The sequence below is a fragment of the Lithobates pipiens genome, unplaced genomic scaffold (genome assembly GCF_037356315.1).
Source record: "Lithobates pipiens isolate NorthernLeopardFrog02 unplaced genomic scaffold, aLitPip1_a1.2 Scaffold_18, whole genome shotgun sequence".
NCBI classification, from domain to species: Eukaryota; Metazoa; Chordata; class Amphibia; order Anura; family Ranidae; genus Lithobates; species Lithobates pipiens.
Window position 1 is genome coordinate 376,518,459 of NW_027507758.1, and position 227,871 is coordinate 376,746,329.

General features: G+C 42.9%; 1 protein-coding gene across 5 annotated transcripts; it reads right to left on the minus strand.

Annotated features, from left to right (window-relative positions):
• Positions 1 to 85,392: 85,392 nt before the first annotated feature.
• Positions 85,393 to 199,558, minus strand: FAM131A (family with sequence similarity 131 member A). Of its 5 annotated transcripts, none has more exons than XM_077487747.1 (7): positions 199,197 to 199,558; positions 131,457 to 131,581; positions 116,595 to 116,672; positions 98,437 to 98,530; positions 91,356 to 91,538; positions 90,676 to 90,804; positions 85,393 to 86,624 (listed from the first exon to the last, which is right to left on the minus strand). In XM_077487747.1, exons 1-7 carry the CDS (start codon positions 199,228 to 199,230, stop codon positions 86,221 to 86,223), a joined length of 1,047 nt encoding a protein of 348 aa, XP_077343873.1. In that variant the 5' UTR covers positions 199,231 to 199,558; the 3' UTR covers positions 85,393 to 86,220. The 5 variants fall into 5 exon arrangements, with proteins under 5 accessions (XP_077343873.1, XP_077343872.1, XP_077343875.1 ...); XM_077487746.1 differs by having other exon boundaries at positions 199,173 to 199,558; XM_077487749.1 differs by lacking the exon at positions 116,595 to 116,672 and having other exon boundaries at positions 199,197 to 199,552.
• Positions 199,559 to 227,871: the final 28,313 nt, after the last annotated feature.

The following is a 227,871-nucleotide window of genomic DNA, read 5'->3' on the forward strand; positions in this document are numbered from 1 at the left end:
TCTGGCACACAGTGTCGGTGCCAAGATACATCTGACCACAGACACGTGGTCTAGCAAACACGGGCAGGGAAGGTATATCAGTTTTACTGCCCACTGGGTGAACCTTCTGACGGCCGTCAAGCATGTAACCCGTGGCACCCGTGTAGATTTGGTTTTACCGCCACGGATTGCATGCAGGCCTGACTCTTCTTCTCCTCCTCCTACTCCATCCTCCTCCCTCTCCTCCTCAGCTGCCTCCTCCTTTTCCGCTGCTAGCGTCTCTTCCACTGCACCGCCCAAGCTCCCCAGAACCTATTCCACATGCCAGGTGAGACGTTGCCATGCCGTGCTGCGTCTGTTGTGCCTGGAAGCAAAGAGCCACACTGGCCCGGCACTCCTTTCAGCTTTGCGTTCACAGGCAGATGAGTGGCTAACACCGCTCAATTTGACAGTTGGTAAAGTGGTGTGTGACAACGGTGCCAATCTGCTTAGCGCATTGAAACAGGGCAAAATCACGCACGTGCCGTGCATGGCACACGTCTTAAACTTGGTCGTGCAGCGATTCCTTGTCAAATACCCTGGGGTCCAGGACATCTTGCGGCAGGCAAGGAAAATCTCGGCCCATTTCAGAAGATCTTACACGGCCATGGCTCGCCTTGCTGACATTCAGCGGCGACACCATCTGCCGGTCAGACGTCTTATTTGCGATTGCCCGACGCGATGGAACTCAACCTTCTATATGCTTGATAGGCTGCTCCAGCAGAAACGTGCAGTTAACGTCTACCTGTATGAACTCTGCGAAAGAAACGGTTCTGGGGAGCTGGGTTTTTTTTCACCGCGCCAGTGGCTGCTCATGCGCGACACATGCAGACTTCTGCGGCCATTTGAGGAGATCACCAAACTGGTCAGTCGCAGCCATGGCGCCATCAGTGACATGGTACCTTATGCCTTCTTTCTGGAGCGTGCATTGCGTCGTGTCATTGATCAGGCTGTGGAGGAGCAGGAGCGGGAAGATGAGGAAGTCGCAATGCTGGATGAATTCCCAGGGGGGGCTACTCTATCTGAGACAAGTCAACAACAGGAGTCTGATGAGGAGTCAGAGGAGGATGGTGCCGGGGCGGATGAGCAGGAGCAAGAAGAGCATGCTTTAAACCTTTCTGGGATCCCTGTTGTGCGAGGATGGGGAGAGGAGAATGAAGAGGACGACATTATCCTGGATGATGAGCAGGAGCCAGGCCACCACACCGCTTCCACTTTAGTGCAAATGGGGGCCTTCATGCTCCAGTGTTTTAATAGGGACCCCCGTATAAAAAGCATGAGGGTCAAGGACCAGTACTGGGTGGCAACGTACTTAGACCCCCGGTACAAACACAAAATGGCGGAAATGTTACCGCCGTCGCAGAGGGCTGTCAGAATGCAGCACTTCCAGGCCTTGCTTCGAGAAATGCTGCATTCTGCTTTTGCGTGCGCTGGCAGAGGAGCAATTCCCACTCCCAGAGAAGGATTTGCGGGTACCAATCCAACAGCGCCTGCAAGAAGAGGCCGGTTTGAAGATGTGTTGGTGACTTCGGATATGAGGTCATTCTTTCAGCCGACCCATCGACAGGTGTCATCCGGATCCAGCATCAGGGAACGCCTAGACCGTCAGGTGTCCGACTACATTGGGTTAACGGCCGATGTGGACGCTCTGAGGAGTGATGAACCCCTAGACTACTGGGTGGGCAGGCTTGACCTCTGGCCAGAGCTTGCCCAATTTGCAATCGAACTGTTGGCTTGCCCCTCATCCAGTGTCCTGTCCGAAAGGACGTTCAGCGCAGCAGGGGGGATTGTGACCGATAAGCGTACTCGCCTAGCTCACCACAGTGTTAACTACCTCACATTTCTAAAAATGAATGAGGCATGGATCTCGGAGGAATTCAACACATGTGATCAGTAGACCATGTATATGTCTATAAACAATTTTTGGAATCAAGCACACAGACCTTCTTAATTCATTTGGCTCACTTCCCTGACCCAAAAAAGCACACCGTACTATATGCCCCTACCCTCCTCTTTGAAGAGGTTGAGCGGTGTCATATTTCTACTGGGGCTGCTTATTATGAGGGGTTCCCACCATCCCTGTGCTGTGCTGACTTCCTCCTGGGTGTTCTTATTATGAGGGGCTCCCACCATCCCTGTGCTGTGCTGACTTCCTCCTGGGGGTTCTTATTATGAGGGGATCACACCATCCCTGTGCTGTGCTGACTTCCTCCTGGGGCTGCTTACGGTGCTGCTGTCAGCGCTGTATGTCACGGAGCTGCTGTCAGCGCTGTATGTCACGGAGCTGCTGTCAGCGCTGTATGTCACGGAGCTGCTGTCAGCGCTGTATGTCACGGAGCTGCTGTCAGCGCTGTATGTCACGGAGCTGCTGTCAGCGCTGTATGTCACGGAGCTGCTGTCAGCGCTGTATGTCACGGAGCTGCTGTCAGCGCTGTATGTCACGGTGCTGCTGTCAGCGCTGTATGTCACGGAGCTGCTGTCAGCGCTGTATGTCACGGAGCTGCTGTCAGTGCTGTATGTCACGGAGCTGCTGTCAGCGCTGTATGTCACGGAGCTGCTGTCAGCGCTGTATGTCACGGAGCTGCTGTCAGCGCTGTATGTCACGGTGCTGCTGTCAGCGCTGTATGTCACGGAGCTGCTGTCAGCGCTGTATGTCACGGAGCTGCTGTCAGTGCTGTATGTCACGGAGCTGCTGTCAGCGCTGTATGTCACGGAGCTGCTGTCAGCGCTGTATGTCACGGAGCTGCTGTCAGCGCTGTATGTCACGGTGCTGCTGTCAGCGCTGTATGTCACGGAGCTGCTGTCAGCGCTGTATGTCACGGAGCTGCTGTCAGCGCTGTATGTCACGGAGCTGCTGTCAGCGCTGTATGTCACGGAGCTGCTGTCAGCGCTGTATGTCACGGAGCTGCTGTCAGCGCTGTATGTCACGGTGCTGATGTCAGTGCTCTGTATTACGGTGCTGCTGTCAGTGCTCTGTATCTCCTGCACCCTCTTGTTTGCCTACCCTGGTCCCTGACCTTCCCTCTCCTCCATTGCCTTCATTAGCTCCATAGTCCTGAATTGTCAGAACAATTTCCCAAATAAAAAAAAAATGCTTGTAGTTATCGATCCCAAATTCACCTCATACATGTATTATGCTATTGTCCAGGTGGTGGGACTACGTGCTACCCCCTAATAATTACCCCGTGGCCGCAAATTCGACCTAAAGGTTTGCGAAATTCGCCTCCCATTGAAGTCAATGGAGCCCGCGGCGAACGGTCGTTTTCGCGAACGTTTGTGCCCGTTCGCGTTTCGCGTTCGCGAAACGTCCCGTCGGAAGTTCGTCCATCACTAATAGGCACTACCATGCCATATTACCCAATTATTTTATTTATTACTACTATGTGCTGCTATATGTGAATACTATATATCATGCTTCTACTGTACCTATGCCTATATACTTTATGAATTTGATCTTTATTATTTTTTATGATCTGTTACCGAACAATCAATAAAAAATTATATATATTTTTTTCAATGTGGTTAAAACCTACCTCCATTATCCTAGTGCTTCATTTTAAAGTCCCAAACTCCCCTCTATTACGTACCGATTACCGGGATGGAGGCACATACTTGTGCTTCATTTAAAGTCCCAAAATTCCCCTCCTTTTTTGCTTAAACCAAATGAGAGTCCATGGTTTAAATAATTGTAGCAAGGTCCCGGACCTCCAATGGCTTTATGTTGACCTCCAGAGTCAGGGATAGCTGACATCCGTCTTTCTAAAGTGGGTTACAAGGTGTGATGCAAGATGGAGTGATGGACGCCAGACACTTTTTTGGATGCAAAAGAGATTTATTGTCTCTTAACAGAACTGTGGGAGAAAGGGATAGGGCCAGGAGACCCTTAAGTAGATGCAATGATAATTGGTAGACTCTGAGACTTCTATAGGTAGACAGATATACAGTGGAAGGCCTCCAGCTGGATAACACTTCTATATAGGTAGGACCGCTGTCTCCTATGGCAACAAGTCTTGTAACAGTCACTAACGATAGTTGTACTTAACTATTGGCAGCACAGAATAGTTCTTCTCTTACATTAAAGGCTCTCATTGTAGATTTTTAATTACTGAGCTCCCAGTCTCTCACTAGACCTCCAGATCCAATCACCACTGAATCGCCTGAGCTCTTCCACAACTAACACGCTGTACACTTCTCAAGCGTCACCCCTGCTATCCTGGTTGGTCCCTAGCTTGGTACTCGATGCTCCTCAAGCGTCACCCCTGCTGTCCTGCTGGGTCCCTGGCTTGGCACCTGCTGAAGCTTAGCCACTTCTTCACTGTCCCTGGCTGGTGAGAAGACTGCTCTGGTACTGGCTCCAGCTTACTCACTGTAGTCCTCCGGTAACAAGGTGGATGGGCCCTTGGTGGCAATAGATTCCCCTCTACCTCCGACCACAACTGGTTCCCCGGCTGAACCTTCACATCTCGGTTGGAGTCCAATCCTGTAGTCCCAACCCTATGCTGCTTCTCTTGCTCCTGGATAGGCCTCAGACAGCCTAGTAGCCAGGTGTTCCCGGGATAGGCCTCAGGCTTCCAGCCTAGCAGCCCAGGGCAACATAACACACGTCCACCCAGACAGCCGTCCAGGTGGCACAGAACCCTGATCACCCGACCCTACCCAAATAAATAGGCTCTCCCAGCAGGCCAAGGGACCAAACAGATCTCTTGCCAATTGGCTGAGACAACTCATCCATCCACAGTCTGACCTTACTACACCCTTGTCAATCTAATGCCACCAGCAAGCGCCACCTAGTGGCAGGAGATAAAAGGTACAGCAATCCAGAGTTAGAGAGGAATCAGTGGATCTTCTATCCATCAGCCAGGTTAATTAATACCTGACAAACTAAATTTATTAGCAACCCTGCCTAAACACCAGGGTGCTACATAAATAAATGGAAAAAAAGTTCCATACACAAGATAGTGTGATCAGGTATAGATTCTAAACAACCATTCAGAGGTGATTCTTCCTGAGAATATCTGTGATCATAATTAAATACACCATGCTCCACTGCACACAAAGGAGGATTTGCTTCTTTTTCAGATGGTTCGACCTTTGCAGGTCTAACACAGCCTTTTATCAGCTTTTTCAATGCAAGCAAAGAGCACCTCATCTATGGGATGACACTTTCTTAGCAAATCCAGGCTGAAAAAGGATATTCTAAGCAAATCGGTTACACACAGCGTCTGGCGTCCTTACAGGCGATAAGACGTCTAAAAAACGTTGTCACTGGGTCGACATGAATAGCAGTGCTCACAAAAGGCAAGGTTTAGCTATCTTTCCATCCTGCTCTGGTTCCATTCTGATGGAAAGATCGATAAAGCTTGTCTTTTGGGAGCATTGCTAGTCATGTTGCCCCAGTGACGACATTCATTAGAACAAAACGTACGTCGGGCGTTAGTGGTAGTGGTGACATCTTATCACCTGACGCCAGTTGCCGTGTGTAACCAATTTTCCTAAAATAATCTTCTTTCTTAGCCTGGATTTGTTAATGAAGTGCCATCCCATAGATGATGAGCTCTTTGCTTACATTGAAAAAGCTGCAAAAAGGCCTTTAGACATGCAAAGGACGACCCATCTGGTAAGTGACAAATCCTCTTTTGTGTGCAGTGGAGCACGGTGTATTTAAATAGGTTCACAAATATATTCAGGAAGAATGACCTCTGAATGGTTTAGGGAATCTATACCTGATCACATTATCTTGTGTATGGGACTTTTTCATTCATTTAAACCATGGACTTACGTTTGGTAGAATCTCGAAAGCCATAGCAGAATAGCCCTTACACCTCTTTTGGGGATGCTCATCTTCAGCCACCTTAGAAAATGATAGATCTTCACCATATATTTGACAGCAAACTAACAGAGGATAAGGCACATCAGTCGATAGGGCAGGGTAGTGTACTATTTACTACAGAGGTTGAGCTTTTGCAAAATTACACAAAATGCAACAATCGGGCTAGTCCCTTACTAATTACTCAAGTCATCTAAAACAGTAACAGGATCACAGACGGTGTTATAAGGGCAGCATAACGATGGATATGTCTAAACCCCTGAATTTGCTCTCATGTAAGGTGAACCAGATTCCCAGCACCATAAAACCAGTGCGGGGTTATGCTCATATTTGTGCACATGTGCATTGCTCACATGCTAATACTTCAAATCAAAAAGGCAGTAGATTAATTATTACAGTTCCTCGCATTTGTGCGTGCACTCACATTAGTGTGTATACGTGGTGCCCAGTTGCCTAAACTGGCTTGTCATCATGAGCAGTTGCTAAATAGGTCTTCAGCTTGTAGCTTCTAGTCCTGTGACCTGATCCATTAAACATGCTCATCTGTGTATGACCTGACTTTCTCCTGGAATTTGCCTTTGCTCCTGCATTAACCTTGTTCACCTGTACTCGGCCTGTTTGTCTCATCTTTGCCTGCTGATTCTGTACTGCACTTCCTGGCTGTTACTGACCTTGGCCTGCTTTCTGGACTTGCTCTGCCTGCTGACTCGGTCCCTCGTTACCCAGCTGCCACTGGTCGCTGCCTGTATAATGGCTCTGCTAACATCTTCCGCTCTGGTGCCAAGCTGCTTCCGTATCCAGTGCTTAGGACTACAACCCCCAGCTTCATCCACCTACAGTATCTAGAAAAAGTGAGTACACCATTCACATTTTTGTAAATATTTTATTATATCTTTTCATGGGACAACACTGAAGAAATTGCACTTTGCTACAATGTAAAGTAGTAAGTATACAGCTTGTATAATGGTGTAAATTTGCCATCCCCTCAAAATAATTTTACACACAGCCATTAATGTCTTAACCACTAGCAACAAAAGTGAGTACACCCCTAAGTGAAAATGGCCAAATTGGGCCCAATTAGCCACTTTTTCGGCCCGGTGTCATGTGACTTGTTAGTGTTACAAGGTCTTTTGTGAATGAGAAGAAAGTGTGTTAAATTTGTTTTTATCACTCTTTCTCATACTGGTCACTGTAAGTTCAATATGGCACCTCATAGCAAACTAGCAAACATAGCAGACTTTCTGAGGATCTGAAAAAAAAAGAATTGTTGCTCTACATAAAGATGGCCTAGGCCAGGGGTAGGCAACCTTGGCACTCCAGCTGTGGTGAAACTACAAATCCCATCATGCCTCTGCCTCTAAGAGTCATGCCTGTATTGTACAATCTTACAATGTCTCATGGGACTTGTAGTTTCACTACATCTGGAGGGCCGAGGCTGCCTACCCCTGGCCTAGGCTATAAGGAGATTGCCAAGACCCTAAAACTGAGTTGTAGCACATTGGCCAAGACCATACAGTGGTTTAACAAGACAGGTTGCACTCAGAATAGTCCTCACCATGGTCGGTCAAAGAAGTTGAGTGTACATGCTCAGCATCATATCCAGAGGTTGTCTTTGGGAAATAGACATGTGAATGCTGCCAGCATTGCTGCAGAGGTTGAAGGGGTGGGGGGGCAGCCTGTCAGTGCTCAGACCATACGCTGCACACTGCATTGAAATGGTCTGCATGTCTGTCATGCCAGAAGGAAGCCTCTTCTAAAGATAATGCACAAGAAAGCCTGCAAACAGTTTGCTGAGGACAAGCAGACTAAAGACATGGATTAGTGGAACCATGTCCTGTGATCTGATGAGACCAAGATAAACTTATTTGGTTCAGATGGTGTCAAGTGTATGTGACAACCAGGGTACAAAGACAAGTAGGTTTTGCCTACAGTCAAGCATGGTGGTGGGAGTGTCATGGTCTGAGGCTGCATGAGTGCTGCTGGCACTTGGGGGGGGGGGGGGGCTACAGATCGTTGAGGGAACCATGAATGCCAACGTGCTGTGACAAAATATGGAGGAACACATAAATGAGAATCAGCAAGGCTGGACACCCCACATGTAATGTGACATACTGAAGCAGAACATGATCCCCTCCCTTCGGAAACTGGGCCACAGGGCAGTATTCCAACATAACAACCCCAAACAAACCTCCAAGACGATCACTGCCTTGCTAAAGACGCTGAGGGTAAAGGGGATGGACTGGCCAAGTGTGTCTTCAGACCTAAACCCTATTGAGCATCTGTGGGGCATCCTCAACCGAAGGTGGAGGAGCGAAAGGTCTCTAACTTCCACCAGCTCCGTGACGTCATCATGGAGGAGTGGAAGAGGACTCCAGTGGCAACATGTGAAGCTCTGGTGAACTCCATGCCCAAGAGGGTTAAGGCAGTGCTGGAAAATAATGGTAACCGCACAAAATATTTACACTTTGGGCCCAATTTGGACATTTTCACTAAGGGGTGTACTCGCTTTTTTTTTTTGCCAGTGGTTTAGACATGAATGGATGTGTGTTGATTTATTTTTAAGGGACAGCAAATTTACACTGTTATACAAGCTGTACACTCACTACTTTACATTGTAGCAAACTGTATTTTCTTCAGTGTTGTCACATTAAAAGCTATAATAAAATATTTACATAATTACAATAATGTGAAAGGTGTACTTTTGTGAGATACTGTAAGAGCAAAATTCACCAGCCAGCTACTCCGGGACTTATACCACTCCATGCCCTCACACACTGTCACCACCTTCAGGAGTGTTGGGAATGAAGTGCAAGAGAGGCCTCCACAACATTCCAGTTGTGGATAAGAGGAGCAGTCTTTGGATGGTTTCTTCTAATGACTATTGTTGGGGCCCTTTAACGGGGGTGCACTAATGGTTAAGGTTATACATTACATCCTGCACTCAGTTCTAGGTATATCTAATTGCAGGCGTACATTGTAGTGGTGAATTGAAGAAGAATGAAAACCATAAAGGAAGGCAGTAAAAAAATCCAACGTAAAGTCAGTACTGAAATGGTCAGGCTATCTTCAGTAGATAGTATGTCAGTCTTATAATAGGTAATGTCTAGTGGACATTAAAGTGAATGTAAACCCAATTCATGAAATTTAAGCTGGGCACATATATCTGCAATGTTATCTCTCTTCAAAACACTATGTCCCGTAGCTTTCTCCTGTTCCATTCTTCTGTTATCAGCCGATAACTTCTGACAAGTTTTCTGTCACATATGATAAAAGCAGCTGCAGTTTTGTGTTGGGGAGGATGCTACAAATAGATTAGCAGAGCCCTGAACAATTCAGCGATCAGCTCTGAAAGTCTCTACCTATGAGGAGAGGGGGTGTGTGCCTTTTCTCCAATCAGCTGTCTTGGCTGTATGCCCAGACTTCACTGCAGTGTTGAACAGGAAGAACAAATATCCTAAAGCCGCGTACACACGGGCGGATTGTCTGGCCTACTTAGTCCGCCGAAACACATTTCAGCGGACAGTCCGCTCGTGTGTGGGCTTCAGCGGACTTTTTCAGCGCGCAGTCTGGCGAACTAAGTATTTTGGAATTTCCGTAATACTGTCCGTCGGACTCGCATTTCGGCGGACAATCCGCCCGTGTGTGTGCCAGTCCGCCGTACTTTTGAAATGAGCGGACTTTTCCCGCCGAAAAAAATCAGCGTGGGGGTCCCCCCAAGTCCACAACAGACCCTTGTCCGAGCACGCTACCCGGCCGGCCAGGAAAGGCCGCCTGAGCCGTACCAGGCCGCGTGCCCTCAACATGGGGGGGTGCCTTGGCTTTATGTCACATGGGTTGGTCACATGGTGACCCCGCCCCCTTACGATGTCATAGTCCCCATGTGACATCAACCCATGTGACCAACCCATGTGACATAAAGCCATGTGACACCGCCCCATTGTCCCTATATAAGTGGCCGCGCAGTGCGTCCCTGGCATTCCGGCCGGAGAGATCGTCGAGGCAACATCTCCTGGAGAAGAAGAAGAAGAAGAAGAACGGAAGGCGGCGGCGACAGAAGACCGGGCCACCACCTGTAAAAGAGCTATAAGAAGGCGCGGTGGCCCGGCAGAAGTCCCCCCAAGTCCACAACAGACCCTTGTCCGAGCACGCTACCCGGCCGGCCAGGAAAGGCCGCCTGAGCCGTACCAGGCCGCGTGCCCTCAACATGGGGGGGTGCCTTGGCTTTATGTCACATGGGTTGGTCACATGGTGACCCCGCCCCCTTACGATGTCATAGTCCCCATGTGACATCAACCCATGTGACCAACCCATGTGACATAAAGCCATGTGACACCGCCCCATTGTCCCTATATAAGTGGCCGCGCAGTGCGTCCCTGGCATTCCGGCCGGAGAGATCGTCGAGGCAACATCTCCTGGAGAAGAAGAAGAAGAAGAAGAACGGAAGGCGGCGGCGACAGAAGACCGGGCCACCACCTGTAAAAGAGCTATAAGAAGGCGCGGTGGCCCGGCAGAAGAACCGAAGAGGGGGACAAGACCCCCGAAGTCGGGAGAAGAGGCCGGCGGCGAGGAAGAAAGCCGGACTCCTCCGCTAGCAAAAGAGCTACAAGAAGATAGCGGAGGAGTCCGGCGAGAAGACCCCCGAAGACGGAAGACCCCTGGAGCTGTGCAATAAAGTATTTTATCTTGTGTGTTGTGTTTTTTTTGGTACTTTTATTTTACAGGTGAATGGGTAGGGGTACATTGTACCCCATACTCATTCACATAGGGTGGGGGGCCGGTATCCGGGGGCCCCCTTATTAAAGGGGGCTCCCGGATTCCGATAAGCCCCCCGCCCGCAAACCCCGACAACCAACGGCCAGGGTTGTCGGGAAGAGGCCCTTGTCCTCATCAACATGGGGACATAGTGCTTTGGGGTGGGGGGGGCGCGCGGCCCCCCCTTCCCCAAGGCACCCCCCCATGTTGAGGGCACGCGGCCTGGTACGGCTCAGGAGGGGGGGGCGCTCGCTCACCCCCTTTCCTGGCCGGCCGGGTAGCGTGCTCGGACAAGGGTCTGTTGTGGACTTGGGGGGACCCCACGCCGATTTTTTTCGGCGTTGGGGTTCCCCTTTAAGTCCATACCAGGCGGCGGGGCCAGCGACGTCTCCTTCGCGGGCCCCGCCTACCTGGAGACGCGCTCGAAATGAGCGGGCTTTCCTCCGCGTGTGTGGGCGAGTCCGTTCATTTCAAAAGTAGGGTGGATAGTATGGCGGACTTAGTACGCCGTATTAGTCCGCTCAAAAAGTGCCGTGTGTGGGCAAGTCCGTTCATTCGAAAGTATGACGGACTGTCCGTCGGATTGTCTGACGGACCAAGTTGGCCAGACAGTCCGCCCCGTGTGTACGCGGCTTAACACGATCAGAACATTCTAAACCATATATAAAGCTGAAGACAGCAGATATACATGTAAAACTTATGTAGGATAATTTGTTTCATCCCTGTGTATCATCTGAGGCTGTTCACTTCACTGGGTATATGTGAGGGTTTACATTCACTTTAGCAATAATCACACGCTTACAGGATTGTTAGTCAAATAGAATGCTTGGTTTCTGCCGTACAGTGTGTGCAATGGGTAAGAACCCTCTCACCGGTCCTATATTTCACTTTTGAGTGCTGATGGTGGAGGGACCCCCCCCCCCATAAAAAGATGGCTTGAGCTCCGGTGGACCCATGCAAGGAAACGTTGGAAGTGCTGATGACAGCCCAAGAACCTGCTTCCTGCAGGAATGCAATGCATGTATGCTGGAATCAATGGGCGATAGATGTGACAATGGTCTCTCAAAGATGGTGGGCTACTGCACAGACTACACTACTAACAGAGACCCCGGTCGGCTGAAAACACTAGCCCAGGTACCTGTGCTCTTTCTGTCCTGGTGTCAACTGTCTTTTAAAAAAGCATACCATGGTACAAAACCGCTCTATTGACAAATTCTGCAAAATCTGGCTCCCATGGATAGAACACTACCTGCCACAGGCATTTACCACAGAATTCATGATGTTCAGACCCATTCAGTACCTTTTTACCTCACACCGCTTTAGGGGTGACTCTATTGATGATCCCAAACCCTATTTCCTCCCATTATACAGTAACCTGTTGTTTATAGTGCCCCAATTCCCTCTGACCCTCTCTACTTGGAGAGGTCCAGGTGTAAGCAACACAGAGTGCGGAGGTCAGAAGTATGTAACAGTGTGTAGGGGTCAGAAAAAAGTAACTTGCAGAGTGCAAAGTTTTCAAGTAAAATACAAACTGCCCAGGTCAGATGTAAGTAATACAGGGAGCATGGAGGTAAAGAGTATATAATGCACAGAATATAGAGGTTAAAACTAAGTATCACACAGAATGCACAAATCAAGAGTAAGAAACACACTCCTCCCAATCAAATATTCCCCCTCTACTCCCAATACAATGCAACCCGTACTCCATGACAAAACCCCCTGAGCACAAAATACCCCATCCCTCTCTGACATGTTTTCACAAGACCTGCATCTTTTGGTAAGTGCCACCGGTCCTGTAAGTACAACTGCCTGTGTTTTTTTTTTCTTCAATAGGTCAATTATGCTGCAGCACAGAGACCAGCAAAATGTTCTGAAATATCTCAAAATGCTACAGGTATGGTTGGATATGAATGACACATTGCAAGAGACTGTTAGAAACTATTGTCATTTTAGTCACTTTACAAGTCAATACAGGACAACACTTTTGTGCTCCATGCAGCCCTCGGGAAAAATAAATGATCATGTGATACTCTGCATGGCAAGTTCCATTATAAATACATGAAAACAAAATGGGTATGGGCTGCACAGTAAAGAATAAAAGTGTGAAGGGAATAAACCAAGCCATTTAAAGTGGATCTTGCAGTACTATGCCAAGTCTGCTTATTAGGTCTGGACCCTACCCATCCTGTAAAGTATTCTTACCCTTACTCTGGTCTTCTGCCTGCAGCCCCTTGGCAAAGGTGACATTAAGCTTCGCAAATCTGACAAAAAGGTGCTCTTGGACTAGAGTGTTTTTTTAAGGAGATTTGGGGTACTCTTCATTCCCCAGGAAGCTTGCTAGAAGGGTAGTGACATTATCCTTTGTAATGCAGAAGACAAGTGTAATGTAATTTATATAATATTTTTTTCCTTACAGGGACTTCTTCTAAACACTATTAGAACTAACAGGCTTTTGTTCCCTTTAAACTAGCTTTTCCTTCCCATACCAAACTATGTGAATGCAAAACCCTCTTAAAGATGGTCAAATGCAGGTCACAAGGAATTCTACTACAGGTCAAATGTACTAAATTCTGAATGAAGCATCACAAAACTGATGTCATTGATACAAGCCCAAACAGCCAAGTACGCAGTCCCTTAGATAACGTTTTTGACATGGAGAGGGTGGCTCAGATCTAGCGTACCTTGCATTTTACTGCAGATTCCATATGTTTGTAAGTGCATATGCTATACTACAATGCATTAGTTCCCAAAGTGATATAGTGAAAAGCCCAGAAACACTTCTAATACTGTTCCAGGTCAGCAGGGAAAACAATGAGTACATACTGAGGCCCAAGGGCTGTGCAACAAAATACCAGAGGACCACATGCAGCCCTCAGTCCTCCAACAGGGTTGTAAACCATCCGAGTAAGGGCTTGTTTACACTTGCGATGCCCTTTGAAAAGATTGCTCTTCAGAGGATGTTTGACAGGCGATGAGGAGGCGTTATGTTGCCTTCTCACAGCCTGTTTTACCCCCTAAAAACCCTCATCACTGCACTGAAACTGTGTGCATTGCAGGGCAGATGTGGTGCAGTTTCATTCGGGTGAATGGGTCATGTTCGGTACTGCCCACCAGGTGTGTAGGAGGGCATCATTTTTACCATGTTTCATGTGTGCAGCCCAGACTGCTTCCTTGTAACTTGAGGGGAAGCACTTGAGGCCGTAAAAATGTAGCTCAACTACGTGTTTTTATCACCCTCCACCAACTGCAATTGTAAACAAGGCCTAAACCGGTGTAGCACCCTCTAGTGTACAACTAGTGTAAGTAATTTATTTTGTTGATTCGTGATAGTTGTGTGAGTCTGTAATTGGGTCTGGTTACTCCAAGTCAGGCTGGAGAGCTCTGCAGGGCAGGTCTCTGGTACCTACCCTTAGTTTGAGAAACTTGTGGTGAAGCTTATGGAAGTTAGTGGGCGGGGGGGTAGGAGGTCATGATCTTGAGGGAATCTGGCCAATTCCCAGGAAGAAAGCACTGGCAAGGTGGCTGGGACAACCCTTAAATATGGTGGAGCCTTAGCAGCAGGGGAGTCAGGTGGGAGATGGGGTGCTGAGGTGTGGCCTGGGAGGAAACCCTGGGTCTGGGGGCTCTCAGGAGCTGAGGAAAGGAAGGAGAGCAAACCTTAAGCCCTGTTCCCACACGTGCGGCTATGGGTTTGTGCCTGGGGTCCAGTGTGTGCCTGTTTATTGGTTCAGGTGTCATTCAGGTCAGAATTGAGAGCTGGTCACACTAGCCTGTCATGCAAATTGGATGCGGTAAAACCACATCCAATTCGCATATGTGTGAAATCCCAATCCCTTGTCCTGGGGCATTTTTCAGAGCAGCCAGGTGGGCTGGTAGTATCTGCAAGCTTTAAAACTGTGTGTGGCTCTACTGAGGAGACACTATACTCCTGCATACAGTTTGGAACTTTACACTTTTTCACTCAGGCCGCGTACACACGTGGCGGATTGTCTGGCCAACTAAGTCCGTCAGACAATCCGACAGACAGTCCGTCATACTTTCGAATGAACGGACTTGCCCACACACGGCACTTTTTGAGCGGACTAATACGGCGGACTAAGTCCGCCATACAATCCGCCCTACTTTTCAAATGAACGGACTCGCCCACACACGCGGAGGAAAGTTCGCTCATTTCGAGCGCGTCTCCAGGTAGGCGGGGCCCGCGAAGGAGACGTCGCCGGCCCCGCCGCCTGGAATGGACTTAAAGGGGAACCCCAACGCCGAAAAAAATCGGCGTGGGGGTCCCCCCCAAGTCCACAACAGACCCTTGTCCGAGCACGCTACCCATGTTGATGAGGACAAGGGCCTCTTCCCGACAACCCTGGCCGTTGGTTGTCGGGGTCTGCAGGCTTATCGGAATCCGGGAGCCCCCTTTAATAAGGGGGCCCTGGATACCGGCCCCCCACCCTATGTGAATAAGTATGGGGTACAATGTACCCCTACCCATTCACCTGTGAAAAAAAGTACAAAAAAAACACAACACAGGGTTAAAATATTTTATTGCACAGCTCCGGGGGTCTTCCGTCTTCGGGGGTCTTCTCGCCGGACTCCTCCGCTATCTTCTTGTAGCTCTTTTGCTAGCGGAGGAGTCCGGCTTTCTTCCTCCCCACCGGCCTCTTCTCCCAACTTTGGGGGTCTTGTCCCCCTCTTCAGTTCTTCTGCCGGGCCACCGCGCCTTCTTATAGCTCTTTTACAGGCGGTGGCCCGGTCTTCTGTCGCCGCCGTCACCACCGCCCGTTCTTCTTCTTCTTCTTCTTCTCCAGGAGATGTTGCCTCGACGATCTCTCCGGCCGGAATGCCAGAGCCGCACTGCGCGGCCACTTATATAGGGACAATGGGGCAGTGTCACATGGCTTTATGTCACATGGGTTGGTGTCACATGGTGACCCCACCCCCTTACGATGTCATAGTCCCCATGTGACATCAACCCATGTGACCAGCCCATGTGACATATACCATGTGACACCGCCCCATTGTCACTATATAAGTGGCCGCGCAGCGCGGCTCTGGCATTCCGGCCGGAGAGATCGTCGAGGCAACATCTCCTGGAGAAGAAGAAGAAGAAGAAGAATGGAAGGCGGCGGCGGCGACGGCGGCGACAGAAGACCGGGCCACCGCCTGTAAAAGAGCTATAAGAAGGCGCGGTGGCCCGGCAGAAGAACCGAAGAGGGGGACAAGACCCCCGAAGTCGGGAGAAGAGGCCGGCGGCGCGGAAGAAAGCCGGACTCCTCCGCTAGTAAAAGAGCTACAAGAAGATAGCGGAGGAGTCCGGCGAGAAGACCCCCGAAGACGGAAGACCCCCGGAGCTGTGCAATAAAATATTTTAACCCTGTGTTGTGTTTTTTTTGTACTTTTTTTCACAGGTGAATGGGTAGGGGTACATTGTACCCCATACTAATTCACATAGGGTGGGGGGCCGGTATCCGGGGCCCCCTTATTAAAGGGGGCTCCCGGATTCCGATAAGCCCCCCGCCCGCAGACCCCGACAACCAACGGCCAGGGTTGTCGGGAAGAGGCCCTTGTCCACATCAACATGGGGACAAGGTGCTTTGGGGTGGGGGGGCCGCGCGGCCCCCCTTCCCCAAGGCACCCCCCATGTTGAGGGCACGCGGCCTGGTACGGCTCAGGAGGGGGGGGGCGCTCGCTCGCCCCCCTTTACTGGCCGGCCGGGTAGCGTGCTCGGACAAGGGTCTGTTGTGGACTTGGGGGGCACCCCCACGCCGATTTTTTTCGGCGTTGGGGTTCCCCTTTAAGTCCATACCAGGCGGCGGGGCCAGCGACGTCTCCGTCGCGGGCCCCGCCTACCTGGATACCCGCTCAAAATGAGCGGACTTTTCTCCGGGCGGGAAAAGTCCGCTCATTTCAAAAGTAGGGCGGACTGGCACACACACGGGCGGACTGTCCGCTGAAATGCGAGTCCAACGGACAGTCTTTCCAACATTCCGAAAGACTTAGTCCGCCAGACTGTCCGCTGAAAAAGTCCGCTGAAGCCCACACACGAGCGGACTGTCTGCTGAAATGTGTTTCGGCGGACTAAGTTGGGCAGACAGTCCGCCCGTGTGTACGCGGCCTCAGACAGACTATAGGGCTTCAGAAAAGTGGGTGGTGTTGCGCTCCTTACGAAGGGTTATTTTTATATACAGTATAATATTAAAATTACAGAGTTATGCTTATAAATAACAAACATTCATCAGTTCCACTATCCTAATAAAGTGCTAGTGTACAAGGAGAGTATACGAAGAAGTATCAAATGTTACCATAGGTTAGCATACATGTTAATGGGGACATGAGCATTCATCATAGAAAAAAATCCTAATGTGCAGTAAACATATTTAAAAAACATACATCCGGCATGTGCAATATTATGCAAACAGGTAAGTAGTATTACTACGTGAAATTTCAAAAAATGTGCAAAGTACGCAAAAAGTGGATGATTCAGAACGTGATTTTTTTCAGCAAGGAAAATAAATAAATAAATATATATATATAAAAAACTTCAAAATAAATAAAATTAAATTAACAAGCTGGGGGTATCAATTCTCTAGTGCAATATTGGACACTATTTCCGGTCCAGTGTGCAACAGTAGTAATAAATAATTACCTTACTGCTGTAAGGTAAACAGCATGTAGCGAAGTTTAGGGGGGGAGGGGTGAATCCCTTCGGATCAGTCTGTTCCTAGGCGTTCATATTGTGTATCCTACGCGTTACGTCACATGTGTGGGATGGGATCCCAGTCTAAGTCACGTGTGTTGTGACGTAACGCGTAGGATACGAGAGGCAAATTGACACCGGAAAAGACGCCCAGGTACGAGCTCGGCGCTCGTTTTTACATCGCTCAGCTTACACATGGAAATGTGAGTTTTTATGGTTCTTCTTAAATAAACTTCAACCCCCTTTTTCAAATATACTGCACCATGGTAGGCCTCTTTTTATCTTTCTTACACCTTGATATATTGAGCATCTAAGCGATCTGAGTGATCCAAGTAACTATCGCCCAGTGGAAGGAGAGGAAAGGAAAGGATCCCCCCGGCTTTACCCCATACACAGTATGAACGCCTAGGAACAGACCGATCCGAAGGGATTCACCCCTCCCCCCCTAAACTTCACTACATGCTGTTTACCTTACAGCAGTAAGGTAATTATTTATTATAACCATGGGTGTCAGTGACACTGAAGACTCGTTCCTTTGCACTTAAAGGCACAGTGACACTGAATGTCAGTATAGCAGCACACAGTGTTCCTGTGAAACACTTGCACATTTGCACTACTGTTTCACACTGGACCGGAAATAGTGTCCAATATTGCACTAGAGACTTGATACACCCAGCTTTCTAATTTAATTTTATTTATTTTAAAGGTTTTTATATATATATATTTATTTATTTATTTTCCTTGCTGAAAAAATCACGTTCTGAATCATCCACTTTTTGCGTACTTTGCCCATTTTTGGAAATTTCACATAGTAATACTACTTACCTGTTTGCGTAATATTGCACATGCCGGATGTATGTTTTTTTAATATGTTTACTGCACATTAGGATTTTTTCTATGATGAATGCTCATGTCCCCATTAACATGTATGCTAACCTATGGTAACATTTGATACTTCTTAGTATACTCTCCTTGTACACTAGCACTTTATTAGGATAGTGGAACTGATGAATGTTTGTTATTTATAATTTTAATATTATACTGTATATAAAAATAACCCTTCATAAGGAGCGCAACACCACCCACTTTTCTGAATACCTATACATTTGGGCACGAGTTTGGCCCTTACGGTGTATGCAGCACCTATCTTTTCAATATATCATATTTACAGATTCCTTTTAGCGCAGGAGTACCTACCTTACAGACTATAGGGCTCACTGGCTCTTAAGAGTGTAGAGCTACACAGGTTTAAAATATCTTCCTATCCACTCAGTTGGCAAAGCAAGACCAGTTTAGATATATGTATAGCTTGCTGTGAGCGTTCAATAAAACATTACATTGGAGATTAATAAGAAATGCAAACCAAGGTTTTTAATTTAAAATAATACAAAGGAAAGTTAATTTCTAAAAGCATAATGATGTCTGTTAAGCAATAAGCAAAGCCAAATGTTCAGCAAGTGTTTATTACCCTGGTGCCCAAACTGCGGCCCCAGGGCCCCTCATTGTATATCCCCCAGGGCCCCTGCAGGCAGTAGCCCATTTTACCTTGCGTAGATGTCTGCTCAAGCCATTGAAAGAAAATTTACTTTAGACTAGATTTTAGTAGTTAAATGGTTTTATTTCTATTGTCTTACTTTTTTTCTGTGCTGCCTATCCTTTTTTATGTTTTGTTATTTCTTTGATCTATTATAATGGACCTTGCTGAAAGAAATATCAAATGTGACACATGTTTTCTTTTAATGGGGACTGTGGAGAGCACAAATGTGAAAGCATTAATTTGTAAAAGGGCTGTCAATTTAATAGAAGTGACTTCCAATAGTCTCATGTGTGTTGTAAGTCTAGCACTCCTCAGTCTCCAATAACCCCTATAGCATGTTTTCCATCTCTGATCAACTCCTGTAGCTTGCCAATTTTTTTGACCATCTCCTGTTGCATGTCTGCAATGCCTGAAGACTTTCTTTAGCGTTAAATTCACCATGTGTTATGTGCAACCGTTTGGTAATGTCAGGGCCTCTACATAAGACTCCCCGCTTCCAAAAAGTTCACCATGGTATATGGTATATGGTCATGGTACATATAGGAAAATGTTGGAATTGATAAGTGGACCAAATATGGTATATATTAATCACCTATACATGGAATATATTGTCTTCTTATCCTCCAGGCTTCTTGTTTAACCACTTCAGCCCCAGAGGATTTGGCTGGCCAAAGACCAGAGCACTTTTTGCGATTCTGCACTGGGACGCTTTAACTGACAATTGCGTGGTCGTGCAACGTGGCTCCCAAACAAAATCTGTCCTATTTTTCCCACAAATAGTTTTCTTTTGGTGGTATTTGATCACCTCTGCAGTTTTTATTTTTTGCGCTATAAACAAAAAAAGAGTGACAATTTTGAAAAAAAAAAGAAATATTTTTGCTATAATAAATATCCCCCAAAAATATATAAAAAAAACATTTTTTTTCTCAGTTTAGGCCGATACATATTCTTCTACATATGTTTGTTAAAAAAGATCGCAATAAGCGTTTATTGATTGGTTTGCACAAAAGTTATAGCGTCTACAAAATAGGAGATAGTTTTATGGCATTTTTATTAATTTATTTTACCAGTAATGGCGATCAGCGATTTTTATCATGACTGCAACATTATGGTGGATACATCGGACACTTTTGACACATTTTTGGGACCATTGGCATTAATACAGCGATCAATGCTATAAAATTGCATTGATTACTGTAAAAATGTCACTGGCAGTGAAGGGGTTAACCAGGAGGGGGTGCAGCAGGGGTTAAGTGTGTCCTAGGGAGTGATTCTAACTGTAGGGGGGGTGGGCTGTGACACAACACTGATCACCTCTCCCGATTACAGGAAGCTGTGGTCAGTGTACTGTCACTAGGCAGAATGGGGAAATGCTTGTTCACAATAGCATTTCCCCTTTCTTCCTCTCCATGAGACGATCGTGGGTATCCCCGTGGACGTCGAGTCCGCAGGACCCGTAGTCGGACTTGCGGAGCTCCCGGCGGGCACACTATGCAAGCCTCGCTTGATCACGTAAGATAACGTGATTTTGCACAGCGGAGCCAACTGTGGAGGCTGGTCCGCAAGCGGTTAAGGTGTAACTATGGAGAAATAATTGGAATGGAGAGGTCTTCCTGACATTGTAAAATCCATAGCAACAACCACCTTAGCAATCCAGTCATAGCAGCTTGTTTAAAAATACATTTTCCATATTAATGTAACTGTTGAGATTTGTTTTATTATTTAAAAAAAAAAGACATTAGATATTAATGCTATCTTTTCATTTTATATTAATTATTACATCTTTATCTAACCAATGTACTGTGCCTTTCAAGTGTATTCAGGTTTATTTCCAACCTTTCAACTTTGTCAATCTTTGTTTAATAATGACATATATAGCAGGCAGTTATCAATGCTTCTTTGAAACATATTAAATACACTTATCTATATTATATAATATTATATTATTTAAATAGATATGTAATAATTGCCACAGAAGCCATTTTGTAATTTAGCATTATTAACAATGACCTTTCCATTTCAGCCTGCGGCCAGCTATGGTTTCTAAAACTGACAGAAGTTCATATGTTGCTTCCTTGTAACCATGGCAACTGTGGGTGTTCTGTACATTGCATGGATACTGAATGCCTCCAGAAATACATTTAACTGCTCAAGTTTTCACTGCCTTTCCCAGTTATTTTTCTGTTATTATATCACTGGGATCAATCGCATGACTCTAGTGAGAGGACCTGTCTACTTTGCTCACAGAAAGGAGGACCTGATATTTTCTTTAATACTTGCAGTGTACATAGGTAAGAACAAGGGGACCCATTTTTCCAACTAACGTAGAGTCCCACTTTAAGACCCCTTTCACACTGAGGCATTTTTCAGGTACTTTAGGGCTGGGACAGTGGAGCGGTGAGCTTGCAGGACAGAAAAAAAAGTCCTGTAAGCAGTATCTTTGGGGCGGTGAAGGAGCGATGTATACACCGCTCCTTCACCGCTCCTGCCATTGAAATCAAAGAGCAGCTCTGCCGAAAGTGCCTGCAAAGTGCTTTGCAGGCACTTTTTACCCCCTCAACTTCTAGCGGGGTTACAAGCACCCTGCTAACGGCCGAAAAGCGCCACTAAAACTAGCGGTGCTTTACCGATAACGTGGCCGTGCTAGCAGTGTGAAAGGGGTTCAAGGGGTCTAAGGAATGGCTGTGATCAGTGGCCTTTCGACCACTGCTCACAGCTATTCATTTAAGCAGTTAACCCTAGTCTGAAATAATTTCACACTGAAGTAACCATGAGTTTATAGCAGAGAACGTATGGCTTACTGAGCATTCCTGTTCTGAAGTAAGCCTTGTGTCCCTGGCAGTGAAAGGGTTATGCACCATTTGCACAAGCGTTTTGCCATGCTGCAAATCCCAGCGGCAGGAGTCTACTGAGTTTTTCTGCTGCAATTGACAGCTGTGTGTGGATAACAGCAGCCACAGGTATCTGCAGACAGCTGTTTTATCTGCATTATTTCACAGTGGCTGTCCTTCATGCAAAACTGTCCTGTTGCTGGCCAATATCTATCACGCTTTCATTAAAAGAATTAAAAGCAGATTTCCCCCGCTGGCTCTACCCCAAAAACTGAGTGATAAAACACAGATAATTGCTCAGTTCTCCTCCTCTACTCTGAGCAGAGTGGTGATTTTCAGTCTCTGGCTCTCTGCCCTTGGCTCTCATTGGAGCACTAGACTGTGTAGGGGGCAGGAGCAGCTGCCTTAGGCTCTCAGTGGCATGCTGAGAGCCTGAGTCAGCTGTCGGTCTAGACATCTGTGTGGATTCCAACTGTAAAGTCAGGATCTTTTCCGAACCTGGACTGGCTGATTGACATCAGCCGACCGCTAAAAACGGGTCACAGGAGTGCAAAACTAACTGCACTTCTGTGATCCATAAGAGAGATATAGCCAAAATAGCTTTGGCTATACTTCTTTAATACTTAAAAGGCTACAACTGATACAGCTGTGTAAATTTAGCCAGCAGCAGAACATTTTTAATGCAGAATTGGCTGAAATGTACCACAGAAAAAAGTACAGGCAGGTGTTTTAATACAGGTATTAAGAGACTGCAGATGACACCACACTATAAAAATGACCAGCAGCAAGTAGATAATGGCTAAGGCATGGATTCAATCTGTGGTGCCTAACTCAAAATAATGGAAAGGGGGGAGTACAGTGCCTTGAAAGAGTATTCATACCCCTTGAAATTTTCCACATTGTCATTTTACAACCAAAAACATACATTTATTTTATTGGGATTTTATATGATAGATCAGCACAAAGTAGCACATAATTGTAAAGTGGAAGGAAATGATAAATATTTTTCTTTTTTTTTTTTGAACAAATATCTGAAAAGTGTGGCGTGCATTTGTATTCAGCACCCTTTATTCTGATGCCCCTAACTAAAATCCTAGTGAAACCAATTGCCTTCAGAAGTCATCTAATTAGTAAATATAGTCCACTTGTGTGTAATTTAATCACAGTATACATACAGCTGTTCTGTGAACCCCTCAGAGGTTTGTTAGAGAACCTTAGTGAACAAGCAGCATCATAAAGGCCAAGGAAAACACCAGATAGGTCAAGGATAAAGTTGTGGAGAAGTTTAAAGCAGGGTTAGGTTATAAAAAAAATATCCCAAGGGCCTGGACATGGCTGTGTTTTGACATGCTTTCTTCAAGCTCCTGGCCTCCCCCAGTCATCCTGACATACTACCGACCTAAACTGTGTTTTTCATCCTCTTGATGTTGGCGAAAAGATACAAGGCCAGATCGGCGGCTCCGGAGACCCATTCCCACACATGCCAGGGAGAAATTCTGCACTTTTTTCAGAGCACACACTGCACATCCCCAGGCGCCATAATGGCGGCACCTCGTGGATCCAATATGAGAGACCAACTAACCTCGGATTCACCTACCTCTCCTAGTCTTCTATTTATATGCTGATGACACCCAACTCTATCTCTCTACCCCTCATCTCACCCCATCAATCTCCTCATCCATCACTGATCTACTAACAGACATATCAGCCTGGATGTCAAACCACTTCCTCAAACTTAATCTATCTAAAACTGAGCTCTTAATATTTCCTCCCCCACGTGCCCCTTCGTCTGACCTCTCTGTCAAGATCAATGGCAAATCTATCAGTCCATCCCCACATGCTAGGGTGCTAGGGGTAACCTTAGACTCCGAACTGTCCTTTCAGGCCCACATACAAGCCCTGTCCAAATCATGCCGCCTTAGCCTCCACAACATTTCCAGAATACGCCCCTTTTTAACTAATGACACCACCAAGCTTCAAATTCACTCCCTGGTCATCTTTCGCCTCGACTACTGCAACTCCCTCCTCATTGGATTACCTTTACATAGACTATCCCCCCTTCAGTTCATAATGAATGCCACTGCCAGACTCATCCACCTTAAAAGCCATTCAGTGTCCTCCACCCCTCTCTGCCAATCCCTCCACTGGCTTCCACTCACCCAACGAATACAATTCAAAGTACTAACAATAATTTACAAAGCCATCCATAACTCTGCCCCCAGCTACATCACTGACCTAGTCCCAAAATACCAACCAAACCGCTCTCTACGGTCATCCCAAGACCTCCTGCTCTCTAGTTCCCTTGTCACCTCCTCCCATGCTCGCCTCCAGGATTTCTCCAGAGCTTCTCCCATCCTTTGGAACTCCCTACCCCAATCTGTCCGACTGTCCCCTAATCTATCCATCTTTAGACGATCCCTGAAAACCCTTCTCTTCAAAGAAGCCTATCCTGCTTCTAACTAACACTGTTTAACTTCCTCCATCAGCTCATCCCCCCACAGCTATCACCTTTTGTATCAATTGACCCTTCCTTTTTAGATTGTAAGCTCTAACGAGCAGGTCCCTCTGATTCCTCTTGTGCCAAATTGTAATGTAACTGTAATGTCTGCCCTCATGTTGTAAAGCGCTGCACAAACTGTTGGTACTATATAAAACCTGTATAATAATAATAATAATAGTCCATCTTCCCTGTCAGATTATCTACCAGAGACTCCGGCACTTTTCCAACTGGACATGTCTGAGTCACCAACCCGGGGTGAGGTCTTGCTATCCCAGGCAGATACAGCAGTAGACTTGCAGCTCCATCTGGAAGACAGGAGCCGATGGAACAATCTACGGCTGCGGGGCCTCCCGGAGGCTACGGGCACGGAAGATCAGCCGGCTATGGTAACTGCCATCTTCCAGAAGATCTTGAATGTCCCCCAGGCTAACGTGGAACTGGATAGGGTCCATAGGGCCCTGGGCCCTAAACCAGCTGACCCTAACAGGCCCCGAGACGTAGTCTGCCACCTCCACCATTACCCCCAAAAAGAACTAGTGCTTTGCAGAATGTGGAACAATGGACTTTGGGGCCCTCGTCAGGATTCTTCTAGATCTATCCATAGTGACTCTCCAGCATAGAGCCCGCCTGCATCCTGTACTGGATCTGGCGAAGGAACAAAGCTGCACTTACAGTTAGGGCTACCCACTGACAGTCACTTTTTGGGAAAGCCATCACCACCGCCTTTTTTAACTTCCTGGATGTGGACCCTATTCAAGTCCCGAATTGGCTCCTGCTCCTTCCGTGCCCTATAGGCCGGCCTGGTCCTTCTCTATTCCGGAGTCTCTCTCAAGCACAACAACAGAGACCTAGGAGGAGATCCAAAGCCATCTCTGAAGAGCGGTCTCGCTTCCCGGAGACTTAACCCGTCTGCAGCCATCTGATTGTATTCTTCAGCATACCCCAGTAAAGTTAATGCAGTGATCTTATGAAGAGATATACCCTCTTAGGGTTTTCCCCTTACACATGTACTGCTGCCGTTTACTATAAGGATGCAACTTTTCTTACAGAATAGAAGGTCTTTGTGCCTCAATATTTTTTTTACTTCATAGGTACACGTCGGACAAGGTGTTTGAGCCTTAATATTTCCTGCAAAAGTATATAATTTGTTCTCTGCATACCAATGCTGTTCTACTATATCCATTATGCGTTGCCATTGTGCCTTGAGGTTTTATGCCCTATGCCAGCCTCATGTGTCTCCTATGTGTCTCCTATGTCAAACATTTCATAATCTGCAGCTCCTGCAGGGACTTGGATCCTCAATGCTGTATAGGATACTCTCATATGCATTAGGATATGGATCTCTCCCTATATGTGAGAGCTATATTTCTTTTTACTTTATTTGTATTGGAATATACATGGAGAGTTAACAGGGTTAACGGGGTCACAGGCAAATGTGCTTGTCCTGTGTCTCTACATGTATCCAAGCCAAGCCATACTGATGGGGAGGAGTATCTGGTAGCCAGTTTTATGGCAGCTGGTTATGTTAAAAAATGTCATATCTACTTACTGTTTGTGTTTAGGTGATAATGTGCTTATACAGTCTGCTACATATTTTTTTGTTTAAAATATATATCTTTGCTGTGCAGCGGCCTGGCCCAAATTGAGCTATCCCCCCCTTTCCTTCTCCCCTCCCTTTTCTCCCCCTTTCCCCCCCTCCCTCCACATTGTTAATATGTGGAGATTCGAACCAAGTCCTATATCCATTTTTAGACCAATCCCCAATACCCATTGCCTTCAATTCGCGAAAACATACCTTCCAACAATTACTTCAACAGTATTGTTTATTAGATTCCTGGCATAAAATAAATCCTACCAAGTGACAATTCACCTTCTATTCCAATCCTCATAAATCATTCTCCTGAATTGATCATATATTCATCACAATAGGCATGACCCTGGAATTATTTTCCTCTTCTCTTGTACCATTTGCATGGACAGACCATAGTGCTGTACTAACCACACTTACTTCTTTAATTCCTAAAAGTGCATGACCCCACATGGCTTATCAATAATTCTATCCTATCTCATCCATCTCATTCCTTAGATTGGAAAATGCTTTAAAGGAATATCTAGTTAATAATGCTACTCCCGACATCTCTCCAATGACACTCTGGGAAGCGCATAAACCCGTGATCCGAGGTGTTTGTATTCGCCAGGCTTCTTTCATCAAAAAAGAAAAACGCCTAATGCAACCGAAACTAGAAGCAGAATTTAATTCTGCATATGCACTCTTCCAATCAAATCCCTCTCCTACGACCAAATTAAAATTCGATAATACACGTCTTCGTCTCGACCTTTTCCTTTCAGACCTTGCAGATAAAAAGATATGTAAAACCAAACATCTATTTTATTTTAAAGCCAACAAACCCAATACTCTTCTAGCCCAGGCTCTCAACAAGATAAACCGCCCCTCTAAACCAATCCCTTTAAAATTGTCTCAAAATACATATACCAGTAATCCTATAAAAATCCAAAATACCTTTCAAAAACATTTGGCTTCCCTATATAAAAAGGAAGGTCCTTTAGATCAGACATCGGCAGTGTCCTTTTCACAAATTACTCTTCCATCCATTTCTTTGGCCCATCGCGAATGCCTTGAAAACCCTATTTCCTCTAGTGAAATCTTGACGGCCATTATATCCCTCAAGTTGAATAAACGCCCAGGCCCGGATGGCTTTTCTGCCTTATATTAAAAAGAATTTGCTCCTATCCTAGCTCCAGTACTGACTAAGGCCATTAATTCCATATTAAACGGACATTCCTTTAGAACTGAAACTTTGACTGCAATTATCTCAATGATTCCCAAACCCAACTCGGATGAAACATCTTGCTCCAATTATAGACCCATTTCATTGCTTAATTTAGATATCAAACTCCTAGGGAAAGTTTTAACTACCCGGCTAAATGATATAGTTGGTTCTTTAATACACAAAGTTCAAATAGGTTTCATTCCAAAGTGTCAAGCGGGAGATAATATATGTAGGATGTCACTATTGATGCATATTGCCAAAGCAAGGAAAATCCCACTTTGCTTTCTGTCCCCAGATATCAAAAAAGCATTAAATACAGTTTCATGGCCCTACCTATGCTATGTCCTACAACGCTGGGGATTTGGCCCCCATTTCCTTAATTGGATCTCCTCTTTGTATGATAAACCTAAAGCATATGTAAAATATGCAGGATACAAATCAAACACATTTAATATCTGCAGAGGTACAAGACAATGTTGCCCATTATCCCCACTTATATTTGCCTTACTTATTGAACCCCTTGCCCAATCTATTCGTTCTGATCCCTCAATTAGAGGTATTGAGTTAGCTGGACACCACCACAAAACCTGTCTCTTTGCAGGTGACATCTTAATTTTTATGACCTCTCCACATATTTCAGCTCCTAATCTTATCCAAAAACTTGATAGTTTCACTCATATTTCTGGTTTAGTCATTAATCCTTAAAAATCTATGGCACTAAATATCTCTCCATCAGATTTACAACAAGCGCAAGCATCTCTCCCTTCTACATACTACCTTGCAGCTCATTTGGCACAATTGCCTAAATACCATGCAATCAATGAAATACCACTCTGGGTAGCTTTGGAATCTATAGATTGTGACCCATTATCAATATTTAATCTTTTATGGTTACAACCCTCTAACGGGAAAAAACGTACAAATCCGTTTACTAAACAATCCCTCGTAATTTGGGACAAAACTAAATTGTTATGTGGCCTACAATCCTCACATAATCCACTCTTATCGTTTTTCTTAAAAATCCTCTTTTTTTATTCCGCCTGGAAATTTTCTAAAACTTTTAAAGCATGGACCACTTCTAAATTGGCCCAACGAAAGGATCTTATTTCTATTGATTCCTTTAAAGCATTCCCTGACTTATGTAATAGTCATGAACTTCCAAACTCAGAAATTTTCAGATATCTCCAGATGAAAAAAAAATGTCATGCCTAATATTCATGGAAGGACTATACTTGATAAATTATCTTACTTTGAAACCGTATGTAAACATGACCCCCATGCGAAAGGACTTATTTTGAATCTCTACACCCAACTTATTTCGAAACCGGATTCTAGTCCGCTCACGTATGTAGCCAAGTGGGAATTTGATCTTGGATTTACATTAGATACTACAAAATGGGACAAGATTTGGACAACTACAAAATCTTCCTCTCAAAACATAGCTGCTTTAGAAACTAACTACAAAGTACCATACTTGCACGTTGGTACTTAGTTCCTACCAGAATTGCGAAATTTGCTGCCATTTATTCATCTTTTTGTTTTTGAGGCTGCACTGAACCTGGATCACATTTCCATATATGGTGGATCTTCCCCATTGTCCAAAGATTTTGGAAAGACATATTTCACATGATTTCGTTATTCGCAGTGTCCATTCTCCCAGATCCTTTGATTGCACTTTTAACCACTTTCAGACCGGACCAATTTGCTGGTCAAAGACCAGACCACTTTTTGCGATTCGGCACTGCGTCGCTTTAACTGACAATTGCACGGTCGTGCGACGTGGCTCCCAAACAAAATTGGCGTCCTTTTTTTCCCACAAATAGAGATTTCTTTTGGTGGTATTTGATCACCCCTGCGGTTTTTATTTTTTGCGCTATAAACAAAAATAGAGCGACAATTTTGAAAAAAACGCATTATTTTTTACTTTTTGTTATAATAAATATCCCCCAAAAATATATAAAAAAACATTTTTTTCCCTCAGTTTAGGCCGATACGTATTCTTCTACATATTTTTGGTAAAAAAATCGCAATAAGCGATTATTGATTGGTTTGCGCAAAAGTTATAGCGTTTACAAAATAGGGATAGTTTTATAGCATTTTTATTAATAATTTTTTATTATTATTTTTTTACTAGTAATGGCGGCGATCAGCGATTTTTATTGTGACTGCGACATTGTGGGGGACCCATCGGACATTTTTGACACATTTTTGGGACCATTGTCATTTATACAGTAATCACTGCTATATAAATGCAGTGATTCCTGTGTAAATGACACTGGCAGTGAAGGGGTTAACCAGTGGGTGGCAGTGTAGGGGTTAAGTGTTCCTAGGGGTGTGTTACTAACTGTGGGGTGGTTGGGCTTTCATTTAGTGAACACTGATCTCTGCTCCAATCACATAGAGAAGAGATCAGCGTCACTAGTTGCTAGGCAGAATGGAGAAATGCTGTTTACTCTGCATTTCCTCCATTCGGCCGCTCCGTTAGACGATCGCGGGGATGCCCGCGGCGATCGAGTCCGCGGGTCCCGCGACCGGACTCACGGGGGTCCCGACCAGCGCGGGAGCGTGCCGCCGGCGGCGCGCTCCCGATGGCAGGGCGGCATTGAATATTGGACGTACCTGTACGCCAATATGCCTGCCCGTGCCATTCTGTCGACGTACATCGTCGTGCGCTGGTCGGGAAGTGGTTAAACTTAAAACCAACAACCCTCTCTAATAATCAATTCAAACTATTATTACAGATAACTACAGCCTCAAAACAAACGCTAAAGCCTGGAAAATTCCTACCCTGATATTAACTGAAACAAAACATAGGATTAATCAAGCTATGGTACATGCCAAAATAGAGGCTATAACCCAAGACAAAATTCCTATATTCAAGAGGATATGGCTCCCATGGACAACACACTATCCGCCCTCTAATTTCATTGTATCATTATTGATGCCTGGGTAAACTTCCCATATGCTTTCAATATTTTATTTTATTTTTTATTTTTTACCCATATTTAAAACTTGATTGAAACCACACATTACCTCGGAGATCCCTTTCCTTTCACTTCTCTTCCTTTCTCCTCCTTTCTTTGTTTTCTAACCCCTCTGTTACTTTACTTTTCTTTTCTTCTCTCATACCTCTTTCTCTTCATCAGGTTCATATAGCGTTCCTTTGAATTATATTTCTTGTTCTTATAACGTTATGAAACATAGAAATTGTTTCCTGCTTGAAAAATGAGAGCGATGTTCCCTTAATGCTTTCTGTATTAAGAATTTTTTTAGATAATTTTCAACTATAATTATTTGGAAACTCCATTTTCCCATCATAATTTATGTTTACAAATGTATGCTCTCTTAACATTAAAGTAAATAGTCTCTCTAAGTTATTACCCTTATGACTAAAGAGCAAGATTAATTTATCTTTAGTCATATAATATAATTATACTGTACCTAATATTATATATTCCTGTATCGCTTTTGAACTTGTTTCCTGATTTATAAAATTTCAATAAACAAATTTGACGAAAAAATGCCACATCTCTTTGTACAGCTCCCTGGTGCTACAACTCATTGTCTGAAATTGTGAAAAGGCATCCCCTTATTTGTCAGACTATATGGCTTTGCTCCATTTTGTTTACTCAGGCATCTCTTTCTTCCCCAAACTCACCACTCTTCCCAATTATTAGGGAACCCACTTTTTACCCCAGCATACCAAGACACACTCTTTCAAACTTGATGAACTCTGGTTGTTCACAACAGGTCTATAATTTCTTACTTAATGGACGTTGGCCGTCGGTCTCTGATCTTACAAATCCCTCAGGTCCCTTCTGACTAGATTTTTGGAGAGCTCTTCAACTCAATCATTTTTTCAGATCCCTCCCATCCCTGGGCAATTTCTGCCATCCTCTTATGACTCTAGAGGAATACTGCATGGAGAAGGATGTGATGCCGCATGAACTTTTGGCCACATATAACTACTGATCACACCCTCTGAACTTCATCTGCCACACTGCCTAAGGCCTGATTCACACCTATGCAGTTTTAGTGCTTTTTGCATTTTGCAGATTTGCGCTACAGAAGGTGTTCCATAGGAAACTGTTAGGTGCACTGTAGTGCAAATCTGCAAAATGCAAAAAGCACTAAAACTGCATAGGTGTGAATCCAGCCTAAGTATCTAGGAACGAGATCTTAATCACACATTCAACCCTCAACAAAGGCAACATATCCTCCGATTTACATACTTGTAGTCAGAGTCTTCACTTGGAAATGCGATAGTCCTAACTACCAAGACCTGAGGTGTGCCTTGGCCTGGCTGGTCAGTATGCCTAAAAGAGGGCATACCCTGAATGAATAAGTATGAAATGTAAATGAAATGATGAAAGAGTGGGGGAACGGGTGGGTGGGATCCCAGAAACAAAACCAACAAGGACCTGATGGAGGAGGAGGAGGAGGAGGGGTATATATAGCCCTAAAACTCCTTCTACAAATGCAGGCTAGCCTGTGGCCAGCCTTCTAACTTGTAGTCAGAGTCTTCACTTGGAAATGCGATAGTCCTAACTACCAAGACCTGAGGTGTGCCTTGGCCTGGCTGGTCAGTATGCCTAAAAGAGGGCAAAAAGACACAAAGACACAAATAAAGAACCATAGGCCAGGCCGATCACCTATGGCCAGGCTTGCCCCCAGTTCCACATGCCACTGTGAAGAAAATCCAACATCACTTGCTGGTGCCCTGAGAAGAGCAGGAGAAGGGGGTCTCAGCTGGCACTTCCGCACTAGCTAAGCGGGCTAAGAACCCCTCCATTCTGTCTAACAATGTAGCATGAATCTGGGTTGAAGAATCATGCATGGAAGCATGTACTGCGCTGGTGGATGGAAGAGGTTGGGATGAAGTTGGGAATAACCACCTAAAGAACTGCCCCCCCAGCAGAGGCTGGGAAACGGGTACATCAGCGATAAAACTCAGCTATGAGTTTGGTATGGTCCCACCCCTTAATGATGGGGTGCTTCTTATGCACTGAAGCCCTATGTAGCAGTGGAGGGATGAATGTGAAATGGCTGCTTCCGAAACGCACTACATGCCCTGAACTAAGGAAACACATACTAGAGAATTGAGAACAGACAACCAACACACGAAACAACAACACATAAAACAACAACAACCCCTACGTACCTAACAAGTATAAGGATGTAGGTGCAGAAATGACAAGACCAACAGCACATGAAATGTGAACCTAATGATGACACAACCCTAGTGTATGTAGTGAGCGAGCCCGAGCAACCTGCGGCGCTAAGACAGGTAATTAAAAACGAACACTCAGGGCTGATGTACCCACAGACCATGGTGGGTAGTAGTAAAGGTGTAACAGTGAACATGCACGTATGACGTATGGTATACGGGCGAGAAGATTGTGGGACAACAATCAATTCAAAAACTAAATCTTAGCCCCTATGGGTTCGTAGACGTGACAGGCCCTGGATGTGAGCCCTAGCTAACAGAAATGCTACGACAGGAATGATACAAACGAAATGCTACAACAGAACAACAGAGACAGGTAGCAAAACAAACCCTCAGGGCTAGTGTACCCACAGACGGTGGTGGGTAGACGTACAAGTGTAATGAAATGAGCGTGCATCGTATAACGTATGGTATACGGACGAGAAGATTGTGGATGACAAACAATTAAAAAAAGAAACTTCAGCCCATATGGATTCGTAGACATGACAGATCCTGGATGTGAGCACTAACAGAAATGCTACGAACGAAATGCAACGACACAAAAAACAGACAGGTAAAAAACTGAAACCCCCCCAGGGCTAGTGTACCCACAGACTGTGCTGGGTAGATGTACAAGCGTAATGAAATGAACGTGCAGCGGAAGATGGTGTATGGGCGAGGAGATTGTGGTGAACAATCATTAGAAATAAAACCTCAGCCCATATGGATCTGTAGACATGACAGATCATGAGCTGTGAGCACTGATAACTAACCCAGGTGTACGAAGAACATTGAAAGTGCGATGACATGAAACAACAATGAAATGGCTATAGTGTATGCCGTGGCTCTACAGCACCATCAAGCTATGACAGAACATGCTGGACATGACCGCTATGAGATAAAACGGACAGAAACACTATGACAGTAACGCTAAGACATGAACGCAGACCATGCTGACAAGAACTGCTTATGACAGAACATGCTACGACAGAACCACTGGCTGAACCTGTCTCGTCCTGGACCATGCAGTGACTTGACACTCTAAGACCGACCACGCTAGAATAGCACCTATGTGACCGAACATGCTACGACTGGAACACTATGTCTGAACACGTCTCCTAGGCGGAGACCGAGAGAAGAACCGCCGCAGCAACCACTGTAGCAGCCGACCGTCGATCAGACCCAGAAGTGACGTGAAACGAGCCAACCCTCCACCCCTTTCTGACCATCCATCACAGAAACAAAACCAACAAGGAGCTGAGGGAGGAGGGGGGTATATATAGCCCTTAGACTCCTCCTACAAATGCAGGCTAGCCTGCGGCCAGCCTTCTAACAAATTCTCCATTTGCATGAGAGTGCAAGAAACTAACTTCAAAATCTTGACCAAATGGTACAGAACACCGGTGAGGTTGCATACATTTTTTCCCTCAAATTCAGACTGTTGCTGGAGGTGCCAGGGGGAACAAGGAACACTTAAATATTTTCTGGTCCTGCCCCAAACGAGACCAATTCTGGAAAGAGGTCTGCCGCATTGCCCAAAAATGTACAGAACGTCCAATTCCAGATGACCCAGCTTTTTTCCTCCTCCATGCCTCCAGTGCTCCCAAGAAGCCACCTCCTTGACGCCACCAAGGGATGCATTCCTCTCAAATGAAAATCTTTACAGTCGCTGACCATTGGTCTATGCCACAGGAAAGTAGAGGCAATAAATAAACTGGAGGATCTTGTCCTCTCAGCATGTCACCAACAAGAACACTACTCCAAAACCTGCAAGTTATGGAACATATGTTTGTTTTCTCTGCTGAGGGTCAAACCCTCTTGGGGTGCGACCTTGTAGACTGACTTTGCTATGTCTTGGGGTGAACCGGAAATATCGGCCATACCTTCTGCGTGTTGCCTGGGTGGTTTGCGAGTCCACATCTCTCCTTCACTCCCCCCCCCACCACAGTATTCCTTTCCCTTCTCCCTTCTTTTCCTCCTCCTTCTTCTTCTTCTTCGTCTCCGCCCCTCTTCTTCACTTCTCTGTTCCTGTTTTTTATATATCTGAACATTCAGAAAAATTATTTGGGCTGGTTCCGTGGGCCCACCTTCATTACTTGGCTACAATCTACCCCAATGTTACTTGGTTTAGATGTTATGCCCTAGCTACGTATTGACAAGGAATATATGTGATATTATAGGGACAGATGTATATGATGTCTTTTTTGTCTATGTATTGTGCTGTACTATATGCCATTATATTTATGCATGTTTCGGGACCATGGATCGTGTCCTTTGACGAAATAAGATTTGTAAAAAAAAAAAAAAAATATCCCAAGCTTTGAACTTTTCAAGGAGCACTGTTTAATCCATCATCCAAAAATGGAAAGAGTATGACACAACTGCAAACCCACCAAGACATGGCCGTCCACCTAAACTGACAGGCTGGGCAAGGAGAGCATTAGTTAAAGAGGCAGCTAAAAGGCCCATGGTAACTTTGGTGGAGCTACAGAGATTCACAGATCAGGTGGGAGAATTTGGCAAACTATTAGTCGTGCACTCCACACATCTTGCCTTTATGGAAAAGTGGCAAGAAGAAAGCCACTGTTGAAAGAAAGCCATAAGAAGTTCCGTTTGCAGTTTGCAAAAAGCCATGTGGGGGACACAGCAAACTTATGGAACAAGGTGCTCTGGTCAGATGAGACCAAAATTTACCTTTTTTGCCTAAAAGCAATGTGTGGCAAGAAAACTAACACTACATATCACCCTAAACACCCCATCCCAACCGTGAAACAGGTGGTGGCAGCATCATGTTGTGGGGATACTTTTCTTCAGCAGGGACAGGGAAGCTGGTCAGAGTTGATGGGAAGAAGGATGGGGCCAAATACAAGGCAGTCTTAGAAGAAAACCTGTTAGTCTGCAAAAGACTTGAGACTAGGGCGGAGGTTCACCTTCCACCAGGACAACTACCCTAAACATATAGCCAGAGCTACAATGGAATGGTTTAGAGCAAAGCATATTCATGTGTTAGAATGGCCCAGTCAAAATCCAGACCTAAATATAATTGAGAATCTGTGACAAGACTTGAAATTGCTGTTCATAGACCCTCTCTATCCAATCTGACAGAGCTTGAGCTATTTTGCAAAGAAGAATGGGCAAAAATGTCATTCTCTAGGTCAGCCATTCTCAACCAGGTTTCCGTGGAACCCTAGAGTTCCTTCAGAGGTGGCTAAGGGTTCCTTGAGCTGTGGCTGATTTACCTCCTGTTTGATGGTGCCTACATAGTTCTGGGCCAATGCCACTTGGAGGAGCCAGTGGTATGACACCAATGATCTTTATAGCTCTCTGTAAGGGGGTCATTCTTACCGCCACTGTAAAAAAGGGCATTTTTCTCACTGAACACCAAAGTAAGGGGCATTGTTCCCACTGACCCCCAATGAATTGGTTTTATCAGGGGTTCCCCGAGACCTGAAAATGATTTTAAGGGTTCCCCTGGGGTAAGAAGGTTGAGAAAGGCTGCTCTAGGTGTTCAAAGCTGGCAGAGGCATACCCAAAATGACTTGCAGCTGTAATTGCAGTGAAAGGTGGTTTTACAAAGTATCGGCTCAGGCGGGCTGAATACATACGCACGCCACTCTTTTCACATGTTTATTTGTAAAAAAAAAATTGAAAACTATTTATTTTACTTTCATTTCACAATTATGTGCTACTTTGTGTTAGTCTATCGCAGTGATGGCGAACCTTGGCACTCCAGATGTTTTGGAACTACATTTCCCATGATGCTCAACTACACTGCAGAGTGCATGAGCACCATGGGAAATGTAGTTCCAAAACATCAGGGGTGCCAAGGTTCGCCATCATTGGTCTATTGCATAAAATCCCCATAAAATACATTTACATTTTTGGTTGTAACATGACAAAATGTGGAAAATTTCAAGGGAGTATGAATACTTTTTCAAGGCACTGTAATAGAAACAATTGAGCAACTTCAGTTATGGCCACAGAGGTTTGCTGAACAAATTTCACATAATTTGGAGTATGTGGCAGGCACAACTTATTAGCTGCCCATTTGATGCAGTTCTTACTCAATCTTGAATCCCTATGTGCTTAGATCTGATGTTTTAAAGTGTTTGTTAACCCAAAAGACTGGTCCCTTAAAGGAAATTAAACAGCACAGGGCTTGTGCTGTGTAATCTGCCCCCCTATAAACTGAAAAAAAACCTCCCTGAACCTGCCACTTCCTGTATCCCCTCTCTCTACTGATCACGATAACCAGGGCTACTCAGCCCTGACCACCGTGGTCAAAGTGCGTCCCTCCATCATACGCTGCCCTGCTCTCAGCTCTCCTGTCTCCCCCCCACCCCCTTCTTCCTGCCTGTCAGTTCCCTCTCTGTGTCTGTCTATGCTATGCCCTAGCCCCCCCCCCCCCGCCCGCTATTATAAAAAAAATACCACACTATGTAAATTCTTTCAAAAAATGAGCATCGTAAATAGCCATTTTGAACTGTCTTCAGGCAATTCCGGTGATTTTCGGACACTTTACAGCTCCAAGACAGGGCTTCTGCGGAAGGCCACATCATCTCCCCTGCTGACATCAGAGGGAGATCATGGCTCCTCCCGCAAAAGCCATTCATCTGAGCTGTAAAGCGGGCGTAAGTCATGTGACTGGCCCAAAGACAGCTCAAAATCTGTATTTATAATGCTTATTTTTTTTAAAATGACTTGCATAGTGTGCTATGCCAGCCTCTAATAGAGGGGCTGGCATAGACTTAAAGAAATGTGTTCACAAACACTTTAATGCTAAAATGCCATAAAGTAATTTTTGATCTGTTATGTCTAAGGGTGCTCTTAAAGCGGAGGTCCACCCTAAAGTGGACCTTCCGCTCATTGGAATCCTCTCCCCCTCCGGCGCCACAATTGGCACCTTTCAGGGGGGAGGGGGGTGCAGGTACCTGTACAGTACAGGTATCTGCACCCACTTCCGGCGTAGATTCTGCAGAAGGCACGCCCCTTTTCGCAGAGTCTACGCCCCTTTCCGAAAGTCCCCCGCTGCCTGCTGGGAAACACATGGATCCCAGAGACTGCGGGGACTATCCTTATTGCGCAGCGCGACTCGCGCATGCGCAGTAGGGAACCGGGAAATGAAGCCGAAAGGCTCCACTTCCTGATTCCCATACCCAAGATGGCGGCGGCAGCACTCGAGAGACGATCGAGAGATCGGCTTCGGGTGCTGACATCGCGGGCGCGCTGGGCGGGTAAGTGTCACTATTTTAAAAGTCAGCAGCTGCAGTATTTGTAGCTGCTGGCTTTTAAAAAAAAACGCGGCCTACCGGCGGACTCCCGCTTTAAGTCTTAAAGCGGAGGTCCACCCTAAAGTGGACCTTCCGCTCATCGGAACCCTCCCCCCCTCCGGCGCCACAATTGGCACCTTTCAGGGGGGAGGGGGGTGCAGATACCTGTACAGTACAGGTATTCTGCACCCACTTCCGAGATAGCTCTCTGCGGAAAGGGGCGCAGATTACGCCCCTTTCCGCAAGTGCCCGCCCCTTTCCGCAAGTGCCCCGCTGCCTGCTGGGAAACACACAGATCCCAGAGGCAGCGGGGACCGTCCTTATTGCGCAGCGCGACTTGCGCATGCGCAGTAGGGAACCGGGAAATGAAGCCGAAAGGCTCCATTTCCTGATTCCCATACCCAAGATGGCGGCGGCAGGACCCGAGAGACGATCTAGAGATCGGCTTCGGGTGCCGACATCGCGGGCGTGCTGGACAGGTAAGTGTCACTATTTTAAAAGTCAGCAGCTGCAGTATTTGTAGCTGCTGGCTTTTAAAAAAAAAAAAAAACGTGGAGTCCCGGCGGACTCCCGCTTTAAATACTGCTACATTTGAGGTGGCAGGTGACGTTTTGGTTTTGATCAATTTTCAACAAGTTATATCATATGTGTGCTTTGCTATTCTATCTTGCACTTACTGCTATGAACAGTCGGTAGCTAGCCATCCAATTTTTTTTTTTTTTTTTTTGCTAGCCATCCAATTTTATCTGTCCTCAACAGTTTTATAGCTTGCCAATTGTCTAACACATTCCGTATGTCTTAAAAAAAAAAAAAAAAGACATAGAGCACAGTCTGGGGCTTTCTTACAAGAAGACACTGCAGATGATACAGCAGTGTAAAATTTGACCAGCAGCAGGACAGGTTTAATCAGGCATACCTAACTATTGATTGTCTAGTCCATGGGGGTAGGGGGAATGTTGAATGGTATATAGTGTGAGGTGGTTTAAGTGCACACTATTCTTCCAATAAGTTTTTTCATTTTTCAAACAGTGCATTGGTATGCTGAAGAAAAAAGGCAGCCAAAACCTAAAGTGATTGTAAAGTGAATTTTATTATTTTTTTAAAATAACAAACATGTTATACTTCCCTCCACTGTGCATCTCGTTTTGCACAGAGTGGCCCTGAACCTGCTCTTCTGGGGTCCCTCGGCGGCTGTCTCGGCTTCCTCCTGCAGGTGCTTCTCACATTCATGTGAGCTCCCTCGCCTGGTGAGAAGCATCTGCGGGCATGCTCCCGTGATACAGCCGGCGGCTATAGCCGCTCGCTGTATCACACGGCCCCGCCCCCCGGCGCTCCGCGTCAGTGGATGTGATTGACAGCAGCGCAAGGCAATGGCTGCGCTGCTTTCCATCCATCCATTCCAGCCAATCAGCGGCCAGGCTGAACGGTGGAAAGGATGTCGGGGGACGAGCGCAGGACTTTCGAGGGGTCAGGTAAGTAAAATGGGGGGGCTGGGGGCGCCGGGACTGTCAGGTGTTTTTTCACCTTAATGCATAGAATGCATTAAGGTGAAAAAACATTTACCTTTACAACCCCTTTAAAGACCGTAACAGCATGAATTTAAAAAAAAAGTCCTACAAATGAAATAAAAATTTCAAAATACCACCCAAAACAAAAGCCCACTTAAAAAAATAAGTTTAACCACTTCCTGGCTGGCCTTTATATAATTTGTGTAATTAATGCTCCCAGAAAGCCTGAAAGTGCTGCTTGGATTTTGGGCCTCTGTGTGGCTAGGCTGTAAAAAGGTCTCGCATGTGGTATTCCCATATTCAGGTTTAATGGCTTACAGAAGGAACTGCATATTAGCCATATCTCTATTATACTATATTAGTCACGATCAATGACACCTCCTGCATTTCTTTGACTGACCTGCTAGATCAAATGGAAAATGTAAGCAAAATGCAAATTTCAAGAAAAGTTTCTGCATCACAATTATTTCACATATCTTTATGCAAGCAGCTATAATCCTTAGAATAAAAATGTGACCAGAAAGCACAATAGTAACCAGGGTGCTATGATATCATCTTAATTATCAACACACACCATATACACAAATGACTCTCAGAAATTGACCATCTTTAAAAGCACGAAGCCCACTGCTAGGTAACAAGTCTTTATAGATGATGATTCTATTGGTAGACTGCAGTACGATAAAGTATGTGCATAAATTATGGTCAGACTTTGACCTTTCATGGGCCTCATTATAGTTGCTACGTTTGATACCCCTGTTGCTATCCAAGGGCAAAGCTATTAATCTTGCAAAGTTTTTTTTTCTTAAAGCTTTATGCAGTCTGGGAGTAAGCAACATCTTATACATCTAAATAGGTACACTGTCCCTTTAAATTAATGATTATAATCCCAGATACTTCCAAAATAATACATGTTAATACTAATAAAAACATGAAAGTAATCAATAGTTTATATATAAAATGACTAAATACTTTAGGTGCTATAAAATATATGCTAAACACAATTGAAATAAATGTAAAATTAAAATAATTCATGATAATAATCAACTAATAGTGCCTGGTGCAATGCTATAAAGTGACCATGCAACAAATACTGTGCAAGTAACTAAAACTTCACATTAGTCTATCCAAATATCATCCATGAAAGTGAGCCCTCCACTGACTCTTTACAAAAAACTTCAGTGCACCTTCACCCACCAAGTGACAACACAAACTGCTTACCAGAGCCTGAGGCCTCATAAAAACAGGCCAGATGCTTAATACCATTCCACTGGCAAGCTGTGCCCAAACACGCCTGGTCTATGGGAGTTAACGTTCCCTGTTCCAACCACCAGATGACGCTATATGTAGGCTGCTCTGTAAATTAGAACAGCAAATATCGACGTCTGAATATGCAAAAAAAATAAAAAATACTCGCTAGTGCATTACCACGATAAATATCTGCTTTATTAAAGGTTATTGCACTTACAATGCAATAGAGAAATAAAGCTTCAAACACAAGACTGGTAAACCATTCAGAATCACAGCTGTGCGCGATGACATAACTACATAAAGCTCTGCACGACTTAATTCATTCAATAAGGTCTTCATACTGTAACTGGCGTGGCAGTGATTAGGTACACTGTAAGTGGCATGGCGGTGATCAGGGACACTAAGTGGTGTGGCATAATTAGGCACACTGTGAGTGGTGTGGTGGTAATCAGGGATACTGAGTAGTATGGCGTAATTAAGTACACTGTAAGTTGTGTGGCATTGATTAGGGACACTGAGTGGGTGGTGGTAATTAGGGACACTAAATGGCAGCACTAGTCTGGTGACACTGTACTACTGTAGTAGTGACCAGAGATAATGACTGGTGGCACCATCATTATCCTCATCAGGTTTCCACCTTCCTTCAACCTAGATCTGAGTCTGCTAGCCAATGACATGTCTGAAAGACATGGTCCACCCCCTATACAAACATGGCCCTGTTCATTTCAGATGCCCCAGTAGAAGTCTGTATTGGATGAAACGCATCGGGTGCGGTACTCTATTCTCCCTATTGCTTTTATCACGTGATTGTTTTTATACGTTTTTATACGTTTTTTTTGTACATTTGTTTTTACCTATTAAAAGCCATCTTTTGACCTGCACTATCGGAGCCCCCCCCCCCCCCTTTTTTTTCTTTTTTATGTGTACCAATGCAAGTGCTGCTGAGCTTCACCATTTGTTTCCAGCACCCTTATTAGGGTTGGTTTTGGTCATTAATTTGCCATCACTGGAGTTCCTGTCCTGTTACCGCCTCCATTATATCCATGGTTGATACCCTGTGAAGTTGGAGTAAGGCCAATCCATGAATTTCCTGACATCGGATATACAGTCATCGTGGACCTGTCCTATGGGTGCAATCATGCTCGATTGACTCGTCTTTTGATAGTCAAGTCCAACATCTCTGGTATGCGTATATGAACCTTGATGTTTATTTTGAAGATGCCTACAGTTTGATGACTCTCGGGGCTGTGTGACATCCTGTGTATTCACCTACGTGTCTCATTGTTCCATTTACCTCCATTTCAAGCCAAGCAGTAGTGAAAAGATCATTTATAATAAATGTAATTTGCCTTTAGATTCTGGCCTGTTGGAACTCCTCAAGGACTGGAGTTGCGATGAACTTGATGTAGAGAATATTAGTATGTTCACCAATATGAGCACACATAAAATTTGTACAGAGATATAGGAGAATAATACAATGGGAATAAAGGAAAAGCACAAAAGAGATATATGTGTGGGCTGTATAAGAAGATAGGCTGGCTGATAATATGTTGTTTGGAAAATTACTGTTATATTTGCTGCAATGAGTATATAAAAAAATAATTACTATTCACACAAACCACTCGAGAAAATCACAACATGAAATTAAATTAATTTATAATTGTAAGTGAGGAAACTAGTTTAAGTGAAAGAAAGCAGCAGAAATGAACTTACAACGTCCTAGCTTTTACTGCCTTGCAATATTTCCAATGTCTTCCTGTTGTACTGATTTTTCTAATTAGTAAATGCAGAGCGATGCACACAATGCTAAAATGAAAATCTGTTTTCTTCTACCTGAAGTCCTGAAATTAAACCCATCAGAAGAAAAAGGCCTGTGCTGTTACTTCTCTGGATGTTAAACTGATCCTCTGGATTCTCTACTTATTGAGTCACAGCCTCAAAACAAATATGAAGATCAGGAGCTGATTCTAACAATTCTTTCACATTCTTTCTTATTCATAATTTATCATCTAAAATACATGAATTAAACAGTATCCAAACCTCAGAGTGAACCTGTCCTGGCCTAGTGTGATTCTATTCCAATTTTAGTCCTCAAGTTGATCCCTGTTTTCCTGAAAAGCCCCATCTGGAGCCTACACCAGGGCAGAAAGTGGGATTTTGACTTCTCCCCTAGATGAGATTAGTCCCCATTTCCTTTGACATCCACTGTGAAATGCCCGCAACCTCTTTTGCCCTGGTATTGTGACTGTTGAATGGCGTATATATTTTTCAGACAAGCTATCCAGCAAAACTGACAGCTACAGAGTTGAAAACAAACTATTATACCGCCAGTGGTGCCTACAATAGAAATCTTTTAATCTTATTGTAACCCCTTTTTTTTCCAAAGTGCAAAGTACTTAAAAAACACAAACATTGTTATGTAAATGTATTTTTTACCACTTTAACACTAAAAGGGGTGGGGCTTACTTCTTACGTGTAGAGGAATCAAAGTCCAATTTAGGTATAATTTGCCTTAAAATAGTCTGATCACAATTATATAAGTGATATATAACCCAAAAATTCACCTATCAAAATACTAACTTTTCAGATGTTGAAGTTGATGCATGTACAGCCATTTATTATGTTTCTGGTGATGTCCATTAAATGAACATAGGTTCAGTCTACCACAGCAGATCTGTAGAAGACTATTGTTCATGTGATCTATATCCATTATAATACTAGATTGCAGAAAGGTTACAGTAATTAATTACATGGGTCACACATTACCTATTTGTTCTTATATTTTCCGCAGGAGCAAATAATACTGAAGCATATAAGCAAATGTATAAGCAAATGTACGCTGCGGGTTATGGGAGACCTAAGTCAACAATACTAAGAAATGGTAATTTCATCTCCGAAGGAGAAAAACAACTTTGCTGAATGGTGTAATAGTCATCCAGTTGAATGTTCTATTCTTATCTTATAAGCTAAAATAGAAAAAAATTTGGCCAATTACACAGCTAATGAGATACTAGCTGTGCGACTCAGAGCTCCATGGAGATGATACACTCTCTATAGAAAGCTGCACAGCAACTTAAAAGGACAGTAAGATACTAACTGAAGTGCTCATATAGACATATCGATGCATAACTTGCTGTCTAAATGATACATTTATACTGTACTCCCATATTTTCATCTTATTTTACAGTTGCTGCAATAGAACCCTTAAACTACATTGACTGATGTAAAAAAAAAAGAAAAATACTTTGAATTAGATCATTAGATCTGGATTCCATTCAAACTGCTACATGCACAGTTTACAAATGCACAGTAACAAAAATTGTTATATATATATATATATATACAGTGCCTTGCAAAAGTATTCGCCCCCCTTGAACTTTTCAACCTTTTGCCACATTTCAGGCTTCAAACATAAAGATATAACATTTTTATGAAGAATCACCAACAAGTAGGACACAATTGTGAAGTGGAACGAAATCTATTGGATTTTTGAAACTTTTTTAACTAATAAAAAAATGAAAAGTGGGGCGTGCAAAATTATTCGGCCCCCTTGCGGTAATACTTTGTAGAACCACCTTTTGCTGCGATTACAGCTGCAAGTCGCTTGGGGTATGTCTTTATCAGTTTTGCACATCGAGAGACTGAAATTCTTGCCCATTCTTCCTTGCAAAACAGCTCAAGCTCAGTGAGGTTGGATGGAGAGCGTTTGTGAACAGCAGTTTTCAGCTCTTTCCACAGATTCTCGATTGGATTCAGGTCTGGACTTTGACTTGGCCATTCTAACACCTGGATACGTTTATTTGTGAACCATTCCTTTGTAGATTTTGCTGTATGTTTGGGATCATTGTCTTGTTGGAAGATAAATCTCTGTCCCAGTTTCAGGTCTTTTGCAGACTCCAACAGGTTTTCATCCAGAACGGTCCTGTATTTGGCTGCATCCATCTTCCCATCAATTTTAACCATCTTCCCTGTCCCTGCTGAAGAAAAGCAGGCCCAAACCATGATGCTGCCACCACCATGTTTGACAGTGGGGATGGTGTGTTGAGGGTGATGAGCTGTGTTGCTTTTATGCCATACATATCGTTTTGCATTGTGGGCAAAAAGTTTGATTTTGGTTTCATCTGACCAGAGCACCTTCTTCCACATGTTTGGTGTGTCTCCCAGGTGGCTTGTGGCAAACTTTAGATGAGACTTTTTATGGATATCTTTGAGAAATGGCTTTCTTCTTGCCACTCTTCCATAAAGGCCAGATTTGTGCAGTGTACGACTGATTGTTGTCCTATGAACAGACTCTCCCACCTCAGCTGTAGTTCTCTGCAGTTCATCCAGAGTGATCATGGGCCTCTTGGCTGCATCTCTGATCAGTCTTCTCCTTGTCTGAGCTGAAAGTTTAGAGGGACGGCCAGGTCTTGGTAGATTTGCAGTGGTCTGATACTCCTTCAATTTCAAAATGATCACTTGCACAGTGCTCCTTGGGATGTTTAAAGCTTGGGAAATCTTTTTGTATCCAAATCCGGCTTTAAACTTCTCCACAACAGTATTACGGACCTGCCTGGTGTGTTCCTTGGTCTTCATGATGCTCTCTGTGCTTTCAACAGAACCCTGAGACTATCACAGAGCAGGTGCATTTATACAGAGACTTGATTACACACAGGTGGATTCTATTTATCCCCATCAGTCATTTAGGACAACATTGGATCATTCAGAGATCCTCGCTGAACTTCTGGAGTGAGTTTGCTGCACTGAAAGTAAAGGGGCCGAATAATTTTGCACGCACCACTTTTCAGTTTTTTATTTGCTAAAAAAGTTTCAATTATCCAATAGATTTCGTTCCACTTCACAATTGTGTCCCACTTGTTGGTGATTCCTCACAAAAAATTAAAATTTCATATCTTTATGTTTGAAGCCTGAAATGTGGCAAAAGGTTGAAAAGTTCAAGGGGGCCGAATACTTTCGCAAAGCACTATATATATATATATATATATACAGTATATGCACAGCGGGTAAAATAAGTATTGAACATGTCACCATTTTTCTAGGTAAATATATTTCTAAAGATGCTATTGGCATGAAATTTTCACCACATGTCAGTAACAATCCATACATACAAAGAAACCAAAACAAATAAGTTCAGAAATGAAGTTATGTGTAATAAAATGGAATGACACAGTGAAAAAGTATTGCGCACGCTAACGGAAATGTATTTAATGCTTCGTACAAAATCATTTGTTAGTAATGACAGCTTCAAGACGCCTCCTGTATGGAGAAACTAATCGCATTCATTGCTCAGGTGTGATTTTGGCCCATTCTTCCACACAAACAGTCTTCTAATCTTAAAGGATTTGTGGGCCTCTTCTATAACTGATCTTTATTTCTTTCCATAGATTTTCTATTGAATTTATATCTGGTGAATGACTGGGCTATTCGGGCAGCTTTATTTTCTTTCTTTGAAACCAATTGAGTGTTTCCTTGGCTTTGTGTTTGGAATCATTGTCTTGCTGAAATGTCCACCCTCATTTCATCTTCATCATCCTGATAGGTGGCAGTAGATTTTTATCAAGAATGTCTTGGTACATTTTTCCATTCATCCTACCTTCAATGACATGAAGTTTGCCAGTATCGTAAACTGAAAAACAGCCCCACACCATGATGTTCCCACCTCCAGGCTTCACTGTTGGTATCAGGGCTGGATTGGGAAAGAAATTTGGCCCTGGACTTCATCCAGACCGGCCCACTTACATTTTGAGTGTCCCATCAGCAGCCCTTACATCAGAGTGTCTCAACAGCACCCCCTTACATCAGAGTGTCTCATCAGCGCCCCCTTACATCAGAGTGTCTCATCGGCACCCCCTTACTTCAGAGTGTCCCCTGAGCAGCCCCCTTACATTAGAGTGTCCCATCAGCATCCCTTACATCAGAGTGTCTCATCAGCACCCCCTTACATCAGAGTGTCTCATCAGCACCCCCTTACATAAGAGTGTCTCATCAGCGCCCCCTTACATCAGAGTGTCCCATCAGTGCCCTTACATCTGAGTGTCCCATCAGTGCCCTTACATCTGAGTGTCCCATCAGCGCCCTTACATCAGAGTGTCCCATCAGCACCCCCTTACATCAGAGTGTCCCATCAGTGCCCTTACATCAGAGTGTCCCATCAGCGCCCTTACATCAGAGTGTCCCATCAGCACCCCCTTACATCAGAGTGTCCCATCAGTGCCCTTACATCAGAGTGTCCCATCAGCGCCCTTACGTCAGAGTGTCCCATCAGCACCCCCTTACATCAGAGTGTCCCATCAGCGCCCCCTTACATCAGAGTGTCCCATCAGCGCCCCCTTACATCAGAGTGTCCCATCAGCGCCCCCTTACATCAGAGTGTCCCATCAGCGCCCCCTTACATCAGAGTGTCCCATCAGCGCCCCCTTACATCAGAGTGTCCCATCAGCGCCCCCTTACATCAGAGTGTCCCATCAGCACCCCCTTACATCAGAGTGTCCCATTAGCAGCCCCCTTACATCTGAGTGTCTCATTAGCAGCCCCCTTACATCAGAGTGTCTCATTAGCAGCCCCCTTACATCAGAGTGTCTCATTAGCAGCCCCCTTACATCAGAGTGTCCCATCACCAGCCCCCTTGCATCAGAGTGGCCCACTGAGCCATCGGCCCACCGGAAAACTCCCTGTAGTCCCAATGGCCAGTACATGCCTGGTTGGTATAGTGTTTTTGGGGTGATGTGCAATGCCATTTGATCTCAAAACATGGTGTGTATTATGACATCCAAAAAGTAAAATTTTGTCTCATCTGACCTGACTATATTCTCCCATCTCCCATCTCATGATGGGTAAAAGCAAAGAGCTCTCTCAAGACCTTTGCAACCTTATTGTTGCAAAACATACAGATGGCATTGGTTACAGAAGGATATCCAAACTTCTGAATGTTCCAATGAGCACTGTTGGGGCTATAATCCAGAAGTGGAAAGAACATAATTTCATCATAAACCGGCCAAGATTCTTGACAGAGTAGTAAAAAGAATTATCAGAAGAGTTGTCCAAGAGCAAAGGCCACTTGTGTAATGCTACATAAAAAGTTGGAATTAGCAGGTACAATTATTTCAAAGAAAACAATAATGCATTCAACTGCCATGGCCTGTATGCCTGCTCACCACGCAAGACTCCACTGCTGAAGAAAAAGCCAGTTGAAGCTTGTTTAAAGTTTTCTGCACAACATTTAGACAAGCCTGTGAAATACTGGTCAGATGAGACCAAATTGAACTCTTGGATGCTCATTGACCAACTTACAGGTCCACCAAGGACAGTATGATCAGCTTACATTGTATCAAATGGATTTTGCACACAAATACAGTTGAAATAAGCGTATAACCCAACAGCAGAAAAACCTTTTAACACACAGGGCATTTTAAAAGCAGCTGCTTACACTGTTTCTCTTATTTAACTACAGGTTTAGCGCAATATCGTGTTTGGGAAAGGAACATTTTTCATAACTCCCCCCAAAATAGGGTTACACAATACAAGTGCAATACATAGGATTGTAAAGACAGTAATGGCATTAGACCATTGTGCCAAAGATTTGCATGAAAGTTTGTTCCCAGATTTGAAGACATGCCCAATGGTCAGAGCATCTGTGATGCGAGATCTTCCACTCTAGAAAATCAGTTTATGAGATAAGCCAGAGTTTTTTTTCCAGGGCCGGAGAGAGTCCAAGTCTGGATAATGGGTGCAAATGCACAATGTTACTTTGTCCTGGAGCTTCTCTCGGCTTCATTAGTCAGAAGGACTCGATCCTGGTCTAAAACTTGCCTGTGGGATTAATCTAGTGTGCTGAGGTAGCTGTCTGGATATAGATGGCAGGTTTGGAGACATCCACTCAGGTTGATTGAAGGGATCAACAACCAGCAGCTGGAATAGGATTTCATTGAGGTTCTGTAAGTTATTGTGCAGGTGTAATTGCAGGCTAAAAGGGTAGTCCAAAATGTAAGAGCTGCTGGTCTGTGTGATGGCATCCACCAATGGTGTGAGATGTCATTGTATGTTTAAAGCGGTTGTATACCCCGCTTTCACATTTTTACCTACAGGTAGGCCTATAATAAGGCTTACCTGTAGGTAAAATAAATATCTTCCAAACCTGTATGGTGTAGGAGATATTCACCTTGTATACAACCGCTGGCGTCAGAATGGCATGTGCTCTGAAGGTCTGGCGGATGCAAATGACGTCATTGCGGCTGCATACTAGCTCATTATGCCTTTGCCTTACAGGTGTTTGTTTTTTTGCTGTTATACAACCGCTTTAAGGTTGTGCCAGAAGGGTCCAGCAGGAATTGGATTTCAGTGGCATTGAAAATAATAGAGCATTTAGACCATGCTTTATACACGATTTACTGTGAAAAGGTGGATTTGACTCCTTGCACTAACTAGTGTAATGATACAATGAACATGATCAATTGCTATCAGAGGGCAGAGGGGCTTTAGGGTGATTTAAAGCAGTATTAACCCCAAAAGCAAACATTTATCATTGCAGCTGACCAATTCTTAAATGTGATGGCTGCATTTGTTTTCTTTTTTAGGCTTTCTATCTTCTATTTTCATCTGGTAAACCAGCCATTAACCACTTGAGGTCCATGCTATAGCCAAATGATGGCCACAGCGTGGTCCTGAATTCCCAGGAGGCCGCCATAGGACGTCCTCCCCATTGTGTGCTCTGTGATCACTGACCCCCCAAGACTCTGTGAGGGGCCGATCCCGGCCCCTTACCATGTGACCACGTAAACAAAAGCTCGGTAATCTGCTGTCAGCGTGAGGAGAAAAAAAAGCTGATCACCAGCTTATGCTCAAGGGACATCGGCCCCAAAGAGGAAGAAGGCACATCTGCCTCCTCCTCTGTGCCTGCAAGTGCCACCTGCCATTGCTCACAGTGCCTACCACTGCCACCTATCAATGCCCATGATTGCCACCGATCAATGCCCACAAGTGCCAACTATCAATGCCCACAAGTGCCACCTATTAATGGCCACCAGTGGTGCCTCATCAGCGCCACCTAGCAGTGCTAACTTTCAGTTTAACCCATCAGTGCCCATCACTGCCACCCATCACTGCTAGCTATCAGTGTCACCTATTAGTACCACTTCTCAGTGCCCACCAATGCCACCTATCAATGCCCTTCAGTGCCACGCATCATTTCCACCTCTCAGTGCCACCTATCAGTGCCCACCAGTCCTGCCTTATCGGTGCCCATCAGTGCAGCATCATAAGCGTACATCAATGAAGGAGAAAAATGACCTGTTTGCAAAATGTTATAACAAAATATAAAAATATATATCTATATTTTTTTTAATTCGATCTTTTTAAACTTTTTTAACAAAAAGTAAAAATCGCAGAGGTGATCAAATACCACCAAAAGAAAGCTCTATTTGTGGGAAAAAATGATTTCATTTGGGTAAGGGTTGTATGAATGCGCAATTGTCATTCAAAGTGCGTCAGCGCTGAAAGCTGAAAATTGGTCTGGACAGGAGGGGGGTTTAAGTGCCCAGTAAGCAAGTGTTTAAAGGAGAAGTACAGCCAAATCTCGTCTGGCTTTAATTCTCCTGTGGATCACCGGAGTGCAGTCCGTTCTACACTCCTGTGACCCATTTTCAGCAGACAGTAGGCTGAAGCCTGCTGTTGTCTGATGTCACAAAGCTGGTCCAGGCTCAGACAAGATTGTGACAATGAAGTCTGGATCCGCCCACATGCCTGGACTGGCACCCGGCTTGGCCTCTGTGAGCCGCTGAGAGCCTGTCCTGGCCATTCCTGCTCCAGTGACCGGGGGCCAAAGTAGACAGAGGTGACTGACAGCCACCAGCTCTCTGTTCAGGGAGCCCTGAGAACTGAGTGGTCGGCGGTGTTTGATCATTTGGTTCTCAGTGTTAGAGCCAGCAGAGGGGTAAGTCCAGCAGGGTAATTGAGGGTGGGGTGAAATAGGGCTTGTGGGGTGGGAGAGTTGGCATGGAAAAGGCTGCCATCATTAGGGGTAAAAGGATGGGGGGCGTCATTGGGAGACTTGGGGGAAGAGGTGACGGCTGGTGGAGGGAGCAGGACACAACACAGGGAGGGCACAGTACAGACAGTGGCGAAGTTAGGCATTCTTTCACACAGGGCAAAGACAGAGTTCAGCGCCCCCCCCCCCCGGCCATCATCCAGGTCATCCAATGTCCACGGCAAAAATTGCTCCCAGATCAGGTCCCTAACCCTGCTTTCTTCTGCCAGTGTGTGCAGGAGGTGGCCAGGGGGGTGTAAGGTGACGAAAGAAAGATGCAGGTGTATGCCTCCAAAATTTGGAACTTGAGAAAGAGGGATACCTAGGAACAGAGAAGACATGCTTCGTGCACAGTGTCAAAAATGGGCATGGCAAAAATGCACTGAATATTGAGGTGGCTTAAAGGCGCATGGTTAATAGAGCTTAACGCGGTATTACTCTCAAAAGCAAACATTTATTATATTGCAACTTACCAATTCTTAGATATGATGGCTGTATTTGTTTTATTTTTTAGGATTTCTTTCCTTTATTTTCAGCTAGTAATCCTACCAGTAAGTCTGCTGTTTTTCAACAGAACAAGCTTTCCTGCAGATTTAGCAGTTAGGGGGTTGAGCAGTGGCAGCTGGTGAAGTTTTAGGATGGGGGGAAGACCCTGTTCTTCCTTGTTGACTCCTCCCACTTCTCACAAGCCCCACCCCTTATAGAATCCACCCACTCCGTCCCCTGTATTCCACTTCCACCCATAGTGTCAGGAGTATACAGTTCAGCATCACAGGAAAGAGTATATAGCCCCAGCCTCACAGGACAGAGTATACAGCCCCAGCCTCACAGGACAGAGTATACAGCCCCAGCATCACAGGACAGAGTATACAGCCCCAGCATCACAGGACAGAGTATACAGCCCCAGCATCACAGGACAGAGTATACAGCCCCAGCATCACAGGACAGAGTATACAGCCCCAGCATCACAGGACAGAGTATATAGCTCAGCATCACAGGGCAGAGTATATAGCTCAGCATCACAGGACAGAGTAAATAGCTCAGCGTCACAAATCATGGTATATAGTGCAGCCTCACAGATCATAGTATATAGCAGGCCTGTTCTGGCCATTGGGACTACCGGGAGTTTCCCGGTGGGCTGATGGCTCAGTGGGCCACTCTGATGTAAGGGGGCTGGTGATGGACCACTCTGATGTAAGGGGTGCTGATGGGAAACTGTTGTAAGGGGGCTGATGATGGGACACTCTGACATCAGAGGGTGCTGATGGGACACTCTGATGTAAGGGGTGCTGATGGGACACTCTGATGTAAGGGAGTGCTGATGGGACATTCAAAATGTAAGTGGGCTGGTCTGGATGAAGTCCGGGGCCAAATTTCTGTCCCAGTCCAGCCCTGGTATATAGCACAGCCTCACAGATAATGGTATATAGCGCAGCCTCGCAGATCATGGTATATAGCCCATCCTTGCAGATCATGGTATATAGCAAAGCCTCACAGATCGGCGCAAACAAACTGAAAAATTACACTGCTAGCACTGATTTGTAATTTGCAGCTGGGAAGATTAGTTGACTCATCCAATTCCAGAGTAGCATATCTCAGTTCTATGTGAAAAAAGAAAACTCTGTACTGACCAGAATATGTGATACATTTTTTGCACGTCATTATATACAGTATAGATATTGCTATATTATCAACTAAGGCCGCGTACACACGGGCGGACTGTTCGCCCAACCTTGTCCGCTGAACAGTGTTTGGGCGGACAGTCCGCTCGTGTGTGGGGCTTCAGCGGACAGTTTCAGCGGACAGTTGGCCGAACAAGGTCTTACGGAAATTCCGAAAAACTGTCCGCTGAAACAAGGTTTCAGCGGACTGTTCGCTCGTGTGTAGGCTTGTTCGGCCAACTAAGTCTCGCGCATGCTCAGAAAGGATTTCCACGTCGGAAGGTTGCATTGCAGTGTATTGGACGTCGAAATTTTCGATCCGTCGTGCGTGCCGAAACGTCATCGCGCACGGTTTCAGCAAACTGTTCGTCCGTCGTGTGTGGCCATGTCCGTCCATGCTAAGTTTGAGCGGACTGTTTGCCGAAACTGTTGGACGGACAAAGTTGGGCGAACAGTCCGCGCGTGTGTACGCGGCCTTAAACCCCAATTTTCCTTGTTTATATTATCTGCCAATAACTTCGTATTCAGTCTTCATTACGTGTTATATTTAATATTATTTCCCCTGGTTAATAACATCCTCATGTCAGAGCCTCCAGTAAGGGTGCCATGGGAATGATACTCTGTTATTGCAGTTTGTGCATCCTGTTTAAAATTATGGGACCACTCATGTACTGCTAGGGGTTGTTAGGGACAATCAGAATAATGAGCCTTCAAGGTTACATTTGGTGGGGCTTACTTACTTAGCTCCGCTAGGGCTGTGCGTTCCACTGAGCTGCTGAAGTCACTTCCGGTTTATCACTGGTACAGGGAAACCTGAAGTGATGTCATAACTCGGAGGGAAAGCACCGCTCATGTCCTATGGCGGTGCCAATCTAGATGAAAGCAGCCGGCCGTGTGCCTTGTGGTGCAATCCCGATTGCGCCACAAGACAGGTCTAAAGCCTGCAAATGAATAATCTCGTCTGCAATCTCTTGATTGCAAATACGTTGCGCTCCCCATAGTGCACCGTGTCTGGCACTCAAACACAGTGCACTTAAAGGACCTTTTTTTCTTTTTTTTTTTTTAAAGAGCGTTTAAAAACAATGTTTTTGTGACGAGGCATCAGCGCCCATGCGCCCCCTAAGGCCAGATTCACACCTATTAACATGGTTTCTTATGAAACACGTTCTGTGGAGCAAATCTGGAAAATGCAACAAGCACTAAAAATGCATAGATGTGAATAAGGCCTAAGGGTGCTTAAAATGATCAGATTTGTTTTACTTATATTAAAACCTTTATCTTGAAAGGAAAAAACTGTTTGCTGTAACTATAACGTGTGATGTGGAGTTTGGCTTCAATTTGTATCTAAATCTGATAGTCCATCTAACACTCTCCTCCCCCAAGACTGACAAAACTGCTGACCAAAGTTGCCCTCTATGCATCTTCATCTAGAGTGGGGAGCGCTCTAATACAGAAGGTGTGTTACTGGCCAGATCACCGGGTGAAAACAGAGGGGGGAAAAAAGAAAACTAATGCAGTCACCACATCTAATGATCGGTAAGTTGTAATGTATTATATTTTTGATTTTGGGTTTTATACAGTTTTAAACCTACATACGCTAATATTATGTACACAGTCTGCAGCTCTTGTACCCACAAAGCACTCCATAATTCCTGTGCTATGATCAAAAGGCTCACTAACATAAGTCTACACTTAATAAAAAAAAAAGTCCTGCCATTTATAATCTCAAATACAGTCAAAGCCTTGGGTATACCTTCACATCAGAGCACCCTCCTTCACATTAGTGGTTCCCCCTTTACATCAGAAGACCTCCCTCATCAGGAGTCCTTTTTTAAATGAAGAGTCTCCCCTTTAAATTAGGAGTCTCCCTTTTTATAGAGTCCCCTTCACATTAGGAGTCCCTTCTTTAATCAAGGGTTCCCCCTGTACCTCAGCTGTTCCCCTTTCACCTCAGAGTCCCCTTCACATCCATAGTCTCTCTTAATCAGGTGCTTCATATTTAGCATCAGAAGTCCTCCTTTAACAATAGAGCCCCCCCCCCCCTTTAAATCAGGAGCCACCCTTACATTACTAGCCCTCTACTTAACATCAGGAATCCCCCTTTACATCAGCAATGGCCCTTTAAATCAGGAGCTCCCCTACATCAAGGGCCTTCTTTACATCAGGGTTCCAACTTTACCATCAGTAGTCCCCTTTTACATCTGGGCTCCTCTCACATTAGAGTCCCTCTTTACCTCAGGAGTGGGCTACATGCAGAGTTCAGGAGTTCCCTATGTTCTGAGTGTGCTATGTATAGGGTGCCGATTCTCCTGGCGGGGGGAGGGGGAGGTTTTCGGCCGCGCCGGCTCCCCCTCCCCCCCCTCACGTGCAGAGCGCCCGCCGTTTCTCCTGGGGGGGAGGGGGGGTGATCGGCCGCCGCCGGCTCCCCCCCCCCCCACTCACGTGCAGAGCGCCCGCCGGTTCTCCTGGAAAGGGGGAGGTGAGCGGTCGTCACCGGCTCCCCTTCCCCCCCTCACATGTGCAGAGTACCGGCCGGTTTCTCCTGGTGAGGGGGAGGTGTTCGGCCGCCACCGCCGGCCCCCCTCTCCCCTCACATGTGTTCCAGCCTGGCGGGGGTTGGAAGCAAGTTTCTGCTTGTTCCGCCGGGGGAGCATGCTTCGCCTGGAGAGGGGGGGGGTTTTGTCTGCGGGGTTGCCACTTCTCCTGCCTGCCCCCTTCTCCCGGTGTTCCGCGGGGGGAGGGGGTTGTCTGCCGGTCGGTTGCCACAGGGGAGCCTTCTCCCGCCCGCCTCCCTCTGGCTGCCGGGCCGTGGGGGGGGGGGGTGACAGCTCTTATGCTCCTATCATGAATATTAGCCAATATGACAGGTAATAAATTGGTGCAGATTGTATAAAACAGTCCTTCTCCCGCCCGCCTCCCTCTGGCTGCCCCGAGCCTGGGCTCCACTTGGCGGGCCTCCCCTCCCCCGCCTGAGCTCCACGGGTGGTTGCGGGGGAGCCGCTTCTCCTGTCCGCCCGCTTTTCCCGGTGGGAGGGGGGAATGCTTCACCTGCAGAGGGGGGGTTTTGTCCGCAGGTGGCTGCGGGGGTGATACTTCTGCCGCCCGCCCCCTTCTCCCGGTATTCCACCGGGGGGAGGACGCGTTAGCCTGCCGGGTGGCTGTGGGGGAACCGTTTCTCCCGCCCGCCTCCTTCTCCCTGTGTTCCACCGGGGGGGAGGACGCCCCCCCCCGCCTGGGCTCCGCGGGGCAGTCCCCCCCCGCCTATGCTCCACGTGGCGTGCCCCCCCGCCTGAGCTCCACGTGGCGTGCCCCCCCGCCTGAGCTCCACGTGGCGTGCCCCCCCGCCTGAGCTCCACGTGGCGTGCCCCCCCCACCTGAGCTCCACGTGGCGTGCCCCCCGCCTGAGCTCCACGTGGCGTGCCCCCCCGCCTGAGCTCCACGTGGCGTTCTGGTGCATTAATATTCTCGTGCATTAATATTCTCGTGCCATTCATGTTCTCGTGCTATTTACGGTTTTCTCATGCAGGTTTACGTTCTGGTGCATTTTATGGTTTCCCATGCGATTCGGTCCCATGCGTTTCCGGTCTCAGGCCATTCACGTTTTCATAGCAGTCACGTTCTCAAAGCAGTTACGTTGTCATGGATTTGCGTTTTTATGCATTTGGCATCTTCTTGCAGTTGCGTTTTTCATGCATTTGCGTTTTCATGCATTTGCATCTTCTTGCAGTTGCGTGTCTTGCAGTTGCGTTTTCTCGAGCAGTTGCGTTTTCTCGAGCAGTTGCGTTTCTCAGGCAGTTGCGTTTCTCAGGTAGTTGCGTTTTCATGCAGTTGCAGCTTCTTGCAGTTGCGTTTCTCAAGCAGTTGCGTTTCTCAAGCAGTTGCGTTTCTCAGGCAGTTGCGTTTCTCAGGCAGGTGCATCTTCAGGCATTTGCGTTTCTTGCGTTTGCGTTTCTTGCGTTTGCGTTTCTTGCGTTTGCGTTAGTTGCATTTGCTTTTTCATGCAGTTATGTTTTTGTTTCGTTTTACGTTTTCATGCAGTTATGTTCTCGTTCGTTTACATTCTCATGCAGTTATGTTCTCGTTTCGTTTTCCGTTCTCATTCGATTTGACGTTCTCATGCTTGTTGGTTTCAAGCACGTTGCTTACGGTTCTTACGCAATTTTGTTTTTCATGCGATTTGGGTCTCTCATGTGATTTACTTTTCTTATGAAGTTGTTGTTTCTCATACAATTGATGGTTTTCCATGCAATTTTACGGTTTCTCATGCAATTGCGTTTCTCGTGCGTTTCGCAGGCAGTTGGTGGTTTTTAAACGATGTACAGTTCTTACGCATTTATGGTTCTCATGAATTTATGGTTCTCAGGCATGTTAAATTTCTCATGCAATTTACGTATCAGATGTAATTTACGTGTCTCGCGCAACTTCTTGCGTTTCCCATGTTTCTGACGTTTCCCCATGTTTTATAGCGTTTTCTGACGTATTCCCGTGGTACAGTTGACGGTTCATGCAATTACGGTTTCTCGTGCTTTTTTATGGTTTCTATCGCTTTCCAGGTTTTTCTCTCGCTTTCCAGGTTTTTCTCTCGCTTTCCAGGGTTTCTCTCACTTTCCAGGTTTTCTCTCACTTTCCAGGTTTTCTCTCGCTTTCCAGGTTTCTCTATCGCTTTCCAGGTTTCTCTATCGCGTTTCCAGCGTTATGCGTTTTGCGTTTCATGCGTTTTGCATTTCATGTTTTGCGTTCTCATGCAGTTATGTCCTCGTTTCATTTTACGTCCTCATGCACTCATGTCCTCGTTTCGTTTTACGTTCTCATGCACTCATGTCCTCATTTCGTTTTACGTTCTCATGCACTCATGTCCCCCTTTCGTTTTATGTTCTCATGCACTCATGTCCTCGTTTCGTTTTAACGTTCTCATACACTCATGTTCTCGTTTTGTTTTAACGCTCTCATACACTCATGTTCTCGTTTCGGTTACATTGGTGTTTCATGAAGTTACGGTTCTTACGCAATTTTGTTTTTCATGCGATTTAGGTCTCTCGTGATTTACATATGAAGTTGGTGTTTCTCATACATTTGATGGTTTTCCATGCAATTTTACGGTTTCTCATACAATTGCGTTCTCGTGTGTTTTGCTGGCAGTTGACGGTTTTTGAACGACTTAGTTCTTATGCTTTTATGGTTCTCATGAATTTATGGTTATCAGGTTTTTTATGTTTCTCATGCAATTCACGTATCGGATGTAATGTTCGTGGCTGTTATTTACGTGATGCAACGTCTTGTGTTTCCCTTGTTTCTGACGTTTCCCCATGTTTTTCTAGCATTTTCTGACGTATTTCCATGGTTTTTGACGTATTCACATGTTTCCTTACGTGTTGTCCTGTGTTTCCTTCCGTATTTCCCATGTGCCGCACGTTTCATGTCTTATGCCTTTCATGTCATTACCCTTGTGTAATTTCATGATTCTCAGGCTTTTTTACGTTCCTCATGCTTGTTAGTGTCGGATGTATTGTACGTGTCTGATGCTATTTACGTGTCTCGTGCATATTCTCGCGTTTCCCATGTTTCTTTTGTTTCTCGTGTTTTCTTGCCTTTTCTCGTGTTTCTTACATATTCCTATATGCCGCACGTTTCGTGTCTTATGCTTTTCTTTTCTCTTGTGTACCCCCCAGGGTTTTCTCTTGTGTTTTTCATCGATTTGCGTTTCTTGTGCAACCTGCATTTCCTAGGCAGGTCGTGTTTTCTAGCAACCGCGGTTCTTAAGCCGCTCACGGTGATCAGTTCACGCTACTCATGTTTTCGTTCAGTCACGTTTCCTTATCGCAGGTTTCGTTCTTGTCGCAGGTATTTTTTGTCTGATCGCGATTCTCTCCCTAGTTGTGTTCCTGGTCAGTTGGGTGCCATTCCTCACTATTTATTTTAATTTCCTAGCTGCGTCCGGCCAGGAGTTGCCCTGGGGTATGGAAAGTTTGGTTAGTCAGTTTTCACTGATCCATAGTTTCTACTGGCTCAGGGACTTTCGTGGATCACGGGGCCCGGGCCAGTATCTGTAGGCTCGGGTCTCAGAAGCAGGTTCCAGTTACGCACTTTCTTTTCAGTTCCAGTTGTGGTAGATTGGTTTCCATTTGGTTGGCACTGCAGCCTTGATCATTGGGTTTTGTTTTAAATTCCAGGAAGGCCCATGACACTGCTTGGCATGTTTCCAGGTTAGGTTTCCAGTCCTGATGGTGAAACATCTAGTTCCTTTTTGCTTTTCTGTTTTTTTTATTTAGTTTCCTTTTTTTTTTGCCTCCTCCAGCTGGTATCAGCCTTCAGCACTTTCTGGGCGTATCCAGTTAAGTCCCAGTATTTCATGATGTATGATCTGTCAGGTTGTTTTATTTTCTGCTTTTCCGTTTGAAGCCATCCAGGTCTCCAGCGGTGGGGACTCCCTGCTGTGCTTAGCTGACTTTCCATTGTGGGTTTCATTTTATGACGTTCACGTACTCTCAGGTTTATCTTGCGTTGGTCGCTGGGTTGGGCTCAAGGGGGTGTTATAGCTGGCCTTGTGGTTCCTGAAGCCAGGGGAGGGGCTACTGCCTTTCTTAGCGTTTCCTTCTCTGCGGCAAAGGCATAACTCATTTGCCGCCACTCCAGGTTAGACGTTATTCACTGGGTCATCTGGTTGTTGAGCTTTCTTCCTACTGTGTTATTTTTTGCCCCCTTTTAGGCATACTGACCACGTGACCTTTGGCACACTTCAGGTCTTTGTTTCCTTGTTGCTCTTTGTTCCTTTCCTCACTATCCACAGAGTGACTCTGAGTACAAATAAAGAGAGTAATATTTCTACCAGGGATGGAAACATGTAGTTAGCTCTAAGTTGATATACCTCTATGTCATCTATCCTGCAACTAGTTGGTCCCATGTTAGCCCTACCCTATTTATGTGTTCATTTTTTATAAGGTTACTAATGACATATATACCTCTAGTGACTTGAGGGACCCATTCTGGACGTGCAGTGTCTCTTGTGGCGCCACTATGTTGGGCGCACGGGATGGCTTTCCCCACCCATGGCCACTCGGGAAACTCTGATGGTGCCGGTTGTGGGGCAAATTTTTTACCCAGGTGACGGCGCATCCGTTCCTCCCCCACTGTGCACATGCATGTGGCTTTGGTGGGTTGTCCAGTGTCTGCGCCTACATATATACGGCCTTCCTGGGTGGGCTAGGCTTCCATGATCTCACATCCTGGACTCCCTGCATCACCACAGACTTCACCCCTTCTTTCCTCCTATTACCAGGTACTCTGGTTCCTAACAGTCACCCTCCCCTTTTCTCCTCACAGTCCTCTCCTGGACACTTGGTTGTTTTTGGTTTTAACTTCCCTGCATGCCGATCCTCTCGCACTAGCTGATCACTGGTTTTGGTTTCACCTTTGCACTTTTAATGTGTCCCACTAGATAGTGTCCATTTCTAACACCTTCACCATTCCTTTACAGTAACTCATTTGATTGGTTCACACACCATTCCACATTGCATCATGGACATGCCTAGACCCACAGTCACCTGGGATGCTAGGCATTGTTGGGCGCTTTCGCTGGACATGTCCCCATCACAGCTTCCCACCATGATGCCTCCGGGTGACCCGCGATTCCTAGCATTACACCACCAGTACAAGGTTTTCTGTAAGTAACATATGGTAGGGGGGTTCCCCCTCTCCCATAATGGTATATGACAGAATATTTAGACACATTTTTATTCAATTTTTTTGTAGATCTACCACGTGCCTGCTCCTGACGAGTGGGTCACACACCACGAAATGCATAGAGACAAAATATGCCGTGCATTGTAGCAATCATGTGGTCAATTAAATTTTTTATAATCATGTTTAGCCATATCAGTTTTACTGGGAATAGTAAGGCCATGTGCCATGCAGGCATTATCTTGAAATTATGTTGTATACATATCAAATTTGGTGGATTCTAGTGATTTATTATGTCATGCAATTGAGATCCATATTTTTATTATGGTTACTATGTGGGATTAATTTCCCTACTTTTCTCTATATATATTATGTGTGTATATCAGTGTTTTGTACCAATAAATACTTTTTTACATGTCCATCCAATATTCAGTTGCTGCTATGTGTTTCATTCAAAGTCCCACCCTCTTGCCCTCATGTTTTTGTACCATATTGATAGGTCATTTAAAGTCTCATATTCCCCTTCCCCTTTTCCTTCTAATATTTGAACCAGGGATGGAAACACGTAGTTAGCTCTAAGTTGATATACCTCTTTATCTCATCTATCCTAGTTGGTCCCATGTTAGCCCTTTATTTGTTCATTTTTTCTAAGGTTACTAATGACATATATACCTCTAATGACTTGCAATTTTTTACTCTCTCTCATTATTAGGTATTACAATTATTTATTTAATCAACATCAATCAGTTCTGGCGGTTGTGCTGTGGTCTTGTTGGGTCGCCTGTTTCTAATTGTGTTTGGAAGCTGCGATGTGCACTGCAGCTTCCTCCCTCCCTCTGCTGTTTATGCTCGAGGGGGGAAGATCCACCACACTGAGCATCGATGTCACGCCTCCCACTCTGGATGTGCGGCATCTCTTGTGATGCTGCTATTTCGGGTGCCCGGGATGGGTTTCCACACTCTCGGCCAAATCGGGAGGCTCCAATGGTGCTGGTTGCCGGGCGCATTTTCAGCCAGGTGGCAACGCCTCCGTTCCTCCCCCACTGCACATGTGGCGTTGGTGGGTTGTCCAGTGTCCGCGCCTACATATATGGCCTCCCTGGGTGAGCTAGGCTTCCATGATCTCACATCCTGGACTCCCTGCATCACCACGGACTCTGTCCCTCCTTTCGTCTTATTACCAGGTACTCTGGTTCCTAACAGTCACCCTCCCCTTTTCTCCTCACAGTCCTCTCCTGGACACTCAGTTGGTTTTTGGTTGTTTTGGTTTTACTTTCACTTTATGCCCCACCTCTTGCACTGGCTGATCGCTGGTTTTGGTTTAACCTTTGCACTTTCATTCTGTCCCACTAGATAAGGTCCATTTGTAACCACATTCACTTCCTTTACAGCAACCCATTTGGTTGGTTCACACACCATCCCACATTGCATCATGGACATGCCTAGACCCACAGTCACCTGGGATGCTGGACATTGTTGAGCGCTTTTGCTGGACATGTCCCCACCACAGCTTCCCAAAATTATGCCTCTGGGTGACCCGCGATTCCTAGCATTATACTACCAGTACAAGGTTTTCTGTAAGTAACATGTGGTAGGGGGGTTGCACTTCTCCCATAATGGTATATGACAGAAATTTAGACCCATTTTTTAGTCTATTTTATATTGTAGATCTACCAAGTGCCTTCTCCCGATGAGTGGTTCACACACCTCGAAATATGTAGAGCCAATATATGCCATGTATTGTACCAATCATGTGGTCAATTACATTTTTTTTAAATCATGTTTATCAATATCAACTTTACTGGGAATAGTAAGGTCATGGGCCATGCAGGCATTATCTTGAAATTATGTTGTATACATATCAAATTTGGTGGATTCTAGTGATTTATTATGCCAGGCAATTGATATCCATATTATTATCATGGTTACTATGTGGGATTAATTTCCCTACTTTTCTCTATATTTATTATGTGTGTATATAAGTTTTTTGTACCAATAAATACTTTTTTACTTGTTCACCCAATACTCAGTTGCTGCTATGTGTTTCATTCAAAGTCCTACGCTCTTGCCCTCATTTTTGTACCATATTGATAGGGATAGAAGCACGTGGCCTTACCAGGCCACAGCTTTATGTAAAGTCCCATATTCCCTTTCCCCTTTTCCTTCTAATATTTTATTTAGCTAGGAAGAGGTGGTCCTGTGGGCTCCAGAGGCGGCGCTAACCCATTGTGTGCTGACGTGAGGATAGGCCAGGAAAGGAAAATTACGGTAAGTATTTGAGAGTAAGAGTAAGAATTTTCCATAATGCATACCTGTACCATAGCAGCCTTCCTGCTGTGTAGTTCTTTTTTTTTTTGATCCAGACATTGCTGTCTTGCAACAGTCCACACTAGTCCTTTTTTTCTTGTCAAATTATTTTTATTAGATTTTAACAATTTATACAATCAGGTACAGATGCAACAATAAAAGAAGTAACAGCACAAAGTACAATTGCGAAGATAGCTCCAAGACACAATAGAAGATGATATATACTCTATGGTTCAAACATAGGCACAGAAGTGTTTTGGAAAAATCTAAATCCAATATAATAAAGACAAATTAGTTTTAAACAAGAGGCTCATCGATCTTTATTCTTCAATCTCAAAATTATAATGTTACAAATATAGAAAGTATAGGTACAATTGTTGCTACCTGGACCAAGAGGAAAAAATAAAAGGGAGAAAAATTTGGGAAATGGGAGAGCAAAGCATGGAGAAAGGCAAGGGATAAAAATTAAGAAAAGGGAGGGAAAGAGGAGAAAAGGAGAAGTAAGAAGAATAAGAACACGAATAAGAATAAAGTAAGAATAGAAGTAGGAATAGTCCCCGGGGTATAATACAACTTCAAGCACCAGACACACATATAAGAAGTGTAATTAACATATAAGAAGTATAATTGTATGTTACCAAGGCATCAATAAGGATTCAAACTGGGAGTTAAATAATGTTTAACCCAAGGATGCCCGGTTTTCTTGAATTTACAGATTTTGTCATCGGGATAGCTTCTACTTTGGCATGGATTATAGCTTGATTAATTCTGTATTTGGTTTCAGCTAATACAAGTGTCAGTGATTTCCAATCTTTGGTGATGGTCTGTTTCGGGGCTGTTGTGATTTCTAGAAGGGGTTTAAAGTGGGCTCGGGTGAAGTTAGCCGATTTTAAATTTAAACGTGCCACAGAGAGATCAGGAGAGATGGATTCCTTAAACAGAAATGTTTTAGCCACCAGGCAGTCCCACCAAATATGAGAATGTGACCCAATAGCAGTGCATCCTCAAACAGGCTGCGGGGTAGCTGGGGGCATATTTCACAACCCTGGCAGGGACCAAGTACCAATGTGTGGGTACTTTATCATTTGTTTCTAATGCAACCGTGTTTTACGAGGATGATTTTGTTGCATCCCAAATTTTGGTCCAATCAGTTGTTTCCAGCTTAAGCCCAAGGTCAGCCTTCCTTTTAGCTGCATAGGTAGGTGGTCCAGCATCAGGTTTTGCAATGAGTTGGGGGTAGAGAGTTTAAATCAGTCCTTTTTGTATGAGGATCACATTTACATATCTCTTCCAATCAAGATAAATTATCAAGTCTAACTCCGTCTTGGGTATATGGTACAAAAAAGCTTTTTATCTGAAGATAACGGAACAGTTCAGATTTAAGATTAGCTAGTTTTAGCAAAACTTTACCGTCGTTTTAGAATGGGTTAAAAGAGCCCTTGTTGCATTGCCCATTCATTTCAATGGCAGGGGCGGTGGAGGAGCCATGTATACAGTGCTCCCACAACACCCCAAAGATGCTGCTTGCAGGACTTTTTTTCCCGTCCCGCAAGTGCACCGCCCCAGTTTGAAAACACTCAGGCTTTCACACTGGGCAGGCATGAGAGACACTTTTCAGGGGCTTTACAGGCGCTGTTTTTACAGCTAAAACACCTGAAAAGCACCTCAGTGTGAGCAATTCCTGGTAACATGAAATCAATCATTATGCAGCCACACTAAAGTAAAAAAAAAAAAAAAGTCCTCCCAGTGTATCTCAATCCCAGTTCTCTATATTCCCCAATCAGAGTTCAGACAAGATTACACATGTCCAGTGGAAGGCTGCTTCCTGAGGAATGTGTTGTCACTTCCTATCACCCTGTGTCATGTATCACTAATTAAATTCAAACTTCCAATAGCAAGGTGTCTACAGTCAGTATATTTGTGAAGTACTTTTTCCTGAGAAGCAAAAGGAAAAAAAGGCTTCCGGATCACTGACAAAATGCAGGATGTGGCCTGGTGCACTATAGTGATGCCTTGATGAGAACCTGAAGCCCCAATGTATTAGGTTGCGATTCTTGTATGCATATTAGGGCTTTGTTTTCAGTTCTGACTGGGATGTACAGTATCTCACAAAAGTGAGTACACCCCTCCCATTTTTGTAAATATTTTTCTATATCTTTTCAATGTAAAGTAGTGAGCGTACAGCTTGTATAACAGTGTAAATATGATGTCTAAAACGCTGGCAACAAAAGTGAGTACACCCCTAAGTGAAAATGTCCAAATTGGGCCAAATTAGCCATTTTCACTTCCCAGTATCGCGTGACTCGTTAGTGTTACAATGTCACAGGTGTGAATGGGGAGCAGGTGTGTTAAATTTGGTGTTATTACGCTCACTCTCTTATACTGGTCACTGGAAGTTCAACATGGCACCTCATGGTAAAGAACTCTCTGAGGATCTGAAAAAAATAATTGTTGTTCTACATAAAGATGGCCTAGGCTATAAGAAGATTGCCAAGACCCTCAAACTGAGCTGCAGATGGGTGGGCAAGACCATATAGTTTAACAGGACAGATTCCATTCAGAACAGACCTTGCAATGGTCGACCAAAGAAGTTGAGTGTACGTGCTCAGCATCATATCCAGAGGTTGTCTTTGGGAGATGTATTGCTACGGAGGCTGAAGGAGTGGTGGGTCAGCCTGTCAGTACTTAGGCCATACACTGCACACTGCATCAAATTGGTCTGCATGGTTTTCATCCCAGAAGGAAGCCTCCTGTCCTGTGGTCTGATGAGACCAATATAAAATTATTTGGTTCAGATGGTGTCAAGTGTGTGTGGCGGGAACTAGGTGAGGAGTATAAAGACAAGCGTGTCTTGCCTACAGTCAAGCATAGTGGTGGGAGTATCATGGTCTGGGGCTGCATGTGTGCTGCCAGCACTGGGAAGCTACAGTTCATTGAGGGAACCATGAATGGCAACATGTACTGTGACATACTGAAGCAGAGCATGATCCCCCACCTTGGGAGACTGGGCTGCAGGACAGAATTCCAACATAACGACCCCAAACACACCTCCAAGATGGCCACTGCCTTGCTAAAGAAGCTGATGGTAAAGGTGATGGACTGGCCAAGCATGTCTCCAGACCTAAACCCTATTGAGCATCCTCAAACAGAAGGTGGAGGAGCGCTAGGTCTCTAACATCCACCAGTTACGTGATGTCATCATGGAGGAGTGGAAGAGGACTCCAGTGGCAACCTGTGAAGCTCTGAGGAACTCCATGCCCAAGAAAGTTAGATAGTGCGGCAAAACAAATGGTGGCCACACAAAATATTGACACTCAATTTGGACATTTTAATTTAGAGGTGTACTCACTTTTGTTGACAGCGGTTTAGACATTAATGGCTGGGCGTTGAGTTATTTTGAGAACACCGCAAATTGACACTGTTATACAAGCTGTACACTCACTATTTTACATTGTAGCAATGTGTCATTTCTTCAAGGGGTGTACTCACTTTTGTGAGATACTGTACATGCAGCCATCATACCCTATCACCTATAACCTGGTAAGTGGTTCCTTGAGTTCAGACTCTAACCATGCCTAATATTAGACATGTGCGGTTTGTTTCATACGAATCCAAAATTCGTACGAATTTCCAAAAATCCGTACATTCAGAAGCATCTGAAATACGAATTTCTATGCTTCCAAATTGTATACGAAATTTTGTTGGCGAATTTCGGATCCAAATTCCATTACAACGGAAACGTGACTGCTGTTTTGGTGACCAATCAGAGGTTTTCTTCTGCTGCTGAGTGAGGGTTGGGAAAATGACCTTTTTTAATATGGAGACTGGTACAGGTACTGGTAGTCGATGGGAGATTCAGAATCGACAAAATAAGAATGTTCGTCAATATCGTTTTATTATTGCCACAATAATTATGATTATTCGTTATGATGAAGTTAAAAACCCAGGAAGTCAGCACCGCACAGGGATGGTGGTAGCCCCTCATAATGAGCATAGAAGGGTTACAGCCCCAGGAGGAAGTCAGCACAGCACAGGGATGGTGGGAGCCCCTCATAATGAGCACAGCAGGGGTACAGCCCCAGGAGGAAGTCAGCACAGCACAGGGATGGTGGAAGCCCCTCATAATGAGTCAATGACTGCCATATTGAGAAAGGTATTTTTTGCTTTTTAAATTCATCATAACGAGAACATACATAACTGTTATTTCGTATGAATCCAAATTTAATTTCGGACACAAATTACGAAATACAACGGAACGGAACGAAACAAAACAAATTTATTGACAGCGCACATGTCTACCTAATATAGAGACCTAATACCTAATATAGAGAAGATGGCATCCAGGAGTCCTGCATTACAGCTGACGAGCCATGGATTATATACAGTATGTATAGCTGTTAAAGTGGTTGTAAACCCTTACAAACCACTTTGACCTACAGGTAAGCCTAGATTAAGGCTTACCTGTAGGTCCAAGAAATATCTCCCAAACCTATACGGTTTAGGAGATATTTGCCCGAAGACGGGCACCGCTATCTATGGCGCATGCGCCATAGACAGCGGCGCGCAGGCGCACTGAGCGGGGCATCGTCGATGACGGCAATGCCGCGAGTCTCAGCTCCCGTGCGCATGCGCGGGAGTGACGTCATCGCTGCTCCGGCGAATCGAAGCGCCGGAGCAGCAGACCCACGGAGACCCACCAAGAAGATGGACGCTCGGAACTACAGGGGACAGCGGTGACTTCGCTGGCTCCTGTGTCAGGTAAGTGACACATAATGGACTACTATACGATGCATAGTAGTCCATTATGCTTTGCCTTTACAGGGAATGAAAGAGGAAGTAAACTCATCAGGGTTTACTTCCTCTTTAAGTACTTGCTTGAAAATGTTGTTACAAGGAATGTCTTGGTAACATTCAATCTGTTTTACATTTGAAGCTCTATTACTGCAGCTGAGTGCAGAATGTGGATATGGTTCTACTGGACTCTATGAGAAATGTACTCACCTGCTTTAAGGAAATTTTATGTAGTTGATGCAAGGTCCAATCGGCTTTTCCTTATGATTTCCTGTACATTCAAATGTTTTCTCAGAGCAAATGCAAAGCAAGGCTTACATAACATACCTCAGCACAGTTAATAGTTAATATCCATTTCGGAAGAAAATTGAAATAAACACCACCTTATCAGTTCACCATTACTTAACTTTCAGTTTAAGGTGGAAATTACTGGGTGTAAGACAAGATAGGGTTGTAGGGTTGGCTGTGATAATAAAACACCCAACACAGGTATGTACTTTAGATAAATGATTATCATATGCAACTAAAAAGAGGCACACTGGGCCATATTTCCATTGTGAGGTTGAAAAAAAAGACATTAGTCTATCCAGTTCAACCAACAAGAAAAAGATATTGAAATCCCCCTATATACGCAATCCTATACCCACAGTTGATCCAGAGTAAGGCACAAAAAAAACAATGAAGCATGATCCAAATCGCAATAGTAGGGGGAAAAAAATTACTTCCTGATCCCCCGGGAGGCAATCGGATATTGCCTAAATCAACTACCCCAGGTGTTCTTACCTCTTAATATTTATATCCAGTTATATTATGTGCATTTAGGAATGCATCCAGGCCTTGAGGGAGTCTATTCTAAATTTTTACAGCCCTTAAGATTTAGTACATTTTATACCATTACATCTCCTCACAATATCTACTATGCACCAGTGTTGCCAACCCACCAGACAAAAATTTACTGACACAACACCCAAATTTACTGGCATAGCCAAGTTTTTACTGGCATATCCAAAAGTTACAAAATTACAGTTTTAAATGCAAATTTCAGTTTTTAGGCTACAAACAAGTACAATATGTAATTAGCAAAGATAGATATTAAGGCAAAAACATATTTCTTATTTTATTTTCGATATAGTAAATAAGTAGCTCAGGGACAGGACTCAGGAGGGCAAGAAATTAGAATGGGCAACGCACACACATGTAATTGACCCACAGTGACACTGACAGCAGTGTGCAGCAGCACAGATGATGATGGCACCTCACCAACATGACATGTCCCCCCCTCCTGAGTCACAGTGACGCTCTCTCTCCATGCCAGGTGGTCCACTCCTGGCTTGTCTTCCTCCCGTTCCGCAGACCTGCACATGAGGCTCCGGCTCCTCTGTTCCCTTGCACCATGACTTCACGTGACACACTGCCAGCACAGTCCGAACAGACTATAGCAGGCACTCGGATGGTCTCCGCCAAGCGTCACAGCCATATTTTTTACTGGCAACCTTTTTCTTTCACTGGCATTTACTGGCAGGAGAAAAGTGCCCATTTCTTACTGGCGGTTGGCAACTGCTATGCACCTATGATGCACTTGAATATGCACACTGGTTATGGCATACATATGGTTAATTTACTGAGAGGTGTATTTTGCTATAGGGGTGTGCAACCTGCGGCCCAAAATGCGGGCCAACACAGGATCGTAAACTTAAAAATGTTGACATTTGTTTTGTAAAAATGCATTCACACTCATTGAACAGATGCAGCCAAAGAAAAATTTTACAATGTCTCTTTACTAGACTTTTATACGTTTTATCTTCTGAAAGAAAAATATCCCACTCTTCACAATCATGCCTTATTCATGCCATCAGTTTTTGGAAGCACCTTTATTTGTGAGTAACAGTTTTCAAAGATGAATCACATGGGCAAAATTTGAACCAAAATATCTGATGAGCGCCTGGTGAATTCATTGAGAATTGTTACTATACTATATATCTATCATACCAGATATTGACGCATTCGTTTTTCAAAAAACATTTCAAATATTGTACTAGTTTTGGGTGGGTATAGAAAAGAATCGCCCCCTTTTAAAAAATGGCACATTTTGTTGCTTTGCAGCCTGAAATGAAGACACACAGCTTTTTTTTGTATCCAGCTGTTTTTACTCAGTGCAACTTCTAACATCCAAGTAAAAGATATAACACCAACATGGCAGAAAACAACAAAAAAACATGAATCGCTGATTTGGAAAAAGGATCATCCCCCTGTGTCAGTATTTTGTTGAAAAACTTTTTGCCTTAATTACAGCCTTTAGTCTGTTGGGATATGTCTCTACTAACTTTGCACACCTAGACTTTGCAATATTTGCCCACTCCTCTTTGCAGAACTGCTCAAGTTCAGTTAAGTTTGATGGTGCCCGTTTGTGGACTGCAGTCTTAGTCATTCCACAGATTTCCAATGGGGTTTAAGTCTGGGCTCCGACTAGGCCATGCAAGGACATTCACCTTTTTCTCCTTCAATCACTGTGTGGGCATTTTTGCTGTGTCCTCTGGGTCATTGTCATGCTGGAAGATAAACCTTCACCCCATTAACAACTTTCTGGCAGAGGGCAGCAGATTTTCCTCAAGAATTTGATGGTATCCTGACAAGTGCTCCAGTCCCTGCTGCAGAGGAACACCCCCATAACTTGATATTACCAGCTGTTTGGTCAGTTTAAGTGGAGGTCCGCCTGCCCCTTTAAAAATGAAATGTCAGCAGCTACACATATTGTAGCTGCTGACTTTTAACATTAGGACACTTACTTGTCCTGGAGTCAATCGATGTGGGCACTGCAGGCGATTTTCAGGTCGGATGCTGCCACGGCCATTGCTGCTAAGGGAACCCGGCAGTGTAGCCTTTCAGCTTCATGGCTGGGCCCCTACTGCGCATGTGCAAAGCATGCTGCGCTCTTTCACTGGCCGGTAGAAGAGGAGGGAGGAGGAGGGAGACCAAGCTGCTGACGTAGATCACTGTGGCCTGGTCTCCCGGAAGTGGGGAGAGGATACCTGTCAAAGACAGGTATCTGCTCCACCTCCCCCCGAAAAGGTGCTAAATGTGGCACTGGAGGGGAGGGGGTAGGAATAAGATAAAGTGTAGTTCCACCCATAAATTTAACTTCTGCTCAAGGACTGCTTTTGATAAAAGAAACCAAACTGTAGTGGGATGCAGAGGGTCTCAAACAATAAATAGGGGACTCTATGATCCCTACACTGTTAACCACTTCAATACAGGGCACTTAAACACCTTCCTGCCCAGATCAATTTTGAGCTTTCATCGCTGTCGCATTTTGAATGACAATTATGTGGTCATGCTACACTGTACCCAAATGAAATTTTTATCATTTTTTTCCCCACAAATAGAGCTTTCTTTTGGTGGTATTTGATCACCTCTACGGTTTTTATTTTTTGCTAAACAAATAAAAAAAAGACCAAAAATTTAGAAAAAAAATGTTTTTTGGCACCAATGAAGTGGCACTGATGAGGTGGCATTGATGGACACTGATATGTGGCATTGATAGGCGGCACTGATAGGTAGCACTGATGGGCGACACGGATGGGCACTTATAGGTGGCACAAATTGGCACTGATAGCTGGCATGGATAGGCGGCACAGATGGGCATGGATAGGCGGCACAGATGAGCATGGATGGGCACTGATCGTTGGCACGGATGGGCACTAATAGGTGGCACGGATTGGCACTGATAGGCGGCATTGTATTGTATTATACTGTACTGATGGCTGCCAATCAGTGCCAAACAATAATGCATGCCAATCAGTGATGCCCATTGTGGGCAATGATTGGCATCCATTGTGGGCACTGATTGGCATCCATTGTGGGCACTGACTGGCATCCCTGGTGGTCTAGGGTGGCATACCTGGTGCTGGGCATCCCTGGTGGACTGGTGGCGTCCCTGGTGGTCCAGTGTGGGCATCCTCGGGGGGGGGCTGCGCTGATAATCGATCAGCACAGACCCCCCTGTCAGATACGAGTGAGGAAAAGCCGATCACCGGCTCTTCCTATTTACACTGTGATCAGCCGTGATTGGACACGGCTGATCACGTGGTAAAGAGTCTCCGTCTGAGACTCTTTCCCGAGATTGTAGTTGCGGGGTGTCAATCTGACAACGATCGCCGCAAAATGCGCCCCTGGGGGTGTACAGCGGCTCAAAATCCTGATCACGTCATATGACATCCGGTCAGGATTTTGAAACCACTATGCCATCGTGTTTCTGCTATAGGGCGGGCGGCAAGTGGTTAAGAATCAAAAATTTCCCCTCAACAACTTATTCAGATGCGTTCATGATAGAATGGAACGATGTTTTATCCAAGTGTTCCCTAGATCTCATTAATCGTTACACAAGAGGAAAAATGTTTGATTACAATCAATGGTGAGATTCAATCCCTTCAGGACTCTCTGAACATATACAATACACTGGAATTCTACAAATCATTGGACTCAGAACTTAATGCTATTGTTAACAAAACTGAACAAGATATAATGGCGAAAAGACAGAAGTTTTTGAGAGACCTACAGAATTATCAGAATGATGCAGTCTATGTGCGAAACAGGACAGAAAGACCCCATTCTATCTTGAGGAATAAAAGAAGATCCAAATGAGGAGGACAAAAGCGTGTTAATTTTAGCTCTGAGGAAGACTTGGATTCACAGTCAGAATTTTCTGACACTACAGATGGGGATGCTTCCGCTACATCTAGAAGCTCGACCTCTTCTGTGGTTTCTAAGGATATGGTTTATGATAAAGAACAGTCATCAAAAAACTATTCAGCCCCAAAGGACAACCAAGGGAAGAAAAAGATAAAAAGAAAAACCAGAAGAGGGCGTCGCAGCACATCAAAGAGCAAATCATCCAAGACAAACGAGAAGCAACAGAAAACCATAGCACAGGTGACACAGAAGATGGACAATGTTCATATTGTAGTCCAATCTTTCGCATGTTTCCCTTTCAGATTTTGAATTAACTTTACTTTCAAAAGGTCTTTCTTTTTCCCCTTCAATACACTTTAACATCTTTAATACACTATTAAATGTCAATCGTTTTGTTAGAAACATAGTATTGCGAGAGCATTTTTCGTCTGCATCAGATCCCTCTGTGGTCTCACCTGATGACGGCCAGAGCGATACTTTGGATATATCGAATAGTAATGTGTTTAATTTTCAAGATTTGATGGTATTGTCCACTCTGGAGAGCCTTCAATCTGAGTCCATGGAGGGTTCATTTGGGTTGAAGGATGATTATGTCATAGGCGGTGACAGATATTTCTATACAGTGCATACACAAAGCACTTCCATAGAAATGTTTCAATTACTAGTAGAACAAGATCTTATTGCCCTCAATGAAAGGGTGGAGAAAATGGAAAATTGTATACTCACCTTTCCGTAATTTTCCTTTCCTGGTGCATCTTCATGGCAGCATACATATGGGTTGTGACTCCGCCCCCACAACCTGATAGGACTGGTTAACTATAAATCAAAGACAGACCCGGCTCACAGCATTCTCTGTAACTCTCACCATTTGGGTGGGCATCTGTTTGCTGCCATGAAGATGCATCAGGAAAGGAAAATTACGGAAAGGTGAGTATACAATTCTCAGTTTTCCTGGTGCATCATGGCAGCATACATATGGGGACTAACTCGCCATATGGGAGGGTGCAAGAAAAATTTGTAATCATCAGTAGCGCAAGTATGCACCATGATTTTTCCAAATTTTACTGTTGTGAGCTGGGTTCACCTATAAAAGTGTACTGAAGGTGTCCTGGGAGGACCATATTGCTGACTTGCAGATAACCTCAGGAGACACTAAGCGCTGAGCTGTCCACAGAGCTGGCACTGCCCTAGTTAAAATGTGCTTCTAAGATCTCCAAAACAGGAAGGCCCTGGAGAGTAGGCTCTTTTAGTTGTCTTAACATTCTAGGAGGTGACTGAACATGTTGATGCTGACTGATCCTGTCTTAAGCCACGCTGGAACCAAGAACATATTTCAGTTTTCCTGAATGGAAAGGTAGCTTCCAAGCAGGTGAACAGCATTAGCTCAACATCCAGGTGATGTGGTTCTCTCACTCAACCAAGAAAGATGGCAAATTTACTTCCTGGTTAAATTGGAAGGAGAAAGACACCCCACTGATAAAAGCAGTCTGGAGTTTTAGGACTATTCTGTTCTGTCCGGGTAAAATGATAAGTGAGGCTCCCTGAGTACAAAGCCTGCAGTTCTGACATCCTTCACAGAGGTTGTAGCAACCAGAAATAAGGTTTTTAGGGTTTGCAGAGTGTAGTCAATTCTGTAGGATGGAAATGAGGCCTTGATAGAAATGGAGACCATAAGCAAGTTCCACATAGGGAACAATGGTATCCTGGGAGGCCTATAACTTCATGCAAGCCTTTTAAGATTTGCATCACTAAAGGGTCAAGGACTCCTTAACCCCTGAAAATGCAGACAAGGCTGAACTTTGAGCTTTAAACATATTTGAACCTAGGCCCCAATTCAGCCCCAGTTGTAAGAACTGTGGAACCTTGGCTGGATTAGATGATAAAGGACTCCAGGCTTTTGCTGTGTGAGGTCTGCATCGTTTTCCCATATTCCTAGGTAGATCTTATTCATGAAGACCTCTCTGGTTTGACACAGGGTAGGCACCACCGGTACTGAGCATACTTGACTTGGTAGCCACTGACTCTCATCTTCCAGGCCATCAATAGTAATCTCTTGGAGCTGGATGGCAAAACTGTCCATGAGAGAGCGAATCCGTCATCACTGGAAATGGCGGTGGTGATTCAGTGTTTAAGAGTAGGAGAGAGAGAGAGAGACAGACACACACAAGAGCCTCCTAAGCCAAAATAGTATATTTGAAATTATTGATACAGGAAGCTCCACTGACAGCCTAAGAATTCTACCCTTCCATTGCTGTCTAGGCACAGTACAAATCTTGCTTCTCTTGCTAAAAGGAGTGAATGACAGAAGTGCTTTGAACACTACTTGGTTCAAGAAAATTCAATACTATTCCTCATAAGTCTAAGCCCCATTCTACATTCCGACAACAAAATCCGTGTTGCATACACACGGTCGGACAAAGATGTCAGAAAATCCGACCGTTCGTAACGTGATGACGTTATTTCGTTACCACGGGACTACGTTCAGGCTAGTAGCCAATAGCTTTGGTCTAGGAATTTGATCTGAGCATGCGTGGCGCTTTGTTCGATCGGCATTCTCTACAAACGATCGGACAAAGTCCGATCGGATCATGTTGTTGGAAAATTTTATATCCAGCTCTCAAACTTTGTTGGCCGGACATTCCGACGGAAAAAGTCACATGAAGCCCACACACGGTCGGATTATCCGACAACACGGTCCGATCGGACATTTTCCGTCGGAATGTCCGACCGTGTGTACAAGGGCTTATATCCCATGACTTTAAGTAGCCTGGTCTTTGAAATGAGTCACCCAACCTTTCTAGCTGGGGTCTGATGTGATAATTTTCCATCTGAAAACAATTGGTCAGTTACGAAGAACCAAGGAAACTCTGGCACTGTTCTGCTGGAAGAGACTTCACTCCCAAAGCACCTTTGGCTTTCTCTATCAGAGGATGGAAATTCCCTTGTACAAGTTCTACTGAATTTTTCCCGTCACTATTGCAGAGAGTAAGACCTTGTGAATGCCCTGGGGGAGATGTAAAGACCGAAGGGGAGGAACTCAACTGGTAGAGGAATTGAGGAAGAATTGGGACAAGTAGGTGTCTGATAAACCAACGGAAGAATCCAGTTTCCCAGATTTATGAATAATATAATTGATTGGAGGTTTTCCATCTTGCACGACTCTAACTTCCTGTGGTGCTTGTCAACATTTTTTTTTTTTTTTTTTTTTTTTACTTTAGCACTGGGCACAGATTACCTGTGGGTAACTGGAACTTTTATGATTGCTCTTTATTATTTTTCCCTTTTAATCCAGCTATAAACTGGAACAGAATTTTTACTTTTTCATCAACACCTGGCTGACTGGAAGAGATTGAAGGGTGGACTTCCCACCTGTCAATGTTATATGATCGGTATGCTCATTGAATTATGCCCCTGCATGGATGAGTTTGTCATGTTATACTTTTTCAATAAAACTTATTGTACCAGAAAGGCGGACCTCCCTTAAACTTCCACCAATGTCACGCCAATATAGCTGATATGGCCCACTGATCCTGAAGGTTTTCCCTCCAGGTGTGTGCGTAAAGCTTCGTTCAGGCACCCCCTGGATTAGTGCACCCTTAAGAAAGCACTTCCACTGCTCTCTTTTTCCCGTTTCGTAGGATTTTGCCTTCTGGTGTCTACTTGGGAGCCGCCACCTGTATGCTGGACCTTTGAATTTTCAGTTTTTGTCAGATGATATTCGTCCTGACCTGCTAAATGGTCACCCTTGAGATGGCTGTATCCTGTCTACTCCCAAATAGATTGGATCTGTGTTCTGGTGTCTTGCACCATTATTTTTATTTTTTGGAGGGATCCACCAACCATGGCTTCAGCCATAATGCACACCATCAATTGATGTCTGACACATCCACCATGGAGTATGTTGCCAATTTCAGCTCTTACAAAGCCACCTTGTCTCTTCACTTCTTCCAGGCGGGCTTATTTAAAGGGTTACTCCACTTTTTCTTTTAATCTGTAGGGCTGCAATTTTTCATAAAATGCAATGAAACATGACTATCTGGGGGTGCTCTGTACACAAAATGTGTACAGAACATCCCCTGAAACATAATTTACTGTTTGTAGGACTGGTAGCATTGAAAAGGGGATAGGAAGAGCCCAGGTGAATGCCATAAAGAGAACAATGAACCTAGAGCAACACTGAGAGGAGATGGGGAAAAACATAGGTGAAAGCCATAAAAAAGGGAAAACATACCTGCAAACAATGACCACATAAGCATCCAGCATGCATGAGTAGAGAGCTGCACCATTGTTGCCCAAAAATGCCATAAAATCATTTAAAACTCACATTTGCCATTACTGATGATATCAGTGCCTGAGCCTGTTAAGATCACCATCCTGGAAAAGCTCTAGCCAGGAAAAACAGAGGCCGCATCACTTCCTGTCTCTCATGCTCAGAGTATACTTGCACTGTGTGGCCATCTTGGGAATGGCAAATGCCCATAACACAGAGAAAAGAAGTAAGAAGCATATGGAAAGAAAAAAGGAAACGCTTTAACTTACGTCAAAGCTTGTTTAAAGCTTTCTTTGAGAAACCTGCACCACCAGAATGGGGCTCCAACCATCTAGCTCATTTAGAGGCTGTACAGGAAGGATTTCCACCAGGAGAGGCTGCAATATGCTCCCAGACCACCAGAATGGGGCTCCAACCATCTAGCTCATTTAGAGACTGTACAGGAAGGACTTCCACCCAGGTGAGGATGAACCTGGCTGGGGTGATAAACGGTAAGGGATATCTCGCAATTTCAGTCCTGATCAGGTGAGGAAAAAAAGGAGAATGCTGTGAGCCGGGTCTGTCTTTGATTTCTAGTAAACCAGTCCTATCAGGTTGTGGGGGCAGAGTCACAACCCATATGTATGCTGCCATGATGCACCAGTAAAATGTATTTTCAACCTGTTAATCTAACTAAAGCTGAAAGGCTGGTGTTGAAAACTCTTGAAAATCACGAAGGAATAGTGATTAGACAAGCTAAGGGCAGTTCGGTGGTAGTCATGAGTGCAGAAGATTAGAAGAAAGAAGCATTGCGTCAATTAATGGATGTAACAACTTATCTGACTGCCTATCCGACCCTCTTATTTCAGCAGCATCTATCACAATTGCGTGATACAGGTGTGGAAATGGGAGTTATGTCCCTTAAGACAGCTGAGTACTTGTTGGCCCATGGTCCAGTGGTCCCAATTTTTCATAATTTACATAAAAAAAACGAAATACCCCCACAAATCAGGGACGTCTAATTGTTGCTGGGATAGGTTTACTTTTTGAGAGACTGGGCCACTGGATCGACCAATATTTGCAACCGCTGTTAAGGTTACCCGGTCATACTGCTGTTTTGGCTAGAAGTAAGAATATGACTTGGAATGATTTTTCTATTTGGATCACTAGGGATGTGAAGACATTATATTCTTGTATTCCCCATGAATTAGCTCTTGATACCCTCAGGTTTCATCTCCAACATTATAGCTCTAATGCTAATGCCGCGTACACGCGGTCGGAGCTTGTTGTTGGAAATTCCGACCGTGTGTTGGCTCCATCGGACAGTTTCCATCGGAATTTCCGTCGCACAAAATTTGAGATCTGGTTCTCAAATTTTCCGACAACAAAATCCGTTTGTGTAAATTCTAATCGTGTGTACACAATTTCGACACACAAAGTGCCACACATGCTCGTAATCAAGCCAAGTTTGAGCCAACATCCGTCAGAAAAAATCCCATGGATTTTGTTGTCGGAATGTCCGATCGTGTGTATGCGGCATTACAGTGTGGAACTCAGTTTATTGTGATGACAATGGATTTCTTGTTAGGACACAACTTTTTTCCTTTTGATAACCTCTTTTATCTTCAATGTAGAGGTGCCTCCATGGGGGTGAATTTTCCCCCCTCCCTAGCTAATTTATATATGGGGTGGTAGGGGGAACAGCTTTTTTTCCCCAAAAACCCTTTCATCAGATATATTAAATGGTATGGTCGTTTTATAGACGACCTTCTGTTTACATGGGAGGGTACTCTGGAAGATGTCTTTCTTTCATTTGTATCATAACAAAAATAATCTGAACTTAGAATTTAGCTGTGACTTCAACATACGTGACATCAACTTTTTGGATATCAATTTGGAGGGCAATTCCACAAGTAGGACTGTATCCACCCGTACTTATCGGAAGAAATGTGCTGGAAATTCGATACTGCTGGTCAGTCCCACTTGGGGAACGTATATGAGTTAGGAGGAATTGCTCTACTGAGGTAAGCTTTGCTCAAGAGTGCGATATAGTAGCCTTGAGATTAGCAGCACATAAATATAATTCTAAAGATGTTAATAGAGCAATAGCTACAGCTGCAGATAGAGATAGACCTGCGCTATTAAAACATAAATCTTGCAAGAAATGTAAATATATTGCTGGCAGTACCCTCACTTTTGTAACTACCTACTCACGGGAGTTTCATTTAATTAAAGATATCATTTTAAATCTACCTATTCTGTCCATGGATGGAGATCTCTCTCCATTTGTCAAAAATGGTTGTAGATTTTCCGGCCGTCGGGTGAAAACCCTGGGAGGGATATTATCGCCCAGTGTGTTTCTATCCAAAGGTTTAGAGAGGACATGGTTAAACACCAATGGGTTGTATGCCTGTGGTGTTAACACGTGTCACTTTTGTAAAAAAAATACAAAAAAACCTAAGACAGTGCTATCTTGCGCAACAGGGAAGGAGTTTTTTTCTGTGGGATTATATTAACTGTGGCTCTTCCAATGTAGTGTATGCTGTGGGGTGTACTTTGTGCAATCTACAGTATGTGGGTTGCACAATTAGACCTCTTAGGACACAAGTAGGTGAGTACTTCGAAGGAGCTTCGTATAAAAAAGTGATAAAGGACTGGAAAATATGTCTAAACATTTTATGTTTGTGTATCACCATATATATCTTTTTATATATTTGTGTGACAAGTTTCCATTCTTAGAGAGACTCTTTGCAGCGGTGGTTCTCATTGACTGCTAAATATACTAATTAACAAATGGGAGTGGTCACAGTCACTTCATTTTATACATATATCTGTGTTGTTCATGTTGGTAACTATGCTGTGAACAAGGCTACTTGTCGAAACATGTCAGTTACCTTGTAACTTGATTATATCTGAATAAAGAATATCGATAGATTTTAGTTTGCTGGTTCTTCCAATTTATCTTTATTCAAGTGTTGTGACAAGTGGAAGGTTGTCTAAACCTGAGCACCTGAATTGGAGTTACCAGTGACCAACTACTACAGTGGAGGTTCTCAGAGTCAGAGCGGTGCTTTTTGTGTGGTTGCAGAATATTACCACCTCCATACTTTACTGTATAAATGGTGTTATTCGCCTAGTAAGCTGTATTGGATTTCCGCCAGACATATCATTTGGTGTTGAGGTCAAATAATTCAATTTTAGCCTCATCTGACCATAACATCTTTTTCCATGTGGCCTCAGACTCTTTAAGGCATGTTTTGGCAAAGCTCTGTTGTGACTGCATGTGACCTTTCTTGAGGCATGGCATTTTCCTTGCAACCCTTCCTTACAAGCCAAATTTGTGAAGAATTTGTGATATTGTTGTCACATGCACACAATGGCCACTCTTTGTCATAAATTCCTGCAACTGCTTCAGAGTTGCTGTAGGCCTCTTGGTAGCCTCTCTGACCAGTTTCCACCTGGCTCAAAGTTCTGATCCAAGCAGAGTCTGTTATGTTCTAAATACCTTCCACCTCTTAATAATAGACTTCACTGTGCTTCTAAGCATTGATAAAGCATTTGGGGTTGATTCTCTAAGAGTTAAATAACGGCCAGAAAAATGCAGTAAAATTCCCCATGCAGCAAAACAGTTGAGAAAGTTCAATTTACTAAGAATCTAACATTATATACTGAATGCGGTATTTGTTCTATTTAGCGGAATTACTGCATTATTAAATGCGGTAATATACTGCATTGGTCGTGATTTGTCAAAAAACAGCCCAAGGTCTGGGACCCCTAGGTTGTTTTTTGACAATGCTGCTTGCTAAGCACCAGGCCTGGAAGCCGGTTGCCATGTCCTTAACAACAATGACTCATCAGCTGTGACCATCCATCGTGTCTGCAGCCTCTAACCTGTTGTATCATGCCCACAATCTCTAACCATCTCCTGTATCAAGTCCACAATCTCCGGTAAATTCACCTTTTGGCTCCATGCCCCCCTACTTTTGACTCTGTCTCTCCTCCATCCACTCCCTCCCCCTGGCTCCATACCCCCTCTCCTCCGTCCACCTGCCTCTGTTGTTCAGTAGCCTCTAAACATCTCCTGTATCCTGCCCATGACCTCTAACCATATATCATGTCTGTAGCCTCTAACCATTCATCATGCCTGCAGCCTCTTACCATCTCTTGTATCAAGGTTGTAATCTCTAACCATCCCCTGTATCATGTCCACAATCTCTGACCATCTCTTGTCTTGTATCATGTCTACAGTCTCTAACCATCTCTTATATAATGTCTGCAGTCTCTGAGGGGGAGCCTGGAGAGGTGTCAAGAGTGGAAGTGCTGCTGGGACGGGGGACACAGGAGAAGTCAGATCGTGTGGAATGTGGAGAGGAGAAGGTAGAATCAAACTGGAGCATGGAGAGGACCGACTGACTGAGCCCTGCACGGTGAACCTGAGAGGAGGTCAGTGACTGAGCCATAAGGCCAGTCCGATGATGTAAGTTGGAGTGAATACAGTAAAGTAAGCTGGGGTCGCTGATCTAAAAGTTCCCCCTTATATCAGTAACCACTCCATCACTTTAGTGCATTTACTCTGTGGAAGGTGGTCTGTGGTCACCAGAGACCCCCCCACATCAGACTTCCTTGCATTCCCCCATAAATCAGTGTCCTCACAGTTCTTATATACAGGAGAGTCTGCAGGATTTCCCATTAGAGTGCAAGGGGGAACTTTACAGACCCTGATGTAAAGGGGAATGCTGTGGACACTGATGTAAACATCTTATATCAAAGCTCCCCAGTCTGCAGCATTCCCCCTTACATCATGACCTGCAGTGTTTCCATTTACATTAGAGTTCCCCTTGCAGGGTAAGGGGGAACTCTGTGTTGGTTAAACTAACCTGGTTTTTGACTTCTGTTAGACCATAAACACAATGTTAATCACACGAGCTACAGCATATGTTTGTAACTTAATTATTGATATTTGCACTGTTTTGCACTTAAAAAATTATTATTTTTACTGACACTTCCAAAAAAGTACATAAAATGAGACTGTCAGTAAATTTCATGATTTTTTTTCAGCAAAAAAAATCATAAATTGGTGCCATTTGAAAATTTTGAGCATCCTGTCAGTAGATTTCACTGGGGGGGGGGGGGGGGGGGGGGGGGGTACATACGCTAAGGTTCTTTTTCTCTTCAAAAACATGGCAGGTCTTTTTGACCAATTGTGGTGCTTGTCACATTAGAACAAAAGAATAGTATTTGCTGGATGGGCTCTGTTCATGGAACACGTTTGGTATGTGTGTATAGATCTCTCTACACTTGATCTGTATGCCACAACTGTGAGCTAAGCCCTTGGATTGTGGTTGTGGTGTGGCCCCATTGATCTCAATGAGCAAGTTCAACAGGCAGTGCTCGTCTGTCAAACTCGTCAGCCTAAGTTAAAATTGCTGTGGCTGAGGCATGTGTGTAGCCTTGTCTGGCTGTAATGTAAGAATTCCATGCCTGTTTTTACTACTTCCTCACCCTCCCACAGCCACCAGGGTAAAAGAGCTCTCAAGGTGTGTAAAAATTCCTACGCCTGTATCTGTTATCCATATAGTCTTTTTGTGCAGCCTATTGCTGCATTTAAGTTGCCGTTGCAGGGGACAAAATTACATTTAGTACTTTTCTCCTGGTTTCATCATCTTCATTTTAACTATTTTTGGTTCTGATATTTTCCTGAATATTATACTTACAGTATTTATCCAAAAATGGTATTCGCTTTATTTGGTTAGACAGCGTGTTTTATTTTGCATTGTCATGCTAATAAAACTCTCAATAACGTCTCATACAAATATATCAGCAACAAGGTAAACAAAATGCTGTAGTGTATTTTTTATGTGAATAAAATGGAAACCTGAGCTTGCAAATACAGGCGGGTCAAGCACTGAGCCATTTTAGATAGTTATACCATTGATCTGACCACCACCACTGATAATTGTTTAATACCTAAATGAACAAACTGTGATAATGATTGGTCACGTGTATTAAAACCTTGCTTTGGTTGCAAAAATGAATACACCTGAAAATATATGTATAGTCCAACAATGCAAAGCTTGGGTGAAGAATCCTTCATTCTATGAGCTTGCAGCCTCAGTGATAGTAGTGGGATGCAAATGTTGGACTATATAATGCACAAAAATACCTGCTAATGATTTCTGACTGTATAACGCAGGCCAACTTATCTCTTCTTATAAATTCGCATGGGAAGAAAAATGTTGACCTGTGTTTTTCTTGTTGCTTCTATATTCCCTACAGTATTTACGCTACGCGCTCTAGCAGAAAGGACTCATCCTTGAATGGCTGGCAGACTCAGCTTGCTGCTTCAGGTTTTTAAAATCATTTCACTATATACTTCAAAGTTAGCCATGTTTACATGAGGTTAATCCAAAAAGGAGGTTTATATACGAGCTGACTGATTGAGGCCTGTTCATAGCCATTAAAAAAAGGTAAATGTAGAGGATTATTTCAATATGAACTAACACTACTGTAGTGTAATGCATGCAGTTTACTTAGTGGTAAAATCCTCAGATGTGGTCCAGATTCCAGAGTAGATTCACTCTTGTGCAGATTGAAAAATCATTGTACACAGTTTGAAGTCTTTAACTTTTAGACCCCTTTCACACAGCCAGTTAGGTGTATTCTCTGTCTATTCTTATGGGTAGAATGACCGGGGCATGCGAACAGCAGTGACCACTCAGCCTATATAAACTAAGGCTGACAGTGGCAGCTGCTGTTCACATGTAACTGTACACCAAGCGTTTACCTGGAGCTGTTCAAACCTGAATGCAGTGGACTGGGTGGCACAGTCCACTGGGTGGCACAGTGGTGTAGTGGTTAGCACTCTCACCTAGCAGTAAAAAGGGTCGCTGGTTCGAATCCCAACCACGACACTACCTGCCTGGAGTTTGCATGTTCTCCCTGTGCCTGCGTGGGTTTCCTCCGGGTACTCCGGTTTCCTCCCACACTCCAAAGACATGCAGGTAGGTTAATTGGCTTCTGTCCAAAATTGGCCCTAGTATATGAATGGGGACCTTAGATTGTGGGCTCCTTGAGGGTAGGGACTGATGAGAGTGTGCAATGTACAGGGATAGGGGTAGACACTCACTCAGGTTGAACTGGATGGACTGGTGTCTTTATTCAACCTTACTAACTATGAAACTATGACTGTGTCCAAGCTTAGACATCCAAAGGTAAATGCTTGGCATTTGGCTACACGCAAAAAGTGTCAGCCTCTCATTAAGTTTATATAAGCTGAGTGTCTGCTCCTTTTGGTATGCCCCAGTCATTCCAGCTGCAAGAATCTGCTAGGTGTATTCTCCACATTCAAGTAACTAGCCACAGGAAGGAGGCCTTATGTTGCGGTGGAAATAGCTAAAGTGCCTTTTTACCATAATATCCACTATATGCCGCGTACACACGATCAGAATTTTGGTCGGAAAAAGCTCTGATGGTTTTCCCGACTGAATTTTGCTCAAGCTGTCTTGCATACACATGGTCACACCAAATTCCAACCGTTAAGAACGCGGTGATGTACGACGGGACTAGAAAAAGGAAGTTCAATAGCCAATAGCTTCCGTCTCGTAGTTGAATCTGAGCATGCTTGAGTTTTTGCGTGTCGGAATTGCATACACACGATCGGAATTTTCCGATAGAAATTTTCTCCATCGGAAAAAATTGAGAACCTGCTCTCAATCTTTTGCTGCCGGAAATTCGCCCAACAAAATTCTGATGCAGCATACACACGTCGCATTTTCCAATGAAAAGCTCTCATCGGTCTTTTGCTGGCTGAAATTTCAAGCGTGTATACGTGGCATTAGACATCTCTGTGCAGCTTGGAATAGTCATCCATTTCTCTAATAAGCACAGGTAGGCTTCTTTTGATTGCTCTATTTCAGTGCTGAAATTTCTATGAACTTGTGCTAATGGTATTTTGTCTGCTTTTGCTTTGCCATTTCTTTGTAAGAGAATGTAAAAAAACTATTGATGCAAAGTTGATTTTTGATGGAGACTAATGGAAAAAACAGTAGTAGAATAGTTGGTTATTAGAAGCTTATGATACACAAGCAGTATGTTTTTTTTTTTTTTTTTTACATATACCTCTATTAAGCTAATCAACAAATTGAGATACCTGTTTGACTGGAACCCCATTCAAAACACTATATAATTCTCTGATGTGCCCAACCAAGTGAAAGCACTTTAAAACATGCATTGAACATTTCAATTACAGGCAAGTCTGAGTGGTGAAAAAAAAAGCACACTAAAACATTTGCAATTCTAAACAAGTTAAAATGTGTCTATCCTATACAAATATGATTTCTGATAACATCAGTAATCTTTCTACCTTTAGGTGATCCCTGGCAACTTATCTGTTCATGGAGGCCTCTCTTCCCTCTACCTAATATTCATCCCCTCAAAGCTACCCATCGTTTTTGGATTGTAAGTTCTTACAAGCAGGGCCCTTACTAACCCTCTTGTTTTGAATAATAACCACTATGACATATTATGAAGATGTATATAGTATGGCGAGTCACCAACATAAATTGTAAATAAAAAATGAAGCAATATCTCTATGATAAATATTCAGAAGTGTTAGAGATGCATCCTACATATGACTTTGCTGTAGCTATAGACACATGAAATTATGAGCAACATTGTGCATTATAGACTGAACATATTTTGGTAATGTTGACAAAGACATCATTCATAGATGAACAGCTGCAGTTAAGTGATGAGGGAGCATTTATAAAATAAGTAATGAGTACTCTTGTCTATTTATGGCAATTGTCACAGTTGGGTCATACCATGAATCGCACCGGAACACGTTGTGCATTTCATTTGAATCGGCTGAAATTGCACTGGTTCAAAAGTAGGGCATGCACTACTTTACAAAATGCAATGCAACTGGATTGCATAGTACATCCGATCTGGTGCAGGCAAATGTGCTGTGTTTGTGACCCGAGTTTGGAGTGTCATTAGCATTGCACTGAGACCTGCTACAAATCACAAGTCCAGTGCATTTTGAACATGGGTTTCTGGCACTGCATTCTGGTGTGAATTGGCCCTTAACCCTACTTAAAAATAATTGTTCTTGGAGTTTGTTCAGCAGAGCAGATGTATCAAGTCTTCCATTTCAAGTTCTGTTTTTTTTTTTTTTTTCCATACTTTGTAACTTTGCATTGATATTGGTAACATTGATTTGAGCAAAAACTTCTGCATGGTTAGTTTACTGCTACTTACTCTTTTCAAAAATGCTTACATTTTTATTTCTTAGATTTTTACACATTGGTTGCTTTTTAAATAGCTAATAAAGTGGTGAATTTAAGATATCTGGGGATCTCAAGAAAAAAAAAAAGGCACATTTATTCAATTCAACACGTTTTTATAAATAGCCACCTACATGGCTAACTCCTCAAAGCTGTGCTTTGTATTTGTGACAAGTAACTACAACATTGTAGATTCCTCAGTGAAATATGTTATAGGGCGACTCAAGAATTAGTAAGCCAAGTAAACAAAACTTGATGATGCCTATATTTAATACATTTGAAATAAATAAAATTCTACTTTTCCCCATTTAGGCAATTCCATGCAAACTGAGGAATTTCTTCTTATCCCAATTCCTCAATGTCATCCAACAGGCCATGATAATGTACCCTAGAAATCAGAATAGTGATTGGTAAGTGAAGAATGTGCCAATATATGTACCTTTTAGATTTACTTTAAACCATGGTCTTCAAAACAGACTTCCACTGTCATTATCAAAGAGTTAGCCTAGTTCAGTGTAATAATATACAAATTTTGCTTTTTATATATCTTTATATATACACAGCTGGTCAAGTATTTTCATAGATGCAGGAAAATGAGTTACAAACTTTCGATGTTACCACACAAGACCATCCAAGAGCAGCAAACAGACATGTACAAAACGCTAGAAAAGAAGGGTCTCCCCTGCACAAGCATGCGCCTGCAGAGCCCACATGGAGGAGGGTCCCCCACAGTGTCGCCGGAGCTCCACAAGTCCTTTTACAGTCCTGAGGCTGTACTAATATCACAGATTCCATAATATACCCAATGTTCATCTCATCTGCTGTTTGGAATCTGTGGAGCATAGGGAACCACAGAGCTGGAAACAAATCCAAAAAGATGACAGGGACAAGCCATGTTGCCACTGTCCCCTATTGGGAACTCCACCGCCAACAGCTGGGCTGAAGGTGGCATTAAGTGGGGTGTAAGACATGCAGACAACAGCTTAAACGCCCTCCACTGATCAAGAGTGGTACCACAGGGCAAGGGTCATGCAAAACAGACCAAATGCTTAAGACAGGTCAAACAGGCAATTCATTTGTTCTGAAAGAAAATAAGAGAAATGTAATAAAATAAATCAGAGACACAAGTTTGTGAAAATAACAAGGAAATTGAAGAGAAAAGTCACTATAAAGGGAAAATGGAATGTTACTTTTAAATAAACATTCAAATCAAATAAATTTGAAAATAAAATGATTAGGTGAGTTAATGCCCTCTGCTTAATCCATGATTTTTTTTTTTTTAAATAAGTATCATACTCAGATAAAAGAAAGAGGGACAAAACCGGCAGCAGTTGAAAGAGTGGCAGTGTGACTTCAGGTCAGGGTTGGTCTTCTTCATCTTCGTCTAGAGATACAACCCCAGAGGACACCACATCTGAGCCCTTTCTTTGCAACGTGAGCATGCCGGACCCTCGACTTATTGGAGGGAAGGAAATCAGCTCGTCCTCACTGGGGCTTAAACAAGACTCAGAGAAGGACATGGAATATGAAGAGTCCTCACATTCCAGATCTTGAAGGCGATCATAGGGACCTAGAACTGACTGAGGTTTGATGAGCAATGACTCTTCAATTAGCTGTGTTGGAGACCCCAAGAGCAGCCGTTCTTCATCTAGGCTGCACAGGCTGGAGCACAGGGTTTCAGGAGACAAGGTACGTGAGGAGTCACTGTCACAGCAGCATACACGTGATGACACCAGATCCTTCTGCACAGGACTTAGAAAATCTAGAGGAATGAAAAATAGTCACAAATTAGAAAAAAAATTAGAAACTATGAATAAATCCTAGTTCTATGCATCTTAGTTAATAAATTAAAACAAGTGTATATACTTTAACCACTTCAGCCCCGGACCATTTTGCTGGTCAAAGACCAGACCACTTTTTGCGATTCGGCACGGCGTCACTTTAACTGACAATTGCGCGGTCATGTGGCTCCTAAACAAAATTGACATCCTTTTTTTCCCACAAATAGAGCTTTCTTTTGGTGGTATTTGATCACCCCTGCGTTTTTGCGCTATAAACAAAAATAGAGCGACAATTTTGAAAAAAACGCATTATTTTTTACTTTTTGTTATAATAAATATCCCCCAAAAATATATAAAAAAACATTTTTTTCCCTCAGTTTAAGCCGATACGTATTCTTCTACATATTTTTGGTAAAAAAATAAGCGATTATTGATTGGTTTGCGCAAAAGTTATAGCGTTTACAAAATAGGGGATAGTTTTATGGCATTTTTATCAATATTTTATTTTTTACTAGTAGTAATGGCGGCGATCAGCGATTTTTATTGTGACTGTGACATTATGGCAGACACATCGGACATTTTTGACACATTTTTGGGACCATTGTCATTTATACTGCAATCACTGCTATATAAATGCAGTGATTCCTGTGTAAATGACACTGGCAGTGAAGGGGTTAACCAGTGGGTGGCAGTGTAGGGGTTAAGTGTTCCTAGGGTGTGTTACTAACTGTGGGGGGGGGCTGGGCTTTCATTTAGTGAACACTGATCTCTGCTCCAATCACATGGAGCAGAGATCAGCGTCACTAGTTGCTAGGCAGAACGGAGAAATGCTGTTTATAACGGCATTTCTTCGTTCAGCCGCCCCGTGAGACGATCGCGGGTATGCCCGCAGCGATCGAGTCCGCGGGACCCGCGACTGGACTCACGGGGGTCCCGACCGGCACACGAGCGCGCCGCTGCCAGCGCGATGGCAGGTAAGCATTAAAGATTGGACATACCTGTACGCCAATATGCCTGCCTGTGCCATTCTGCCGACGTACCATGGCGTGCGCCAGTCGGGAACCGGTTAAAAGATTTGATATAAACTTTCAATGGAATAAAAGGTTTAAATAAAAAAAATAAAAAAAAGGACATTTTAATTATGGATAGCAGAGATAGCTAAGGTGTTGGTCAGATGTCAAAGCTATAGTAGATGGATAAGACAAGAACAAGTCTTGCAAAAAAGAAAGCCACTGCCCCCACCTAAAACTGGCCATTGCAGCAAGCAGCATTGGGAGGCGACATATGTTAGAAAAAAAGCCAAAGACATAAATCCATGGAAAACACCAAGCTCAGTTACTGACCAGCCCGCAGACAACCAAATGAACCTGTCTAACAGTATGCATTTAAAACAGGGGTTTATTATCACTGTTATATTGGTCAGGCAATGCACTGACACATTCGCAGCCATTGTGCTATCTGCTGGGTGCTCAGTGCGCCCCTGTACCTTTAAGAAGGGGTGGGCTTCCTTCAGTCCATCTGCCCTCCACCTATCCATCAGAGTGCATGTCTTTCCATTGTGGAGTCACTCATAAGCTAGTGATAGGACTACAGATACCAGGGTGCCTTGGCAGGCCCTGTAGCTTTTGCATGTATTTGCAAATGTATGCAGACTAAACCCCTGCTTTTAATGCATACTGTTAGACAGGTTAATTTGGTTATCCACAGGCTGGTTGGTAAGTGGGCTTTAAGAACAAGTCTAGCAGCCTTCAGTTGAAAACATCCGAAGAGGACAGGTTCAACCTACCTGGGGTAGACCTGTGTGACATATTTTTTTAAGCTTGTTGAAATAATTGTTGCATTCATTGAAAAGATCCTTGCTTAGTAAAATTGTCCCCTGGTTGCAGTGGAGTGGAAACTGGTTGGATATCACCTTCACTTACCCACTGACAGGGCACATGATATATCGCTGGAGTCTCTTCTGGTGGGACCCAACTCGAATGACACTGTTCTGGCATCCTAGGGAAAATGTGTTGCCTAGCAACACAGATAATTGTAGAGGGCAGTGAGCAAAAGTAACGAAGCCAGATTGGAAGGACCAGCTCTGGTGAAAACGAAGAAAATTGTGGCAGCAAATCAGGAGTTCTACAGATATATTTACCAAGGATCTTTTTGAGTAGATTTTAATTATTTCAGAAATCACACCTCGCTACACCAGGTTGATGTACTCTGTCCTCTTCTTATATAAACAGAAAACACACCTGGTTGCTCTCTCATGTGCAACAGACAAAACATATATTATACAGCAGTGAATTTTAAATTTCACAAAAGAATATATGATGGAGAACCAATATCACTTATTACACATGGACCTCCACCAGAAAATGTTTGGTGAAAGTCAACTCAAGTTCACGGCTTTATAAATATACCATTAATGTACTATAAATATAGGATAATTGCAAAGCTAACTGTCATTGATAGAGTTCTGAAATTTGACGATAGCTGGATAAAATACAGAGCTAAGCGCAGTTTGTAATCGCATCTACATCTCGGACCGTTACCGTTCCTACTGATATAACCGCAGATAAAAGGAATATCTTTTATCCAACATCTGTGACACAACAAAGTCAATATTTTACAATGTGTAACACAAGTTAATAAAGCATAAAGTGGGGCCAATTACTTTATAATAGTTTGCATTAAAGTGGGACTACAGACAAACAAATGTTAATTGCTTTTTCTAACAACCGTTTTATAATTCAATTTAGCTGCTTGTGTCCTTTATTATATAATAAAGTGGTGTCAACCCTATTTCTTGGTTACGTTTTGCAGCTTCCAGTGCACCTCCAGCATTTAAACAGCCACTATAGCTCACATACCCCAACTTGCTACGGTTTACTGCCATTACCTGAGACCTACATACAAGCACTGACCAACAACACTTAAAGTGTTAATAAACCCAGGACACTGGATTCACTATATCTGGTCTCCCACAGTACACAGAACATGGAAATGCAATTATTTAAGTAAATATAAACTGCTAAATACCTTTTATCATCAGCAGTATGTAGCAGTCTTGTGACTTCTATCAGTGTCCATTCTCCCAAGAATGTCCTATAAAGATGCAGGAACCCTGACCCTCTGTCTGGACAGTGCCGATTGGCCCTGTGCTGATCGCATGCACCCTCCCAAGAAAAAAAAAACAACTCTCTAGCAATACACACCAAAATGAGCATGTGCATACTGACTCCACTAACTCTGTCTTATCCGGAGAGGTTTTGGAGACCATGCAAGAAGTGGAGGATCTGTGCATACAGGATCAAACAGCCTTTCACACAATGCAGAGGAATAACCCCTTAGGCTCCACATTGATACGCCAGCCTAATGCTTTAAGGGGTAAGAAAATAAATAAAAGTTGGGATGCTGTGTAAAATCTACATACAAATAGAATGCAATGATTTTCAAATCTCAAAGACCCATATTTAATTCACAATAGAAAATAGGAAACATAATTACACTCTGTAAACGTCCGAGAACTGAGAAGACCAGTTGTTGGTGTTTTGGCAGGGTAATGTTGTCCCCTTCCTGTCTGATATAGCATTCTAAGTGCTCAACAGTCCAAGATCTTGTCATATTTTTCATTTCAAGATAGACAAAGTATTTTCAATTGGTGAATGGTCTGGACTGCAAAGAAGTCCAATTAAGCACCTGGACTCTTTTACTACAAAGCCATGCTGTTGTCATAGATGCAGTTTAGCATACTCCTGTTGAAATATGCAAGGCCTTACCTGAAAAATATATATTCAGGTTTTAGAGCAGCATCAAGACATATCTTTCAGCATTGATGGTGCTTTTCCAGATATGCAAGCTGCCCATACCATATGCACCAATTCAACACCGTACCATCAGAGATACAGTCAGTATAATTCATATAACTAGGGCAATTCCACCAAAAGAAACTCAGATGTAGATCACATCTTGAAGAACATGTCTTCTTGTACAGGGAAGACTCAAATTATTAATTGTCACATGAGTGTGTGTGCCATTACTTACCTGCAGGTTGAGAATGGTCCATAGAGGGCTGCAGATCCTCATCATATGAATCATCTGTGGAATCTTCTCCATCAATTGATGACCAGGCACGAAGTTTTGCTTCTGCTATAGCAAACTGCTCAGCTACGCCTGGTAATGTATAAACAGTGGACAGAAAAGAGGACCAGAAACAGCAGCAAGACAGCCATAGTGTATGATTGAGAAAAGCAAGAACCCAGAAAACAACAGTGAAAGGGTGCACATGTATTGCATTTAGTGGGAAGCATAAGGATATCAAGGCCAAAATATGAAATGGAAAGAAAAGAAAATAAACACAACAAACGTAGCATTCCATGGTGAAAATAAATTTGTAAAAAAAAATACACAGTACAATACAGCCAGAAATTGAGATAAAGTGGTTGCAGAGGATTGTGGGAAGAATCATCGAACATGAATGCCATAGATGTAATCCCAAAAACAATCAGCAAAACATAAAAGAGAAATTTATGGCAGGAAGAGGATGCTCCAATGAAAGGCGCAGCAAGAACATTGGATTATTAGAGCATATGAGACAGGAAAAAAGGAAAAAAAAAGAAAAAAGTGAAGACATGAAAGAGCAGACAGAAGCAGCAGTGGGAGAAAAAGTGAGTAAAAGGTCTATATTGATAATTCTCTATCAATTAGTTTTGATGTTTTCTCACCTGCAGCAAACCTGGCCTCCTGTTCTCCCTCACTTAAGTGTGAGTATGAATTGAAGTGAGTCTCCAGTGCAGCCGGTGAGTCGCTGGGTTTGCTCCAGCCCTTCCACTCAATCAGATGAGCCACACGTCCCTGAGCCATGGCTGTAGGCTTGGTCACATGATCCTTTACCACCTGCGAGATTCCTGTCACATAGAGAGAAGACGGGGACACAGGTGTCTGTATATCTAATTATATACTGCAATCTAATTGTGTTTGTGTACAACTGTTTACAACCATTTACTTGTGTGTGTTTTCAAGGCCAAGCAATTGTGTGCCCTTAGAAATTGTTATTGAATGTGACATGCAATATACATCTTTTTCCACTTAAAAGTATTATGAAGTATGAAGGCTGTCATTGCTGCTCCCCTTCAAAAAATGTCGGTTGCCTGGCTGATTATATTGCTTTAGTGTTTTTAGGACAGATCACTGTCCTGGAACAAATATGCAACATATGGGGATTTACAACGGGAGAATGCAATCTGTGCGCCACTACGGACATGGTGCATGGCATCTCCAAATCAATATTGACAAAAGATGGAGGTGCCAACATTATGGGGTGATGTGAGGAAGTTTAGTAACAACTGCCCAAGTAACAAATATGCCCAAAATAGAATGAGAAAGTAAAGTTTTCAGAGAAAGCCTGCTGTGCCCGCAAGTATGTTTAGAACTGCGTGAGATCAATGTAAGCAGTGAGCATGCGCAAGTGGCTGTTACACTCGTTCACATGCGTTTGTTCACTGTACGGCCAAAATCTTAATAAATGTTAAGCAACGTACATGCAATTGCATGGGTTGAACGGGCGCACCTCTAAACGTGCCTTTTTTTTGTTTTTTTTACGCTGGTTCACCTTCATGTATTTTTTTAAGGTTTGCACACAGTAATATACAAAATGCGTGGTGCTAAAAGTAAATAAAATTAAAAAATTTTTTTTTTATATATAGTAACTTATACATTTATCCTATAATGTGAAAAGAATGAAACAAATAATAAAATTAAAATGCACATGCTCCGTGTGAGGGACACAAATCCTCAGTAATGTAAAAAGTACATTATACTAACAAACATAGAACATGATGGTAAAATCTGCATGCAATGTCCAAAATCTATATATAAAGAAAGTGCACATACTCCGTTTATTGCACAGAAAATACTTAATATTTTAACAGTCCAAACATAATAAACTGTGATTGTGATTTCTTCATGCGGTGTGCACACACCCCCACCAGATGTACCCTCACCTTAAGGGCTTTAAAAAAAAGCCTGTGACAAATAATATTATCAGCTTGGGAAGATCCTCCTAGGGTTCCTCTTTCTTGTAATGGTTAGTTATGGCTTAAATGCTGCTACACAGATCAGGGTAAGGTAAGGTGAGGGTACACCTGGTGGGGGTGTGTGCACACCGCATGAAGAAATCACCATCATGGTTTATTATGTTTGGACTGTTGAAATATTAAGGATTTTCTGTGCAATACACGGAGCATGCGCACTTTCCTTATATATAGATTTTGGACATTGCATGCAGATTTTACCATCTTGTTCTGCGTTCATGTTTGTATAATGGACTTTTTACATTACTGAGGATTTGTTAGCATCACCCGGAGCACGTGCACTTTAAATTATATTAGTTATGTTTGCTTCTTTTCACATAATAGGATAAATGTATAAGTTACTAGTTAAATATTCATTTTTTTCTGTATAATAGTCTGTATTGTCACAATTGGGAAGTGTGGGCAGTGTTTATTTTTATTCATTTTAATTATATATATATATATATATATATATATATATATATCTTTATTTTTCATTTATTTATTTTTTTCATTTAGTCTTATTTATTTTTATTTTCTGGTTAGGAGTTTAGCAGCTCAAAAGGTTACACCCACTAGATATGCACATGTCATGTTAGCATATTACGTTGCCAACATGTGACATGCGCCTTGTTAAAATTATGTAAAAAGACTCGCTCCTCCTAAAAGGGCATTTAACCTTCCCCCTTAACGCATATGATTTCCTAGGGCTAGCTTTTTGCTTTTAAAGGGGAACACCACTCTATTCTCCAAAGGCAATTGGCTTAACCAATCCAAACCACATCTTTTTTCATAGCATATAACAGGGCCAGCTAGGAAAGGGGCAAGAAAAGCGATCGCCCAACCCCCTCCTGAACCATAGAAGGCCACACACACTCAACATAGCTGGCTGCCTTTGGGGCATGTTGGGCTCAGCCCAATACCAACCACAAAGCACCTTGTATCCACTAGTTTAAAGGGGTTTTCCACATTCCGTAAAGCTCCCTGTCTGCAGCCCCCACAACCCCAGCCTAGGGTTGTGTGGAAGAGGCACTTTTACCTCCGGAATATGGGAACAAGGTGGTTGACTTTTGGGGTGCCCGAGCCCCTTCTGCTCCCAAGCATCCACCCCCCCCTTTCATGGGCTGGCTTGCTGTGTGTTTGGCTGGGGGTTTGTTAGTGTGTGGGAGGGACACAATATTTTTTTTGGGTTGGTGTTTTTCACGTGGGGGTTTTCATTTAAGGCCTTAACAGACCCAAATGGCCTTGTAGTATTGGGGGCAGGCTACTTTTTGTTTTGGGTTAAAATCTTGCAGCTGCAATGTAGATTTGTAAGTTTTCTCTAAAGCAGTACATCTTTTAAGCAGCATTTTGGATACATGCAACAGATGCCCCACTTTACAGGCAGAGTAAGCCCCCCAAAGTTACTATCTTTTAAGCAGTTTTGCATTTTTAAAGGCTCTGATCCTTGTATTGTTTTTGGGGTTGTCCAAATTGGTGACATTGATATATGTCCCTCAGGGAGGGACCTGGGTCCCCATACCCATGCCAATAACTAGAATATAAGCCAGACAAGTGGGGACTCGTAAAATTAATAAGTCAGTTCCCATAGACTGCAATAGTATTTGTTGTATAACTTAGCTGAGATTAGCATCAAAAGGGTTGATTAACTGAGTACACCTAACAAGACCCATTCAGTGAGATGAAATTAACCAGTTGTATTGGGCGTGTGCCATTATCGATGAGAAAACCGCAGTTACCCTTACGCCAGTTGCAGTTTACATATGTGGGTATTTATTATTATTTGCGCTTCAATGTGTGCCGGTTCGCACGTTCAATTAATGAATTTTTAATGTATGAACTGGTGCAGTGCCTTCTTCTTAGTAAATCACCCCAATGGTGTCAATAGGAAGTAAAAAGCCCTAATGTGCATACTTTCTCCAAGTCTATGTTCCAGAAGTTATCATAGCCACAGAATTGTCTTGAAAGCCAAGCAACTATTATTGTCAGCAAGGTCAGCCTACATACAGTTCTTGTGAGTTTTACTTTAATAGATGTTGGACTATAAAATCTAAAATTACATTCAGAAATTCCCCATCTCTGGTTGCTCAAAGTATTACTGAGTCCTCTCAGATACTTTTTCTGACAGCTTCAGACTCCCCTTTAGATAAAGTCAATATTTCCTGGTCAGAATCAAAAAATGAAACGCTGATTGTTTTCCACTTCTACAGCACCTACAGTGGATATAAAAAGTCTACACACCCCTGTTAAAATGTCAGGTTTTTGTGATGTGAACTAAAATGGAGAGAAAGAAACTCATTTCAGAACTTTTCCCACCTTTTAATGTGACCTATAAACAGTACAACTCAATTGAAAAACAAACCGGAATCTTTGGGGGGGGGGGCGTTATTTTTTTTGCTAAACTAAAAAATACCAACATTTTTGAAAAAAAAAAAGTTTGTTTGTTATAAAATATTGTTTTCTCCTTCACGGACGGGCACTAATGAGGCCGCACTGATAAGGTGGCACCGATACGCAGTAATGATGGGCACCGACTGGTGCCACTGATGGGCACCGACAGGCACTGAAATGTGGCACTGATGGGCACTGACAGACACTAATAGATGGCACTGATGGGGTACTGAGAGGTTTTATTGATGGGCACTGAGATAGGTACTGATTTGCACTGTTGTGGGCCCTGACAGGGGTTTCTGATGGGCACTTATTGGCATGGTTTGTGGCACATTTGATGGCTGTGCTGATAATCAATGTGCTGATTTTCAGCACAGAGCCCCCCCCCCCCCCCCCCAGACAAGGAAAGCCGCCGATCGGCTCTCCCTGTCAACATGAACCCGAGGAAAGCCATTTACTGACACCTCCTGGTTCACGCTGCGATCAGCTGTGATTGGCGACAGCTGATCACTTGGTAAGGAGCATCCGTCAGAGGCTCCTTACTATGATTGGAGATGCAGTGAGTCAGACTGACACACAACACCTCTGCGCGCCAGCATGTTATCTTGCTGGACATCATATGACGCAGAGTCAGGATAACAGAACCACCGCCCGGCTGTCATTCTGCTATAGGGTGGGCAGGAAGTGGTTAAATGCATGTTAAATAGGAGTCAGTATACACCTGCCATCATTCAAAGTGCCTCTGATTAACCCCAAATAAAGTTCAGCTGTTCTAGTAGGTCTTTCCTGACATTTTCTTAGTCTAATCCTACAGCAAAAGCCATGGTCCACAGAGAGCTTCCAAAGCATCAGAGTGCTCTCATTGTTAAAAGGTATCAGTCAGGAGAAGGGTACAAAAGAATTTCCAAGGCATTAGATATACCATGGAACACAGTGAAGACGGTCATCAAGTGGAGCAAATATGGCACAACAGTGACATTACCAAGAACTGGACGTCCCTCCAAAATTGATGAAAAGACAAGAAGAAAACTGGTCAGGGAGACTGCTGAGAGGGCTACAGCAATATTAAAGGAGCTGCAGGAATATCTGAAAAGTACTGGCTGTGTGGTACAAGTGACAACAATCTCCTGTATTCCTCATATGTCTGGGCTATGGGGTAGAGTGGCAAGATGAAAGCCTTTTCTTACCAAAAAACATCCAAACCCGGCTACATTTTGCAAAACACATCTCAAGTCTCCCAAAAGCATGTGGGAAAACATGTTATGGTCTGATGAAACCAAGGTTAAACTTTTTGGCCATAATTCCAAGAGATATGTTTGGCGCAAAAACAACACTGCACATCACCAAAAGAACACCATACCCACAGTGAAGCATGGTGGTGACAGCATCATGCTTTGGGGCTGTTTTTCTTCAGCTGGAACAGGGACCTTATTCAAGGTAGAGGGAATTATGAACAGTTCCAAATACCAGTCAATTTTGGCACAAAACCTTCAGGCTTCTGCTAGAAAGCTAAACATAAAGAGGAACATCATCTTTCAGCATGACAGCGACCCAAAGCATACATCCATTGATGGTGCTTATCCAGATGTGCAAGCTGCCCATTCCATATGCACTAATTTACCCCCATACCATCAGAGGTGCAGGCTGATCTGAGCTCTAACAACAAGCCAGAAGGTCCTTCTCCTCTTTAGCCCGAAGAACACAGTTCCAATAGTTGCCAAAAAGAATGTCAAAATTTTGAATATTTTGACCACAGAGCAGTTTTCCACTTTTCAACAGACCATTTTGAATGAGCTTTGTCCAAGAGAAGACAGCAGCATTTCTGGATCATGTTTAGCTATGGCTTTGTATGATGGAGCTTCAACTTGCATTTTTTGATGGCACAGTGAACTGTCTGAAGTTCGGAGATCACAGGTCTCTCTTTAATTTCTCAAATGCAAGCTTTTTTTCTCAGGCTTCCTGTTCTGGGGTAGCTATATTCATTCTCCATTCTTTATTTTTCAGCCCCTTTTTCAGCTCGCCCCCAACATGGGACTGCATATTAACAGAACTGCGGTATACTTAATTATTTTTTACATCAATCAATCATTCTAAAATATTGAATTTAATGTCACTTTAAGCTGGCCATCCATAGCTTAAATATTGGATGAATCCTATGTATGAGCTGAAATTGGAGCAGTGGGTGGCCCTGTTGTCACCACCCAGTTCAGCACAGTTCGATTGAGAAAATTAAAAAAATACCTGGGTGGAACAAAGGTGGCCAAACAGTGACTGCAGACAATCAGATGCAGTTTGGTTCAGGTATTCTGATACCACTCGCAAGTGATACAGTCAGAATACAGTATCGGGCAGTGGGAGTTTGTGCATCAGCCCTGTTTAGCGTGGATGGAAGAGTCTATGAGCATCTTTTTTCCATCCACGGGGCTTAATGAGAGAAATATTTTATTGTATACATCTTTAGCGTTTCTGTAACTAGCTCTCTATTATTCCATTAACAGTTACAATCATTCATAAAACTGCACCTGGTATGCGTGGTCTTTAAAAGCATCCTTTTACTTTGCATTCCCTTTTTAACTGTTGGTATCAGCTGTCAATAAAATGGCAAATTCAAGGGAATCTGACTGTTTCTCTTAGATAAGGGAAAAAGTTATGTTCAATATGCATTACAGGGTTACTAAACCCAGTACCCTGCAATCACTATACCTGGTCTCCCACAGTACACAATAAATAATTATAAACTGTTAAATACCTTTTCTTAGCAGTATATAGCAGTCTTGTGAATTATATCAGTGTCTGGTTAAAGCTTGCAGGACCCTTGACCCTCTGTCTGGACAGTGCTGATTGGCCCTGTGCTGATCACATGCACCCTCCCAGGAGAAAACCTATCAATACACACCAAACTGAGCATGTGCAGAGTGCCTTTAGGGCATCTTCATCAGAAGATGGATTGGGGACTGTGGAAGAAGGGGAGGATCAGAGAAGACAGGATCAAACAGCCTTTTTACACAATGCGCAGGATTAACCCCTTAGGTTCCACAGTGAGTATAACAAGTATGCTTTACTGCATATACACATTGATTTTACTGTTGTGGGTTTAGTAACACTTTAATAGCAACCATTTACTAATCATCTTCTACATATGCAAGGGAATCGAAATATAAAATCGAACTTGTTGCTATGGTTTACTGAACATGTTAGTGTGATATAGAAAAGTGAATAATTGTGAAAGTAATACTATAATTTGTACATTTCATGAAGGAACATCCATTAAACTGTCCACTCTTTACAGTCTACAAAGACTAACATCCTTTGGAAGTTATGTGACATTTTTTCTTAAACTCACCATGTAGAGAGGAGCGAGCAAGGGCCGTAATTTCGTGAATAGTGAGTGCACGTCGAGACTTGGGTAACATTTCACCAGTGTCTTCAACATGTAACTAATGCATAAGAAAAACAATAGGGGTCAGACAGCAGAAATCACAGAACTACAATATAATAAAAATATAATAAAGTAAAATAATATAATGCATGATGACAGAAGTGTGATATAATGCAATGTGATGTATATGACACAAAATGTATCTAGGTAGCACAAAATAACAGTGATCTGGAGGAAAAAAACATTTAGGAACTTTTTTTTTTAACACCAATCAGAACCTTTTTTTTTTTTTTTTAATATCCCTTTAGTTTCATGGGACAATTCATATTATAATAATTATAAAACTGCATATTGAACTTCACATAAATTAGAAATCAAGAAATCTAGGGTACAGGTCTTTGCAGCAATCCGGTTTCCAAGGCTGTAGGTCATTCCTTCCTGCCTCAGTTATGAGTTGCGTGACAAAGAAGTGAAGTACCACATGGTTTTTGTCTAATCTAATCTTTTCTTATTACATTTCCTTATCTATTGTGGACCACAGAATGTAGAATAAGGGCTCCTTCACACTGCCAGGTAGCTGCATCTGCTGGATTCCTGTTGCAAGAATCCGTGGATTCTTACTGCTGGAATGACCAGGTCATGTAGTAAGAAGTGGACCATTTAAAAACAAAATGACTGACATGTAGAGACACACAGTTAGCTGCAGTTAACATGGACACAGTCACCTAATTGCTAACAGAAATTACAACACCTATAAAGCTTGCCAAAGCAATTTTGAATATTATGCTTTTAGCAGGCTTTTTTAATAATGCAATTTTCAGTCATAACCTCATTTATATTAATTTTTGAATGATTTTGGCTTGCCTTAGAATGCTCCGATACCTGAAATATTTAAAGACTCAAATTCACAAACTAACAGTTGTCTTGGGTTAAGAGGGGACAGATTGTTAGCATGTTTGAGGTCAGAATATTGCACCACACAATTCCATATAGTGTACAGAAGAATGCACGGTTTGTCCAACAGTCAGTTAATACCTGTTATGGGGTATTTCATTTTGCAACTTAACCACGTGTTAGTAAAACGGTAGATATCACATCAACTACTTAGTGTATCCAGGTAAATTAAACCATAGTTTTTCAGGACAAAAGTGATAAATGGTAATGGAAATTGTTTGATTTTGTTTTATTTTCAAAGGTAAACTGTCTCAGAAGAGTGAAAAAAACTTTTTTAAATTTAGCTGTATATTTCTTGCCATTATCATGACCCGCCACCAAATTCCTTGAGTGGATGTTAGGGAGGGAAGGGGCACCAAAGATGAGCCCCCACTGGTATTAGCGATGGGAACAATTATTGCTACAAAATAAGTTAATCCCGTAGTCATAAAAAGAGGCCTTTTTTGTCGAAATAATGTCCAATTTCATAGTACTGCAAAATAATGGACACTTCTTAGCCCTTGTACACATGATCGGAGATTCCGACAACCAAATCCGTCGGATTTTGTCCGACAGATTTTGTCCGACGGATTTTGTCCGACGGATTTTGTCCGACGGATTTTGTCTGAAACTGTTGTATACACACGGTCGGACGAAGTTGTCGGAAAATCCGATCGTTCAGAACGTGATGACGTTATTTCGTTAAGACGGGACTATGTTCAGGCTAGTAGCCAATAGCTTTGATGTAGGAATTTGATCTGAGCATGCGTGGCACTTTGTCCGATCGGAATTCTCTACACATGATCGGAGTATGTCCGATCAGAGCATTTTGTCTGAAAATATTTCCGGCAAGTTGGAAAATTTGGTCCGACGGATATTCCGACGGAAACAGTCCGATGCATACCTCACACAGTCGGAATATCCAACAAAACGCTCCCATCGGACACATTCCGTCGGAATCTCCAATCGTGTGTACAAGGGTTAAGACAATGGAGTGGCCTGCTAGGTAACCCATTTTGTCCCCAGTCGGTGATATGACTGACCCTTAAGCCATTACTGTGAATAAATTTAGATTACTTTATTAACACAAGGTTTGAATTATTTCCAAGAAGCCGTAAAACTTCTAAATTAAATGAATGTACTGCTTCATATGGTGTGAAATGTATATATATACGTTTTTTTTTTTAATCTATCCTCAAAGAAATCTGTAAATAAATTACACACAAAAATTGTAGGATGCCATTTTACATGGACAGAAGGAATCAGCGGTCTGTAGGAATTGTCATTCCATGTAGCATGGCACACTGAAATGGTCAGATGGCTGCAGTGAGAGCCAGGAATTATTACACAAGACTAACCAATGAAATGGTCAGTATTATACAGAAAAGAACACTGGCGTGGTCAACAAAGCTATGAATCGTCCTGCTGGACAGCACAAAAGGACACTTAAATAATGATTGCATGTGATTTACTGTTAAACAGTACGAGAGGTTATGTGCAGATGTGGAAAAGTAATAATGGTCTTGCTGTACTCATTTATGTAAATGTAGTAGTGATGCCACCTAATATTTCAACTTCAGACTAGATCAGGTTGGACTGGGGATTTGGCTTCACTACACTACGACCCAGTACATCATACTTTATTGTGTGGGTAGGAAGTAGATATAACTGAGAGGAATAAATGTACATCATTGTGTGTAACAAAGGACAGCTCTGGCTAGCTTTGATTACACTACATAAATATCCCTGATCTGAAAGCTTTAAGGGGACCCTTAGTTGCTTTCTATGATGTAGCCCCAGGGTCTCATTAAGATAGCCAGCTGCCAGATACAAGAGCTAACTGTTAGACAATCCCTTGCAGAATTCAATTATAACACAAAATATTAAACATTGCTATATTTAAGAATATCTTTACTGAAATGGCCTATTTAATCTAATCCAGTACCTTCCAAATGTGGTGTTGAAAAACCATGTGTAGGTGTCACACTGGCCTTAGGTATGAAAGCCATGCTAAAGGTAAAATTTCTTGTTGCACAGAGTAACCAATCAATTTCCACAATTTATTTTTCAACCTGGAAATCTGACAGTTGGCTAGTTGCAATGAGCAGTAATTTAACTTGGCAAACTTCTCACTGGGTACAAGCTAAAGGGGCCATTGAGATCTCATGCACATAGGACATTGTTCGAACACTCCTAAAAGCCTTCCCTCCTGACAGCAGCATTTTGGCAGAAAATCGGGTGATGCTTGCAAAAGTGTTTAAAGCTTTTACAAGCGTATAGCTGCATTTACAGGCGTTAAGCACTTGGGCATTAATTCATTTAATTGGCCAGAAGAATTTATTCTGGCCATTGAAATTAATTACCGCTCTGTTTCTAAGTGCTAAATGTGCCTAGTGTTAACAACGTGGGTTTTTTTTCTGCCAAACTGCTGCTCCTGGACAAGCTGGCAGTGTTTTTATCTGCCTCTAAAAGCCCCTGCCACTAAATGCTGCTAAAAGTCTGCGTGTGCATGGACACGTAGGATAACATGGAGGGGAGTTCAGAGGCAGAAAAAAAAAAAAAAAAGTCTGACGCCTCTAAAATCAGCTGCAAACACATCCAGTGTGCATGTGGCTTATAATATTGTAATCTAAAAAAAGACTGAGGTTAAAGCCCCTACTTTAAATGCTTGTTTTTTTTTTTCAGTTTGGATGGGAAGGGGATAGAACCCTTGTCAGGTTTTTACTGTGGTCTATGTCCCCACTGGTAAAAAATCTCTCCAATAGGGATACAGAATGCAACAAAATACTTTTTCTAGTAAAATGGGAAATGGTTAGGCCCCTTTCACACTAAGGCGCTTGTAAACTGCCATAAAACACTGAGCACTTTTCAGGAGCTTTTTAAACGCTTTCCATTCATTTCAAAGGAGAGGGGAGGATTTTCACCAGCCTGCCAGCACACTGCCCCACTGTGAAAGTATTCATTAATTTTAATGAAAATAGGTTTTCGTGAGCTTTTCATGCGCTTTTATTTTAGTGTGAAAGTGCCTGAAAAGTGCCTCAGTGTGAAATGGGTCTTAGCCCTTGTACACATGGTCGGACATTCCGACAACAAAATCTGTCGGATTTTGTCCGAAACTGGTGTATACACACGGTCGGACAAAGTTGTTGAAAAACCCGATCGTTCGTAACGTGATGACGTTATTTAGTTACGACAGGACTACGTTCAGGCTAGTAGCCAATAGCTTTGGTCTAGGAATTTGATCTGAGCATGCGTGGCACTTTGTCTGATCGGAATTCTCTACAAACAATCGGACAAAGTCCGATCGGATCATGTTGCCAGAAAATTTTATAGCCCAGCTCTAAAACTTTTTTGGTCGGATAATTTGTCGGAAACAGTCCGATGTAGCCCACCCAAGGTCGGATTATCCGACAACACGGTCCGATCGGGCATTTTCCGTCGGAATGTCCGACCATGTTTACAAGGGCTTAGAGTTTTTGTGAAGTTATTTTACCTTTCTTTCTGTCACATTGACAACCTTTCCTCTCATTTAGTCTCCTGCTGTCACAGGGACAGGAAGAGGGGTGACATTTCCTCAGGGGTCACAAACAGCAATAGGAACTTGACAGTAGTAGGTGTTCTTCACAGTTCTACCCAAAACACATTTGGGCTGGTGATTTTTTTTTTAACAAAGTTAAAAAAACAATGCCTCTAAATACTTTTTTTTCAGATCTCTTCAGGCCAGTCACGTGACTCCCAGACGTTCTTCTCCCCATCTAAGGACTACAGCAGGAGGGGCTGAGTGGCCAGTCAAAAGGAAGATTTTGGCCCCTCCCGCTGTATCCCATAGATTGGGTAGGAGAGCGGCCAGGAGTCACGTGACCGGCCAGAGGAGATCTGAAAAAAGGTACTTAGAGGCATCGTTTTCAACAAGCATGTACACAGTGTGTTATGGCTGTATAAAAGAGAGGGGCTGGTAGAGAATTTTTTTAAAGTTTACTTTGCTACTAATATCGGCAGGAGGGTGGCGAAGACAGCTCACACTCACACTCACACACACACACACACACACACACACACACACACACACACACACACACACACACACACACACACACGAGAGGACAAGCAAGGTGAGAGGGGAGATCAGGGGATGATGGAGGCAACTGACCACAGTAATCAGGGCTCAACAGCCATGATTACGGTGGTCAGCACCTCAAGGGAAACATAGGAACAAGCAGGATCAGCCAGGTTTTTCACAGCTTACAGAGGGATAGATTAGACAGCACAAGTACTGTGCTGTTTAACCTGCTATAAAGGAACCAGGATCTTTTTTTAGGGTTACAACCACTTTAATGACCATATTCAGTAATACTAGGCTCCTCTTTTTACTTTTATTCACATGTATAAGCAGAACAAACTGTCCAGAAAAAAATTACAGTCACAGGGGTTGGAACAACATGCCAGGGCTGCATACAAACAGTCTTCTTTTACTCATTCGACTTAAAGACAGTGATCAAAACAAATATGACCACCACCAGGGGTGCTTGAGTGGTTGCAGCAACAAATTGTTAATGTCAATAGAAGTTTTAAAGGCTAAATTCAACTTTTCAGCAAATAGTCTATGCAGTTAAGGGGCCCCAGTAGATATTAAAAAGATTGTATAGATTTGCAAAATGTTAATACATTTTTTATTGTCATACTTGGTGGCCATTTCGACCCCCTGGAAGTCTGGCCAAAAAAACTCCCAGTTAGCAATCCTGCCCTTTTGCTAGGACATGAAAACCATTGGCTAACCATATTGTATATACTGTTAAAGTAACCCTTTCAGTACAAGCTCGGTTATTCTTTATTATTTGCTCTTTGGAGCAAATGGGCTTACCTTATGGTGTAAACAAACATGCCCACACAAAACATATATATATTTTTTTTTTAGAAAAAGAATACGATACACCTTGTTCATTACAATGAGTAAATGTGATTTGTCTGTTACTCAGGTTCCATTGCAGCTCGTGTATGCGCACCTCAACTGGGATCACCTTCTCCTGAGAAACCCCCACCCTGGCTAGACATTTTCCACTTGTACACAGAGTAGGGGATTAAACCAAATGAAGCACCCTGACCCAGAAAGACCCACAAATAAGTGCTAAATTTTTCAACTCACTCATACCATCAGAAATAATCCATATTTATGAAAAAATAAGAGACTGTGATATGTTAGACATGAGGTGCTCAGATGTTGAGGGGGCGTGAATATCTATTTCAATACTTCTGCATATGCAATGAAAACATAAGACAGGCAGAATACATTAACTCTAATAACAGGTTAATAAAAATATATATTAGAACCAAATTACAAAAATATTGTTACAAACAAGCACAACTCTTTCTACCAAGACTTTTCACTTTTGGTCTTTTTAGAATTTTGAAAAGTTTATTAAAGCAAATCTGTCATGTTATACAAAATTATGTAGTTATTAAAGTGTAACTCCACTTTTGTTGAAGAAAAAAAAACGTTCCCCTCTGGGTCATCTATGTACATGGCAAGGATTATAACAAACTTTGTTGCAGATTCCTACCTTTTGTTATTCTGAAGAAATTCCTGTGTGTTTTTCTGTGTCCATGTGGGAAAGTGATCCTAATGGGAGTGGTTTCATAAGGATCAATCAGCTGTGGCAGCCGAAGAGCACTAATGAGGAAAGCCGATTGGCCTGCATCCCTTTAGATGTGTTCCTATTGGGAGTATCTCACCAAAAAATACATTTTTGCTGCAGGGTATGCCTGAAATCTGAGTGCAGGTTTCTGGGAAAATCGGTGAGCATATCACACAAGCAGGAAATTATGTTTCTGAGGGATATTCTGTGTACAGAACACCTCCGGGTAGCCATATTGCATTGCATTTTCAGAAAATTACAGCGACTGCAGATTGAAAAGGAAAAGTAATTTTTAATAACATTCAATCACAATATGACTTGTGTCACAATTGTATACGCTATATTATTTTTTCTTTATTTGTTTTTTTTTTCCCCCCTGTGAAAGTTAAGTTACCCTTTGACCACTTCAGCCCCGGAAGGTTTCACCCCGCACTTTACCCAAATGATGTTGATGTCCTTTTTTCCTCCCACAAATAGAGCTTTTTTGGTGGTATTTGATCACCTCTGTGGTTTTTATTTTTTGAACTATAAACAAAAAAGTACAGACAATTATGATAAAAAAAAAAAAAAAATATATATATATATATATATATATATATATATATATATATATATATATATATATCTTTTACTTTTTGCTATAAAAATATCCAATAATAAAAATGGACTGCGACACTGCAGCGGGCAAATTAGACACTAATTGACACTTTTTGGGAACCAGTGACACTAATAAAATAACCAGTGCTAAAAAATAAAAAAAAAGCACTCTCACTATACTAATGACACTGGCAGGAAAGGGATTAACATCAGGGGCGATCATAGGGTTAAGTGTACTCCTAGGGAGTGATTTCTAACTGTGTGGGAGGAAGAGAGAAATCTGTATCCCTGCTTAAAATCTCCCTCTACCTCTCTGCAGAATGGCGGTCTGCTTTGTTTACATAGGCAGACCGCCATTCTGCCTCTCTGGTCAATGATCGGTGGGTCCAATCACAGTGGAAGTGAGTCACTGGCGGCCAGTGTCTCAGACCTGGAAGAGGCAACAACATAAAGGTACCGTATATACTCGAGTATAAGCCGAGATTTTCAGCCTCTTTTTTGAGGCTGAAAGTGCCCCCCTCGGCTTATACTCGAGTCATCGCCGTCTGACTGCTCGATCAGCGTATCGAGCAGACAGACGGCGGACATACTACAATTCGAAAGCCGCGCCTCCGCCTCCGCCTGTGATAGGCGGAACACTGAATTTCCCAGCAGCCTGTGTTCCGCCTATCACGGACATCGTCTCATCCTCGTCCGTAGTACGAGGATGAGACGATGTCCGTGATAGGCGGAACACAGGCTGCTGGCAAATTCAGTGTTCCGCCTATCACAGGCGAAGGAGGAGGCGCGGCTTTTGAATTTTAGAATGGCCGCCGAGGCGCCGACGAAGAGCGGCGATCCTGGCACGGGACGGGACGGAGGCAAGGCAAGGCACGGCACGGGACGGGACGGAGGCAAGGCACGACACGGGACGGAGGCAAGGAGGCAAGGCAAGGCACGGCACGGGACGGAGGCTCGGGACACAGGTAGGCTGGACACACACACACACACACACACACACACACACACACACGGACACACACACACAGGGATGGATGGATGGAGACACACACACAGGGATGGATGGATGGATGGAGACACACACACACAGGGATGGATGGATGGAGACACACACACACAGGGATGGATGGATGGATGGAGACACACACACACAGGGATGGATGGATGGATGGAGACACACACACACAGGGATGGATGGATGGATGGACACACACACACACAGGGATGGATGGATGGATGGACACACACACACACAGGGATGGATGGATGGATGGACACACACACACACAGGGATGGACGGACACACAGGGATGGACGGACACACACACAGGGATGGACAGGCATGTCTCACCCTCGGCTTATACACGAGTCAATAAGTTTGCCAGTTTTTTGGGGGGTAAATTGGGGGCCTCGGCTTATATTCGGGTCGGCCTATACTCGAGTATATACGGTATGTTATTTTGCATAGCTGGGCTGTCCTGCTGCAGTAAGTGTGCAGTGGGCAGTCCAGAAGCAGTTAGGGCTGTAGAATAGGCCAAGGCACTGCAAAAAATCCTCTTTACTTTCTTCATTCATACTGCCATTACCAAGTGATCAGAAATGGGAAACCGGAAGGACTTGTAGGGTCTCTGATGGGGGAAATTAAATACTTATAGGGTAACTCCACTTTCGTGGGGGAAAAAAATGTGCAAATAAAGAAAAAATAATATAGTGTATACAATTGCAACACAAGTCATATTTTAACCGAATGTTAAACATTGCCTTTCCTATCTGCAGCTCTGTAACTTTCTGAAAATGTAATGCAATATGGCTACTTGGAGTGGTTCTGTACACAGAATGTGTACTGAACATCCCCCAGACACATTTCCTGCTTGTGTGATTGGCTCAACAGTAGGGATGAGCTTCAAGTTCGAGTCAATACCAAACGCCAAACAAACTAAACACTTTTTATGACAATAACTTGCATATAAGCCTTTAAAATTAGCACTTTTGATTTCTCCCATAGACTTTTACAGGGTGTTCCGCGGCTTTTCGAATTTGCTGTGAACATGCAATGTTTGACCCCGCCCCCCTCTGATGTAGTGTTTTTGTTACATCAGAGGGGGGCGGGGTCACCTCCACGGCACTGGGGAAGCCCGGGTTTTCCCTCCCATAAGAGGGGGCCGGGTCAGGTGACGGGTGGCCCCGCCCTCCTCAGCTAAGACCAATCAGGCAGCTGGGATTCCGGTGGAGACAAGATGTGCTGCGCTGGACCATCGGGAGAGATCACCCATCGCTGGACCCCAGAGATCAGTTCACCCATCGCTGGATCCCGGAGAAGAGATCAGCCATCGCTGGATAGCAAGAGTGGATTACCACCGCTGGAATCTTTTTTTTTTCTAATAATGGACTTTTCCTAATGGTGTCTGTGTTTTTAACAATTTTTTACGCTTTCTTTGTGAAATGGTAGGGGTACTTTTGTACCCCCTTACCATTTCAAACAGGGGGGGGTCGGGATCTGGGGTTCCCTTTGTCAAAGGGGGCTTCCAGATTCTGATAAGCCCCCCACCCGCAGACCCCCACAACCACCGGTCAGGGTTGTGGGGATGAGGCCCTTGTCCCCATCAACATGGGGACATGGTGCTTTGAAGGGTCACAGATCCCCAAAGCATCCTCACAATGTTGAGGGCATGTGGCCTGGTACGGTCCTGTTGGGGGGGGGCACTCTCTTGTCCCCCCTCTTTTCCTGGGGCCTGCCAGGTTGCATGCTCGGATAAAGGTACTGGTATGGATTTATGGGGGGAACTCCACGCCATTTTTTTTTAAATTTGGCGTGGATTTCCCCTTAAAATCCATACCAGTCTGGTATGGATATTTGGGGAGAACCCCACGTCATTGTTTTTAAATTTGACGTGGGGTTCCCCTTAATATCCATACCAGACCTGAAGGGCCTGGTAATTGAATTTGGGGGAACCCCACACATTTTATTTAATTTTTTTAATCAATGACTTTCAATGCCTGTTCTCTGTATTATGGGGAGCCGACAATTCATTATAGCCGCGAGTGCTTTTAAATGACTTTATTCCTGCAGAAATGACACTTTGTGCGGGGACAATACTAAGCACGGGAAACATGCGCCCCTTTACAGGCATACTATACACACCCCCCAGGTAGGAAATTTAAAGGAATATTACACTTTTATTGTTTCACTTTAAGCATTATTAAAATCGCTGCTCCTGAAAAAACGTCAGTTTTTAAAAGTATATAGATCACCCAGAGGGGAATGTTTTCTCTTTCTCAACAAAAGTGAAGTTACGCTTTAAATAACAGCTTAATATACTTGTGCTTCTTGCATGGTCGGAAATGTTAGGAATGTTTTTCAAAGTGATTTCTTAGCAAAAAAAAAACCAAGCATAAACACATGGATAAATGGGGGAGTTTGCCCTGAATATTAAAAATGAATTAAATAGCAGTTTTGGTTTGTGGTGCTCAGATGCAGTATAGTTCCGCTTTAATTTTTCTTTATCATCAACAGACTGATCTGTACAAGAAATGGTCCCCATAGATATTAAATTGCACTATCATCAACCCATAAAGCCTTGCAAGAAAAAAAAAAGATATATATAATATCTTTCTATATACATAAGATGATAATATTTCTTATAAGACATAAGATTTCTGCAAAATGCTAGGAGAACAGATTGGATTGGCTAATCCTCCATCCCAGCTGAAAACGTGACCATGAGACGGGCACTGGAGGGAGCTTCAGAGAACAATTTCTCAAGTTAAGTTGAGTATTTCAACTATTCTATCACTCCACTTTTCTCTGTCCCAGCAAAACCATTAAATACAACAGACCTATGCCCTATGACAGTGCTTTGATTAATCATTTAAGAACAGTAAGACATTTTAAAGATTGGTTTTCTTTAGCAGACCTGCATAAATACTTATATTATCTCTGCACAACCAGCAATCTATAGTTGGAGCAGTCCAAAACTTTCCAAACTGTTATGCTGCATACACGCAATCAGAAATTCGGCCAGCAAAAGTCTGATGAGAGCTTTTCATCGGAAAATGCGACCATGTGTAGGCTCCATCGGACTTTTGCTGGCGGAATTTTGGCCAGCAAAAGATTGAGAGCATGTTCTCAATTTTTCAGACGGAAAAAGTTTCTATCGGAAATTCCGATCGTCTGTGGCAATACCGACGCATGCTCAGAAGCATTGAACTTAATTTTCCTCGGCTTGTCACAGCATTGTACGTCACCACGTTCATGACTGTCGGAATTTAGTGTGACCGTGTGTAGGCAACACAAGCTTGAGCGGAATTCCATCGGAAAACCCATCCAAGGCTTTTCCTGGCGAGAATTCCGAACGTGTGTACGCAGCATTAGACAGACAGTTTTATCCTTCGTAGACATTTTCACTCTGTATACTATTAGAGAAGCTGAAATCATTGAAGCAAGATCTGCAGAATGATGCCAGGCAACTAGCATTATTAGAAGGAGAGGTCTGCAATGGCAACGTCCATGTTTCTCATTGCAGATTTCCTTTTCTACAGTATACTGGAACTTTAAAGGGCCAAGGATGTCATAACATTGCAATGACAAACTCTAGCAATACAGGTCTGTGAACAACTACACAGCACCAGCTATGCCAAGTATGCAGGTATAATACCCAGTAATATGTGGAATGTAGAGCTTATATAAGGTTCTGATTTAATTCCCAGCACCAACTTCACTAAGAAAGGGAATAGGACAGAGAGAATAGTCATTAACAAATTCCCTTTTTTATCATGGTATTCAGGCATGCAATATGGTACTAACAGGCTGCCTGTTTAGCACAACCTTTACATGGTTCATTTACACATGGATACAATTTCCAGTGTTTTTAACTCAGGAGGATAGTACTAATTAAATCTAGCTTGTTCAAGCTAAACAGGCTCCATTTATATGCACTACCAATTGTCTACTGCATTTTTAGTCCACTGATTTGCATTATCTCATTTGGTTCAACTATTGAGGACCTTTTCTGTGCATATAAAACTTTTCTAAAGTACACAAACTTTGACCTACAATCTGGTGTGAACATAGGTTGCTTTTATTTCTACAAATTAAACAATTACATGCATTGGTAGATATACCATTACCAACTGTTCTGAGATTAAAAATTACTTTGGCACTGGTACTGTACAAACTAGGGGACAGGATAAGCTGGGGTATTGCTCATGTTACAATGCAGCCCAGGGAACGAAAGGCATTTCATTAATTTACCTTACCTCCAGTACTTATATTTATAAAATTATTAAATAAATCAAACTCTACAAAATAATTCAAAGCAAAAAAACACAAGGAACAAAAAGGTGGAGAACAGATAAAACATATGGATCTGCGCTAAAAAGATGAGAATTGAACAAAAACTTTCATCTGAGTGTCTCAGAGCATAACCGGCGCCCCTGCACCTCTGGCCACATGCGGTACTGCACACCCCAGAGGCTTGAATCTTGCTCGTCTTGCGAGACAGCGCTCGCAAATCGAGTCAGGAAAAAAAACAGCTCGTATTGCAAAAGGCTTGTAAACCGTGTTCATTGCAATCCGAGGTTTTACTGTACTTGCCTTTCTTCAATTATGCACTGCTCCATTTAGCTGCTGGAACCGGAAAAGGAAAGCTTTGCGTAAGTTCCAAACCAACTTGCCAGAGCGTACTTTGGACCAAGGACTTCCCATGGTACAGTGCTGTGCAATTTATGAGGCACCACCCAACCCATCACATAGTCACCCACACCCAGTAGTGCTGGACTATTTATTTCGCTTGCAGCATCTAAACAGAACGGTGTGAGGCAGAGAAAATCAGAATATGCTGCTGGAAAAGGTGGGCATTATGTTACCCTTTTACTTTGTCCTTTATGTAAATCTGTCAATCTGAGAATTGAAAACTGCATGCCAAAGCCATCAAAAGAATTAAGAGACATGGCAGCTTAAATAATATGACAATCTCAGCTTTTCCTAGTTGGTTTTCACCCCCCCCCCTTCCCCCCAACTCTAAAACTTATTTTGTGGTTGCTGTAGCCACCCATCACAATAAGACGTAGATATAAAGGGTCCAGAGGAAGGAGAGAGCAGAGATGACATTTACAAGAAAGCTCAAGCTGCTTATATCTGAGCACATTAACCAATTGCCAACCGGCCACTGCAGTTATACTGCGGTAGGTTGACTCGGCTGTGCGAATCACCATAGCTGCACGTCGCGCGCAACACGGGCGTCCCCATGGCGATCTAATTCATTACAGAACTGATCGATCTACAGGCCCAGGCCAATGATTTCTGGACTGGACCTGCTGATCAGTTCTGGCGCATGAAATGCCTCCTCTGCCAATGTAATGTAAACACAGGCAGAGCAGACATCCATAGTGAGTACACCAAGCACTTCACTAACACCAGGACACATTTTTAGCCCCCTGATCACGCCCCTTCCCCCAGTTAACCCTTTCACTCCCTGTCAGTGTCACCAAGGGCAGTTTTCCCGATTTTTCACTGATCACTGTACTGGTGTCACTTGTGATACTAATCAGCGTTAGAGCAATTAGTGGTAGTCCCAGGTTTAGGGTACCCCCCCATATAGTCCCTAATAAAGGTTTAACCCCCCAATTAACTCCTTTCACTCCCTGTCACTGTGGCATTAGTATAGTGTACAGATCCTTTTTTTTTATCACTGTATTAGTGTCAGAGGTTAGCTAGTTAGCGTCAGATTTTAACCCTTTGATTGTCAGTAGCACTAACACATGCACACACCATACACCTCCCTTACTAAAATAGTGTTTGAACGGATCAATATCTTTGATCTGATCATATATTATCATCCCCTAAAGTATAGTGTTCCCAAAAATACGGCGTTAGCAGGATCAACCCAGACACCTGCCAGCACCAACCCAGCCCACCCAAGTGCAGTATCAATAGATCACTGTCACTTATAAAACACAGCACACAAACCTACAACGTTAGTGCTAGCAGGGATTAGGCACAACTCTAACAGTTAATTTTTTATAGCAATTCAAGCAGTCGCTGACAACCAGGTTCTCTTTTACCTGTGAGTTGCACTAGCTGTACCTATAAATTTAGTGGCCAAAATGTCCAAACAGGTACACTTGTGAAGAGGCCTACACGATGCTGAGCATGACAGATGAGAGTGAAGGGGAAGCCTCCCTGTCAGATTCAGGTTCAGTATACAAATCTGTAGAGAGCAGGGGCACCCTGACAGATAGCTCTGATGACAGAGTAGTGGTCTTTGCAAAGGTCAGGCGTACCCGACCTCTTACTTCTGTTGCTGAGGTGCAACAACCACATGGTTCTCGTATGGCGCAGAGAGCCAGTACTAGTGCAGCTCAACCTTCTGTTGAACTGACAAGCACCAGTGGCCTAGTACATCCTGGTCATAGACCAACATGCATAAGTTAAAGTATAGGAGCAGGGGTGCATGTAGGGGCGGATTGCCCCTATGCTTCAGCATATATTTTTATTTACCTTTCTTCATCCACCTCGATCTATGTGAATGGAGAAATCTGTTGGGTTCATGTATACCCATCATTAAAAGTGGGTGGATGTAGGGCAGTATTTGAATGGTGGGCATACCACCGATTCCTGTGAATGGAGGAATCTGTTAGGTTCTCTTTTTTTCATTTAACCCACAGGATGCATGAAAAAAAAAAGAACATTACAAAACAACAAGGACCAGTGACTTACAGGTATGTTGCTGGACTGGCGAGTGGTTATAACAGAATGATACCTGCAGGTTTAGGTATCATTTCTTCAGCTGGTGGTCGACTTACATGCAAAAGCAATCCTAGTGGCCAATTAGCTGCTAGACTGTTTTTACAAGCAGTGGAAACATTCCCCCCCATCTTCCATTGTTTTCTTGGGCTCTCCTGTCCCACTGGGGGAACCCAAGAATGCAGCTGGTGGTTCTGCGAGTTGACCATAGTGCTGATCAGAGACTAGACTGGCTCCATTCATCTCTATACGCTAAGAAACCAGAAGCTACGAGCATTTTATGACTTCGGTTTTGCCAGATATAAACAGTGCCATTGGGAAAGCATCTGATCACACTGATCTTGTTGTGGTCAGATGCTTTAAGGGCTGAGGAGAGATCTAGAGTCTAATAGACCCTACATTTTTCAAAAGAGTACCTGTCACTGCATATTGCTATCATAGGGGATATTTACATACCCTGTGTTAACAACAAAAATGATAAAAAAAATGAAAAGGGACAGTGTAAAGATGAAATAAAATAAAAAAAATAAAAAGCAAAATAAAAAGCAAAAATTAATAATTAAAAAAAGAAAATTAAAGCACCCCTGTCCCTCCCGTGCATGTGTGCAAAGGTGAATGCAAGCGTCGGTCTCGTGTCGTATGTAAACAGTAATTGCACCACGCATGTGAGATATCACTGTGAATATCAGATCGGGGGCAGTACTTCTAGCAGTAGACCTCCTCTGTAAATCTAAAGTGGTAACCTGTAAAGGCTTTTAAAAATGTTTTCGCCGCTGCACAGGTGTAGAATGTCGTATTTGATATCTATGTACTCATTATAAGATCAACTTTTATATTTCACATTTGGGCAATATAGTGTGTTTTGTGCATTGGAAGTTCAAAAAGTGTTTTTTTTTCCCCCAAACAATTGAGTTAAAAAAATCGCTGCGCAAATACTTTGTGAAAAAAATGCTACGCCCACCATTTTAATCTGTAGGGCCTCTGCTTTAAAAAAAAATATATATATATAGAAAGTTTGGGGGTTCAACGTAATTTTCTAGCAAAAAAAAATGTTTTTTCATGCAAACAAGAAGTGTCAGAAGTGGTTCAAGTGGTTAAAAGAGTGGGTGATGTGTGGTATAAGCTTCTAATGTTGGGCATAAAATGCCAGGACAGTCCACTCCCCTCAAATGACCCCATTTTGGAAAGTAGACACCCCAAGTCATTTGCTTCCGGAAGGTGTGATTGCATGCTCGAGAGCAGGAACAAGGATTTGTGTGTGTAAACACACAAATCCCTGTTCTGTCAGGAGAGAAGAGACCTATCGTTTGTTCCTACTAAGTACGAACAATGATATGTCTCCTCCCCTAGTCAGTCCTATCCCCCCCAGTTAGAACACACCTAGGGAACTCACATTTAACCCCTCGATCGCCCCCTAGTATTAAAAAAATTAAAAAAACTAAAAATCGCAGATGACCGCCACTACTAATAAAAGAAAGAAATAATAAAAATGCTATAAATCTTTCCCATAGTTTGGTTTGCACAAAAGTTATAGCGTCTACAATCAATATACGCTTATTGCGATTTTTTACCACAAATCTGTAGAATATTTATTGCCCTAAACTGAGAAAGAAATTAGAAATTAGTTTTTTTAAATATTTTTGGGGATATAGCAAAAAGTAAAACATACTGGTTTTTTTTTTCAAAATCATCGCTTTTTGTTTATAGCGCAAAAAATAAAAGTCACAGAGGTGATCAAATATCACCAAAAGAAAGCTCTATTTGTGGGGAAAAAATGGCCTGGTCATTAAGCAGCCAAATCTGGTCTGTAAGTGGGTAAATGTGCTAAGTTTGAATATCCTAGTTGTGTAATAGGTTTAGCAGTAAATTTGTAATAAACTAAAACAATGCAAAAAAATTTCAGCACATTACTACTACAGACATCAAGAGACAAATGCTTTTGACCCACCTCCTATAATTCTGCCTTACTTGTGATGGACTAACATATTCATCTGTATAAGAGACAAGTGGTGCTGGGTAAGGGAGTTGCAAAATGCTAATTTTCTAGCTGAAGTTCCTATTTGCTTAGTAGAGCCTCCTTGCGTTGTGCAGTTTAAAGCCTAGTACACATGGGTTGAATTGTGGATGAGAGCCGGTTCAATAAGTCTGCTAAAGGTACCTCTGGATTTTTGCAATAAACATTCCTATATAAGTTTACTGTGTTTTAGGTCACGTCAGGTTAATAAAAGATTTGCTTTAGTTCAAATATTTTTTCCTGAGTGACGCTGACTAGAAAACTGTAGCAATATTGGAAAAACTATTTCCTACTCACAGAGGCACAATGAAATCCCTATGTTATAACTACCTTACCTAACTATTAAGTAACTTAATGGCAATCGACGCAAAGATTATTAATTTACAAATTACATAAAAGGAAATTTTACTGCATGGAAAAGGTCTGAAAAAAATAATTGTTCCAGTTGCATACATCAAAGTTTTGGATCCAAGTGCAGTATGGCAGAATGAAAGGCATAATCTGATTGGCTAATATAGAAAAAGTCTTGTTATCTGATAATTCTGTACATGACACCAAATGTTGAATAGAGGGCTCTACAATGACTCCAACCCCAGTGACCCTTATTAAATCAGGAAACCTGGAAAACAAATAGTCATAGTGAATGTGCATTCCGTTGTACCACAACCGCATTCATATGCCTCCATTTCAGACAGATCAATGCATGATTAATGTGAACAAATAATCCCTTTTAAAGCTTTCTTTAAATAAGCGCATGTTGTAATGGCAGGTGGCATGTTTGCATCTAAAAAAGATAAAAAAATACTTTCTACATATGAGTAATTTAAAGCTACACATATGGGAAATTTATCCTACAGACGGTTTTGAAATAAGTGAAAGATGTCACATACAATGTTTTATGCTGCATGAATACATTTCATTAGTTGTGTATGCTGATCAGATGTCTAGAATGCATGTCCTAGTTAGCACAACAGATGGGTCACAATAGTACTACATACAGTTTATTACTTATGTCACCACAACGATAAAGACTGAATTTTATTACAGACATCAATAGCACAATCTAGCAAGTTTCTAGTAAAAAGTAATAAACAAACAGATACTAAAGAAATCAGGTTGTGCCCTGGAGAAAAGGTAGAAGAGAAGAGAAAGCGGAGATGTGGATCATCAGAACAATGAGAATGGATCCCATTTGACATACCACAACCCCAGAACTGCCCAAACTTTTGGTTCTTCTGTCCTCCAGCAGATCTTCCAAACTCAACACATACGTGTTGCTCTGTCAGGGAGAGAGAGAGAGGAATGCATATAGTGCTCTGCGATAAGTGCCAGGAAGCGAGTAAGGCTTTTCATGCTCTGCAAAAAATTATAAGGGGGGCAAACGACATGCTCTGCAGTTTTCCATCACATCCAGTTTATAACAGGTGGTGCTCACTCATCTCCCCCTCCTTCCACCTACTCACTGAGATCCAACATCAACAAGGTGAATTTCTATGGAAACCTCAGCATGGAGAGAATCTCCCAGGATACAAAGAGAACACATCAGGTGGGGGGAAAGAGAGAGAGAGAGAGAGGAAAAATAAATAAGGGGGAGATTAAGCAAAGAGAGGAAAGGCTGAAAGAGCAGAAAAATGTTTTCTTGTCTGAAGTCATCACAGCAAATGTACTGGAAAGGTGACGAATAGACCCTTAGTATCACAACACAAGGTCACCATAGTATCACCTTCATTGTAACCTGCTTTGTTTATAAATTATCGCTTTACTGCAAGACATGCTAATGCATGCTAGAATGCTCATGCACATGAATTGCACAAAAAGCAGTTTATTAATCTGAGATTAAGCCCACAGTAAACAGTTTGATTGCATAATCTAAAGATTATAATTGGTCAGCACCTTGACAACCTAGTTAAGTGGCACCTTCACAGTAATTTTTATTTTTTTTTGAAAATTTACAGGTTGTAAAAAAAATAAAAAATAAAAAATAAAAAAAATGAAGAAGTGCAATCTTCGGACACGGTACATGGGATAGAAAGTCCAAATTTCAGGTAAGTCAAGGAGAAACATGCCATAAAAGTGTTTTTTAAAGGCTGAAGGTTTTTTACCGTCATACATTCTATGCCTGATGGTAAAAAAACCTTTAGTGTTCTGCTCTCCCCTTAGCCCCCCCCCACCCAATACTTACCTAAGAGCACTTTCACACTGCCGGCGCCCCGGCGTCAGCGTTAAAGAGGTGCTATTTTTAGCACATGTTTTTAGCGCCGCTTTACCATCATTTTAACCCCCGCTGGCGACCGAAAAGGGGTTAAAACTGCCCGCACTTGCGCCACTAGCCATTGATTTCAATGGGCAGGGGTGCTATAGGAGCGGCGTATTCACCGCTCCTATAGTTATACAAAGAAGCTGCTTGCAGGACTTTTTGTGATGCCCTGCAAGTGCAGTGCCCCAGAGTGAAAACACTCGGGCTTTCACAGTGGGATTGCAGCTGAGGCTTTTTTGGGTGCTTTCCAGACACTTTTTTTTAGCGCTAAAACGCCTGAAAAATGCTTCCAGTGTGAAAGGGGTCCAAGCCGGATCTCAATCCAATAATGTGCACAAGACCCTCCTGATTGGCTGAAAAGCAGCAGCAGGAACTCACTTCAACAACAAACTGAAATTTTTCAGGTGGAGGGAAGTAAAAAAAAAAAAAATAATATGGTTGCATAAGTATGCACACCCTTAAACTAAAACTTTGTTGAAGCACCTTTTGATTTGATTACAGCACTCAGTCTTTTTGTGTAGGAGTCCATCAACATGGCACATCTTGACTTGACAATATTTGCCCACTCTTCTTTGCAAAAACACTCCAAGTCTGTCAGATTGCGAGGACATCTCTTCTGCACAGCCCTCTTCAGATCACCCCACAGATTTTCAATGGGATTCAGGCCTAGGCCATTCCAAAACTTTAATCTTCTGCTGGTGAAGCCATTCCTTTGTTGATTTGGATGTATGCTTTGGGTCGTTGCTGAAAGATGAAGTTCCTCTTCATGTTCAGCTTTCTAGCAGATGAAGGTTTTTATGCCACTATTGGCTGGTATTTGGAACTGTTCATAATTCCCTCTACCTTGACATTCCAGCTGAAGAAAGACAGCACCAAAGCATGATGCTACCCCCACCATGCTTCACTGTGGGTATGTTCTTTTGGTGATGTGCAGTGTTGTTTTTGTGCCAAACATATCTTTTGGAATTATGTCCAAAAAGTTTAACCTTTGTTTCATCAGACCATAACACATTTTGCAACATGCTTTTGGGAGACGTCAGATGTGGTTTTGCTAAATTTAGCTGGGCTTGGATGTTTTTCTTCCTAAGAAAAGGCTTCTGTCTTGCCACTCTACCCCATAGCCCAGACATATGAAGAATATGGAGATTGTTGTCACATGTACCACACAGCCAGTACTACTTTCCAGATATTCCTGCAGCTCCTTTAATGTTGCCGTAGGCCTCTTGACAGTCTCCCTGGCCAGTTTTCTTCTTGTCTTTTCATCAATTTTGGAGGGATGCCCAGTTCTTGGTAATTTCATTGTTGTGCCATATTTTCTCCACTTGACGATGACTTCACTCTGTTCCATGGTATATCTAATGCCTTGGAAATTCTTTTGTACCCTTCTCCTGACTGATGCTCTTCACCAATGATCACCTCTGATGCTTTGGGAGCTCTCGGCGGACCATGGCTTTTGCTGTAGGATTTGACTAAGAAAATGTCAAGAAAGATCTACTAGAACAGCTGAACTTTATTTGGGGTTAATCAGAGGCACTTTAACCACTTGCCACCCAGGCCAATTCTGACATTTCTCTCCCAAACATTATATATATGTTTTTGTTTTTTTTAGCAGAGACCCTAGAGCAGTGATGGCGAACCTTGGCACCCCAGATGTTTTGGAACTACATTTCCCATGGTGCTCCAGTACACTGCAGAGTGCCAGAGCATCATGGGAAATGTAGTTCCAAAACATCTGGGGTGCCAAGGTTCGCCATCACTGCCCTAGAGAATACAATGGCGGTCATTGCAACTTTTTTATCTCGCACGGTAGTTGCGCAGCAATTTTTCAAATGCTTTTTTTGGAAAAAAAACTGTTTCGTGCTTAGAAAAATAAACAAAAACAATAAATTTAGCCCAATTTTTTGCATAATGTGAAAGATGATGTTACGCCGAGCAAATAGATGCCTAATGTCACGCTTCAAAATTGCAAACTCTCATGGAATTCGCTTCTGCGTGCGAGCACACGGGGATAGGGGCACTTCACATTTTTTATGGTTCATTTTACTTTAATTTTTCTATTTTGACACTTTTATTCCTATTACAAGGAATGTAAACATCCCTTGTAACAGGAATAAGCATGACAGATCCTCTTTACAGGAAGATATGGGGACAATAAGACCCCACATCTCGCCTCTAGGCTGGGAATAAAAAAAAAAAAAAAAAAAACTATCTCAGCTTCCCAGCCAAGGCGACGCCATGATTTTGAATGCAGAGGTTGGGCGTGACATCATAACATCGCACCCCCCTCCGAACGATCATAAAGACTCTGGGGACCAGCTGGTCCGCTGGAAATCTCTATAATCAACATCCGGACCCAGCAGATCCGTTCCTCAACTCACCGATTGCAGGGGTGAGTCGGTAGACGCACTGGAGAGCGGCAGGAGGGGGATGTCCCCTCTCTCTGCCCGTAAGAACGATCAATCAATGGAACAGCCGCTATGATCATTCTTAGGGTGTATGGAATCGCAGACACTAAAAGATGCTTTCTGAATGATGCCTGTAGCTGCAGGCATCATTCAGATATCCCTGCTCAAACTCAAGGATGTCATATGAGGGCGGGCAGTAGTTAAATGATGTCAGGTGTGTACTGACCCCTATTTAATATGAGTTTGAATGGGATTGCTTAATTCTAAACACAGCTACATCCCCAGGTATAAGGGGGGGGGGGGTGCACACTTATGCAATCACATTAGTTTAGTTTTTTAGTTTTACTTCTGCCTCTAAAAGATTTCAGTTTGTTTTTCAGTTTATAGGTCACATTAAAAGGTGGAAAAATTTCTTAAATGATTTATCTTTGTCTCAATTTTTTACATCACAGAAACCTGACATTTTAACAGGGGTGTGTAGACTTTTTACATCCACTGTGTGAGTGATATATTATACACTGTATTTTATATAATATATGTATATACACACACATATTATTTATATATTACATATAGATATACACACTATAATTTTTTGTTTGTTTTGCTGGCTGGCTGCTAAGCGCGCTGGGAGACATTTGTTTTGTTAGGATTGTGCAATTAGATTGTCATTTATATGGACAGTTAAACTAGTTGTAATACTGTAGTGACAGGTTCCCCTTAAAAGCATTCATCCAAAACCAAAACAGTAGTTTTAGGTTGTATTTTCTGATATAAGCAACTGTGAGGCGTAATGCTTACTGGATGATTCGTTTAACTATTACCCATAAATAGGTACCGTATATGAGCAGACATTTGGCTTTCATCTGCAGTAATGACCACTCTTTCTTATACAGTGAAGGGAAGCAATGCCCGTGCTGCCAGCACCTTACTTCCGAAGCTTCAGGAGGAAAGGATCAGACAAATCTCAGAGATACTGAAACAATCTGGAAAATCCTCATGTGTAGTAAAGGACAATTCTGACTTTAGGCACTCATTAACTTCCTAAGATTATCCCATAGTAGCCTGATCGTCACTCAAGGTTTTGAGGCCAGCCTTACCCACTTTGCTGGAACTATAGTCTCTGACATTGCTCTGTATGTTTTGAACCCATAAACACTCATAAGTCACATAATCAGGGGAGAGGGATAAAGCGAATAATGGCAGGTGGGATTGTTAGTGAACTGTAGCTGAAAAAAGGATAGTGAATATTATTATTAAAGTATTAGTAATACACTTGTGATTCACTGACATATAACAACATGCGACAGCAACTGAAGTCAGAACTCGGATCTGTGTACTTGTCCTGATTCAATGACTCAGAAAGCACTGAAACCATTAGATCACAATGGCAACCAGGGAGCTGGAATTATCAGAAGCAGGAGGTCAGCAATGGCAGCCATCATATTTCTCTCCATGCAGGTCCACCTTAAAATGGTCTTTATGATCACATCACAAAATATATTGGTGGTTAGAGTCAATGTCATTATATGCTTCTGTAGCTAAAGGATACTCATTCCTTCCTTGTTAACCAATTGCTAATTGAGATGTTTTGAGCCAATGTTGTCAGAGCAATATTGCTGCAGCCCTCAAAATAGAACACTCCTGGAAGATTGCGTAATACAGTATATATGTTGCATAGAGCAACTATAGCTATTGTCCTAAAATATGCAGTTCACTATGCACAGGCAACTAAACACCCTAAAGGCCTTAAAATCTCAGCAAAATGAAAAAGTTCTTATCAATGTTGACAGCTGGCTTTGCCCCATCTATCCTCCCAAACTTTATTGGCCAGTAATCGATCCATAACGAACATGGCCCAACATGAATGTGCAGAAGGCATAAAGAGACAGGACGGGCACTGTCTAAAGTATCAAAATTTGACCCACTAATGATTAGAAAAATGAAGACACTTTCTTACAACTTTTCCTAAGAAGTTTTATTTGGGAATTCTACCCATCTATAGCCAGCTTAAGAGCAGTTTGCCTGCCTGCTCCCATGAACTTTCCTTCTTCATGTGTCAGTCATCGTGATGTGGTAAGTATGCAGTGGTGGGCTTTTACACACAGGCTCCCACTAACTTAATGCAGGGCAGGAATGGAAAACAAATTGCTCTGCCTGTCTGGTTTTGGAGATCATCTAACTGATATATTAGCACCTCCTCCAGCTTCAGAAACAGAGACAAACTGTTTGAAGTCTATATTTATAGATTTAACAGCTCGGTCATTACAAACTCTGAAAAAAGTCTTGTTTAGACCAGAGTAATTCTAGGACAAAAGTTTTTTATTTCTAAGCTGAGTCATATATGAAAAAATACCAGAGTTTTGATTTAACCACTTCCCGCCCGGCCTATAGCAAAATCACGGCTGGGCGGTGGTTCATTTATCCTGAGGCCGCGTACACACGGGCGGACTGTTCGCCCAACCTTGTCCGCTGAACAGTGTTTGGGCGGACAGTCCGCTCGTGTGTGGGCTTTCAGCGGACAGTTTCAGCGGACAGTTGGACGGACAAAGTCTTTCGGAAATTCCGAAAAACTGTCCGCTGAAACTGTGTTTGAGCGAACAGTCCGCCCGTGTGTGGGCCTGTCCGCTGTACTTTCGAAATGAGCGGACTGTTCCCTCTCGGAAAGTCCGCCCATTTCGAGCGCGTGTACAGGTAGGCGGGGCCCGCGAAGGAGACGTCGCGGGCTCCGCCGCCTGGAATGGGCTTAAAGGGGAACCCCAACGCCGAAAAAAATCGGCGTGGGGGTTCCCCCAAAGTCCACACCAGACCCTTGTCCGAGCACGCTACCCGGCCGGCCAGGAAAGGGGGGCGAGCGAGCGCGCCCCCCCTCCTGAGCCGTACCAGGCCGCGTGCCCTCAACATGGGGGGTGCCTTGGGGAAGGGGGGGCCGCGCGGCCCCCCCACCCCAAAGCACCTTGTCCCCATGTTGATGAGGACAAGGGCCTCTTCCCGACAACCCTGGCCGTTGGTTGTCGGGGTCTGCGGGCGGGGGGCTTATCGGAATCCGGGAGCCCCCTTTAAGAAGGGGGCCCCCGGATACCGGCCCCCCACCCTATGTGAATGAGTATGGGGTACAATGTACCCCTACCCATTCACCTGTGAAATAAAGTACAAAAAAAAACACAACACAGGGAAAAAATATTTTATTGCACAGCTCCGGGGGTCTTCCGTCTTCGGGGGTCTTCTCGCCGGACTCCTCCGCTATCTGTGTGTAGCTCTTTTACTAGCGGAGGAGTCCGGCTTTCTTCCTCCCCGCCGCCGGCCTCTTCTCCCGACTTCGGGGGTCTTGTCCCCCTCTTCGGTTCTTCTGCCGGGCCACCGCGCCTTCTTCTAGCTCTTTTACAGGCGGTGGCCCGGTCTTCTGTCGCCGCTGTCGTCGCCGCCGCCGCCGCCTTCCGTTCTTGTTCTTCTTCTTGTTCTTCTTCTTCTTCTCCTGGAGATGTTGACTCGACGAGCTCTCCGGCCGGAATGCCAGAGCCGCGCTGTGCGGTCACTTATATAGTGACAATGGGGCGGTGTCACATGGTATATGTCACATGGGTTGGTCACATGGGTTGATGTCACATGGGGACTATGACATCGTAAGGGGGCGGGGTCACCATGTGACCAACCCATGTGACATATACCATGTGACACCGCCCCATTGTCACTATATAAGTGACCGCACAGCGCGGCTCTGGCATTCCGGCCGGAGAGCTCGTCGAGTCAACATCTCCAGGAGAAGAAGAAGAAGAACAAGAAGAAGAACAAGAACGGAAGGCGGCGGCGGCGGCGACGACGACAGCGGCGACAGAAGACCGGGCCACCGCCTGTAAAAGAGCTAGAAGAAGGCGCGGTGGCCCGGCAGAAGAACCGAAGAGGGGGACAAGACCCCCGAAGTCGGGAGAAGAGGCCGGCGGCGGGGAGGAAGAAAGCCGGACTCCTCCGCTAGTAAAAGAGCTACACACAGATAGCGGAGGAGTCCGGCGAGAAGACCCCCGAAGACGGAAGACCCCCGGAGCTGTGCAATAAAATATTTTTTCCCTGTGTTGTGTTTTTTTTTGTACTTTATTTCACAGGTGAATGGGTAGGGGTACATTGTACCCCATACTCATTCACATAGGGTGGGGGGCCGGTATCCGGGGGCCCCCTTCTTAAAGGGGGCTCCCGGATTCCGATAAGCCCCCCGCCCGCAGACCCCGACAACCAACGGCCAGGGTTGTCGGGAAGAGGCCCTTGTCCTCATCAACATGGGGACAAGGTGCTTTGGGGTGGGGGGCCGCGCGGCCCCCCCTTCCCCAAGGCACCCCCCATGTTGAGGGCACGCGGCCTGGTACGGCTCAGGAGGGGGGGCGCGCTCGCTCGCCCCCCTTTCCTGGCCGGCCGGGTAGCGTGCTCGGACAAGGGTCTGGTGTGGACTTTGGGGGAACCCCCACGCCGATTTTTTTCGGCGTTGGGGTTCCCCTTTAAGCCCATTCCAGGCGGCGGAGCCCGCGACGTCTCCTTCGCGGGCCCCGCCTACCTGTACACGCGCTCGAAATGGGCGGATTTGCCTCCTCCTTACGTGGGCGAGTCCGTTCATTTCAAAAGTTGAGCGAACTGTTTGGCAAACAGTTCGCTGAAACAGTCCGCTCGTGTGTGGGCAAGTCCGCTCATGCAAATTTTGAGCGGACTGTTTGCCGAAACTGTTTGACGAACAAGGTTGGGCAAACAGTCCGCGCGTGTGTACGTGGCCTGACTAGGCGTCATATGACGTCCAGCAGGATAAGCCGCGATTGTGCACCCTAGGAGGCGCACAGCGTGGCGCTCACTGTTGTGGTGTGTCAGTCTGACAAACAGTAACACCGATCTCGGTAAAGAGCCTCAGATGGAGGCTCTTTATCACGTGAACAGCCATGTCTAATCACAGCTGATTACAGTGTAAACAGGAAGAGACATTTATCGGCTTTTCCTCACTCGCGCCTGACAGAGGCGAGTAGAGGAGAGCCAATTGGCTGCTCTCCAGAAAAGGGAGGGTCTTTGCCGATTGTTTATCAGCAAAGCCCCCCCCCCCTGCGGATGTCCACCAAGTACCACCAGAGATGCCATCAGGATCACCAGGTATGCCCACAAAGGACGCCTACCAGGTATGCCACCCTGGGAAACCAGAGATATGCCAATCAGTGCCCATCAGCAATGCCTGCCAGTGCCATCAGTGATGCCTATCATGGTCCATCAGTGCCACTTATAAGTACCCATCAGTGCAGCCTTTCAGTGCCCATCAGTGTCCCCTATCAGTGCCACCTATGAGTGCCCATCAGTGCTGCATATCTGTGCCACCTTATCGGTGCCTCCTCAGTAAAGGAGAAAAAACTATTTACAAAATGTTATAACCGAAACAAAGAAAAAGTTTTTAGTTTTTTTCAAAATTTTTGGTCTTTTTTTTAATTGTTTAGCAAAAAATAAAAAAAGCAGAGGTGATCAATTACCACCAAAAGAAAGCTCTATTTGTGGGAACAAAATGATAAAGATTTTGTTTGGGTACAGTAGCATGACAGCGCAATTGTCATTTAAAAAGTAACAGCGCTGAAAGCTCAAAATTGTCTTGGGCAGGAAGGGGGGAAGCTCCTGGTATTGATGTGGTTAAATATCCCAAGCGTTGCTTCAATGGTCTGTGCTGGGTTTCCTTGTAAGGAGCGGGCATTTGCTTGAATAAACTAATGAGAATTATTGGTGCGTGGAAGACTTGTCATTGAAAACTGAACTATGGCAAATTCCTACACAAAGTCTGATCAGTGTATCAAGAACTCTCTCTTATTTACAGCCCAACTGGACAGATACTATAGGACACTTTCCTAGACATGTTGGAGAGGTCTACACAGTTGGGGTACTCTACATTGAGAACATGTATACCTAATTAAAAAAAAAAAAGAAGATGCAATTCCTATATGTAAATTTACTTCAAAATACATTGAAAAATTTGAAATTGTGCATCTATTTTAGTTGGCTAAATAAAATGGTAACACTCTCTCTTGCCTAGAATTTTATAAGTGACCAAGTCATTATAGAAGTATGAAAGCTGCCATTGCTTGGTCACTGTGTCGTCAGACCAAGACTGTCCCACCGCACTAAACAGCTCCTGTAGGTTTCTTAAGGGTGTATATTTCAATTCATAACTGGGTAGATGTCTCTCACATACATTATCAGTATTTTTATATTTTAATGGTTTTTATGGGTTATGGATTCTTTTAGGTGCTTCTGGGTGAACCATGGGATTCTGCTAGCAACAAAGCACTTCTGATTCTGTAAAATAGGCTATGCAGATCAATCATCTGAATTACCATGTTCCACAACACGATTGGCTGCACTATCAAAGCCTAACTTCACATTTAGAAAAACACATTATAAAATAACTGGCCCAACATGTAAAAATAAAAAAGTAGGCTTTATCTTTGTCTCCAACCTCATTGAGATTACATACAATGCAGGACCAGCGCCCAATATTAGTCTTGCATTTTACATGATGTAGGGGCACATTGTCATGTCACATCTTTACATTCTGGCACTGGAGAGAAAAGTATCAGCATTGTTTGTCGATGGATCATGGGTTAAGGTAATATCTATCTCATCTTACAATGTCCAACAGCCTGTTCCTCAGATACTACTGTAGCTTTTTTACCCGCAGCCTCCGACAGAATCTTACCTCTGATACATTTCCGGGAATGTCAGATGCCTGGCATCTCTCTGCCGACTGCCGTTACATCTGCCAGCCCCTATGTGAATAAAAGGCACAGTTATGACATAGGGGCCAGTGGATAAACTACAGCCTGAGGTGGGTACAAAGGCATCTGAAACTCCCATAAGTGTTGGATATTAAAAGTGGAAGTCCACCCTAATACTTAAATTGCCCCCTTGCAATCATTAAAGCAGTTCTCCACCCTAAAGTGGAAGTTCCGCTCATCTGATCCCTTCCTCCCCCTCCGGTGCCCAATCGGCACCTTTCAGGGGGGAGGGGGTTGCAGTTACCTGGATAATCCAGGTATCTGCACCCACTTCCGGGACCGACTGCCGCAGATGCCCCGCCCCCGTTGTGTTCTGGGAAACACACAGTTCCCAGGAAACAGCCGGGACCAGCAGAGACGCGCAGCGCGACTCGCGCATGCGCAGTAGGGAACCGGGCAGTGAAGCCGCAACGCTTCACTTCCCGATTCCCTGACAGAGGATGGCGTCGGGGGCAGCAGAGAGACGAGCGATCGCTCGTTATCTGCCGCCGACATCGCTGGACCCTGGGACAGGTAAGTGTCAATTTATTAAAAGTAAGCAGCTGCAATATTTGTAGCTGCTGGCTTTTAAAAAAAAATTTAAGGTGCAGAACCGCTTTAATGTGAGCCAAGTTCACCCTTATGTCTCAAAGTGAAAAAAATCCCAGTTTTTCTTTTATTTTGCAGAATCCAGTGCCGTCACGTGAATCTACTTCCTGCTGAGTTTAAAATCAGCCAGTGGGTATGGTTACTGAAAGCTAGTGACATCACTTCCTGGGAGGGACTCTGTTCCTGTGTAGCCAGTGGGCATATACAGGATGGGAGGAGCTGATCACAGGTTCCTGCTCAGCGTTCTCTCAATTTATTTCTTAATTTTCTCATGTATTAAGATGTACAAAGCCCCATCCACAAAGGGGGGATGGGAGGAGCAGTGCACATATACAGTATAGCTGTGCACAGTAGAATAAGATAACAACCGAATGGGAAGCCTCAGTAATAAATGAATGGGAAACGTCCGGACCTTAATTGCTTGCAGAGAGACTCTTTAAAGTATCAGTCTAAATTCAGTGAATATCAGAGTCTCTCTGCAAGCAATTAAGGTCCGGACGTTTCCCATTCATTTATTACTGAGGCTTCCCATTCGGTTGTTATCTTATTCGGTTATCATTGATTGAATTATTCTCTGAATCCATAGCAGGTGAGTGTTGGATCTTCCAGCCCTTTGATCTCTAACGACCCAGATGTCCTAATTATTGTATATATATTTTTTGCCTTTCTGCATTAATCATGTCTACGTTTGTTTTTTTGGAAACAATGATTGCAACATTCCATACGCACCATATATCTAATTTCTTTTATGTGTCTATCCATACAGCATTACATATGTCATTGATATTTAAAGCTCCTGAAGAAACTCGTTCAGGAGTGAAACATGTTGAGAATCATATCATACTGACTGAGTTCAAAAATGATTCTTCAAAATCATCATGTACTGGATGGATTTGTATATATTATGGTGTCTCTTTAGCAAAATCTGTTAATCTTTTGCTTTGTTTGTAATACATTTCTAAGATTTTTTATCTATAGTCTATTGTGTTTGATCCCTACGTGGTTCCTTCCATATTATTTAATTATCGATACCGTTAAAAGTCCCGTGAGGTTGGTTACCTCTTCCCTTGTCCTACATTTAACATTAAATATTTGGGATGTGGTATCGTTTGTTTTGGTGGCTTCACCTCGTTATTTAAATAGAGGAAAGCAATCTGTCCATAGCAACAGATTCCAGCGGTCATTCTCACTGTGCGTAAAAAAAAAGACCTATTACGAAAAATGGATGTCCATTTTGGGTGGAGTAAGAAAAGGCTCAAAGGCCCTAGCTATTCTGTTGTGCATTTGCCAAAAGAACCATTTTGGATTAATCCAGGTCTAAGACCATATGGGAAACCAAAAAATGTATTGTGGAAGAATTTTGATGTTGTGCCCCATAGATTGTGCACATAGGCTCAGTAATGTTTGTAACCACATCACTTGGGTTCACATCCTGTCCAGAGGTTAGGGAGATCTCCATTGCAAGCCCCCAAACAGCAGAAAAGACCCAAGTGAGAGATAAAACCCTGCATTTTTGACCTCAGAAGATGAAGAACCCCGTTGTGAGTGAAGTTATTTTTTAAAGCTTTAGGAAACCTGTTCTGAGATAAGTATACAAAAGTTTCCATTTCTGTGTCTGAACAGCTTGTTGACTGTCTGGCTTCACGAATCTAGGACAAGGTTACCGATTAGGAAAGTCAGAGTGGATGCACAAATCCTGATCTGCAACCTTATTCCAGGTCAGTGATTGAGAAATGACTGAAGCCACTGGATCACCATCACAGCAGGAGAGCTTGTATTTTCAGAAGGAAATGTCAGTAACTGGAGTCTTCATTCAGATTTCCTTTAAAAAAAAAGACATCTTTAGCTTTGATTCATCGAGCTTCTAGTAACACTTAAAGTGTAATTCCTCTTTTGCCATCAAATTTGAGAAAACTGCACTTTTTTTGGGTTTCCCATTCACACATCAGAACATAAAAATTTAAGAAAAATATACAGTATATATTTCTTACCTTTTATGTCATGGCTGACTGAAAGCATTTTTTCAGCTAGTTCAGCCCAAGTCTGTCCCAAAGGAAATTCTTAGGACAGGATGAGCTCCCTCTTGTTAACTTACAATGGGGAAATCAAGCTTTTAAATCATTAACCAATTGTTAGGTCAGATGGTGTTCAAATCTATATTACAATTCATTAACTCTGTACCTTGCTGACATATCTCGGATAATTATAGCAAAAAGCTCCTCAGCCCCCTCATAAACAAAGAGAATCAAGTAGATTTTTTTTTTTATTGCTGGGGTTTCCAAACAGTATCTAACAAAAATGGTAAGCTCTGTAATATATATATATATATATATATATATATATATATATACATATACACTACCGTTCAAAAGTTTGGGGTCACCCAAACAATTTTGTGTTTTCCATGAAAAGTCACACTTATTCACCACCATACGTTGTGAAATGAATAGAAAATAGAGTCAAGACATTGACAAGGTTAGAAATAATGATTTGTATTTGAAATAACATTGTTTTTACATCAAACTTTGCTTTCGTCAAAGAATCCTCCTTTTGCAGCAATTACAGCATTGCACACCTTTGGCATTCTAGCTGTTAATTTATTGAGGTAAGCTGGAGAAATTGCACCCCACGCTTCTAGAAGCAGCTCCCACAAGTTGGATTGGTTGGATGGGCACTTCTGGCGTACCATACGGTCAAGCTGCTCCCACAACAGCTCAATGGGGTTCAGATCTGGTGACTGTGCTGGCCACTCCATTACCGATAGAATACCAGCTGCCTGCTTCTGCTGTAAATAGTTCTTGCACAATTTAGTGGTGTGTTTAGGGTCATTGTCCTGTTGTAGGATGAAATTGGCTCCAATCAAGCGCTGTCCACTGGGTATGGCATGGCCTTGCAAAATGGAGTGATAGCCTTCCTTATTCATTTATTTAATGAAGATGACATTAGGGGACCTGTGAGGCGTCTGTTTCTCAAACTAGAGACTCTAATGTGCTTATCTTCTTGCTTAGTTGTGCAACGCGGCCTCCCACTTATTTTTCTACTCTGGTTAGAGCCTGTTTGTGCTGTCCTCTGAAGGGAGTAGTACACACCGTTGTAGGAAATCTTCAATTTCTTTGCAATTTCTCGCATGGAATAGCCTTCATTTCTAAGAACAAGAATAGACTGTCGAGTTTCAGATGAAAGTTCTCTTTTTCTGGCCATTTTGAGCATTTAATTGACCCCACAAATGTAATGCTCCAGAAACTCAATCTGCTCACAGGAAGGTCAGTTTTGTAGCTTCTGGAAGGAGCTAGACTGTTTTTAGATGTGTGAACATGCACAAGGGTTTGCTAATCATCAATTAGCCTTCTGAGCCAATGAGCAAACACATTGTACCATTAGAACACTGGAGTGATAGTTGCTGGAAATGGGCCTCTATACACCTATGTAGATATTGCACCAAAAACTAGACATTTGCAGTTAGAATAGTCATTTACCACATTAGCAATGTATAGAGTATATTTGTTTAAAGTTAGGACTAGTTTAAAGTTAGCTTCATTGAAAAGTACAGTGCTTTTCCTTCAAAAATAAGGACATTTCAATGTGACCCCAAACTTTTGAACGGTAGTGTATATATATAATATAAAAATTATTTATTTTTCAGTTACGATTATGTGAATGGGTGAATTGGAACATGCCACAAATACAAAGTGAGTTTTTCCAACTTGACTGCAAAAGTAGAAATGAACTTTAAGCATTGTAGGTACACTTCCAGTGCCCTAAAGTGGCCTATCAGGCAACAATATTGTATGTCATTTTAGCATGCCTTAAGCACAATTTAGCATGCGTTAAATGTTACCGTGGCTTAATGACTTAATGGGCCTCTCCCCAGTTTACATAAAGATACTTCCAAGTCACTATCAAATTATAAGCCAACAAAAGCTTAAACATGCTAGCCCATGCACAACAATGCCAGGGTTAAAAGGCTTAAACTTGCAGTGCTTAATTATTAACAGAGGCCAAGCATCAAAGCAAGGCAAACCATTTGTCACCTCTAGGAACTCCTGGCTCTCCGATGGGACTTGCAGGTTAAACCTTCTTAGAAGGAACGGCCTTTTCTGGTGATAAAAGGCAGCACTGCACCTCCCTTCATGCCACTCCACACGCAGGGCTTCCACTGGGGGAACACGCAGGAACAAGTCAGCAATTATGAACACTGGTCAGCAACATCCACACTATGTGGATGGGTGCTCATGGTACTGGACAGCACGAATAGTAATAAGGCAATGAAACCATCACTAGTGATAATCTGGTAATGGCATATGTGTAATTCAGTGTGAGACAAGCAGCAAACCAGGGTCTTTTTTTATTTAAAATAAATAAATAGATAAAAAGATAAAAAGGAAAGAAGAAGAAACTACTTTAGAATGTCTGAAAGTCAGAACTGGAAAGATACCTGTGATTAAAAGTGTTTGCTATACATAGTTTCTGGTATAAAACCTGTCATACAAGCATGCCACTAACACTTAATTTTTCTACAGTGCTATTTCATTTTGGAGACGGTTAGCTTTTGTTTCCTTTGGGATCCTTTGTTATTTATCGCTGCTTACAGAATGACTTCTGTGATGTTTATAAGAATTATTCTGATTTACTACACATACATTTTAGAAAGTCTTAGAAAGAATTTGGCAAGACACAACTTTTTACAAAACTGGTAAGTCAGAGGGAATTTTGTATGAAAAAAAACACAAGATACACATAGACTTATTTGAAAGAACATCTTAAAGTGGTTTTAAAAGGCATACTAATAATAATAAAAATAATAATATATAAAAAATGTATTTATTTTTTAACCACTTGGGATCCGCGCTATTGCAAAATGACGGCAATAGCGCGGACCCACATTTTCGGGACTACGTCTATTGACGTAGTCCCGGTTACGAGCGGCCTGCGCGCCCCCTGAGGTCCGTGAGACTCGCCTGATCACCGATCCGTGTAAGGGGTCGATCCCGACCCCTTATCACGTGATCAGCTGTCAGCCAATGACAGCTGATCATGTGATAAAACGGAGCCGGTAATCGGCTAGTATTCCTCCTCGCGCTGACAGCGCGAGGAGAAAAAAAAAAAGCCGATCGCCGGCGGCCGTGTTCGGGACATCAGTCCCGATCACGGCCAGCAATTTAAAAGGACACCTGCCCCCTGCCAGTGCCCACCTGCCACCCGCAGTGCCATCCTGAAATAAAGTAAGTGCCCCCCTGTCAGTGCCACCCAGCAGTGCCCATAGTGCCCACAGTGCCACCCAGCAGTGCCCACAGTGCCACCCAGCAGTGCCCACAGTGCCACCCACAGTGCCACCCAGCAGTGCCACCCACAGTGCCACCCAAAATCTGCCTCAGGTGCTGCACCCCAGTGCCGCCCATCAGTGCCCAGCAGTGCCGCCCATCAGTGCCCAGCAGTGCCGCCCATCAGTGCCCAGCAGTGCCGCCTATCAGAGCCACCTATCAGTGCCACCTATCAGTGCCCATCAGTCCCATCTATCTGTGGTACCTATCAGTGCCCATCCGTGCCACCCATCCGTGCCACTTATCCGTGCCACCCATCCGTGCCATCTTATCTGTGCCCATCTTTGCCCATCAGTGCCGCCTTATCTGTGCCCATCGGTGCCGCCTTATCTGTGCCTATTAGTGCCGCCTTAACTATGCCTATCAGTGCCCACCAATGCAGCCCATCAGTGCCCACCAATGCAGCCCATCAGTGCCCACCAATGCAGCCTATCAGTGCCGCCTAATCAGCGCACTTCAATGAAGGAGAAAAATGACCCGTTTGCAAAATTTTATAACAAACTATTAAAACATGATTTTTTTTTTTTTGCATCTTTTTTTGTTTGTTTAGCAAAAAATAAAACTCCGAGCTGTAACTAAATACCACCAAAAGAAAGCTCTATTTGTGGGAAAAAAATGATAAAAATTTCATTTGGGTACAGTGTTGTATGACCGCGCAATTGTCATTCAAAGTGCATCAGCGCTGAAAGCTGAAAATTGGTCTGGGACTGAGGGGGGTTTAAGTGCCCAGTAAGCAAGTGGTTAAAAACTTAAAAAGGGCTTGTGAACCCTTATATATACCCAGTGAAATGACTGGGCTCAGGTAATACACAGTTGAAACCAATTCTCCTGCATAAGCTGTATCTGTTTATCTGTAGTCTTTTCTTCTCTACATCAATTCAAAGTTCAGCATTTAGAAAACTTGTTTGAGTGTTCAGAAAAAGGTGGGTGGAGGGCTGAAACAACAACAATGCAGAGCTCAGTGAGGAGAACTCTGTGAGCGGATTGGAGAGAAGGAACACAACCCCCCTTCCCAAAGCATATAGGAAGAGAGCTGAGGCTGTTAATCAGCTGGATCTCCCTCCAGTCACCTTTTTTCTCTTGCTGTCAGGACAATGTGCCAAAAGTGACTTATGCTGATCGAGAAACAAAGCAGCAGACAGAAATGACACTTAGGGGTTTATTTACTAAAGCTGGAGAGGGAAAAATCAGTCTCACCTCTGCAGAGAAACAGAATCAGCTTCTAACCTCAGCTTGCTCAATTAAGCTTTGTCAATAAAACCGGAAAGCCGATTGGCTTCTTATGCAAAAGTGGGGCTGATTTTGCACTCTCCAGCTTTAGTAAATAATCCCTATAGGGGTCCATACACACAGGGCACAAAATGCTGCCGATACAGGATTCTGGCAGTTTTTTTATTCAGCCTGTATAAGCAGCTCCATGTTAGTTTATTTGACTATGCAAATTAGAATTGTACAGGCATATTTGAAGAGAAGCATTTTCAAGCATAACCCACTCCCCCCAAAAAAAAGAACACACATCAGAATTGCACATTTTAGCGGAGATTTCGGGCATAAAATAAAGAAAGACATGACGCGTATGAACGCTCATAAACATGCATAAACTCTGTGTTTTGGAGTGTCTGCTGTTTTCAAGTGTAAATTGATTATAGTGAAAAATGAACAGAGGCGAATTGTTTTTTGAGAGAAACGCTTATAAAAGCAGATGCCTATAAACTCAAATTCTTCTGCAACATGAGCCGCTATGAGCATTTTTTATGCTGCTTTTTGACCCCTTTCACACTGGGGCGTTTTTCAGGCGCTTTAGCGTTAAAAAAGCACCTATAAAGCGCTTGAAAGAGGCCTCATCTGCAATCCCAATGTGAAAGCCCAAGTGCTTTAAGAGCCCTTTCACACTGCCAGCGCCCGAAAAACGCTTGTAAAGCACCGCTTAAACTAGCGGTGCTTTACCAGCGTTTTTCGAACGCTAGTGGGGCACTTTTAACCCCTGCTAGCGGCCAAATAAAAGGGTTAAAAGTGCCCACAAAGCGCCGCTGCCAAAAACGCTTTGCAGCCGCTTCCCATTGATTTCAATGAGAGGGGGCGCTTTAGGAGCGGTGTATTCACCGCTCCAAAAGTGCTGCAAAGAAGCTGCTTGCAGGACTTTTTTGACGCCCTGCCAGCGCAGCGCCTCAGTGTGAAAGCTTTCACATTGGGATTGCAGTTGCAGCTTCTTTCAGGCACTTTACAGGTGCTTTTTTTTTTTAAAGCTAAAACGTCTGAAAAACGCCCCTGTGTGAAAGGGATCTCTGTGTGAAAGCAATCAGGCTTTCACATTGGGATTGCAGATGAGGCTTCTTTCAAGCACTTTACAGGCGCTTTATTTAACGCTAAAGTGCCTGAAAAACACCCCAGTGTGAAAGGGGTCTCTGAACAGCGGTTCTGGCTTTTTTTTTTTTTAGCAGCCTTTGATATGCTTTGTTCATATTGTATGTCAGAGGTTTACAACCACTTTAATGCATTCTCTGCATTAAGGTAAAAAATAAATAATGTCAATAGCAGCCCCCCCCCAAAGTCCATTCTTGATCCAGTGCAGCAGCTCTTTTCCACTCCTCCTGGTCTCACAGGCTTTGCTGAGAGCAGCAAGAGACATTTGGAGACAGCTACCAGGGCTATTAGGCACAACAGGCCTGTGCCTATAGACAAGAGAGGCAAAGAGACAACTTTTCCCTGTGTTTGGCCACACATTTATTTTTGCTCATTAGCAGAAATACAGTTGTGTCATATAAAACAATTTGCACAATAGTCTTACAGTTCAGTTTAAATAGATGACCCTAGTAGGGAAATATTGCTTTGGGTGACAAGGGCTGTGTGTCTACATGCTGAATAACAAAAACAGATCCACAATTACAGCATCCTGTATTCAAAAAAACAAACAATGCAAGCATATTTCATATGAAAGAATATAAAAATACCTTGAACTCTTGCTGCCATATTTCAAATATAATTCAAATCTCTGCAACAGAAGGCTCTTTGCAGACTATAAATACCTACTATGGCAGCACCTATCTTGAAATTACCATTATGTTTTAACCCTTGCTTATACAGTTATAGGATAGCTTGTACTGACAACTGAGTAGATTACAGCTGCAAGCTAAACAGTTTAGATATTTTGTTCTGGCATGGTTAACATCGATCCAGTCACTGACATACTTCACAAAACACGCCACTTTATCTGACTGGTGAACTGCTGCCTGTCCAAGAGCCCCTCACATATCTCATTTCAAAACAGAACTGTATGCCAAGAGGATTAAAGTGGAAGTCTGGTCAGAATACAGGATCACCAGTAAAGGTTTTCCTAGCATCCAGGTTAGAAAGGAAAGAGTAAAAAGAGAAAAGTAACTGGTTTTGCTGCTGTCAAGGAGCTGACAGATAGTCTCACCCCTGGTCTTCATAGCAACCTCCAAATGACTCAACCTAAATGCTGGGCTCCTTATAGCGGGGGTCAGCAAACTGTAGATTGCGATCTACCAGTACATCACAGCCAGGTGGCTGGTAGATCACAGTCTGAGCTTGCTGACCTGCCATTCCAGACCATCAAACAGAGTGCAATGTAGAGGGAATACTTGTAAAGTTGGAGCTGTAGTAGGGAGTGTGTTTGACAGGTGGGGAGGAGGCAATATGTTGCCTCCTCCCCATCAGATTTAAACCCATGATTGGCGTGCATTGCACGTCAATCATGTGTTTAAATCAGGTTGGGAGGAGTATTACAGCAATTAGAGGTTTATATCAGGTGTGAGGAGGCAACGCTGGATGACACTGTGCCTGGTGATTTTTGACTACTCCCATGTTGTTCAGGTAGATCTCCACATCTTTAAGGTTGCCTACCCCTGCCTTATAGGCACCAGCCTCTGCATTACACATGTGTCAAGGGAGACTACACTAGAAGGGTACAGGCACTCATAGCTCCTAACTTTATTCAAAGTCTTGTAGTACACCAAGCAGGTCATATAAGCAGGCATACAAAGTAAAGGCAGAGATAAAAAAAAGCACATTTAATTTAAGCAATTATTTAGAGCAATGTTCTCCAAACTGCAGCCCAGGGGCCAGATGTAGTCATTTGCTTGCTTTTCTCTGGCCATTGGGGCACTATTCCACCAGCTGAAACCAATGATGAGGTATTATTCCCCCTACTGACAACATTAATGGGGCCCTATTCTTTTCATTGAGATCAACAATGGGGCACCAGGTCTTTCAATAAAGCCAATGATGGGGCACTGATACCGGGGCATTTTCTACTCCAACTCGCCACAGTCTGCCCCCCAAAAGCCAGAAGGATAGTAAATTGACATTTGCTTAGAAAGTTTGGAGACCCCTGATTTAGTGCATAATAATTCTTCAGCAGCATACAGTATATAGGGGCATGGCAGGTGCGAGTCTGTATCCCTCTTTCTTATCTCCAAATTTGTAAAGTAAGGACACTTGCACTTACAAGCGCATAGCTGCTCTTTTTTGTGACCCAAGTATATTAATGCAACATTTAAATGCTCGGAAAAGGAAAAACTGAAAAGGATCACTGCAGTCCTGCCATATAAATAGTCTAAATTAGCCTCTCAACTTTTTACCATATAGGAACCCTTAAAATATTTAGGTCTGAAGGAACTCTTGCTAAAAATAATTATATCTGCAGGTCGTCATACATTAGCTCCATATCTACACCACATTGGTAGTCAATAGGAGAGGGGTATTCTTGCACTAGTGGTCAATGAAAAAAAAATGCCCTGTTACATTGGTGGTCTGTGAGAAAAATGCCTATTACAGGCATACCCCACTTTTAAGTACACAATGGGCTTTATTTACTAAAGCTGGAAAATGCAAAATCAGGCTCACTTCTTTACAGTGATGTTCTGTGTGAAAAATATTGGTCAGTTTAGGGCACCCATACATTGGGGGACACTGGGAAGAATGCTCCTTACATTAGTGGTCAGTGAAAAGAATTTTCATTTAACAGATCATTGGGGTTAGTGGTTAGTTGCCTGAGAAATACAAGAAGCTCCAGTGGCCCCACTCAGGAGTTTCTGCTGAGTGGTGATGGTGCCAGAACTACGTGGGCCCTGACATGAAGGTGATTAATCCATTACTGGTCAAGGGACCCCTGGCAGTCTCTAGAGGAACCCTAGAAATCAACTGAACCCTGGTTGAAAAAGGCTGGTCTAAGTATTTATCAAGAATAAGGATAAGATATTACCTGAAGCAGCAAAAGTTTAAAAATGGTCAGTCTGAGACCCCTTCAGTTCTTTACCCCTTGTATGTAAACCACAAGCATGTGCTTGGCATATAAGGAGACCAGGTCTGTGATATTCCAGACCATAGTCAAGATTGCACAGCCCCCCAGCTACTTATATTCCCATTTCACACTAGAGCAGCAGGAAGGCCAAGGGAAATGCAGCTTCTGCTTGGTTGAAAACTTACTTCTGCTGAGCGGTCTCGTCTTTACCCTTGTGCAAGATTTAGTTATCTGATTCAATTGCCTCAGTGTGAAGCATAAGTTCAGTTATCCTTTAATGGCTGTTGTATTTTTCAGGATCCATGGAAGCAGCATGTTGTCTGATAAAGGCTTTGCTTCCTACTACAGGTCAGAACATTATTTTTTGCCTGGAGTTCTCCTTCATAGAATAACATAAGAGGAAGAGTATGTTTTGGATAAGAAAGATGGCAATAGAAGGAAAACAAAGAGCAGAAAATGCAGAAGAGACGAGTGATTCCACATCCCTTCACTTTTGATAGAATGTGTTTCGCATAGATGCCAAGACCTTAAAATAATTTCCATGGATGCCCAGTGTTTCTACACAAGAGACAAATCTTGGAAGACCTCCTACCATTACGATCCCCTTTGTGACATATTTACAGAACCAGATTATTAAAACTAAACTCCGGGCAGATATAAAAACACATCAATTAATGATATGTATTTGTTCAGTTTTACAAAGTTATGTATTCATTGTGAAAATGTTTTTAAATGCCACTAGTAGTACATTTTATTAGCCTCCTGTAATCTACTGTACAGCAACACTCTAAGCAGTTTGAACTCTGCAGCAATGCATGTGTGCATACAGTAAGCTTGCTGACAGTAGGATAGAGCACAGTAATGATGCTTCTCCTCCTCCATCATCCAAGTGTCAACCAGGGACTGAGTTAAAGTGGTTCTAAAAGGCAAGTTTTTTCTTTTTAATCTATCCATTAAACGTAAACTTTCTGTGTGCAGCAGCCCCCGCCCCCCCCCCCCCCAATACTTACCTGACCTCCATCACGATCCAGCAATGTGCACAAGAGCCTCGCCTCTCTGGGGACTTTCCCTCCTCATTGGCTGAGACCGCAGCGAGGGCCATTAGCTCCTGCTGTCAATCACATCCAGTGAGTCAATGAGGAGAGGAGGCAGGGTCAAGCCATGGCTCTGTGTGTGAATGGACATGCAGGGCAGTGGCTCGGGAGCGAGGCTGCTTGGGTGCCCCCATTGCAAGTTTGCTTTAGGAGCACTCAGCAGAAAGGAGGTGCCAGGAGTGCCATCAAGCGACTCGAGAAGAGAAGGCTCTGGGCTGCTCTGTGCAAAACCACTGTATAGAGCAATTAAAGTATAACAGGTTTGTTATTTAAACAAAAAACAAAACAAAAAAACAAAAAAACATCATTACTTTAGCTCATGTTACATTACTACATTATATTATCCCTTTAATGCAAATTAAATGGTTATACCACTAAAAATAATAGTTGCCTAGCCGTCATGTGGATCATTTGATCTCAGTACCATCTTAATCACTGACCTGGAACCTGAATGCAATCAGGTAATATGGCTCTAACATTTGTTGCAGAAGGTGGCTTGCAATGGCAACCCTCATATTCTTTCATGGAATATTTACTCTAAAGGCCCCTTTCACACAGGGGCGGGAGGTACGTTGGTGGTAAAGCACCCATATTTTTAGCAGCACTTTACCATCAGATTTGCAGCGATATTTGGACGCTAGCAGGGCGGTTTTACTACCCGCTAGCGGCCGAGAAAGGGTTAAAACCAACCACAAAGCACCTCCACTCCAAAGATGCTGCTAGCAAGACTTTTTTTTACCATCCTGCTAGCGCACCGCTCCAGTGTGAAAGGCCTCGAGGCTTTCACACTGGAGACACAGCAGCAGCTCTTTCAGGTTGGTTTGCAGGCGCTATTTTTAGCGCTGTAGTGCCTGCAAAATGAACCAGTGTGAAAGGGGTCTTAACGCAGAAGATCCCCCTCCTATTTTAATAAATCTCAGTCTAAACGGCCAATGCATTTGATATACAAAATAAATAAAAAATCATAAAATATCTAGTACTTACCTGTCATTCTAAGATTCACCATTTACTAAAACACAGATAGCATGTTCTTTTCGTTTAAGTCCGCTTAAAATAAAGGAAGGAAATCTGACAAAATGATATGCATTTAAAACAACGCCATGCAATAAGAAAAAGACTAGAGCAGAAGATATAAAAAAGATGCTATTAAAAAACAAACACACACACCTGTTGCTAGACAATAAGTGAAGTCAATCTGTGAACTGATAATGCCATCCAGAAAACACTACAGCTATACTTAGGTCAGAAATAGCACTAGATCTCTGAAGACAGATTTCGCAAAGCTCCTCATATGTGAGGTTTCATACGAACAAGATTCCCAAAATACAAAGGAGAATGGGCAGGACAAGCAAACTGCAGCTAGGCATGAAAACCTAAAGCACTGAGCTAGTAGTCCATGCCCTTTGTATACATTTTAAGGCTTAATTGCAATTCTGACTATAGAATCAAGATCCTGAAGACAGATTTCACAAAGCTCCTCATATGTGAGGTGGGTAAGGCTTCATGGGAACAAAAAGGGATCCTCAGATTCCCAGAGAACAAAGAGAATAGAGAATAGGCAGCACAAGCAAACAGCTAGGTCTGGATGAAAACCTAAAGCACTGAGCAGGAAGTCCATGCCCTTCGTATACACTTTAAGGCTCAATTTAAATTCTTACTGTAGAATTCCTTTAAATAATTGTTACCTCCACCCATGCTCAACTTCAAGACTTCCCCAGAGCCTCTCCTATCCTCTGGAACTCTCTGCCCCAGTATATCCGATCAGCTCCTACCCTGTCTACCTTTAGGAGATCCCTGAAAACTCATTTATTCAGAGAAGCTTATCCCACACCCACCTAACAACTGTCCCCGAGCCCCCCTTATGAAATCATTCTCTGCATCTATTACCTTTTGTACCACCCCATCCCTTTAGAATTTAAGCTCTACGAGCAGGGCCCTCCCGTACCATTTGTATTGAACTGTACTGTAATTGAGTTGTCCCCCCTATACATTGTAAAGCGCTGCATAAACTGTTGGCGCTATATAAATTGTGTATAATAAACTAGTTAGGTTGTGCGCCGTGCCTGAAAATCACGTTACAAAAAAAAAAAGAAAAAAAGAAAAGAAAAGAAAACAGCATTATTTACTACCTAGAAAACCATATCTTGGACAACATCTATAAAACAATAGTACTGAGTGGCTCGTGGAAATAAGTCTTTATTATGATTTATTCTCAGCCAGTGAAGGCTTCAGCAAAGAATGATGTTCAACTTATGTCTATTCTCCCAGCAGACTGGCAAAAGCTTACTACCTATAAATTCATGTATTGTGGATATCTGTCACTAGTTTAGGAGAAGAGTCTTTGCAGTGTGAAATCCTTGGACACAAAAGCTTGCAGTCATGCAACATTGTACCCAAACAAAATGTATATAATTTTTTTTCCCCCCACACAAATAGAGCAGCTTTCTTTTGCTCATATGCAGCTAAGAACAGAGGGAAGATGATCACTTATTAAAAAAAAAGGAATAAAGGGGATTTATAAAATCTTTTTTTTTTTTTATATATCTATACACAAATGTTTTGATTTTCATTTCTATTTCAAACTGATAATTACATTTTTGAGTAGAGCCTCAGACATTAGGTCCTACAAGGTATAAAAAGTACCATCATCCAAAAATTATATAAAAGGTGAAGGGGAGGAAAGAGGATGCGGGCCGTTGCTGAGGCTCATTGTACGATTGTTAACTTTTGTATACCTTGTATTTTCGAAATAAATTACTTGTTTTTAAAGATTATTCTTCCTGATGAAGTGGCATTAAGACCGCGCAACTAGTAGAGGACAGGGGCGTAACTATAGGGGGTGCAGCAGTCACAACCGCAACCGGGCCCTGTGATGCAGGGGGCCCATGCAGCCCCCTCTACATATGGCCGGCAGCAGCATAGGCAGCTAGGGGTACCAGTGCACCATGCACATGGGTGGCTGGTGGGTGACTAGCAGAGCTCCATGCTCAACTATCGCACTGGCTGCTCTTTAGTTGTGCATTCCCCGCATGACCTGTGTCCTCAGCCAGCTCCTCAGAGTGCCCCTCTCCTGCTCCATGCAGTGCCGCTCAGTCTGATTTCTGTTCTCCCCAGCCAGAGTCCCTCCCTCCCCCCCCCCCCCCCAACCGAGTCTGGCCCACACTGCACTACATACTTCTCCCTGGTAAACAAACTTCAAGCACACAAATGCAGTGCAGCCCTATGACAGCCGTCTCCAGGAGGACACTGCAGGCTTGTCTGCCAGCCCCCCTCCTCCCCGTCATACACAGATGATGAAAGGTCTTTCTGGGAGATATGCTGATCACCTGTCCAGCACACTGGATGGAGCCCAGGCCAACATGGATGAGTGCGCGGCCTACAGCTTGGTCATGGTGAGTGAGAGGACCCTATCCCCCACACACCATTACATACCCCCTCCAACTCCCCCTGGGGACAGGGACCCCTTCTCATGTGGGGACGGGGATCCCCACCCCCCCTAGGGACAGGGACCCCTTCTCACCTGGGGGCAGTAACTTCATCTGCCCTGGAGAAAAGGACCTCATCTCTTCTGGGGACCTCATCCTGCCTAGGGACAGTCCCCCAATGGGGCACCTAAAAATAAAAATAATAAAAAAACTACTGATACCAGTGGTGGAACTACAGGGCTCACAAAGGTCATACCTGTGACCACACCCTGGAGTTCCACCGCTGGACTCGGAGGGAAGGGCCTGGCTGGGGTTCAGGGGGGCCCTTCATGGTTTCTTGCATCGGGGCCCTGAAGGTTCTAGTTACGCCACTGGTAGAGGATCTTTAATCTATGGAGGATAACTCCATTACTAGATATCTCTTTCTGGGAAAAACCTACGAGTAATTGTATACTGTAAGGTTAAATCTCTCTTTTTATTGGTATGTTGATTTTGTTTTATATGTAATAAGTGATATTCTTATTGACGTTGATTGTCCATCAGTACCGGGGTAGTCCACAAGCAATTTACCTTGGTTTGAGAGAGAGAGAGAGGACAGCCTCAGCAACTGTCCGCACCCTTTGCTCCCCTTCACCTCCATTTCAAACTGAATAGGTTGTTTTACATTGTCACAAACACTTTAACCACTTACCGACCAGCCGTAGTTGTACTGCGGCAGAATGGCTCGGCTGGGCGAAATTACGTTATGCAATGTCGCTTCACCCTGTGGAAACTAGGGGCGCACGCGTGCCCCCTGTTCACCCACGGAGTCGATGCGAGTTTCCCGGCAGTCGTGATCCCCGCTGGGCTCCCGCAATCGCTCGGTGCACACGGAGAACCGGGATCTGTGAGTGTAAAAACAGTTTCCGGTTCTCTGAGGGGAGAAGTGATACATTGTCTGGTCATACAGAGTATGACCAGCAATCTTTTTCCCTACACAGTCCCCTCCCCCTTTAGTTAGAACACAAACTAACCTCTTGATCGCCCCCTAGTGTTAACCCCTTCCCTGCCAGTGACATTTTTACAGTAATCAATGTAATTTTATAGCACTGTTCGCTGTAAAAATACCAATGGTCTCAAAAATGTGTCAAAATTGTCCGACTTGTCTGCCATAATTAAATCACAGCTCAACACCATTACTAGTAAAAAAATAAAAAAAAATAATAATAATAATAAAATAAATGCCATAAATCTATCCCCTATTTTGTAGACGCTATAACTTTTTTCTTTCCTTGATTGGCATCTGCAGGGAAAGATGTTTGAAATGGGCTTCTATTACTCTGCTGATATATGCTCTCTGTAGTACGAGTCTGACACAGCACCAGTCAGGGCTGGTCAGACAGTCACATGACAAAAGAGAAGCTTTTCAGAACAGCAACTCAAATGTTAAAATATCAAAAAACAGCCTCCTGTAAATCTTTATTGAACATCAAATATGTATTTTTGTGCATTAATAAAGAAGAACTTAACCCGTAACAACTTCATAAAGTTCTTTAGCAAGGAACATACATTCCACATTAATAATTATGCTATCAAAATGAGTATGTGCCGTAAATTGCCTTCAGTATTGCTCCGGTTTCTTCCTGCTGGAGGCTGAAACACAGAGCCCCTGAACAGCACTAAATCATAAAGTGGAACTAAACCTATTGATTTAACAGTTTATAAAAATAAAATAAAAAAAATTACATTACATTCCTGGAATGCCGGGATTTGCTGTCAAATTTGCTTGCATCCTCAACCAAACTGTCAAACCATCAAATGGCTGGTGTTATAACTGATCAGCATGGCAGCTGCAGATCAAACAGAAGCAGCTTCCTTTACTGTAAAGGATAGGAGGGTTTAATTCCGCTTTAAGGCTGTCAGCAGATCTGCCTCTACAAACTGGGCAGTGCCTAAAACTTTAGAGCAACTGAGCATGTGCAGAGCAGGGCGAGACAGTGTATTACTCTATTTTAAACAGTATAGACATTTTTAATATTTTACATAGATATACCTGCAAAAGGGTCCAGTCTGAAGTTATCTAGCAGGAATTCATTTTCTGACTAAAATTCCACTTTAAGTAAATAGCAGACAGAGTCAAAGAGGACTGACACTAGTTTTAATTTTTCTCAGAAGGCATCATCCAAGGCTTTTTTTTCCCTTTCTAGGTTTTAGCCACTACATTTGATGTATTTAATATGGATTTATATGAAAAGGTATTCTTGGTGAGTGTAAATAATTAGCATACTATATTCTGCCCCCATAGTGTTTAGCAGAAGAAGACGAAGAAGACGAAGAAGACGAAGAAGACGAAGACGAAGAAGACGAAGAAGACGAAGAAGACGAAGAAGACGAGGAGGACGAAGACGAAGAAGACGAGGACAAGGACGGAGGAAGGAGGAAGGAGGAGGGAGGAGGAGGAAGGAGGAAGGAGGAAAGAGGAGGAGGAAGGAAGAGGATCATTTACCACTGTGTAAAAGCCCACTTAAAAGGGGAAAGAGGTAATGAAGAGCTTGGAAGTGAACTGAAACTGGAGCATGCTCAGTAGAGGACATCAGTGGGTCTACACAAATCTCAGGCTGCAATGGGGACACAGAATAAATGGGAGGGACAGCTGAAGGCAAAATCAACCAGCTATATTTCACTTTACACAAAACAAATGTTTAGTGGGTTTGTGACTACGAACACTGTTATATAGCATATAGTCTGGGTTTAATGACATTTTAAAGGGTTAGTTCTGCTTTATGCCTTTAAAATTAAATTTCTGCAGTCCATGTGATCTGGCACAGTAGTTCAGCGCTCGTGATCTAACTACATTTTCTACAATTCTATGCTTCAATTCACAACCCAATGGGATATGAGGATAAATAAGGAGAACTAGATTTCCTACAATTCAATGCGAAGGGAGGATGATTGAGATGTGTTCAGGGGAACACTCTACATGTGCATATTTGTGGATGAGCAATGACATCATGGCTTTGACTTTACTCAGTGTATGGTCTATCTGGGCCTGTATTCAGGAAGATGCTGATTACACAGAATACAAGATTGTGTCCTCAGGTTTTATGAAAGTCGCAGTTGGCTTAAAGCCACATGTGGCTGAATGGCCCCAAATGCAGACAGTGTGCGTTTGAGAGTCGCAAATTCACAGAGATGTCAAATTAATAGCAGTGTCAGTGCGACCGCTGCATCCCAATTGACATGACCAGGGTTGCCTGCACAGAACACCTGCAATTTGAGGGAAGATAAAGGCCTTTACTCTGTTCACAGTGGTTTTCAACCACCTACTGGGGCCCCTTGCCTGCACTTTAGTGTTTGTCATAAAAGGTGATCGAACCCTTTAATGGCAATCCATCAAAAGTAAAAAGGTAATGCAGGTACAATAATTCCTAAGGAACGTAGATACATTTTCTCAAAAATCTTACATAAAAAAAAAAAAAAAAAAAAAAGGGGGGGGGAGACCCCAGCAACAATTTGACCTAAACCAGAAGATTCACAAAGCAGAAGCTTTTTTGCAGTTGCCCATTATCCTTCCAGCCAAGCCAGAATGGCTAAATTAGAGTTCATCCTGCACCGATTTTGACTGGTTGTCATGTGTCACTCAACGCTGCACATTGTAATTTCTCTTTGCATGTACTGAATATGACTATATTCTAGATTCTAGTCCGCTATAATAGATATTATACATTTTACATCTAAATATCCCATTAATAAATATCCATTACCTGTCAGTAATGTATTGGAATAATTCTATTAGCAGAATATCCATTCTTTAAAGTGGCTGTCTATACTGAAATGCAATCACAGGCAACACATTTCCAGATTCAGCACTTTATCAGGCTTAATGAAGAGACCCAAGCATTTTAAAAAACTTGCTTTTAAAAAAGTATATCCAATAACAGGATCATTTGTAAACTTTTAATCCACTTGTTGGCTGGCGTTTGAATAAAGGACAGGCTCATGTATGTCAGCAAGTCTCAGAGACATACAGTACGTGAAAAAGTTTTGAGCAGGTGTGAAAAAATGCTGTAAATTAAGAATGCTTTCAGAAATAGCTTATGTTAGTTTATCTTCATCAATTAACAAAATGGAAATTAAATGAACAGAAGTGAAATACAAATCAAAATGTGGTGACCCTTTTTTGCCTTCAAAAACAGAATCAAATCTTCTAGGTACACAAACTTGGCAGGTAGGTTCTTCCAAACATCTTGGAGAACTAACCACAGATCTTCTGCAGATGTACAATGCCTCAAATCCTTGTCACTTCATGTAATCCCAGACAGACTCAATGTTGAGATCAGAGCTCTGTGGGGGCCAAGCCATCACTTCAATGACACCTTGCTCGTCTTTAAGCTGAAGATAGTGAATGAAAATGGCTGTATATATTTGGGGTTGTGGTCCTGCTGCAGAACAAATTTAGGGCCAATCACACACCTCCCTGGTGGTGTGGCATGATGGATAAAGCTGGATACACACTATACAATTTTCTGTAGATTTCCTCCTTCAGATTTACCAAAACCATATAATATGGAGGTCAAACCTTAAGAGAGTTTCAATTTGTATGCAATCAGGTAGGCCCTTGCACTACATGGTTTTGGTAACTCTAAAGGAAATCAAACAACAAACATTGTATAGTGTGTATGGGGTCGAAGTATCTGTTTGTATTTCTTTGTATTGAGGACACAATTAATCCTGACTAAATCTCCAACTCCATTTGCAGAAATGCACCCCAAACTTACAAGGAACCTCCATCATGCTTCACTGTTGCCTGCAGACACTCATTGTACTGCTCTCCTCTCCAGCCCTTCAGTGAACAAACTGCCTGAAGCTACAGCCAAATAATTCACATTTTGTGAATAAAGTAACTCAAGGAAAGCTCAAGAAATATTTTCAATGTGGAGGGTACATCTTGGTTTCTAGATAAAGTGCTTGAGACCTATATCATATCTATTGATCATGGTTTAAGGTGAGTGTCCAATTTGTATGGTGGTGGAGTACTCTATGGGAGGGAGTGCAGTGGAGCACAGACAAGATATCATGTGTGATTATGATCAAACACTGGTTTGGATGTTTTAAGGACTTATTTGCACATTTGTTTGACAAGTTTGATGCTACAATATTAACTTTGGACTTTTTTGGATTTCTTCATCATCTACAAATGGTCATGAACATTGGTATTTGAAGCTCTGGTGCTTTGATATCACTTATCTTTCATATAATTTTTTCCCCAATTTTGCTGTTTGGTTAGCATGTATGCTGTGACATCTATTATATGGTTTTGGTTAGATGATGTCATTGCTAGTCACCAGTATTGGTTTTGTATCTTATATCACTGGTGTATTGGTCACATTTATTGAAGTGATATTTCACTGAAGTTTATTTATTCTTTAAATACAGAAACCCTTTTATTTAAAAAAAATGACTCATCAGTCCAGAGCACCTGCTGCCATTTTTCTGCACCCCAGTTCCTATGTTTTCATGCATAGTTGAGGTGCTTAGTTTTGTTTCCACATTAGGAGGTATGTTTTTTTTTGGGCTGCAATTCTTCCATGAATCTTCCACTTCTGGCTAGACTTCTCCAGACAGTAGATGGGTGTACCTGGGTCGCACTGGTTTCTGCCAGTTCTGTGCTGATGGCACTGCTGGACATCAACTTCTGATGTCAAAGGGAAGTATGTATGATGTGTCTTTAATTTGCTGCATCAAGTGTCCTTGACCAAGTACTATGTCTACGGTCATCAACTTTCCCTGTTTCTTTGTGCTTCATCAAAAGATATTGAACAGCATATATTGAAAACCCCAGTCTGCTTTGAAGTCCTTGCCTGGCTGATGCAGTATAACTACATTGTGTCTTGTTGCTGTCCTCAGCCTTGCCATGGTGTATGACCTGTGACAACCTCACCTTACTAGCAGAGTTTGGCTGTTCCTCACCCATTTTTAAGCCCTTTACACAGCCGTTTCTGTTTCAGTTTAAGTTAATGACTGTTGCAACCCACATATGAAAGTGATGATCATTAGAACCTGCTTGGTATAATTGGTTAATCTTTATACGAGACTAATCCTTTATCCTCAAACTAGAGCTGAATGATAACTCGCTGAAAGCTCTGCAAAGTATGTTGAAGCTTTTAAATGCTTTGTCAGCTTGCTGTTCATACTGCTCTTATACAAACCTAAGCCCATGTGAAACATACCCAAGAATTGATGCTGGATTGAAGCTAAATGATAGTCACACCAAATATTGATTTGATTTAGATTTTTCTTCTGCCCACTTACTTTGCATTTTGTAAATTGATAAAAGAATTAAAATATTTTTGAAACCATGCCTACTTTATAGCATTTCTTCATGCCTGCCTAAGTGCTAGTTCACACAAGACGCAAATGCACACACAGTGTTTTCTGCACCGGAAACTGACTGCATGGTGTGAACTAGAGCCATTGGAATACATGGAAAACACTGTGCATGCATTTTTAAAGCGGTTCTTCACCCTAAAGGGGAAGTTCCGCTAGTATTATCCCTCCCCCCTCCGGTGCCACAATTGGCACCTTTCGGGGGGGAGGGGGGTGCAGTTACCTGGATAATCCAGGTATCTGCACCCACTTCCGGCCAGACCGCCGCATGGCTCCGCCCACCGCCGCATGGCTCCGCCCCCCCCGTTGTGTTCTGGGAAACACACAGTTCCCAGAGACACAGCGGGGAACCAGCGCAGCGCGACTCGCGCATGCGCAGTAGGGAACCGGGCAGTGAAGCCCTCTTGCTTCACTTCCCGATTCCCTGACAGAGGATGGCGGCGGTGGCTGCAGCGAGACGAGCGATCGCTCGTCATCTGCCGCCGACATCGCTGGAACCTGGGACAGGTAAGTGTGATATTATTAAAAGTCAGCAGCTGCAATATTAGTAGCTGCTGGCTTTTAATATTTTTTTTTTTTGTGCAGCTCCTCTTTAATGCAGAAAAAAAGTGCACGAAACTGCATCTGGTGTAAACTGGCCCTAAACCTTTTGCACAGTACTGTATATTGCTATTGGCACTCAAGTTTATCTGTGTTAGAGGTGCCGCAGTGACTGTAGAACTGAAATTATTAGTCAACAGTTTGCTTAAAAGTTTGACCAGTGCTGGATCTGCCTCCTAACACTGCTTAAGCTGGCCCTGGGAAAACACTGCTGTGAATGGCAAGTCCTTGACTGTATATGTTAGCACCATATAATTAAGTACAACAAGCCACAAAGAGTGTATTGAGTGAATGCAATGTCTCGTGAAAAGATAAAAACAAGATGCAAATAGAAAATGTGGAAGTTGAAACAGTGAAAATGACATTTGATTTGAAAGAAATGAAAAATATTAAAATACATATTACATTGAACTAAAATAACATACATCATAGACAAACATGGGTAGCCATGAACTTTGTAGACATATATGCTCAAACAATAATGCTAATACAAAATAAAGAGATTTTATTCAAACAAGTAAAAAAAAAAAGAAGGAAACAAGCAAGCAATGCTGCAAAGGGTATACAGTGGGTATAGAAAAGAATCACCCACCTTTAATCACATTTTGTTGCTTTCAGCCTGAAATGAAGACAGACACTGTTTTTGTTATATCCAGCTGTATTCACTCAGTGCAACTTATAACATCCAAAGTGAAAGATATAAACACCACCAAGTCAGGAAAAAAAATAAAAAAATTCAAAAAACAGATTTACCGAGTTGGAAAAAAGTATCAATGAAAATAAATGTGATCTGTAGCACCATAAGTGATGTGCCTTCATTTCTAAATAAATATGTAGAAAATGCCAAATCGTCCTGGGACTTTAAATTAGGCACTTTCACATATAAAAATAGTAATACATGTACATGATTGCAAATTCATAGTTCCATAAAATAACCACAGTTAAAAAAAAATTAAAAAAAATAAATTAAAAAAACACACAAACACACCACATTACTTAAAAATAATGAATGGATTTATGATAAATGAAATGAGAGATAATAATAATATTATCTATTATTATATTATATATTTTTTTAGTTCCCACCCCATTTCTAGTCATAAAAAATAGTCGTAACATATGAAGTACAAATATTAATACATGGTAGTATGTCAGATTATATCCAAGAGCGCATTGCACGTAGTAACTCAATGCATTTCATGGCTCACGACTGCACTTTAGGAGTAGATGCAAGATACATGTAAATCAACTCCAAATATAATCAAACAAAACACATGGCTGAAAGTCTTAGAGAGCGTCTGACCCCGGAGCAGTGGCTTAGGACTTGCAGGGGCCAAGGGGGGGCAAATAGGGTGCCGAAAAATGAAATATCCATGTAGATCAGTTCATAAGCCTCGTACACACGATGGGATTTTCCTGCAGACAAAACCTCAGACTTTTGTCCGAATGCGTGTGCCTGGATTTTGTCTTGCATACAAACGGCAAGGAATCGTCAGCCAACAAACACGAACATAGTGACATACTACGTGTTTTTTCAGCTTTTTAGTGCCACCCTTTGGGCTCCTCCTGCTAATTTTGTGTTAGAAGTCCGGTGAGTGTTGATTCTCTTTTCATTTTGCGCTTTTCATTTAGCGCTTTTCAATTTGTTTCTAAAAACAGCCATTCGTCAACCAGCCATGTTGCGGAATCGGAGGAGATAATGTGTTATTTATTATTGGCCTTGAAGTTATTGCTTTGACCCAAGTCCAGTCTAGTCCAGGAACAGGAGGAGGAGTTCTTGAACCAAAAATTGGTTGCTTTATTAATCGTGACCAATTATGTCATATATTTTTGCTGAGGGAGCTCCAGGAGAATTATCCAGATGATTTTTGGAATGATCTCTGGATGATCTCTGCTTTCACCAACTCTTGGTATTGTTGACCCCCTATATTAAGAAGCGAAGCAGGACACATGCATGAGGCTTTATTTTATTTTTTGGTTGAATAATGATTTGATACATTTTTATATTTTGGATGCATAGAATGCACTTTTTGGTTAACTTCTATTGGCAGATAGCAGGTTTAATTTTAATTTGTTTTCTTTTTTTAATGCACAATAAAAAATTGCGTAGAATAATAATTGTAATGTGTTTACTTCAAAATTACAGTTTGGGAGTAGGCAGTTACATTTTAAAAAATACAATGTAAAATTGACATGGGACTCCAAAATAGTTGTATCTTTGATCTTAAAACAAAATAATGGTGTTGTGGTAACTTGCCCCAAAAAAAAAAAAAAAAAAAGTATAATAATAATATTGTTGATATCACAAAAAAAAAAAAAAAAAAAAGCCTTTGAAAACTTGTTTCCAATAACTGCATCAGTATCACCAGCAAAGCAGCTTCATTATTATCTGTGCGCTGCATTTCAACATTTCATAATTTGCCACGTCACAAATGTTAATTCTCCATTATGAACGCTAGTTTACAAGACCATTTCTGGCTTGTCCTTGCTTCCGAGCATGCATGTTTGTACTTCTGTCCTAAAGACTTGTGTACACGCGCTCTGAAAATCCAACAACACACATTTGTCCGCAGAAAATTTTAAAACTTGCCATCCAACATCTGCATGCGGAAATTGTCCAATGGAGCGGACAAACGGTCGGATTTTCTGCCAACTGCCTGTCACACATTTCCTGTCAGAAAGTCTCATCGTGTGTACGTGGCTTAAGGCTACTTTCACACTCAGACCACCCAAGCGATGTGCGTGCGGGAGCAGGGCGCTTTTAACCCCAAAGGAGGGGTTAAAAGCACCTGAAAAAGCACCACTGCTGAAGTGCTTAGAAGGTGCTTTGGCAGCGCTGTCTATTGATTTCAATGGCAGGGGCAGTTTAGGGGCGGTGTATACACCGCTCCCACACCGCCCCAAAGACACTTCTCGCAGGACTCTTTTTTTTTTCTGTCTTGCAAGTGCGCCGCCCCAGTGCTTTCACACTGGGGAGGCTTGAGAGGCACTTTTCAGATGCTATTTTTAGCTCTAGAAACGCTTGAAAAAGTACCTTCAGTGTAAAAGGGGTCTTAATGTTGTGAGAGTTTAGTTCCACTTTAGATTTTAACAGACTGATTTATAGGACAGGATTCCCTGAATCTGTATATATACATTATATATATATTATATATATATATATATATATATATATATACATTATATATATATTATATTATATATATATATATATATATATATATATATGGGTTCCTAAGAGGATCTTAGCTTATGAATTAGGACCAAATTTTGATTGCCTGGTTTCCAGGAAACCTGTACGAAAGTAATACGTAGTCTGCTATTGCTGACATAATCCTAAAAGTGTGATTGCCTGAAAGCCATGCTGATTTAGTGCATTCAACGCTTTGTAAACCACTGTGCCATTAACGCAAAAAAACACACCCACACGCACGCACACACACACACAGCTAGAATGATCCACTTTTTTGAACCACCATGCCACTGCTTGAATAGGGGTCTAACTAGTATTTTGAGAAACCAGCCCTCATATGTGTTGTTATGGGATCTTTAAAATTTCCTAACATTTGTCAGGCAAATCATCTCTTCCCCTACTCACTTGCAAGTTATGTACATCATTTATTTTTCTTTAATCATTACGCTTCTGCCACTTTGACACAACCTTTGCTTATGCACAGTGGATATAAAAAGTCTACACACCCCTGTTAAAATGTCAGGTTTCTGTGATGTAAAAAATAAGAAAAAGCTAAATCTCTGTGATGTTAAAAAAAAAAAAAAAAAAAAAAGGAAGGAAGAAGAGACAAAGATAAATAATTTCAGAACTTTTCCACTTTTAATGTGACCTATAAAAACTGTAAAACAAAACTGTGTATGATTAATACTCAAATTTTGATTTTATTACAGCACTCAGTGTTTTGGGTATGAGCCTATCAGCATGGCACATCGTGACTTGGCAATATTTGCCCACTCTTCTTTGCAAAAAAACTCCAAATCTGTCAGATTGCGAGGGCTTCTCCTGCGCACATCCCTCTTCAGATCACCCCACAGATTTTCAATGGGATTCAGGTCTGGGCCATTCCAAAACTTTAATCTTCTTCTGGTGAAGCCATTTCTTTGTTGATTTGGATGCATGCTTTGGGTCGTTCATGTTCAGCTTTCTAGCAGAAGCCTGAAGGTTTTGCGACAATATTGACTGGTATTTGGAACAGTTCATAATCCCCTCCACCTTGACTAAGGGTCCTATTCCAGCTGAAGAAAAACAGCCTCAAAGCATGATGCTGCAACCACCACACTTCACTGTGGGCAACGTGTTCTTTTGGTGATGTGCAGTGTTATTTTTAGCCATAATTCCAAAAGATATGTTTGTCACAAAAAGTTCAACCTTTATTTCATCAGACCACAACACATTTTCCCACCTGTTTTTGGGAGACTTCAGATGTGTTTTTGCAAAATTTGCAAATATTCCTGCAGCTCCTTTAATGTTGCTGTAGGCCTCTTGGCAGCCTCCCTGACCAGTTTTCTTTTAGTCTTTTCATCAATTTTGGAAGGACGTCCAGTTCTTGGTAATATCAATGGTGTGACATATTTTCTCCACTTGATGATGACTATCTTCACTGTATTCCATGGTATAGCTAATGCCTTGGAAATTCTTTTGTATCCTCCTTTTAACAATGAGATCCCTCTGATGCTTTGGAAGCTCTCTGCAGACCATGGCTTATGCTGAAGGATGCGACTAAGGGCACTTTCACATTGCCAGCGCCCGGGCGCTATTTTTAGCGGCACTTTACCGTTGTTTTTGCAGCGCTTTTTGGATGCTAGGGTTAAAAGCGACGCTGCAGCAGCGCGTTGCCAGCGGTTTGCAATGCTGTCCATTGATTTCAATAGGCAGGGGCACTTTAGGAGCGGTGTATTTTTTGAGCTGGGATTGCAGCTGAGGCTTTTTCAAGCGTTTTACTGGAGCTATTTTAGTGCTAAAGCGTATGCAAAACGCCTCCAGTGTGAAAGGGGTCTAATGGCACAATCCGAATATCATACAACAGATTGTACACCCTTTTTCGCTTAATAGTCACAAAGAAGAAAGTATAAATTAAAAAATAGGTAAATAAAGTCACAAAAATTCTTGTACGACAGAAAAAAATAAAAAATAAATAAATCGGAAGTGATATCATGTGTTATAATGTATTTGTATTGTATTAATTTTCAGGCAACAACTGTACTGACTAAACGAAAATCTGGTATCGTATGAGGAAAATTTTTGTGCTTGTCTGATCGAATAATATCTGATGAACTGTTGTGATCGGCTCTTGAAAGTAGTGTACATAAGATCCGAAAATCATACGATTCTTCCTCAGACAACAGTTTTCATACGATATTCAGATCATGTGTACGGGCCATAAGAAACTGTCAGACCTACTAGAACAGCAGAACTTTATTTGGGGTTAATCAGAGGCACTTTAAAATGATGGCAGGTGTGTACCGACTCTTATTTAACATGAGTTTGAATGTGATCGCCTAATTCTGAACACAGCTACATCCCCAGTTATAAGAGGGTGTGCACACTTCTGCAACCTCATTATTTTTTATTTTTTTTATTTTTACTTTTCCCCCCTAAAATATTTCAGTTTGATTTTCAACTGAGTTGTACAGTTTATAGGTCACCTTAAAAAGGTGGAAACAGTTCTGAAATGATTTAGCTTTGTCTTATTTTTTTTATATCAGAGAAACCTGACATTATAACAGGGGTGTGTAGACTTTTTATATCCACTGTATCTATTTGTGTGTATCCATACGACAAATATTAAAGCTTTGTTTTTTTTTTTTAACAAACATGTCATATTTACCTGCTCTGTGCAGTAGTTTTGCACAGAACAGCCTCAATCTTCTTCTCAGGTCCCCCGCCGGTGCTCCTAGCTCCTCACCCTTGACCAGTGCCCCCAATAGCAAGCTGCTTGCTATGGGGGCACTGATGCGCACTTGTTCCCAAGACACACTCTCTGCATCCATAAAACACAGCCATAGCATTATGGCTCGGCCCTGCTCACCGCTCTCTCCTCATTGGCTCACTGGCTGATTGACAGCAGTGGGAGCCAATGGCTTCTGCTGCTGTGTCTCAGCTAATGAGAGAGACACCCAGGACAGCCAAGACTTTTGTGCACATCACTGGATTGATAGGAGGCTCAGGTAAGCATTCAGGAGGCAGGACACAGAAGGTTTTTTACCTTCATGCATAGAATCTTAGAGTCTTTTCAATCACTTTCATTCTCTTACCTGAATGATTGTCTATATTTTCTGTGGCCTTAATCACTTTTTCGCAGTGTTCACTACAATTAACATAGTATTCTGAATTATTAACAATAAAATATTGTTTTGTTTTAATCTGTTTAGTGTAAGTTTGTCATCATTTGGGATTTAGGAGTTTGGTGTGCTTTCTTATAATTTCTTTGTACTATATGTGGATTTCTGCTGCATTTTGTGCTGATTTTCTCAGCATTTTTAGTCAAGCTATAGATTGAGGTCTGAACTGCCAAGGTAGTGTGGGTATATGTATAGAAAATATAGAACTTTGTTTAAAAGGGAATGTTGGTTTTTAACTTGTGTACATTTTAAATGGCAATTCATCCTTTTTATGGATTTTTATGTAAAATATTGTTAGTATTTAGGTGTATGATTAATACTCAAATTATGTATTCAGTTATTGGATGTCTTTTGTCTTTTAGTGCTCATGCACACGGACGTTTTAAAAAACTGGCTGCAAAGCTAGCTCCGACGCCTGAAAAAATCGTTGTTAAAAAACGTGATTTTTACCGCGTTTTGCATTGGCGTTTCTGCGCGTTTTTGCACGTTTTTTTAGCGTTAGCGTTAAGTAGCGTTTTTAAAGAAACATATCTCTTGGCTATAGCACTCAGAAAACAAAGAAAATATGTTGCGCGTTTTTGCGCGATTCGCGTTTTTACAGCTCTAGCTCTGCGCCACGGAACGCACTGGTCCTGTTTTTTTTTTACAGCTTAAAAACGCCTATGCCATTTGCAGCTCAAAAACGCCTAGGTGGGCATGAAGCCATAGACTAACATGGACAGCCGTTTTTAAGCTGCAAAAAAAGCTCAAAAAAGTGGCTGTAAAAACGTCCGTGTGCATGAGGCCTTACAGTCTTGTCCTCCAGCTCATTTACCAGCAGGTAAAGCTGGTAAATGAAATCTGTTATGATTCTCCTACTGAAAAATAAACTTTTGCAATTGATCAGTAAAATTAGTTTGGGCTTTACATTTAGTTGGAAAGGAGTTGCAAAAGATTAGGTCTAAAACACTGCAGTGTATATACCTACAGTATACTTTATGTATCGTGGCTGCACTGGATCTTTGTATTTACATATACTTTAGTAGGGCATTTGGAGTCCTTTGCCAGTATACTGCATACAAATTTGTGCAATGTGGATAACTACCAAAAGGTGTCAATTTCTGCATTCAAATTCAAGCTGAATGACATTTGATTTCCATTTTAGTTCTGCTTCACTTTCTGCTAAAACAAAGTCAGCTTAACTGCCGGTAACAAGGTTTATTAATACACCCTATTGCTGATCATGTCTCCGGTTACATGTTTATCTATTACTGACCTACTGTTTTCATTGGACTTTTCCGATGCATCAATTAGAGGAACTAAAACATTTAGCTGTGGTTGTTTCTTCAATAATTCGTGTCTGTTGCTGTCGTGGCTTGTAAACTGCATTGATCTGGGACTACGTTTTATTAAATACCTGTGCAAAGCACTGATACTTAATAGTTCTTGAATGGTTAATTAACTAACCTCTCTATTTTCTACTTATTTTTTTGGATGAAATGTAAAAATTATTTTTTTTTTTGCTATAAAATTAGTCTGAACCCCAAATATTATATATGGTTTTTTTTTTAGCAGAGACCCCAGAGAATAAAATTGCAATTTGTTATGTCACATGGTATTCGCGCAGAGATTTTTCCAAACCCAATTTTTGGGGGAAAAAAAATATACAATTTAATGTAAAAAAGCCACACTATATAACCCTTTTTTGTAATATATGAAAGATGATTTTACACTGAGTAAATAGATACCCAACATGTCACACTTTAAAATTGCACATGCTTGTGGAATGGCAACAAACTACGGTATTTAATCTCCATAGGGGGTGCTTTAGGCTTGATTCACATCTATGCATGTTGCTTTTGAGCGATTCTGTAGTGCTTTTTGCTGTGCTGTCTGTTTTTGTAACCGCGTTTTTATCGTGATTTTGCATATTTTTTTCCATTTACTATATATAGCTGGTTGCTAAGGAGTGGGCCAGGAAGTCGGCCACTGCATCCCTAACAACCGATGAGTCATCAGCTGTCTTCCCCGCTGACCGCTGAATGTAAACAAACTGGCAGCAAAAAATAAATAAAGAATTCACAGAAAAAACAACAGCATTTTTTTTTCACAAATGTACTTTCTGCTTCCCTTGTGTCAATGTATAGTTATTTAAACTCCATGTCAACGGATAGGATAAAAAAAAAAAAAAAAAAAAAAAAAAAGAGTGTCAGGAGTAGGAGAGCCCAGACACATGTCATGTGACTTGTCATTGAGTTTTCCAACCTTGCAGTGTTCTCTGTAGCATTATGCAGAGAACACGCCGAAGGACACGGCCGTCACCAACAACATGGATCATTTTATACATGTGGTTTTACTAAAGGTAACTCCTGCTTACGATTTTTTTCACCATATGTTCTTTGTGAATTGCAAAGATTTATGACAAGTTTACTTTAATAAGTGTGCTGGTTGTAGCTCTGAACAGGCATTTAGGAGGCTTCAGTAGTCAACAAGCTTTAAGCATTTGCTGCAACCTGCCAGAAAAACCAATCAGTCATTTAAAAGATTGATTTAAAAATGCTTATACCATTTTGTGAACTTTCCACAGACAGATGGACTCTGAAAAAGTCTGCCATCAATACTTACTGTATTACATTAAAAACTTGGTAGACAGCCACATCTACTCTTATTTATTTCTCTGCTTTTCACTCACCATCATAAAATTACAGAGCTCTGCAAAACATTTAATGGTACAAGCAACCTGCACGGACATAATGGAGGCTGCCATTGCTCATCTCCAAAAAACAGATTAGAAAGTTGAGGTCAGTACAGAGTTCCTGATCTGTGCATGAATTCCTAGTTAGGGCCTTTGTCAGCATAATAACCAGGAAACTAGCATTTTCAGAAGAGTTAAAGAATATACTACCCCAATACTTAATATTTCTATTATACCATGTACTTGTGTTAAAAAGTATCCTGTTCTTTGTATTGCTTCCCCCTCACCTCTCCAAATTATATATATATATATATATGTGTGTGTGTTTTATAACAGAAAGTAAATAATTTATTTATTTTTTCAAAACTGTGGCTCTTTTGTTTATAGCGTAAAAAAATAAAAACCTGGAGGTGATCAAATACCACCAAAAGAAAGCTATTAGTGGGAAAAAATAAAAAAACAAGAGATATACATTGTTTTTGGGATACAGCGCCGCATGACCGTGCAATTGTCAGTTAAAATAACGCAGATCTGGTCATTAAGGGGGTAAAACCTTCTGGGGCTGAAGTGGTTAAGAAAAACATGGTCAGAGTTTGTCAAGAACAGGCAGATACTTGTTACGTTCATCCAGCAATTTTTTTATTGAGCGGTAAAGATGATGTTTGTTTATTTCAAGAAAAAATGAGATATACACATCGTTACATAGTAGGCAAGGTTGAAAAAAGACCATCAAGTCCAACCTACACAAATTGAGAATTTACACAAAAATGTAAAGAAATTACATAACTATTATTTGTACAATCTATAAAAAGAGAACATGCCAATATTCTGAAAATAGAATGGCTTATAGACGTAGATATACTTATCAAAAGATTATCCTGTTCACAATAGTTACATTTAAAAAAAAAAAAAAAACAGCAGAGTTTTTCTGCATACATTGCATTCTCATCCAACATCAATTTTTTTAACCACTTGCCGACCGCCGCACGACGATATACGTCGGCAGAATGGCACGGGCAGGCATATGGGCGTATATATAAGTCCCTGCCTGCCCGCGGGTGGGGGGCCCGATCGGGCCCCCCCCCGGTGCCTGCGGCGGTCGGCATTCCTTCGAGAGCGATCCGGGATGAGGGGGCGGACATTCATTCATGGCCACCCCCTCGCGATCGCTCTCGACGAATGGAAATCCCCCGTGACATCACTTCCTCTCCTGTAATGTAAACACAGGAGAGGAAGTGATGTATTCTCTCCTCCGTGTCGGTATTTTTCGTTCCGACACGGAGGAGAGCGGATCGGTGAGTTGCACCAACACTCTACACACACAGTAGAACATGCCAGGCACACTCACACCCCCCCTTTACCCCCCGATCACCCCCCCAATTACCCTTGCCCCCCAGTCACAGTGACACCAATGTCATTTTTTTTTTTTTTTTTTTTGCATTGGTGTCATTTGTGACTGTAATAACTGTTAGGGCAGTTAGAGTTAGCCCCCTTTAGTTCTAATGTACCCCCCTAACCCCCCCAATAAAGGTTTAACCCCGTGATCACCCCCCGTCGCCAGTGTCACTAAGGCTGGGTTCACATTGCAGCGGTTTATGAGAACGAATGTGATTCGCACCGCACTGCAGTGCAAATCACATCCGATCTCTGTGCGATTCGAGTTCAGCCATTCGCCGCACCCGCCGCAAATTCGCACGGGACCCTTTTTTTGGCCCGCAGCAGAATCGGATCGCATGGGTGTTCACACCATGCGATCCGAGTTTGCAGATCGCACTGCGATATGCGAACTGATCTGGGGGTGTCAGTAACATTTCACTGACACTCCCAGCAGTTCGCATAGGGCAGTGTGAACTGCCGCCGGGAGGCATGCGATGCGGGAACCCGCCGCGGATTCGCGGCGTTTCCGCATCGCTCCAGTGTGAACCCAGCCTAATAAGCGATCATTTTTCTGATCGCCGTATTAGTGTCACAGGTGACGCTAGTTAGGCAGGTAGGTATTTAGGTTCGCCGCAGCTTTTTATAGCGCCAGGGACCCCCATATACTACCGCATAAAGCCCCCTGATTGCCCCCTAGTTAACCCTTTCACCTGTGATCACCATATAACTGTTACAGGTGACGCTGGTTGGTTAGTTATTTTTTTATAGTTTCAGGGCACCCGCCATTTATTACCTAGTCTCACTAGTGTACCCCTAAATTTAGGGGTGTCTACTTTCCAAAATGGGGTCATTTGGGGGGGGGTTTGTGCCATCTTGGCATTTTATGGCCTTCAAAACTGTAACGCCCTTAGAAAGCCTGAAGGCGGTGCTTGGTTTTCGGGGCCCCGTACGCGGCTAGGCTCCCAAAAAGTCCCACATATGTGGTATCCCCGTACTCAGGAGAAGCAGCAGAATTTATTTTGGGGTGTCATTTCACATATGCCCATGGCATGTGTGAGCAATATATCATTTAGTGACAACTTTGTGAAAAAAAAAAAAAAAAAAAAAGTTTGTAATTTTTCCGCAACTTGTGGCAAAATATAAAATATTCCATGGACTCAACATGCCTCTCAGCAAATAGCTTGGGGTGTCTACTTTCTAAAATGGGGTCATTTGTGGGGGTTTTGTGCCATCTTGGCATTTTATGGCCTTCAAAACTGTAATAGGTAGTGAGAAGTGAACTCAAAAATTTACGCCCTTAGAAAGCCTGAAGGCGGTGCTTGGTTTTCGGGGCCCCGTACGCGGCTAGGCTCCCAAAAAGTCCCACATATGTGGTATCCCCGTACTCAGGAGAAGCAGCAGAATTTATTTTGGGGTGTCATTTCACATACGCCCATAGCATGTGTGAGCAATATATCATTTAGTGACAACTTTGTGTAAAAAAAAAAAAAATAATTTTTTTTTTGTCATTATTCAATCGCTTGAGGCAAAAAAATAAAATATTCAATGGGCTCAACATGCCTCTTATCAATTTCCTTAGGGGGTCTACTTTCCAAAATGGGGTCATTTGGGGGGGTTTTGTACTGCCCTGCCATTTTAGCACCTCAAGAAATGAGATAGGCAGTCGTAAACTAAAAGCTGCGTAAATTCCAGAAAACGTACCTTAGTTTGTAGATGTGACAACTTTTGCGCAAACCAATAAATATACAATTATTGACTTTTTTTTTACCAAAGACATGTGGCTGAATACATTTTGGCCTAAATGTATGACTAAAATTGAGTTTATTGGATTTTTCTAATAACAAAAAGTAGAAAATATCATTTTTTTTCAAAATTTGCGGTCTTTTTACGTTTATATCGCAAAAAATAAAAATCGCAGAGGCAATCAAATACCATCAAAAGAAAGCTCTATTTGTGGGAAGAAAAGGACGCAAATTTTGTTTGGGTACAACATTGCATGACCGCGCAATTACCAGTTAAAGCAGCGCAGTGCCAAAGTGTAAAAAGACCTCTGGTCATTTACAGGCAAAATGGTCCGGTCTGAAAGTGGTTAAAGATGCATATGGAGTACAGTTTGCAACAGTAATCGTTAAAGGAAAAAAAAAAAAATACATCACTCTTACGTGTATGAATTCTTTGTTGCAATATTCTAGAATACAGCACTTTTTTTAATATAAAATTATAATTCTCTTTAATGCAGGGGATACCCCTGATATGTCTTTCCTTATACTGTCTCTTATGTGAACAAAAAGTATTGCTAAATTTGTGACCTGAAATAAGTATGCAGATTGGGAGCTGTGAATTCATTCTGATTTCACTTACTGGATGCTTGTTCCAGGTCTGTCATTCAGAAAGTAATGAAGCCAAAAGACAGGCAACTAGCATGTTAAAAAGTAGTCAGTAAAGGCAGCCCCCATATTCCTCTTTTCTTTATTTCTATTGTTTTACTTCATATTTATTTTCTCCTTAAATAATGGCTTTCCAATTAAGACTCCCATTTACTGTAAAATGTAGCCTGGGGCAAAGTATTTCTGGAGCAGCAGTTGAGTAACTGCATTCTCTTATACGGCGCAGTACATATGTAATTTGCCATCCGCACCATTCCTTTTGTCATGTGCTATTTTAAAAGATTAAGCTGCAAAACAGAGAGCCAGCTGTCATTGCAGTGGGTATAAATGAGAAGGCCAAGTTTTAAAACAAGAACTCCACTTTCGCGCAAATGAAAAAAAAACAAAAACCGATGATATCTAAATAACGGCTACATCAGCTACTTTTACATTCTAAAAATTAACCGATTCAAATGATGCCAACCATAGCAACACTAGGCCTCTGAATTCTAAAAAAATTTATATGGCAGCATAGTACTGTACATTACATAGTAACATAGTAGGTGAGATTCATCAAGTCCAACCTATGTGTGTGATTTTATGTCAGTATTACATTGTACATCCCTGTATGTTGTGGTCGTTCAGGTGCTTATCTAATAGTTTTTTTAAACTATCGATGCTCCCCGCTGAGACCACCGCCTGTGGAAGGAAATTCCACATCCTTGCCGCTCTTACAGTAAAAAACTCTCTATGCAGTTTAAGGTTAAACATCTTCTAAATCTAATTAGGGGCCACGTGTTCTATAAAACTCCCTTCCGTGGGAAAAATGTTATTCCTACTGTGGAGTCACCAGTATGGTATTTGTAAATTGAAATCATGTCCCCTCTCAAGCGTCTCTTCTCCAGAGAGAATAAGTTCAGTGCTCACTCACCTTTCTTCATAACTAATATCCTCCAGACCCTTTATTAGCTTTGTTGCCCTTCTTTGTACTTGCTTCATCTCCAGCACATCCTTCCTGAGGACTGGTACCCAGAACTGGACAGCATACTCCAGGTGCGGCCGGACCAGAGTCTTGTAGAGTGGGTGAATTATCATTTTATCTCTGGAGTTGATCACCTTTTTAATGCATGCCAATATTGTTTGCTTTGTTAGCAGCAGCTTGGCATTGCATGCCATTACTGAGCCCATCATCTCCTAGGACCCCCAGGTCCTTTTCCATCCTAGATTCCCCCAGAGGTTCTCCCCCCAGTGTATAGATTGCATTCATATTTTTACCACCAAAATGCATTCTAAATTTTTCCACATTAAACCTCATTTGCCATGTAGTTGCCCACCCCATTAGTTTGTTCAGATCTTCTTGCAAGGTTTCCACATCCTGCAGAGAAGTACATTTGGGCCATACAACTACAAGATCAGTATATTTCCACAGTGAGGACAACCAAGTGTTCCCAATTGGTAGCAGACCTACAAATCAAGGATAGGCTTACACAGTCAGTGGCTGTTCACATGTAATGATAGAGTGCTTACCTACGGTTGGGGATGGATGTGTGCCCCTGGGTGTGAAATGTATGCATCCAGGGGGGCACATTTGTCTTATAAATTGTGATCGCTCCTTCCGTGATTATACGCAAACAGCTGCAGAGCCTGTCATTGATCTGTACAGACTTTTGGGCCACAGATGATCAGAAACACCCAGCTGTACACGCCACAGAAATACACTGATCTGGGCGGTGTACAGCCCAAATTGGCTGTGTGCAAAAGCCCTCAGACTTTTAAAAAGGATCTATTAAACTTTCGTAGGTCAATTGGCAATAGGGGGATTTCTGAGTTCTATACATGGTAAGGTTCTGCTACAGTGGGTGTCTCAGGATATATCAAATGTTGAAATCTTAGGAGATATATATATATATATATATATATATATATCTCCTATCTCCTAAGATTTCAACATTTGATATATCCTGAGACACCCACTGTAGCAGAACCTTACCATGTATAGAACTCAGAAATCCCCCTAGATTTCAACATGTACTATACACACACACACACACATACATATACACACACACACACACACAGAAATCAAAAGCCTTTAGCTTTTTCCTTTTAGAGTATTAGAGTAATAAACAAAGCATCAAGGCAATTTGACATGTTAAAGGTCTTTTTCAATGATAAATGCAGCTAGGATGCATCCTGCTAGACAGTGATGGAGGAGATGAGCGGTTCTAAACAGGGCTTACATCATTTACCTAAACTGCAGATAGAGAAATGTGCTGTCACTCTAAAGGGCTGTGGGCAGTGCTGACCACTGCCATTCAACAGTGCTAGCATCTAAGCAGCAGCAAGGCCGACAACCCTACAGTGATTTCACCTAGAACAAAACGAGGGCCTAGTCCTTCTGGTATGGCAATCTACATATATGATATGCTCATTCCTATTTGGCTACTGGTAATGGCTGTTATACAGTTGAATTCCTGGGCACTTCTATTAGGAGTCAGTAGCTGCATCGAGTTGCTCAATATAGTTTGGGGTGTTCTAAAGAGTTATCCTGGATGAGACTTCCCTCATGGTGCATCTGTTTTGTTGCCAGAGAAGACTTTTATACATGTTGTGTGACTGATGAATATTCCATCCAATAATACCATCTCCTGAATAAGTGAGCTTTATTTCAAGAAAAACACATTGAGTCGTAGGATATCAAACAATCATCTGTGTATATGTGCTATCAATGTTTAGCACATATCTGTGTATATGTGTTATCAGATAAATTCTATGGAATTTTAATATGATTTTAATCATATATGTGAATAAAAAAAAAGAAAAGTGGATTATTTAAACCACTTCCCGCCTGCAAATGACGGCTAGGTGGCGTAGCTCTCATTCTGGGTGGCCTCCCAGAACAACCGCACTCCCATGCCCGTGGGGGCATGCATCGCGGCGTTTGGTGTGCGGTGTGTCAGTTAGACACACCGCTACACCGATCATGGTAAAGAGACTCTGACTGAGGCTTTTTACCACGTGATCAGCCGTGTCTAATGGCCACCATCGGTTGCTCTCCTGACGCGCGGGGGGGGGGGTCTGTGCCAACTGTTTAGCTTCCCCCCTTCGGATGCCCACCCAAGACCACCAGGATTCCGCCAGTACCGCCAGGGATTGGCGCCACCCTGGACCGCCAGGTATGCCACCCTAGACCACCAGGGAAATGCCAATCAGTGCCCATCCGGCACTGATATACAGCACTCATAGATGGCATTGATAGGCAGTGCCATCAGTGATGACCATCAATGCCATCTATCAGTGCCGTATATCAGCGCCACGTATCAGTTCTGCCTATCAGTGCCACCCATAAGTACCCATCAGTGCAGCCTTTCAGTGCCCACCAGTGCCAACTATAACTGCCCATCAGTGCTGCATACATATCAATGCCACCCATCAGTGCCATCTCATTGGTGCCACCTTATCAATATCCATCAGTGAAGGAGAAAAAAAAAATGTTTTTTTATTTACAAAAACGGAAACAAAAAAACAAAAACAAAAGAAAACGTTATTTTCGAAAATTTTAGTTTTTTTTTTTTTTTTTACTAAACAAATTAAAAAAACAAACCAAATAAACAAAAAACGCAGATGTGATCAAATACCACCAAAAGAAAGCTCTATTTGTGGGAACAAAATGATAAAAATCCTGTTTGGGTACAGTGTAGCATGACCGCGCAATTGTCATTTAAACAGCAACAGCGCTGAAAGCTGAAAATTGGCTTGGGCAGGAAGGGGGGTGTAAGTGCCTGGTATTGAGGTGGTTATGGATGTATTGGATTTATTTTTGTTTGATGCAACTCTCTAAAAGTCCCATGGCAATGTGTTTGAGAGTTCTCAGCTACATCACATATAAAAATAAAAGGCTAAGGGCCGGTTCACACAGCAGGCGAGGCGAGGCGACTCCGACTTGCCTCGCCGCGACCTGCCGCGGCCTCAGCGGCGACTTGCAAATGACTTCTGTATAGAAGTCAATGCAAGTCGCCCCGAGGTCGCCCAAAAGTAGTACAGGAACCTTTTTTCTGAGTCGGAGCGACTGGAGTCGCTCCTCTCAGAACGGTTCCATTGTACAGAACGGGGGCGACTTGCGAGAGCGAGGTGAGGCGAGTCGTGTCGCCTCGCATCGCCCGCTGTGTGAACCGGCTCTAAAACTAGAAACGTTGTAGATTTAGAGCCGGTTCACACAGCGGGCGATGCGAGGCGACACGAATTGCCTCGCCTCGCTCTCGCAAGTCGCCCCCGTTCTGTACAATGGAACCGTTCTGAGAGGAGCGACTCGAGTCGCTCCGACTCAGAAAAAAGGTTCCTGTACTACTTTTGGGCGACCTCGGGGCGACTTGCATTGACTTCTATACAGAAGTCATTTGCAAGTCGCCGCTGAGGCCGCGGCAGGTCGCGGCGAGGCAAGTCGGAGTCGCCTCGCCTCGCCTGCTGTGTGAACCGGCCCTTACAATAGCATGTAATCTTCTAACCAACAAAATACACTTCTGCATATTCAGTTTGTAATATATTTTAAATCTCTCTCTTTTTTTCTCTCTATAGCATATGAAAATTATTAAGGATCTCAGATGCACAACATAAAAAAAAATTAAGCAATCCAAAATTGTCCAATAGTGGAGTCTCAATTTATGATAATATGTATACTGTATACGTAATTACAGTTACTATCAATACTGTACCCAAAGACCTAAGGAGGATAATTATGGGCTGATGAGGTGGTTCTTCATCCAATTCAAAGATTTAACACCTAGGCCTATAGGTCTTTTTCTTGAAACACAAAATTATCTTTAGCCTGATAAAATGGCAAAAACGTAACAAACTGATTTTCCCCACATGATGAAAAATCATTCCCTATCGCTTTTAATAAGAGATGCTATCAATTTAATGATTGCTCAAGCGATGCTTCGTCGTGTTGCTATGACATCTGTGTCTCATTTCCAGCAATGATTGTCTGCACTTTTAAACACCGTCACAGTTTCAACGATTGTCCACATTTCATCTTTGCTGGATTGGATGAAAAATTGTCCTGTCTATGGCTAACCTAATATATTCAGCACATTCTCTAAACAAAGAATCGTGTGTCTGGAATGCTTTAACTGTAAAATGAAGACCGAGTGTGATGGGAATCTGCAAACCAGCTTAATGTGCTTTTAGAAAGCTTATTACCCACAAAGGGCTGAAGAGAATGGACTAGTGGTAAATTTCCACTCTCAATTTATGTTAAAAGGCATCATTCACCAACATATGCTAGGAGATTAAGAAAAGTAAGCAATAGTTAGGGGATTAGAGAGATGGTTGCAATTATAAACAATAAACGAAAGTAAAAGACTAAAGCAAAAGAAAATAAAAGCATGGATTTATGGTTTTCTAGCTTCATAAAGTGGAAGTACACCATATTTATTTAGTTTTTTTGAAAAAAAGTTAGAACTTTTTTGAGAATTTTACTGCTGTCAATATGGTTATTACATGGATATTGGATAGGGCATGTCAAAGTCCCACCCGTCCCTCTCGTGGCCTCCTCTCGCACTAATCTAGTCCCTGGTGACACAGCCGGCCTGCTGGAGCGTGGCGTGGGCACAGCACTTCACCTAGTAAGTAGTACTTGGCCTGTTTGGCAGTGGGGAGGAAAGCGTCAGGCGCACCCATTACGACCGATGAGTTGACAGGCCAGACCCGGGTCTTCTATGTAGCCGTACGGTAACTGGCAGAGGTGGAGCCTAATGCTCCGCCTACCCTCCTCTGCGCAGATGCTTCATCTTCTCCCTGGTCTGTGTGACATGACGGTGAGGACTCTTGAGGGGAACCTGGAGAAGAGACGTCATGAGAGAAAAAAATTGGATGACGGGGAACCCCCAGGCAGCAGCAACCAATCTTGATCATCAGGTGTATCAGTAACCAGTGCCAACTGCAAAGCAGGCAATCAAATATAGTGCTCAAAGAATATGGATTAAATAAATATGCTTAGCCATAGATATCATAAAGTGTAATAAAGTAATTTGTGCAAGTAGTACCTGCTGTTGCACAAATCACTTTGTTACACTTTATTTATATCTATGGCTAAGCATATTTATTTAATCCATATTGAGCACTATATTTGATTGGCTGCTTGCTTCTGCTTGGGCCTGGCACAAACGCACAATTGCACATGATGATGGCTTAAAGTCATCACGTGTGAATGTACGTGTGTGCCAAGCAGACAGGGCACTACCACTATGTAAACTAGGCAGGGCACCTGGCCGCTGGTGATCCTACTCCCTCTCTACCGCTGTACAGTGTCAGGGCGTTGGCACAGCATTTTTGGGTGCTGGTAAGGCCGCATTTATGGGTGCTGTTACTGCATTTCTGGGTTCTGGTGAGGCCGCATTTATGGGTGCTAATGTTACTGCTTTTATGGGTGCTGGCGAGGCTGCATTTACGGGTGCTGATGTTACTGCAATTATGGGTGCTGGTGAGGCCACATTTATGGGTGCTGTTGTAATTTTTATGTAGTGCCAATCCATAACTTGTTAATTGCAAGATTAAAGAGTTTGACTTGTAGTTTTGTTAGCTTTTTTTGTTAAGGTTATCTGAAAGATGGGTTTCAAATGTTTTGACAGGGGAGCAGCTTCAGTGCTTGCCATAGGCACCATTTTCATTACATACGCCTCTGCTTGTAATCTGCCAAAAAGAAGCTCATGTACTTTGAGCGACAGGCATTTTGCTTTAGTCGACAGAACGCTCAGATGTAAACAGGAGCAATTGAAATTAATGGGATTTGGCTTGTTGAGCATTTTAGAGCGGCAAGCTTCAAGCTGAAAACTCGCTCAGGTGTGAACGGGGCTAATACATTGTGGCAGTATGGTAACCTGTTATGTGGGTAAATGTAAATCAAACCTTGTCCTGTGATCTGCTAATAATGTCCCAGTAAACCTAACCATAAGTGTTTTGCTGCCTTTATAAACTGAGTAGAAATCAAGCAATATTATTTTGCAAGAGTAGTATATTTCCCAGGTGGAAGAACAAATGTTGGCTCTCAGTTTTAATCAATACCTGGCTGTTTTTCCATGATCATTAGTACTACATCAAATTCAATAAGCCACCTCTCTTTTACCTTGCTCAGTTTTCCACCAAAAAAACTGGTAGCTTGTGGGTTATGTAGAAAGGGCCTGACATTTCTATGCCCTGTGCCAGCATGACCTCTGCATTTTTGAACACACAGGCACAAATTGTACCATACTCAGACATCTGTGCTTTGTGAAGTACAAAAGATGGTCTCAGGCAGCCATGTTTAAAGCAGGCCATAGACAAGCCAAAAACTGAATGAAAATTCTTGTCGATCATAAGGTCGTTCATTTTTCGCATCATAAGCATGCCAGCTGCTAAACACTATTTACGCGCTGCAATCGAAAATGCCCGATCTAACGTGATGATTTTTTTTTTTGTTAGAAAAACAAAAATTAAATGATGGGCACAATCGTATGTGCCAGGATGAGAATAGTGATACACCAATCTTTTACTAGCTTTCAAATTGCTAACTCTGATGAGACTCAACTCAGGGTAGAGAAGCTGTGGCATGTTTGGGTATTATTGGACCGTGTTATATTAGGTGCCCGAGCACAGGTTGGTTACTTTGTATCTTTAAAAGCTTACACTAGATATAGTGTGTGGCCATTTTAGACACATCAGATTGCAATCTCTTTAGGAACAGGACAACTGTAAATGATGAAGTGCATTCAACTAAACATTATAAATACTGTGCCAGAATTAATTATCCAATTTAATAAACAATACAGCTGTGACACACCACTACATATTTCAACCAATCGGAGGACTCTTTTGGCAAGTCTGTGCATCTTATCCATTTTATCACCAAGAAACTGATAGCCTGTGCCCCCCTACCCCCACTGCAAGGAATAAATGCTTGTAAAAGTGGTTATAAAGCCTAAAACACGTTTCACCTTAGAAAGGGGAGTTCCACCAAAAAAAAAAAAAAAAAAAAAATGGAACTTCCGCTTTAAGTAGTTGTGACCCCCGACATGCCACATTTGCCGCGGCACCGAGCAAAAGTTCACCTCTCCCCCACAGTCCATGCAATCTTCTGGGACATGTCCCAGAAGATTGCCTGGCCATTCAAAATGTGCAGAGAGTCTTACCTGGCTGGCTTACCACAGCCGGGGGCGCCCACGCCTGCAATGCTGGCGCCACAGAGAGGAGGAGGAAAGCGAGGCTACGGTCGGCCGCATCGCTGGACTGTGGGACAGGCGAGTGTCCGATTATTAATAGTCAACAGCTACACTTTTTGTAGCTGCTGACCTTTAAACGGGACCAGTAAATTAGGCACCAGTATCCCCTCCCACCCCCCCTCCCCTTTTAATCACTGAAAGCGGAGTTCCACCCATTTAAACGTCAGCAGCTATAAAAAAAAAAAAAAAGTGTAGCTGCCGACTTAATAATCGGACACTCACCTGTCCCACAGTCCAGCGATGCGGTCGAACAAAGCCCCGCTCCTTTCCCCCCCTCCTCTGTGCGGCACCGGCATTGTAACTGTGGGCGCTGCGTGCGGTGAATGGCCAGGCGATCTTCTGGGACCTGTGGGTGTGTTCCCACAAGATTGCGGGGGGGCTGAAGAGGTGAACTTCCTGCCGGCGCCGCAGTGCCCCAGGTGAAGTGGGAGCTGGGTGCCTCTAATAAAAAAAAGGGGGGGGGGGTATCTGCTCTCTCCCCCCCCCCCACCAAAAAAAAGAAAAAAAAATAAATAATAATATTATGACGTCACCATCACGTAAAGTGGAAGTTGCATTTTTGGGTGGTAAAATCTTTTTTTTTTTGCTAGAAAATTACTTAGAATTTTTTTTTGGGGGTTTCTAACACCCTGAGGAATAAAACAAGTCATTGCAATACTTTGTCATACTGTATTTGCACAGCGGTCTTACAAGTGCACATTTGAAAAAAAAAAAAAAAAATACACTTTTTTGAATAAAAAAATAAATAAAAAAATAAGACAACAGTAAAGTTAGCCCAATTTTTTTTTTTTTTTTTTTTTTATATATTGTGAAAGATGTTATGCCGAGTAAATTTATACCAAACATGTCACGCTTCAAAATTGCAGTCGCTCATGGAATGGTGACAAACTTTTACCCTTAAAAATCTGCAAAGACAATCTAGGGCTAAGGCTAGAAGTATTGCTCTTGCTCCAACGATCGCGGCGATACCTCACGCGTGTGGTTTTAACACCATTTTCATATGTGGGGACTACTCACGTATAATTGATTGCGTTCGCTTCTGTGCATGAGCTCGTCGGGACAGGGCACTTTAAAAAATAAAATAAAAAATTACATAATTTTTTTCTTATTTATTTTACTTTAAAAATTTTATTTTGACACTTTTTTTGGGTCACTTTTATTCCTATTACAAGGAATGTAAACATCCCTTGTAATATCAAAAAAAAAAAAAAAAATGCATGACAGGACCTCTTAAATATGAGATCTGGGATCAAAAAGACCTCAGATCTCATATTTACACAAAAATGCAATAAAAAAAATTTCTCCTTTAAGAGCTATGGTCGGAAGTGACATTTGACAGCATCCACGAGAAAGGACACGATCATCTCCTCTGCTACCAGCGGGTCCAGTAAGCGGCGGAGACATCCGGAGCATGGTGGGAGAGGGTTGGGCACCTCTCCTGCCACCGATAAAAGTGATCTCTTGCAAATCCACCATGGAGACCACTTTTATCTTATAGAGAAACGCACAGCTTTGCACATCTAGAGTGACATTTTTGTTCATTCTTCTTTACAAAATAGCTCAAGCTCTGTCAGATTGGATGGGGGGCATCTGAACAGCAATTTTCAGGTCTTACCACAGATTCTCAATTGGATTTAGGTCTGGACTTAGGGCCATTCCAACACATGAATATGCTCTGGAGCTGAACTTTATTATTTGAGTCCAGCTTTAGAGAAAATTCTGCAAATCATAAAAGCAATATTTCTGTACACTGCGCTCTCACCCAATATGTGTTCAGATTTATAACAGATGGCATGTAGGATAAGGACAGCGATTCCTGCAGGATTACAGTGTCTTTACATGGTCATGATTAACCAGACACCTTTATATCCAATTTACATGATGAAGGAAAGTAATTGCATCAACCCTGCATTGCTAGTGTAACAATGGTGATGAAATAGAGCTTTACTTTGTTTTCATTTGCCACTTCCTATCTGCACCCTTAGAGGCCTTTTGTAATGGTTTCAACCCTTGAGACACAATGCCCGATGCTGCCAACTACTACTTCCACAAAGAATTGTTATGCTGACAACCACCTGATCAGCCGTACAGAGAAGACTATCAGACCCTTACAGAGTCTATGAAGGCAGTGCAGGAAAAAGGAGCAGCCATCCGGCAGTGGCTGCTTGTTAGCGCATATAAACTCACATGTCTTTGAAAGGGGAAATAATCAGGAGTATTCTTTGGCAGTGCACACAACTCCTTCTGCTGATTATTATGGCATCACATATGCATCAGGATAGCACAGCAGAAGAGAAATCACCGGTATTGTGAGAAAACATTGAGCTCTACCTCAAGGGCTGCTCGGGAAAAGTAAGCATACAGATCAAGCCTTTTCATAGAACCCTGCAGATGTAAGCAGTCCTGCTACACAATTATCAGGGACTGGCTGATGTCATTGCACACAGATTCCTATTATCCTGTCACTGCACACACAAACCCATAGTCTGACAAAACCGCAAATACTCCCTGCAGCTATCTCTGCCAAACACATGATAAACAAAATTACATGTGCTAAAAAGGAAAAGAAAATGCCAGATCAGTCAGTATATATCGCCATGAGTAGCAAGGGAGTCATACTGCCATATACGCAGGCTCCAAGTTTCACAAATTCTTGTAGTCTCAATCTAATATGCTTTATCCACGATAATTAATTGTTACATGGCATGTGATGTTATGTTATCACAATAGTCAGCGTACAAGGACATAAAAATCTACAAGAAAGCAATAACAATGGTGTGGCCAACAAAAACCAGGTTCCTGAGGGCTCATTCGTTATGTAGTCGGGAAATAATGATTTGATTTCCTGCAGATTTTGCAAGTTTACCCACTTTAAAGAAATGAAGGGTCTATAATTTTATAATAGGTGTATTTTAAATGATAGAGGCAGAATATCAAAAAATATAAATAAATTGAGTTGTAATTCAGTGAGCAAAATAAGTATTGGATCCCCAAGCAAGACTTTGTGGAGAAACCCTTGTTGGCAAGCATAGAGGTGAGACATTTCGTGTAGTTGGTGACCAGGTTTGCACACATCTCAGGAGGGATTTGGCCCACTCTTCTTTACAGATCTTTTCTAAATCCTTAAGGTTTCTTGGCTTTCACTTGGCAACTCGAAGTTTCAGCTCTGTCCATAAATTTTCTATAGGATGAAGGTCTAAAGACTGGCTAGGCCACTTCATGACCTTGATGTACTTCTTGAGCTACTCCTTTGTTGCCTTAACTGTATGTTTTGGGTGATGGTCATGCTGGAAGACCCATCTTCAGTGTTCTGGCTCAGGGAAGAAGGTTCTCAAAGATTATACAATACATGGCCCCAGGCATTGACCCACTCAATGCAGCAAAGTCGCCCTGTACCTTTAGCAGAGAAACATCCCCAAAGCATGTTTCCACCCTAATGCTTTACTGTAGGGATGGCGTCCTTAGGGTCCATAGTCAGCATTATTCTTCCTCCAAACACTCTGAATCAAGTTAATGCCAAAGAGTAGAGCTGCACGATTTTGGCCAAAATGAGAATCACAAATTTCTTTGCTTAGAATAAAGATCACGATTCTTGAGGCTAAAAATCTTTCACATTATAGAAAAAAAAATTGGGCTATCTTTACTGTTTTCTTTTTTTCATTCATTAAAGTAATTTTTTCCCAAAAAATTGCATTTGAAAGGCCGCTGCGCAAATAAAGTGTGACATAAAATACTGCAACAACCACCATTTTATTCTCTAGGGTCTCTACTAATATATAAGGTTTCTGGGTTCTAAGTAATTTTCTAGCAAAAAAATTAACTTGAAACCAATAAATGTCAGAAAAGATTTAGTGTTTAAGTGGTTACATTTTCCTCATTTACACACCAAGTCTATTCCTTTGACAAATTGTTATATATATATATATATATATATATTCCAATAACGATACTTGACGATTAAGAGCTCAATTTTGGTCTCATCTGACCACTGCAGTTTCTCCCAATCCTTCCCTGAATCCTTTAGATGTTCATTGGCAAACTTCAGATGGGCCTGTACATGTGCTTTCTGAAGGAGGAAGACTTTGTGGGCACTGCAGGATTTCAAACCATGGTGGCATATTGTGTTACCAATGGTTTGTTTGGTGACTTGTGGTCTAAAAGCTCCTCCCGTGTAGTTCTGGGCCGATTCCTCACTTTTCTCATGATCCTTACCCCATGAGGTGAAATCTTGCATGGAGCTCAAAACCAAGAGTGATTGATGGTTATTTTTTATTTATTCCATTTGCAAATAATCACTCCTACAGGTGTCTCCTTCTCATCAAGCTGCTTGCTGATGGTCTTGTAGCCATTCCAACCTTGTGCAGGTCTACAATCTTCTCCCAGATGTCCTTTGAAAGCTCTTTGGCCTGGCCCAGGATGGCGAGGTTGAAGCCCAGGTTCACACTGAGCTGTGGGAATGAAGCAGTGCAAGTTCAGCTGAACTCGCACGATTTCACTCCTGTGTGTCAGTCCCGATTTTGGACGCAATTTCAGAGACATCTGTGTGGGTTTCTGCACAGATGTCAATGTAAATCGCAGCCCGATATGGCAAAAAGTAGTACAGAAACTACTCTTTGAAATTGGTGCAGCGCCGCATATGCAGCATCACACCGATTAGGACGGTGCAATTGCCACCGATTTGATATGTCAAATCGTACCAATGTGAACCAGGGCTAAATGAAAGAAAGATCCTGTGAATAGGCATCTTTTATACATATAACAAGTTGTTGTTAGGGCACCTTCCTAAATTGACAGGACTAATCTGTGTACCAGATGAGAACATACTGTATCCAGTCTGTGGGAGCCAGAATTATTGTTGGTTGGTAGGTGATCAAATACTTATTTTACTCACTGAATTGCAACTCAATTTGTAACATTTGTGTCATGTGTTTATTCTGGATTTTTTGGTGGATATTGTGGGATTTATTTTACTAAAACTGGAGAATTCAATATCTGGTGCAGCTGTACATGGTAGCCAATCAGCTTCTAACTTCAGCTTGTTCAATTAAGCTTTAAAAATAAAACCTTGAAGCGGATTTCTATGCAGAGCTGCGCAAGATTTTGCACTCTCCAGTTTAAGACCCTTTTTACACTGAGGGCGTTTTGCAGGCGCTATAGCATTAAAAATAGTGCCTGCAATCCGCCCTCAAACAGCTGCTCCAATGTGAAAGTCCGATGGGCTTTCACACTGGAGCGGTGCGGTAGAGCGTCAGGAAAAGTCCTGCCAGCAGCTTCTTTTGGAGCGGTGTGTTCACCACTCCTGCCCATTGAAATCAATGGGGCAACATGGCTATACCGCCAGCAAAACACCGCTATTGAGGTGCATTGCAGGCGGTTTTAACCCTCTCTCGGCCACTAGCGGGGGTTAAAAGTGGCAGGCTATCGGCCGAAATGCACCGCAAATCCGACGGTAAAAGGCAGCTAAAAATAGCGCCATTTTACTGCCGATGCTATGGGCGGCACAGTGTGAAAGGGGTCTTAGTAAATCAACCTCTCTGTCTCTCAGATTTAAAATACACCCATGAGAACAATTCTATACTTTTTTTGTAAATGGGAAAACTTACAAAATCTGCAGGGGATTTTTGTCCCCACTGTATGCATGGTGACCTGTGTTTTCCTGCACTGGATAAAAGCATGTCACTGCTAAGGCACATAGAAAATTTATTTCTATGCGCCTCATTCACACTATGCTGGTGTGATATGTGGTGCATTGCAGTATAGAAAAATGCAACATTGCTGCATTTTTTTTTTACACTGCACCAGATGGCACTAAATGTCATCATACAGGAATGGGATGCACAAAACTGTTGAGTGACATGAAAGTATTGTCATGACATGTGACACAAGTGGAAATTTATTTTAATTTTTTTAAATAAGATAAAACACTTTACCTTCATGATAAAACACTAAACTTTACATTTCAGGCTAGTATGAACCTGGTCTGATACAAGGTTTGATAAAGATGGTTACATAAAAAAAAAAAAAATCTATTATTATTAATAATAATAATAATAATAATAATAATAATAATAAAAGAACCTTATGGGTTGTTATACGCAACAAACTATTTTACTAAACATGAGGCACCAAGTGCTAAAAAGGTATCCAGAGTTAAAGTTTGACTCCGAACACAAAAATGTAATTCATATACATTTCTCAATAGAGAGAATATAATTCCACTTTGTGAGCACGAAATGCCTTTGCAATCCCAGATATTACTTTGTAAACGTAGCAGTGACATCATCACTGGGCTGTACATAGCCTGTGCAGAGAGCAGACCTGTGAAAGGACCCAGAAGCTCCACCTTCTACAGGAGGAGACAAGACCAGTCACCCTGCACAAGGAGAGGCAGCAGCAATGACTGGTCTTTATTACAGAAGCAAAATGTCTCACTGGATTGCTGCAGAAATCTTGAAAAAAATAATAATACACAAAGCACACCAAGATTCAAGGAAGAACACACATGCCTCTTATAAATACAAATAACAAAAAGGACAAAAGGACAAATACCAGATTTGCAATCATACAGCCCTAAGATTTAGTGTAATGCAACAGAATTACTGATATCAGGAGGTAAAACTGGTCACGTCACATGTGTATTGTAAAGGTCGGTGATGGCGAACCTTGGCACCCCAGATGATTTGGAACTACATTTCCCATGATGCTCATGCACTCTGCAATGTAGTTGAGCATCATAGGAAATGTAGTTTCAAAACATCTGGGGTGCCGAGGTTCGCCATCACTGGCCTAGGTAAACAAGTATATGATGCATGAATCGTATTTGTTGTTTGATTCTAGTAAGCAATTAAAGTCATTGTGAAAGGAATCTTTTATGGATCATTACAATTGCTTTTTAGATTTGTAGCACTCAAACTGCTAGAAAAACATTCCTAGCTAATTCCAATCTAAAATGTAAACAAAAATGCAAGTATAATCGTTAGATTGATTGATCAAATATTTTCATTAGACCGATCTAGGTTTTATCCATGACATTCCACCCTAACCATCTAGATTTCAGCTCTTTACCGGCAGTGTTATAGAAAATTGCTTCACAGAGATAGGGGAAGGAAAAATCAGCAGTTGTATGAAAACACAAGGATCAAAGAGAAAAGGTAATGACATCACCATTATGATAGATATTTCTCTAATAAATTAGGATTTTGGAAGGTGTGGTAAAGTATAGCAGCAATGCATGCAATTAGCCCACAGTTCAGGCCAATCAGGATAAAAACCAGAACCAAACAAATGTAAAATGTGCAGCAGTCATGGAATTTATTATCTTGAAAATATGAGCTAGGAGATTTGGGTGTGAAAATATTAGAAAGTACATGTGTAAAAATGCCACTTACAAGCACCAACAGGTGCCAACTGACAAATTAATCTACTGGCATTATGCTGGCCATACACTATACAAAAAAAAAAATACAAAAAAAAAAAAAACACAAACACACCAAACAAAAAATAAATAAAATGATTTATCGGTCATTACATGATGGCACTATTGTTTGCGCTGACGGCGGAATGTTCGTTTTTTTCTAAAATGGGTTTGGCTGATTTTTCAAACAGTGCATTAGGGTGAGGTTTGCAGATTTTGCTATTGCACTGCTAAACAAAAACACACAGATTGTAAAGGCAGGGAAAATCAGACAACAAAAACAAACTTCAAGCCATCGCAAACTGTTTTTAGTACTTCACACATTTAACACATGTGGGTAAACCTGACGGCACAACTGTGTGTGTTGTGTGCCAGAAAAGTGGTAGAGACAAACTAAAGTGGAGTCACAAGACTTTCTGCAGCTTATGCAGACTCTGATTTATGAGCTGTATGTACGTTATATAAAAAGATGGCTGCAGATCTTACAAAGAACATGCATATGTCCAAGGGAACTAAAGCCAGCCAACAAAACAGGCTGGGGTGTAGATGAAAACATACAAGTTAAGGGCAGCATGAACTCTATGTAGAATTGCAGCACCTGACCCAGACCTTATAGAAAAAAGAAATTCCTATTCATTGCTAATACACTTTTTGATCGGTTGCAGCGGAATCAATTTACAGATAAATAACCACACCTCACGCATGAAAGTATATCATGGCAGGAGATTTATTTTAAAGATTGCGTATCAAGTGCAAAGTAGAGGAATGGTATGAAAGCAGCATTTTAGTGACAGAGACCTTCAATAATAATCATTGCAGTCAGGTCGTCACGCTTATGCCTGCAGCCATTAATTGACCAGCTGCTCTCAAAGCTCTTACATAGCCACAGAGCCCTATGTGACAGGAAGTGACAGTGCCAAGTACTGTAGGAGGGATAAAAATAATATTGCCAGTGCCCAGGGTACTCACTGTGTTTTTTGATGGTTAACCATGCAGTCTACTAGTTGAATTTAAAAACCAAAACAAAGCAAAAAATAAAAATAAATAAACAAAACAAAAGCACAGAAGTAATTTTTCTTTGTATGGTATCTGTTTAATCTGAGGGGTATCAAAATAAATAAATAAATAAATAAAACACACAAACAAAACAAAAAAATAGCCTGCATTATCTGTAATAATATAATTTGGACACAGCTTTATTTTCTAAATATTCTGCCAATATATAGGTTTTGATTGCGATCTGTAATAAAATAATTTGGGCACAGATGTATTTTCAAAATATTCTGTGAATATATAGGTGAACTGCATATTCCATTATTCAACTGATATACATAAGATGAAAGGTCATATGTACAGTTTACACAGTATTGGCAATTATAAAACATAAGCCCACTTCTGTACAAAGACCCGTAAGAAAATTTACATAATTTCTAGACCATATCAGATAAAACATACAGTGGCACCTAAAACATTTTAGGAAACCATTCCATATAACTGTGCATATCTGTTGTACCCCTAGATAAAATTATGCTAACCTCCAGCACAACTCGAACAAAAAAAAACAAAAAAAAAAAAAAAAAAAAAAAAGGGGGAAGAGCACATGGTTAGACTGTGTAATATTATTATTATTATTATTATTATTATTATTATTATTATTATTATTATTAATAGTCTCCAAAATTGCAGTATCCAACATTGACAAATCTGCCCTAGCCTTCACAGCTTTCTTTGATTGCAATATTATCAGTTCAAATTATAACCATGCAGCTAAATTGCAGGCTAGTCTCCAAAAACAGCTATACTTCTACTAATACTACATATTATCTTGACCTGTCAAACAGAAGTGCTGCATACAAACCTGCAATCCCATGCAGAAACACTGCGTACAAATTTGAATATCCAAACGGGATCAATGCATAGAGAGCTGATCCTCCAAGAGAAAAGTACTGCAAACCTGTAACACCATGCAGGAACAAGGCACTCACATCTGCAGCAGCATATTAAAACACTGTATACCTGCAGCACTATGCAGAAACACCACGCACAAACCTACCAAGCCTGACAGAAGAAGAAAAAAAAAAAACAAATGATATCTGAAACTCCATGTGGGAGAATTCAACAGAAATTTCAAAACAACACACAGGAGTTTATAGAAAGCTGCAAAATAATGCAGAAACACTGCATTCCATCTAAAATGAAGAAATAAAGCCTTCAAGGGATCTTTGGTTTGCTGCAGCGGGACACAATGCATACAAATGTCTGCACCACCACATACAAAGACACTCCACATAATACTCTAGCCCCAACCTGCTACACTGTACACATACACGCAACTTCGCTTCATGCAGATACAATGTCTTTAATGCCAAGTTGAAACACTGCACAAAAAGCAAATCACCATGAAGATACAGCATACACAAACATATAACATTCATGAAAATTGAAAGAAAAAAAAAAGGAAAAAATAAATAAAATAAAAAATGGGGAGGGGAGGTGGGAGGATCATGTAAATGCATGGTAGTATAAAGGAAGACAACACCATGCAACTGAAACAAAAACACAATGGGGTTTATTATTTACTAAAGGCAAATCCACTTTGCACTACAAGTGCACTTGGAAGTGCAGTGCAGAGAGGAAGCTCTGCTGATTTTATCATCCAATCATGTGCAAGCAAAAATTTTGTTTTTTTATTTTCCTTGCATGTCCCCCTAAGATCTACAGCGACTGCACTTCCAAGTGCACTTGTAGTGCAAAGTGGATTTGCCTTTAGTAAATAAACCCCATTGTGAATACACATTTATGTGCAGTACTATTTCATATTTTGTTTACATAAACACACAACCACATGAGGACATACTTCCTATAATATCTATATCCACACACACACACACACACACACACACACACACTTTTATATCTTACCATACATACATACATAAGCCATTTTTTTTAAAATACACACAAACACACTAAAAAGGATATAGTACCTACAAATGCTACCAAACACATGAATCATTTATTGGCGTTATACAACACAACAGCACAGGTAAAGCCTCCCAATGGAACACTCTCCCTTCATCCCTATCCAAACCCCTAACCCCCACACCCCAGCTCTCACCCCACTCCCTATTATAGGGTTCTGACAATGGAAAAGTAGCAGGAGGAACCCAAAAAATATCCAGCTTGATCATGGGACCCAAAAAAGAAAAAGTTCCACAGCATACAACACGTGTAGTACATAACATCTTCTTTAGAACAGTGGTTCTCAACCTTTCTAGTGCCGTGACCCCTTGATGAAATTTCCCAAGTTGTAGGGACCACAACAGTAAAATTATTTTTGTGGTGTGGTTTGTCAGCATCCAAGGCAAGACAAGTAATTTGCGTCCCTAACCCACAAACATTTAGCACTCCCGAGTCCTTTCCACTCGTACAGTATTAAAACTCCTTATGCCGTCTACATACGACCGGACTTTGACAGCAAAGTTCCGATGGAACAAATCCAGAGGACAATTCGATCATGTGTGGGCTTCATCTGACCTTTTCTGTCAGAAAAAATTCTGATGGACTTTAGAAATAGAACAGGTTTCAAATCTTTCTGCCGGAACCAGTTCCTATCGAGAAAACCACTAGTCTGTATGCAGGTCCGACAGACCAATGACGACGCTATTGGCTATTGAACTTCCATTTTCTAGTCCCGTTGTACGTCATTGCATTAAACAATTGGACTTTGGTGTGATCATGTGTAGGCAAGTCTGTTTCAGCGGAACTCCGTTGGAACTCTGTCAGAGTTCATTCCGGCGGAAAGTCCGGTCGTGTGTATGCGGCATTATGGTACATTTTAGAATGTACCAGTCTCTCCTTGTTCTCCTTTCTTTCCCTTTTACCTCTCTCTATACTAACTTTTTTGTTTTTTACCCCCATCCCACTCTCCAGCCCTATTTCTTGTTCTCCTATTCTTTCTCTCCCTTGGTCTTTGTTCCTCCCCTCTTTTCCTCTCCCTTCCATATATCCTCCATTGATAGTCGGTCACAGTCTCATGACATGCGAATGGAACCCGGGGAAACCAGCATCAAATTTGCACCAGTGTGAACCCAGCCTGAGGCCTATTTCCTTCCACTGATACAAGACACTGACACCAACAATAGGACATAATTCCTGCTACTGACATCCACAATGGGGTATTTCTCCTATTGATGCCAATGATGGGGCACTATTCTTCCCTTAGTACCAAAGATGCATTGGTTGCTCCCACTGATGCCTGGACAATTTCTACTCCCACTGGCCAAAGTCCGGGTTTGAAGACCCTTGCTATAGAACATACAAAGCCTTAGCTTGAAGTAGAAGTACAGCAACCACTCAATAGTGCAGTTGCTGTAGATCTGAGGGGAAGCTCTGAAATGAGGAGAATCTCAGCTGATTTGATCATCCAATCATGTGCAAGCAAAAATGCTGTTTTTCCTTGCATGCCCCTCTCAGATCTACAGCGACTGCACTTCCAAGTGCAATTGTGGTGAAAAGTGGATTTGCCTTTAGTAAATAAACCCTAAAGACACTTTGTTTAGGAACCTGCAGTACTATGTCACAGCTGGAATAAACATTTAGGGCGTTTTTACACTAGACGCATTGTCACGCATTATACTGTCTTTTTTTAGCATTGTCAAAAAGCAGATTGTGAATAAAACTGTTTACACCAATCAAGGTTTTAAATATTTTCCTGCATATAGTATTTGGTGTGTCGATTTTTATTTTCTATCAAGCAACTGAACACTCTACATTCTGATTGCACAGTTTCCTTTAAATTTGCCAACACTATGGGGGTTATTTACTAAAGGTAAATCCACTTGGAAGTGCAGTCATTGTAGATCTGAGTGGGACATGCAAGGAAAACGTAAAAAATAGCATTTTTCTTGCACATGATTGGATGATAAAATCAGCAGAGCTTCCCCTCAGATCTACAGTGACTGAACTTGTAGTTCAAAGTGGATTTGCCTTTAGTAAATCAACGCCTATGCAGTGCAAGGGCCTCCCTGACTGGATAGTTTAGGTAGATGTAAAGATGACCATACTGTCAGATTTTAACATATATAGTGACCCCAAAATCCATGGCAACATACACACTGATTGTGACTGAAATTCACTTTTTAGGCAGCTAATAGACCCCCTTTTGGCAGCCCCCCGCCTCTCAATCCCCCCCCCCCCCCATAAATCAGGGTCTAATGCTCATGTAATGCTCATGTAATAGACCAAATTGCTAACCTTATTCCTCACCCCAGTGGATTTCCGAAGTTGCTCCTCTTTACTGGTTGTGTGGCTGTCCACTGCTTGACGTCATCAGGTTCACTGCAGGACCAATGGTGCAGTGTACGTGACGATGCTTTGGGTCTTCCAAGTTTAGGGGCTGTAGCTAGAGCAGAGAAGAGAAGAGTGCTGGCTGCCATGGGAGCATAGAATAAGATAAGTATTTCTCTCTGGTATAACGCCTTAGACCAGTCTTTCTAAATCAGGGTTCTGTGGAACAGAGGTTGCTGGTGGCAGTTTGACTTATAAAAATCCACTGACAACAATGAGGATAGATTTATGGCATTTTTATTATTTATTACTAGTAATGGCAGCAATCAGTGATTTTTAGCATGACTGACATTGTGGTGGACAGATTGGACACCTGACATTTTTGATGTTTTTTTGGGAACCAGTGACATTATTACAGTGCTAAAAATATGTACTGATATTGTACTAATGACACTGGCAGGGAAGTGGTTAACATCAGGGGCGATCAAGGGGTTAAATGTGTTCCCTCAGTGTGTTTACTAACTGTATGGGGGATGGGCTGCCTGGGGAAACACACAGATCTGTCTTCCTGCATATATGTTTACACAGGCAGATTCCTACCCCACCAACTGATTGGCGCCCCCGCTGGCCAGTGGGAGTGCATGCCCACAAATTGCCATGTTAGCGTCAACATACAATGACGGCAATTCGCGGGAAGCTGCTAAATTGCCGCACTACAACTGCAGTGGCAGGTCTTCAAGTAGTTAAAGCAGGTTATACAGCACAGTGCTTGCGCTATACCCTCTCCCCTGTAAACTGACCACAACAACCAGGGCTGCTGAGCCCTGACTCCGTGGTCTGTTTACGTGCCTCCATCATCCACAGCCGGATCTCCTGTATCCGTGTCTCCTCCCCTCCCTGCTTGTAGCAGTGCCCCCCTCCCCCAGGCTCCTCTCATAAAACTTCTCTGAAATCCTGCATAATGTAAACGTAATGTAAAAAAAATCTTCCGATCTGTACCTATATAAGCGTGGCTCCCAGCTGACTGTCGGCTCTCTCTCTCCTCCCCGGCTGATGTCAGCGGGAGTGCTCGGCCCCACCCACTGGATCTGTGAGTCGAGAGAGAAGAGGCGACAGTCAGCTGAGCACTGGGAGCCACGCTTATATAGGTACAGATCGGAAGATTTTTTACATTACATAGACACAGGGACACTTGTTATGGTATAGAGGGGATTACAGGATTTAGTAGAAGTGGGTGAACAACCACGTCAAGCCCCATATACACAATGAGCAAAGCAGATGAGCGATCGTCCCTTTCTTTTTTGGTGTGCTAGTCTGTCGAAAATCAAGATCGACAACCAACTAAAGTTACAAAAATTTGCATATGACAGATTTACTTCGGAAGCAATGTAAGGTGTTCGTTTCTAAGCAGGCACAGTCTTGGTCACTCGATTTTTTTTTTTTTTTGGACAAATACTATACTGATTAAAAGGAAAATTGTTCGTTCAGGGATCAAACGAGAGAAAGGTTTGTGCTTGTCCCTTCAGATAATTTCACATGAACCGTTGTGCTTGGCTCTCAAAAACTGTGTACTAAATATCACATTATTGTATGATCTCTTTGAAAACTGTATTTTTTTCCCCAATTTTCTCATTGTACCAAAAGGAGATTTTTTTTTCCAGCTGACCAAGGTTCAGCTTTAAAAAGGAAACCTGCACTGCAAATCAATTCAGACTGTAATTGATGAAATGAAAACGCTAGATACTTCTCAGCCTTTTTTCAGTAACAGTATGAACAAAAATGCACTGCAAAATCTTGAGACACCCCAGTCTACAAAGTTACTTATTAAGGGCTCTTACACATGGGGCGGATCAGTGATGATCCGCCCCGTGGACATCCACTTGCTCAACAGGGATCGCTCCGTTGATCCCCGCTGAACAGGAAGATGACAGGTCCGTCTCTGCACACTGCGCAGGCACAGACCTGTCAGAGCGCCACTCTCCCCTATGGGAGATCGGATGATGACGGACCTCACAGTCTGTCGTCACCCGATTCGATGACTGATGGAAAAGTAGGTTTTTCCTCCGTCACACTTTTTTGGATTGGAGCGGGTCGGATGTCAGCGAACATGTCACCGCTGACTTCCGACGCTCCATAGACCTCCATGGAGCATCCGTTCAGGTGGACCTGAGCAGATCGGGCATGTGTAGGAGGCCTAAAGGTAAACCTGAGCCTGGGATGATGTACACAAAAACACGATGAAATGAACTTCATCAGAGGTCCCCCATCATATCAAAGCCCTCCACTTCACATTAGAGCCCCCCTTCACGTCAAAGTCCACGTTATACATTAGAAGCACCTCCCTCAGCACACAGAGTCCTCCCATCACAGACTCAGAGTCCCCCCTAAACATCACAGCCGCCATAACATCAGAAAACCTCCATGATGACAGAGTTCTCTCACCCATCTCTAATCCAGGGCAAACCGAGTCTCATGCGGCAGCCTGGGAAACCCAAATGACACCCTGTCTGAGAAATACCATTCGAAGTCAGTAACACAGGAAATTCTGATCAACTAAAGCTTGCCATACATTATACAATTCTTTGTACAGTTTCCTTTAGCCTTCCACTATGTAGTGCAAGGGCCTGCCTTATAGAAATTGAAAGTGTTTAGGTTTGATTTTCTATTATGTTTTTTGGCAAATCTAAAAAGACAAAATATTATTACATATAATAATAGAAAAAAAAAAAAAAAAACACCACTGTATAATGTATGGCCAGCCTATTAACTTCGAATACACCTTACGGTTGATTTACTAAAGACAAATATACTGTGCACTGCGAGTCCAGTTGCTCCAGATCTTAGTAAGGGGGGGCTCTGCTGATTTCTATCATCCAATTATGTGCAAGCTTGGCCTCATTTTACTAAGGTCTAGAGCAACTGCACAGAATATTTGCCATTAGTAAATAAGCTTCAATATGTTTAAAATGGTTAAAAACAAATTTATAATAATAAATCAATATATGCCTTGTTGCCAACAAAAATGCAGCAGCACCCTAAAACACCTCTTTATAATACACAAATACTAAAAACATATTTGCTATTATTGCAATGAAAGATACAATGTAAATAAACGAATACAATAAAATAAAAAGGGTTAAGAATGTAACAAACAGAAAACACTATGTCGTAATGTAAACTAATGGCACCATACAAACTGAGTAAGCAAGTTGTACACCATCACACCAGTGTTGGTTTACAGCCATGTGACACAGAGTTGGTTAACTGCAAATTGTTTGAATCCAGAAATAAAAATGTATTTTCTTATATTATTGTGTGCCTCTACGTAGATCATATGGAATATTCAGAAGGACCAAGAAGTGATAAATCTCCATTATTGGTTCTCTACGCAGTTTGATATGCTTATATAAGAAAAGGAGCATTTGCTTTGGTTTTCTCCTTCCATGCTCAGACACCAGCTAGTCCAAGACATGTATTCAAAATTTCATCCATCTTACAAAAGATAGGTACACCCCATCTACAGAAGAAAATGCTGACTTTAAAATTGTCAAGCCTGTTTCTTTAAACACCCTTGTTCATCCATTTCATTTTCTTCTTGGTGAACTATTCAAAGCACCTGGACTTCCAAGTAGCTACATATACAAGCTTCATCTTTGTGAGCATAAACATATGCACCACAGCATATGTCAAACAACAGAGAAAAAAAGTACACCAATATAACCCAGCCATGCTCCTTTCCACTACCGTTTAGACAGAGAGGTCCGGGGGGACATGAGAGAAAGAGGCCCCATGAGAAAGAAGGAAGAAAAAAAAAAAGTCCCAAGTGTCACGTGGTAAATGAGAACATGCAATGTGAAGGATCACAGGTCTAAAATGAAGAATCTACAACACAAGAGGTGAGGTCAGAGATCACAGCACCTAATGAAGTCATATATAAGAGATAGAACTGAAAATGACATCGATAACAGAAATAAAGACTTGAAGGTTCAAGTGAAGGATAAAGTGATGCAAGATAATACAGGAGATTTTAAACCATGAATTAAAAAAAAAAAAAAAAGACCCTGTTGTTCTTGCCTCAATTCATATGCAATAAACTTGACAAAAGTTAAGGGCCTGATTTACTAAAGCCATAGTCTGTCTTCATCAAGGATACCGATGGACAGGTACAGATGGTAGCTGTAGGAGTCTTCTGAGGCTGTCAGAGCCCCACCTGCCTTTGTCAGTTTTTAACAGTGCAAAGTATTTCAATGTTACAACGCCGTATTGAGAAGGTACTCAAACAATGGAACCCAAGCACATAGGGTTCAATGATCCATAGAAGCAGTGGATGAAGGACCGCTTTGGCTGCACTGAGCCTAGACCAAAGCACACGGGGCTCACTGCCATCTACATTTACCCACGCAAATGTTTATTAAAGTCAAATGTGATGTGCTAACACATGCACGTTAAATATGCATGGATTATAGACTAGAAATAGGGCCATGTTATTTCACACATCAACATGGCCATAACAGCCTGCTTCCATGGGTACGTCACCATACCTCACAGGACTAGACAAGCAGGGAATTTAGAATCAAATAAAACAAGACTGATGGTGTTCTACTGCACTTTCATTGCTGAATACTTATGCCTAATAGTTTTTAATTATTTATACCTAGAATTGTGTCCTTACAATCCGTTTAAATATTTACATATCTTATATTTATTTTACTATCATTCTACATATAAAAAGTTAACAAATACAAATCAAAATAATGTTTTTTGGCCATGTTGCATTATATTAAAAGTTTTATACATATATGATTTAGGAGTCCCCATGTGCAAAAGTAATAATGATCCTTGTAATGCAATAAAACAAAGAATGCTCATTAATAGTCAAGAGAACACACTTTACATGTGTGTATGAATACACAGCTGGAAGAGCTCACAAGCCATCAAATAGTGCTGAACACACAATTCACACACACTGAAAATGCATCACTCCACTGTAATCAGTGGAATGGACAGCTTGTATTTAAGGCGGAGTTCCACCCAAAAATGGAACTTCCGCTTTAAGTGCAGGTGACCCCCTGACATGCCACATTTGGCATGTGATTTTTTTTGGGGGGGGGGGGATACCCTCTATTTAGAGGCATCAAGCTCTCACTTTCCCTCCGGGGCTCCGCAGCACCGGAAGATCACCTCACCCCCCTCCCTGCAATCATCTGGGACACATCACAGGTCCCAGAAGTTTGCCCGGCCAGTCACAGTGCGCGGCACGGCTCACGTATGCCCGGCTCTGAAGCCGCAGCCAAACGCCCACAGTAAGAATGCCGGCGCCTCAAAGAGGCGAGCGCCTGATTATTAAAAGTCAGCAGCAACACTTTTTGTAGCTGCAGACATTTATTTATTTATTTTTTTGGCAGAACATTTAGGCCCCTTTCACACGGGGCGGATCAGTGCTGATCCGCCCCGTGGATGTCCGCTTGCTCAGCGGGGATCGCCAGAGCGATCTCCGCTGAGCAGAAGATGACGGGTCCATCTCTGCACACTGTGCAGGGACAGACCTGTCACAGCGTCGCTCTCCCCTATGGGAGATCGGATGACGACGGACCGCAGTGTCCGTCGTCACCCAATCCGATCACGGATGAAAAATGACCAGTTACACTTACCGGTAACGTCTTTTCTAGGAAATCTTCCAGGACGGCACACCTGAGAGATGACTGGTCCACCTGACAGGAAACACAATCAACAACGAATTTAAAAGTCCCCACCCTTCCCTCAGACCCTCAGTTATGGTAAAGAAAATCCCACACCAGTGTCAGAGGGAACATTCTGTGAAGAATCAATATATCACACCAATAAAACAAGGGTAGGGAGTAGGCCTGCCGTCCTGGAAGATTTCCTAGAAAAGACGTTACCGGTAAGTGTAACTGGTCATTTTCTCCAGTCATCTTCCAGGACGGCACACCTGAGAGGATAAGCAAGAAGTTCAGGCCTACCTTTAGGGCGGGACAACCGCTTGTAGGACCTTCCTGCCAAATGCCAAATCCTGAGGGGACAACAGCTCCACTCTGTAGTGCCTCAGAAATGTTCTATGGCTCGTCCATGTTGCTGCTCTGCAGATCTGGTCAATTGAGGCGCCTGCCCTCTCTGCCCAGGAGGTCGCTAGGGATCTAGCTGAATGCGCCTTAAGGCGGGTTGGTACTGGTTTACCTGCCTGTCTATAAGCTATGGATATGGTCTGTCTAACCCATCTAGCTATCGTAGATTTAGATGCTTGAAGACCCTTTTTCTTCCCTGAAAAAGTGACCAATAAATGACTGGATCTCCTAAAGTCTTTCACCCTTTCTAAATAGACTAGGAGACAACGCCTGACATCTAAGAAATGAAATCTTTCTTCTTCCTTATTCTTAGGATTCTGGCAAAAGGACGGGAGAATAATCTCCTGTGTTCTGTGAAATAATGAAGCAACCTTTGGCAAATAAAGAGGATCCTGAGTGAGGATTACCCTATCCTCTAGGATGCGCAAAAACGGCTCTTTAATCGACAGAGCCTGTATATCACTCACCCTCCTGGCCGTAGTGATAGCCAGGAGGAAGGCCAACTTAAATGATAAAAGCTTAACCGAAATTTGAGCCACCGGCTCAAAAGGCCCCCTTGTTAGGGCATCTAATACCAGGGACAGATCCCATGGAGGGCAACTGACCGACCTAACTGGAACTACCCTTTCCCTGGCCGATAAAAATCTTTTTATTAGCGGCTCCTGTCCTAGCTTCCTATCAAAAAACACGGACAGGGCTGCCACCTGGACCTTTAGGGTGCTAACTGCCAAACCCTGGTCCACCCCCTCCTGAAGAAAGTCTAGGATGGTGGGTATCATCTGGAGAGCCCCCTCCTTAGACTGTAACCAGTGGGAGAAGACTTTCCAGACCTTTGCATAAATCTTTCTGGTGACGCCTTTCCTACTGAGGAGAAGAGTATCTATCACTTTATCCGAACAGCCCCTGTCTCGGAGTATTTCCCTTTCAATAGCCATGCTGTCAGAGAGAGACGACCCGGGTCGGGGTGAAAGACTGGACCCTGACTGAGTAGGTCTCGTTGCACCGGCAGATGCAGTGGGGGAGCTATCGCGAGACTCTGAATGGTGGGAAACCAAACTCTCTTGGGCCACCAGGGTGCTATCAGTATCAGGACTGACCTTGAGTAGGTTAATTTTTGCAGGACTCTGGGAAGGAGCACCAATGGGGGAAAGGCATAAGCCAGTCTGAAATCCCATACTTGTACAAGAGCGTCTATCCCTTCTGCTTCTTGATCCTTGTAAAGGGAGAAAAACCTGAGAACCTTCGCATTCTCCCGGGAAGCGAACAAATCTATTTCTGGCTTGCCAAAATCTTTGCACACCAGGAAGAAGATTTCTTTGCTCAATCCCCATTCCCCCTGAAGGATGGGCTGTCTGCTTAGAAAATCTGCTTGCAGATTGAGTGAGCCCTTTATGTGAATCGCTGACAATGAAAGGACCCTCTTTTCTGCCTTCACAAGGATCTGTTGCGCTAACCGTCTTAGTTTGTCCGACCTTGTCCCTCCTTGGTGGTTTAGGTATGCCACCGTGACCAGGTTGTCCGAGAGGACCTGAACCTCCCTGTCCTGCAGTTCCTCTCGGAAATAGTCTAGGGCTTTTCCTACTGCCAGAAGCTCCCTGAAATTGGAAGACTCCCTGGCTTGGCTGTGGTTCCAGGACCCCTGGGAATATCGGTTTCCCAGATGAGCCCCCCAACCCCAGGCGCTGGCGTCCGTGGTTACGACCAAAGGGTTTACCTGAGACCAGGGGCGACCATTCAACAAATTCTGTGGGTCGAGCCACCACCGCAGAGAACGAGATACCTCCTCTGTGATGGGCACTCTGTTCTCTAATGTTTCTCTTTTTCCTCCCCATGAGGCAAGTAGAAAAGACTGAAGCTCCCGAGAATGGAGTTGTGCCCAGGTTACTGCCGGAATGCAGGCCGTCATGAGGCCCAGCAATCTCATTATATATCTCAGAGAGGCTTCTCCTCTTTCGAGAAGGGTGACAACCGCATTCTGGACCTTCGTTACCTTTTCTGTTGGTAAGAATACCTTCTGTGCCTGCGAGTCTAACAGGTAGCCTAGGTATAACTTGGACTGAGATGGAGTCAGTGAGGACTTCTCCTGACTGACCATCCAGCCCAAGGTCTCCAGAGTTTCCAACACGATGTCTCTGTCTATTACTGCTTGCCTCTGATCGACACTGTAGATCAGCAAGTCGTCCAGGTAGGGTATTAACCTTATCCCCTGCAGGTGTAGGTATGCCACTACTTCGGCTAACACCTTTGTGAATATCCTCGGACTTGCCGCCAGCCCAAAGGGGAGAGCCCTGAACTGCCAGTGTTGTATCCTCTGCTGTATACAAACTGCGAAGCGTAGGTACTTCTGGTGTTCGGGAGCAATGGGTACGTGTAGATAAGCGTCTTTTAGGTCCAGGGTGACCATAAAGACTCCTCTCTGCAGATGCTTTCTTACTGAGTAGATACTCTCCATCCTGAACTTCTTGTGAAGCAGGTAACGGTTGAGTCTTCTCAAGTTTATTATCAACCGAAATTTTCCTGAGGGTTTTGGAACCACAAATACGTGTGAGTAAAAACCCTGGGTAAGCTGATTGGTTGGTACTGGAGTAATAACCCTTTGCTCTGCTAGCTCCTTTAGATTTTTCAGTAACCCTTCTGCCTTGGTTGGGTCCCTGGGAGGAAAAGTAACCAGAAATTCCTGTGGGGGATGGGTCTGAAATTCTAGTCTGTACCCCACTTCTAAAAGGTTTAGAATGTATGGACTCTGCGTGATCCTTTCCCACTGTGGAAGGAAATCGCGGAGTCTTGCGCCTACCTTTACGGTGGCGTCATTTGCCTTCTTTCTGAGAGGCTCCGGAGCTGGAGAAAAGAATTGTACTTTTTTCTTTTCCTTTCCCCAAATTCCATTTTCTCCTTGGTTCAGTTTTCCCCTTATGATGAGACTTTGAATAGGGGCCTCGAAAAAATTTCTTACCCCTTTCTTTCTTGGGCCTTACAGGAAATTTCTTGCCCTTCTCCGTAGATCGGGACAAAACCTGATCTAGGCCTGAACCAAACAGCAAGGAACCCTCAAAGGGGATACCGCATAGGCGAGACTTGGAAGTAAAATCCCCATCCCAAGTCTTGACCCATAGAGCTCTCCTGGAAGAGTTCAAAAGTGCTGCTGCTTTAGCTGTGGTCCTAACAGTTTCTACAGCTGCATCTGCCACATATGCTACTGCTCGACTGATTACTTCCAGCGAGTCTACAATCTCTTTAGCCTCCTTACTGCGGGAAACATGATCCATTAATTTGCCCAGCCAGGTGTCAGCATTTCTGGCTACACAGGCGGAAGCTAGGGCAGGCGCCATTGCTGCCGCATTCGCCTCCCAGGCTCTTTTGAGTAAAGTTTCCGACTTTCTATCCATCTGATCCTGGATATTTCCGGAATCCTCAAAGGATAAGTCAGACCTCTTAGATACTTGTGCTAAGGCTGCATCCAAGCGAGGAGCCTTAAAAATTTTTTCCTCCTCCTCATCTTTAAAGGGACACCTCCTTTTCCAAGCTTTCAGTTTGAGAAGCTTGCGTTCAGGTTCCTTCCATTCTCTAAGGATTATCTCCTTCAGAGACTGGTGGATGGGAAAGGTTCTGGTCTGTAACCTTCCTAGACCTCTATATACTCTATCTTGAGCTGAGACTTGAGCAGAGGGAACCTGAATATCTTCTGAGGCGTAAATGGCTTTTAATAAACCCTCCATGTCCTCACTCGGGAACAAAAATCCCCCAAGCTTAGCCTCCCCCTGGCTATCTTGGTCTGAATCTTCCTCTCCAGAACTACAATCTGGTACTTGGCCTTCCTCCACTTCAGATAATAGGGAGACTTGGCCCTGGGAACTTTCCGCATAAGATGTGGAAAGATTTTCCTGTAACTGAGGAGTCTCACTCTCTGACGGTACTTCCTGCAAACCCTTCACAAGGGTGGACTGAAAAGTTTGAAGGGTAGCCAACATTTCTGCTTGTAAGGCCCTACATTCCTTCACGACCTGAGCGGTCTCCCTGCCTGCGAGCTTGATGATACATCGATCGCAGAAAGGCTTGGAGTGGTCTTGTGCTAACTTAGCGTTACAGTAACCACAACGCCTGGACTTTGAAGTAACCTTCCCCTTAGACCTAGCAGCTGACCCCTGGGCAGAGCTTTCGGTCCCTGGGAATAGTCAAAAAATAGACAATTTTAGCTACACAAGTCCTAAAAGGGGCACAGGAGCTCTACCCCGAGAACCCTGCCCCTAAATAAAGTTGGATCACTCACCCCCAGTGGCGACCTCAACGACTGTCTGCTCAGACGGACCTTCCTCTTCCATGGCGATTTGCTGCCCTGCAGGATCGCTGGATCAGGTCTCGAGCATCCCCTTGTTGTCTTTTCCAAGTGCCAGGAAAGCGTCTTGCAGGACGAGGAGACTGGGTGTATTACAGCACACCCGTTCTGTTTGAAAAACCGCGCCGCTCGGCGCCATCTTTAAGGAGGTCCGTCGCCCGGAAATGACGCACGGCCTCTTCCGGTCCTGCGCACTGAGGCTGGAACGCACATCGGTGCGTCCAGCCATCTCAACTTCCGGAACTCGATACCCGGAAGTGACGCCCTTGGACTTCCGGACATGCGCTGTGGCGTTGGAACGCACGCCATCCGCGTCCGCATAAGGAAAGGCATCACCTCACCACTCCACCAACGAATGTGCAGGTAGGCCAATACAACAGGGGAATAGCCTACTGGGACAACTCCCCTGTCCCACGAGGCTCATACAAGGCTCCCTAAGGAGACCTTGAGTGAGGCATACCCCCCCAAGATTTCTCTTGGGGGTATACAAGGGAGCACCACAGACCCTGTCTGTTTAAGTCCCTAAAAGGAAAAAAGAACCTCACGAGAAAAAAACACAGGGTCCCAGACCCCAAGGAAAAAACTTTTTAGAAAGAAACTTGGTTTCGCTGTCATCCTGTGGGAAACACAATCAAGAACTGAGGGTCTGAGGGAAGGGTGGGGACTTTTAAATTCGTTGTTGATTGTGTTTCCTGTCAGGTGGACCAGTCATCTCTCAGGTGTGCCGTCCTGGAAGATGACTGGAGAAAAATAGCTTTTTCCTCCGTCACACTTTTTTGGATCGGAGCAGGTCGAATGTCAACGGACATGTCACCGCTGACATCCGACGCTCCATAGACCCCTATGGAGCATCCGTTCAGGTCCGCCTGAAAAACTGACAGGCGGGCCTGAACGGATCGTCAGTGTGAAAGGGGCCTAAGGCTGATTTCACACTGCAGCTCTGTGGTTTGGCACAGGTGTACATGCCGTTAACCCATGGTTTTCAATACCGTTAGAGTGTGCATTCTTGGTACATTTTCTGAAAGCGCACTAAAATCCTGCATGCTGCATCTTCGATGCAATTTCAGAAAAATACACCGAAAACACCCAATCTAATAGAAGTCTATGGGAAACCCACAGGTACCACATTGCGGCAGTGTGAAATGGCTCTAAATTAGTTAAAAAGGAGAGGTACAGCCAAAGTGTGTTTGGCTGTACTTCTCCTGTGGATCACAGGAGTGCAGTTAGTTTTGCACTCCTGTGACCCGTTTTCAGCAGACAGCAGGCCAAAGTCCGCTCTCTTCTGACATCACAGAAGTCGGTCCAGGCTCCACGTCATCATGACCACAGAGTCGGGATCCATCAGATCCCTGGACCGACAAACGGGCTCAGCCTCTCAGCGTTTCAAAGCTTGTGAGATTTTAGTGATTGGGTTTACATCTACTTTACAGATGTATAGCCAAAGCTTTGGCTATACTTCTACGAATCACAGGAGTGCAGTCAGCTATGGACTGCTGTGACCTGGCTCCGAAAAAATCCCGACCATATGGTTGGGATGCAATGGAAGCCTGGACCAGAGCCGGTCACAATATCCTGTCATGCGAATTGGATGCAGGGAAACCCACATCCAATTTGCACTAGCCTCAATTAATCCCAGCCTCAATCAAAAAGCGACTGAATCTGCAAGCAATCGAAAAGCCATAACTTCCCTTCTGATACATTTTGATCAGATTCCATCAAACCAGGGCAGAAAAATTACAAATCACTTAGCAGCACTGAGATGCTTTATTCATAAACAGTTGTATTTCGATTGATCAGATTATGATATTACATGGTGGGAAACCGTTAAGATACAATGGTAAATTACCAATCACATCACTATTGATTGAAATCCACTTCCCCTATATGTGAGCATATTGATTGAATGAGTTGTCGACCATAGATTGATTATATCCATTAAAAAATAAAAATCGGCTGATTGGAAAAACAAATCGATCATTTATCAAAGTGTGTATGGTCACCATAAGGATCACTAAAACACTTGCATGGTAATGTAGACTTTAGTAAATCAGGTCCTTGGAGTGTGTCAGTATTATTTTAGCCTGTATGAAGACAGTGGGATTGATTTACTAAAACTGGAAAGTGCAATACCTGGTGCATCTCTACATGTTAGCCAATCAGCTTCTACCGTCAGCTTGTTCGATTAAACTTTGACAATAAAACCTTGAAGCTGATTGGTTTCTGTGCAAAGCTGCACCAGATTTTACACTCTCCAGTTTTAACAAAACCAACCCCATTGTGTAACATGTAAAGTATGGCAGCTCAGGAGTACTCCTGGACTCTTCTGATTATAAAAAGGTTCTAGCTGTTGTAAGTAGCCACATGTCACTGATATTCCTAAATAAGCCTATAAGTGTATCATTGTATATATCACCATCTACAGTGTGTTCAGCAGCACCCAGTTTCCACATAGCATTTCCCAATACATCAGATCTGTTCTCAGCATATCTCACAGTGCATTAAGTTTGTGTTGCCGCTGCTAGCACAGCATTCCGCCCCACCACCATCACAGCCAATACTGCATTCTAGCCATCCCTGCATGAACCCCACCACCTTTACAGCCGCCACCATATTGACGCATTCTTCTGGACAGCACAGCATGGATTCCACCCCAGGGCCCCGTAAAGCACATAACCTATTCAGCCACAGCCTGCCCCAGAGCTCTGCCAGAACCAGCCATGTCTAATACCATGCATAGCTAATAGGGTAGATGGGAAGTGTGGGAAGCGGTGGGTCCATTGCACCTTGCTCTTCTCTCATAGAGAAGAGATGGAAGCTTGCAGTACATTTAGGTCCATGATCAATGAGAACACATTCTCCATGCTGAACCCTACTTCCTGGCCACCCATAACACTGCCATAGACCAATCACTGATAACAATGAACTCTGTATCTAACCTCACCTGACCTATTCCAAAGGGAGAGTAGCCACCCCCATGACATCATAGCCCTCTTCAGGTAAGTATCTGACCCTAAGCCTGATGACACACAGGCAACTCTGCCACTAGCCACCCCACTGCTGTCAAAATCACATTGCTAAGAGGCTGCCTTTTTGTCCCTATGGAATCATTACCTTTGTATCTGAGGCAGCAAGATGTCCCATCACTAGCTATTCAGATTCAGCAGCGACAAAGCAACATCTTGCTGTGTGTGGCTACAAAGAGAACAATTTCATATGGACACAGGCAGCCTTTTCAGTAATCCTACCTCTGGTTAGTGTCACTAGCAGCAGAATCACTTATGTGTCATCAGTCTACAGCTCACCACACACACAGCTTACAATCTGATTGTACAATCATCGTTATGCTCACTATACACATTACAATCTGACCATATTACTTTACAATCATCTTTAGATCTACCAATACTATGCCATCATATCATGGCTCTATCTAAACTATCCAATCACTATATGGATAAAAGATATACGATTGGAACATCCCAGTCCATCAGACCCTGGGCAGCAGGATTCACCGCTCATCGTCCTCCATGCCATACAGACCCTTTTTATTTATACACATCCAATCAATGCGTAGTACATACTGCAGTACATATTGTTGGAAGAGCTAAAGGAGGTAATACAATCAGATTGTATGGTGTTTGTTTAAGTGATTTTAAAGGCTAGTTTTTTGTTTTTTTTTAATAACAAACATGTTATACTTACTTCCTACACACAGGAGGTTTTTTATCTTAATGTTAAAAAGTCGGCCTTTAAAACCCCTTTAAAGTGATTATAAAAGGTTTGCAGTTAAAAAAAAACAAAAAAAACAATAACCAGGTTATACTTACCTGCTCTGTGCAATGGTTTTGCACAAAACACTCCAAATCCTCTTCTTTTAGGGTCCCCTACTGAAGTTCCTGCCCCCACCACAAGTCTCTTGCTATGGGGGCACTTGAGCAGGTTCGCTCCCGAGCCTTGCCACTGTGATTGGACATTATCCACTCACAAAACACACACACATCATGGCTGGCCCCCCCTACTCTCTCCTCATTGGCTCACTGACTGTAATGTACAACACCAGGAGCCAATGGCTCCCGCTGCTGTGCGACCAGTGAGGAGAGAAAGAGACCTGAGCTGCTTCTCTCATGCACATTGCTGGATCGAGATGGGGCTCAAGTATAAGGGGGGGGGGGGGGAGGGGCTGCACCCAGAAGGTTTTTTACCTTAATGCAGTGAGGTAAAAAACCTTCTGCCTAGAACCAATTTATATCCACCAAGTATGAAATGGTCAGGACCTGCCTGAGTGATTATAAATTGATTGGATAGTTTAGGTAGGTCCTCAATTGACATAATTTTGGTAGATATAATGTTGGTTATAAAGAAATTGCGTGCTCCAGATGTAACATGTATGGGGAGTCTAAAGCTCACCACACACACCTTACAACTTGATTGTACAATCTCCTTTAGATCTACCAACAAGTATGTAATATCTGAATGGATAACTTAAGCCAGCCATACAGGACTTGAAGTGCAGCTGCTTCAGCAGGGACTGGACGAATTTTGGTCTATGTATGGGCAGGCTGGTTGGACATGTCAATCAAGTGGCTTACATACAACCAGCCTGTCTGATTTTTCTCAAAATGATCAGTGCCACAGCTATAGCAGCACTGACATGCCAGAGCTTATCCTTATTCACACCGTGCAGTCAGTTTCCGGTGAGTTTCTGGTGCGGAAACTGACCGGAACTGACTGTATTGGTGCCGGAAAAAAAAACGAACTGCACGGAACTGCATTTGGTGTGAACTGGCCCTAAATGAGACTGTAGAGCGATCATAAGGCAGGCGGAATAAAGCTCACCGCACACCTTACAATCTGATTGTACAATCTCCTTTAGATCTACCAACAAGTATGTAATACAAGGGTCTGCCTGATTGGATAGTTCAGGTAGGTCCTCATATTACACAGTGTAGGGGACTGTAAAGCTGGTTGTACAAAGATCGTATGAACCGATTGTAACCTGTATGGCAGTATGGTGTACCTGAACCAGTCCAGGTGTAGGCGGTCCATCCTAGCCCAGGATCACAACAGTACAGATTGCACAGCCGGTCCCTTGACCAGTGCCTTCTTCCAGGGCCTGGCATCTGACATGATGATGATGATGATGGTGTCCCCCTGATGAACACATCTCAGCCCCTGGCTGGCGTAGGGTAAACGCACTTTGCTGTACCTACACATTAACCCCTTGTGGGAAGTATAGAAGCACAGCACCTCTATAGCGGCTAGCCCTTGAGTCCATTCCTTCACATTGTAGACAGAAGCCCCCCCATTCCTATCCCCTCCACCCAGGAGAAGGACACTTGTATTGTGTGTTGCCTATCCACACCCTGTGAGTGGCCATCATGTGTTAGAAGTGTGCAGAGCATTGCCCCCAGCCACCTACAACTTGCAGAGCATTAGCCGCCCCCGGAGCATGCACTGCAGTGGGGGGTGATGAGGTGAATGGTGGGGATGGGAGGGGGGGAGCACGGCATGCACAGGTGATGGCAATACATACACATAGCCCTCCTCCTCCTCTCACCGGTCCCGCTGCTCCGGCTCCCGATACAGCCCATAGTAATGTTGTCAGCAGCCCGGGCACATCCCGCCAGGTGCCCGCGGTCCAGGGATGGAGGGCGGACAGGCTGTGGAGGCGCTCGGCTCTCTCTCTCTCTCTCGGCTTTTCTTCCCCGGAGCTGCAGCTGCTGATGAGCGGAGAGTGTGACGTCACTCTCCCACCACGACTACAGCATCAACAGCAACACCCTGCCGCTGCCTTATTGTAAGGGAGGGGCCAACCTACTCCCCAACCCTCACATCACTGGCACAATGGAATCTCCCTGTGCTTCATCTCCGCCACATAAACCACCCATAAAGACCGCTGTCTCCTTGTACAGGGGAACAGGTCTTGTCTCCGCCTCCTTCCTGTGGTGGGTGGAGCCTGCTCAGCCCCTCCCACAACTCTGCACAGGCTGCACTAGTACTTTTAGGCTACTTTTACACTGGGGCGGTGCCCGCGTTAGCGGTAAAGTGACACTCGTCTTAGCGGCTCTTTACCGCTGTTATAGCATTACTTTTCGGGCGATATCGGGGCGCTTTTTACCTCCAAGAATGAGTTAAATAAAAAGGGGTTAAAAGCGGCCATGATGTGGTGCTTAGAAGCGGTGCCCATTCATTCTAATGGGCAGGGGCGGTGAAGGAGCACTGTATACACCGCTCCCACACCACCCCAAAGATGCTGCTTGCAGGACTTTTTTTTTTCCCATCCTGCAAGCGCACCGCTCCAGTGTGAAACGGGCGGATCCAGAGTCTAGTCTCGGGAGGGGCACTGCCAGGAAATACTTTTTTTGCGGGCAATTTATCAGGGAAATGGCTGGTGTTATCGCTTCCATCATCCCGGCACCAAGGTTAATATGGTGTCAGGATGATTGGAGCACAATATTTCTATTATTACATTGTTATATAAAATGAAATGGTTCAACTCACCATAATGCAGAATCAGAGAGAGCCCCGAGTGTGTCACCTGCCACCAGATACAGATTGTCACTTGCCACACATTGCGGATTGTCACTTGCCACATGTTGTGGACTGTCACTTGCCACATCATCTGTCACATGTTGCAGACTGTCACTTGCCACATCACCTGCCTCCAGATGCAGATTGTCACTTGCCACATCACCTGCCACATGTTGTGGATTGTCACTTGCCACGTCACCTGCCACCAGATACGGATTGTCACCTGCCACACGTTGCAGACTGTCACTTGCCATGTCACCTGCCACCAGATGCAGATTGTCACTTGCCATGTCTCCTTCCACCAGATGCGGATTGTCACTTGCCACATCACCTGCCACCGGATGCGGATTGTCACTTGCCACGTCACCTGCCACCAGATGCGGATTGTCACTTGCCACATCACCTGCCACCAGATGCGGATTGTCACTTGCCACATCACCTGCCACCGGATGCGGATTGTCACTTGCCACGTCACCTGCCACCAGATGCGGATTGTCACTTGCCACGTCACCTGCCACCAGATGCAGATTGTCACTTGCCACATCACCTGCCACCAGATGCGGATTGTCACTTGCCACATCACCTGCCACATGTTGCAGACTGTCACTTGCCACGTCCCCTGCCACCAGATGCAGATTGTCACTTGCCACATCACCTGCCACATGTTGCGGATTGTCACTTGCCACATCACCTGCCACTAGATGTGGATTGTCACCTGCCACACGTTGCAGACTGTCACTTGCCATGTCACCTGACATTTGTTGCCGATTGTTACTTGCTCTGTCACTTTCTTGCTGTCAGGGGCAGAGGCCTGCAGTCAGTGTGAGTGACTGTGTGGAGTGTGGACAAGATGGAAGGAGGAGGTGCAGCAGGTTGGAGGGGCCAACACACTCAGGGGCGTCCGCCTAGAAGGAAGATTGCTGGCGCTCTGCCCCTGCCACACAGTGCCACTACTCACTACTGCAGTCTGAGACTGCAGCAACAATTTTTCCCATAGGCTCCTCCAGGCAGCTCCTGTCACCGTCACATCTGAGACTCCGAGTCCGACGTGAGTCACGTGACTGACTCAATGACGTCACTCGTTGCTAGACGCCAGGCAGCACAGGCACTAGGAACAAGTGCGGGGTTTCCAGGACAACGGCTCAGCTCCACCCACCTTCAGGCTCCTCCTGGTCCAGGCGCCGTGTAACACACTAGAGTCTCTCGCTCCCTCTGTGCCATTGATCAGCTGATGAGACAGAGAGAGACTCGGGCATAGCAGCGCTGCAGCCTGCAAGTCACTGACAATCAAATCATGCCAGTCAGTGTGATATTTTCGGGGGGGATTGCCCTGTTGCCCCCCCTGGATCCGTCCCCTGGTGTGAAAGCACTCAGGCTTTTACACTGGGGAGGCATGAGAAGCAGTTTTCAGGCACTTTACAGGCGCTAATTTTTTAGTGCTAAAACATCTAAAAACTGCCTGAGTGGGAAAGGGGTCTGATGAAGGAATAACCAGGTCAGCAATGTAGAGGTGGTCATAAAGGGTGCAGGGTGCCAGCCCCTAATCTCCATGCAGGGTACCAAACACCTAGAGTTCTACGGGGTTTATTTTATTATTATTTTTAAGCATATTTATTTTAGATTTAGATTAGAACCCACCTCACTTGTGACATTAGCGAATCAACATTCACTATTGTCTTCCTGTTTCTTCTCCTGGCCAATCAGGACAGGAAGCATATCCTAAGGCCTGGTTTACACCTATGCAGATTGCAGTTTGCATTTTTCAGGTGCATCCTTTGTCAATACACATTTTTGATCCATGGAACCAGAAAAAAGTCCCTGGCCCTTTCCATAAAATGCACAGGTGTGAACTACATCCATAGCAAACCATGTTAAATGGACTGTAGTCTGTTTCTGCAAAAGTGAAAACACACAAAAAAATGCATAGCTGTGAACCAGGCCTAAGACCAGATTGGCCAGGAGGAGAAGCGATCAGATTGTCTGGGAGGAGAAGCCTTTCGTGACCTAGATGGGGTAAGTGTGGGGTTTGAGAGCAGGCAGGCCTGGTGAAATGAACAAACCCCCCCCCCCCCAAAAAAAAATGGAGCACCAGCCGCCACTGCAGCAAAGGCATTCTGTGCATGTGGTATGGATTTGCGTCATTTTTGGTTGTTGAGGGATCTATTAAACTAAAACGTTTGTAAGCAGGTTGTGTTCATTTGCATGTGCACAGGGTGTGTCGGATGTGCCTGGACACACCCTAATAACCCCATTCACTTTAGAATTATTGCTTTGTGTGCCTGTGGGAAGATAAGAAAGATCCTCCACTGAGCAACTCTGCTTAAAAGAGAAGTGTGGAAGCATTTCTCTCACATTCTGAATGCGCCAATGAGGCAGAGTGTATGTGTGTGCAGCATTGAATTCATCAGTGTTGGATCAGGGTTGCCATCATCCCTGTAGTTTACAGTGGTGTGAAAAAGTGTTTGCCCCCTTCCTCATTTCCTGTTCCTTTGCATGTTTGTCACACTTAAGTGTTTCGGAACATCAAACCAATTTAAACAATAGTCAAGGACAACACAAGTAAACACAAAATGCAATTTGTAAATGAAGGTGTTTATTATTAAAGGTGAAAAAAAATCCAAACCATCATGGCCCTGTGTGAAAAAGTGATTGCCCCCCTTGTTAAAACATACTATAACTGTGGTTGTCCACACCTGAGTTCAATTTCTCTAGCCACACCCAGGCCTGATTATTGCCACACCTGTTCACAATCAAGGCATCACTTAAATAGGAGCTGCTTGACACAGTAAGGTCCACCAGAAGATCCTTAAAAGCTACACATCATGCCGAGACCCAAAGAAATTCAGGAACAATTGAGAAAGAAAGTAATTGAGATCTATCAGTCTGGAAATTGTTATAAAGCCATTTCCAAAGCTTTGGGAATCCAGCGAACCACAGTGAGAGCCATTATCCACAAATGGCGAAGACATGGAACAGTGGTGAACCTTCCCAGGAGTGGCCGGCCGCCCAAAATTACCCCAAGAGCGCAGCGACGACTCATCCAAGAGGTCACAAAAGACCCCACAACAACGTCCAAGGAACTGCAGGCCTCACTTGCCTCAGTTAAGGTCAGCGTTCATGCCTCCACCATCAGGAAAAGACTGGGCAAAAATGGCCTGCATGGCAGAGTTCCAAGGAGAAAACCACTGCTGAGCAAAAAGAACATCAAAACTCGTCTCAATTTCTCCACAACACATCTTGGTGATCCCCAAGACTTTTGGGACAACATTCTGTGGACCGATGAGACAAAAGTTGAACTCTTTGGAAGGTGTGTGTCCAAGTATATCTGGCGTAGAAGGAACACTGCATTTCATAAAAAGAACATTATACCAACAGTAAAATATGGTGGTGGTAGTGTGATGGTCTGGGGCTGTTTTGCTGCTTCAGGACCTGGAAGACTTGCTGTGATAAAAGGAACTATGAATTCTGCTGTCTACCAAGAGATCCTGAAGGAGAATGTCCGACCATCTGTTCGTGTACTCAAGCTGAAACGAACTTGGGTTCTGCAGCAGGACAATGATCCTAAACACACCAGCAAGTCCACCACCGAATGGCTGAAGAAAAACAAAATGAGACTTTGGAGTGGCCTAGCCAAAGTCCTGACCTGAATCCTATTGAGATGTTGTGGTATGACCTTAAAAAGGCCGTTCATGCTCGAAAACCCTCTAATGTAACTGAATTAGGACAATTCTGCAAAGATGAGTGGGCCAAAATTCCTCCAGGACGCTGTAAAAGCCTCATTGCACGTTATCGCAAACGCTTGGTTACAGTTGTTGCTGCTAAGGGTGGCCCAACCAGTTATTAGGTTTAGGGGTCAATCACTTTTTCACACAGGGCCATGATGGTTTGGATTTTTTTTCACCTTTAATAATAAACACCTTCATTTACAAATTGCATTTTGTGTTTACTTGTGTTGTCCTTGACTATTGTTTAAATTGGTTTGATGTTCCGAAACACTTAAGTGTGACAAACATGCAAAGGAACAGGAAATGAGGAAGGGGGCAAACACTTTTTCACACCACTGTATGTAAAAATATAATAGATCTCTTAATGGGACTTTTAAACGGCAACCAAAACAGAAGGAAACATATTAATATTAACATATATAAATGTTTATTGAAAACCTCTTAAAAAACGTATTTTTCATAAAAACTTAACCGCTTATTCGTTTAACCACTTAAGCCCCGCGGCAAATTTTGCAGGCCAAAGACCAGAGCACTTTTTGCGATTCGGCACTGAGCCGTTTAAATGACAATTGCGCAGTCGTGCGACATGGCTCCCAAACAAAATTTGCGTCCTTTTTTTCCCACAAATAGAGCTTTCTTTTGGTGGTATTTGATCACCCCTGCGGTTTTTATTTTTTGCGCTATAAACAAAAGAAGAGCGACAATTTTGAAAAAAAAACACATTATTTTTTACATTTTGCTATAATAAATATCCCCCAAAATATATTAAAAAAACGATTTTTTTTCCTCAGTTTAGGCCGATGCGTATTTTTCTACATATTTTTGGTTAAAAAAAAAACGCAATAAGCGATTATTGATTGGTTTGCGAAAAAGTTATAGCGTTTACAAAATAGGGGATAGTTTTATGCCATTTTTATTAATATTTTTTTTTACAAGTAATGGTGGCGATCAGCGATTTTTATTGTGACTGCGACATTATGGCGGACACATTGGACATTTTTAACACATTTTTGGGACCATTGTCATTTATACAGCAATCAGTGCTATAAAATTCACTGATTCCTGTGTAAATGACACTGGCAGTGAAGGGGTTATCCACTAGGTGGCAGTGTAGGGGTTAAGTGAGCCCTGGGGAGTGTTTCTAACTGTGGGGGGGGGGGGTGTGGCTGTGTATGACATGTCACTGAACTCTGCTCCGATCACAGGGAGCAGAGATCAGTGACACTGTCACTAGGCAGAACAGAGAGATTCTTGTTTACATTAGCATCTCCTCATTCTTCCTCCCCTTGAGGCAATTGCGGGTCTGCAGGACCCGCGATCGGACTCATGGAGGTCCCGACTGGCGTATGCAATGGCACGGTGGCAAATTTAAAGGGGCATACCTGTATGCCCATTTGCCTGTCCGTGCCATTCTGCCAACGTACAACGGCGTGTGCGCTGGTCAGCAAGTGGTTAAAACATCAAACAGAGATATTACATGATACATGTGTGGAGTAGTGATACCCAATACCATGAGTGGCTGCACATTCCTGAAGGTGTGTGCATGTGTGTGTCAACGAGGCGTTGGAAACAGTCCTCAGAGATTTTGGTCCATATTGACATGACTTGTTAGATGGGGGCCAGATAGGCTTCTCTGAAGAGATGAGTTTTCAGGGATCGTCTGAAAGTGGATAAAGTAGGAGAAAGTCGGACATATTGGGGTAGAGCATTCCAGAGGATGGGAGAGGCTCTGGAGAAGTCCTGGAGGCAAGCATGGGATGAGGTGACAAGGGAATTAGAGAGCAGGAGGTCTTGGAACAGTGAAGAGAACGATTAGGTTGGTATTTTGAAACTATGCTAGTGATGTAGCTGGGGGCCAGGTTGTGGATGGCTTTGTAAGTTATTGTTAGTATCTTGAATTTAATTTGTTGGTTGAGTAGCGCCAATGGAGGGATTGGCAGAGGGGTATAGCCACTATTTGGAACATTCTCCTATATATCACCAGAGGTTAATTATTTGATAGTCATCTCTTGCTCATGCTCACATAGGTTTTATCACTATGTAACCCCTTTTAGAAATGAGTAACTCTCTCCCTCTCTTTTTGTACACATCCTCCCCAGTGAGTGGTATCACATTGGATTATACTGGTCTAGTCATGTTATATTTTTTTAGAAATCTTTGTGCACCTGCCCCTGGAGAGTGGTATTATCCACGAAATGCATTGGGCTTATTTGGATGCACCTATTCTCCTGAAAACGGTTTTACTTATTACATCAATCTAAGTTTGCTATTTGTATTGTGTATTGTTTAGTGTTTTTATTACATCTAGGATTATTGTTTCACAGGGAAACCGGAAGTGATGTCGGCAGCTTCGTGGAACGCACGGCCCGAGGGGAGCTGCCTGTAAGGTAAGTGAGGCTGCATTTGAAGGGGCACAGTGAGGCTGCATATGATGGGACACAGTGAGGCTGCATTTGATGGGGCACAGTGAGGCTGCATATGACGGGACACAGTGAGGCTGCATATGACGGGACACAGTGAGGCTGCATATGACGGGGCACAGTGGCTGCATTTGATGGGGCACAGTGGCTGCATAAGATGGGCACAGTAGCTGTATTTGATGGGGCACAGCAGAAGCATTTGATGGCATAGTGGTAGCGTTTGATATGGCACAGTGGCTGCATTTGATGGGCACAGTGTCTGCGTTTGATGGTACAGTGGTGGCAATTGATGTGCACAGTGGCTGCGTTTGATGGCACAGTGGCAGCAATTGATGGGCACATTGGCTTTGTTTGATGGCAAAGCGGCTGCGATTGATGGTACATTTTGAGCACCAGCCGCCACTGCTTGGAATCCAGCAGCACAAAAAAAAATCAGTTACATATTGAAATACCTGAAACTTTTAATAAGATATTTAACCCAAAAAAATCAATTCCACCAAAGGCTCTCTGAACAGGTAAAAGATGAGCTCACCATAGTAGAGACTCCTAATAATCTTGAGGCTTTCATCCAATTAGGTATCCCAATTGATCAGAGACTTACAAAAAGGAGGAAGGAGGGACTGGAAATGGTTGGAAGTAATGGTGTTTCTCTGCTAGTCAGTTCGTTCAGAAGGATCCAAAAGTTTCTCCGAATTGTAACACTCCCAAAATCTATGTAAGTTGATGCTATAAAGCCCCATACACACTATCAGATTGTCTGCTGATTTTTTCCTTCAGGTTTACCAAAACCATGTAGTAGAAGGGCCTGCCTGATTGCATACACATTGAAACCCCTAAGGTTTTACCTCATATTATATGGTTTTGGTAAATCTGATGGAAAAAATCAGCAGACAATCTGATAGTGTGTATGGGGCTTAAGATCCATTTCTCCTCAGAAGGAGAGATGACGTTAGAAAAACATATACCTATATTGTGAGGACTCTGGACATTACACAGTTAATTGTCACAACAAAGTAAAAAAAATAATTGTTCTGCCAATGATGTTACAGTGCCTGAAAAAAAAAACTCCATTAGCCAGTCTATTTCCCTATTGATCCATGAAGAAATTTTGTCATCCCTATTAAACTTTTTGAGGGCCGTGGAATTCCTTGCTCTGCTATATTATGCCACGTACACACGATCGGAATTCTCGTCGGAAGAAGCTCTGATGGTTTTCCCAACGGAATTCCACTCAAACTGTCTTGCTTACACATGGTCACACCAAATTCCGATAGTTTAGAACGCGGTGACGTACAACACGTACGACGGAACTAGAAAAAGGAAGTTTAATAGCCAGTAGCCAATAGCTTCTGTTTTGTAGTTGAATCTGAGCATGCGTGATTTTTTGGAGTGTCGGAATTGCATACACATGATCGGAATTACCGATAGAAAGTTTTTCCGTTGGGAAAATTGAGAACATGCTATCAATTTTTGGCTGGCGGAAATTCGGACAGCTAATGGAGCATACACACGGTCGCATTTTCCGATGAAAAGCTCTCATCAATCTTTTTCTGGCCGGAATTCCGACCGTGTGTACGCGGCATTAGACTCCGGGACTGGAAGGAAGTTGGACATAGAATACGCCCAAAGCAATAATATTCAAACAAGAAATAAATCTGCCCCTATTGATATGGAGACAGTTTTTGGTCATGGACCCTGTTAGCCATGAAACAGTTCCTCTTGAGCTATGGTTTGAGACTGAGCATTGTGAGATCAGCTTTCAGATGGTTCAGCCTAATCTCCTGCCATTCTGGACATCCCTTGTTTTTTAACCATAATCCCTAAATTTTTTGGGAGCATGGACAATATATTTTCTGTCTCCCCATTGCAAGGAACTTTGTAAGGAACCGTCGAACAAGCTCTCCACCAATCAAGGAATCACAAGTTGATGTGGTAGTGACCAAGTCAAATTACAACCTGCCTACACAATAGCATGAGTTACGGATCACGGGATGCCTGTTATAAAAAGAACAGAATGCTGATCAATTACCACCTCATCGCTCGCATGATTGTCCAACTGAACTCAGAGGGGCTATAAATAAATTTTAGCACCTTTTCAATATGTCAGAACCTGAATTAAAGGTGCTAAGGGAGTGGCTTGATGAGAATTTGGAGAAGGGCTTTAACAGATATTCAACATCTCCTGGAGGAGCAGCCTTGTTCTTTGTTGAAAAGAAGGACTCCACCTTGCTTCCGTGCATTGATTTCAGGGATTTGAATAAAATTACTACTACGGAGGGGGGGATATAATATTCTCTGCATTTTTCAAGGAGACAAATGGAAAACTGCCTTTAGGAACAGATATGGGCATGTTCAATCCTTGGTTATGTCTTTTGGCCTTTGCAATGCTCCTGCAACTTTTTAACACTTCATCAAATCAATGATTTTTTTCGAGATCTGTTGGACCAGTTTGTGATTGCTTATCTGGATGATAGTCTCGTTTTTTTCTGATAACTCGCAGGAGGATCTCAGTGCAGACATGCTTGTCTTTCAAAGATTAAGAAAACCGATTTTACATCAAACTAGGAAAATGTGAGTTTGAATGTACCCAGGTCCAGTTCTTGGGACACCTTACTTCTCCAGAAGGAGTGAGATTGGATCCTGAGAAGATCAAAGCAGTGGTGGATTGCCCTGCCCCTAGAAACCTTAAGGAAATACAATGATTTGTTGGATTTGCCAACTTTTACAGAAAATTCAGAAGAAGCTGCCCTAAGGTGATAACACTAATTACACAGATGATAAAGAAAGGAATTGCCTTTGTGTGGTCACCTGAAGCACAGAATGCCTTTAGTAAGCTAAAGACTCTTTTCACTTGTGCACCAATATTGGTACATCCTGGTCCTGCACTACTGTTTATCATGGAAGTGGATGCTTCAGACTCAGCTGTGGAAACTATCCATTTTGAGCGAAGAGAAGAAAAGATGCAGCTTCATGCTTGTGCTTATTTCTCTTGCTTAATATCTTCAGCTGAAAAGAATTATGACAGTGGGAATAAGGAGTTGCTGGCAATTAAGAAAGCTTTTTCCGAATGGAGACATTTTCTGGAGGGGGCTAATCATCCTCTAACTACTCTCACTGATCATAAAAATCTAGAATTCATTCATTCTGCCAAGAGATTGTCTTCTAGACAAGTACGTTAGTCACTGTTCTTTTCCAGGTTTAATTGTATCATCTCATATTCACCTGGGTCAAGGAATGTTAAAGAGTAACAATCCCCTCTGGGTAAACAATGTGTACATTACAAGGATTTTAACAAACTATGACGCAGATTCCTATCTTTTGTTATTCATAGGTTGGACTTGATGGATTTTTTTTTCAACCTCGCCTACTATATGTAACTATGTAACTATGAAGAAATCCCTGTGTGTTTGTCTGTGAAAGGGAGTCTAATGGTAGTGGTTTCATAATTTTCAATCAGCTGTGCACCTGCAGGGCTCTAATGACGAAAGCTGTTGGCCCTGTATCCCTTTAGCTGTGATTTCCTATTGAAAGTATCTCTCCAAAAATGAATTTTTTTTGCAGGGTATGCCTGAAATCTGACCTGTATCTTGGTGCAGACTTCTGGGAAAATCAGTGAGCCAATCACACAAGCAGGAAATAATGTTTTTGGGGGGCGTTCTGTACACACTCTGCATATTGCATTGCATTTTCTGAAAATGACAGAGCTGCAGATTAAAAAGGAAAGGTAATTTTTATTAACATTCAATTACAATATGACTTGTGTCGAAATTGTATACGCTATATTATTTTTTCTTTATTTGCATCCCCCCCCCCCCCAAGAAAATGGAGTTACCCTTTAAGGCTGATGCCTTATCACAAATGTTGTCTGGGCTTCCCCAGAAAAGCAACTCTGAATACATAATCCTGCCTCAAAAGAATTTCATAGGAGCCACAAGTTCTAAAACATTCTTGAATCTTCTCAAAGAGGGGTATAACCTTGTCTATAAGAATGGCTTTTAAATTCAGGAGCATCGTCTCTATGGACCTGAATCTGCTTGGGTTGAATCCCTCAGGTTGGTTCATGACTCCAAACTTGCTGGGCATTTTGGGGTTTCTAAGACAGAATAACTTTTATCACGTTCCTTTTGGGGGACTGGTTACAGGAAAGATGTGGCCTCATGTCTGACTTATGCATACAATAAAACAGCGTGATCTTCTCCTTTGGGGTTACTCCAGCCACTCCCTGTTCCATCAAGACCATGGGGGTCAATTTCTTTTTTTTCCTTTTTTTATCCAAACTCTTTTATTGATATTAAAGGTCAGGACAAGAAAAGAGAAACATCATATATCGCCCTATACAGGATATACATGCGTCCATAGATAAAATAAACAAAGAGGATCAAAACCAACATGACAGTAACTAACTGTCTGTTTCAACAACTTCAAAAGAGTTCTCTGAGCTAGAGGGTAGGACTGACAAACAACATTTACACGGCATTGAAAAGTGCAAGACATACATTAATAAAACAGTAGGTAACAAAACAGTTTCTATGAGGTGGGAGCGTCAAAACCATAATACCATGAAAGGTATTGTCAACAATGATTACATCTAAAGCAGCCTATCTATTACTAGTTGTGGGGGGGGGGGGGGGGGAGAGGCAGTCTTGGTGTATCTAGCCACCCCTGATAAACCAACTGAAACTTATGTATGGCATTATGGTGACAATAGGCAAGTTGCTTTCTCAATAGTAAGGAATTAATGTATTCTATCCATTGTTTAACTGTCAGGATGGGGAAGGCCATCCAATATCTTGCTATCACCTTTCTAGCTAAATATAGAAGGTATGATATCATTAGATAAACTCCTGGTTGGTACAGTACAGGGTCCAGGGCACCCAATAAACACACTAATAGTTCAGTGGGTATGGTAACTTGAGAGACTAGAGAGATAGTTTGTACCACCTGTGTCCAATATTGCTTACGTTTCAGCCACTTCAAAAACATATGGATAAAATCACCTCTATGTTAGATACATTTTGGGCATAGAGGTGAACCCCTCCTACCCCAGTTAAATAGCTGAGCTGGTGTTCTGTAGGCTTGATGCAGTATGAAGAGCTGGGAGAGTTTTTGTAATGAAGACAGGGAGATATAAGGTATTGATTTCAAGGCCAAATCCCATTGCTTACCATCCATCTCCCCAATGTCCTCTATCCATGCTGTCCTACTCCTGAGTGCTGCAGGGTCTTGTATGGAGGCTAGTAGCCATAGATATATACAGGAGATTAACCCTCATTTTTCTGATGCGGAGACTACTTCAGTGATTAGCGATGAGTCTGACTTATGAAGCACTCCATTGCAGGTATTGGTAAAATTGCTTGTGAGCTAGCAAAAAATTCAGACCATATCTGATCATAAGATTTGCGTATATTACCAGAGAAAGCCTGATCTATATAAAGTAGACCTCCATTCATGGCAGCCCTCTAATCTAGCTAGTTCAGGATATATTGGGTTATTTCCAGGCCAAGCCAGTATCACATCGCATACCCAGTTGATCCAACCATGGCTGGGATGGACATTTGTGCTAAAGACCTGCTATTCAGAGAGAACTGTGTTATGTGCTGTCACCCATGGCATGCCAGGCAATCGCACCCATGGGTTACAAAATGCCCAGTGGTCTGCATAAGGCTTCGAAAAGTGACTGTATGCTGCAATGTCCTGCGGAGAACAGTAAAATGTGCATGGAAATGTCTGCTGTTGTCCATGGGAATCGGGGTAAGCCAGCAGATGTCTGCAGGAGGGGGTCTATCAGTTGTCCAACCATGGCTGATGTTAAGGGCTCTCCTAATCCTGCTATAAAAAGTGTGGCGTGTGTTAAAGGCTTTGCTGTTGCTCTTGGCAACCACAGTGAATGCTTACTAATATATGCTCCTAGTTGCTCGGGCAAAGTCGGTGCTGAGCAGCATGTCCCGACAAGTTCTGCAAGTATCAGCATGTACATGACAACCACCAGCATACTGTCTGTGCCTGCAAGTTCCACTTCAGCAAAGAAGGGGTTCCTGCAGAGAGGAAAAGGCCTGCTTATGAAAGCTGTAGGCGTCAGCCAGTCTGGAAGCTTGAGGACCGAGCCACACCCTGGAGGAGACCCAGGGGAGCATGATGACGGATGGTGCATGTGTGTACCCAGCGTTAACCTGGTTGCCTGAAGTGCAGGAGATTGGTGGACACTGGTGTGCAGCTGGAGCATCAAGGAAGATTCACTCTTGGATTGATCGAGGGGACGGAGAGGCTGTGTCTGCTATGTCCTGGCTGCAGGAGACCCACCGCAGAGGTCAGTGCCTGGATCAGGTGTTGTCATTATGGAAAACCGCTTACTAAGTTGATGCCGAGCGAGCAGGAACCACTCACCTACAGCGTAAATCTGTAGGCCGGAGTGGGCATAGGAGTGACTGTTAAAGGCGGCGTTGGCTCTGAGGATGGTAAAAAAAAAGCTGTAAGTCTGCCTCGGCCTGCAGCCCAGTCAGGGATGTAGGGCTGAAGGATTCCTGCAGACCCCTATCTGTGTCCGGCGACGGTTCCAGGATCAACACTCTATGAACCAGACAAGACATGCTGAGTACAGGCAGTGTACACAGGACTCAAGTCCTGTGTCCTCCCTGGAAAAGGCAAGCCAAGGGAACTGCCAAGATTTTCCAGGTTCCAGCGAGAGGTACAATGGAGGAGAGCACTCGAGTGGGGGTTGGCTTACCTAGCCTAGTATCCTATTGCTTTGATAAATATAGAGTGGCTTCTCCTTCAAGAGACTTTTTATCTGTGTGCAAAGTTTTTTTTCTGGCACAATCTTACACGAAGGCTCCCATCGTGTAAGATCATAAAATCAGGCTTTCTCATTCGTCTCCAGTCAGTCCACAGCAGGGACTACTGCTCCGTGAGGACGTCACATGACAAATCGCGTAGGAAGGGGCAAGGACGCTGCATGTCAGTTCGTACTCGCAGTCCGTGGACTGACCGTGATGGCTTGTGTACTAGTTTATAATCTGGCCAGTTTGATTTAGTAAGAGCGGTGACGTATTCATATTTGGGTGTTACACTACGTTGTGGAGGAACACTTTGCTGGATTCCTACTGTTTCTGAAGAGGAGTTGGGACTTTATATTGAACTTTTTTTCATCTTATTTTTTGGAGCCTAGAGACTGTCACTAAGAGCACATTTAGAGATACTGTTCTGATGTTTGTACATTTGCCTGAGCATTAGTACATTGCACCATATTTTTTGCCACCTGCACATTTTTCCTAGATTTGCACATTTTTTATGTAATTATATACCAGCCAATTGGTGTGATTTATAGAGTATATATTTGATGCATTAGCATTTTCATGATATATGTTTACACACTGATTTTTCATATTTTTTTATTTTGATAATATGGTTTTGCACTTAATCATTTGTATATAGGATATTCAGGGTTGTTGTGTAGACCCAGGCACTGTGTGACAGATCTGCTGATGGGGGTACTGATGCGCTGTGTGACAGATCCACTGATGGTGGTACTAATGCACTGTGTGACCTATCCGCTGATGGCGGTACTGATGGGCTGTATGACAGATCATTGATGGACTGTATGACAGATGGGCTATATAACAGATCCAGGAATGACAGGTTCTCTTTATTTTGGGGGGGGGGGGGCTGTATGGTGCACAGTAAAGTGTATAGAAATACACAATAGTAGTAACTCATAGTTCTCCAACTCTCTCTCTGAGAGGAAGAACACAGCTAGTAATGGCCCATTTGTTTACAGTTTTGACAGGCTGTGTTTGGACACAGCTGATCACGTGGTAAACCACCCATTTCATTGGCTGTTTACCCTAATAGGGGATGGGCTATGTCAGAGGGACACGCCTCATTCACGATAAACCCCCCTCCCCCAGGAGAACCGAACTAGCAGCGCATCCTGAAGGGTGTCAAACGATGCCTGATCAGGATAACTGATCCATCTCCCGGCCGTCAATCTGCTATAGGGCGAGCAGGATCTGGTTAAAATCCAGTAATACACTGTCTCACCCTGCTCTGCACATGCTTAGTTGCTCTCCAATTTTAAGCATTTTTATGCACTGCCAAGTTTGTAGAGCCAACTGACAGCCTTGAAGTGGAATTAAACCCTCCTATCCTTTATAGGCAAGAAAGCTGCTTCTGTTTGATTTGCAACTGCCATGGTGCTGCACATGTTACCAGTTATGACACCAGCTATATGATGATTTGATAGTTTGGTTGAGGATGCAAGCAAATGTGACAGTTAGCAATCCCGGCATTCCAGGAATGTAACTGTTTTTGAAACCATTAAATCAATGAGTTTGATTCTGCTTTATGATTTACTGCTGGTGCTCTGGGCTTCAGCAAAATGGTAGCCTCCCGCAAGAAGAAACAAGAGCCATGCTGGAGGCAATTTACAGCACATACTATTTTGTTAGCATAATTATTAATGTGGAATGTATGTTCCTTGCTAAAGAACATTATTTCTTTATCAAGTTTCTATGAGTAAAGTTCTACTTTAATGATCTAGCACAGGGGTAGGCAACCTTTTGAGCACAGTGTGCCGAAAAATGTTTTCAGAGAAATTGAGCGTGCCGATTTTATAACAAAAATCACAAACCTGAAATCACAAAAATGATTTTTTATAAAGTAAATGCTGTAAACTACTTAGTAGTGAGAAATTAACATCCTGCACTCTCAAGCCTCAGATCAGTCCTTATTCCTCCAACTACATACCTCAGTTAACCCCCAATTCCTGCACCTTCACCCCTCACAGATCATTGCCCCCCCTGCAAATCTGTTTCAGGACTGTACCCCCCTGCTCATCTGTCCCACCACTGTACCCCACCAATGTACAGCCTTTCTCATCTGCCCCACCACTGTAACCCCCTGCACATCTGTCCCACCACTGTACCACCCTGCTCTTGTTACACCACTGTAACCCCCTGCTCATCTGCCCCATCAATGTTCCCCCTTTCTCATCTGCCCTACCACCGCACCCCCTTGCACATCTGCTCCACCGTCGTACCCCCATGCTCTTCTGTCTCACTGCTGAACCATCTTCTCTGCTGTCCTGAACTTATCTGCCCCACCACTGTGCCTCCTGCACATCTGTCCCACCACTGTACCCCCTACTCTTCTGCCCCACCACTGTAACCCCCTGCTCATGTGTTCTCCAATGTACCTCCTTTCTCCTCTGCACCCCTCTACACATCTGCCCCACCTTTGTACCCCCCTGTTAAGTAGTAAGTAACACAAAGGTTCAGGAATAATTTCAACAGAGTTCCCAGAAGCTCAACAGTAATTCCGCAAACTGTCACCTGATTGTGCTTTTCTCAATCAGTGAAATCCCTTATTTCTGAGATTGGTAGTGGCAACCAAGCGAGTCATCTTCCTCCAGATGATGGGCGGGGCTAGCAGGACTGTGATTGGCTTTAGCAATGGCCAATGACAGTCCTCCTCCTATGGGAAACAGGGACTGCGCCCGCCTAGCAGAACTGCATCCAATCTCTCCCCCATCACAAAAGCCAACGATCGCAGCTACAGCAAATCTAGAGAACCAAACAATGTTTCCCATCTTTAACAATGTGTGGGGTCCAGTGCCTCCCCCTCAGAGCAGGTGCAGCATGGGGATCTCTGAAATTGGAATGCAATAGTGTCTCACTGACACTTCCCTGCGCTGCTCTGCTGATGGGGGGGGGCAGGGGGGGGGAGTCAAGTGCTGGCAAAAAAGGCTTTGTGTGCTGCTTGCGGCACCAGTGCCAGGGGTTGTCTACCTCTGATCTAGCACATACAGTATTTTTGGCATTAACCTATGTGCCAGTAAAGAAGCCAGTGCATTACCAATTACTTTTCAAAAATAACGACCAGAAAAAAAAATGCCCCGACTTTCCAACTGTATTTCTCTGTACTTTGTATAGATGGAAGTGGAGATCAGAAATTTGTGAAGGATCCCAGCTGGTTAATAACTGCTGTTCTATGTGTGGGAAGCACAGCACTGATCAGTCTATCTCCATCTAGTTAGAGAACAAATATAGCCTGGTACAGAACAGAAATAGATGGAAAGGCAGCTAGAATATACCTATTAACACTGATTTGTTAACCCATCAACTAGTGTCATTGTCTACTGAACATTTCCCAAAATAACAGGTTTAAGAAATAAAAGCGGGAATGTCTTAAAGAAGTTGTAAAGGCAGAAGGATTTTTTATTTTAATGCATTAAGATAAAAAAACCTTATGTTTGTAGCAGCCTCCCTAGCACCCCCAATTACCTACCTGAGCCCCATCTCTTTCCAGCAATGTCCACGAGTGTCTAAGCTGTCTGGGACACTCCTACCGATTGGCCGAGACATAGCAGCGGCACCATTGGCTCCCGCGGCTGTCAAAGTCAGTCAGCCAATCAGGGGAGAAAGGGGGCAGGGCTCAGTTTCTGAATGGATACACTGAGTTCTGACATGGCTTGGTAGCCCCCATAAGGCTGCTGGCTGAGGGGGCACTCAATAGGAGGGAGGGGCCAGGAGCAGCAAAGTGGGACCAGAGAAGAGGAGGATCTGGGCTGCTCTGTGCAAAACCAACTGCACAGAGTAGGTAAGTATACCATATTTGATATTTTTTTATTATTTTTAAACAAGAATTTACAATTACAATACTAGCCAAGCATTCCAGAGGGTGCAGTCTAACTATGTCATACAGTGGGACATAAATTGGAGGGATAGCATGCCATTTCTCTGCATTTCCCTTATAAACCATCTTTAAAAAAGAATAACAGCTCTACCGTATATCTGAGAAATGTGACGATTTTAGCCGTGGCAGAAAATGCTCTACTCTGCAATGATTCTACTAAGATTCTCATGCAGAAGCTGGAAGAGGGCTTGTGACATAATGGTGGTGTCACCAGTAGTGAAATGTCCAGAGGAATCAGGACATGTAGCCTACAGCTGGACGTTACAGAAGGACCAGAGATTTCCTGGATGCAGCATGACAGCATTAAAATGTGGCAAAGGGTTAAATACTGTCATCTTCCACCAAAGATTTAAAAAAAAGTATGGGTAGAATTCCACTTTGGATTTCCGGACTGCCCACTGGGGTTCCTGCTGACATTTACACTGCAGTCATTCTAGCAAATGCCTCGCTTGCCAATTCAGCTCTGACCACATGATCCGTTTTTTCTCTGCTGGGATAAAGACCTCATAGGGTGCACCAAAGGCAATCAGCAGAATTTCTAGCCTACCCAATGAATGGGTAATCTAGCTTATTTACCCAATGAATTAATGATATAGGTGTCAAGGGGCTATCTGTAGCATTTGTTTTAAGTACATACTACGTATATACTATTCAATCACTGAGCACTTTCCTGTGTGAACATTCATTTTAGGAGTCCCTTTACACTTCTCCTGTCCTTATTGGTGCATAACACACGTTATTGTATTTTCTATGGTAAAGTATGTTGTATTAAGTTTGATTATTGAATGACCACAGCAGATAAAAAAAACATCTCTTTGCCATTTTTGAATGCAGTGAATTACAATACATTGTGGGGAAATTATCACCTAATGTATTTGTGTGGAAAATGCCCTAAGGTAAAGTACTTTCTGCCTTTGAAATCACTTTAGCACCCCACTGCTGCATATACAGTACATGTCACTGTGTTGTCCTGGGGTGTGCTCCATTAGTGCCTCCAGAACTCTGACCAAGCTTTCTCAAGACAGTTCCGATCAAGTATGAACAAAGATGGGCTCCTAATCACTGTGCAGCAAATCGCAGTAAAAAATGGAACGGGAGCCCCTCCTACTGACCTCTGGCTTTATGGCCCACTTAAAGGGCTGGTGCCTTCCTGGAGCAGAGTTAATAAAACACAGCCAGCTTAAAACCTTTGCACTTTGTATGCGGTGCAAGTATGCTTGTTTTTTTTTTTTTTTATCCTGGTGTGGTGTATTGGAAGACCATTCAATATGAGTAGGCAGACTTAAAACAACTTACAATAATCTACAAAATACTGCATGTGTATGGTGGACCCCCCCGCTGCTTCCAGTGTGGGCCAAGATACTCAAGCAGCTAAAGAGTTATATCAGCTCATTATTTATATATTGAGAGGGTATTTTAAAAGGATTTTGAAGAAACTATCCACATTTTGAAATACCTCTCCATTTTTTTGGAATAACCTGGAGGGGGTTAGGCTACCTTTTAGAGTTGGAGATCTAATTAACCACCTTGACGGTATTCCTGATTTCCCCAAAAGCGGTAACCCTGAGCCACTCGGGATTGCAGCACAGGATCCAGGTACAGCTCACTTACCTTGTCCCCAGGATCCTGCGATGTCCTATCGCTGTGTGTGTGCAAGCCGTCCTCCGCTCGATTCATTACAGAGCCGAGCTCCGCTCCCTGTGAGCGTTGCGACGCACGGGGACGGAGAGCGCCGCCAAATTAAAAAAGTAAAAAACACAATACATATACAGTACACTGTAATCTTACAGATTACTGTATCAATTTATTTCACTTCCCTTTTGTCCCTAGTGGTTTGTCCAGTGCCCTGCATGCAGTTTTATATTATAAATACTGTTCTTTCTGCCTGGAAACTGGAGATTGTCCATAGCAACCAAAACCGTCCCTTCACATCAAAAGTGGTTTTAAAACAGCTAGAAAACAGCAATAATAAATTAGAATCACTTGCAGAATTGAGCGATAGTGATTTGTGGGGAAATCCATCAAACACTGAAAGTAATGACAGCGACAATTCTGCAACTGAGCAAATTTCAGTGTTTTTGATAGGATTACGTTATTGAATAATTTTTACTATTATATTATTAATAGTTATTCATAATATTATAATTCATGATTTTGTGTTTAAAACTTTATCATACCTGGGATATCTACTAGGCTCTTGTTTGGACAGATTTAAGTGAGTTATTCCTAAGAATTACAGGCCTACAATATAAAACACCAAATTTCCATGCAAAATAATTGTACCATTTTCAGCACCAGAAACCTGACATAATTATACCGGCAAGGAGGTTACACAACATGAAAAAGATTAGTGTGGTTCGGCACCCTTTTATAAGAAAAAATAAAAATAAAATAATAATAATTAACTATCAAGACCTAACTAAATAATAGGGAAAACTTAGAAAAATATAATAAAACATATGTCTCCGTAAAAATATAAACTTAGCCTACCTTAAAAATTGAGTCAGTCAGCCAGTAGTTCAGTGGGCAGTGTATGGACGGTGCTAGTGGGGCAGAGGACAGGGTTTATAGAGCAGCAGATGTTGTCAGTTTTTTTTATTTTTGTTCTGTTCTTCACAGTTAATATTTTGTTTAATTACTTTTTTTTTTACAATTTTATTTCATTTTTTTTTTTTTTATTCTTTTAGGAGCCCTGTTGGGGGATTTGGTTAAATATCAGAGATCTGATCAAACCTCTGTCTGAGACAGAGAAAGGGACTGAGGCCATAGATTACCCAGTCCTTTTATCTGCAGCCTCAACTGCACTGGAGAGTCAATGAATGAGAAACGCTCTGTGCCAAGCGGCTTCCTGTTCATTCACAAACTGAAGCACAGTTTACTATGCTTCCGTTATGAATGGACACAGGAGCAATTCATGCCAATTACTGACTATGTTCATTCAGACAAGGAAGGGGCCAGTAAGTGACATATTTACACATCTCTTCTGGATCATCCAAATGCTCTCTAGCAAACCTCATATGGGCCTGGACATGTACTGGCTTAAGCAGGGGGACACGTCTGGCACTGCAGGATCTGAGTCCCTGGCGGCATAGTATGTTACTGATGGTAGCCTTTGTTACGTTGGTCCCAGCTCTCTGCAGGTCATTCACTAGGTCCCCCCGTGGTTCTGGGATTTTTTTTTATCACCGTTCTTGTGATCATTTTGACCCCATGGGGTGAGATCTTGCATGGAGCCCCAGATCGAGGGATTATCAGTGGTCTTGTATGTCTTCCATTTTCTAATTATTGCTCCCACAGGTAATTTCTTCTCACCAAGCTACATGCCTATTGCAGATTCAATCTTCCCAGCCTGGTGCAGGTCTACAATTTTGTTTCTGTTGTCCTTCAACAGCTCTTTGGTCTTCACCATAGTAGAGTTTGGAGTGTGATTGTTTGAAGTTGTGGACAGGTGTCTTTTATACCGATAAGTTCAAACAGGTGTCATTAAGTAATGAGTGGAGGACAGAGGAGCCTCTTTAAGAAGAAGATACAGGTCTGTGAGAGACAGAAATCTTGCTTGTTTGTAGGTGACCAAATACTTATTTTCCACCATAATTTGCAAATAAATTCTTTCAAAAATCAGACAATGTGATTGTCTGGATTTGTTTACACATTTTGTCTCATAGTTGAGGTATACCTATGATGACAGTTACAGGCCATCTTTCTATGTGGGAGAACTTGCACAATTGGTTGCTGGCTAAATACTTTTTTTTTCCCTACTGTATTTTGCCCCATCCATTCTTCCTTTTATAAAGACAAGTGTTCCAGTCTCTGCTGCAGAGAAACCCCATAATAAGAAATTACCACCTCCATGCTTTACTGTAGGAAAGGTTATTTGGATTGTGAGCTGTATTGCATTTCCACCAGACATTGTTTGGTGTTACCAAATAATAAAATTTTAGTCTCATCTGACCAAAACACATTTTTTCACTTTGCCTCAGAATCTTCAAGGTCTGTTTGGCAAAGTTCAGTCGTGACTGCATGTGGCCTTTCAAATAGCTTTTTCTTGCAGCCCTCCCATACAAGTGACATTTGTGGAGAATTTGTGATATTGTTGTCATATGCACACAATGACCACTCTGTCATATTCCTGTAACTGCTTCAGAGCTGCTGTCGGCCTCTTGCTAGCCTCTGACCAGTTTCCTCCTGACTCTTCCATCCAGTTTGGACCACCGTCCTTATCCAGGAAGGGTCTGTGTTGTACCAAATACCTCCCACTTCTTAGTAGACTTCACAGTTCTTTTAAGTATTGATAAAGCCTTTGACACTTTTTTTTTATTATTTTTATTAGTATCCATCTCCTGACTTATGCTTGTCCACAACTTTATCCCAGAGATCTCATGACAGTGCCCTGTCACCCATAGTTGAATGTTTGCTTCAGTTGCGTTACCAGGGTCTGCAATGGTCCAGAACATTTCTTTTCATGCTTAGCTAATCATAATGACCACATCTTATCACAGTTGAAAGTCAAATGGCTTTGTGTGTTATTGGAAAAGTGATTAGCTATACCTGATTGGAATTTACAAGTTTTTTTTTTTTTTTGGGGGGGGGGGGGTGATGCTTTTTGCAACTCAGTGATTGTTTGATTTTTTTTTTTGTTTGTTTGTTTGTTTTGTTTTTCTCTTCTGACATGGGTGGTGTTATATCTTTAACTTGAATGTTGTAAGTTGCACTGAGTAAATAAAACAACAATTGTGTGTCCTTGAAGCTGCAAAAGTTAAGCCCCATACACAAAAAAAAAGTAAAGTTGTGATCCTTTCCTTTACCCATTGTAATATAGAACATTTGGTATTGCTATGGGCCCCTAAGTTAGAAACTATCCCCATGCCAGTGAATACCAGTTACCAGCAGCATTTCACTAGCCACTGAATGGAACTGCAGTTACTAGCAACGCAACATTACCAAAAAGCTGGTGTTACTTGCCTGCCATATGTAGCTCTTAGGAGAAAAACCTGCCACCGGGCATTACAGTTAGTATTTATGCTGCACATGAAAGCTGGCTTCTGTATTAAAAAGGCAGAAAATAATGCTCACTTATGTAACCACCGACTACAATCACTTGTTCCCTCTATCTTTATTATCCTGCAGTGACACCTCTTGACAGCAAGGAGATTTACACGCTCTTGTTTCTTTGTCTGTTGCTACTGCCATTTATTTATTTTTATATATATATAAAAAAAAAAAAAAAGGGTACTTTAAAGCATATTTCCACTTTAGCAGTCAAATTGAGAAGCCTCATTTGGTTATGCGTTTCTATTCAAACCTCTATATCAGTGATGGCGAACCTTGGCACCCCAGATGTTTTGGAACTACATTTCCCATGATGCTCCACTACACTGCAGAGTGCAGGAGCATCATGGGAAATGTAGTTCCAAAACATCTGGAGTGCCAAGGTTCGCCTTCACTGCTCTATATCCTTACCTCTGGGAGGAGGTGGTGTCATGGCTGACTGCAAACATTTCTCAGCTAGCTCAACAGGATATGACCCAATTGCTGGGCTATACAATAGAGAAGCCCTTTGAGCTATTATCAAAATCAATACATGGACTGAAATTGAGCTGGTTCAGCAGGGACCTATCGATTGACTTCTGTACAAAACACCCTCATGGGCCTTCTATCAGTACTGCCTGGTGTAGCTGGCAACACTGATCATTGTGTTCTTACAGTAGGGAAGTCCACCTGTCATAAGAAAACAATAGCGCAGCAGGAGTGATTCCTCCACCCACCTTCAATGTGTGGATCAGGCCAATTTTTTTCCCCTCAACACCGTAGTTGAATGAAGAGGGGAAAAAAAAAAAAAATACATATGGCCTGTCTAAGGCTCAAATTCTAAATGAATTTTCTTTTGAAAAACTTTTCAAAGAAGTTTTGTTCACATTTCACACCATTAGTTGGACACCGCAACAGCAACAATTTTTGTGTCGCTATCGAATGAGTGATCAGAAAAATTAACGATTTTCTAATCAACGATGGGAGAATCATGTGAGAAACATAATTGAAAAAGGAGTGCAAGAAAAGAAAAAATTAATGGAAAGAAGATTCTCAGACACAAAAATTATTTTCTGTAGCAACATGAGGTGAAATTGAAGGCTTGGTTGGTCGAATTTTGAAAATCAATGGTGGCACCATCAGCTCACAACACACAATTTTTGATTTTGAAAATAAAATTTGTTTGGAATTCGACCATGTATGGCCTGCCTAAGAGACTGTAGACTGTGCAATTCTAGTTGAACTGATGACAGATAATCCGCTTTCACACAGTACAGACAAGGTTAATTGTGGCAAACAGCTTCTCAACCCCCCTCATAACAAAACATGGCTAAAAATTGTTAGCTGCCCTTGCTGGGCAGAAAAAAAAAAAAAGCTGCAATTTTGAAATTTAACCACTTCCCACCCACCCGTATATATACGGCTGGGTGAGACAAGTGCCATTCTAGAAAGATGTGCCCATATGTCATCCCAAAACTGCACCACCACATGCGTGATCCTGTGAGCGCCTGTCATCGTGCATCACCAATCCAAGTGCTGAGTAGTTGTGTTCCACCCTGATACCATGTGATCGCTATGACCAATCACAGCATTTACATGTCCATTAGTGAACAGCTGCCATTCATACAGCCATTGAAAACTACTGTGCATCTCTGATTGGTCACAGTGATCATCTGGTACAGTGCCAATCACAGCAGCCTTGTACAGTAACTGTCCTTGGAAACAAAATGCGTCAGTAAGGACTCCACTGCCACCAGTTGATTTGGAAAAAAAAAAAAGCACTGTTTTTATCTGCCAAACGTAAGTATGTTAACTTTATTAAAATCCATTCACGTTTAAACGGAATTGCTCTATTGGACCTTTCTGTTCTCCCCCTCTTACTACCCCTACTATTTTCATGGACATCTGAACATCATCCCCGAGATACATCCCAAGGGATTTCTGAGAATATTCGGGTGTTTCTGTAACTTGAGGGTTCCAGTGTCCATTTCCATTTGTCGCTACCAAAGATATAAAGCCCCATACACACTATCAGTTTTTCTGCTGAGTTTTTCCTTCAGATTTACCAAAAACATATAATATGAGGTCAAACCTTAGGAGTTTCAATGTGTATGCAATCAGGCAGGCCCTTGCACTACATGGTTTTGGCAAACGAAGGAAAAACTCTGCAGACAAACTGATATGTTCTGAGGGTCAAACAAGCTTAAGCCCCATAAACACTATGTTCTTGTGGGTTCAAACGTTCTGGCAAGCCTCCTAAATTACGGTGGTGGTACCTCTCACTTCAGGTTATACATCCCAGCTCACTGGACGTTCACATGAATTTCTGCGTCATATTTTGCACAAGTGTCACTAAAGTTTTTTTTTGGACATTCACCATTAGTCAGATTTTTCACTGGTTTTTCCTTTTCATGCATTAGTTGAATTGGACTTGTGTTACTTGATACACGTGTTATGATATGTATTTTTAGAGCAATACACTGCGTTTCCTTTGTTTTGCCATTTATCTCATTTTCTGTGTGTTAGCTGCTGCACACTAAAGGCAGTGCGGTATTTGTTACACAAACTATGATAAATTTAGCCAATCACAGCAGGCCTCAATGAATGCAGCTGAAAGCTGTCAGAAATGGGCGCTTATTTAACCATCATGGCTGTATAAGCAAACTGCAAAAAAAAAAAAAATACCAACCACCTAGAGTATTACTGTGTCAACTATGGTAACCCTGCAATGCTGATGACAGGATGTAAACAAACAAAAAAAAAAAAGTATATATATATATATATATATATATATATATATATATATATATATATATATATATATATATATATATATATATATATATATATATATATATATATATATATAATTTTTTTTTTTTTAACATATTGTCAAAGTGCAGTGTCACTATGGGGACATTGAACTGCTTTGGCAATGATCATGTATAATAGCTGGCTGCTCTATCACCACAGCGTAAGCCAACAACAGTGTCCCTAATTAATGCCATGTGTCACCAGGCCAGTTTAAAGTGATAACTAAAGATTAATCCGGTTGTCCAGGGAAGCAGGAGTCCTGTCCAATGTCAAAAGGATTTCCCTGTGCAGAACTCTTGTACAGAAGTACACATATGGGACCACCTTTAAATCAGTCACCATAAAGACCCAGAGCCTGCATGAAAAGACAAAAGTAGTTGAACAGCAGTCCGAGGCTTTCAAAGCTAGTCAACCTTTGCCACCAAGGCCTTTTTAGAAGTCTGGTCAGCAGACAAGCATTTTAGCCAAAGCACCACTGCCATGATGTGGAGCTTGGAATGGAGCAAAGCAGTATCCAAAACGTGTTTCAGGCCCTGGACCAACTGGTCCGCCAGATACACGTATACCCAATTACTTGTCCATTGTACAAACTTTGGCGCAGAGCCTTGGCCCATTCATTAAGCTTCTGATACACCAGGGCCGTGGCCAACATGCGGCATAATGAACCCCACAATATCACAGCTGCTTTAGTCAGCCTCAAACTAGGGGGGATCCACCACAGAAGACGAGGTCCACTTCAGAAGGACCTCCTGAAAGGGCTAACATACCGCAAAGCATCTCCAAACAAAAAAGGATGCTTCAGGCATTCCCAATCTTTGTAAACATATCAAAGCATGCATGGTAAGGAAAAACCTTAATGGACCTAGTCAGATTGTGCGTTTCAAAGAGGACAGATTCATTGTCGGCCACCCTAGCAAAGTTCTAAAATTTCCAGCGTCTTTTGCACAGAAGTAATTAGCGTGGTCACCAGTGCTAGATCTTGTGCGATTATAGAGACAGAGGACTCTACCTCGGGTGAAGCCTTTTCAGGGCTCAGAGAATGCAGAGCTGACTGGCCTTGCACCAGAATGCCACTTCCACCCGGGAAATGAATGACTCCAGGATCCTCTACAGCATGTCTAGGGGAAAAGAGGACCTTGAGGAGCCTGCCACCTTCGTAATGGGACCAGGAGGGGACATGTGCACCCAAGACTGCATACAGTCCACCCACTAAGGCAAACATTAGGACACCTGGGGGGGGCAGGTGGGCTGCAATGCACTTCCCTAGTCAGCTCTCATACAAGCCACTAGGGATCACTGGCAAGATGGCTGCAATGCACTTTCCTAGACAGCTCTCATACAAGCCACTAGGGATCACTGGCAAGATGCTGCTGCCACATGGCTACAAGAAAATCGCTGCCATGCACTTCCCCACCCAGCTTTCATAATAGGAAAGTCCACCCTTAGTGTACAACACACTATGGCCGCTGGATCCCTGATAAAATGGCTGCCACCCGAGTAAAGCACATGGTCCAGGATGGGACTGTTGCAGCCAACCCAGCACGTAGCTAAAGGCCTGCGTACGCTCGTTGGTCAGACTGGGGTGAACACAGAGTCTAGATTGGCCAGCTGTTGATTATCTCCACACAAAAATAAAAAAAAAGATAGAGAACTAGAAAGCGGTGTCTCAAAAAATAAATATGGGTACAGTGTTGCATGACTAATCAAAGTGTGAGTGATGAAAATTGGCCAGGGCAGGAAGGGCGTGAAAGTGTCTAGTACTGAAGTGGTCAAGTTATGCTATGTTAATAGGAATATGTAAAAAATATAATGTAGGCATTATGCTAATTTGGCTACAAAAGTGGACACACACCCTTTAAGCTGCATGTCTAGCTAAAACATTTTAGAGTTAGGTTGGAGGGTTAGAACATCTGTCAAGTTTTTGTTTACTTTCTGTCCTGGTGAACAGTTACATTAGACAGGAAGCAAGTGTAAATCTACAAAAAAAAAAGAGACCAATGCCAAGCAATAACTGACTGGGGATGTTTATATTAGGGGAAGTGCCTCATATCTTCCCCTGTGGTACCCACCAGAGAAAGGGGTTTAATTATGGGCTTGGGATATGCACTACATATCCAGTTTTAAACGTACACAATATCACCTGTCTACCTGACTGAGGAAGCATGGAATTACACCACCACTACTTTGCTTTATGCAGTGGCTTCTACAGTAGAGTTCAGTTATAATAGACTACCACCATGTCCTATAGCATTGAATATATGTAAAAATACATGGTAACAGATTCAGATTGGTGGGGGGGAAAAAAAAAAAAAAAAAATTAAAAACACAGCATTTTCCTTCATACAGGCATTTTAAAATACCAAAATTATATAAAATGTCAAAACTTCCTTTTCACCCTGTCATTGCGGTTCTTGAAAATCAACTTGCATCCTCTCCGAAAAGGCACAGAGCATGGGTTATAACACCAAGGAATCACAATAACTCAAGTACTGAGCTCTTGTGGCCATCTGAGGTATTGGGTAACATGTGAGACATGTTGGCAGAAATGGCAGCCAGAAGTGCACAATCACAAGGTCTTATGAGTAAGTCGATAGCCAGAGGAACTTCCAGTAGTGAGATTGAAAAGACTACTGACAATTTTACATAGATAAAGGTTATAGTGTTGCATGCATATAAGGCCAAGTGAGCAAGACAATAAATGGGTAAAAGCATTTCACCATAACCCAAGTCTTTAATACCAATTGTGTGCCTAGCACTGTCTTACAGGTTTAAAAAAAATAGTGTAGGTGGATCTACTACATATCCATATAATCATTTAAGATATGCGTAGCCAAGAACCAATATGTAAAAAGGTACAGGGAAACCCTGTCTTACCTTATTCCACATATCAGGTCCAGGCTTAGCCTGCCACTGTGGACATACCCCTGATGAGATCTTCAGGGTCTGGGTGCCATAGGGAATGATCACAGCCCTGGACCTGTATAGCAGGCTGCAGCTAACACACTCATAGCACCACATACCCAGG

Excerpts from the sequence above, each read along its gene's own strand:
- FAM131A (XM_077487746.1), bottom strand. The coding sequence starts at position 199,230 with ATGGGCTGTATCGGGAGCCGGAGCAGCGGGACCGGTGAGAGGAGGAGG. Across the intron at positions 91,539-98,436 it reads TGCTCGCTCCTCTCTACATG|GAATCTCGCAGGTGGTAAAG; the intron begins GTGAGTTTAAGA and ends TCTATGTGACAG. Across the intron at positions 86,625-90,675 it reads GGACCATTCTCAACCTGCAG|ATTTTCTAAGTCCTGTGCAG; the intron begins GTAAGTAATGGC and ends TCATTCCTCTAG.